General features: G+C 49.7%; 17 protein-coding genes, 1 long non-coding RNA gene, 1 pseudogene and 4 gene segments (V, D, J or C); 9 read left to right on the top strand and 14 right to left on the bottom strand.

Moving 5' to 3' along the window:
* Positions 1–18,939, top strand: part of KHNYN (KH and NYN domain containing) — a 23,826-nt gene extending 4,887 nt beyond the window's left edge. For all 4 annotated transcript variants that reach the window (XM_006266907.4, XM_014607034.3, XM_019487774.2 and 1 more), the window contains 6 exons: positions 8,614–10,265; positions 13,662–13,792; positions 13,922–14,018; positions 14,804–14,911; positions 15,135–15,236; positions 15,526–18,939. In XM_006266907.4, coding sequence (XP_006266969.1) covers positions 8,614–10,265; positions 13,662–13,792; positions 13,922–14,018; positions 14,804–14,911; positions 15,135–15,236; positions 15,526–15,859 — 2,424 coding nt within the window. In that variant the 3' untranslated portion in view covers positions 15,860–18,939. The remainder of the gene's footprint in view (positions 1–8,613; positions 10,266–13,661; positions 13,793–13,921; positions 14,019–14,803; positions 14,912–15,134; positions 15,237–15,525) is intronic.
* A 7,023-nt stretch (positions 18,940–25,962) lies between these two features.
* On the bottom strand, positions 25,963–30,085 carry LOC106737891 (uncharacterized). 4 transcript variants are annotated; one of them, XM_019487757.2, is made up of 4 exons: positions 29,875–30,082; positions 29,267–29,487; positions 28,882–29,144; positions 25,963–28,147 (listed from the first exon to the last, which is right to left on the bottom strand). In XM_019487757.2, exons 2-4 carry the CDS (start codon positions 29,430–29,432, stop codon positions 27,185–27,187), a joined length of 1,392 nt encoding a protein of 463 aa, XP_019343302.2. In that variant the 5' UTR covers positions 29,433–29,487; positions 29,875–30,082; the 3' UTR covers positions 25,963–27,184. The 4 variants fall into 4 exon arrangements, with proteins under 4 accessions (XP_019343302.2, XP_019343303.2, XP_019343293.2 ...); XM_019487758.2 differs by lacking the exon at positions 29,875–30,082 and adding an exon at positions 29,685–29,862; XM_019487748.2 differs by having other exon boundaries at positions 28,882–29,487; positions 29,875–30,085.
* A 4,087-nt stretch (positions 30,086–34,172) lies between these two features.
* Positions 34,173–42,454, bottom strand: LOC106737751 (class II histocompatibility antigen, B-L beta chain). Its single transcript, XM_059730485.1, has 7 exons — positions 42,350–42,454; positions 39,532–39,605; positions 39,162–39,437; positions 38,491–38,760; positions 37,408–37,695; positions 36,594–36,704; positions 34,173–36,092 (listed from the first exon to the last, which is right to left on the bottom strand). Exons 2-7 carry the CDS (start codon positions 39,599–39,601, stop codon positions 36,025–36,027), a joined length of 1,083 nt encoding a protein of 360 aa, XP_059586468.1. The 5' UTR covers positions 39,602–39,605; positions 42,350–42,454; the 3' UTR covers positions 34,173–36,024.
* A 7,251-nt stretch (positions 42,455–49,705) lies between these two features.
* Positions 49,706–56,980, bottom strand: LOC132251354 (rano class II histocompatibility antigen, A beta chain-like). Its single transcript, XM_059730484.1, has 8 exons — positions 56,873–56,980; positions 54,080–54,153; positions 53,710–53,985; positions 53,059–53,328; positions 51,601–51,888; positions 50,787–50,897; positions 50,542–50,583; positions 49,706–50,116 (listed from the first exon to the last, which is right to left on the bottom strand). Exons 2-8 carry the CDS (start codon positions 54,147–54,149, stop codon positions 50,049–50,051), a joined length of 1,125 nt encoding a protein of 374 aa, XP_059586467.1. The 5' UTR covers positions 54,150–54,153; positions 56,873–56,980; the 3' UTR covers positions 49,706–50,048.
* Positions 56,981–60,688: 3,708 nt separating this feature from the next.
* On the bottom strand, positions 60,689–68,331 carry LOC102564689 (ubiquitin carboxyl-terminal hydrolase CYLD). Of its 3 annotated transcripts, XM_006273218.4 has the most exons (15): positions 67,497–68,331; positions 66,764–67,205; positions 66,169–66,489; positions 65,963–66,068; positions 64,791–65,119; positions 64,380–64,548; positions 63,883–64,024; positions 63,498–63,620; positions 62,920–63,011; positions 62,640–62,703; positions 62,294–62,435; positions 62,109–62,217; positions 61,784–61,902; positions 61,431–61,647; positions 60,996–61,262 (listed from the first exon to the last, which is right to left on the bottom strand). In XM_006273218.4, the coding sequence occupies exons 1-15, from the start codon at positions 68,045–68,047 to the stop codon at positions 61,078–61,080; spliced, it is 3,111 nt and encodes a 1,036-aa protein (XP_006273280.3). In that variant the 5' UTR covers positions 68,048–68,331; the 3' UTR covers positions 60,996–61,077. The 3 variants fall into 3 exon arrangements, with proteins under 3 accessions (XP_059586463.1, XP_059586464.1, XP_006273280.3); XM_059730480.1 differs by lacking the exon at positions 61,431–61,647 and having other exon boundaries at positions 60,689–61,262; positions 67,497–68,329; XM_059730481.1 differs by lacking the exon at positions 61,431–61,647 and having other exon boundaries at positions 60,689–61,262; positions 67,483–67,541.
* A 1,569-nt stretch (positions 68,332–69,900) lies between these two features.
* Positions 69,901–89,310, bottom strand: NFATC4 (nuclear factor of activated T cells 4). Of its 4 annotated transcripts, none has more exons than XM_059730482.1 (10): positions 87,206–89,310; positions 79,513–80,434; positions 78,150–78,312; positions 74,742–74,941; positions 73,997–74,169; positions 73,393–73,533; positions 72,994–73,049; positions 72,049–72,175; positions 71,370–71,918; positions 69,901–71,191 (listed from the first exon to the last, which is right to left on the bottom strand). In XM_059730482.1, exons 2-10 carry the CDS (start codon positions 80,313–80,315, stop codon positions 71,124–71,126), a joined length of 2,280 nt encoding a protein of 759 aa, XP_059586465.1. In that variant the 5' UTR covers positions 80,316–80,434; positions 87,206–89,310; the 3' UTR covers positions 69,901–71,123. The 4 variants fall into 4 exon arrangements, with proteins under 4 accessions (XP_059586465.1, XP_059586466.1, XP_019343250.2 ...); XM_059730483.1 differs by lacking the exon at positions 87,206–89,310 and adding an exon at positions 80,690–81,360; XM_014607030.3 differs by lacking the exon at positions 87,206–89,310 and adding an exon at positions 82,699–83,188 and having other exon boundaries at positions 71,105–71,191.
* RIPK3 (receptor interacting serine/threonine kinase 3) lies at positions 84,842–97,679 on the top strand. Of its 2 annotated transcripts, XM_019487721.2 has the most exons (13): positions 84,842–84,930; positions 85,236–85,439; positions 85,941–86,097; positions 86,261–86,597; positions 86,750–86,910; positions 87,140–87,189; positions 91,857–92,027; positions 92,354–92,647; positions 93,287–93,360; positions 94,388–94,457; positions 95,848–95,948; positions 96,239–96,254; positions 97,257–97,679. In XM_019487721.2, exons 3-13 carry the CDS (start codon positions 85,949–85,951, stop codon positions 97,358–97,360), a joined length of 1,527 nt encoding a protein of 508 aa, XP_019343266.1. In that variant the 5' UTR covers positions 84,842–84,930; positions 85,236–85,439; positions 85,941–85,948; the 3' UTR covers positions 97,361–97,679. The 2 variants fall into 2 exon arrangements, with proteins under 2 accessions (XP_019343266.1, XP_019343274.1); XM_019487729.2 differs by lacking the exons at positions 85,236–85,439; positions 85,941–86,097.
* LOC109283229 (uncharacterized) lies at positions 94,452–100,001 on the bottom strand. Its single transcript, XR_002090306.2, has 3 exons — positions 99,840–100,001; positions 96,937–96,988; positions 94,452–94,628 (listed from the first exon to the last, which is right to left on the bottom strand). It is a non-coding gene; the product is annotated as an uncharacterized LOC109283229 (long non-coding RNA).
* Positions 100,002–101,248: 1,247 nt separating this feature from the next.
* On the top strand, positions 101,249–133,149 carry ADCY4 (adenylate cyclase 4). Of its 2 annotated transcripts, none has more exons than XM_059730479.1 (26): positions 101,249–101,409; positions 102,893–103,502; positions 104,598–104,795; positions 105,014–105,175; positions 105,501–105,650; positions 105,958–106,112; positions 106,438–106,549; positions 107,157–107,284; positions 108,131–108,289; positions 109,212–109,344; positions 109,564–109,755; positions 114,716–114,759; positions 115,307–115,393; positions 115,688–115,757; positions 115,937–116,034; positions 116,160–116,244; positions 116,351–116,488; positions 116,779–116,883; positions 117,015–117,199; positions 119,144–119,228; positions 119,776–119,934; positions 127,155–127,301; positions 129,049–129,156; positions 129,402–129,516; positions 130,634–130,758; positions 130,963–133,149. In XM_059730479.1, the coding sequence occupies exons 2-26, from the start codon at positions 103,338–103,340 to the stop codon at positions 131,113–131,115; spliced, it is 3,258 nt and encodes a 1,085-aa protein (XP_059586462.1). In that variant the 5' UTR covers positions 101,249–101,409; positions 102,893–103,337; the 3' UTR covers positions 131,116–133,149. The 2 variants fall into 2 exon arrangements, with proteins under 2 accessions (XP_059586462.1, XP_014462523.2); XM_014607037.3 differs by lacking the exon at positions 101,249–101,409 and adding an exon at positions 101,833–102,223.
* A 3,258-nt stretch (positions 133,150–136,407) lies between these two features.
* Positions 136,408–140,943, bottom strand: LTB4R (leukotriene B4 receptor). Its single transcript, XM_059730478.1, has one exon. The coding sequence runs from the start codon at positions 138,609–138,611 to the stop codon at positions 137,544–137,546; it is 1,068 nt and encodes a 355-aa protein (XP_059586461.1). The 5' UTR covers positions 138,612–140,943; the 3' UTR covers positions 136,408–137,543.
* Positions 140,944–141,021: 78 nt separating this feature from the next.
* On the bottom strand, positions 141,022–156,507 carry LTB4R2 (leukotriene B4 receptor 2). Of its 4 annotated transcripts, XM_059730475.1 has the most exons (4): positions 156,450–156,507; positions 149,446–149,578; positions 144,600–144,669; positions 141,022–144,087 (listed from the first exon to the last, which is right to left on the bottom strand). In XM_059730475.1, exons 3-4 carry the CDS (start codon positions 144,602–144,604, stop codon positions 142,965–142,967), a joined length of 1,128 nt encoding a protein of 375 aa, XP_059586458.1. In that variant the 5' UTR covers positions 144,605–144,669; positions 149,446–149,578; positions 156,450–156,507; the 3' UTR covers positions 141,022–142,964. The 4 variants fall into 4 exon arrangements, with proteins under 4 accessions (XP_059586458.1, XP_059586460.1, XP_059586459.1 ...); XM_059730477.1 differs by lacking the exon at positions 149,446–149,578 and having other exon boundaries at positions 156,450–156,497; XM_059730476.1 differs by lacking the exons at positions 149,446–149,578; positions 156,450–156,507 and adding an exon at positions 147,628–148,068.
* Positions 156,508–158,357: 1,850 nt separating this feature from the next.
* On the bottom strand, positions 158,358–171,869 carry LOC102567709 (uncharacterized). Its single transcript, XM_014607039.3, has 7 exons — positions 171,782–171,869; positions 168,241–168,489; positions 168,012–168,050; positions 166,308–166,595; positions 165,030–165,359; positions 160,994–161,095; positions 158,358–158,905 (listed from the first exon to the last, which is right to left on the bottom strand). The coding sequence occupies exons 2-7, from the start codon at positions 168,269–168,271 to the stop codon at positions 158,745–158,747; spliced, it is 951 nt and encodes a 316-aa protein (XP_014462525.1). The 5' UTR covers positions 168,272–168,489; positions 171,782–171,869; the 3' UTR covers positions 158,358–158,744.
* LOC132251989 (U4 spliceosomal RNA) lies at positions 170,446–170,528 on the bottom strand (annotated as a pseudogene).
* Positions 171,870–175,690: 3,821 nt separating the features above from the next.
* LOC102567473 (immunoglobulin superfamily member 1) lies at positions 175,691–185,348 on the bottom strand. The gene is made up of 8 exons (XM_006273225.4): positions 185,241–185,348; positions 184,559–184,597; positions 182,786–183,088; positions 181,475–181,804; positions 180,660–180,983; positions 179,797–180,123; positions 178,386–178,484; positions 175,691–176,296 (listed from the first exon to the last, which is right to left on the bottom strand). Exons 1-8 carry the CDS (start codon positions 185,269–185,271, stop codon positions 176,208–176,210), a joined length of 1,542 nt encoding a protein of 513 aa, XP_006273287.2. The 5' UTR covers positions 185,272–185,348; the 3' UTR covers positions 175,691–176,207.
* Positions 185,349–189,618: 4,270 nt separating this feature from the next.
* LOC106739987 (peroxidasin homolog) lies at positions 189,619–204,755 on the bottom strand. 3 transcript variants are annotated; one of them, XM_019487648.2, is made up of 7 exons: positions 204,578–204,755; positions 201,511–201,549; positions 196,615–196,819; positions 193,856–194,152; positions 193,022–193,312; positions 190,868–191,197; positions 189,619–190,634 (listed from the first exon to the last, which is right to left on the bottom strand). In XM_019487648.2, exons 1-7 carry the CDS (start codon positions 204,617–204,619, stop codon positions 190,540–190,542), a joined length of 1,299 nt encoding a protein of 432 aa, XP_019343193.2. In that variant the 5' UTR covers positions 204,620–204,755; the 3' UTR covers positions 189,619–190,539. The 3 variants fall into 3 exon arrangements, with proteins under 3 accessions (XP_019343193.2, XP_019343189.2, XP_019343202.2); XM_019487644.2 differs by lacking the exon at positions 204,578–204,755 and adding an exon at positions 201,700–201,769 and having other exon boundaries at positions 196,615–196,911; XM_019487657.2 differs by lacking the exon at positions 204,578–204,755 and adding an exon at positions 201,700–201,737.
* A 22,907-nt stretch (positions 204,756–227,662) lies between these two features.
* Positions 227,663–228,273, top strand: LOC106739984 (T cell receptor alpha variable 4-like). The segment is given in 2 exon segments: positions 227,663–227,708; positions 227,948–228,273. Coding segments are annotated over 2 exon segments (372 nt in total).
* Positions 228,274–231,619: 3,346 nt separating this feature from the next.
* Positions 231,620–232,540, top strand: LOC102567243 (olfactory receptor 10D3). Its single transcript, XM_006273224.1, has one exon. The coding sequence runs from the start codon at positions 231,620–231,622 to the stop codon at positions 232,538–232,540; it is 921 nt and encodes a 306-aa protein (XP_006273286.1).
* Positions 232,541–242,210: 9,670 nt separating this feature from the next.
* On the bottom strand, positions 242,211–243,149 carry LOC102567021 (olfactory receptor 10G6). The gene has a single exon (XM_006273223.1). It carries the CDS (start codon positions 243,147–243,149, stop codon positions 242,211–242,213), a length of 939 nt encoding a protein of 312 aa, XP_006273285.1.
* Positions 243,150–249,883: 6,734 nt separating this feature from the next.
* Positions 249,884–250,834, bottom strand: LOC102564922 (olfactory receptor 10S1-like). Its single transcript, XM_006273216.3, has one exon. The coding sequence runs from the start codon at positions 250,832–250,834 to the stop codon at positions 249,884–249,886; it is 951 nt and encodes a 316-aa protein (XP_006273278.2).
* Positions 250,835–258,443: 7,609 nt separating this feature from the next.
* On the top strand, positions 258,444–259,367 carry LOC102566795 (olfactory receptor 10G6). Its single transcript, XM_006273222.1, has one exon. It carries the CDS (start codon positions 258,444–258,446, stop codon positions 259,365–259,367), a length of 924 nt encoding a protein of 307 aa, XP_006273284.1.
* A 5,479-nt stretch (positions 259,368–264,846) lies between these two features.
* On the top strand, positions 264,847–265,529 carry LOC132251725 (T cell receptor alpha variable 22-like). The segment is given in 2 exon segments: positions 264,847–264,886; positions 265,237–265,529. Coding segments are annotated over 2 exon segments (333 nt in total).
* A 1,114-nt stretch (positions 265,530–266,643) lies between these two features.
* On the top strand, positions 266,644–268,053 carry LOC132251353 (T cell receptor alpha variable 22-like). The segment is given in 2 exon segments: positions 266,644–266,701; positions 267,381–268,053. Coding segments are annotated over 2 exon segments (333 nt in total).
* Positions 268,054–270,701: 2,648 nt separating this feature from the next.
* Positions 270,702–271,370, top strand: LOC132251724 (T cell receptor alpha variable 9-2-like). The segment is given in 2 exon segments: positions 270,702–270,750; positions 271,024–271,370. Coding segments are annotated over 2 exon segments (396 nt in total).
* Positions 271,371–277,776: the final 6,406 nt, after the last annotated feature.

The raw sequence follows: 277,776 nt of genomic DNA, 5'->3' as shown, positions 1-277,776 counted from the left end.
AAGGTGAAGATGTCTACCCATCATCCTAGAAAAGCATAAAGTGTAAACAGCAGATGACAGGTGGGCTAGACGTTGATGAACGGCCATTCTACTGTGCCTATCCACACGCTCATGCCCCATTTCTATCTACTTTTGGTCTACACATTTCCTTGTACAACCATAGACAGTTTAACCAATTTATTTGTAGGCCCATATAGCAGGCCTGGGAATATTAGGTCTCAGACTCAAGTTGAGAGGTGTAGCCTGCTTGAAGATAGTTAACAGTGGAGTATATGGTGCATATATTATGTAGTTGGCAAACTTGATGTTCAGGCTAAATATTTATTTGCTGTTAGGCTGGGATATTCTAATTTTACAATAAAGGTGTTAGCAACCTATGGCTCACGGGCCTGCAAATCTGACCTGCAAAGCTGTGACTTTGGCAGCAGGTTGCTCTGTCTGCACCACACTGCAACTCTGCCCATGCTGTGCCATGATCAGGCAGCAGGGTCAAGTATGAGCAGTACCCGGGTCCTAGCATCAACCCACTTCCAACCTGAGTTGGCTTATTTTGGCACCCCACTAGAAAGTGTTGCTGACCCCTGTTCCAATATATGAGACTGTTACAAAGCAGAATATAAAAAGGTTATGCTTATATAAGTACAGAGAAAAATATATGAAGCACCTAAAAAGAGGAAGATACATAGACTGTTATTACTACATAGCTACATCACTGGATTGTGAATTATTTACTTATACTTAGCTGTTCCAGGTCTTGTTCCAGTCATCTATGATCTTACAGTTAGTTTCCCTAGTGCATATTAGCTAACACAACTTTTACAATGTTTTCTACAAATGTTAACTAGGTTATTGCCTAAACTCTTCATAAACCTGTACAGTATTATGATACTCATGTTACATGTAAAACATTCTTGTCTGTGTATTTAGAGTCCTTGAGTAAAGTGACTATGAGGGTGGTCTGGCATCGGGACACACTACCTAGTGAAGTTGTGGAATCTCCATCCTTGGAAACGTATTTAAAGTAGCTTAAACAGACACTTGGCTGGGATACTTTAGTCAGATCCTGCTCTGAGAAGATGGCTAGACTAGACCTTATGGACATCTATACACATACATTTTCGTGCCTGGACACGCCAAGATCCGGCGTGTCAGAGCAGACTCAGTTAATTGTGTCTGCTCCGCTAGTGAGCTGATGTGCACGGTACTACATTGCTTACAGTTGTATAAGCAGTGAAATGTGCATCAGCACGGAGAAAATGGTGGTAGTGTGCTTTTGAACTAAAGTGTTTTAGTTCAAAAGCGGACTGCTGCCATTTTCTGCATGCTGACGCACATTTCACCGCTTATACAACTGTAAGTGATGCAGTGCCAGGCACTTTTCAAATTGCCCAGCACTGTGGCACTTGCATGTGTAAAAATGCCCTATGAGGTTTCATAGTTTCATAGTTGGTAGGGTCGGAAGGGACCTGAGCAGATCATCAAGTCCAACCACGCCATGGCAGGAAAGAGTACTGGGGTCAAACGACCCCAGCAAGGTGTTCATCCAGCCTCCTTTTGAAGACCCCCAGGGTAGGAGCCAGCACCACTTCTCTTGGAAGTTGGTTCCAGATTCTAGCTGCCCTAACAGTGAAGTAGTGCCTCCTGATGTCTAGTCTGAATCTACCCTCTGCCAGCTTGTGACCATTATTTCTAGTCACTCCTGGTAGTGCTCGGGGGAACAGGGACTCTCCCAATGCCTGCTGGTCCCCCCTGGCCAGTTTGTAAACAGCCACTCGATTCCCCCTCAGCCTTCTCTTGTGGAGGCTGAACAGGTTCAGGTCTCGTAGCCTCTCCTTGTAGGGCCTGCCCTGCTGACCCCTGACCATGCGAGTGGTCCTCCTCTGGACCCTCTCCATGCTGTCCACATCCCTCCTGAAGTGCGGCGCCCAAAACTGGACGCAGTACTCCAGCTGTGGCCTGACCAGTGTCGCATAGATGGGGAGGATCACCTCCTTAGTCCTGCTTGAAATGCATCTGTGGATTCATGACAAGGTGTGGTTGGCCTTCCTGACCACGTCCCCACACTGGTGACCCATGTTCATTTTGGCATCAATAATGACTCCAAGATCCGTTTCTGCCTCTGCACTGACGAGAAGGGAGTTCCCCAGCCTGTAGGTGTGCTGCTGGTTCTTCCTCCCCAGGTGCAGCACCTTGCGCTTGTCAGTGTTGAAACCCATCCTGTTCTCATCCGCCCACCCCTGTAACCTGTCTAGGTCCAATTGCAGCCTATTCCTCCCTTCTAGCATGCCCACTTCTCCCCAGATCTTGGTGTCATCTGCGAATTTGAACAGGGTGCTTTTTACACCCTCGTCCAAGTCACTGATGAAGATGTTGAACATTGCGGGCCTGAGGACCAAACCTTGGAGGACCCCACTGCCCACATCCCTCCAGGTTGAATAAGACCCAGCCACCAGGACTCTCTGGTTGTGGCCCTCCAGCCAATTAGTGACCCATCTGTCTGTGTAGGTATCAGTGCCACAGTCTCCTAGCTTTTTAATGAGAATGTGGTGAGAGACAGTGTCGAAGGCCTTCCTAAAGTCCAGAAAGACTATGTCCACTGCTACCCCTGCATCTAAGGATTTTGTGACCTGGTCATAGAAGGCACCAGGTTGGTCTGACAGGACCTGCCTCTAATGAACCCATGTTGGTTGCCCCTAAGCATAATCTCCCCTGTTTCTTTCAGCCCTACGTGCCTATGTTCCTATGGTTGAATGAAATATTCTGTTGACCTATTTTAGGAATGCTTGTCCATGTTCCCACAGCATCTTGAGGATCACTTAGTTTTACAGGAAAACCCTGGATTCAAAGTTTTGCTTCCGTTCTAGTGATAGCTTCTTTATCCGACTTTAGCAGGATTCCATTTCTGTATAGGTCTGGTTTAACTTTGAGAAGATAATTGTTTTGGAAACTGTACAGATAACAAGTTTTGGGTTTTTAAGAAACTTTTTTTTAACTTTGTGACAGGGGGCCTCCTGGGGCCGAATTCTGTGGCCCGCCCGCCTGTCACCGTGACAGCAGGCCTACTCAGGGCCGAGCTCTTCGTGGCCCGCCCGCCTGTCTCTGGGCAACCGCCCGCTTATCTCGCCTGCCACGCCTTTGATGATAATTGATTCACATATCAATGTCAATTAAGCGGGAGGCTGCCCATTGTAGTGCCCTGATGCCACGGGGCGCTCTGCGGCTCTGACCTCCCCTAATACTGCAGCCCAAGTCTCGCAGATGGCATCATGGTGTTACTATAATCACCGGCCCCACACTGGGCCCCAGAATCGACCTAACAGGACCCCTCTCTGGTCCTTCCTATCAGGCGGCCACTCCGCCGTCATCCGGGCTACCTCCCCCCCCGAAGCCATGTTCCCCTCTCGGGTGTGGTTCCCCCGGGACCTTCGGCTACCTGGCCCTGGCCCACCTCCAGGCCAGTCGGGACCCCAGGTCCCCAGCTCTTGGGTGTCCCTGGCGGTGGGCCCCCGGCCCTTTTGACTACCGTAGTCCTGGCCCCAGCTTGGGCCAGTCGAGGGTACTCTCCCCTTCGGGCTGGGTCTCTCTAGCCACTCACTCTGTCACTGGGCCTCACCGTGCCACTACTCCCCGTCCTCCCGGGGGCAACCGCAGCACTACGCCCACATCACTCCCACTCTCGGGGTCTGCCCTCTCTGGGCCCCTCACAACACTGGCCGTCTAGGCCCTCTGACAAACGCATGGGTAACCCACCCAGTGGTGGTGGGAGCTAGGGGTTAAGGCGCCCCGACCCGCCTTTCACCGGGGTGGTAACTGGCCTGGCATTTCCTGGGGGCTCCCGTACCACTGAGAGCCCCACCAGACCACCCACTCCCGGCAGGGTGCAGTTTCAGGTCATGCCCAGGACCAGGAGCCTCCTGCCAACCCCTTGCAGCTCCCCCTTTCCTCCAGGTCATTCACAGCAGCCCTACAGCCAGGCAATGTTGCTGCCTGGCCTCCTGCAGCCAAACTGCCCTGTTTATATAGGCAGCCCATGTCTCTAAAATGGCTGCCCTAATCAGGCACCTGGAGGCTGCCAGCTCCAGGCCCTTAAGTGGCAGAGACACCCTGTGCTCTGCCACAAACTTCATTTATTAATGAATCCAATAGATAAGTTTAGTAGAAGAATACACATATAAAGTATGTATTGTAACATCAAATTTCCATTTAAAACATTTTAACAACGAGTTATAGTCTTGAATTAACCTTAAATTATAAAAGTAGCTTTTGGTGATATGTTTTCCCTTCCTGTAACAGGACTAGTAAATACTAGCATTTATTATGCATGCAAATGTTAGAGTGATTTTTCAATATGTACTGCATTTTCTTATGTAGCTCACATATACAATTTTTACTTAACTCACACCTTCACTGACATTCTGTTACCATTCATCCTGTACAATTCACCTTTAATTCACCAGGTCTGGAGGGTTTACGTCATTTATCTTCTTTTCATCCTTTGACCTTTTTACCACATAGTACAACTAGGTATTAATTTCCTTCCAAAGCTGCTTGACCACTTTCCTTAGTGAACATAACACTTCCCCTGCAACTTGTACAGCACTACACTTCTGCAGTCTGTCCCAGATTGCTTGGATTTAGTGTATGACTGTTTGCCTTTCAGAGAGGGTATTTTCTTACTTACTGAGATCAGTGGTCAGGCTCACCAGTGTTAGTCTCTCATATGCTGTCAAGGGTAAGGTATTAGTACCAGTCATGCTAGGCTCCCTCAGCTTGGATGGACAGTGAGGGCTCCCTCTTGGTATTGTCTGTAATGCTGTATATCACTCCAAATGACCTTGTAGACCACTGGTTTTGTAACAAAGACTCTTCTGGGTTTATTGCCTACAAATAAGCCTAGACATTAATATCCATAATCCATTCAGGCGTGGTGCTGGCCAGGTTATTTGCAAACGTGGCATCTTCATGAAACAAGCCCTAGATCAATGCAAAGTCTTTAGGGTTCCCAGGCCCCTTTTTATACACGGATTGAAACAACTCCATGTTTACAGCAGTCACTTCCTACTTCTCATCAAACACTAAAACATCTTCAGGTAACATCTTTTACATCCAGTTCTCAGCTTCCCATCAAATTGGGGAACCCGTGGGGAGGTTTTTGGGTGTTTTGTACCTATCTTATCCATTGCTTTCCATCCGTTGTCTTCCTGAGGTGCCCAAAAGCTAACACTTCTAACTTTCCCAGAGTTTCCACTTAGGCCATATGGGGTCTACTTTCTGGTCACCAAAGTCTATTGCTTATACTGTTACTAGGGCCTAATTCAATTCATGCTGTTTACAGGCCCTGTATGATTTCTATATGTGCAATCCATGCTCCAGTGAGGCCTACACTCACAATCTTTTGTGTGAGTTCCAGTGTGACAACCTTGTGTGTATGGGAGTGTCTATGGGTGTATCTTACAATTGTGCCTCAATATATGCGTATCACATTCTTTTTTTTGTCGTTGTCTGTGCTTTGTGTGCGCTTGCGTGCATGCACACCACAGCCTGTGTACGTGCGTTGCAGTTGCAAAATATGTATTGCAAAATGCACACGAGTACTTTTTAGCCACGTGGTTTGGCTTGCATACATCCCTGGGCTTTTTTAATCCCTCACTGCCCTGTGGGTGCGTTACAACACAATCCTGTGGATCTGGTTGTTGTAAATTCCCTGTCTCCACTGCAGCTGATTCCAGATTCATGCCAGAGGGTGGAGGATGGGGAGCTGAGATTAGAATTCAGGAAGGAAGAGCGGGGATTCCAGATTTACCCCAGGGGAAGTCAGGATGCGGCCCTGATTCCATTGCAGTTACGGGGGAGAAGGAAGCAGGGAGGGAGTGACTCCAGAACAGCTGAGATTAGGACTGGGAACAATGTGTACCTTACTCATCTGCATATCAGTATGCCACAGAGCAACTTGAAATCAATAGAGCAAACTCCCCTGTTGCTAGTACAAAATGGCTCCTTGACACATTGCAATCGGTGGGTCCAGTTTTGTGGTATTGTGGTGGCAGAAATCTCCCTAAGGTCCGTTGTCTAGCTGTAATTTGATTGACAGACAACGCGGGTAAAGAAAGACAGCTGTTTATTTGCTCGAGCAAAGACCATAAAGCCAGCAAAAGGCAAAATGGCCCCCCTCAAGGGTGAGGCGATCTTTTATACTTCTTACAACAAAGCAAGGCTATATGGTTAACAAAAAGCAATACTTGGGGCGGTGCTCTACAAATCTTTGTAACAGCATATTTCTATTAAGCTGAACTAGCACTTTTTAAAAGCTAAAAGTTAAGTAACAGTAACATTATGTTAGCAAAACCTTACACAGTAGAAGATACTTCTCAAGGACACAACCAGTAAGCTCAAACAATGGTTTCTCTGTCTTATCTTACTTCTAGCTGTAGCTGATTTTTTTTTAGCACACAGACACAGATTCACTTTTTAACTCAGAAAATGCTTGTTGCAGTTAAAATGATTACTTGACACAAGCAAAGGCTTAGCTATCATTCTGCCTTGTGGTCAGCTGCATTACTAGGCCACAGGTCATGCCTTGTATTCAGCTGTAAAGCTAATACTTCTTAAAAATCCAAATTATTGTAAACCTAACAGTATGCTTTCAGAAAACTATTCTATTTCAGGGCAATGACAAACCTGCGGACTACAGTATGCACCTATCCAGGAACTGACCCTGGATTTTTCCCCCACCCCTGCTCCTGCCTCTTTCCTCTTGTGTTCTGTGATTTTCCCCACTACCAGCCTTGCCCTGATATGGTGATGTCATACCAGGAAGCTGATGCATTTCAGGACACTCCCCTTGGAGCTTTTACTTTCGATTCTTACCAGCATCGATGCTGGGAATTTTATGCTGCAGATTTTTTCCTTTTTTTTTCTTCGTGTCATAGGTGTGAAGCTGACAGTAGGAGAAAGGCAGCTTTGATAGCCCCCAAAATACCCCTTTCCTACCACTTAATTCATGCCCACCTGTTGATTACTGCTGCATTCCCTTATTTAGATTGTATAGGAAGATGTGGGGCACCCAGGGCTGGGATATTAGGAGGAGGCTGTAAGTCGGGAGTTTAGAGGGTCTGGTAAAAGAAAGCCTAAAAAGGGGACCACAGGAGGCCGTGAACAAAGGTTCACAGCAGAGGTTGAGAGTAAGGCCAGGACTGGGTTAGCAGGGAACTGCAGATCAGGACTGGAGGAGTATTATTTCATACCTTTTACAACCAGTTTTAGTAAAAGGGGAAATAGCAATGAACATTGTGTTTAGGCTGCCTGCAATTATTTGCCTAGGAGGCTGAGATCCCATGGTAACAAACAGTCTGTGATCACATAGTTAAAGACTATATCAAGCTGTATCTTTGCAAAGAAACAGTGTTAAAGTGACTGAGGCATCCTCAGTCCTGGCTCGTTTCCTTGTTCTGTGCTAGATGCTATAACCGACATAACTTTCATTTAACCAAGGATTTTATACATGGATATTCTATATTATTAGTACCTACAGGCATCAGCCAAGATCAAGGCCCGTAAGGGTCCATAAGGAGCTGGACAAATGCCTCAGCTGAAACGGGATAACTTTCAACAGTCCAGGCAGGACGCCCCCTCCCCACAATCAAAACCAGAACCTCCCCTCCCTGAGTGTTGCTGGGCTCTGTGCAGACCACACCATCTGATTGTGGGGGTGTCCATCACCGTCAGGTGCTGCATCGAATCCCTGAACAAAGTTGAGGGCTCCTGCCATCATGGGGGTGTCTGTGTAGCCTGCCTAAAATTGAGGTTCTGCCATCTTGCCACATACTTAAAAACATAAGAACATAATAAGTGCCGTGCTGTGTCAGACCAATGGTCTTTCTAGCCTAGTATCCTGTCTCCGACAGTGGCAGAATTACATACAGGGAGAGCCTTGAACTAGATACGTCTAAAGTAATTCATAATTTATTCAATACCCTCCCTGGCATCCACCATACCATTATTGGCTTAGGCATGTCAGAGGAAACATCTCTTACCATTCTGTTCAATAGCCATTAACAGATGTATCATCTATGAATGTATATCTTCCCTTTTTCAACCTGGCTATGCTCTCTGTCTCCACCATTTCCTGTGGCAATGAATTCCCCAAGTTAACTACACAGTGCATAAAAAAGTACTTTCTCCTGTTAGTTTTAAATCTGTCACCTAGTAATTTCAGTGGGTGTCCCCTAGTTCTAATATTCTGGGGCTCGGTGAATGACAATTCCCTGTTCACTTCGTCCACTCCCTTAATGATTTTATAGACCTCCGTCATATTCCCCTCTCAGCCTTCTCCTTTACAACTTGGAGAGCCCTAGCCTCTTTTAGTCTCTCCTGGTATGGCAACTCCATGCTCCTGCCTCTGCTATGCACACCCCATATGGCAGGATCCAGGACACCTCTGCATCCCACTGGGCACTGTATAAACATGTAGTAAGCAAGTGGTTTTAAGCAAGTAAGCAAGTGTCTGTATAGGCATATAGTGAGCAAGTGCCCTGGCAGAGGGCAGTAACCTATCTGCATTCCCTCAGTATGGTGAAATGTGTCCTAAACCTGTTCCTATGTTTTCTCCTCCAGGATTATATCAAAGGTCTCTGCACCCCTGAACTGAGTGAGAAAGTCTCTTATCCAAAGGACATGCAGTGTGTCTTTTTAGGGGCTCAAGGTCTTTTCTTGGGCTGTCTCATCCAAGGGACCTCAGCCAACCTGTTGCTCCTTAGCGCTGGCTCCCTGTTGGTCTCAGGCTTGGCTGAGGCCGTTGTGATGGCTCAGAGCCGCATCCAGGAGTTTGTGAAAAAGTATCAAAACAATCCCAAGCTTCCCGAAGAACAGGAAACTACTGTCAAAAGGGCCTTCAGGGAACTGGTAGAGTCCCACAATGACAAGCATGCCATGGACCTGCTTATTTTGCCCACCCCAGTGAAAGAGGAGCTGCTCAGCCTGGTGCGGGAAACACTGGAGGAAGTCAAACAAGGAGAACAAAAGAATGGGGGCTGGACCCCACTGGCATTCAAACAAGACTGGCCACTTGGTGGGAAAGCTGAAACCACAGGTAGTTTTAGGCTTCAGGATCTGACTAACACTCAGGACCACTTTGATTTTCCCAAAGGCCTCAGTAGGCTACAAGACCAGACTAGGCTACAAGACCAGATTAGCCTACAAGACTCCAGGCTTGATCTGTCCACTGGATTTAACCGAACTGATTTTCCAGTTAGTCTCAGTAGGCCTGAGGAGGAGACCACTCCAAAACCAGTACTTTACAAGAGGTCTTCTCAACCCTTCCTAGGTTGTAATGCTATCCAGCAGTGTCAGGAAGATTCATTGTCCCCTGAGCCCCTGGGCTTAGCAGCAGGCATGAAGGAATCCCTAAAGGAAAGGCACCCCAGGGAAACCATCGAGGAGGAGAAGGAATTGTCAACTGGTATCATGTCATCATCATGGACAGAGAAGGAGTTCAAGATGAGGCTGAACTTTTTCAAGACCATGGGCTACAAGGAGCAGGTGGTAAAGAAGGTCCTGATGGAAGGTGGGGTGCGGGAAGCCCCTTCAAGGATCTTGGGCAAGGTTGAGAGAGAGCAAGCATCCTCCTCCCAGCAGGAACATAATACCATATCTCTCCAGGAGCCCAGTGGAAGAGGGGTATCGCCTCTTCCACAGATGGAGATGACCCAAGATGAGCATGAGTACCTGGTAGAGGTCATTAAGGCAGCGGCAGCCAATTGTGGTCACTCACTCAGCGAGATCCCGGATGAAATCCCACGGGGAGCCCCTTTGGCTGATTTGCTGAGGAAGCTCAATGAAAAAGAGGACCACTGGGAGGAAGCTGGGGCTGCAGCTGGACCAGGGCATAGAAGCAGCCACAATGAAAGTGAACCAGCCATTTCAAATGGCAAGGACTCTCCCCGGGGTCAGCATCACTGGCAGCCAGGGAGGAAAGCCCACAACAGATCTCCTTTCCGCAGTGGTGTCCGTGGCCCTCCTCCTCTCCCAGATGACTCTGCTTTCCCTACAGAGGTATCCACTGCTGACCTGCCCATATTAGAGAACCAGCCAGCTGAAGACATTTACCCACGCCCGGCAGAGGCACCTACGGGCCAAGTGCCAATGGTGACCGGAGCACAGCGGTTCATGGAGGCTATCCAGAAACCCTTTAAGCTCAACTTGGCCAACACACCAGGGAAAAAAAACCTTCGTAGGATCATTATTGATGGCAGCAATGTGGCCATGGTGTAAGTAGCTGACATTTCTGTGTGCCCTTCCAGCCCACATGCTGTGGAGTTTGGGAGTCTTGATGGGTAGCCAGTAAGCTTAGTGAAATGAAACTCCACTAACTATCTTGATTTGAACCTTTCAGCCTTACTGGGAAGCCTTAGTACCAGCCCCAAACTCAAGTAGGCCCCAAGACTCTAAGCCTTATTTTTCTGTAGATGTACGCCAAAATAAATCTTGAGAATCTGTGCTTGATTTATCCATAGGCCTTAAGACCAGACAGGGTGCCAACACCTTAAAGCTGGCTAGTCAGTAGCTCTTCAAGACCAAATTTGACCTTTGAACAGTAAGCTTGATCTTCCCATAAGCCCCCCAAGCTAGATGAGGCCTGGAGAATCTAGGCTTGCCTTGACCATTTGCCTCAAGTACAACTGGGTTTGTAGGCCTCAGTAGGTTTCAAGACTGAACAGGCCCAAAATCACTTGTCTGATCCAGGGTCCTCCAGAAAAGATCCTTAGACTCTAATGATGACTTCTCCATAGACCTTCAACATCAAACTAGACCTGAAAAACTTTTGCTTGATTGTATTACAGAGCTTTGTAGACCTTGACACCAGACTAGGCCACGACACTCAGGTTGGCTTGCCCGTGGCCCTGAGGACCAAGCTCAAGATGATGGTTCCTAAAGACATCAGTGTCACAGACCTCTCCACAGGGGACCTCTCCACAGGGGACCCCAAAAGCCCCAAGTTTCTCCCTGTTGTACTGCCACTTTCCCTAAGGCACAGGCTGAGATTGCTCCGAAATAGCTCCTGATCTCAGCACCTCAGATACTCTACCCTTGTACCTAGATGCTCTAGGTGCAGTGAGGGATCCTTGGTAGCCCCTCACTTTTGGGTTATGAAAGAAATTGTATGTCCCCATTCCCATGGAGAGGGTCAGCCTAGATATCACCTGCCAAAAAGTCACTCCCTCCACGGGCAACCAGTAAGAGGACAATAAAAAGGTTTTATAACAACAGAACAAGCATAAGAAACCAGTAAGCATATGATGAGAGACAGACAGAAATATAAGATTAAACAAACCAAAGAAAACACCAGAACATTGACCTGTTCTTAAATCCAAAGGTGCAATCCTTAGCTAGCTTCAAGGGTCTCATTGCAACTTCTGGCACTTCCCATCAGGGTTTCCTGCATCCCCCTCTCAGCTTGCTTTAGCAGAACCCTTCGCTGGGGGATTCAACCACTCCCAAGTACCTGGGAATACTGGAGACAAAAGCCATACTCTGTAGGGGTGTAGGTTGTAGCCGTGTTGGTCTAAGGACATAGACAGACAAGGTTCTTTAGGTGAATCTGATATCTTTCATTAGACCAACTTAAATAGTTGGAAAACAATTATTAAGCAAGCTTTCGGGTTCAAAAACCCTTCATCAGGCTAAGGAAGTTTCAGCAGTCGGTGTGTGCTCTTCCTGGATGGAATGAAAAGTAAAGAAGCCAGCGGCTGGGCTGGTGTGCATACAAGACAGGCAGTCAGTGAAAATGTAGATTGAGGAGTCAATGGGTGAGAGACAGGCTGGGGAGGGAGGGAGGGCGGTGGGGGGGAGAGAGAAGGGGAATGGAAGTGGAGAGATGCCTGGGGAGTCAGATGTCAGGAAGGTTATAATGTGTCATAAATCCAATGTCTATATTTAGTCCATGAATGTTAGTATCCAGGAGGTTGATGAAGTGGAGTTCATAGGCTCGTCTCTGGAAAGTGGTTTATAAGTTTCCTTTGAGGATCAGGACTGAGAGATTGGAAAGAGAGTGGTTTTCTTGTGAGAAATGCCCCCACCGGTAATTGGGTATTTCTGTCTTTGATAGATTTCCGGTGTGCGTTCATTCTGGTGCGCAGTTGTTGTTTGGTCTCTCCTAGGTATCTTCCATCAGGGCATTTGGTGCATTGGATGAGGTATATTACATTTCTGTAGCTGTAGGATCCAGGGATGCTGATGGCTCTGTTGTGGGGTGTAGTAATAGTGGGGGTGGTGGAGATGTGTTGGCAGGTTTTGCATCTCTTGTCATGGCACGGTCTGGATCCTTTTGGTGTGTTCTGGGCTTGAGGAAGTTTGCTTCTGGTGATGAGGTTAGAGAGGTTCGGTGCTTGTTTGAAGGCTAGGATGGGTGGCTCTGGGAAGATCTTTTTAAGAGTAGGGTCTCTTTCTAGTATGGGTTGCAATTGTTTGAGGATTTTCCATACGGGTTCAAGGGAACCTGTTTCCTCAAAGGAAACTTACACAACACTTCCCAGAGATGAGCCTACAACTCCATTTAATCAACCTAAAACAAAAATACTAAAAATCATGGACTAAATATAGACATTGGTTTTATGACACATTATAACCTGCCTGACATCTGACTCCCCAGGTATCTCTCCACTTTCATCCCCGTTCTCTCTCTCCCCCCCCACCCCCAACTCCCCAGCCTGTCTCTCACCCATTGACTCCTCAATCTACATTTTCACTGACGACCTGTCTTGTGTGCACACCAGCCCAGCCGCTGGCTTCTTTACTTTTCATTCCATCCAGGAAGAGCACACACCGACTGCTGAAACTTCCTGAGCCTGACGAAGGGTTTTTGAACCCGAAAGCTTGCTTAATAATTGTTTTCCAACTATTTAAGTTGGTCTAATAAAAGATATCAGATTCACCCAAAGAACCTTGTCTGCCTATATTCTTTAGGCAGACTTAAGTACCTTTGCCAGTTTGGCTATTATCATTTGTCACCCCTTCATTTCTAAGGGGCTTACACTATTCCAGTAACTTCCTGACCTCCCAAAGGGGCATGTTTACCAGACTACAGTCTTGCATCTTTTTAGACATGCATATTCATCAATCTGATATGCTGTCTCTCCTGTATGTTAGTTTGGCCAGCTTGGTGTTAGGCTCCTTTAAAAAGTAAATGCATCGTTATCTGTCCAACCCAAGGCTTGTGGAGGACCACTACATAAACCAAGTCAAATGCTAATGCTCAGCCATTGACTCTTCTAAGAGTAAAGGTGGACCATTCAAGTTAATCATCACCTCACTAACAACTTTAGCTGAAATATAAAGATGCCCTGAAATTACATTTGTATCAAATACTATAACAAGAACATAATAGAAGTGAGCACAGCTATGCACTCACTACAATTAGAGACCAGCTACCCCAATAATAGACCTAATTTGAGAGAATATTTATGCATGCCATGCAGTAAACTCCCAAAGTAACTTTATCTGGGGTACCTCCATGACACTCAACATACTTCATGAACAGGGTAGTTCTCTGGTTCTTGAACCTGATGTTTTGGGAGTTAACTTAGGCCTTCAGGCCTGACTAGGCCTTCCCATGTCCTTGGTGGGAGCTGGTGTGGTTTCATTGTCCCCTTCCATCTCTCCTGCAGGCATGGCTTGTACCAGTTCTTCTCCTGTCGGGGAATTGCACTGGCAGTGCAGTATTTCTGGGATCGTGGACACCGGGAGGTGACAGTCTTTGTGCCACAGTGGAGGATGGAAAAGGATGCCAAGGTGAAAGGTGAGACAGGGGATGGGGATGGGAGCATATCTCTATGCCTTGGTGCTTGCTTTCCTTTCTCACCCTCGTGGACTCAGCCCTGCTCCAGCTCACTCCATCTCTTCTTCTTTCTCTCTCCCCACTGCACAGAACAGCACTTTTTAACCCAGCTCCGGGACCTGAGTCTGCTGTCCCTAACACCCTCACGGCAGGTGGCTGGGAAGCGGATTGTGTCTTATGATGACAGGTAACGATGGGGCACTTTCTATCCCGTCTCCCACCAAGGGTCTTACTAGACCTCAAGGCCTAGGTTTGACTTGCATGAAAGCTGCATTTGGCCTCAAGACTAGGCCTGACTTTCCCATAGAAAGTGAGGCTGAGATGTCCCACCAGCGCCTAGGGTTCAGGTGGGAGAAGGGTGGAAGAGCTGGAGTCCACTGGGGAATCCCATGTCACACTCCTTGGACCCTCACATCAATGTGTTCTTCCTTGCTTGAGCCCAGGGCTCGTTGGTACCCAGCCAGTTAATAACCAGACTGAATAGTCTAAAAGGAAGTTCAAGGACTCAGTTGTGGTGTATAGACCCTGGGGCACTCCCAGGGTATCCCCCAAACTGGAGTTTCCAAACCACAAGGGTCAGGTGATGCAAAGGCCCCGCCTGGCTCTATGAGCAATAAGCAGATGTCTGGAAGGCAGGAAATGGTTGGGGTTGCAGTGAAAGGGGTTAATTTAAGGGCATCTCTAGGTCTCAGTGCAGGAGCTGAGGCTGTAATAGGACATACTGTTTTCCCACTGCTGTTGCCCCTTGATTCTCTTATATCGTGGAGAGAAAGTAATACAAGGGAACTGTCTTTGGGTCCTACTATCCCTGTAATGTGGTACTTTTGGAGACTGTGGCCATCATCTGTGCAGCCACCTCATGCTCAGTTGTGAGCACTGCAAGAATCTATCCTAGCTCCCAAATGTACCCAAGAATGCCAAGCAGGTACTCAAGCATGTCCTGGGGGTCTCATTTTGTGCCTGTGGAGCTAGGTTCATGCTCAGGCTGGCAGAGGAGACCAATGGGATCATCGTCACCAATGACCAACTCCGGGACTTTGTGCAGGAATCTAAGAAATGGATAGGAATCATCAAAGAGAGGTGAGGAGGGGGAACATTGGTAACAGGATATGGACCTGTGCCAGGGCAGCGGGAGTTGGCTGGATCAAGGGAACTGGGATGTGTGGCCTTTCCCCTCCACAGGGTACTGGCCCCATGGTGAGGGACTGACTTGTTCAAAAGGTGGGGAAAGAGGCACAGGGCCCAGCTCTGACTCTGATCCAGAATGAGATTAAGAAGTTCTTTTATTTCCCTTTGTTTTCAGGCTGCTGCAGTATACCTTTGTGGGCAACATCTTTATGGTTCCAGATGACCCACTAGGCCGAGGGGGTCCCACCTTGGATGAATTCCTGAAAAAAACCCATAGGTATCTATCTGGAGTGGTCAGGCAAGACCAGCTGGCTTTGGGAGGGCTTTATATGCAAAAATGCCATGTGTTCAGAAATCCCTTTTAGGGGATTTTGATTTCCCCACCCCCCTTTTAAGTAAGAGTGGGTTTTTTAGCTGCCACATTCTGGCCACAAAAAAATGCTATCCTCCCTCCTCCACTTGGTGACCAGACATGGGAACTGCAGGCACATCATTTAGTAATTACAGCAAGGACCCAGGATGTCTGGAAGTTCAGGCTAAAATGTTGTTAATATTTCCCCCTGCAGGTCCAAGCCCGTGAATTGCCACTCTTTTGCAGGCCGAGGGGCTCCCCTGGCCAAACCTGCCCTCTCGGCCTCTCAGACGGAGGTTCTCCAGCTAAAGGACAGGAAGCCCCCAGGGGGGCTTGCCAGAGAGCAGCAGCAGCATAGGAGATGGCAGCAGAAGGAAGGGGAGGAGGAAGAAATATCCCGGAAACCAGCAGAAACTGAGCGGCTGAGGCAGCAGCTCCTGGAGATCTTCACAGGACAGCACCAAAGGGTGGATTTTATCCTCCACAAGGAGCCCTGCACCCGAGATCTCAACAAGCTCTCTGAAGCCCTCCTGAGCCTCAGCTTCTGAGATTGTTGTTCTGGGGAGACAAATCTATGCTTCGAGGCCCAAGAGTGCCATAACCTCCAGTGCCAAAATCATGGTTTTTTCTCCAGGTGAGCTGCAGGATACCATGTGCGTTTCAGGGGGACTTTCAGTGTTACATATCATGGGCCACTTAAGTTAAAGTACAGTGCTACTGGCTTACAGCAACAACGGCAAACTGTTCTTCCATATGGCTGAGCCCACCAGCCTCTCATCACAGGTCACTGTTTCAGCTTGAACCTATGACCTTCAAAATAAGAAATCAGAGGTAGCTTTGACCAAGTTAGAAGTGAGACTGTTTTAGCCAGTACCCATTGGTACCCTTCTCTTGGGATCAGCACTTTACTGAACTCCTGTTATCAGGGACTGAATCCATGACCTTCAGTGCCAATACCACTGATTGAGCCATACCTGGAGCTGCAGGACTAACTGTTGTCTGATAGCAGGTTGCTGTATTGTTGCAAGGGCCGTGGCCCATGAGAAAGAGAAAAAGAAGCCCTCTTGTAATGTGGGGGAAGCGGGGCTCACAGGGTGAGAGATCAAGAGGACTAGGAGTGAAGACTTGCAAATGAGACCAAGAGGACGGGGAATGAAAAAAGAGAACAACAACACTAACAAGCCCTCCACAGCTGTCTCTCACCCCACTCACTCTAAGATCAAATCCAGCATCTGAGCAAGACTGAACCCAATAAGCTTGAACCCTTCCCAAGCTCTGCTCTTCTGCACCCTGGAACACTAACTGCTGGGACTGGGCCTACAAAATAGAGAGAGACATCTTCCAGCTATGGGCAAGAAATTGCTCTAGTAGTTGAAGAGCCCACCCACCATCCTCAATCTCCTGGGTGCCATGATGAAGATGGGGGAGGCAGCCCATGTCATTCACAAGGGTGTGGACACCTGGGGTGAGCCACTACGTGTTCCCCTGCAAAACCATTGCCTGGTTCAGAGCCCTTATTCAAAAAATTTGTTGCAGTGACTGGCTGGATCTTAGGACAAACTGTTGATGGTCTCCAAACTGGATATTCAGGCCTGAATCAAGGAGATAGAAAGCAAGAAAGCAGGGTTATCTTCATCCTGCCTTGCACCTTGGAGTCTTGGTGGGAGGGGAAAGAGAAGCGACCAGCTGGAAAGGCGTGATTAGAGAAGATTTGTTTTATAACGCTCCTCAAGATCCGCTGGTGTCCCTTCCGCTTCATTCACCACTCACCCATCCCAACATCTGTTGTGGCCTCCGCTGCACCACCCGAGAAAGGACAACCAATCTTTCACCAGCAGCTGCATCATCTGTTTCAGGGATTTTCTGGAGCCTCGGTAGCTTGTAAGTTTCTCCTTTGATCCTTGGCAAAGTCCATGACACTTTGACTTCAATTCCTACCTCTGCCTGGTCTGCTGCTGCCTTCCTGTTGGGCGACAGATTCTGCTTCTGCACCTGCATCAGTCGTGGAGTGTGTCTAGAATGAGCCAGAGCAAGAATGAGACCAGGGTCTGCCCTGAGTGTATCTGACTCAGGGGTTTGAAATCTGAAATCTTGTTGCAGGGGAAGACCTAGCCAGCTCTGTTGGCCAGGACTATATCCCATACATAGCCCCCTGTATGGGGCCTTGTCCACCACTGGATGGGGACAAACTGCTGCACTGCTTGTGTTGTACCTCACACACTGACCACCTCTCCCTCCCTTAGCAGCCCCATCGTCCTTCTCGCCATCCATGTCTGTAAACCTGGTGTCTCCTCCAAGATGTTTCTCCATCCCACCCCACTTCCTTTACGATTATCCCCTTCTTTAGCACCCACCCAACTTCCATTTTAGAGCCTTTGCCTCTGCTTTGAACCCTATACTTTCTCTTCGCTAGCACTTTCTCTTGCTCTTCCCTTAACTCTTGTTCACTATACCAGCTTTCTTCTATCTGTCTCCTACCTCTCCTTCAACTGGACCAAAATCCCACTGAGGGACAGCATCAAAATGTCCGGCACACCTACAGCCTAGGGAATGACCTGCTGGGTGGCACGGAAGTGGAAAGGGACCTTGGAGTCCTAGTGGACTCCAAGATGAACATGAGTTGGCAGTGTGACGAAGCCATCAGAAAAGCTAATGGCACTTTATCGTGCATCAGCAGATGCATGACGAATAGGTCCAAAGAGGTGATACTTCCCCTCTATCGGGGGCTGGTCAGACCGCAGTTGGAGTACTGCGTGCAATTCTGGGCGCCGCACTTCAAGAGGGATGCGGATAACCTGGAGAGAGTCCAGAGAAGGGCCACTCGTATGGTTAAGGGCCTGCAGACCAAGTCCTACGAGGAGAGACTAGATAACCTGGACCTTTTCAGCCTCCGCAAGAGAAGGTTGAGAGGCGACCTTGTGGCTGCCTATAAGTTCATCACGGGGGCACAGAAGGGAATTGGTGAGGATTTATTCACCAAGGCGCCCCTGGGGGTTACGAGAAATAATGGCCACAAGCTAGTAGAGAGCAGATTTAGATTGGACATGAGGAAGAACTTCTTCACAGTTCGAGTGGCCAAGGTCTGGAACGGGCTCCCAAGGGAGGTGGTGCTCTCCCCTACCCTGGGAGTCTTCAAGAGGAGGTTAGATGAGCATCTAGCTGGGGTCATCTAGACCCAGCACTCTTTCCTGCCTATGCAGGGGGTTGGACTCGATGATCTATTGAGGTCCCTTCCGACCCTAACGTCTAAGAACCTATAAATCTTTGCCTGACCTACCTCACTTGCCCTATGGAGTCTCCAGCTCCTTTAGTATCCCACTGAATTCCTCGGTCCTCACCTTCCCTACAAGGTCCTTCCAAGCCTTCTCCCTTATTAATGTTAGTCTCCATGAGCCTCACTCCTCTCTCAAAATCTTTGATCTGAAAGACCAAACCAGTTGCTCTTCCAGCTCTCCTTAATGCTCTCCCTTTTCCCTTCCCAATCCCTTCCTTGTGTTCATCTCACTTTAGCAGTGGGTCTTTCCCAGGCATTTACTGAGTCTTACCTACCTTTGTAAATTGAACTGCAGCATCTGCACAAATTATTTTTATAGCAAAGGTAATAAATAGCAGGGTCGGTGAGATAGAATCGCATTTGTTCCTGCCATACACTGCCCACTGATCTCCTCCAGAACCTGCAAACTCCAAAAGGTTGTGGGAGGGAATTCAGGGTAACTCTTGCTTGCCGCAGTCCTCACTCCCAGCCCTCTTGTTCTCACCGTGTGATCCCTGCTCCCCTCCTGTAATCAGAATGAGGAATCCAGGGATCTTGGCTCTCAGTCTGCTATTGCTGACTTCAGAACACCTGTCACAGACTCTTCTACTCCTGGTGGGAGCTGGAGTGTGAGGGGCCTGCAAGCAGCCTAAGCCCCTTGGCACAAGGTCTCCAGCCCAACTCCTTCCTGATAGGCACTGACTAGCTGGGGCTAGTCAAATGGATGGATGGATAGATAGTGGAAGACATGGCTTTGACCTCACCATGATCCACTGGCTGGGGAATTAGCTCCACGGTAGGACCCAGAGGGTGGTGGTCGACAGGAGCCAATCATCTTGGTGCGCTGTGACCAGTGGGGTCCCACAAGACTCTGTCCTAGGGCCTATACTATTTAACATCTTCATCAATGATGTGGACATTGGTGTCAGAAGCAGACTGGCCAAGTTCGCTAACAACACCAAACTCTGGGGTAAAGCATCCAGGGTGGATCTGGACAGACTCATGAAATGGGCGGATGAGAACCTGATGGTGTGCAACACCGAAAAATGCAAGGTTCTCCACCTTAGGAGGAAAAACCTGCAGCATGCTTATAGGCTTGGCAGTGCTATGCTGGTTAGCACTACAGATGAAAGGGACTTGGCGGTCATGGTTGACCACAAGATGAACATGTGCCTTTAGTGTGATGCTGCGGCTAGTAAAGTGAGCAAAATGCTGGCTTGCATCCATAAATGCTTCTCAAGCAAATCCCAGGACATCATTCTCCTGCTGTACTCGGCCTTGGTGAGGCCGCAGCTGGAGTACTGCATCCAGTTTTGGGCTCCACAATGCAAAAAGGATGTAGAGAAGCTTGAGAGGGTGAAGAGGAGAGCCACGCGCATGATCAGAGGTCAGGAAAACAGACCTTATGGTGAGAGGCTGAGCACTATGGGGCTATTCAGCCTGGAAAAGCACAGGCTCAGGGGTGATCTGGTGGCCACCTATAAGTTTATTGGGGTGCTCAACAGGACCTGTGGGAATGTCTGTTTAACAGAGCCCCCCAAGGTATGACAAGATCGAACAGTCACAAACTCCACTGTGACCGATTCAGGCTGGACATAGGAAAGAACTTCTTCACTGTCCGAGCCCCCAAGATTTGGAATAGACTGCCACCAGAGGTGGTTCAGGCAGCCACTTTGAATTCCTTCAAGACACATTTGGATGCTTATCTTCTATGATCCTATGATCCCTGCTGACTTCCTGCCACAGGGCAGGGGGCTGGACTCGATGATCCTCTGGGGTCCCTTCCAGCCCAAATGTCTATGAAATATATGAAATCTATTTGGACAGATGGAGGAAAATATGTATATGGAGTGAATGGCTGGATGCAGGAGAATGTGTATGGGGATGGATAGATGAACATTAGAGGGAAATGCATGTAGATGCATAGTTACATGCCAGTGGAGACAGATGGGCAGAGAGATAAGAATTTGTGCACTGGGAGGAATGGATGGAAGGCCAAAGATGTATATGTAAGGATGGATAAACAGATAGACTGATGAAGAGGACCATGGGGATAAACAAAGAGGTAAATAGACTCTCAGCTTCTTGAACCAGAACTCTTAGATCCTAGCTCCTTAGCTGGACTGTTCTCAGTGGTGGCAGATAACAAAACAAGGAGCAATGGGTTCAAAGTTGCAGCAAGGGAAGTACAGATATTAGGAAAAAACTCTCACTGGGAGGGTAGTAAAGCACTGGAACAGATTACCCAGGGAGGTTGTGGACTCTCCATCTTTGGAGGTGTTTAAGACCCAGCTAAACAAAGCCTTGACTGAGATGATCTGACTGGGGACAGTCCTGCTTTGAGCAGGGGGTTGGACTAGATGACCTCCTGAAGTCCCTTTCAAACTTCATTTTCTATGATTCTTTGAACCCCAAAACCCAAACTAGGAGCCTGAGTGTGCTGGCAGCCACATAGACAGTGAGAGATGGCCCCTTGCTCTTAAGAATCCCGTTTAAGCAGACAAGGAAGTGCACGGGGTTATAGTACCCATCATACAGATGGGGAAACTTAAGTCACAGAGAAAAAAGATTAGAGAAAGGGTTTTTTGTTTTATTTTGTTTTGTGGGATTTTTTTTCAAAATATGCAACCAGCTCTGAGGCAAAGCCCAGCCAAGAGCATCATCAAATCTAGCCACTGCCATAGAGGCCTGCCTTTCCTGGCTGTCCCAAAAGTATGAACTGTCCTCAGTCCAGCAACTCATCATGCATATGTGCTCCATGGGGCCAGCCCCTGCCCCCGCTCCCCTCCCCTCCCCTCGTCTCAATCTTCACTTGAATCTGGAAAGTGTGGTCCTCTTGGGGCTGGCCCCTGTTGGTCTCCTGCACCTCAGTCCTCTGGCGCTGGCGCTCCCATGTCACCTTCAAGAATAATACCAAGTGGCAGATGAGGTGGTCTGGCTAGCCCTGTGAGCTTTGGGCATGGTGCACATGCAGCTCGGCCAGGGGAAGGAGGGAAAGTGTTAGGGCAGCAGGGGATAGAGGCACCAGGAGGGCTGGCTCCATTCTTTACCACCTGCCTAGTGAAGACCCTGTGAGAACTGGACATCAGTGGCACACTGCTTAAGGAGGCCACATGCCATCTCCTTCCACTCCCACTCCCATTTTTGGGCCCCATCCTGAACTACCAACCTCTCCTTGCTGTGACCACACAGCACATTTAACCCACTGACGATGCAGCAGCTCTTTATTCTCACAGACCTAGTGCATTCCTCTAGCTTGGAGCTGTGCTGCACCTCCAGGGGGAAGGCACTAGATAGCAGCCAGTTCTGTCCCCCAACCTCCCCAATCCACTCAAGTCCAGTCCTTTCCCACAGCCGGAATGAAAAACCAAGGGTCCTGAGGTCCACACCAACTTATAGGTTCCCAGCTGATGCCCCTCTCCCACCATCCCCACCTCCCCCTCCCTGCCATAGAAACTCACCTGCCAACAGGCAGCCAGCTTCAGGAAATAGCTTCTGCCCAGGGCTCTCAGATTGGGCCCTGCCCTTTCCCATCCTCCAGGAGAGTAGTGCTGGTGTAGGCCCCTCCTTGGCATCAGCCCCTTTGTCTCATGGGTGCAGACCAGGAGCACAAGGTCATGTAGGAGCCAGGGCAGCTCTGGCACCACCCTGAAAAAGTTGCTGCATAGTGCAGTGTAGAGCCAAGCTGGCACAGGAAATGAGATCTAGGCATCTGGGATGATAAGCAGTCCACAGTTCCCAGCTGGGATAGACCACGGAAGGCAAGACACAGGCACTTGGGAGGGCAGGAGAGGATGATTACCCCGTGCAGGGAACCCATGACTCCCAACCCTTGTAGAAAGATGGGGTGCTTGCCCCTAGGTGGAGATCCTTTTGGGCAGAAACTAGTTCAATTGCTGGTGCTCAGGTTGTGCAAAGCACAGATGCAAAGGGCAGCTAGGAGCACGGAGATGGGGAAAAGCATCTTTGACTAGTTAGTGTTGAGTACAATTGATACAAATGCATGGCTGATGGCCCTGGAGCTGCCAAGTCCAGGCATTACCACCACAGCTTGCAGCAAGGACCAGGACAAGATGGACATGGGGCCTCTCCCAGCATCTGCACCTCTCCAGCTCCAGTGCTACTAGTGAGACCTAGGGGAGATGAGTAGTGTCAGGGGCTCTAACATCCCCTTTCAGCCCAGTTCTTGGTGGAAGCATGAATGGAAACACCTAAAGCATGGGGGAGCTCTGATTCAGATCACCTCCATCTCCATGATCTGGCCAGAGCGGATACCAGAATCCTCCTAGAGAAGGCAGACAGCAGGACAGCTCCAACATCCACCTGGATCAGTTCTTTGGAGAAAACAAAATACCCGTACACCAGATCTCTTATGATCTCCGTGTCTGTCTCCACCAGCAGAACTATGTTGCACCACTAACCAGCATCCCAAAGGTCAACCCTCCCCAAAAAAGGCCCCTGGCTTAGTCTTTGCCCTCTCCCCCAGAGACCAGCCCTAGGACTAGGTCAGCCCAGGGGCTAGAGAGGAATCCACTGCTATGGTTGTAGCAGCACAGACCTAGGAGTCCTGCTGAAGCCAATATGAGGGGTGTCTGGAAGACCTCTCTGGAAACACAGATAGGAACCAGGACTCCTAAGTCTATGCTGGAGAGCAGGGAAATGAGGCTTGGGTACCAGGAGTCCAGTGATTAGCCTGGAGACAAGATATCCTCAGCTGGAGAAAGGACATGGGGAAATCTAGTGTTTAAAGCCGAACTTGGAGCCAAACATCCCTGGCAAGAGGAGCCAACCACACACTGGGGCACGGATCCACCCTCATACACCATCCAAGTCTTGAGGGCTTAGGACCCAGCCTCAGCAGCTGATTCCCAACAGGCCTGACAGCCCATGTGGGTGGGACGCGGTGGGCCTCTCCCAGCCAGGCATGCTGCTATCAGCATGGGGAGGACCAAACCTTAGTTTATAGGCCTGACAATGTGCCTCAGTTTCCCCAGCTTGCACGGGCCCATCCACCTGCACCCAGATGCAGCCTTCACAGCAGACACATCAGCATTTATTATTCAGCAGCAGCCAAAACCATTGCATTGCTTGTCCTCTGCAGTTAGATCTCAGGAGGCCTCACATCTGCCCGGGGCAGCGGGACGTGGGTGGGTGGTGAGGGGCTTCGGGTGACCTTCAGGGAACGGCAGAAGAGCAAGGGCTTGTGGCCCAAACCCAGGACATACTGCCACCAGTACAGCTTTTGCCTGGGCTGCAGGATGACCCGAAGAGACTCGTCCTCCTCGGCTACCGCCTCCCACTCCTCCTGCTCCGTCTGCAGTCCCACTCCACCATAAGCAGCGGGCAGAGAGAACTGGGCCTGGAGCAAGGCTACCGCGAGGTCTGCGGCCCTAGGAGAACTGGCAGTGGAGTCGGTCCAGTTGGCCAACTTCTCCTGGATGTGTCCCACCTTCCGGGTTATGTCGTGGCTCCCGGGGAGTGGTACGTCGGTGTCATTCTGGATCAACTTGACACATTCCCAGGTGCCAAAGGCAGGCCCGTGGACCAACGCCAAGCCACCAGGAAAGAAGCTAGTCACATCTGGGTGCACAGGCAGGACCTCGTGGCAGTCTGCATTGGAGAAGAGGTGGCTGCACAGCCCACGTTCCCCGTCGACATCTAGGAAAGCCAGGAGGCCCTCGGCCGAGGCGTAGTAGTAGAGCCCGTGGAGGGCTGCAGGCACTAGCGGCATTTCTTTAGCCTCAGCCCCTGTGGTCAGGTCAGCCACAGATAAGACCACTCCACGGGCAAGGAAGATGACGAAGAAGCGCCCTCCTCCGGCGGCATAGTGGTCCCCACCGCAGCACACGGCGTGGAGTGGGAGAGGGTCGGGAGACGGGGCCGTGCTCAGGTCCGTAGCTCGATGGACGACGTCTCCCCGCAGGATGCAGACAGAGGAGCCCGCGGCGGCGTCTCCTACATAGTGCTCCCCGCCCTGGCACGCCGGGTGCAGGCTCCGCACCTCCACGCTCGCCGGCGCGTGGCTGTCGGACGCCCAGACGAAGCAGCCCAGGTCGGAGCGCACCACGAAGCAGCCGTGGCGGTTGGCAAAGATGTCGGTACCGGGAGAAAGGGCCCGGGGGGCGATCCCTGCCATCTGCGCGCAGACTAGGAGCGAGGCCGGGTGCAGCCTGGGCCGGATGGGAGCTGGGCAGGGAGGCAGAAGAGGCGAGCGGCGGGGCAGGGGGGGTGATACAGGCAGGGGGGGTGATACAGGCGGGGGGGGGTGATACAGGCGCTGCCTGGGCCCGGGGAGAGGGGGGCAGCAGCGACGGCAGGGCAGGGGCAGCTCCGCACCCACCCGGGGCGCCTCCTTCCCGCCGGGGCCGCGGCACCCACCTGGACCGCGCTCCGCTGCGCCTGCGCCCTGGCCCGCCGGGAAGCGGCAGCGGAAAGGGCGGGCGGCTGCGGGGCGGGGCGGGCCGGGCCGTGCTGGGAGCCCGCGGGCTGCGGGGTGGGCTGGGGCAGTGCCTTGCATTTTTAATTGGAGGCTGGACAAGCCCCTGGCTGGGCTCACCTGTCCCCAGCACTTGTTCCTACCCAGAGCAAGGTCGGACTCTGATCCTTTGAGGGTCCTTCTGACCCTGGCATCGTAGAAACCTCCCTCTGCCCCCTTCACATGTATGGGGAGTTTCTGCCTGAGTTTTGGGGAGGAGGGTGTCTGTCCCCCCTGTCACATCACTCACCTGCAGGAACACCCATGATGGATGCGGTCCTCAATCCAGTCATCCTGGTCCTGGTCCTTATTCCCTAGCCTCCAGCTTTGTCCAGAGGTGATGCCCCCTCCCACAGCCCCTTTGTGAGGGATGCTGGGGGTGGGGGGAGTAAGATGATGCTCTGCTTGCACCTTTGCCCGTATCCTCTTTCTGCAGCTCCCCTTGCATGGTCCCATGTGGCCCCTTGGGCTCCCTCAGCATCTTCTCCCATGGCCTCTACCTCCCAACATCGCCACCTCCTTGTCCATGTATTGGCACTGCTCTGTCTATACCAGCGATGCTCAATCTTAAGATCTTTCCAAGGGTGCCACACAATGTTAGCACTGTGAGGTGTGCACGCATGATTCATAGGATAAACCCCAATATGTCAAATAGGAAGTCATAGCATTAAAAACATTCTCACCTGCGATGGTCTTTCTGAGCTCTTTGCAACACAAGAATTGCCCTATTGTTTTCCTGTAGTCAAAAACCAAGTGCAACTTCAGAGCTGGCCTTTTTGTGCGGGGCCTCAAGTCTAAAAAGGGGAGAAAACAGCAGCCCCTTCAGTGTCCCTGCAATTTTGTACATCTCCCCTGCTGCTTCTGCTGACTTTATGGAAATAAGGAGGATGTGACCCCCGCACAAGCACAATAAGAGGCAACTGGCGAGAATCCCAAAACCAACGTGTCTTTTTATTTTGATTTGCTTTGTTTTGAATATCTCACAATTTGCAAACACAATCTAATGATTGACACACACAAGTCTCACTTGCCCAATACAATGTTGGGCTCATCAGTCCCATCCACAGGACTTTCAAACACAACTGGCCGATGTAAAGATGCAGTCTGGAGATATTTAATGATGATCCAGGGTTTTCAAAACTGAATATAATCTCAGGATTTACCATCGCACACTGGGGATTGTCAAGGCCATCCAGTGATTCTGCTTTTCCTGAGGGTGAAAGCTGGTTTCAGCTTTGGATGGCTTGGAACTGGCAGGCGCCTTGTTTCAATGCTTGCAACACATCAGTCCTCTACCAATGTCTTTAGCTTAGGGCTTCAATCCTCACTGTCGTCATTTTTCAATGTGATTTGCATTATAGTAACAACTCAGACCTAGTCTAGGGGCTCATTGTGCCAGCTGTGGTAGAAATGCAGGTTCAAACCCTGTCCCACCTGCTATGGTACAGACAGGCAAAGCTAACAGAAGCGAGCAACAGGAGTACGTTGTTATCTTCTGCAGCTTGAAACTGTAGCCTTGTTTGACAAGCAGCCTGGGTGGGATTTGGGGCAGGGGGGCTGCTTTTGTGTTCAGAGTGCCAGTTTCAATGCCTGTGACCTCTACGCAGGGAGCACAAACTACACCACAAACAGACAGAAGTAGTTTGATAACTCACGCATCTCCTTGCTCCTGGCCCAGTGCATGTGCCCCCAGGAAGCAAGCGGAGACAAGAAGTCATTTAATTCAGTTCTAGCTGTGTTTCACAGTCACATAGCCCTGCAAGTAATAGTAATAGCCACAGTGGGATATTCAGAGTCCAGGACACACTGTCCATGTCTGATAAAAGATAACCCAGTCTTAGGGTCAATGTGTGGCAATTTTCTGGTTCTGAAGTGACCTCCAACTCCTCCTTATTGGCTTTCCAAACCATGACAGTGCAAAAGGTGCAAGTTAGCAATGATTGCAGCTGAAAGGCCACTTATGTGTAGCAGGAAAAGGCTCCTCCTGCACTCAAAGAGCTTTCCTCTTCCCAAAGAACCCAAAAGGATCTGATTCTCAGGCTTGCTTCTCAAGGACTAATTTTTGAGTTATGACCAACAGGTGTTACTTCTCACACAGCACAGCTGAATGTCACTCAAGCCACACCAAGAGGTCCCAGGGTGGGGCTAAGAAGATGAAGAAGATAGGGGCACCTCCAATGGTGCTCTGGGATCATGGGTCACCTGGAGATCATGACAGAACAAAATGATTTTGTTGTCCAGGCTAAGCTGATACTGCCATATGTAGGCCTTCTGTTGGGGTTTCATTGAAAGCTTGAGGATCTTTTCCTCCTCCCTAAGGTGGGCCCAGTCTTCTTGCTCTGTGTTGAGCCCCAACCCACCGTACTGAGCCGGCAAGGAGAACTGGGCTTTGGCCAGAATCATGCCCAGGGCTTCTGGCTCATCACAACCTGGCAAAGAAATGTTCCAGTCATGCCCAACTTTGGCCAATATCTCTTGTGCGAAGCCCATCTTGCAGAGTACCTTGAAAGACTGGCTGATGAGGCAGTTAGAGTTATTGTGGAGGGTCTTAATGAGCTCCCAGGTGCCTTGGGCTTGGCCGAGTCCCCCAGGGAGGAAGTCCATCACGTCTGGGTACAAAGAGAAGAAGTTGTTGTTGACGTAGTCTGGGACATACCAGTAAAGATAACTTAGGACTCCATGTTCTTCAGGTTGCTGGGGCAGTTTCAGAGCCTGGTCAACAGCTTGCTGCCCAGTTCTCAGGTTCTTCACAAGCCGCACAGTATCTGGGAAGGCAATGAGGAACCCTTCAGGGATGGCAAAGTACCGGTGCCCCCCACGGCATGTGGGGTGGAGCTGTTGGGCCTGTGTGACTGGCCCCTCACTCAGGTCTGTGGCCTCCACATACATATTGCCATGGATAACATATAGGGAGGAGTGCCAACAGGAGCCGAAGTAGTAGTCCCCACCATGAAGGGATGGGTGCAAGGGTTGCATCTTGATGCAGGGTGAGGTGGGGAGGGCAGAAAGGAGCAGGTAGCAACCAAGGTCAGAGCGGACGATGATGTCCCCATCATGGCTGCTGAAGATGTGGACTACAGGGGCAGTCTTGGAGGGTGGCATTGCTGCCTGTGGGTGGAAGACAAGGATTATGGGAGAAAGCATTTTCCAACCATCAAAACTTTGCCTAATGTCCTCAGACCACCCAACCCCATTCCTGTTCTTCTCCCCTGTCCTCCCCACAGGCCCTCCACAATGCATTACTCGAATCTACATCTCCCTGTCTCCAGGTTGCATATGACAGCCTCATGCCATGTGCGGGGATGAAAAGGTCAGCTGCACCAATAGGAAATATTCCCCTTTGGCCCCTTTGGCACTGGTGAGGCCACATCTGGAGTACTGTGTCCAGATTTGGGTCCCCCACTATGAAAAGGATGTGAATGATAGAGAGTGCAATGCAAATAGTTAGAGGGATGGGGAACATGATTTATGATGAGAGACTGAGGTAACTGGGATTATTTTGTCTGGATAAGAGAAGACTAAGAGGGGATTTAACTATAGGGTGGTGTGAAATTTTGCCACCAGTTTTGTTTCAACGCTGGTTCAACCTGTCTTGAGGTTGAAACAGCAAAATCAAAATGAAACAGATATGGTCAAAACAGCCTCAAAACGAAATGGGACAAGCTGAAATGTTTTGCCGTTTCGACGAGCCCCAACCCACCATACTGAGCCATCAAGGAGAACTGGGCCTTGGCCAGAATCATGCCCAGGGCTTCTGGCTCATCACAACCTGGCAAAGAAATGTTCCAGTCATGCCCAACTTTGGCCAATATCTCTTGTGCGAAGCCCGTCTTGCAGAGTACCTTGAAAGACTGGCTGATGAGGGAGTCAGAGTTCTTGTGGAGGGCCTTAATGAGCTCCCAGGTGCCTTGGGCTTGGCCGAGTTCCCCAGGGAGGAAGTCCATCACACGTGGGTGCAAAGAGAAGAAGCTGTTGTTGACGTAGTCCGGGACATACCAGTAAAGATAACTTAGGACTCCATGTTCTTCAGGTCGCTGGGGCAGTTTCAGAGCCTGGTCAGCAGCTTGCTGCCCAGTTTTCAGGTTCTTCACAAGCCGCACAGTATCTGGGAAAGCAATGAGGAACCCTTCAGGGATGGCAAAGTACCGGCACCCCCCACGGCATGTGGGGTGGAGCTGTTGGGCCTGTGTGACTGGCCCCTCACTCAGGTCTGTGGCCTCCACATACATATTGCCATGGATAACATATAGGGAGGAGTGCCAACAGGAGCCGAAGTAGTGGTCCCCACCACGAAGGGAGGGGTGCAAGAGGTGCGTCTTGAGGCAGGGTGAGGTGGGGAGGGCAGAAAGGAGCAGGTAGCAACCAAGGTCAGAGCGGACGATGATGTCCCCATCACGGCTGCTGAAGATGTGGACTACAGGGGCAGTCTTGAAGAGTGTCATTGCTGCCTGTGGGTGGAAGATAAGGATTATGGGAGAAAGCATTTTCCAACCATCAAAACTTTGCCTAATGTCCTCAGACCACCCAACTCCGTTCCTGTTCTTCTCCCCTGTCCTCCCCACAGGCCCCTACTATCTAATTCTGTGATCCAAGAGCCCCGCACACCCAATCTTTGCCAGTGCCCCTCACTCTTAACCCACAGCACCTTGCTACCACATCCCAAACACAGATCTCCTGTCACTTATCCCGGCAGGATGCCCTCTGAAGATATTTCTTGCCCGGCAAGGAAAACAGATGGCTTCTCTGTGGGCAGATCCACCCGGAGGTAACAGACCTGAGAGCTGAACTAGCCCAGATACCCTCAGGAAAGAGAGTGACTAAAGTTGTTTACTTACCTTCTGATGACTCCTCTCCCTTTTCTCACTGACTTCACCTCCTCCAGTAGCCTTCTCTCTCTCGGTCCTTCCCCCTTTCTGCTTTTCAGCCCTTCTCCTGTTCCCCTTTGGACAAATCTGCATCCAGCTCTATGTAGATGGGCCTTTAGTACCACACCCCCCACACCCCTGCCTCTACATAGATAGCATCATTGCACCCATGCTCTTATCTGCCCTCCCCAGATGCCAACAGCTGTTGCTATCAGCTTGTCCCAGTCCACTGCCACTTGTAAATAAGTTGTTAGTCATGGGATCAGAATCAGGCTTGAAGATTTTTCTGGCTTCTGAAAGAGCTGAAAAGTGAAGCAGCAGGCCTTTCTCCTTTAGAGGTACCGGCACTGATCCAGGCATCCCTTGGGCAGTCGGATGAACTGACTCAGAGAGGTGTAGGGTGGGTCTTGCTTCCCCAAGTTATGACCATTTCTGAGCCAGCCACAGGGTAGGAAGATCCTAGTTACTCGCATCTCCGTCTCCCTGTCTCCAGGTTGCATAGGACTCAGCCATGTGCCATGTGCAGGGATGAAAAGGTCAGCTGAACCAATAGGAAATATTCCCCTTTGGCCCCTTTGGCACTGGTGAGGCCGCATCTGGAGTACTGTGTCCAGATTTGGGTCCCCCACTATGAAAATGATGTGAACGATAGAGAGTGCAATGCAAATACAGGGATGAGGAACATGATTTATGTTGAGAGACTGCAGTAACTGGGATTATTTTGTCTGGATAAGAGAAGACTGAGAGGGGATTTAATTATAAGGCGGTGCAAAATTTCACCACCAGTTTTGTTTCAACGCTGTTTCAACCTGTTTTGAGGTTGAAACAGCAAAATCAAAATGAAACAGATATGGTCAAATAGCCTCAAAACGAAACGGGACAAGCTGAAGCGTTTTGCCATTTCGATGCTGTTTCGACGTTTCGCCCATAGGCTATAATGGGGAAGGTCAAAACAGCCTATAACTTTGTCCTTTCTGGACAGATTTGGATAAAACTTGCAGAAATGGTAGCCCCTTCTGAGGAAATAAAGCGTGCCAAGTTTCAGGAAGATAGCTGCAAGGGGTTCAGAGAAACTGCACCCCAAAACCTTGAGAGCCAAACTTGTGTCGTGTATGTGTTAAGCCACAGCAGGGTCAAAACTGCGGGTGTGCTAGCCCCTGTGCAGGCCACAAAGCCTGTTAAGTGTCAAGGAGATAGGTGCAGGGAGTTCAGGGAAACTGTACCCCAAAATCCTGAAAGCAAAACTTGTGTCACGTATATGTGTTAAGCCACAGCAGGGTCAAAACTGGGGCAGCTGATTGTCTGTATTGATTATTATAAAAAGGGAAGAAGGAGGACCCAGGAAACTATAGGCCAGTTAGTCTTACCTTGATCCTGGGTAAGCTTCTTGAGAGAATTATCCTGGTGCATGTCTGCGAGGGGCCAGCAGGGGAGGTTATGCTTAGGGGCAACCAACATGGGTTCATTAGAGGCAGGTCCTGTCAGACCAGCCTGGTGGCCTTCTATGACCAGGTCACCAATCCCTGGATGCAGGTGTCATGGTGGATATAGTCTTTCTGGACATTAGGAAGGCCTTTGGCATGGTCTCTCACCCCATTCTCATTAGAAAACTAGGAGACTGTGGCGTCGATACCTACATGGTCAAATGGGTCACTAATTGGATAGAGGGCCACACCCAGAGAGTGGTGGTGGACAGGTCTTATTCGACCTGGAGGGATGTGGGATCCCCAGGGCTCGGTCCTCAGGCCCACACTGTTCAACAACTTCATCAGCTACTTGGACAAAGGGGTAAAAAGCACCCTGTTCAAATTCACAGATGACATTAAGATGTGGGGGGAAGTGGGCATGCTAGAAGGGAGGAATAAGTTGCAATTGGACCTAGACAGGTTACAGGGGTGTGCGGATGAGAACAGGATGGGTTTCAACACTGACAAGTGCAAGGTGCTGCACCTGGGGAGGGAGAACCAGCAGCAGACCTACAGGCTGGGAACTCCCTTCTCATCAGTGCAGCGGGAGAAAAGGACCTTGGAGTCATTATTGATGCCAAAATGAACATGGGCCAGCAGTGTGGGGAAGCAGTCAGGACGACCAACCGCACCTTGTCGTGCATCCACAGATGCATCTCGAGCAGGTCCAAGGAGGTGATCCTCCCCCTCTATGCGACACTGGTCAGGCTGCAGTTGGAGTACTGCGTCCAGTTCTGGGCACCGCACTTCAGGAGGGATGTGGCCAGCATCGAGAGGGTCCAGAGGAGGGCCACCCACATGATCAGGGGACAGCAGGGCAGGCCCTACGAGGAGAGGCAACGGGACCTGAACCTGTTCAGCCTCCACAAGAGAAGGCTGAGGGGGGATCTAGTGGCCATTTACAAACTAGTCAGGGGGAACCAGCAGCATTGGGGGAGTCCCTGTTCCCCCGAGCACTCCCAGGAGTGACTAGAAATAACGGTCACAAGCTGGCAGAGGGTAGATTCAGGCTAGACATCAGGAGGTGCTACTTCACAGTCAGGGCGGCTAGGATCTGGAACCAACTTCCAGGAGAAGTGGTGCTGGCTCCTACCCTGGGGGGTTTTAAAAAGAGGCTGGATAAACATCTGGCCAGGGTCGTTTGACCCCAGTACTTTTTTCTGCCCACGGCAGGGGGTTGGACTTGATGATCTGCTCAGGTCGCTTCCAACCTTACCAACTATGAAACTATGAAACTATTTCCTCTCCTTAGTCCTGTTTTGGTAGGTGTTAATCCGTGCTCGTTAAATCATTATGTAGTAGCTAGGTACTGTGTATTGAGCTGGTCCCTGAGTGAATCATGATTAATTGGTAACTTAGCAACCAGGCCTGCAGTAGTCCCAGCCAATCAGCAAATCAACAAGTAGAGTTAATCTTTCCAGACTAGCAAAACACCACAGGGATCCAATGAGAGTGCACATGGCTCACAAGCACCTGCAGACCCATCCCCGTCCCCTTCCCCACCATCAGGCTCATTCCCCTATTGGTGTGGATCATGTAACAGAGGAATCAGAAGGTCAGGGGGGAGGTAAGGGGTGATCAGTATTTTTTGCTGATAATCTACTCAGTGTCCTCTTCTCTGTGGCTACTGGTCTGAATGTCCTGGGTACAAACCTGGGCTGTGGCTGATGCCTGACAGTGTCCCAGTGAGAGGAGGCTTGCATGGTGATAATGACCTTCTTCTTTTCGGGATGGCACCATAACTCACTTGCCTATTAGGCGACAGTCTTCAGGCAGGAGCATTTCCTCAAGGCCCCTCAGGCTCATTGGGGACAGAGTGAGAAGGGCTTGGTAGGATAAAGTCACTCCCTACAAGCCACTTCTGCCCTTATCTTCTCCCAAAGGAGACACTGCACCCAGCCTGCACCACGAGCAGCTCACAGAGCACACTGTTCACTTTGGCTGACAGCATGCACTGTCTGAACATCTACAAAGTTTAATGAACACTTCTTGTGCTTGACAAACAGGCGCACTCATAGTCCTCTTCTTTGGTTAGCCTTTAAAGTATGATGATGTCCAAAGCCCTGAAGCCCAGCACCTCTGGAAGAAGCTTTCTGTCAGTGCTCCCAGCATCAAAATGAAAAGAGTAACCATCCCCTCACTGCTGCCTCATATATCCAGCCATCCCCAAGTTCAGGAAACCCTAGGGCCACTTGGGGTGCTTGTACACACCACGGGTTTTAATCCTCATTAAATTAAATACGTTTATAAAATTTGTGTCTGTGTTTGAATGCACTAAGCTTTTGAACAAATTAAGCTTTGGAGTGTCTTGTCAGGGTTTGCATGTACTAGGTTTTTGAACAAATTAAGCCTGGTCTCCAGCCAGCACCACAGAAGAGAGGGACAGTCCAGCACTGCCCCCCCCGTAATGGGATTCCCCAACCCATACCCCGTGCCTCATGCTCGTGTCTGTGCCGCTGGAAGCCAGCAAACCTCACAAGAAAAAAAGAAGTGGAAGCAATTCAAAAGTGAAAGCAATTCAAAGGGGTGAATTCCAAAAAAGTCACAGCCATCTGGTGGACAAACAGGCTCATTGCATGTCTTTGACTGCCTTGGTGTTTGCACGCAACAAATCCATGGACAGAATGCTTTAATTCCTGGAGAGACAAATTAAACTATGTCCAAGGAGTTAATGCACATGTAACCAGGCAGTACTCCAAGAGGTACCCCCTCTCCAATTGAAGGGATCAAAGCAGGTGCAGAAGCACTGTGGGATGTGTAGGGACTCTCCTCCCCCTATAGAGCAGAGCCAGACCACCAATGGGGACTTAACCATATACCTTTTAATGAGGGAACAATACTGGGAACATAACCAGTATGAACCAGGGGGTATAGGGGACACTACAATGCCCTGAAGGGGCAGGATTCAACAAAGGTTAGACACTTACAATCATAGACATATTCATCCAGTTAACAAAAGACAGGGTTAACCAAAAGGTAAAACACAAACAGCAGAACAAACAATACTGGTTGGTATTACTGGAAATAGAAAAGCCACAAAATACAAAATGTCAAATTACAAGGAATATAGGGCTTAGGTACCTGGAGGAAAACACGATGGCCCCTTTCCACTGCAAGAGGCATTTTTCATTGTTAGCTCACTCATCCCAAGTCACCAAAGCTGGGACTTGAGCTCAGAGCTCTTACATGGTAAGCAGAAACTCTACCATATAGCCACCACGGCTGTTACTACTCCAACCTGGTCTTGATCTTCCTGGAGCCCTGGCCTCACGTTGAGCTGCCTGGCCTCTGATTGGAGAAGCTAGAAGCTGAGCTGGGAACCTCTCAGGTCGCTGCTCAGATCTTGCTGGCACTGGGGAGCCTCTCCTGCTGACCACAGCCTCTCGTAGGGGATCCTGGAGCCCAGTAGGGAGCCTCTCCTGCCAGCCGCTGCCATGCTGCTGAGGACCCCGGTGCTGCCTACAGGTCCCACTCCTTCGGGCTCTCCTGGGGCAACTGCTCCTGCCCCGCTGGCTCAGCTCTTGCCAGCTCCTTGCTTGTGCTTCCTCGCTGGTCTCTCCCCTGAGTCAGTTGCGCTGCCCCTTTTAACCCATTCCAGGTGACCCAAGGGGCCAATCAGGGGACATGAGGGTGAGTCTCTGGGACCTGATTGGTGAGGAAAAGGAATCCCAAGTCCTCCAATCATCTTTTACCCCTTCAAAACCCCTGGGCAAAATCATTACCAAATTGGTGAGGAAAGGGAATCCCAAGTCCTCCAGTCATCTTTTGCGCTTCCAAAACCATTGGGCTAAGTCACTACCAGCCGGCCCATCACACACAAGAAAGACTTTTAAAGTGTCTGGAAATCCCACTTGTGCAAACAGACATACAGTTGCAGTGCACAAAAGGACAAAAAACATGGTGTGTACAAAGGCCCTTGGGTACCAGGAAGGAACTGTCTACCCACTAGCTGAGCAGCCTTCATGGATGGCATCTTTTGGCTCACCAAGGCACAAGGGAGAGCACCATGAATATACCTGATGCTTCCTGCCTAACATGACCATTTCAGTTGCAAGAGGAAACATATTTGCAAGACTGAAGGCCAGACCTGTCTGGTGCCTGTAACATGGTGGCCCAAAATCTCAGAAGTGACTGAGCCCTTGAAAAACAACCAGCAGGAGTGCATTATGAATACTCAGGATAACCCCTGGCACAACACTGGAACTGGTCCAGGACTCTGGACAGCTTGGCTACTGGCAGATTTCCAAAATGGAGCTTAGCCTGATTTTGCTACATACGGTGAATTCAATTAACAGTCAGAATGAAGCAAAAGCACAGGGAAAGGTTTTTAAATAGGCAAATAGCCAAAGATCCAAAAAGTTGGCAAACAAGGGGATGTATAAATATCTACTCATGATTAGCTCATATTCCAAAAGTGATGGCAGGGATGGAAAATCAGTAACAGTAAGAAAAGTAACAGATTAAACTCACCATCAGGCACCTTTCCTGAGTTTTGACAATTCATCTACTCCTGCCCAATTCAGGGGCTGGAAAAGGCATTTGAAAGGGTCCCTTCAACTCCTACCTCTACCTGACACCCCCAAATCCTTCAAATGTCCAGTGTTGGGGCTGGCAGACAGGTGTTGCCCCACGAGGTGATAGGTTTGAAAGAGGGTCACTCCTTGGCTTCTGAGATAGAGAGGCTGGCTGAGGATTGTCCTGCACTGGAGGAGTCTGCTGATGCTAGGGAAGGAAAGGATGTGGGATCAGTTTCCCTCCCCAGAACATCCCGCTCTGATCAGGGCACCCAGGACATCTCTCAGGGGCTGTTCTTGGGACTCCCAATCACCACCCACTATGGTTGTTCCTTCCATAGACACAACAAAGGGAAAGCTCCCCCAGACATATACTTTTCGAGCTGGATTGCAGTCAGCACCCATGTAAGGTGAAAGGCCCCATGCCCCACTCTGCAATGCCCCAAGCGACCCAAACTCCCCAAGCGCAGGCTTCGTGTAAAGCCAGTGCTGCCTGTCCTTGTACTCTGTGGGTAAAACACAAGTCGTCACTCAGCAGGATAGCAAGTGCTGGACAAGAAAGGGTGAACAGGCATGGGGATATGATGGGAGACCACAGCCGTGGAGCTGAGGGGATTTGGAGACAGCAAAGTTGCTCTCCTCTCATCTCCATGGCAGACCCCAATGTAGCGAGTTGGGAATGCTGTGCTACATGGAAATCATTGCTTACCTTTCCTCCTCCGATAAAACCACAGGGCTCCCGCTCCTAAGGCAAGGAGGATGCCGACTGCAGCAGCCAATATGATGTAGGTATTTCCTGCAGCCTTTTCACCTGAAGGAGCTGGAGAGGTAGAATGACAGGGACCAAGATGGCTGCTTTCTGAGGGCCCTTCATTCCTCAGGTCTCTCCCCCAGTCCACTCCCTGGCCCAGAGCCTAGACCTATCCCTGACTCAGTGTTGTCTCCCTGGGAAGGGTCCCTTGGCCTGTCCCATGTGCACCCCTGCCTGCCCTTCTCCCACCACCGCTGTCCCTGCATGGGCCTGTTCTGCAGTGATGGCCACTGCTCGTCCCCATCTGCAGCTCCCCTAGTGAGCAATGTTCCCAGCCACAACCAGGACAGATCCTCCACTTCCCAGTCCACAGCTCTCCCCTACAGCTTCCCCTTCACCCTGCAGCCTCCACTCCGACAGCAGCCAGCCTCGACTGCTTTAGGAGAACGTGGAGGATCCTTTCCCAACCTCTTCTGCTGGTTGGAGATGTGTCATTTCAGCTCCCTGTGCTCCAAGCAAATGCCCTGCCTTTTCCTGAGTCCTGATGTTTCAGATCCTGGGCTGATCCATCAGAGAGTTGGGAGCTCTCCTGGGCAGAAACAAGTGCCTGACTCTGCCTGAGTTTGCTGGGAGCCTGAGCCCATAACAGTGAGATGGAGATCTGCCAGTGCAAGCTCAGTTCTCAGCCTCCAAGATTTGGGAATGAAAGGATGCAGCTGGAAGCACTCTCATGTGTCATACACTTTCCCAGCCCCCATAGTCCAGCACTTACTCCAGGCCGCCCTCAGTGGGGTCTCCCCCAGGCTGCTGTGCCGCACCACACACACGTGCTCCGCAGGGCTGACCCCCATCTCCCCCAACTCGATCTTCACCCGGATCTGGAAGGTGTGGTCTTCATTGGGTCGCACCCCACTGGTCTGCTGCTCCCCCTCAGCCGTCTGGCCCTGCCGCTCCCAGGTCACCTCGATGTCGCGGGGGTAGAACCCTGTCACATGGCAGGCGAGGGACTGCGGCTGCCCCTGTGATGCTGGGATCAGGCTCAAATGCACGTTTGGTTTGGCTAGGAGAGAGTAAGGGAGAGAGAGCGGAGCTGTGAAAGGACACCTTCCCACCTGCTTGTGGTCCCATCAGCTGTCCTGGTCCTTGATTCCCTGTGATCCATGCCATGTAGGGAACCACTCCTCCGTGTCAGGCACTCTCAGGGAAATGGCAGCTGCCTGCCTCCCATCATTTTCACTGGAAGTACTATAAGCCCTGATCCAACCTCCTTTGCCTAAACCCCCAAATAGTCAGGCTGGCAGGAAATCTCTGAGGAGAATAGGTTTTCTTCAGAAACAGTTTATTCACCAAAGGTGAGAGATATTGCAGGAGGGGGTCAATACTTGCAGAACTTCCCGCAGAAGCAGGCTGTCTTCCCCCTCCAGCCACCTTCACCACCCACCCTGCTTCTCATAGACTTTCAGAGAAATGAAAAGCCAGGAGGCTGGGGCCAGGAACCACAAAGAGTACATTTTATCCAAATATTCAATATTTTAGGGAGATGGGAGGCATGGGTTCTTCTACTGTCCTGGTTCATAGTCTCAAGAATGCAGTCATTGGGTGGGAGCTCTTGGATGAAACTAAGTTGAGGGCAGGGGTAGCAGTAGGCCCCAGGTTTGGAGTGAATGCCACTTGCAGAACTGTTTGAGGAGCCTAGAGATGAGAGCAAAGGGGGCTATGAATCAGGAGCAATGGCAGGGCCTGGAAAAGGAAGACTGGAATAGCACCTGCAGAGTTGTACTGGAAGAGACGCCTATGACAGCCTACGCTTGCAGGTTGGGATGAAGGGGCACAGGCAGAGCCAGTGGCATCTTACCTGTCTTCTGTGCACAAAATGGTGCAGTCGTCTGGATGAGGAATCTGCACTGCTGTGGGCTTGGTGTGTTCATGCCCTCCAGCTTCTGCCTCTCTTGGTTCCACTTCTCAGCCAGTCTCTGGGCAGCTGGGTGCGTGTGGTACCATTGCTTCTGGTCTCCCCGGTAATGTAGAATATCTTCGCCATTAAGGGCAAGCCTGGTGACAATTGTGATGGCCCCTGTGGCTTCATCCAAATCACAGGTGTGCAAAACCTGCATGTAGTAGAGCTCTGGAGAGAAAATCCATATGGTTAAAGGCTACTGTTGGTGAACATAGCCCACTGAAGGCAAAATGGGAGGAAACTGGGATAGTCATCTCCTGTGCATTGTATCCAGGATTTCTGGCTCCAAGACCTCCTTTTTGTAACCCACTAAACTCCACTAGAGCTGGGAGAGAAGGAAGGAGTTTGGGCTCCCCCATCCCTACCTAACCAGAAGTCTCCGTTCCCCTCTCAGTCCAGGGGAGAAACTCCCCAGTAGTCCTGATCCTCAGCTGCCTCTCCTGCTCTAACCCGTTGGTTATCAGGGCAATGGCCCATCTTTCATGCCCACATCACTCTTGCCTCATACCTCATACAGGCGGTGTCCATCTCTTTTCAAAGGCGACCTGAACGCAGAAGAGGACACTCACCTGTCCTTGAGGAGCTGGCATTCACTGCCTGCACCAGGGCCTTAAACTCGGTCTCGATCCAGAGGTTCCACACCTGGCACTCGGTGTTCCTTCCCCTCCACCGCTCCTGGGCCTCTTGGGTCTCAGGATTGTAGCCATTCCGGGTTGTTACCCTTTTGGTGGTGCTGTCATAGTATGTGAACATTAAATAGTTCATCTTCAGCATGTTCTGTGTCTTTGGCAATCCTGGCAGCTCCTGAGACAGGATGAGCTGGGAGCGGGAGAAATGATGAACCCCTTTGGGAAGGAATGTGTGAGTGAGACAGCAGGGCAGGGAATGGAACCCAGGCATCTGGGTTGGCAGAATAGGGAGGAGGATGCAGGCACTTACCAGCCAAGATGACAGAGCAGAACGCCTGGAGCCAGGAGGCCAGCAGGATGGGGTTGGCCTGAGGAGCCATTGTCCTGGAGAGAGCAGAGAAGCAGGGTACGCTTGTCATCCATGCTTAACAGGGATCACTGAAGTGTCCTTGTTAAGGGGTGAGGAGATCTCCAGGCCTGAGAGCCCCAGAGACATGTGGAGTGCCCTATGGGGGTCTGAAGGCTAGATAAGCACCCCCAGAGGCCTCAGCACCCTCTGTGGTGGTGAGCAGATGCAAAGTACAAAGAAAGAAAGTCAAATCTAGTTTCAGCCCTAGCCTTTCCGGAGACCTAGGAGCCATGGGTTAGAAACTCTCAGGGGAGAACCCAGGTCTTCCCCATCTTGGGGGTGCACTGACAACAAGACTAGTTTTGTGATCACTGCCACCCAAGTTCCTGAATGATTGCAGAGCTTAGAGCCACCAGGCACCTGTACATGTCACAGGGTTTAATCCTCATTCAATGAAATGGGTTTATAAGATTTTAGCATGTTAATTTTGGAGTGTTGCATCAGTGTTTGCACATACTAGGTTTTCAAGTGAATTAAGCCCGGTCCCTGGCCGGCAGTGCAGGAAAGCAGGACAGTCCTGCACTGCCCCTTTCCCTGCCCCACCCCGACCACTGCATCCCGTGCCCTGCCCCACAGCTGTGGGAGCAGGGAGCCGGCACACGCAAGAAAAAAAAAAAAAAGCAGAAGCAATTGGAAAGCAGCAAATATTAGAAGGGGTGAACTACAAAAAAGTTGCAGTGCCACTTGGTGGACAAAGAGGCTCATTACATGTCTTTGAGTTCATTTGTGTTTGCACACAACTAATCCATGGACAAGCTGTTTTAATTTCCAGTAAGCCAAACTAAACAACATCTGAGGAGTTTTCATTTTTAATGCTCCAGAAAGACTTTTAAAGCATCCCACTTGTGTAAACAGTCATGCCGTTGCTGCATACAAAAATGCAAAAAAAGGGGTGTGTACAAATGCCCACACTCATTGCTCTCTGTGTATCTTATGTGTGGTTATAGGATGCCTACCAGGGACGTAGCCCCAAGGAAGCATAGCTGGTTAATCCCAAGAGCCCTTAGGTGAGTGGTAGGCTGCTACCCACTCGGTGCAGTCAAAATGGCAGCACTTCCATCCCCAAGTAGTAGCTGAACTTGTAGGCACCTTAAACAGCTTTTCTGTCCCAGGCAGGTGCCTTGGGGATCCCAAAGACCGAAGCATGTTACTCAGGCTTTTGTGAACTGCTTTCTTGGGCTTTTGCGCTTAATATCTTATCTCTTGTACGGCATTGTCGCTTCCTGGCTGAGACGGTCTGGGTCCATGCCACCCATCCACACCTGGTTGCTCTCTCCAGACCTAGACATACACCAGGCAGCTTGCTCTAGGCAGCCTCCCGCCGCTGCTTCTCAGCATGCTGGGCACTCAGAAACTCACAGGCACACTTCTGGGGCTGGAGCCAGGGGGAGGGAGGAACACACCTCAAGTGTGTCCTAGCTGCAACATAGGAAGGCAGACTCCTGTTACCACAGGAATAACTCATGCTTGCTGCAGCAACAAGCCAGTTGGAAGGTGCAGACAAGCCTGTATCTGATGCTAATGCAGTGGAAAACACCTGAGCTCCCCAGACAAGCTGAGCAGTAATTTAAGTCAGCAGGGAGGGTGGGGACTAGATCCTTTACTAACCGTTTGGTGCCAGAGCAGATTGAAAAGCCTCAGCGCCATTCCTGAAAACACTGTTAAGGCAAAAGGTGGATGTGTGGGGTCCTCCTCCGCCTCACTGCTTCATGTGACTTTTAGGCTTGTGGCTTAAATGATGATGTATTACCAAAGGAGACACACTTTTCAGGGACTCAAGCAGGGTGGGGCACAACCACACATAGGCTCAATGTTAGTGGGATGTGAGCTCCAAGTTTTTAGCTACAGGAGAGATTTCCAGGGGATGGATCAGTGGATGGGGCCATGATTAACTTTGCTATTCAACTAGATTTGTGGGTGCAGCCTCTCACTCCATAAGACATTGTGATAGGCCCCCTAGCTGGCCTACCATGCCCACAGACTGCAATAGTGCTCCCCAAATCTTGGAAGCACAGTTCAAATCTCATCTCCATTTTAAAAGGCCAAACAGCAGGGAATCTCCCAGCCTCCCTGGGAAGCCACTTCATGGTATAATGGCCTTTATAGCTGGAAATCTGGGTCTGGTTAGGAACTTGTGTCATTCTAGCTTTTGCTTCCCACCAATGGAGTTCATTTTGTCTGCAGGCTGGAAAACCTCTCCCCCGCTGTCAGGGCTGGGGGGCAGTTGTGCAATGTAACTCCAACATGGGGGAAGCTGCCAGACCTGGGAAACTGCTGCTGAGCCTCAAACCATGAATGAAGGAGCTGAGGACAGCTTAATCCAGGGCCAGGGCAGAAAATACAGATTAAAAAAAAAAGATGAGGGAGTATGGACTGCTGGATTTCAGTCCTTAATTCAGTGGATGGGTGAATTCCTTATTTCTACAGCCTGGATATCCCTGCTGCTTCCACTGCTCTGGAGTCTCTAGATCTGCCCCAACTCCCCTGCTTCCAATTAGCCCTCCCTAATCACCCCTTCCCCAAAAACCTCTTTCTCCCCTGCCATCATCAGCCATGGTTTCTCTTGCTGTATAACCATTGCCTCCCTTACTCTTCCTTCAATACCCTCCGCCAGCTGCCACCTACTGGCCCAGTAACCCAACCCTCCCTGCCAGCCTTCGTACTCGCCACCAGCCTCCACTACTCCCAGCAGCCCCCATAACCCCGTCCCCCATCTCACCTCTTTTCAGCTGCAAGTGTTTTTCTGTTGCGCAGAAGGGAAAACAGCTGCCCTTCCTCTTCAAACTACTTTCACTTTACACTTGAGACAGCTTTCTGGAAGTCACGTGCCTCTCCTCTCAGCCTGAAACCCCACGTGCTGCACTCATGTTTGCAATACTCTAAGCCACCATTGGACAGGAATCACTCCATAGGCTTGGCAGAGGCAGTGAAGTAAGCCTCACTCCCCGCCATACATCCCCGCCCCTTCCCAAATCCTAACCTGTTCGCTACCAAGGCTTGCATTGGCAATGCCACTGGGGCTGTCATTGTAACAGGCAGTTATGACACACACAGAGCACTCAGGGCTGAGACTGTTTCAGGTGCTGCGCAGACCCTGAGTAGCTAGCGTGCTATGTGCTATGCAGCTTCACAGGAAGGGAGAGGCTGAAAAGACAAAGGCTAAGAGATGAAACCAGGGCCTGGCAACATTTTGGGGCAGAGTACCCAAAACATCCACAACCTTGACTTGGAAAACATTGATGTGCTAGGGGCAGACAACAGCAGAGTCACGAGAGGCCCGTTCCCTGTTGTAGCAGTGCAGCCCTGGCCCCTTTCCTGCCATCCAGCCCAAGGCTCGCACACCAACAAAATACCTTTGAGTGCCACACTCTGGCACCTGTGCCAAGGGTTGCCAACCCCTGGATTAAACTGAAACACAGAACAGAGAAGTAATTTTTCAAGGTCATGCAGCTAGTGACAGTGCTGAGAATTCAACCCAGCTGTTCTGAGCCCCAATCAACTTCCCCCACCCATTGCTTCCCCCTCCCATGAGCCACCTGTTCACTTCCATTCACCCTGTGCCCCAAGAATTGATCTTCCTTGTGCTGTCTTAACCCTGCACAAGGGGCTGAAGGGAGACTTCACATACATGGAACAACTTTGAAGATTTGCTGCAGGGTTTTGGTCATATGCCCATGGTAAGGTAAGAAGAGCTGCAGTGGAGCAGCTGATAAGGACCTGCACAGCAGTATGGCAAGTGTATAATACTGAAATGCAAGTGTCAGGCCCAGGGCCAGACAGACTAGCCTCTAAGGACAAAAGGTACACTAACAAGCAGCGTGGTGGGGATAGAGACACCAAAGCTGGAATTGAGGTTAGAAGTTCTGTTAGGTTAGAATCATGAAGCATTGCTGGGGGAGAAACCCACCAGATGAATCTGTACCCTCCTCCCCATAGCATTGTGCCCACTGCAGTCTGTTAGGCTACTTCTTGTATCGCAAGTTAGGGTAACACTGTGTGGATTTTTGGGGAGCATTGGACCTGCAGCTGGAACAAGGCTTTAATCTGTGTCTCAGCAAAGCTGCTAACCACAAGGCAGAATAATATATATATTCAAAGTAAGTTTCTGAATGCTTAGGCTAGTAGTTTTTTAACAATAAAATAGTATTGTTGTGAGAAACATAGCTTTTATATAGAAGATTTTGCTTATGAGTGCTTATGTTAAGTAATCATCTTAATTGTGTTAACCATTTTTCTGAAAAAAGCAGCAAATAAGTCTGTGTGCTGTGAATCAGCTACAGTGAGGAATGAGATAAGATACAGGGACCCAGAAAGGTGGAGATGGTACAACCTGAGACAGAAAAACAGATTGGAATGTGGAAGATAACATGTAACCGTGATAAACATATGCAAAGGGGTAAATGCTGATTGGTAAATAAGCCCCAGAGCCTGCCCATTCACCAAAACAAGGGAGTTCATGGCCTTAGACATATGCTCATAGCAAAAAGGCATGTAAATGAAGGAAATGCATAGGCAATTCCGTGTTAATGAAGCAAAGAGTAAACAGAGACAGAGCTTGAGATGGGAGGAGACATGGGTGGAACAGAAGGAGGGAGGGAGGTGGAGTGAATGTTAATGAATAGAAACCAAAGAGTATAAATGTGGGAAAAACGGTTGTTCACCGCAGCTCCCCAGTTTGTTAGTTTTCGGGAGCTAGTCCGAACCTGTCTCTGTTCTGAATAAAGCTGTTGCAAGCAATGTGTGCTGGGTTTGCTCCCTGCTTGCTCTGGCTAATGAGTAACAGGATCCATGAGCAACTGGATCATAGTCTCCCTAGTCTTTGGGTGCCGCATGGAGTCAGGGTCTAACATCACAGTTGTCACTAATGAACGCCCTGCTCCTCTCTCTGCAGCACAATGCTCTCTGTTGAGATTCCCCACCCCACGCTCTACACAGTAACACCCCTGACTTAGCTGCTTTCCCTGCTCTCCACAACCTGGTGCCCCCGTTTTGGCTCCCTGTCCCACTCCATGTTGCACAGCACCACACATTGGGATCTCCACCTGTCTCTCTGCAACGCAAACCTGATTCCTCACCCCCATCTTATTTTCTGCTATTGAGCAAGATGTAGCTACTACAACCAGATACCAGGGCCCCAGGCTAAGCAATGGTAGGTCACACAGAAATATCACAACCAATGCACTTGTTTCCATCGCTGGGGACTTGCAGCATGGCAGGGCCAATGGCATAGATGGCAGCTGTGTAGGGTCTCTGGTGAATCAGGACCCCCGGCCTAGGCTGACGTACTGGCACACACTGGGATGCTGTCTTTGCTGTTGCGTGGCCAGGAAGGTTGTTGCATGACAGCTCTGCGTTCTTGGGGACCCTGGCACAGTAAGCAGCCTGTCTGACTCGCAAAGGACTTGCTTCCCCCCTCCAACTCTGCCTGAACAAGAACTGATTAGAGGAAGGACTTACAAAAGACAAGGAAGATGCAGTAGGAGACACACCTAAACCCCTCCAGACAAGGCTGATAGGAGTGATGCATTTCCCCAAGCCTCATTTACATTGGAGATGGGACAGGATGGCAACTCATTTACATTGGAGATGGGACAGGAAAGCACCTCCATTAGCATTCAGAATGGAGAACAAAGAGTCCAAGGCAAGGACTGCATTGCATTCCGGGACTACAGAGGCAGGGGTGCACTGCATGATGGGGGATCCCTGCTCCAAATTTTAAGCAACCCATGTCTGCACACATTCAGCTCAGCTCTTTTCAGACCAATTCTAGTGATGACTCCCTTATTGGTACCCAAACACCAAATCTGCCTGTTGCCTTGTGAGCTCTCTCCGAGTAATGCCACCCATAGCCAGGGATGATCAGTTCCTGTTATCCAGCATATCAGCCATTAACCCATCAACAAACCTAGTGTTCTCCCTTGAGCCGTTGTTATTTCCCTACAAAAACCCCTACCCAAACTCCAGTCTCTGTTTTGGGGCTTGGATCCAAATGCTGCCCCAGCTCCACTGGGACTTCACCTTCTCCTTTCTTGCCTGAATATCTTCACTGATCATGCTGGGGGCTCTGCCTGTCTCAAGCACCTTGGACCCAATGCTGAACAGCATGTCTGAAAGCTTCCCAAATACCTGGGAACCTTGGCGGACTCAAACTTCATGGAGTGGCGAGACCCCAAATCTCTCTCTCTCTCTCTCTCTGAACAAGCCCACTTTCTAAACCTCAGACTTGGCTTAATCCCCCTTTCTCCCCCGCTCTCTCTTACTCCAGGCACAGCTTTCTAAACCTGACTTTTGCCAATTGAACTTGAACAAACCCACTTTCTAAACCTCAGATTTGGTTTAATATCTCTCTCTCTCTCTCTTTTACTCCACGCATAACTTTCTAAACCTGACTTTTGCTGATCAAACTTGAACAAGCCTACTTTCTAAACCTCAGACTTGACTCAATCTCTCTCTCACACACTCCAGGCACAGCTTTCCAAATCTGATTTTTGCTGAACAACCTTTAGCAAGACTTCCCCAAATACCTAATTGAAACTATGTAATATTTTAACTGTTTTGTTTGTATGGCTATTACTACTAATATCATCATAAGTTTCATATACCTGGCAATAAAATAATTTGTATAGTCAAGCTGGTTGCTATACTCTCTCTCTGAATCTCGTTTACTCTTCCTTCTCCTCAACCTCCCCATTTGCTCTGCAGCAATGCTTCTTTTACTATGCCAAAGACCCCTATAAAGCCCAAAGATCCTGTAGGGTCGGCTCATCAAGGGATTTGCTACTGGAACACTTATAGCAAGAGATTGGGACGTGCTGAGTTTTGAGGCACATGAGGGTATCAGTTGAAAGTGCTGATCAGACGCAGCCTGCTCAGATGTACCCTGGTAGCATGCGTCTATGTGTGTCTAACTGCATTGATTATCGTCTTGCTGAAATAAGGGGGTGTTGAGCCGGGGACCCATGAGGGTGTCAGTTTGAAAGTGGTGAGTAACCCTGCCCACTCAGAGGTACCCTATTAACCTGTGTGCTTGTGTCTGACTGTGTTTTCTTGATTGTGCTGAGCTTTGGCATATGAGGAGGTCAGCCTGTAAATGCTGACAGACCCAGCTGGCTCAGATGTACTCTACTGCTGTGCTGCGGTTGGGGCGCATGAGGGTATCAGTCTGGAAATGCTGAGTAACCTGGCCGGACTTGAATGTGCGCTGTTAACCTGCATGTGTGTACGTGTTCAATTGATACGGTAGCTGGAGGAACCCAGCCCCATTGAAACAAATCCCTGCAAGATAGGTCCATTGGGGGTGAGGACTTGCAGAAGGGAGAGATACGGCTCCACATAGAAACACAAGTGACACAAGCAGCACATCAATAGCGTTATAGTAACACCACAAACGTAACTCTAATACATGAGCGTACCACAAAGGGGTGGGCAAATCTGGTACCAAAGTCTTTTCCTCTTCCTGGACGTGGCCTCTGTGTCATCATGAATATTCCTACTGTACTGGGCCAAGAAGAAAAACTGGGCCCAGACAGGGGCTGTCATGAGCTTCTCAGGCTTGAGCATGATAGAGACACAGACTCTCCATTTGACTCTGGACCCTGCATTGTTTGGGAATCCCAGCATCCAAGTGATGGTGTCTGTGTCATTTGAATGTGTCTTTATGTCCTCCCAGCTCTTTAGGCCATTTTCTTGGTCAGAGACAGTCCATTGGAAAAGCAGCTGACCTAGCAAGGGTGCACACAACTGTGTATGGACAGAGGGATTTCCCGCCACAGAGGGATTTCATACACAGATGCCAGGCCCCTCACCCCGTGCCCCCCACTGACTTTGGGAATACTGCCAATTGGCCGCTAGAGGGAAAAGACCCCAACATTTTCACCACAGAAGAGATTGTGTTTGCCAGTGTAGGCAAAGCACAATGTCACAAGCAAGGAGGCTAGGCTGGTGGTGGAGATGGAGTTAATGCCAGCCAGTACTCAGCCTCAGCCCCAACCAGATAAGGATCCTTGAAGCAAGCAGTAGAGTTAACCTTCCCAGGCTCACAAAAGAGCACAGGGAGCTGATGGGAGTGCTCATGGCTCACAAGCACCTACACACCCATCTCCTCCCCTCCCCCTTCCCTCCCACCCTGCTCATTCCCTGATTAGTGTGCATCATGTAACAGGGGAGACAGAAGGTCAGGAGGGAGCAAAGGAGCGATTAGCATTTTTTTGTTAACGGATAATGCACTCAGTGTCCTTTCCTCAGCGGCTACTGGTCTGTATGTCCTGGGTACAAACCACGGCTGTGTCCCAGTAAGAGGAGGAGGAGGAGGCGAAGGACTCCCAAGGCCTCACTGATCAGCATGCAGCTGCTGAGGGTCTGGCTTGGGGCAGGAGGAGGCAGGTTCAGCTGGCTGCCACTGGAAACCAGCAGAGCTTCACACCCTTACCCGGGAAACCTTGCAGGGGTGGCACATGAGGCCTTCTGCAGGCTCTCAGGGGGCAGCAGATCCAGGAGTCTGCTGTGTGACTGGCACCCCCTGTACTGAGGTCACTCTGACACAAAAGTGTCCATGGAGCGCTTTGTCATTGCTCAGTCAGAGGAGAGGCACTGGGAATCCCTCTGGACTTACCTGGCCAGCTAGACTTGCATGGTGAAAGCGACCTTCTTCTCTTTGGGATGGCACCATCACTCACTTGGCCCATCTAGTTGACAGTCTTCAGAAAGGAGCATTTCCTCAAGCCCCCTCAAGCCCTTTGGGGACAGAGTGAGGAGGGCTTGGTGGCACAAAGTCACTCTCTGCGACCCACTGCTCCCCTCCTCTTCTCCCAAGGGAGACAGTGCACCCAGTTTGCACCACCAACACTCACAGAGCGCATTCCTTAGTTTGGTTGACAGCATGCACTGTCTGAACGTCTACACATTTTAATGGCCACTTCCTGTGATTGACAAACAGGTGCACTCATTGTTCTCTGCTTTGGTTAGCCTTTCAAGCCCTTCAGGACTGCCCTAAAGTCCTGAAGCCCAGCACCTGTGGAAGAAGTTTTTTTGCAATGCTCCCAGCATCAAAATGGAAGGAGTAAACATCCCGTCACTGCTACCTCATATATCCACCCCTCCCTAAGCTCAGGAAACCCTGGGGTCACTAGGGGCACCTCTACACACTACGGGTTTTAATCCTCATTAAATTAAATATCTTAATAACATTTGAACTTGTGTATTTTGGAGTGTCATGTCTGTGTTTGCACACACTAGGCTTTCAAACAAATTAAGCTCCGGCGCATCCTATTAGCGTTCACACGCACACGGTTTTCAAACTAATTAAGTCTGGTCTGTGATCAACACCACACAAAAGTGGGACGGTCCAGCGTTCCCCTCCCCCCACCCCAACCTGGGGCATCCTTCCTCCTACCCCACCAAAAGCAAAGGCAACTCAAAGGGGTGAGCTACAAATACTTGTAGCCATCTGGTGGACCAAGACACTCATTACACGTCTTCGGGTGCCTTTGTGTTTGCATGCCATGAATCCAGGGATGTGATGCTTTAATTTCCAGAGAGTCAACCTAAACTACATCCAAGGAGTTCATGCACAAGAAAGACTTCTAAAGCATCTGGAAACTCCGCTCACGCAAACAGGCACACACAGCTGCAGTGCATGAAAGGGCAAAAAATGTGGTGTGTACAAAGGCCCTTGGGTGCCAGGAAAGAACTGGCTACCTACTGGCTGATCAGCTTCCATGGATAGCATTATTCGGCTCACCAAGGCACAGGGGAGGGCACCATGGATACACTTGATGTGTTCTGCTCAACATGGCTATTTCAGCGTGCTAGGGCAAAAACATTTGCAAGACTGAGGGCCAGACCTGTCTGGTGCCTCTGACATGTTGGCCCAAAATCTCAGAAAAGACTGAGTCATTAAAACAACCACCATAAGTGCATTACAAATAATCAGGATAACAACTGGCACAACACTGGAACTGGTATAGGACTCGGACCAGGGTAGCTACCAACATATTTCCAAAGTGGAGCTTAGACTGATTTTGCTACATACTGGGAATTCAATTAACAGTCACACAATAAAGCAAAAGCACAGGGAAAGGGTTTTAAATAGGCAAATAGCCAAAGATTTATAAAACTGGCAAACAAGATGATGTAAACATTTCTACCTGTGATTGGCTCATAAATTATAAGGGGGCAGTCAGGGGAGGAAAATGAGTAACAGTAAGAAAAGTAACAGTTTAAACCCAATTTAGGATACCTCTCCTGAGTTTTGACAGTTCATCTACTCTTGCCCAATTCAGGAGCTGGAAAAGGCGTTTGAAAGGGTCCCTTCAACTCCTACCTCTACAGCGCCCCCCTGCGCCCCAAATCCTTCAAATGTCCAGTGTTGAGGCTGGCAGACAGGTGTTGCCCCACAAGGTGATAGGTTTGAAAGAGGGTCACTCCTTGGCTTCTGTGATAGAGAGGCTGGCTGAGGATTGTCCTGCACTGGAGGAGTCTGCTGATTCTAGACAGGGAAGGAAAGGATGTGGGATCAGTTTCCTTCTCCAGAACATCTCACTTGGATCGGGGCACCCGGGACATCCCTCAGAGGCTTCCCTAGGGGATCCCAATTACCACCCACTCTGGTCTTCCCTTCAGTAGACACAGGGGCAGCTCCCCCAGACAGGCACTTTGAAAGCTGGATTGCAGCCAGCACCCCACTCGGGGGAAAGGCCCCATGCCCCACTCTGCAATGCCCCAAGCCACCCACACCCGCCAAGTTCAGGCTTGGTATGGAGCCAAGGTACCCTAGAGATGGGAATGGCTCCATGTCCTAGGCTGAGGCAGCCTCTGCCCCCAGTCTGGGAGCTGACCTGAAGACAGTGCCCCACCCTGACAACTTCCACATCCCAGGCCCAGCTTTCCGTGCTGCCCATGGAGGCACATTACCTGGTTGATCGCAGGGTGGACGATACTGCCTGTCCTTGTACTCTGTGGGTAAAACACAAGACGTCACTCAGCAGGATAGCAAGTGCTGGACAAGGAAGGGCGAACAGGCATGGGGATATGATGGGAGACCACAGCCGTGGAGCTGAGGGGATTTGGGGACAGCAAAGTTGCTCTCCTCTCATCTCCCTGGCAGACCCCAATGCAGCGAGTTGGGAATGCTGTGCTACATGGAAATCATTGCTTACCTTTCCTCCTCCGATAAAACCACAGGGATCCCGCTCCAAAGGCAAGGAGGATGCTGACTGCAGCAGCCAATATGATGTAGGTATTTCCTGCAACCTTTTCACCTGAAGAAGCTGGAGAGGTAGAATGACAGGGACCAAGATGGCTGCTTTCTGAGGGCCCTTCATTCCTCAGGTCTCTCCCCCAGTCCACTCCCTGGCCCAGAGCCTAGACCTATCCCTGACTCAGTGTTGTCACCCTGGGAAGGGTCCCTTGGCCTGTCCCATGTGCACACCTGCCTGACCTTCTCCCACCACCGCTGTCCCTGCATGGGCCTGTTCTGCAGTGATGGCCACTGCTCGTCCCCATCTGCAGCTCCCCTAGTGAGCAATGTTCCCAGCCACAACCAGGACAGATCCTCCACTTCCCAGTCCACAGCTCTCCCCTACAGCTTCCCCTTCACCCTGCAGCCTCCACTCCGACAGCAGCCAGCCTCAACTGCTTTAGGAGACCGTGGAGGATCCTTTCCCAACCTCTTCTGCTGGTTGGAGATGTGTCATTTCAGCTCCCTGTGCTCCAAGCAAATGCCCTGCCTTTTCCTGAGTCCTGATTCTTCAGATCCTGGGCTGACCCATCAGACAGTTGGGAACAGTCCTTGGCAGAAACAAGTGCCTGACTCTGCCTGAGTTTGCTGGGAGCCTGAGCCCATAACAGTGAGATGGAGATCTGCCAGTGCAAGCTCAGTTCTCAGCCTCCAAGGTTTGGACATGAAAGAAGGCAGCTGGAAGCACTCTCATGTGTCATACACTTTCCCAGCCCCCATAGTCCAGCACTTACCCCAGGCCACCCTCAGTGGGGTCTCCCCCAGGCTGCTGTGCCGCACCACACACACGTGCTCCGCAGGGCTGACCCCCATCTCCCCCAACTCGATCTTCACCCGGATCTGTAAGGTGTGGTCTTCATTGGGTCGCACCCCACTGGTCTGCTGCTCCCCCTCAGCCGTCTGGCCCTGCCTCTCCCAGGTCACATCAATATCGGGGGGGAAGAACCCTGTCACATGGCAGGTGAGGTACTGTGGCTGCCCCTGTGATGCTGGGATAAGGCTCAAATGCACATTTGGTTTGGCTAGGAGAGAGTAAGGGAGAGAGAGAGGAGCTCATAGATTCACAGATTCATAGATGTTAGGGTCAGAAGGGACCTCAACAGATCATCGAGTCCGACCCCCTGCATAAGCAGGAAAGAGTGCTGGGTCTAGATGACCCCAGCTAGATACTCATCTAACCTCCTCTTGAAGACCCCCAGGGTAGGGGAGAGCACCACCTCCCTTGGGAGCCCGTTCCAGACCTTGGCCACTCGAACTGTGAAGAAGTTCTTCCTAATGTCCAATCGAAATCTGCTCTCTGCTAGCTTGTGGCCATTATTTCTTGTAACCCCCGGGGGCACCTTGGTGAATAAAACCTCAACAATTCCCTTCTGTGCCCCCGTGATGAACTTATAGGCAGCCACAAGGTCGCCTCTCAACCTTCTCTTGCGGAGGCTGAAAAGGTCCAGTTTCTCTAGTCTCTCCTCATAGGGCTTGGTCTACAAGCCCTTAACCATACGAGTGGCCCTTCTCTGGACCCTCTCTAGGTTATCCACATCTCTCTTGAAGTGCAGCACCCAGAATTGCACGCAGTACTCCAACTGCGGTCTGACCAGCGCCCGATAGAGGGGAAGTATCACCTCCTTGGATCTGTTCGTCATGCATCAGCTGATGCACGATAAAGTGCCATTAGCTTTTCTGACGGCTGCGTCACACTGCCGACTCATGTTCACCTTGGAGTCTACTAGGACTCCCAAGATCCCTTTCCGCTTCTGTGCCACCAATACTTGCAGAACTTCCCGCAGAAGCAGGCTGTCTTCCCCCTCCAGCCACCTTCACCACCCACCCTGCTTCTCATAGACTTTCAGAGAGATGAAAAGCCAGGAGGCTGGGGGCAGGAGCCCCAGAGAATACGTTTTCTCCAAAGATTCAATATTTTAGGGAGGTGGGAGGCATGGGTTCTTCTACTGTCCTGGTTCATAGTCTCAAGAATGCAGCCATTGGGTGGGAGGTTTGGAGTGAATGCCACTTGCAGAACTGTTTGACGAGCCTAGAGATGAGAGCAAAGGGGGCTATGAATCAGGAGCAATGGCAGGGCCTGGAAAAGGAAGACTGGAATAGCACCTGCAGAGTTGTACTGGAAGAGAGGCCTATGACAGCCTATGCTTGCAGGTTGGGATGAAGGGGCATAGGCAGAGCCAGTGGCATCTTACCTGTCTTCTGTGCAGAAAATGGTGCAGTCATCTGGATGAGGAATCTGCACCTCTGAGGGCTTGGTGTGTTCATGCCCTCCAGCTTCTGCCTCTCTTGGTTCCACTTCTCAGCCAGTCTCTGGGCAGCTGGGTGCGTGTGGTACCATTGCTTCTGGTCTCCCCGGTAATGTAGAATATCTTCGCCATTAAGGGCAAGCCTGGTGACAATTGTGATGGCCCCTGTGGCTTCATCCAAATCACAGGTGTGCAAAACCTGCATGTAGTAGAGCTCTGGAGAGAAAATCCATATGGTTAAAGGCTACTGTTGGTGAACATAGGCCAGTGAAGGCAAAACGGGAGGAAAACGGGATAGTCTTCTCCTGTGCTTTGTACCCAGGATTCCTGGCTCCAAGACCTCCTTTTTGTAATCCACTAAACTCCACTAGAGCTGGGAGAGAAGGAAGGAGTTTGGGCTCCCCCATCCCTACCTAACCAGAAGTCTCCGTTCCCCTCTCAGTCCAGGGAAGAAACTTCCCAGTAGTCCTGACCCTCAGCTGCCTCTCCTGCTCTAACCCATTGGTTATCAGGGCAATGGCCTGTCTTTCATGCCCACATCACTCTTGCCTCATACCCCATACAGTCAGTGACCTGAACACAGAAGAGGACACTCACCTGTCCCTGGGGAGCTGGCATTCACTGCCTGCACCAGGGCCTTAAACTCGGTCTCGATCCAGGGGTTCCACACCTGGCAGCGCGTGTTCCCTCCCCTCCACCACTCCTGGGTCTCTTGAGTCTCAGGGTTGTAGCCATTCCGGGTTGTCAGCCTTTTGGTGGTGCTGTCATAGTATGTGAACACCAAATAGTTCACCTTCAACATGTCCTGGGTCTTTGGCAATCCTGGCACCTCCTGGGACAGGATGAGCTGAGAGCGGGAGTAATGATGAACCCCTTTGGGAAGGAATGCGTGAGTGAGAGAGCAGGGCAGGGAATGGAACCCAGGCATCTGGGTTGCCAGAATAGGGAGGAGGATGCAGGCACTTACCAGCCAAGATGACAGAGCAGAACGCCTGGAGCCAGGAGGCCAGCAGGATGGGGTTGGCCTGAGGAGCCATTGTCCTGGAGGGAGCAGAGAAGCAGGGTATGCTTGTCATGCATGCTTACCAGGGATCACTGAAGTGTCCTTGTTCAGGGGTGAGGAGATCTCCAGGCCTGAGAGCCCCAGAGACATGTGGAGTGCCCTATGGGGGTCTGAAGGCTAGATAAGCACCCCCAGAGGCCTCAGCACCCTCTGTGGTGGTAAGCAGATGCAAAGTACAAAGAAAGAAAGTCAAATCTAGTTTCAGCCCTAGCCTTTCCTGAGACCTAGGAGCCATGGGTTAGAAACTCTCAGTGGAGAACCCAGGTCTTCCTCATCTTGGGGGTGCACTGACAACAAGACTAGTTTTGTGATCGCTGCCACCCAAGTTCCTTAATGATTGCAGAGCTTAGAGCCACAAGGCACATGTACATGTCACAGGGTTTAATCCTCATTCAATGAAATGGGTTTATAAAATTTTAGCATGTTAATATTGGAGTGTTGCATCAGTGTTTGCACATACTAGGTCTTCAAGTGGATTAAGCTCGGTCCCTGGCCGGCAGTACAGAAAAGCAAGACAGTCCTGCATTGCCCCTTTGCTTGCTCCCGCATCCCATCCCATGCTCTGCCCCACAGCTGTGGAAGCAGGGAACCAGCATACGCAAGAAAAAAAAAGAAAAGCGGAAGCAATTAGAAAGCAGCAACAATTAGAAGGGGTGAACTACAAAAAAGTTGCAGTGCCACTTGGTAGACAAAGAGGCTCATTACATGTCTTTGAGTACATTTGTGTTTGCACACAACTAATCCATGGACACGATGCTTTAATTTCCAGCAAGCCAAACTAAACAACATCCTAGGAGTTTTCATTTTTAATGCCCCAGAAAGACTTCTAAAGCATCCAAAAATCCCGCTTGTGTAAACAGTCATGCTGTTGCAGTGTACAAAAATGCAAAAAAAAGGGGTGTGTACAAATGCCCACCCTCATTGCTCTCTGTGTATCTTATGTGTGGTTATAGGATGCCTACCAGGCATGTAGCCCCAAGGGAGCATAGCTGGTTAATCCCAAGAGCCCTTAGGTGAATGGTAGGCTGCTACCCACTCGGTGCAGTCAAAATGGCAGCACTTCCATGCCCAAGTAGTAGCTGAACTTGAAGGCACCTTAAACAGCTTTTCTGTCCCAGGCAGGTGCCTTGGGGATCCCAAAGACCGAAGCATGTTACTCAGGCTTTTGTGAACTGCTTTCTTGGACTTTTGCGCTTAATATCTTATCTCTTGTACGGCATTGTCACTTCCTGGCTGAGACGTTCTGAGTCCATGCCACCCATCCACACCTGGCTGCTCTCTCCAGACCTAGACATACACCAGCCAGCTTGCTCTAGGCAGCCTCCCGCCGCTGCTTCTCAGCATGCTGGGCACTCAGAAACTCACAGGCACACTTCTGGGGCTGGAGCCAGGGGGAGGGAGGAACACACCTCAAGTGTGTCCTAGCTGCAACATAGGAAGGCAGACTCCTGTTACCACAGGAATAACTCATGCTTGCTGCAGCAACAAGCCAGTTGGAAGGTGCAGACAAGCCTGTATCTGATGCTAATGCAGTGGAAAACACTCGAGCTCCCCAGACAAGCTGAGCAGTAATTTAAGTCAGCAGGGAGGGTGGGGACTAGATCCTTTACTAACTGTTTGGTGCCAGAGCAGATTGAAAAGCCTCAGCGCCATTCCTGAAAACACTGTTAAGGCAAAAGGTGAATGTGTGGGGTCCTCCTCTGCCTCACTGCTTCATGTGACTTTTAGGCTTGTGGCTTAAATGATGATGTATTACCAAAGGAGACACGCTTTTCAGGGACTCAAGCAGGGTGGGGCACAACCACACATAGGCTCAGTGTCAGTGGGATGTAAGCTCTAAGTTTTTATCCATAGCAATGAGAGGAGAGATTTCCAGGGGATGGATCAGTGGATGGGGCCATGATTAACTTTGCTATTCAACTAGATTTGTGGGTGCAGCCTTTCACTCCATAAGACATTGTGATAGGCCCCCTAGCTGGCCTACCATGCCCACAGACTGCAATAGTGCTCCCCAAATCTTGGAAGCACAGTTCAAATCTCATTTCCATTTTAAAAGGCCAAACAGCAGGGAATCTCCCAGCCTCCCTGGGAAGCCACTTCATGGTTTAATGGCCTTTATAGCTGGAAATCTGGGTCTGGTTAGGAACTTGTGTCATTCTAGCTTTTGCTTCTCGCCAATGGAGTTCATTTTGTCTGCAGGCTGGAAAACCTCTCCCCTGCTGTCAGGGCTGGGGGGCAGTTGTGCAATGTAACTCCAACATGGGGGAAGCTGCCAGACTTGGGAGACTGCTGCTGAGCCTCGAACCATGAATGAAAGAGCTGAGGACAGCTCAATCCAGGGGCAGGGCAGAAAATACAGATTAAAAAAAAAGATGAGGGAGTATGGACAGCTGGATTTCAGTCCTTAATGAGTGAATTCAGTGGATGGGTGAATTCCTTATTTCTACAGCCTGGATATCCCTGCTGCTTCCACCGCTCTGGAGTCTCTAGATCTGCCCCAACTCCCCTGCTACCAATGTACTGGGGGGCAGGGAGCCTCCTCCTCCCTTCCCATACCTCCTACTCCCCAGGCATCATCAGTTATCCCTTTTTCTCTGCCTCTATAACCATTCCCTAACCCAGCTCTCCTTGCCAACCTTCATACTCCCAGCCTGCCTCTATTACTCCAAAAAGCCCCCAAAACCCCATGCATCTCACCTCTTTTGAGCTGTGTTTTTCTGCTGCACAAAAGGGGGAACGACTGCGCTTCCTCTTCAAACTACTTTCACTGCACTGAGACAGCTTCCTGGATGTCACGTGCCTCTCGTTTCAAGCTGGAGCCCCATGCATTGCACTCATGGTTGCAATACTCTAACTCACCTACCGTTGGGCAGGGATCACTTCATAGGATTGGCAGAGGCAGTGAAGAAAAGCTCATTCCCTGCCATACATCCCCTCCCCTCCCCAAATCCCAGCCTGTTCACTACAAAGGCTTGCACTAGCACGGCCATTAGGGCACTCGCTGTAATGGGTAGTACAGACGCACACACAGAGGACTCAGGGCTCAGAGTGTGCCAGGTTCTGTGCAAACCCTGACTGAGGAGCGTGGGGAGTAACCGGTATGCCAGGTGCTATGCAGTAAGGCTAAGGACAGACATTCAAAAAGTCCAAGCCTGAATTGATTCAATCTTTGCAGGCTAGTCTAACAGAGATTCACTTTTGATTTCAGAAATGCAGCCATGTAACTGCAGTGGCTCAGGCTAGAGGCTTGCGGGGGGCACTAGAGTGAGCCCTCCTTTCTCTTCTGTAGCAGCCGCAAGGCTGGAGGGAAGCTGGCGGTGGGTGGCCAGGTCCTGGCCCAAGCAATGCCTTAGGCAAAGGGGAGCAGGGAGGGGGATTAAACTTCCCTGTCTTCCCTCTCTCCCACCCATACAGGACTCCAGCCAGGGTCTACCTGGCTTTCTGCCCTGCTGGCTGCTCACGCAGCAGGGGCATGGCCAGAGCCCCCTGCTGCTCCCTAATCCCCTCTCCTGTCTAGCAGGTGGTCAGTCAAGAATTACTCATCTGCCAATGATGCACTATAAATGCGTTGCATCACCTGGCATTTGCTGGCTCCCTAGGATGGAGTGGCTGGGAGTGGCTTGTTGGGACACAAGGGTGACTCCGTGCCCTGGGGCTCTGCTTTGATCCTGCTGGGCTCTTCCTGTCCCATGTTTTTAACCAGTTAAAATACAAAATCCACTGAGGAGACATCTACCTATTTGAGGCCCCCTGTTGTGCAGGGAGCTACCCAGACCTAAATAGGGCTCCCGTTGCACCAGATCCTTCACATACTAACTGTAAGTGTGGTTTCTCCACCCCCGCCCCTCCACCAAGCAAGAGTGTAAAACAGACATAGGGCAGGGAGAGAAACTGAAGCATGGCATGGCAAATGTCATGCAGACAGCCAGTGGCATACAGGGGAAGAGAACCTAGGTGCCCTGAGTCCCAGTCAAGCTCCTCCACTCACTGTGTCTGCCTCCAGTATTTTGTATGCTCAATTCCATTAACTTTCTATCCCAGCTGCTCCTCCTATTGCACAGGCTTCACTTATTTTCAAGTACTGCTGTGAATCATCTGTGAGGCAGTGGGCTCTCTCCTGCTGAGCTCTGTAGACAGAGAAGTTCAATATAATAATAATAATAATATTAAATAATAATTATCTGGTAAATAATATTATCTGGTAAACTTTCTGTACCCTCTCCAAATTTTCACTGTTGATTTAGGCTGTCCCTAGCACAATGAATGTATTAACCTTGCTATCAAAGCAAAACCTCTGGCATATAATCCTTTTGATCTTGGCGATCCTTTCCAAGTTGGAGGGGACAACACAAATACTTACGGATGTTCATTTGAAACTAGTTAGTTATATTGCATCTGGATCCTAAAACTTTTCTTATTACTAAGCATCATGAACAGTTCAAATTTTGAGACACCTCCATCCACAAAAGAATCAGAGGATGTCAAGTCAGAACAGAGGTACTTTTGGACTCCCCACTTCTTGCTCTGCTTCACCACTGCAACAAGCTTCTTGTCTCCAAACAAAAAGCTCCCTTCACAGAACTTATCATCTAGCTTGCCACCGTTTCGTGGTGGCTCGCTCATGTCATTGGTCTCAAAAAACTTCCCGTCTCCCAGGAAGATGATCACAAAGGTGTGGTTGCACTAGAGGTAATAGTCTGCATTGAGGTAGGTGGGATGCAGCTTTTGGACACTGCCACTCTTGTTCTTGCTCAGGCTCTGCACTGTCCTGTAGGAGTCTCCCTTGATGATATAAATATTGGAGTCCCCCATGGCGTCCAGGTAGAAGTCCCCAGAAGTCCCCCAGAAAAAATAAATAAAGGGATTCTTCTGTTGCAAAGAAAGACCACAGCAGGACAGAATGGTTTTGACACTATGGATTCCTGCTTGCAATCTCTAGATTTATCTTTTGAATCATGCTTGTATAACCTACCAGTGCTGACATTGCCCTGGAACCCTGGTTGAGAAATACTCTTCTAATACATTTCCTGGAGGAAATTTTCCGTCCTAGTTATTGGTATATGATGCGAGGCTCTTCAGTGGGTCAGTGACCCCAGGATTCAGACTCAGCTAGATGAGCACAGCCCAGTCTAGGACACTGTGGGATCAGGAGGAGACTGAGTCTGACCCAGAAAGTGTCTTGGGCCACCCTTCTGTTCTTAATGTTGGTGTGAAGTTCTACGCCGTAACATGTCCAGTACACGCTCTGGGGAGTTCACCTCTGCCTGCTACCCCTAAGGTTACCATCTACACTGAATCTACCAGCTGGAGATCTCACTCACTGGACCCAGGGGAGCTACAGCTCATATATCCCAGTGAGAATAAATTGAATTAAATGACAGCCAATTTACAGCAGTGGGAACCTGGCCGAATGACCCCAGTGCAGGGACCTGTATGCACAGCCTTACCCCAGATGGTTCTGTGGCACCAGAGGAATCCAGATGATCCTCCTGAGCTCTGAAATCAGAAGAAAGTTAAGTCTAAGGCTTTTTTTTGGTTACTTAGGGTCTTCACTTTCCTAACATCATAAAGCGAGTGCCAGAACTCTTGGTGGTCTATGTACATCTCTGGGAAGGAACAGGCACCTGGTGGGTTTAAGGAGGGATTCCTTGGGTCTAGGGCTCCTAGGTTTTATTGCATCAGACATGAGCCTGTGCATCCACCAAAACATTCAGGGTTGCCAATACCCTCATCCATGCTATTTGTGTCTAAATCCTGTACTCAGCACTCCTTGAGGCCCTGGTGGGCTGGGTGGGTCTGCATGCCAGGCTGGACCTTGCTCTGGTCTAGGACCTCAGGAGGATCAGCCCAAACCATATAAATCCAATGTGGTTTAGATCCAGGGCAAGGAAATTTTGAAACTACAGCTGCTTCCAAGAAAGGTGGTACAGGATTTCATTGCCACCAACTGGTGACTGGTTGAAGCAGCAGTTTCTCCACAAAAGTCCAGTCTACCAGTCAGCCCATGTGATTCAAGAGTTAAGACGGTTCTGATGCCCCTCTTGAAGGGTGTATAGATCAGAATATGTGGTCTAAATTCATATTCACAGAATACGTGAAGAATAGATGGTCTAAATTCTTCTCTCTCCAGAATTTAGACCACCTATTTGGAGGTGGGGGAATGGGACACAGGCCCTTTTTCTTCTGGGAGGTTCCAGCCTGGGGTGGGGGGTAGGGAATGGGATATGAGATTTTCTTTTGGAGGTGTAGGCTTTATGCAGGGCACAAGAACGGGGTGGCTCAGGGGTGCTGAATTAGTGGGTGTTGGGGAACCATACCAGTGCCAATTTTGCCCCAGCCCAGGGGACAGTGCTCACGGGTGGGAAATGAGATGCAGGGGGCCAGTAACCCTTTACACAATGAAGAGGAAGGGGGTTCAAAACCCTGAAAGATGTATGGGAGCTCTCTCAAGGCAGCAAGGGAAAAATCAGGCAGGACTGAAGCTATACCAAGAAATAAATTCCATGCACTAAATAGCAAAATAAAGTGCAACTTTATTTAAAATAAATTTTTCAAAAGTGGTTTCTCTCCCTGTCCCTCTCCCTTTTTGCATAGTTTTACAAATGAGCAGCAGAAGGGGTGGGCTAGAAGATACAGTACAACGGACCTGGGGTGGAAGGGATGTCCACAATGGAACAGATCAGTGGTGGGGGGAGAGGGTACAGTGGAACACCCCTTTAAGGGGTACCACAAGCTGACTGAAGTGACCAAATACTTCACACCAGTTCCTTAATGGCACAGTTTCATTGCAGGGTAATGAAAGTCCTGATAATAAAGTCCATTTAGCCTTCCCTGAGTGGCAGTCCTGAGTTTCATAGTGCTTCTTTCTGTATCCTTCCCTGCAGAGTGCTGGAGGGAAGGGTTTATTTGTAAAACCCAAGGGCAGTGTTGTGGTAGAGGCACATGTAAGCATCACAGAGCAGGCGTCGGGCACAAGGGGGAAGGGACTTGGGGTCCAGAGCTTGGAGCTCCTTGGGGGACATCTCCAGGTAGTCGGCCACCTCTGGACATGGGGTGACCCGTGGGATGTTGAAGCCATTCTGGCCACCTGGAAGAAAAAGGAAGGGAAGGGATTAAAAAGACAGAGAGGGGGAGAGAGATGCATAGAGGGAAAAAAAGAAAATAGATGGAAAAGGCAGTGGAATCACCCCTATGGCAGCTCCCAGGATGTCCACAGCACGGAGCTGCCCCATATACCCCCATGTGCACATCTCACCCTGGCGGTCTGCCATGCTGTCAAAGAAGAGCCAGTGCTCAGGGCGGGGCCCATGGCGAACAAATGCCACGTAATGGCTGGTCTGGATGCAGAGGACAGCATAGAGCTGCATAGTCTGGCGGGGCAAAGGGACTGGCAGAGGAGGCAGGTGGGAGAGCTCTGGGGGCAGGCGCAGCAGCCGGGGGTGGTGGGAGCTCCGGGCCCGGTGACGGTGCACCTGTGAGGGTGCAGAGAGGGTGTGACTTGTGCGTCATGCCTCCATTCCCCACTGTGCCCCCAGCAACACCCCCTCTTCCACTCCCCCCCATCATCCTGTGGGCACTTCTTGTGTTGCCCCCTGGTAGCTGGGTTACCTGCTGGCAGCAGACACTGCAGTACTGCCGGGTGCTGCCTGCTGTGATGTGGGGGTCCCCATAGCACTGGGGACATTCACTCACTGCCAGTTCCTGGCAGATACAGCACTCCCGGGGAGCTACAAAGAAGTGGGGAAGGGTCCATTCACCTCCAGCGTGCGGACCCTGGAGTAGATACCTCCTGCCCGTACCCCCGTAGATGCCCACTCCCTGCCCCAGTCCCCCCTACAGACACCCTCTCTGTTCCCCCTTCTCATAATAGATTTCTGTTCTTGCCCCCTGCAGGCTTTCCTTCAACCTGCTCCCACCCTCCATATTCCTTTACCATCCTCCAGCAGGTCTGTGAGATCCAGCTGCAGGCTAGGCAGGATGGTGGCAAAAGCCTTGAAGTCCTTCCCATTTCGGGGCATTTGCAGGATCAGACAGGAGGGGGCCTGTTGGAAGGGGAGGTCAGTGCTGAGGGTGGAGCAGTGCCAGGCCTGAGCCCCCATCTCCCAGCCCAGCTCTCACCTCCGTGAACTTGAGGTCACCGGTGGCCAGGGAGCCCTCCAGCAGCTGCTGCACTGTGGGAACCCCCTGAGTCACCCCGGGCAGGGCCCCCTCCATGAAGATTTGGTAGAAGATGCAGCCCTGGGGGTCCTTGTCTGCTGACCTGGGCATAGAAAGCAGGCTTAGTAGGGGTGTGATGAGGGGGATGTAGCTTGGGAAAGGAGTGGGTTTCAGTGGGGTAGGGAGCACTGGGCAAGGGAAGGAGAGAACTGGGAGTAAGTAATGGGGTTGGAGCGCAGTAAAGGGGAGCTGGGAAGTGGATGGATGGGCAGACAGCAGAGGCTTGTGGGGGAGTGGGGAGGCTTACCGGATATTAAAGAGTGGCTCGCCCTTCAGCACCCGGAATAGCAGGGTGAGAAACTCCTCGGGGTCTGAGGGGGGGGACACAGATGAGAGCAGGGAAACCCCCTTGCTCCCCACCTCCCCTCTGCCATCCTGCACTCACCCTTCCCTCATACCCCTCACCGCTGTTCCCTTGAACTCCCACCCCCTTCCCCTTTATCCTTTCCACCACCTCGGGCTTCTCCCCTCTCCATCCCTCCCCCACCAGACTCCTTTGGTCTCCAACCCCCATTACCCTACCCTACCTTTCTCCTCGCAGGTGAAGCCCGGAGAGGATCCAGCAGCCTCCAGCACCCGGCGCAGGGACATCACCTTGGTGGCACAGACGTAGCCGTGCCTGGGGTGGGGGACAAGGCAGTCACCCTCAGGGCAACTTGTGCACTAACCCCCTCTGCTCTCCACAGGCCCCTCAGTACTTCCTGCAGAGGTCTGTTGTCCCCCGTTGGCTTTGAACACACCAACTACTCCCAGCAGACCCCTGCTCCCCATCTCAGACCCCTCCTGGAGCCCCCCACACTTCTCTCCACCTCCAAAACCTCCATCACTACCAACCTCCTACCTCCCCACCACAATCCACAGATCTATCCCTCAAATCCCTCTGACACCATTCTTCTGCCTCCCCAAAGACCATTTTTCTTCTCCCACTCCACACAGACCCCTGGCCCCAGCTTTATCATAACCCTTCCTGTCTCTTGCTACCTTTCCTACCCCTTATGACACCCCCGACCTCCCTACTCTGCTTCTCCCCCAGAGCCCTTGCTGGCCTCCATTTCCCTGGTGGCTCCCACTTGCAAGCACAGTCTTTCCCCTCAAAGGGTCTCACTTGCGCAGGGGGTTGACAATCTCGGTTCTCAGCAGGTCCCGGGTCTCCACATAGGATTCTCCATCGTTCTTGTCTGCAGGGCGCAGAAGCAGGGAGTCCAGCACTGAGCTGAAGGTGAACATGCTGGGGGAGAAGGGACAGGACACTTGGGTTCAATCCCAGCTCTGGGACAGGAGGAGAGTCTAATGGGTAAGCTGAGTTGGGCAGGGAGTCAAGATACCTGGGTTCTCTCCTCAGCCCCAGGATGGGAGAGGGGTCTAATGGGTTAGAGCAGGGGGGCAGAGTTATACCCCAGCCCAGGAGAGGAGTGAGATCTATTGGCTAGAACAGGGCAGAGGCTGTGGCTATAAATGCGGACAGCCTGGGTTCTCAGGGGGTCACTCACCAGAAGAGGGTGGCATCCAGGTAGCAGGAGTTGCAGTGACCCTGAATCCCCTTCTTCCAGCCGGTAAGCCGCTGGCCCCCTTCCTCCCCCAGTGCTGGAGGGGTGTTCTCCAGCACCCGCTCGCTGGCATAGATGCGGAAATCTGGGGGGAGGGACAGAAAGGGAGATGTGAGGGGGATCTGTCCCCACATTTAGATCTTTTCCGATCTCCATTTCCTTGCCTGTGATTCCCTGCCCCACCCTGCAAAGAGAGGTGCCCCCTCCTCCCATCCTCCAGCCTGCTGTGCCCCCTTCTTTTGCCAATAGTCAGCTTACTATAGTCCCCCACCCATCTCCTTCCACCCCTCACTCTACCTTTAATCCCCTTCCTCTGCCGTCCTTCCCTTCCACACTTTTACTCCATTCCTTTCTTCCCCACCCCATGTCCCACTACCTTGGGATGTGCCCCATCCCCCTTCTGTCCCATCCTACTACCCTTCCTCCTAAATCATTCAAACCTAGTGAGTTGCAGCGCAGCACAGGGTTCTCCAGGGGCTGGGGTACCCCAAAGCGGGAGTCTGGACGGCAGTGGCGCAGCTTCACAAAAAAGCCCTTGTCTGGTGGGCACTGGAAATAGCGCGTCCCTCGGTAACTCCCATCTGTGCAGCTTGAGGCCAGTGGCTCTTCCTGAGGAACCACAATCCAGTCTGCTTAGAGATCTGGGAGTTATGTGCCCCCCTACCTTCAGGAAAGTGACCCCCCCCCATAGGAATAGGTGGTGCCACTCAACACGGATATGGGGTTTCAGTGTGCCCTTATGGGGAAGTGACCCTAATGGGTACAGGGGGGGTCTATGTCTCAGTGGGGAGATGACCCCTCTAGTGGCTCCCACCCATTGTCCCACAAGCATCCCATCCCTGTTGTCTCACCAGCTCTAAGCCAGCAATGGTCTCTCCCACTTCTGGTAGGTTTCCAATCCACCGGATGACCCCATATATCGGAGGATCGTGCACCTCCACCATGGAGTAGATTTCCAGTGGAATCACAAGCGTCTTCTCTTCATCATTCTCCTCTGGCTCTTTCTCCTTCTCCCCCTTGTCCTTGTCCACAAATATGGAGGTGAGTGAGGCTGGGGGCCCCTTTGGAGAGTGCTGTTCTATCCTGGGTGGATACCGGATGGACGGGGAACATGGTGGGTCTTCAGGAAACCCTAGAGAGGGGTTATCTATTGAGGCCTTGGGGTTATGCTCAATCTTTTCTGTAAGAAAAGGAAACAAAACATGCCAGACCTGACTTAGAAGGTGGCTTGGAGGGAAGGGCTACCACCGAAGTGCAGATAGGTGACAGTGGATGATAGCCCTCTTGCCCAATGGGAAAAGGCTACCTACCATTGAAGTGCCCATGTTGGTTTCACTGGATATCAGTGGATATCACTGTGGCAGTCCTATCACTAGGTGAGGGAACCTACCATTGAAGCAGCCATGGTAAAAATAATATATATCACTGGAGGGGCCACATTAGCTGGCAATGATGTCATTGAGACGGCCATATAATTAGGTGGAAGACCTGCCACAGAGAGGGCCCCTTTGCCCAGATGGTAGAAGCTGTGTCAGGAGGCATTTATCTTCCATGACTGGGAATCAAGCTAGTGGCATGGCCATCTTGACTAATGGGAGATACAATTTTAAGACAGGAGATGCATTTCTAGGGCAGTGAATTGGGATTCCTGCTGGGTGATTTGGAAGAGAACTATGGTTGGGGCAGCCAGCTTGGTCACTGAAAAAAACCTCTGCTCAAGTGGATGTCTCGGTCACTGCTTTGCCCACCCACTCATGTGGTGGCCATCTCGATTATGTGGCTATCCAGCTTGAGTAGGATTAGGGCTGCAGGCATACCCATCGTTTTTGTCTCAAAGGCCCACATCAGCCTGGCACAGAGAAAGGCAGCTCTATAGCATGGCTGGGAGTGAGGCCACCAGAGTGGCCATCTTTAACACTTTTCTGAGTGAATATTTCAGGCCCTGGAATGGGTATTATAAGCCCTGTGGCTCAAGGTGAAGCTCAGCCAGGCTCTCAGCCATGATGTTTGCTGCAGTTCCTACCTTTATATACTTTGGAGATCGGCAAGAGAAGTCCATGCTCTGGGGAAGGAAAATGGCAGAGGGCATGACCCTTGAAGACACCATCCCACGAACCAATAGGCTGGTCCTGCAGGGTGAAAAAGAAGGAGGATGAAGGAAGCCCTGCCCAAGGGAATCTCGCAGTGGGATTCACCCTCCCTACACAAAGGAATTTGAGGTTTCATTACCAGGTGGATGCCCACAAAGATGCCAGCATGCTCCTTCTCCGGCAGGTAGTCGCAGAACATCACGGTGCCTGTAGGACGGCTGTCATCCATGTTGAAGAAGACACGGTCACCGAGCTCCAAAGAAGGGGACCTCAGGGGGTCATCCTCTACCTGCTGCAACCTGTTGCGAGCCTTGCTGCTGCCCCAGCGGGGCCTTGGGGGGCTGCCTTCATCTGGTTCAATCCGACTCACAGGGACAAAGACCCCGCAATTCTCCCGACATGAGAAAAACTTCTGGTCTTTGAAGGACCCGTCTGTGAAGCCCTTCCCAGCTGCTGACCCCTGCGGGGGATGAAGTATATGTACATGGATGTGATGCATGGATGCATCAGCCAACTAGTCTTCCTGCCTGCCGTCCCCAAGAGGGGAAAAACCCTGTGACCCATCACTCACCCTCACTGAGCAAACAGTCCCCTGCCCTCAGGCTGGATCAGATCCAGTACCCCCAAGAGAGGACAGGCCCCACGCAGCACTCGCCACCCCAAACTCTTCTGTTCCCCTGCACCAGGGTGAGATTGGTGCCAGTGCTCCCCAGAGTCCCCACTGCTTCACTCACCACCAATTCCACCCCAAAGATGATCCCAGCTTCATCTCTGTTCTTGCTCACGGGTCCCCGGTAGCGTACAACACCTCTCACTTTCTCCCCAGACGCTGAGGTGATCTGGACCCGGACCTGGTCCCCCCGGCGCAGGACTGAGAGCCGTCGGAGCAGCTCCTCCTGCTTGAAAAGCCCCAGCCGCTCCTCCCCGTTGGTGACCGCCTGTAGCAGCCTGGCGTAGGTCTCGCTCAGCTCCAGCACCGCTTTGGAGGGCACCTTCACCATCTCCTCTGTATCCAGCACTTGGGCCCTGAAGGTAGGGTCCCGGGACGGGGCCTCCTCTAGCGGTGCAGCCTGGCTCAGGAGGGTGCCCTGGGGGACCCACACCTCCACGCCCCCGGCGAAGTCCTTGATGGAAATGTAGAACCGGCGCGGCCTCATGGCGAAGGGTGGGCTGGACCTGGGGTGAGAGCAGAGATCAGAGGAGGCAACCCTGCTCTGGGGCTGATGGGGAGGGGCATTGAAGAAAGTGGGGAAAGCCTAAAGGAGAACCAGCTGAGAAACCCCATGCCAAAGGGGTCTCGGAGCTGGCCCAGGAGGCTCAGAGCTGGTGGGACCCAAAGGGGCATCTCCACCCGGCTTCCCCAATGCTGGCTGGCGGGTCACCCTGGGGTGGGGGAAGGAGGAGGGAGTGCATCCTCGAGAGAGAGGAGGGGGAAGGAGGCAGAGCCCCTCACAGACAGATGCAGACCCTGACACCGCCGCCGCCTTCACTTCTCCAGCTTCATCTTGCGGCTCCCGACCTCTCCTCCTCCAGGACGGCTTCCTCGGCCCGCCTCGCCCCCCGGGGGCAGCCGGGCGCAGGCCGGGGGCGGCCAGGCCGGCGGGCAGGCGGGCGCGGGGCGACGGCGGGGCAGCTGCAGGGGCCCAGCCCGGCCCCGCGTGACCCTGACCGCGGGAGGCAAACTTGCGAAGCAGGAAGTGCGCGAGGGGGCGGGGCGAGGGGCGGGCCGAGGGGCGGGCACTCCCCGCGGAGCCAATGGGGCGGGTGGAAAACCCGGGGAGGAAGGGGCTGAGACAGGCGGAGCAGGATCGGGATCGGGATCGGGGGTGCACTCCTGCTGGGCACAAGCGCGTGTCCCTGCACCCCTGTGCTGCAAGGGCTGCGTCTTGGCACGCGCCGCTTTCTGCACCCGGCTCCACTGCCCTGCAGCCACCTCTGGTGAGGAGCGGTGCGCCCAGGAGGAGGCGGAACGAGCAAGCGCCTCTGCAGCGTGGTAAGAGATGCGGCGGCATCTGCATCCCGGGCCGGGCTGAGAAGGAGTGCGCCCTGGGGGGCCCCGAGGGGCAGCAGAAGCTCAGGGGAGGGGTGCTGTGTTATGTAAGAGGTGCTAAGGGGCAGCAGGTCTCTGCACATGTGGGTGCTGCAGGGGGACTTGCAGGGCATTTCAGGGAGGGGGTGGAGGAGCCCCTCGGGGTTGCATTCATGAGGTCTCCCCCTCCAGGTGGAGCATGAGGTCCCCAGTACACTGAGCTTCCCATGCGGGGACTATAGCCCTCAGCCTCAGCACCAGCGCGTACCTGGGTCAGCCCTCCATCTCCGTACCTGCATTGCGCCCCTGCTAGTCCCCACTGGACACCCAGATCTCCAAGCCCCTTTCTTCCCCCCCACTGTTTCTTCCCCCAATCATTTCCTCCAAGTCCCCCCCCCCCCCCAACTGCTGTCCTAGCCCCTTCTCTAATTCATAGAAATCATAGAAAATTAGGGTTGGAAGGGACCTTCATCTAGTCCAACCCCCTGCTCAAAGTAGAGCCATCCCCAACTAGATCATCTCAGCCAAAGCTTTGTCTAGTCGGGTCTTAAAGACCTCCAAGGATGGAGATTTCCCCACCTTTCTGGGTAACGTGTTCCAGTGTTTTACTACTCTCCTAATGAGAAAATTCTTCCTAATATCTAACCTAAACTTCCCTTGCTGCAACTTTGCTCCTTGTTCTGTCATGTGCCACCACTGAGAACAGTCCAGCTCCATCCTCTTTGAACCACCTTCAGGGAGCTGAAGGCTGCTATTTAATCCTCTCTTCTGCAGACTAAATAAGCCCGGTTCCCTCAGTCTGTCTTCATAAGTCATGTCCCCTAGCCCCCAAACCATTTTTGTTTCCCTCTGCTGGACTCTCTCTCCAATTTGTCCATCTCCTTTCTGTAGTGGGAGGCCCAAAACTGAACACGGTACTCCAGATGTGGTCTCACCAGTGTTGAATAACAGGGAGTAATCACTTCCTTTGACCTACTGGCAACACACCTACCAATGCAGGATGCTGTTAGCCTTCATGACAACAAGGGCACACTGTTGGCTCTCCATCTTACTGTCCACTGTAACCCCCAGGTCCTTTTCTGCAGAGCTGCTGCCCAGCGTGTGCATGGGATTGTTCCATCCTAAGTGCAGGACTTTGCACGTGTTCTTGTTAAACCTCATGAGATTTCTTTTGGCCCAATCCTCCAATTTGTCTAGGTCACTCTGAATCCTAGCCCTATCCTGCAGTGTATCTACTTCTCCCCGCAGCTTGGTGTTCTTTGCAAACTTGCTGAGGGTGTACCCCATCCCATCTTCCAGATCATTAATGAAGACACTGAACAAAACCAACCCATAGGGCACTCCACTTGATACCACCAGTTGCCAACTAGACACTGAGCCACTGATTACCACTCTGAGCCCAATGCTCTAGCCAGTTTTCTATTCACCTAACAATCCATTCATCCAGGTCGTACTTCCTTAGCTTGCCTGCAAGAATGTTTTGGGGGACCGTATCAAAAGCCTTGCTCAAATCAAGGTAAACCACATCCACTGGTCTCCCTGCATCCACAGAACCAGTCATCTCATCTTAGAAAGCAATCAGGTTGATGAAGCATGACTGTCTTGGTGAATCAATGCTGAGCACTCCTAATCAACTTTTTTTCTCTTCCAAGTGCTTAGAAAAGGATTCCTTCCCAGCCCCCTCTCCATTCTCCCTCCACTAGAGCCACTGTCAGGCCCACTCCCATCCCCTCCTCCCCTTCCCCCAACTTCCTGCCCCTGCATCCTTTCCCCATCCTACTTTTTCCCACTGAAATCTCCACCCCTCCCCTCCTCCCTCACCACTGCCCTGATGCCACCCCCTCCAGTCAGATGCCTTTAAAGTATTAGGCTTTCTTTGTTTCTTTTTTAGATCCATTTATTTCATTACAAAAAAAAAAAACAACTGGGAAAAAGATGGGGGGTGGGGTGGGGAGGGACAACAATACAAAAAATAGATATAACCCTCCACCCTCTGAGCTGTTAACCCCTTCCCTTCCCTCAAAAAAAGAAAGCAGGGGCTGCAACTGGAGGGCGCAGAACAGGAAGGAGAGAGGTGAGTCCATGCCACATGCCCATAACCCCCTATAACATACTTGCCCCTCCCCGAATCCATGGGGTCTCCTAAGGGGTTTCAATGTCCCTCCTCCCCCTGAAATGGGATGGCACAACCTGACTCCTCCAGTTCACCACATATGCATTTCCTCCCCTTGGTCTTTGCCCCTCCTGTGCTCACCTTGCCCCCAACTCTACTCCCCCTCAAACAGATCACTCCTTCTTTGAGTGAGTAGAAGGCTCCCCACTATGGGCGTTGGAAATAGGGGTGTTCACAGGGTTCCCACTAGGGAAAGAAACCTCACACATGGCCCAATCGTGGGGCAGAAGGATTTGCCCCACTTTTCAGGTTGGGGGACAACAAGGTGGGATGTTGGGGGTGACAGCCCCATCTCCCACCTCCACCCTGCCCTGCAGTGGGGGCTAAGTACAGTGGGGGCAGGAAATGGGGTAGCATTATTGGGGAGCTATGGGGCAAGATGGAAAAGCTTCCAGAGTTATCCATCTCCAGCAGAGGTGGAAAGGGACCAACAAACAGATGGAGGAATGGACAAATGTGTGTGAATAAATTTGGAGGAATGGATGGAGGGAATTGTTCTGGTATAAAGGGATGGATGGATGAGAGTAAGCAAGCTTGGATGGACAGATGGATAAATAAGAGGAAAGGAGTAAGACTGGATGGGTGGAGGGAGAGATGAAGATAACCATGGATGGATGAAATTGAGCTGTGATGGAATGGATGGGTGGATGAATATGGGTCTACTAGAAAGGAGGAGGGAAAGGGTAAGTTTGGATGGATGGATGGACGGATGAACAAATGGATGGAGCTTAGACAGACAGATCTTAAGCAGGCAGGCTGACAGACTCGCCTGCCCCATGCTGCCCAGGCCTTGCTTTCCAGCTCTAATGCCCCCCACCTCGCTGGCTGGCTGCGCTGGGTCAGCTCTAGGGGGGTCTCTTTGCCCAAGAAGCACCCAGGAGGGGCTGTAGTCTCAGCTGCCCCTGCCCTCACAAGGTGGCTCAGGGAAGTCACTCAGGTCTCTGCCGATGATCTCAGTCACTAGTGGGGGAGAGAGGGGAGGGGAGAAAGGGTGAGGTGACCCATCGGGGACATATGGTCCCTTGCTCCTAAGACAAAAGGCCCCCATGTCCCACTCCCCACCATCCGAGTCTACTTTCCCATCAACGTGGGGCTTGCTGGGCGCTGAGGCCCACTAGAGGGAAGCATACCGTCTTACCTTCCTCCAGCGTGATGCCCTGGATGGGCAGACTCTCCCGGAAAGCTGCCCGGTATCCACTTCCACTGGGCTTCTCCAGCACCGCACTGTCTGCTGACTCTGCCTCCCCCCATTCAGGAGTCCTAGCTCCCCCCTGCTCCCCCGGGGGCTGTGCGGGGGTGAGCTGGGTGGGGGGCTGGAAGTGGGGCGAGCGGTAGCCAAGTGGGTGGAAGGGTGGAGGCACCGCAAGCCCGGGTCCCCCGTATTGCTCTACTGGGGGGTAGCGGAGAGGGGGCTCAGGGGGGAGGCAGTGGCGATAGGGTGGGGAGAGGGTGACCAGATGGGGTCCATCGGGGTATGGAGAGGGTGCCCCATAGCCTGTGGGGGAGTAGCTGGCCCCATAGGGAGTGCTTTCAGGGTAGCAGGGGAAGGGGGGCCGGCTGGGAGAGAAATCCATGTCCCTGGGGATCTCTGGGGAATAGGGGGAGCCGTGGGGAGGCCCTGGGGAAGGGGAGCCAGGGGGGAAGCCTCGGAGTGGGGAGTCAGGCGATGGTTCCTCCTTGAATATCACTGTGGGGGGAAGAGGGGCTTAGAGATGAATAAACAGGCAGCCCCTCTTCCCTCCCCCACACCCATCTCTCCTGCCCCTGTCCTTATCTCCCCTCCCTCCTACCATCCCCATGTCCCCCAACACACTCACTGGGCAGGTACTTGAAGGACTGGGTGGGGCTGCGTTTCCGACGCCCATTGGAGACGTAGAAATAGGCCTGGACAGGACGGGACACCCGGGTATTGTTGTACTCGGGGACCGTGAGGGTCAGCGTGGTCTAGTGGGAGAAGAGAAGAGTGTCTGGTGAAGTGCGGGGGGGGGGCACCTAAAAAAGCAATTCACTTGAGGGACCCAGATCCAGAGAGATCCTGTCCAGATTTTCCCTTCTATCCATTCTGTTCCTTCGGGAGTGGATCCATGGCAGGATTTCCACTACCCTCACACCACTACTTTGGATAGATTCAATATGGACTTTCTCCTGTCTCAACCCCACTCCCACCAAACTGATCCAGTCCAGCATTTCTGCTAGCCACACTCGCTTCAACCTAGGGGAAATCCAGCCCAGGATTTCTTCATTACCATTGCAGGGTGTCTAGATCCCCAGTCCAAGATTTCTTGAGTCTCTGCCCACTTCCCCCCAGGAATTCCCCCACCCCTGGCCCAGGCACTACCCAGGCTAGGTGGAACTGGGCTGGGATTTTCTTTGCCCTTGCACCACACCCCTGCCCTCTTAGGAGGCAGTTCAAGGCTCACATTATCTCACCCTGCATGCATGTATGAACACAGGGCTGGATTTCCCACCAAATAGCTCTGTTTCCGCTAGGTGGAATCAGGCTGAGACTTCCCCAACTCCCACCTCTATTCCCCTAGGGGTATCTGGTCCAGAAGCTTCCTCCATCTGCTCACTTCGCCCTACATTAGGTCAGTCCAGGACTTCCCCCATGATGGCCCCTAAGTGAAGTTAGTCCAGGATTTCTGCCTATCTACACTTTTTACCCTGGTGGATCCAAAACCAGATCCAGCATGGATGAATCCAGTCCAGGATCCCTTTGCCTCCACCCACTCTCAAGAGGCTCCAACCCATCTTTTCCTTACCTCATTGCTCTTGAGCCGATTGATGCAAGCCTCCTCTTCCCATTGGAGCTTCCCATCTGCAACCAGAGGAGATTGGATCAGAGGCCACCAAGGGGCGGAGCTTCAGGGAGGGGGGAGGACAGATGGGGTGGGGAAACAGGGAGGGGTGTTGGAGAGATAGGAGGGGGATTCCCTGGGAAAGGGGTTGGTGGAGGCAAGAAATTGTGGAGGGAGCTATGAGGTGGGGATGGGAGAATAGGGAGCATGGAGGTCTCAGGATAACTGAGGCAGGGACTGATGAGGTCTGCCTATCACGCAGGGAGGGGGAGGACAAAGAGGTCCTGGGGTATCTCTAGGGTATAGGGAGTAGACAATGGGGTCAGGGAGGTGCATGGGGGTTACATGGGGTGGATCACTCACCAGGACCCCTCTCAATGAAGATGACCTTAGAGTCGGGCAGGAAGTTGGCACCAGCCAGCACCATTTCTTCTCCACCACGCACTGATCCTGCGCTGATGCTGCAGCTCTCCACCTGGGGCAGCTCCTGAGCCGAGCGCTGGGCTGGGGGTAAGAGGCAGTCTGAGGCCCAGCCCAATGGCATTGCTACCCTCCCCACGCTCCTATCAGGTCCAAGTCCCTACCCTAGCAGCACTCAAGGGAAATACCCGCAGGGACCCACGGCACACTTAGTGGGACCAACCCCTAGTACTAAGCCCAGAGATCCATCCAGACTACCTCATTGGGGATACTGGCTCTATAGGTCCTTGCAAAACTGCCCACTCCTAGTAGAGTGCCATATGGGGACCTGGCTCCATGACCCCTGGACATGCCCCCAGGGATGCCATAATCATAATGCACCCACCACAGGGCTTCCCCCACGAAACTAGGCACTCTGCAGCAGGATCCCTAAGGGGTGCCTGCTTCATACACCCTGCTGCCACCATGGGCCATCTCACCTCCCCTCTCCCAGCATGCTCCTCAGGGGAACGTGCCCACAGCATCCCCCTACTAGCAGTGCACTCACAGCACTCGATGGGGACTGACGCCACCTGGATGGACACCACCTTGCCATTGCCCTGGGGCACATGGACCCGGAAGACTAGCCGGACCCTTGTATTCTTCCGTCCAATATCCGTCTCGCCCTTCCGCAGCTCAATGTCTGAGTTACGCAGCTTCAGGATCCCTGCGCAGTCAATGCTGGGGTAGGGGTAAATGGGCAGTGAGGGGGTAGTCACTGGAATGGGGGAGTCCCCATTTACCCTTTGCTAATTTACCCCTCACCTTGGAGTTTCCATTTACCCTTTGCCATTTACCACCCCCAGCCCCTGGAAATCCTGGAACTGGAATATTATGGACTGGAGCTACTGAGCCACTTATCTGGGGCAAAAACCCAGGATGGACTCTGCTGTGGGCCCCACCTCGGAGGGACAGAAATCCTAGCTTTTCCCTGGTACTGGATTATGGCCCCAACCATGTGGATGTGGGACTAATTTTTGTGGTGGGGAAAGTAGTACGGAAAACTTGGCATCAGGCTTATGTGCCCGCCCCACTCCCAGATTGGACTCTGGGTGCCATACCTCCTACCCCCAAAATGGGTAAAAATCTGGGGATGGGGATTTGTTGGGGATAGGGTTATGTCCATGGGGATGGGAGCATCATGCCACCACCTCCACATAGGTACTAAACCAAGAACCGGATCTCATTCCTCCACAGAAATGGACTCGGGCATGGGGAGAAAACCCCGAAGGCGCGCGCTCCCCAGGACTCACTTGGCAGCCATGTTGTTCTCAGGGAGCAAGGACATTTCAAGCACCTTGGTGCTGTTGACAATAGTCTCATAGCTGGCGGTAGCCACCATCTTGCCAGTGATCCGATGGACCTGGTAGAAGGCATGGGGCCGCAGGTTGCGCTCGTCAGCTGTCCCAATGAACATCTGCAGGGTCAGCGGCTTCTCATCGTAGCCCAGGAGCTGTTACAGCAGGGGGTTGGAAATGGAAGAGAGGAGCCAGGTCAGGATCCATTTGCCAATGGAGTCTGATCTGCTCCCCTTGGGATCTACTATCCTGGTTATTCCAATGAGAGGGTGGCCTGGAAATCCTAGGCTGGATTTCCCCAAAGGAAGTGGGAGAGGTAGGAAAAATGTGGATTGGATCCCCCCACCCATTTTTTGAGCGGGGTCAGTGAAGGGAATACCTCACCTAGAGATTGGCCTCTCATCCAATCTTCTCTCATTGTAGTAAAGGGAACAGTCCTTTGGGAATAGTAAAGCACATGGCAGGCCTGGATTAGATAATCCATTGCAGGGAGAGGGCGCGCAGGGAAAACCTGGATTGGTTCCCCAAAGGAGAACAAGAGCAGGGGAAGGCAAAACTCAAATTGGGTTAACCATGGAATGAGGGCAAGGAATGGGAAGAAAAACCCAGGGAAATCCTGGACTGGATTTCTTTCGCTTTGGGGGTGTTGGGTTTGCCTTATTCCAGGGAGAAAAACTGTAACGGGGGAGGAGGGGGAGCAATGTAGGAGCCTTGCGTGACTCAGTTTCTCTCCCTTAAGAGCGCTTGGGTTGGAGCATAGCCGCATCGCGTGTCTGGCCCCTGACACACACCCCGGAGCCTGGCGGCTGGCCCGGCCCAGCCAGGGTGGGGCGACGTCAGTGGTTCGGTGGTCTGGCCCCAGGGCCAGCCCAGATGTTTTTGATCAGTGGCTAGGATGCACAGCTGGACTCAATTGGAGCAAGGGAAGGAATAACAGGGAGGAAAAATAACCCTTTTGCTTCACCTCCCTTTGGGTTGTGCGAAATGGAATATTCTGGGCAGGCGGGGGCAGAGGGGGGTAGTGGGGATGAGTGGTTCCCCCTCCTTCCTCCCCTCCCCCCCACCCACACACAAGATGGAAGGAGCCTGCCAAGAAGGGCTCCAGGTCCTACATGCACATGCAGACACAACCTTACCTACTAAAAACACTTGCACAACCACACCTACTATGCACACACACACACATGCATATGACCCTACCTCCTAAATCAACACCCCCACCTACTGCTGCACACCCACAACTCCATCCCCACTTATTACACACAAACTCATTACACCCACAAATCAGCTCCCACTCATTACACTCAGTACACATGTGCACACAACTCTACATACTTACTAAACACATGCACAACTGTGACTACACCATGTACACAAACTCTGGCTCCATAGAGACATGTTTTTAGCCCTGATCCATACCAACACACCACCCCTGCCCACTAGATAAGCACACATGGGCAACACCTCCCATTACCCACATTTACATAAGCCTATCCCACCATGCACAAACACAACTACATATACACAACTTCTCATTTCATATATGGAATCATACACACATACACACACCCCTATTCCCAGCCACTCTATGCACACACAGAAAACATGCATAATCCCACCACTATGCACATGCACACACGATCCCACTCACTCCACACAAATATTCTACTCCACCCCCACCAACCACACACACACGCACGCAAACAATGAACCCACTCCACGTGCCCAGGAACACGTATGCATCCTCTCCAAACATCTCCAAACAACATTCCAACCCACATATAGACTGCTCCCATCCCCATAGACATGACCCCATCCCCCACAGATCTCCATCCCCAAGTGTGTGTGTGCGCATGTGCATGTGCATGCACGAATTCCTGTTGCCCTTTGCTGGAGGAGCAGAGCCCTGTGGTCTGTGTGTGTGCTTGGAGTCTATGTACATGCATGTTTATATGTGCATGCATGGACACTTTGGGACACACATGCATGTGTGTTTGCGTCTTGGGTGGCGTTTGTGTGTGTGTATGTGTGCATACATGTGCATTTGCAGATTACAGGGGCTGTCTGTGCATGTGTGCATGCGCCTTGAGCTCTGTGTGTATGTGTGTGTGGTGTGTGTGCAGGCCAGTCTCTGTGCTGGAGCGTGGGAAAGGACACCCCTGCTCCCATGTAGACTCCCAGGATCCCTCCTCCGCTGCCTGCTGCAGCCCTGGCTACAGTTGGACTGCAGGGGGAGGGGCAGTATCTAGTAGGGAGGTAGATGAGGTACCCATGCACACAAGACGACATGCACAGGCTGATCCTCATGCCCCCAGTATCCCTCCACTAGTCCAACCCAGACCCCTGCAGACACACATACATGCACACAACTGCTCATGGATAAACCCCTCCCCCTTCCCCATACACCAAACCGTATTTCCTCTACACACAATACCCATGCGCACACACATACAGACTGACCCCCACCCAATGTCCCAACCTACATACCTTTGACACATGCATGCCTACATAACCCCTCCCCTCACAATCCTACCCAGCTCCTCTGTTGAGATGCACACAGACCACGACATTCACACAGACTGATTTCCTCCAACCATCACACACACAAAAACACTAACACAGGCGTGCATTCACATGTACATATATGTCCCCTTCCCGGCATATCCAGCCCAGGCACACACAAGCACACATAAACACATGCACACACTGCTCCCCCCCCAACAAAGCCAACCCAGATTCTGTTTAGATACACACACACACAATCCTCCCAACCAATATGCACCTAGAGAACAAGACACATGTGCATGGCCCACCCCCTTGCCCAGTTCATTCAAACCAAATACCCCCTACACATATGCCCCTACATGTACATACATACATACATCCTCCCACACTGAGTTTTCTGGACTTCATCACAGGGTGGCCCAAATAGGGCTCTGTAGCCCAACCCAACCAACCATAGACATGGGAGGTGGGGATCCCAATGAAGGAAGAAGCTTGATGGTGAAAGAACAAATGGAAGATCAGAGGAAGGGGTAGTAAGGGGACAGACAGACGAGAGACAGAGAGATGGAAGGGGAGATAGAGAACAGACACGCGATCAAACCCAACAGTGGAACAGATGGACTTTTCCCCCAAACCCATTCCTCCCCACCTGTGCCTGGCCTTGCAATGTCAAATGTTACTCAGTAACTCCTGGGACACCCCTGTCCATATTCATGAGTGCGGTCCTTGGGGTGGGATGGGGGTGGGCAGATATCCAGCCTCTTGTACCTCCCTGGCACATCCTCTCCTTCCACTCCCACAGCAGACCCAGAGAGAGGGGAGCCTTCCCACACCAGCCCTTCCTGCCCCTCCAGCTACCTTCACTACAGGGTGCCCCCCTGGGGCGGCCTTCACTGCCCCCCGGCTACCCTCAGTCTCGTAATGGGCACGGTGGTGGCTTCGCGGCTGGACTTCAATCTTCAGCTCATACTGCTCGTACTGGCTGGGCAGGGGCCAGTCCAGGGGAGGAAGAGCTGACGACCTAAGGGGCAGATCAGAGAAGACGTGTCTCCAAGGCACTCTGTCCTGGAGGGGCACCATGCTGCAGGCAGAGGGGTGGGGGAGCTGGTTAGGGGGCACAGGACTGTGCTGCAGGGAACATAACCAGGGGCCTGAATATGTGGCACTGTGCTATAGGATGTGGGGCAGGGATTCAGTAGCAGGACCTGTTGCAATGGGGGGAGAATCAAAGGCTGTGCTATTCTGGAAGTGGCAGGTTGAGGGGGCTAGTAGGGCAAGCCATGCTGGAGGGAGAGGTGTGTTGGAGGGGTGAAGTAGGGGATGCCATACTACAAAGAGCAGGGAAAGGAGGAGCAGGGGGCATGCTGTATGGAAGAGGGCAAGAGGTGAAGTAAGGGATCAGGAATCAGTCAGGGGCACCAGGCTGCAAGGAGTGGGGCGGCAACTCAGCATGAGAGGAGCCGTGCTGCAGGTAGGGGAACTAATAGGGGGCACTGTGTTGTAAACAGCAGTATCGGGAGTCAGTACGGGGTGCTGTGCTGCAAGGGGTATTGCAGGGGTGAGGTGTGGAGGGCATGCTGCATAGGGGCACAGACAGGAGGGGTTTCTCCCCGCTCAGGCCAGACCGCAGACATTTTCCAGCCCCATTTTCTCGTCAGAGGTACGCTCAGCAAAGCTGGGAGCGGTGTTTATGCCAGCTCCCCATGTGCGTGCGGAGCCAGGGTCTGGGATCTGTAATTCAAGACACCGGCGCGTCTGACGTGGGGCTGGCTTGACAGCTTGTTATTATACAAAGGAGGCCTTGGCAGTCGAGGCAAAGGCCCAGGCAACCGCTGGCAAGATGGGGCTGGCTGGCCCAGGGGGGTGAGATGGGGAGCAGGGCAGGGGTTTTTCCTCTCCATGGGCTGCCAGCCCCAGGGCAGGAGGCACTGGCTGGCTTAGGGGGTGGGGAACTTTCTTTAGGGAGTGCCAGCCTCAGAGTGAAGGAAGGATAGTTTGGGTTGGGAGTGGGGTGCAAGGCATTTTTCCTATAGGGGGTGCCACTACCATCATGCCCCACTGTGCGGGAAGTGGCTGGTTTGTATAGGAGGTAAGCATGGGGGGGGGGGTATAGGGGATATGGCAGGGGTGGGGCTGGTGCAGAAAGTGGCCTGGATAGGGGCAGGGATGACTACGCTGTAGAAGGTGCCATTCCCTATCTGTCCCCATGGTGATGCGGTACCTGAAGATGGGGCTGTGTCCAGCGATCCGCGCCTTGGACCAGCCCAAAGGGGAGGGCACAGCCAGATAATCCATCCCTTCTTTCCGGGGGCCCCCAAATCCCGGCTCCTCCCCATTACATCCTCCCTCCTCCTTCCGTGTCAGTGCCACCGTCTGCTCAGTGGAGGTCTTGCGTGCCTTCTGGGGGATGCTTTCCGGTGGGCGCTGCCCGGGTGCATCCTCCCCACCAGCCCCATCCGCTACTTCTGCTGTGCCCTCATCCCCCAAGCTCCCACGGCGAGAGAGGCAGGGCGAGGTGGATGAATGGGTCTCTGAGCTGGAGTAGCGCCGCTTGCCGCAGGGAGAAGTAGGCCGTGGGGGCAGGGCCAGCCAGGCATCCTCTGCTCCACGGCCCCCGGCGTAGAGTGGCCAGGGATCCTCCATGCTGGCCCAGGGCTTGGGTGAGCCACAGGGTGAGCTGAGGGCAAATCTGGCTGCTGCTTCATTCAGCTCCCGTTCAACATCGTCACCAGCGGAGCAGTCATCATCAGAGAAGAAGCTCCAGGGGGAGGCACTCCCGCTGCTGGCAGGACTGGGGGTGAAGAAGCCGGAGGCTAGGGGGGCCTCGCGGTACGTCCCATAGGCTTCCAGGGAGAGGTAGTCACGGGGGGAGCAGTCCCAGTCCCCCCCACCGCCTGGGGAGATGGTGGTGATCTGGATGCTGGGGCACTCCAGCACGCGGGAGCCGCCCCCAAGGCGGACCCGCCGGGCAGGCTGGCTCTCAAAGGTGTCATCCCGTGCAGGGCGGGGTGGAGGGGAGTGCATGCCAGCCCGGGGACCCCCTCCTGGCCGAGGCGGGCAAGGGATGCCCAGCGGGGAGGCATAGGCTGGGGGGTCTCCCAGCCCCAAGGTGCAGCAAGCAGGGAGGTCTTCGGCATCCAGATCTACAAGGAGAGAGGGCAACGGGTAAGAGATGACATAGTGAAGGTTGTGTTGACAGACTCGCACAAACACGCATTCAGGCCCTTTTTCCTCCAGCAAGGGGCAGGAAGGACACCCATACACACATGCATACAGGTGAGGGCCTATCCCCTCCAGCCAGCAACACACATATACATACAAGTTTGCCTGTCCCCACCAGCAGGGGTGCAGGACAGATGGACACACGCATGCAAGCACACACAAATGCGTGCACATACTGTTCAGCGTGTCATTCTCTGCCTTGGGGACACAGGTAAAATCTAATGTAGGCTAAAAGTCTCCTGGTGCGTAGAGGCTTCCCATCCTCATCCCCATCCCCCCCCACCCACTCTGTTTGAAGTGGACTAGAAAGTGTCCTGGGAGGTGCCAAGTTCGAGTCCTGGACTGAGGCATTTCCGAGGGGAGAGGGGCAAGAGTCTTGCGGGCAGAGCCGTCTGCTCCAGAAACCACGGGCAGGAAAATTCTTCTCCCCAAAGAAACAAATATTTGGAGAGACGCAAAGTAACTTGATCTGTACCAATTTGCAGCACTGAGAAACACCTGCTTCTAATTTAAAGCCCTTTCTCTGCCCCTTTCATCATCCACTCCCTCAGCAGGAGGCTGCCGGCACCAGGATGGGGGACCCAGGGGAGGAACCTCCCCTGCAGCCAGCGCTCCTGCCCCACAGCCCCCACAGCGCCGCCCTGCTAAATCAAGCCAGGCTCTGCACGGGATCCCAGGTCCTACAGTCCTCCCCTTGCTTGCCAAGGGATTGGGGATCTGGCAGCACTGGCAGGCAATGGGGTCTGGAAACCTTCTCATGAACTTGGCAGCAGCTCCTGGGCCTCCGAATAGGCTCCACCCTTTGCAGTGGGTCAAACAACCCCAGTCTTTGGATGGGGGGGTAGGAAAGCTTGGGGGGAGGGCTCTGGGGGGGAGACATCTGAACCCAATTAAAGGCACATTCCCCTCTGCTGGCAGGGCCCCACGGTGGCCATGGGAACATAGGGCACCAGGCCAGGAATGGGGTGGGGAGGGCTATTTTGGGGCGGTGGGAGGGGGTGGGACATTGGATTCTACAGGTTAAAACCGCATGTCACCGACTGCCCTGCTCCTGCCCCAGGCCCTGTCCCACGGCCTGGTCCCACAGGGGTCAGGTGAGAGTGCAGGACAGCCATACACACCGTTTCTCTCACCTTTGACCAGACAGGCATATGCTCAAGAGGGGAGGGAGCCAAGATATGTCTCCTCTGCTGAGTTCCAAGCTTCCTACCATGCGGGAGTAGGGGGAGGAATTTGGGGCTGTGAGCTTCCCAACAGCAGTGGCCCAAATGAAGGGGTGAGGCAAGTCTGGGCAGTGAATGGGAGAGGAAAAGCACCTGGCTTCTGGCCCAGTGGGGATCCTGGTGCTACGCTCCCATGAGGCATGTGTTCCCACAGCGCAAGATGTGCCATGGAGGGGGAGATGACACCAAAGGAATGAGGTGGGTATGCACACACAGATGCACATGGCCCCTTGCACATATAGGGCTCTCGCATACAGGAATTGTGTGTGCATGTGCACATGCACATGGACTCTTGCACACAGGATCTCACCAATATGGAAAGCAAACACACAAACATGGATTTCACACATATGCACATGTATGGATAGCTTGCATATATGGGGTTTCAGGCACACGCATACATAGATGCGTAGGTATGTGACACCCTAAATACACATGCACAGGGATCACACAAAGCAGGTTTGCACACAAACAGGGATGTTCTATATGCACACACACACACAGGGACATTAAGAACACATAGGGGTATCAGGAAAACACATATGGACATGCATACACACGGATGTACTTTACATGTGCTGAAAATCTCAAACAAGAATTGGTGCATACACACTACTTGGAATTACACACACACACACACACACACAATCACTGAGACACACACATGCAGGCATCACAGACTCCCACACACACCTCGTTACCATGATCATCATCATTTTTAATACTGTTATTATTATTGTCCTAAGGATGCCCAGGGATGTCCCCTGGGATGGAGGGATGGAGACAGAGCCCCCAGCGGAAGAGATGCAGCCTCCCTCCCTTCATCCTTAATAGGACAAAACTTTCCATGCTCCTCGACTGATGGAAAAAAAAAAAAAGGAAGAAGAAGAAGAAAAATCCCCCCCGCTGTCCCTTTCCATGACCCTTTAAGAGCAGTCCCCCCAAAATAGCCCACCCCTCACCTTCCAGCGACACCCCCATCCTCACAGGCTCCTTGTCCTCCTCCCCGAAAATCAGCTTGAACTCCAGGTCCTCGTCCTCGCAGCTGGCTGCCCCCATGGGAGAGGATGGCAGATGACTGGGGTGGGGTGTGTGCGTGGTGGGGGTCACTAGGGTGGGCTGTGATGGGGGAACACTAAAAGGTGTCCCACAGTGACCCTCACCCCCTTCTTCCACTCCTCCTTTCTCTCCTTCCCTTGCTCAGCCTCAATTTTTTTCTCCCCTTTTACTATAAAAACTTCTCCCAAACTTTTTTTTCCCACCCATCAAGCCACGCCCCCATCTCCTCTGCCTCTCCTTCCCATTTGCCCACAGCAGATTCCCAGCCACGCCCCCTCCGCCCACAAAAATTTTAGGCCCGCCCCATAAAAACACTGAATGAGATGGGGGGAGGGGAAAGAAAATTAGCCATGCCCCATTTTCCCTCCATCTCTCTCTCTGATGGAATAGTTTCCCTGGTGCTGATTGGACAGCTGCCCAGGAACACCCCCACCCCACCCCCCCTTCCATCCCCCAATAGATTTCATTTGGGTTTGGAGAATCTCCCAGCTGGAGATTTAAAGAAACAGGATCTCTCATTTAAATGTGCTTGTGGGGTAAAATATTGATAGGCCCCCCCCACTCTAGGGGCACTCCATTTGTCCCCGGGGCAGCAGACTGGCTGGCTCAAGGAGTGTGGAATAAGGTCTTTGCTCCTACCCTAGAAGGACCCATTTCTAGGCCATTCCAGTCCAGGAGAAAAATTTACTTATGGTTTTTGCTCCAACTTCTGCCATTACAAATCAGTTCAAAGGAGTCCAAGTGACTCCCTCCTGTTCGTGCCATAATCAGGCTGGCTATAAAGAAACGCCAGGGTGGATTTATTTCTGCTACTGGAATGGGTTCTTCTCGTTTACTCTGACATGGGGAAGTGTTTAATGGTATCAGGGGAATTTTGGATCAATCAGAAGCCATCCCCTATCTGCCAGCCCTTGCTCCTGACCCTGTACAGATGCCTGTCCTTCAGTGCTGGGCTCCCCCAACTCTGCCAGTGCCCAATCCACAGTCCCCCTGCCTCCCCCAGCCCTGCTGGTGCCTCTCATTCCTATTTTGCACCCTCCTATTCCCCAGCCCTGCTACTGCTCTTCGCTTCTGCCCCCCAGTCCTGTCCTGTCCTTCTCAGCCCAGGTGTTGCCCTTCACCCCCGACCCACACCCCTTGCTCTCCATGCCCAGAATGGGTTAAGGCTCTCAAGTTCCCTTTTCCATGACCCTGGAGTCAGTGACGTTTTTAAACAGCATACAGCAGTCCCCTCCTCACTCGCTCCCATTAAACTAATGGAAACCAGCCCAAGCTCAAAGGGGAGGGATGAACGTGATGAGTAGGAAGGGACTGGGGCCAAACACAGCCCTAGATATGGAAGAAGAACCACTGAGAGCTCTGTGGGGTGCTGTCCCTTCCCAGTGGGATGACACCACCGCTGTACTCGGAGCTAGATCCAGGGTCCCTGTCCTAGGCCAGTAACACCCATCCCCACTCCAGCTGATCTTCTCAGCCCCCTCAAAAGCACCCAGCTCTCCCTATCTTCTAGCTGAACTCCAGTTACCCCAACACACTGTAACTCGCCCCCAAATCCCTACCAACTCCACAAATCCTCCTCCCATCCATTTTTCCATGGGTCTATCTATTCTCAAACACTCCCCTAACAGCCTGCCTGCTTGCCTATCGATCTATGTATAATCACATTGGACATGCCATCTCCACCCCCCACTGCTGTCTACCTCCCCAGCCAAGGACAGCAACGAGTGGAGCAGGCCTGATACCCTACTGTCCCTCCCCATATCCGATGAGAACAACAGTCGACTCTGTTTTGAGCTCCTGTCTGGGAAGGCACTGTGCAAATGGACAGGCAGGGTGGGTCACACCACTGTCCTTCTTGGTGTCTGCCTTGACCTGACCTGGAGGTGGCATCTACCAGCAGCAACACCACAACAAGCCCACATACTATGGAGCACCCTATACAAGCTCCCAGAAAACTGGTGACTTCCAGTGGTGGCTGCTGCATGGAGCCCTGGCCAAAAGCGCTGGCGACCTTGTCCCTTCTGTGATTCCCAGTCTGGGTACGTGTCTCCTTTCAGTTTGGGCATTTCACGCTGTGACTGAGGCACATCAACGAGGCACTGTGCATGGTGGAAGAGGGCCAGATACTCCTAAAGGTATAATCCCATGATGGGTGTTAGGCGGGCAGACGGGAGTTTCAAGCCTTGGAAGTCATGGGTGTGTGAGGGATGAGTGTGTTATACCCAGCCCTCCAGGGAGCTCTGTACTCCTGCATTTACACCGCTTGTTGTTAACCTTTTTACAATACAGACTGAAAAAGTCTGTCTGGCTGTCTGCCTCTCTCTCTTTCTCTCCTTATCTACGTACCCACCCACCCCATAAACCCCTTTCTCTCTTTACCAATTCCTTTCTCTCTCTCCCTTATTCTCTTTCTCCCTCCCCCTGCTCAATTCCCTTTCAGTTTTAGTCTCCACCTCCAGTGTCACAGTCACATGAGCCGAGATATTGGGTTTAGGCACCAGGAAGTCAGCCCTACAGTGCCCGGCACAGCACTGACCTGAAAAAAGTTACTTGGGGCAGAAGGGAATGAAGCAGGGAGAGGGGAATGGACCTGCAAGTCTGAGGTGAAACACATAAGCTCTGCTCCGAGGATAGGGCAGCAAAGGTAATGGATGGTACCGTGCTTTGGGAACTCAGGGCAGAAAGGACGGGGGGGGGGGGGGGGGTGCGGGTCAGGAATAAGGGCCACTAGCAAGCTGCTGTGCAAGATACTTCGGGGCAGGAGTGAGGGGCATTTGCAAGGCAGGGTGGGGGCTGTGGGTTGGGAGCAAGGGGCAGTGAGAGGTCTCAGAGGGCAGGAGCTGCACACTGGGAGCGAGGGGTTTTGGCAGAGGCAGGGGGCAAGGCGCTGCAGGGTACCACCTGGGCACCACCAAGATGAGGGGACAAGGGGCCAGTGAGAGTGAGGGGCATTAGTAGAAGCTCAGGGCTGGGGACGGGGAATGTGGATCAGCAGTGAGAAGCCCTGGCAGGGCTGCGGGGAGCCCAGAGCCCCGGGGGCCCAGGGGCTGCAGGTTGGGAGTGAGGGGCACTGGCAGGGCTGAGTGAGGGGAGACCCCAGGGCTAGGGGTCGGGACTGAGAGGCCCACCCTATCTGCTCCTCCAGGCGCTGCCATGGCTAATGGCAGCGAATTCCAGGAGAGGATCCCTTATGAGGACTTGAAGGAGGATATGAAGTTTATCGGCCACGGTGGCTTCGGCACTGTCTACTCGGCCACACATAAGCGGTGGCACATCCGAGTCGCCATCAAGGAGATGAGGCAGTAAGAGTGGGGGAGGGGGATCCCCATCTCTATTCTCTCCACACCCACCTGCTCCTTCCTCCTCCTCCTCCTCTCTCCCACTGGGAACCTCCTGTCCTGTCACACACCCCTGCTCCTCTTCTCCACCTCCCTATACCCTGTAGTCTCCTCCTTCCCCTTGCAGGGATTCCCCCTACAGCCATGAGGAGCTCCTGGCTGAAGCCCGGGCCATGGACAGAGCTCGTTTCCTGTATGTCCTCCGCCTCTTTGGTCTCTGTGAGCTGAAGACGCAGGCCAGCAGGGACCCCAATTCGCAGCTCGGGATTGTCATGGAGTACATGGAGAATGGCAGCCTGGCCAGACTACAGGAGAAGATCCAGCATGTGCCCTGGGCCCTGCGCTTCCAATTCCTCCACCAGGTAGCACTGGGCATGAACTACCTGCATGGCCTCAAACCACCCCTGCTCCACCTGGACCTCAAGCCCAGCAATGTCCTCCTTGATGAAAACCTCACTGTCCGGGTAAGGATGGCCTATCCATTCCCCACCCTGTTTCCCACTTGTCTCAGTCAGCCAGTGCCCTCAGCCTGAAGCCAGCACCCCTTGGAGGGAAAAGTCCCCCTACCTCATTGCCTACCCCTTGATCTCCCCTCTCTTCTGCTCTTCCCTTGCAGCTGGCAGATTTTGGTTTGTCCAAGTTCAAGCAAGGGACTACCAAATTGACAGCAGCGAGGTCAGAGGAAGGAAGTGACCATGGAGGGACCCTGGAGTACATGCCGCCCGAAGCTCTGGATGATATCAATTACAAGCCAACCCAAGCCACAGATATATACAGGTGAATGGAGGCCCAGCTCCTCTGCCTGTTGCTGAGCTGGATGGACCATGCTGATGCAGGGAAGGCCCAGGGTTGTGCTATGGGGTGCTGGGCCATAGGGAGTGGGTTTAGGGTCTCAGGGAAGGGGTTTAGAGGGGGCCTTGTCAAGGGGTGTTTTGCTGCAGGCAATAGAGCTGGGGACACTAGCAAGGGGCACCATCCTGACTCATATGCCTTTTGCTCTTTGCAGTTACGCCATCCTCACCTGGTCTGTTTTAACTGGGGAAGAACCATACCCAGGTGGGACATTACTTACCCCTTCCTTTCAATCAGCCTTGTTCGGGGAGGTGCAGATCTTAGTCAGTCCAGCAGCTGGCAGCAAGCTCATGCATCCAGGCCAAGGATGTCCAACTGAAATGAGTGGAAGGGCCAGATTCTGACTGCAGGGTTTCTTGCCCTGGCTGCTGGAGACTCAGCGTTGAGGCAGCACATAGGGCTTAATGCTGCTGCAGCCCTGCCTCTCCCCCCACCCTTTTGCATGACAGATAACAGTCAGAAACCAGAAATTTGGTGATGGATAAGAATAGAGGTAGCATTCATTCCCTAAGTAGTGGCCATGCTAGCACAGCAACTCTGGAAGCCATAGCAAGAAGCCCAGCAAGGCAAATCCAGAAGTGGGTCAGCTACCAAGAGAGAAGCCCCATGGGCCTGATAACCCATTTCTGCAGGCCAGAACAGACCTATCAACCTTATGTTTGACACCCCTGATTTAAGGCATAGAGGTTCATGCTGGGGCACAGTATAGTGGCAACCTGGGGTCTGAGATAAACACCAGAGCAGGGCACAAGGAGAGGGGAAGAGGGGAGACATGATGCTATAGGCCAACAGGGAAATTAGTTATTGGAGATGGATGGTTACGGAAAGAGATGGAGGGGGGTTAGCTTGATGGAAAAGTGGATACATACAGAGAGATGGTGGATGGGCAGATGGATCCATTGCTGGATGTGGGTTGAAAGACAGGATTGTTTGGTGGAAAAACGTGGATGGAGAAATGGGTGGATGAATAGGCAAAAAGACAGGTGGAAAATTGGAAAAAAAACTTTAGAGATGTATAGACAGGGGACAAAGTATAAAACTTGAAAGTGGAGGGATAGAAAGAGGGAGAGATGGACGGTTGATTGATAAGATAGATAAAAAGCTGGACAGTGGGCTAGTGGTTTCCACCTAAAAATCTTAAAGAGGATGTGGTCATTTAATCTGTTTTTTTGAAAATGTCTCAGATTTGATTAAATAGAATCTGATGTATTTCATCCCCATTCTAGACTATTTTGGTTGGAGCAAATATGTGTGTGTGTGTGTGTGTGTGTGTGTGTGTGTGTGTGGGCATCTTCTGATAAATACGTCTTACAGTGGATCACCCAGCTCTGCTAGATGGAAGATGCATAGAGATGCTTGACTGGTGGCTCAACAGGAGGTGCTGACCCAGATAACCTACTGTAGCACTCGGGGGTACTGTGCTTGGGGGAGCCAGACAGGGTTTTTTTCTAGGGGTCACTCTTCCATGGAGCCAGGCCTCCTTTTCTGGGTACTATGCCTGGCTCTGGAAGGAACATAGGATCCAGTGCAGGGTGGAGCAGTGGGAGGCTGAGGATCAGGACAGGGGTCTGATCCAGAACAGGATCAGGACAGGGCCTGGATCCAGGAAAGGGAATGAGCTCCAGTGGGTCACAGCAGGAAAGCTGGGGTCAGACACCTAGGTAAAGAAATGAACAAACAGCTCTGCTTCAGATTCTTGACATAAAAGGTAGAAAGTCACATCACTACTCCATGCCTTGGTTTTACCGGCGGTGAAGCAGCATGTTTCCTGTCACATCTGAAGTAGGCATGAGGCCACTGAGCCCCGTTTGATTCTCTGATCCTTCCACGAGGGCAGCGGGTATGTGGGAGTGGGGGGATCCAATGTTTTTGGTTTCAATAGGGCACCCTCTGCACATCTGTGGGAAAACCCTCTTAGGAACATGGCTAGTATTGCAAGGAGGTCCAGAAGAGCTAGGTGTTTTAGGGCGTTAGCCAGCAGTATTCGAACTGGGTCCCACAGGGGGGAAGGGGGCGGGGGGGATCCCTATATAAATAATTACCTTAAGGCTGCATGCTGCCAATTAAAATGCAAACATTCACCTGTTAAAGGATGTTAACCCATCATAAGTATGCTCTTAACATTCATAGATTCATAGATGTTAGGGTCGGAAGGGACCTCAATAGATCATCGAGTCCGACCCCCTGCATAAGCAGGAAAGAGTGCTGGGTCTAGATGACCCCAGCTAGATACTCATCTAACCTCCTCTTGAACACCCCCAGGGTAGGGGAGAGCACCACCTCCCTTGGGAGCCCGTTCCAGACCTTGGCCACTCGAACTGTGAAGAAGTTCTTCCTAATGTCCAGTCTAAATCTGCTCTCTGCTAGCTTGTGGCCATTGTTTCTTGTAACCCCCAGGGGCGCCTTGGTGAATAAATCCTCACCAATTCCCTTCTGGGCCCCCGTGATGAACTTATAGGCAGCCACAAGGTCGCCTCTCAACCTTCTCTTGCGGAGGCTGAAAAGGTCCAGTTTCTCTAGTCTCTCCTCGTAGGGCTTGGTCTGCAGGCCCTTGACCATACGAGTTGCCCTTCGCTGTACCCTCTCCAGGTTATCCGCATCCTTCTTGAAGTGTGGCGCCCAGAATTGCGCGCAGTACTCCAACTGCGGTCTGACCAGCGCCCTATAGAGGGGAAGTATCACCTCCCTGGACCTATTCGTCATGCATCTGCTGATGCACGATAAAGTGCCATTGGCTTTTCTGATGGCTTCGTCACACTGCCGGCTCATGTTCAACTTGGAGTCCACTAGGACTCCAAGATCCCTTTCCACCTCCGTGCCACCCAGCAGGTCATTCCCTAGGCTGTAGGTGTGCTGGACATTTTTCCTCCCTAGGTGCAGCACTTTGCATTTCTCCTTGTTGAACTGCATCCTGTTGTTTTCTGCCCACTTGTCCAGCCTATCCAGGTCTGCCTGCAGCTGTTCCCTGCCCTCCAGCGTGTCCACTTCTCCCCATAGCTTTGTGTCATCTGCAAACTTGGACAGAGTACATTTCACTCCCACCTCCAAGTCGCTGATGAAGACATTAAAGAGTATCGGTCCAAGGACCGAACCCTGCGGGACCCCACTGCCCACACCCTTCCAGGTCGAGACCGACCCATCTACCACGACTCTTTGGGTGCGACCCTCTAGCCAATTCGCCACCCACCGAACTGTGCAGTCATCCACATCACAGCCTCTTAATTTGTTCACCAGTATGGGGTGGGATACTGTATCGAAGGCCTTCCTGAAGTCCAGGTATACGACATCCACCCCTCCTCCTGTGTCCAGGCGTTTCGTAACCTGGTCATAGAAAGAGACTAGGTTGGTCAGGCACGATCTGCCCGCCACAAACCCATGCTGGTTTCCCCTCAGCATAATTTGCCCTGCCGGGCTCTCACAAATGTGAGCCTTGATAATTTTTTCAAATACTTTACCAAGGATGGAGGTGAGACTGACCGGCCTATAGTTGCCCGGGTCCTCCTTCCTCCCCTTTTTGAAAATGGGGACCACGTTAGCCCTTTTCCAGTCCTCCGGGACTTGGCCCGTGCACCACGAGCGTTCGAATATTCCCGCCAGTGGCTCTGCAATGACGTTGGCCAGTGCCTTCAGCACCCTCGGATGGAGCCCATCTGGGCCTGCCGACTTAAAGGCATTCTCAAGATAAGTCACTGAAAGCGGGGTTGATCTGGGAAACATTTTAGTCGTGCTGTTCCAGGGTATTGTTTGAATGGTCAAGGGTGGTAAAATGTTTTACTTTCACTCTTTCAGCACCCCAGGATGCCCAGTTCTCAGCTGCTCCCCCTGTCCCCACCCTCCAAAACTCTAGTAGCCTTCCCCGCCCCCCGCTTCCCTCTGAGAGCAACTGCTCTGAGAAGCTTAATTGCAGAGAGACCATGGAGCTGGGTAAGCCTCCTTCCCTTGGCCACGTGGCCTCACTGCCAGGAGACTGAGTTTCGATGAGACCTGAAAGGCAGTGGGAAACATGCTTCCCTGTGGCTCTCCGGCAGGGCCGGATTAATGAGTAAGCAAACTAGGAACATGCCTAGGGCCCTGAGCTGCAAGGGGTCCTCCCTGGTCCGCCCCTCTGCGGTGGTGGTGCAAAGGGACCTATCTGCCTCCCTTCCCCTCCCCTCCACTAGCCTCACTGCTGCCATGCCTCGGAGCCCCGCTCTCCATGGGCAGCAGTGCCAGGGTGGGGAGGAGGTGGGGGTCTCGAACAGCCCAGGGCCCATGAGTTTGTTTGCCTAGGGCCTACTAAAGGGTTAATCCAGCCCTGCTCTCTGGTCTAGCCAAGCTGTAGGTCTGCACTAAGAGTGGGGTCACCACCAAATCATCTTCAGCCAGACCCCAGAATCTGAGAAAAAGCAGCTTTCCCAGGTTTCTCTGGTCTGCACAAGCCATGGCAACTCCGCACTGAGTGGGGCCACCAAGGCTTAAGCCCCAGTGGCCCGATCATCTCACGAGGTCCCTTCCAGGGTCAGTTTCAGCCGGCCCAGAAAGACTGGGGAGGCTACTTCAGAGCTACAAGCCTCCCTCCCATCCTATCGCCTGCCTACCGTCTCCACACCTCCGCTCGTCAGACTCTGTAGCGGCAACCCACAGTCGTGCAGGTCTGAAACGATATGGGGATTGCACTTGTGCCATCTCTAAAACTTCCCTAACTATGCCATCAGAATAGTTCACAGATTTCGGGCACTACGCAGGTCACCTGTGACCACTGGAGGACAGTTGTTTCTTCACTGCAGTAAAGTCTTTAACTGAAGGGAAGCATCAGAGCACGGGTGCAATGTCACTTACCCACCGTGTGGGGATATTCCCAATACACATCTGTTCTCTTCCCCTGTCCCCAGATGTCCATCCTAAGTGGAAGAGCTTCCTTTTCCGGCTACACATTCCTAAAGGAGAAAGGCCTGACGTGACCAAGCTGGACACCATCACTGATGTGGCAGGCCTGGAGGACATGAAGCAGTTAATGAAGTCATGCTGGCACCAGGAATGCTCTCAGAGACCCACCTTTCAAGGTTAGCCCCCTAGCAGATGGGGTGGCCCGGATACCCTAAGGAAGTACTAGCGGGCACTGTGCTGCAGGGATTAGGAACCAGAAGGGGATGCTCGCTGGGGGAAGCCATACTAAAGGAGCTATGCTGCCATACTAGGGGATTTATGGGGCGCTATGCTATATAGAGCAGGATGGAGACTCAGTAGGGAGGCCTTTCTCTTGCAGTCAGTGGCTATGGCATCCACTGAGAGCTGCAGGGGCCAGGATAGGGGCTCCCTTGGTGGGGCGGTGGGAGTTCACTTGCACCGGCATGGCACTAAGGGCATCTGACCTCTCCTTCTCATCCAGACTGCAGTGACAAAACAAAGAAAATCTTCTCCTACCACAATGCCCACACTACACAAGCTGTCCGCATGGTCCAGGACATGCTGAAAAAGTCAGGGTCCCCCACCCTGAACCCTGGATGTCCTGCTCCAGCTGCCAGCTATTCTGGGAAGGATTACCAAACTTCTGAACATGTCGGTGCTGCTTCTGCTCCTGAAAGCTCAGGCCTCCATGACTCTCTGCTGCCTGCAGCCTCCCTTGGGATCTCCGAGAAATTCCAGAGTCTTCACTTGGAGGAACCACCATCCAGAGAAAATGGTGAGTATTTACTTTCAGCCCCCACCCCACCTTGGCCATGAAAACTGCAAATCCCACCTCCACCATGTCTGCAAAAGGACTCCCATGTCTGACATGAGTGCAGCGAGTGTCCCACCTTGGAGGTGGGTGGGACAGGAAGTCCTGCATCAAAAGTGGTGCAGGGGGAATTCCCAGCTCCAGCATGGCTGGACAGGAAGTGCCCTCTCTGCTGTGGCCAGGGTAGAAGTCTACATACTGTAGTGGCATTATGGGAAGTGATGACTTCTGAGTGGCAGGAGAGGAAGCCTGCCTCCAAGTGACCAGGCAAGGCATGGCAGTGGAGGAAATGACCTGCCTGACCATGTAGCAACACAGGAAGTCCCACCTCTGGAGGGCTGGCATAGTAAATCCCACCCAAAGTAGGTGGCAAGAGAGGAAGTCCTACCTTTCCTATACCCACACAGGAACAACTCCTATTTTCCTGTACCCACACAGTCAGAGAGATGGGACTTCTTCAGCTGGATGTTGGGGTTGAATTACCCACCTGTGGGGCTACAAACCCTTCAGTGATGGTTTTGGGGGAATGTGTGGGGGAGGACAGGGCATCCCCAATATGGTGGGAGTGACTCATAGGGGATGGGGGACTTTGTGTCCCTACAGAGGCAACACCGCCAGGCTTTGAGGAAGAAAGAATGCTAAAGAGAGGACAGAGAGGGTGTGCTACCCTATCGCAGGTAAGTACCAGCCTTCTTCTTTGGGTAGGATACAGATTATTATGCTAAGCAGGGTTGGTCTGGGTCAGGACCTAGATGGGTCAGGAGACCTTTTGGGAGGAGAGCAGAGATGGTGCTGACCCATATGGCCCAGAGAGACATTAGAGGGTTCAGTGGGCAAGGCAGGGGAGCCAAAAGTGGGTGGTATCCCTTCACTGGTGGTGCCGATTCCTGTACCAGCAACCCCTGCTTAGCGCTCTTAACTGGTCCCCAAAAAAACCAAACGTTAAGCAGAACAGTGTTAAATGAACCCCATTTTCCCATAGGAATTAATGTAAATAAATATAATTCATTACCAGGGCATTCAGCAGCAGCAATGTGAGCACCTGATAAAGCAGGGCCAGCTCATGGCGGCGGTGCGGTTGGTCCCCTCCATGCCGGGCAATGGGGGCAGGGGGCGGTCACAGCCACAGTCATGGTCACTCCGGGTGCTGGCTGGCTAAATTGCACAATAAGGCTACGTACCACTGATGCGCTGTGGTGCTAGCATACACTCCCTGCTCAATGCCTATGAGCGTTATAACAAAACGCGCTGAGTGTTAAGTGGAATCAAGTATGAATGTAAAACAAGTGTTATAGTGAAATAGCGCTAAGCAAAACAGCGTTAAGTGGGGTTTGCCTGTAATCTCATGTTGTAAAGGGAGGATGTCCAGTACAGAGGAGTGTTTGCAGTTCACTAAGAGTCACTATGCCCTCCCAGCCAGAACCAGGAAAGCCATCCCTATGTTGTTTGGGGGCTGTGCCCCAGCCCAGGGGCTGCTGTATCAACATGCTTGAGTGTGCCTCACCCCAGGCCAGGCTGTATTTCAGTACTGGGCAACAAGCCCCCAATATAGCCAACTCCACAGGTGGCTGCATTATAGCACTGGGTAGTGGAACTCTATATAAACAGCCCTGACACTCCCCACCCCAAAAATACCTGCAGCAGGAGAGAAGTCCCTAAAATTATATCCTATGAGGCTTTGTTTTTTTATTTCTCTCTTTCAAGCAAACTGGAGGACTAAATAATGGAGGTTTGGGCAGCCAGAGGAAAACTCACACTCAGATGAAGCCTCCAGGTACTGTCTTTCCAAACCCTGGCTGGGCCCAAAGGTGGAGGAGTCAGGAGGCTACTTAGGATACACCACTTTTGCAGTACTCACCTTTGATCACAAGGGGGCAGCAGGTCTCTTGCCAGTAGTACAGATGGCAAGTCAGAGCCCAGCAGAAAGAGACTCCCTTTTAAGAGCCTGTGAAACGGGAGAAATCGGTGACATTTGCAATCTGGCTGCAAAAAAACTTCATAAAAGAAAAAGGAATCAGAACTCTGGGTAGAGGTGATGTCTTTTACTAGACCAACTAGATATTTGCAAAAAAAATTCTTTATTTGCAGACAAGGTTCCTTGGGTGAATTTGATATCTTTTATTAGACCAACCCAAATGGTTGGAGAATAGTTATTAAGCAAGTTTTCGGGTTCAAAAACCCTTCGTCTTTATTTGCAAGCTTTCAGGACACTCACCCATCTTCAGACGTAGGATTCACAGATGTTTAGGTCTGGAAGGGACCTCATGAGATCATCAGGTCCAGCCCCCCTGCTCTGGGCAGGAAAGACAGGTGGAGTCAAATAACCCCAGCAAGGTGTGTGCCCAGTCTCCGTTTGAAGAACACCCAGGCTAGGTGCCTGCACCGCCCTACCGGGAGTCTGGTCACACAAACCATGAAGATGTTTTTCCTTATATTCAGCCTGAGCCCAGAGGAGAATGCAAAGATTGTAAAATTTATCCTAGGTGGAAATGAAAATGAATTTAATTTGAATTTTCCTTTCCACCTAGGAGAAAATTTACAATCTTTGCATTGTTCTATGCCTGAAGAAGGTGTGTGCGCCCAAAAGCAGACATTTTTTTTTCCAAATATCTAGTTGGTCTAATAAAAGATACCACCTCTACCCAGAGCTCTGATTCCTTTTGCCTGTAGACCAATAGGGCTACAACCTGTATCCTTATAAAGGGAAGACATCCATGAAGCTCAGAGGCTGGCAGAGAAACTTTACTGCCCCCTTAAAGGTGATGTGTCCATGAGGGATGGAGTCTGCTGTTTGGCAGGGAGAAATTCCCCTTTAAAAGTAAATTCCCCTTTAAGAATAAATGCAGGCCAGAGTTTGGCTGTGAGAAACTCTGCTGTTAAAGGGGAAATCTACATGAAGACTAGAGGTTGGTAGTGAAGACCTTTACTCTTAAAGGAGAACCACCTGGGGAGGTGGGAGGGTGATCGGGGAGCAAGTGGGGACAGAACCTGGCAATGATAAACTGCTCTTAAAAGGAAAATACCCATAAGAAACAGAGTCTGATGGTGAGAAAGTCTTCCTAAAGGGGAGGTGTCCATGAGGGACAGGGTCTGGCAGTAAAAAATTCCAGCCTTAAAGAGAAAGTGCTCTGGAAAGTTTAACTCAAAATGTTCTTCCTCCCCAGATTATCCAGAAAGGCCTCTCTCCAACCCCAACCTGCCACAAACACAACTCCCCACGCAGTGGCCATGTTACCCAGGGGTTATGTACTCTAACAGTCACCAGGTATGTGTGTATCCTGGGCCAGGAGGAGGGAGGAGTACATAAGAAAGGAAAGGGAAAAGGAGGTAATGTAGGGGGCAGCTATAGGGCTGGTGGAGTTGGAGTCCAGGGAGAAACAGATGCCTATGGGCTGGGTCTGTAGGTGAGGTAGAAGAGGAGTGATGGAAAGCGGGGCGAGGGTCTAGGGCTTGGGGGATGGACACAGAGATATGGAGAGGGGCTTCCCTCCAAGCTGATTGTGCCATGTTCTCTCTTCCTTTCTCCCATTCCTGCCACTCTTTGGTCTGTTGCAGCTGCCAGTTTACTCAGGTAAGCAAGGGGTGGGCACCACTGCCCCACTCACCTGGGGACTTGAGGACACTAAAAACAGCTGGCAAGATGGGGGAAGGGGCTCCTTGTGAGGGGTGGAGGGATTTAAGGATCCAGCATGTCGGTCCCAAGGAAGGTTCTGTTTCCCCCAAGAAAGATGGGCCCAAAAGCAGCATTGCCTTCTTTCCATTCTTCTTCCAGTCCCCACGCACCCCAAGTATTCCCTACCTACAGAGCCCCACGTAACCCCCTTCATGCATCCATCCACCCCTGTATACATGGCCTGTCTGTTTATTCGAGGAATGGGCAATTATTGGGCCCATGGGCCACGTAGGAAGTTTTGATGAGGTGTTGCAGACTGAGTCAGCATCCCCACCTCTCCTCCCCAGCAACAGTGTCAGTAATTGGGCTGGGTGAGAAAAGCTGGACAAAATTCCCTGGTGGGCCAGATGCAGCCCGTGGGCCACATTTTGCCCACTTCTGGTTTATTCCCATCCAAACTTCCTTTACTTTTAGCTTCCCCACCATCCATCCATCCATCTCCATAAACCAGGGTGGTGAGAGATCCTTTCAATAGCATCACAGATTATTAGTACCATTAGATGTGCAAATACTTACATATGGTTCACAAGATGAACCCTGAAATTTTAAAATAGGAATCAATGTAACAAAATATTCTTACCTATTGTAGTCTTTCTGAGCTCTTACAAACAAAAGAATAGCTCTATTATTTTCTGTAATCAAGAAATGAGTGAAAAATAAGAGTTGGCATTTTCTGAGGAGTACCTTGAGTCTAAAAACGTTGAGAACCACTGCCATGTACATTGTCTGTCTGTCTTTACCCATCAGGATTCATCTTTCCCAATGGGGAAAGACGTCCACACTTGCATCCACCCTATATCCTCCCCATATGCTTCTCTTTCCATAGACCCCTTTCTTCTGTCTTTCCTTTGGTCTCTGCCTCAGTCTCCCTTCACTTCTTTGTTTCCATCTCTCTTACAGGAAAACCCATTTTCATCTCTGGCACCAACACAGGCATCCAAATTGGAAACAACAACTATATGAAAGTAACGAAAAAGCTACAGAAAAATCCCAAGAAGAAGTGATGGAGGCTACAGCAATCTTCCCTTGGGTGGGTCAGCCTGTTGATCTCCCAAAGCCCCCTTCATTAGTTTCCATACTTCTCATCCTGGCGTACCTAACAGCCAGCCCCCTTGAGCCCCCAAAGGCCCTATTTTTGGTACAAAGAGCTCTCCCTTGGGAGAGTACCCTACTCCCAGCTAGCCCCCTGACCTGCCCCTCTACTGCTTCAAGTGGTAAAAAAGCCAGCATTGGGGGATGGTGCTTTTGTGCTAAATGGAGTGATTTTGTAATACCAACATGGAATCAGCAATGTGAATACACGAGACAAGCTTTGTAATGAGAGATTTGGTATTTCATAAGGGGAATACACAACTTTCATAATAGGTGAGGAAGCAAGGAAGCTGGATTAACAGCATAGAGAAAGATGAATGGATGGATGGATGAAAGAATGAAGAGATAAAAATGGAAGGATTGGAAATGAGAAGGAATGGATGAATGAATTAACAGATAAAGATGGATGGATGGAAGGATGGCCGGATGAAGAAATGAATGAACAGGTAGAGTTGGATGGAAAGGTGAACAAAGAAAGAAAAAGAAAGGCAATGAGATGACCAGCCACTGGACACTCTGCGGGTTACAGTTCTCTGGGGAAGTGCAAAGGAGAAGACACTGAGCACACACACATGCTAACCCTCACAAAATGCCTCCTACGCTGGACAGTGTAGCACCCATAGCATGTCTAACCCTCAGTCTCCCTGGCTAGGGAGGGAAGTGTCCTGCCAGATGGGAGGAACCGTAGTAGTCTGCATAATTGGGGTGGCCGACTAAGCATGGGGGTGTCTGTGTAGAGGGGAAGGCTGTGCTGGAGGCATCTGGCTTTGCCTGGCTTCGATTCAAGAAGGCGGTGTTACCCTGGCTGGGTGGAACCCCTGGCGCATCCGCTCCAACTAGATTCCACCACTGGGGGCCACCTCCCTGCTCAGAGCCAAGGGAAGGGGGGTAAGGCTTGGGGGGAACTGGGTTAGTGGGAGCCCAGAGAAGGGCTCAGCCCCAAGGGGACAGACAAGGTCAGTACCTTGTTTGTCTTCAGACTGGGGAGAGGAGAGGAGCAAGAAAACACAAGGGAGGTGGAAGAACCCTAGAGAAGGGAGGGGAGGGGAGGAGAAGGGGCAGGCAGGCAGAGAGAGAGGGGATGTGTATGAGGATTGTGTATGAAGATGGAGGGATGGATGGATCCAAAAACAAAAAAAGACGGCACAAGATAGGAGGAAGGAAATCAAACATGAAGGAGAAAACCAGGAAAGGCAGCCAGATACAGAATGAAATAAAAATGTGGATCAATACAGAGATAAAACATGAAAGCAGAATGGGAGAAAGGGTGAAGGGATGAAAAGAGGAAGATAGATAATGGGGGAAAGAGATAGGTGGGTATGTAGGTAGGTAGAAGGTAGGTAGATAGATAGACAGAAAACATTGCTTTTTCCAAAACCATGGGGTACACAATTCAATCCAAAGATATCCTTTCTCTCTCAATCCTTCCTCTGTTGCATTCTTTCTTTTATTTATATCACTCCCTCCCCCCCCCCACCTATAATTTCCACATCTCTGGAGGAAAAGAAAGAGAGATAAGGGAGTTTTAGATGGGAAGGAAAGACATCAAGAAGGGACAGACTGTGAGTGAGCAGAGCAAGTATCTGCTTGTCCCAGCTGGCAGAAAATGGGTCTAGGGCTGGGGCTGGGGCCTCTGGCTAGACCCCGGGAGTGGAGTGTGTGGAGAGTGTTGGGCTGCTCCTTGGCACACGCCCCAGACAGGAAGGCACGTGTGGTCTTCATGCCTTGGCTGGGCCCCGGGTCAGGGAGCAGCCGGAGCAGGTCAAGAGGAAGGAAGGAACCATGGAGCCGCTGCTTCGCGCCAGCCCCAGCCTCCACCGTCCTCCCTGCAGGTCGCTGGGGCTTATCTGCCAGCCAAGCCCTTCCTGTGACGTGTGGGAAGCTGGCACCGGGACACACAGCCAGCCCATGCCCCTCAATCCTCACCCAAAGCCCACTCAGCACTGGACTCTCCCCAGCCTGGCCAGTGCCTTTCACTCCTGACCCCCAGCCCTGCTGGTGCCCCTTATCCCTGACCCATACTCCCTGACCCCACAGCCTTAGGCTTTCCTCAGCCATGCTCCTCACTCCCTGCCTTGTGCCTTTTTACAAGCTGCCAGCCTGAGCTGGCAGTGCGTTAGTAGCTGGGAAGTAATTGCTCAGGATTCCCAGTAGACAAGGAAAGCAGTAATTAGAGGATGGCACCAAGAGAAGAGCAGTGGTGGCAGCCTTCCAGCCCTGCCCATTTCTAACCAGACTCCACTCTTCTCCCAGACCTGGGATAAAAATTCAGGCATCCTAACCCCATCCCCCCCTCTCCCTCTTTTTCCTCCTAGCCTCTCAGAGCCAGGAATATTACCCACGCATCCTGGCTCATACACCTGCAATACCCCCAAGATCACGCTGTCCTACCAGAATTGGGATGAAACCCAGGCGTCCTGGCTCCTAGCCACCCATGTAATATGAATGTCCTGATGAGTCCTTATTCTTAACTGAAGTTGTGTGTGCATAAAGGGGGTTGCTGAGGGAGGAAATGGGGCAGGACTGGTGGAGAGGGTGTAGTGTAGGGAGAAATTTCCCCAGGGTCCCAGGCAAGGAGAACTGGACCAACCAGTCCCACAGGTCTGGCCCTGTGGTCTCCTCTGCCCCTCTCCCTCTCATCACATGCCACATTCATGAGGGAGGGGCTAGACCAGAAAGGAGCCTTGCTGATACAGGGAGTAGAACCAGTCTTAGCTCCCCACCTCCCAGCTTTTTTCCTACCAATTAGTCCTGGCAGCCAGGGATGAAACCCAGGTGACCTGACTCCCACCCTGCCAAGCCCTGCTCCGCTCCCCAAACCCAGGAGTCCTGCTTCCCAGCCCAGCCCCCACTGCAGGGCTAGGACACAAACCCAAGCATCCTGCAGAGCCATTTTGCTGCTGTGCCCAGGAGCCAGCCAAGCCAGGAGTGGCCCTAGGTTGGTGACATTATTCCTTGAGAGGGGGCAGTGGCTGAGGATGGGGTGGGAATGCACTCATCTTCCCCAGGTGGTGTGGGGGAGACGGTGCTGGTGAAGAGGGACAGGCCACACGTTGCTCCATCTGAGTCATTCAGTGGACTCCATTAGAGTAGTCCCAGGAGAGATGGGTGCATTTCCAGTAAACCATTATGGCCCAGTAATTCCCTCTCTGCTCTGTCCCTCTCCATTTGGCTCTGAATAGTACAGACAGAATTGCATCGAGTGAGCTCATCTCCTCCCCACAGTCACAGGAGGCAGCCAACAGTGAAATGAGTTGCCTGGGTCTCTGCCAAGTGACTGGAAGATGAGAAATTCCAGTTGGGAGGGGCTGCGGGTCAGGAGAGGGGGTCATAGGCAGGGCTGAGGAGGGCAGGGGGGCATGAGTCAGGAGACGGGCACCAGCAGGGCAGGGGGAGCTCTTCCTCCAAGGGAAGTGGTTATGGCAGGGTGCCCAGCTCTCCAAACCACCAGCTCTGTCTAATGGCTGATGGCTCCCACTTCTCTTCCAGGCCCCTCAGTGACTTGGTTGGTGGGTCAGCCCCTGACCTCAGTCCCAGCACTTTCCAACTTGCTTCCTCCCACTGGCAGAGCTCCTGTCTCTTCCAGGCATTGGCAGCAGGGACTAGCCAAGCTGCTTAAGGGATTTGGGCACATCCTCATCACATATGAGAACAGGATTTGGGGTTCTCCATCCCTTAGGACTGCTTTGGAGTTCATCTTGTCCCATGTAAGGAAACTGAGTCACAAAGGGCCAAGGGGCTGGTGCAGAGCTAGGGGTACGACTCAGGACTCCCTGTTTAAGAGTCATACATAGTGTGTGGGGGTGGGGGGCATTGCTTCTCTTCACCTGTGATTGCATGTTTCTTGTTTCTCTCCAGCTGGTATTGTGTGTTGTGTTGTGTTGTGCATCTGTAGTTGTCCTTTGTGTGCTGGCGCGTATTCCATGTCCCCCCATTTTGGAGCTGAGCTGGACCCCATCCTGTGAGTTTCCTCTGCAGCAGTGAATCCTGGCAGGCAGCCATCAGTCTTTCACAGTGGGGTGCCTGGGGGAATAGTCAGAGGATATGAGGCCTCCTGTGGGAAGGGGGGTGCAGGGTGTCCCATCTCACTCCAACACTAAATCCCTTTATCTGAGAGACAGGACTGAGACCAGCCCTACCCCCCACCCCAAGCCCTGCTGGCCCCCCTCACTCCTGACCCCCAGCCCCCAATATCCACACAGACCTCAGAGTCAGGATGGAGGGCATAGGTAGGGTGGAGGCCAAGGAAAGCAGCCCCCTGGGTTATTTCCCCTGACTTGGGGGGAGGCGGAAAGGGGAGGACTTCAGAGACTGGCCCATTCTGGGTGGGGTGCATGGGGTAGGTGTGACTTCCCCTCCCTCTAGTTAACCCTGTGACAGGCAAGCTCCCAAACAAAGGTTGTTATCTGCAGTGTTGCCATCAGATAGGGACCTGTACTCATAGTGGCCTGAGTTGCCTCCTGGAGGCCTGGGTCCCACTCCCCTACAAAGTCTCTCCCCATTGAGAACAGGGACTCCTGGGTTGCATGTCTTCTCTTGTTCTCCTCCACCAGGGAATGGGGGCCCCTCCCAGACTCCTGGGTCTCTTTTTCCCAGCCTTAGTCTCTCCTGCCTGGCCATGAAAGTGTTAAGGCTGTGGGATAGGAGCCCGCAGGGCTGGGCTAGGGAAGCGGGTGTGGAAGAGACTCCTGGCAGCTCCTGCCAGAAATCCTGTGCAGTGCAGCCCAGGCTGGAAGAGCAACACCCTCCACTATTCCCCATCTGGGACCAGCTAGGTGAGGGGAGATATTCTAGGGGGTGGGGGGGCTTGGGGGTGGGGGGAGCAGGCAGCTGTGGGGCATTGGGGTATAGCTCTTTTGATCCCCTGGACCCTATCTATATAACCCACCCTCAGGAGATCCAGGCCCATCACCAGGGTACCTGGGCATCACTCATGGGTGGGAAAAGGTTGCGGCCCCTGGCGTAGATGGGGCTGGGGGATATGTGGGGAGGGAGGGAAATGGAGCGGAGCAGGACCTGGGACACTCGCTAGTGGGAGAGATAGGACATTCCAGCAATGGATGGGACAAACAAACCAGATCAACAGACAGACAGACAGACAAACAAGCGTGTGTGGCATATATGGACATAGAGAGAGATCTCCAGCGAAGGATGGATGGAATAGCTAGCTAGATAGGTGGATGAATGGGGCATGTAGGGATGGTTGGATAGACAGACACATGGGTGGATGGTTTTGGGGGATGAATAGATAGATTAGTGGAATGCAATTACTTATTTTTGCATCCATCCACCCCATTTTCTATCTATCTCTGTCAAAAGAGCTTCCAAGAATGGGAAGCCTGCTTTGTGCAGGGAGACTGTGGAGTGGGGAGTGAAGAGCATGAGCTCTGTTGTATCTCCAGGCCCACATTAATTTACATTAACCCTTTCTTCTCTTTCCTTAGCTATTCAACCCTCTCATCATAACCGGGCTGATGAAGGAAGGTGCGGGGCGTAGTCCTCCCTGAGAGCAGGACCCCAGAATTGAAAGCAGGGAAACCCCAGGGAAAGGGAGAGCCCCCTTAAGGGTGGGGTTAGGGGGCACTGGGCTGGGGAGGACAACTACTTGCTGGCCAGTGGCTGGAGAGCCTTGGGAGGCACTTGGGGACTCTGAGGGGCATGGGAGGAGGGTGGGGTTGCTGAGCAGTGAAGGATCAAGGAGCTGGTAGGGAGCAGGGTGCACTGTGAAAAGGGCGGAGCGGGGCGGGTCTCCAGGGTGAGGTGAGAAAAGGAATCTATGGAGTGAGGGAAAGGTGTCTCAACGTGCCCAGCAAGGGAAGAGGAAGGCAGGAGTGGGAGGGCGGGGGGTTCTCCAGAGAACAGGGAGGGGGGAAGTCCCTGGGGGGCACAATGCCCTGTCGCCAGCGCCCCCCAGCCAGCGAGCCCCCACGCCAGGAGCTGTCCTACGAGAGCTACTACAGCCTGAGCCAGCTGTACCCACTGCTGCTGCTGCTGCTGCTCCTCGTGCTCAGCACCTGCCTGGCACTTGCTGCCACTGCCATCGCCACTGGAAGGGTGAGGCCCAGGGGAGATGGGACATAGATAGAGCTGGTGCCAGGGGTTGGAGGGCTCCTTGCAGCCCTTGACTGGGCCCCCAGTCCCTGACCCATCCCCAAGCCCTTCCCCTACTGCCTTCTGTAGCTCCCAGCTGGGATCCATCCCCTTATGTGGCCCCAACCTACCCCCCATAAAAGCCCCCTACTCAGTCCCTCTCCCATACACCCCTGCTCCCAACCCATACAACCCCTCACTGCCCATAACCCAAATCCCAGGCCCACAGGCAATCTTCCACCACCTGCTTCCCCCAATCCCCACCCATTCCCAGCCGAAACGCCAGACCAAATCCATCTCCCACAACCCATCTCCCATAGGCCTCCTATACTTTTGCCACAGCCCCTGACACATCTGCACATCATCCTTGCTACTCTCACCTGCTACCTAAGCCCATGCCCTGCTTGCCAGTACTACCCATAAACCCTCCACACACCCCAGCTCATCCTTCTGCATCTCCTCCCACCACCTCTTGCTCTCATCTACCCCTCCATAGAATCATAGAAAATGAGGGTTGGAAGGGACCTCAAGAAGTCATCTAGTCCAACTCCTTGCTCAAAGCAGGACCAGGCCCAACTAGATCATCCCAGCCAGACTAGGTCATTACAGCCCTTTCCCATTCAGTTTCCCCACTCCACCCTTTGCATGGTGTGGGAATAGCCCCCTGGATGGGGGGGCCGGTGCGGGGGTGGGCTGCTGGAAGGGAAGCCATATGGGCTAAGAACAGACCCTGGCAGCCAGGAATCTTCCTGCAGACCAAGACCGCAGAAATCGCTTTCTGTTCCTCAAAGGGTTAACAGACAAAAGCGGGGTGGGGGGAGGACTGGATGGGACCTGAGGACCAGAACAGGACATCTCATCCATGATTCACTGCCACCTAGCGGTATAATACATGAACTGCCCCATTACAGCCCCGTAGAGACCCCAGGGACTTGGGGGAAGAAGAACACCTCCCTGCAGCACAGTGACCCCTACTTCCTCCCACCCTGGGCCTGTAGCAGGGAGCCCCCTCCTGCCCCAGAGTCCTGCAGTCCATATGACTTCATGTGTATTTTACAGGATCTCGCCTCTGACCTAAGCTTTTTCGTCACCTTGTTTGTGGCCCTGGCTGCATTTTCTCTTGTCCTCATCCTCGCCTGCATTGAGAGCATCTTCCAGAGATGCACCCGGGTCTTTTCTGCTGTCATCTGGGCTGGACTCCTTACCATGGGCCATGTCTTCGTGTTTACAGGTGGTGTGGTTAGTGCTTGGGACCAGGTGAGAACTAGGGAGGGGGAAGCTGTTCTGTGTGGTGGGCATTAGCGGGTAACAGAGGATGAGAAGCAGGGTGTTGGGCACAGCAGAGGGTGACCCATGAGGTGGCCACCTCTATAGGGGAATAGTGCCCTGTGATGATGTAAAACAGAGAGGTTGTCCTACGGGTAAAATAGTAACAGGGTTACATCAAGACCTACCTCATCTTGCCTCTCCTCCAGGTTGCCTTCTTCCTCTTCATTGTTTTTATCGTCTACACCATGCTGCCCATTGGCATGCAGGAAGCAGTGGGTGCTGGTTTGGCCTCTTCTCTCTCCCACCTCCTCATCGTGGGGGCCTACCTGTCGGCCAGGCAGGGCTGGGAAATGGAGCTGGCCCTGCAGGTGAGTCTTCCTCCTCTCCTCTGAAGCTCTTCTTGCCCCAACCTACCTGCTGCGGCCTTTCCCTGGGGGGGTGGGGTTTCCAGTAGCCCCTTTTCTGTCACCCTTCAGCTGACTCCCCTCTGCTGTTCTGCCCCCACCTCCTAATACCAGCTTCACTTCATCTCCTATTGATGCTTCCCCTATCCCCCATCCTTGCTTCAGGGTCCCCCTGTGTGTTCCCTTTTTGCCTTTTTCCCCACAGATGCCCCATATATTCTCAACCCCTCCAGTTCCCTTTTCCCACTTCCCACCCTGTCTCACTGTCCCTGTTTACCCTGCCCCCCAGCTCCTGGCCAATGCAGTGATCTTCCTGTGTGGGAATGTGGTGGGAGCCTATCACAAGCACCTGATGGAGGTAGCCCTGCGGGAGACCTTCCACGAGACCTTCAACCTCATCCAGTCCCGGGTCAAGCTGGAGTCTGAGAAGCGACACCAGGTGAAAAGGAAGAGGGCTGATCAATGAGGGCTCCCCATCTGCCTGCCTGTGTCATTGCTACATACCCCTGTCTGCCCAGATGTCTTTCCTGCCACTCATTGATTTTCTATATACAGCTCACCATCCATCCATTAATCCATCCATCCACGTACATTCTTGACATACCCTTCTATCTTCCCTTTTTTCCATTCACAAATCCCCACAACCATTCATTGCTTCAAAAACAGCTACCTCCATCCACTCATTCACCCAAACACCTACCCACCCATCTCTGGCACCTATCACTCCCTTTCTGTGTCTCCTCCAGGACCATCTCCTTCTCTCAATCCTGCCTGCCTACATCGCCATGGAGATGAAGGCTGAAATCATCGAGCGCCTCCGAGATGGGGGGCAGGTGCCACGGAGACATGAGAGTGCTAACAACTTCCACAGCCTCTATGTCAAACACCACAAGAACGTCAGGTACCGGCACCCCCAACATGGGTCCCACAGATGGAGGAGAGAAGAGAAGAGGGAAAGGATGGGGAAGGGAGGGGCATGTAGACAGGGAAGTAGTGGAAGGAAAGGGTCTGAAGTGAAGAACAGGAAAGGCAAGAAACAAATGGGGGAGGGAAAAGGCAGCTGGATTGGGGTATGGGAGGGTTATGAGGTGGGACTGGAGTGAAGAAGCAGATTGGGCGCTTGGAGACATGGGGTTTGGGGATAAGTCAGGCAAGGAGGAGGGAGGACCTCCCCACTCCCCTTCCACCTTCCCAGGCCCTTCACGCTCTCCCTTGTACCCCACCAGTATCCTCTATGCTGACATCGTGGGATTCACTCGCCTGGCCAGTGAGCTGTCCCCCAAGGAGCTGGTGTTGATGCTGAATGAGCTCTTTGGCAAATTTGACCAGATTGCCAAGGTGAGAAAGCAGGTTGTCTTCCCTCACCGCCTTCTGGGGGGCTCCCCTGGACCTGAGACCCCCCCTGCAACTCCCCTGGGACCATATGCCCCCAGCCCCTTGCAGTAGCTAGAAAGCTTCTTCTGAATCCCAACTGTACTTAATCCCTGTCTTGTTCCTTTCCATTTGTGTTTGTACCATCATTGTCCTTCAGCTCCAGTTGCTCTTCTCCCTCCCCAGTGTTTATCTCCCCAGTATATTGACAGACATCCAGCCTATTCATTTTGCCTGTTTAGACTAGCCAAGTTCCTCTAGTCTTCTTTGGTGAGATGGGCGCTCTCTCCCCTTCATTGCCCTAGTGGCCCCTCTCTGCACTCTCCTCCAGCTTTGAGTCCATTTTCCTTGACCACTTGGGGGAGGGATCAGAACTGGTTTGTGGGAACGGTGAGTTTGGGGAATAATCCAGGCAAAAAGATAGTTTATGCCTTGGACAATCCCTATGCCCAATCTCTAGTGACAGTACCTCCCCTACCACTATGCTCTCCCCCTTTCCCATGAATGTGTCAGGAGATTTCTTCATGGTCACCCTGCCATCCACAACTCTTCCTTCCCTTCTACCCCTGTGCAGGACAATGAGTGCATGCGCATCAAGATCTTGGGTGACTGCTACTACTGTGTCTCCGGGCTCCCCGTTTCACTGCCCAACCACGCCCGTAACTGTGTCAAGATGGGTCTGGACATGTGTCGGGCTATCAAGTGAGTGTGGAGTGCTTCCTTTAGGGAATCTGCCCCCTCCTTTAGGTACCACCAAAGCAAGCAGGCCTTGGGATCATGGCCTTTGTGGGGCCCCACAGAGGCTCTGTTCTTGCTCAGTAGCTTTTTTGGACCTTAATTCTCAGACTCTCTAGTCATCAAAGGGTGAACACATTGAGGGTCCTCATGAGCCTACCATCTCAGACAACTATCGGGGGACAGTCCACCCATGTCTACAACCTCTTGAAAGGATGTGGTTTCATTGGTACCAATTTGACTCCCCCAACCAGAATGACCAAGTGCCCATGGACAACTGGGTTGATTACAGGTGACCTTGGACATGATCCTTAACTGGGGCTTGAACTCAGCCCCATGGAGCTATAGCAAGATGTTTTAACCAACCTAATGGAATGGTTAATGCCCAAGTTCATTTCATTTGTTACCATTGCATATTTATTTAAATTAGGAATGGAAAAAAGTGCTTCTATCCTGGGGTAGCTCACACAATGGGTAACTATTACCTTGCCCCATTACTAGGGGGTGTGGGAGCAGGTTTCATCTGCCTATGCCCTCTGCCATGAGGAGACTGAAATGAACAAGTAGCGGGGACAGTTTCTGTGCCCACTCTCACCAAGAATGAGAATTAAACCAGGGCATCTTACTAATGAGTGAAACAGAGACAGATTGCCCCAGGGTAGCTCTTATATACTAGAGGGTAATTGCAGACACTGGGGCATGGTGGGTGGGTTGCATGCACATGGGATAACCATTTGGCTCAGGGAAGCAAGGGGCTCTGTGGGGACTGTGAGCTTTGGGACTACTGCTCTAACCTCATTATTGTCTCTCCAGGAAGCTCCGGGATGCCACTGGGGTGGACATCAACATGAGGGTTGGGGTGCACTCTGGAAATGTACTGTGCGGGGTGATCGGGCTCCAGAAGTGGCAGTATGATGTTTGGTCCCATGATGTGACCCTGGCCAATCACATGGAGGCTGGAGGAGTACCAGGGTAAGGGCCAAAGGGGAAAACAGGGGCTGGAATGGACTGACTTTGTTACCCCCTACTGGTGGGGTTAAGAGCATGTGTATGGAGGGGTGGGAGCGGGGAAGTATACTTGAAAGAATACTGCCCTCGACTGATGTATAGAGGGACTGCATAGTTGTGTGTGAGTGTTTGTGTGTGCGTCCTCCACTGGTGCATGCCATACCAGCATATCTTTGGGTATGTGAACTGGGGGGTGAGGAGCAGTGTACATTATGCTCAGAGTGCAGCCCCTGCCTCCTCATGACTGGATGAACAGCATATCTGTGCATGTATGTGTTCATGTATGTGTCCACCATTACCCACCAGTGGTACCAGGAGGAACTGTGGCTCTTACGGCATGTGTCTGGGGGAGGATGTGTTTAGCATGTGCACAATGCTTCTCCCTGCTGGTGAATGGAAGAACTGATATTCAGCTGTGTGTACCCTTAGGTGGGTTGAATGGAGTTTCTTACTGGTACTCTGTGTGTGTGTGTGTGTGTGTGTGTGTGTGTGTGTGTGTGTGTGTGTGTGTGTGTGTGTGTGTGTGAGTGAGAGAGAGATGCTGGCTACCTTCTATTGATGCAGAAAGGAATCAGGTGTGTCTGTATCTACTGATAGACGGAAGAGTTTTCTGTGGATGGGTGTGTAATACTGTCTTCCACTGATGCAGAGCGTAACTCTGCATGTGTATGTGTACTGGTATACGGAAAAGTTGTGTGTATTTCTACTGATACAAAAAAGGAGGGGGGAGATGTGGGTCTGCTGCTACTCGCTCTTGGCGAACAAAGCCTTTGTCTGGCTTGGTGACAGTTGCTGCCCTTTCTGGTCTATGGAGCAACTGCATGCCTTCAGAGCTGAGCCCTCCTGGTGCAATCAAGAACTATGCCATCTTCCACTCACCCCACAGGAGGGTGCATATAACCAAGGCCACTTTGTCCCACCTGGGAGGAGTCTATGCTGTGGAGGAAGTCTGTCACTGGCAACGTGACGCTTACCTGAAGGAGAACAAAGTGAAGACCTACCTGGTCATCGACCCCTGGGTGAGTCCCCACTCTGGGCCTCATGCAAGACTCAGCACACAAAGGGCTATGGGTGCTGGGGAGCAGGTCATTGAGAAGATGAGCCTTTCCCTTCCAGGGGGCTCTGGCCTCGTTTTGGTCCCAAGCTAGGGGCAAGGGCTGGTGGGGGTGGAGAGGGCGGGGAGGGGAAAAAAAGCACACAGCTGTGAGTGACTCTCTGGTCATTCTTGGTGGGGGCAGGCAGAGGAAGAGGAAGAGGAAGGAGGAGAGGACACTCTCTCTCCCATGCCTGGGGAGGGCCTCAAGATGAGCCCATCAGTCCGCATGACCCGTTACCTGGAATCCTGGGGAGCTGCCAAGCCCTTCGCCAATCTCAAACACCTTGATGTCATCCCAGCTGAGGAGCGGGGCTTCATCAGGAGCAACCACTCGGTGAGTATAATAGGGAAGCTCTAGAGAGCTTTAACCCTAACCCTAATGTAACCCCTATCCTAGCCTCTGCACTGCCCCCTGCAGCACAGCACTCCCAGCTAAGACTACTGCCTGCTCCCTGCACAACAGCATCCCCTACTGACTTCTCAACCAACCTTTCTTCAGCATAGCTCCCCTTATTGGCATTACCCTACATAGGGAGGGGGCTAGAAAAGGTGTATTGAACCTAGGCTGTCTTATCTGCTCCTTGCTGGATAACCATGTCCAGCAGGTTCTCTCTCTCTGCAGTCGAAAACATCATAAGACAACAATGATTTTCATAACACGGTATAGTTCCCATTTTGCTGGATAATCAAGACAATGAATGACTGGAAAGAAGAATTGTCCTGGTCTCCAGGGAACTAGTAATATACAACATTGTGATAGGGGGCCACCTGGGGCCGAGCTCTGTGGCCCGCCCGCCTGTCACCGTGACAGGAGGCCTACTCAGGGCCGAGCTCTTCGTGGCGCACCCACCTGCCTCTGGGCAACTGCCCGATTATCTCGCCTGCCATGCCTTTGATGATAATTGATTCATATAATCAATGTAAATTAAGCAGGAGGCTACCCATTGTAGTGCCCCGATGCCAGGGGGCGCTCTGCGGCTCCAACCTCCCCTAATACCGCAGCCCAAGCCTCGCAGATGGCATCGTGGTGTTACTATAATCACCGGCCCCATACTGGGCCCCAGAATCATCCTAACAGGACCCCTCTCTGATCCTTCCTATCAGGCGGCCACTCCGCCGTCATCCGGGCTACCTAGCCCCCCCGAAGCCATGTTCCCCTCTCGGGTGTGGTCCCCCCGGGACCTTCGGCTACCTGGCCCTGGCCCACCACCAGGCCAGTCGGGACCCCAGGCCCCCGGCTCTTGGGTGTCCCTGGCGGTGGGCCCCCGGCCCTTTTGACTACTGTAGTCCTGGCCCCAGCTTGGGCCAGTCGAGGGTACTCTCCCCTTCGGGCTGGGTCTCTCTAGCCACTCACTCTGTCTCCAGGACTCACCATGCCACTACTCCCCATCTTCTTGGGGGGCAACCACAGCACCACGCCCACATCACTCCCACTCTCGGGGTCTGCCCTCTCTGGGCCCCTCACAACACTGGCCCATCTGGGTCCCCCAACAAACACATGGGTAACCCACCCGGTGGTGGTGGGAGCTAGGGGTTAAGGCACCCCGACCCACCTTTCACCAGGGTGGTAACTGGCCTGGTATTTCCTGGGGGCTCCCACACCACTGAGAGCCCCACCAGACCACCCACTCCCGGCAGGGTGTAGTTTCAGGTCATGCCCAGGACCAGGAACCTCCTAACCATCCCCATACAGCTCCCCCTTACCTCCGGGTCATTCACAGCAGCCCTACAGCCAGGCAATGTTGCTGCCTGGCCTCCTGCAGCCAAACTGCCCTGTTTATATAAGCAGCCTAGGCCTCAAAATGGCTGCCCTAATCAGGCACCTGGAGGCTGCCAGCTCCAGGCCCTTAAAGTGGCAGACACACCCTGTGCTCTGCCACAAACATCCTTGCAGTTCTGAGATAAGATGACTGGATGAGGGGCAGTTGAGGGAACAGGATGGTGGTTACATCTCCTTCTGGAAGGGGAATCCAGCCCAGGACAGACATGCTGACAGTCAGCATCCTGAAGAATCAGCTTGTTGGTCAACTTATGGAGCTCCCTGTGGGCATAAATGAACATCTTATGACCTTCCATCTTCAGCTCAGCAACAATCAGTATGCCATTATAATGAGTGTGTACGCCCGGATGCTCAGTGCTAACAGTGATATCAGGGAACAATTCTACTCCAATCTTGACTGTATTCCAATTAATACTCTCAAGGAAGACAAAATCATTCTCCTCAGTAATTTCAGTGCCAGAGATGGGTGTGACCTAGGCCTCTGGAGTGGCACCATTGGGAGGGAAGATGTAGGAAAATCTAATTTCAGCAGCATCCCTCGCCCCCCCATATCAAATGCACCAAGCATGGTCTTGTCATTATGAACACCATCTTCAGACAGAGTGACAAGTATAGGACTGCCTGAAGACAGCCTCATTCTAAGCACTGGCATCTCATCAACTATATCATGGTTGGCGCCTATAACCGGATGGATGTCCATATCACTCGAGCCATGTGAGGAGCCAGTGACTTCTAGACAGATCATCTTCTTGGCAGATCCATTATAAACATCTGGTTTGCTCCAAAACACAAAATAACATCCAAAGGCAATGTGAAGGACTTTTAACATCAAATCTCTTCAAAACCCAAAGGTCTGTAAGGCTCTCCAACAGTCTCTTCATAAAAAGCTCTCTGTCCTGTCTAAAACTGAAAGCAATGTTAAAGAGCTTTGGATGGGGTTTAAAATTTCCATCCACATAGCTTGTGCTAAAACCATTTGCTATATAATCTGCCAAGACTGCTTCAATGAGATCTAAGCCTTCCTTGACTGAAAGAGAAAGACTCATTCTGCTTGGTAAGATAAAACCTCATTCTCAGCAGAAGGAGGAGACAAATCAGGTCCTCAAAGGTGAAGCTCAAAGTGGGATCCGGGAAATCAAAAGCTAGTGGTGTCAAGATGAAGCCAAGGAGATTCAACTCTACACTAACAAGCATAACATGAATAGTTTCTTCCAGGTAATAAAAGCCATCCACAGTCCAACCTACCATGGTCCTACCTTCCTGCAGTCTCAGGATGCTTTGATGCTGCTCAAAGACAATGACTTATGCAAGCTAGATGGAAAGAGCACTTCAAGGTGTTCCTGAATCATGAGTTAGTTGTGACAGATGCCACCACTGAGTCTGTCCCCTGACATCCCAGAAGGAGATCCTTCACCAATCCTCCTATCCTAGAAGAAGTCTGGCATGCCATCAAGGAAACCAAGAACAAGAAGGCTACTGGACTGGATAGTGTACTTGAAGAATTCTTAAAGGCTGGTATCAAGGAATTAGTATTGCAACTCCACAAATTTATTCTTCAGATTTGGAACAATGAGGAGATTCATAGGTGTGACAGGCTTGTGGCCCCTGGTGGCCCTGCAGCTCCTGCCTGGCTCAGACTTTAACATTGCTCTCCGTAGATTCCTCACCCACCACGCCTTGTTCTTATTATTAAAGGTTGATTAAGGGAGGCTGCCCACAGGCCTTAGAGTGAGTCTTAATCCTAACAATTCCTCACTGGTCCTCTCCTGGACCACACTAGTCTCAATCCAGCCCTCAGGCCTGATAGGTCCCTCTCAGCCTGACTATACCCCTGTCAGACACCTGTTGCCTTAAGGGCAAATTGTGTGGCTCCATTCCTCCCCTACACCATACCCCAAGCCTCACAGGTGTTATCCCTATGATGTTCAGTTCACACACTTGGCCTCTTTTGGCTCTTGAACCCCTGTGGTCCCACGTTCAACCCTTTCAGGGCTCCCAGATCCCTACTCCAGCTCACAGCCCCTCTCTCTGGGCTCCTGGACCTCTATTCTCACATGCAGCCCCTCTTTCTGGGCTTCCAGATCCCCAGTCTGGCTCGCAGCCCCTCTCAGACTTGTGGACCCTCATCCAGCCCTCACCCTGTCCCTGAGCCCTTGGACCCTCTAGTCTGACTGTCTGTCAGTCCCTAGCTGCTGAACCTCCAGGTCCCACGCTCAGGTACTCTCCCTGTCTTTGGACCTTCTTAGGTCTCACTCTCTCCCCACTCTGCTTGTGTCCCTTGAGTCTCTGATTACATTCCCAGCCCTTTCCAGGCCTCAGGCTTGTGGATCCCGGCTGGGTCCCATTCAGCCTCAGTTTGGGCTGCAGGTCCTCTAAGTAAGCCTTGCATGCCCTTGCAGGGCTCCAGACTAAACTGCTACAACTTAATAACGAACAACTGCCCCTCTGTCAGGTACTCAAACGTTCTCTAGGCTTAAGATAAAACAGGGCCACATGCCAGTATCACCAAGCCCTTCTCTGCCCCCAGTACCTCCCCTTGTTCCCTTCATTGCAGTTTCTTATTCAGAGCCATCATCAGTTCAGGAGTCCTGCTGCTCTGCTCTCAGGAACTCCACACTCCACAGCTACCAGGGCAAGACTGGTGCAGGCTCTGGGCTTATATAGCTCAAGCCTGAGCCCTGTTCCTGTCAAGCAAGTCTCTTATTAGCTCCCCTTTGTGACCTGCAAGCAGCCTCTCAATCTGCTTGCTCCCTTGAAGGAGCAGGAACATCCAAGTACCTTGCTGCACTGGGGATCTGAGGAATGCCAACATCATGACTATCTTCAAGAAAGAAGATGAACCTGTGTGCAGGAACTATTGAGGTATTGCCTTTCCTGCAACAAGGGAAAACTTCACCCACATCCTCCTGCACCATCTTCGACGTCTTGCTGAGATCAGATCAATGAGATCAGATCAATTACTACGTGACCTCTGTGGTCAGATTAGTATGAAGTGTGGTGGGAGAGGGGAGGTTGCCTTCTTGCACAGTAGGGGGTGGAGGGGAGAAGGGGCATGGCTCTTTTTTGGATCTCTCTAGGTCATTTTAACAACCCTTGCAGTGGCAGGACACTGACAGCACATGTCCCCCTGCTTTACCTGTGGCAGGTTAGGTGCTTGGTGTCTCTGGGCAATAGGTTTGTAGTTTTGCAGCAGGGTTGATTGTGTAGTTTTAGGAATCATATGTGATGATTTAGATAGGAATGAGCCTGCCCTGAGCAACAGGTTGGATTAGATACCTCCAGAGGTCCCTTACAGCCCTACTTTTCTATGATTCTGTGATAATACCATTGCCCTCACTATCTCCCCATATACAGAGTTGTGAGGTCATTCCTTCACATGGCAGCAGGAGGCAGCAGCACACCAAAGCCCTCCTCATCTCTGCCCAAAATAGAGTGCTCTTTTATAGTGCTGGAAATTATTAAGGGTGACACTGCAGCACCCCCAAAATGCCTAACACCCTTTTTCTCTCCACAGGAAATCTCCCTGGGGTCTCTGAACCAGTCAAGGACCCTCGAGCGGTATGGAGCACTTCTTTCCCTTAATGCCCTTGTACATTTGGAGGGTATATATGGGAAGGCCTGGGGGGAGTTAACACCTTATTTGAGATCCCAAATTCTCTATTCTGTAGGTCAATGCACCCCCAAAACATAGACCAACACCCTTCACTGCACCTGAGGGGGTTGGGGTGCAATCTAAGGGTGTAAAAACTGGAATGACTGTGGGAGCATGATTTTTAGGGAGCATCAGAGACATTTGGGTGGGGCTGAGGGGGCATGGAGCATTTAGGGACATCAGTATATGAACAAAGGGCTTGGGTATTTGGGGGGAGGTCTGAGGTTTTGTGCAGCATTTGAATGACTTGGGAGGCTGGAGAGATGGATGCCAGGGGGAGGGGATCAGTTGCAGGGAGAACTAATTCTGGGGGGCATTCACGGGTCCTTGCCCATGTAACAGTATCAGGGTACACCATTTTTGTCCCTGCCCCAGGACCTGGGGGGTAGAGGTTTGCCTTTTCCCTTCCTGTCTGGCTTTCTCTGCCCTGACTCAAGCTTGCTCTGATCACAGGGTTTGCTCCCCGAAGGGGCCTGAGGAGGAGCTTGCCCGAGTGGATGAAAAGTTCTTCCAGCTGATTGAACAGCTCAGCTCACCCAAGTAGGGGGTGTCCGGTGGGGAAGGGGTGTGTGGGGAGTGGTGGGGTTGGGTTGGTTATGGGAGGTGGCTACAGGTGGAAGTGGAAGAAGAGGAGATGCTGCAGGGAAGGAGGGGTGGGGGAAGAGGTAAGACAGCAGCCTGGAGGGCACTAAAGCTGGTGAGGGAGAGTGGGGTTTGTGGGGAAGCAGAGTGAGGCAGTAGGAGAAGGGGAGGGGAGGACAGTGGGGAACAGAAGAAGAGTCACAGAGGGACTCCACCCCACCCCCATCTCCTCCTGTGTCCCCCTCTTCCCAGGCAGTGGAAGAAGTCAGAGGATTTTAACCACATTACCCTGTACTTCAAGGAAAAATCCATTGAGAAGGAGGTGAGGAGGTTAGGTAGGAAAGGGGCACTGATGGGCAGGACCTCACAGCCCCTGGTCTCCCAGGTGCTGGGTGTAAGCAGGGTGGGGAGTTGAGGGATCCTAATCTCCCTGGGTAATCAGGTGAGCCCCCAGGGGTCAGAGTCACTCACTGGAACCCTGTTGGTCTCTCTCCATTGCAGTATCGACTCTCTGCCTTGCCTGCCTTCAAGTATTACACAGCCTGCACCTTCCTCGTCTTCCTCTCCAACTTCTTCATCCAGATGCTTGTGGCCTACAAGTGAGGACATGGGGAGAACGAGGATCCCCTCTTCCATGCCCACACTGCCAGTGCCCCTCACTCCCAAACTGCAGCCCCAGGCTGCTGCCCCCTGTACTTCTTGTTTATCTCTCACTGTTCTCTAGGACCCCAGCTCTGGGCATCTCCTATGGAATCTCCTTCTTCCTCTTCCTTCTCCTCCTCCTCACTTGTTTCGCTGGAAACTTGGCAGTAAGTGAGCTGGGCAGGTCCTCGGTGTCATCTGGCTGGGAGCACTGCTGTGGAGAAGCTCACAGTAGGAACACCCTAACGCTACCCTCCCAACCTTTTCTTCCAGAGGTGCTTCCTGAAAGGCCCAAAGCTGCTGTACTGGGTGCCCTCTATCTCCACTGCGGTCTGCACCCAGCCCTGGCTCCGAATCACCCTTGGCATCACCACCATCCTCGTTGTCCTCATTATGGCTGTACTCAACTTGGTGAGTTACCAGAGAGGAAGGTGGGGGTCCAGACTCCTGGGTTCCCTTCACAGCTCTGAGAGAGGAGTGGAGTCTGGTGGCTTACAGTGGTAGGGACTAGAAGCCAGGACTCCTGGGTTTCTTCCTTAGCTCTGGGGGAGAGATGGACTGGTGGCAGAGTTGTGGGCACTGGGAGGCAGGACTCCTCCCAAGTCTGGATGTGGAGTGGAATTTAATGGGAGCTTGTATCCAGGACTTCTGGGCACCATCACTCTCCCAGCTTCTGCTTACCCTCCTTTTCTTCTGCGCAGTTCTTTTTGCCCACTCCCTGGTGTCCTCCTCAGTCCCCCAACTGCACATTACCATTCAGCACTTGTCAAGGGCATGGATCCAATGACTCCCTGTTCAGCATCCCGGTAAGCTGTACCTGCAGTGGGTGAGGCTCTATGCTCTTGCATCTGGGTTTGGGAAGGTCATTAACACTTTGCCCCCTTTTCTCACTTCCCTTCCCCCTACCTCTTTTATGCCCCACCCCCATCTCTTCCAGTACTCTATTTACTGCTGCATTTTGGGCTTCCTCTCCTGTTCCCTCTTCCTCCACATGAACTTTGAACTCAAGCTCTTGATGCTTCTGCTGTGTCTAGTGGTCTACAGTGCCCTCTTCCTCCGGACCCACGGCTGGCTGTCTGACTGCTACATTGCTCACCTCTACGCCGACCAGACAGCACTCAGGTAGCTAGCAGGGTAGGGCCTTCATCCAAGGTACTCCCTAGCTGGTGCAATCAAGAGCATCATGGAGTGTGAAAAGGAGACTGTCCCCTACTGGTCCCCTCCTTGGAACAATGTCTCCATTGATCTTCCCCATCCTACTCCCTATCATGTAGTACTCCACACGGGACGCCCCACTTAGTTCCCTGCGGAGCCCCCTTTCCAGCACATCCATGTGTTGAACTAGGACATTGGAGTCATCATTGAGTGTTAAGGTATCTTTTGAGCAGGACTCAGAGGTCTTGCATCAAGACTATGATTTATTGGGGCCTTGCTTAAGATTGGACATTCTGAATCAGACTTTTGTGTCTCTCCATTGAGCCATAAAAGATAAGGCCATAAGTGGCCCATTATGATCATAAATCCTTTTAGAACTAGGGCAGATCTTCTTGGGGGGAAGATAGAGGGGGGAACACATCCAATTCTGCTATAAAAATCATCAGGGACAGAGAATCCACCACAGCCCCTGTGAAGTTGTTCTAGTAGCCAATTAATCCCACTGTAAAAAAAAAAATTTTAAATGGCATCTTACTTCTTCCCTGCATTTGTCTAATTTCCAGTCATGGGGGGCATGGACATCCACAGGTGTAGTTTATATCTGTGTTTTATACCAATATAAATGCCCTCAGGACCAAAAGCAGACAGATGAGTAGCAGCTATCCAGGGGTAACTCACACAGTAGGCAAGTATTAGTGCCTTGCCACCAGCTGTCAGGAGCGCAGGGAGTAGCCTGATAGCCTTGAGCAAATGTCAACTAGGGCTGTTCAAAGCTTCAGTCCCCGATTTGATTTGGCAGAGATTCAGTACAATTTGGTGGCCAAATCTCTGAATCCGAATCAAATCGGAGGACTCTTTAATCTCTCCAAATCAAATCGGAGCCTTCCAAGTTGTTTAGGAAAGAATCGGTGATTTGGACATAGACACAGCTTTAAATTTTTTTTATACATACCTCTAGGTAGCAGGAGGCTCGTGAGTGCTGTGATGCTGGGGTTCATGGAGCATCCCACAGAAGCACGGGGGGCTCCCCAGAGCACTTGGCAGCAAACGCGGAAGTGGACCAGAAGCACTTCAGGTCCGCTTCCAGGTCTGCTGGCGAGTACACGTGGGGCACCCCCTGCACCCTCCAACTCAGTGACTGGTGCCTCTTGGGTCTGGGAGGGCACCTGGGGTCCCCCCCGTGGCCAATTGCTCCCTGGCAGACCTGGAAGCGGACTGGAAGTACTTCTGGTCCACTTCCAGGGTCACCACCAAACACATGGAGGGCCCCCCCCGTGCTCTTGTGGGATGCTCCATCTGCCCCAGCATCGCAGCATTCGCAAGCTGTGCTGGCACTTCAAGGTATGTAGAAACAACATTTAAAGCTTTGCCTATGTCCGAATCGCTGATTCTCTGAATCAGCATCGAATCTTCAGATTTGGATTTGGCCGAATTAAATCAGGGACAGTGATCTAAATCAACAAATCGAATCACTGTCCCTGATTCGGGCCAAATCCAAATCGAATAGGGCCTGCTTTGTGCACCCCTACTGTCTACCCCAAAACAGATATGAGCAGATGATATACTAGTGTAATCGCACAGTCCTGGAGTTTTACCTCTGATTCCTTCAGAGGCAATTCCTCTCTGGGCCAAGTGAAATTACTTTGTCACTTGCTGATAACACTGACATACATATGCCTCCAGTCCATGCCTTGAGGCTTATTCAGTGTCTGTCTGCAAGAGGGAAGGGGCTGTTCTCCAAGGTTTGTCCCCTCTGGAGGTACAGGCAGAGCAAGATCTGGTCTCTAAATTCTCTCCTTGACACATTAAATGGGTTAATCTCCTGGGGGGCCTCATGATGATGCCTGTTTTTAATTCAGTCCTTTAGTCATCCACCTGGCCTGTCTTTAAACCCTTTCTTCTTCCCCACAGGCCAGGGGTCCTGAAGGAACCCAAGCTGATGGGAGCCATCTCCTTCTTTGTCTTCTTCTTCACCCTGCTGGCCCTGGCTAGACAAGTAAGTCTTTAAGGCCACTTATAGGTGACTCCCTTTTTATGACATCCATAGGTGTTTGAGATCTACTCCTCCCCCCCCCAACAAAGACTGGGAGCTCTGTGGGTCTCTACTGGGGTGTCATCCTGGATACCTGTCTTCTCAGAGGGCTTGGAGCTGGAGGGAAAGCTAGTCATGCCATTTTTAACACCAAGGTCCCATTCTCTATCCTGGGTCTACACAGCTGAGGGACTGGGAGCTATAGGAACCCTTTGGGGTGTTGTCCCAGGTGCCTGAGTCCCATACCCCACTCTGTCTTTTCCTATGGGATTAGGAGCTGCAGAGCCCCAGTGGGGGAAACTCAGAGCACCGGGTCCCATGCTCCATCCTGGTGTCTCCCATCAAGACCAGGAATGCTGTGAGATCCCCATGGGTTGTTGTCTCAGGTACCTGGGTTCCCTACCCTGTCCCAGCCTGGGGTTTGGGAATGCAGGGATGTCCTCCTGGGAGAAAACACTGTCTAGGACCATGGAGGATCCAAAGTCAGAGAGACTAATTCTGTCTCTATCAGAATGAGTATTATTGCCGCCTTGACTTCCTCTGGAAGAAGAAGTTTAAGAAGGAGCGTGAGGAAATCGAGACCATGGAAAACCTCAACCGTGTCCTACTGGAGAATGTTCTCCCAGCTGATGTGGCCCAGCAGTTCATTGGCCAAAATCGCCGTAATGAGGTGAGCCCACCCCTTTAAGCAGAGGATTTGACTGCCACATGGTGGCAACATGCTTCAGGCCTTTGCCCAGTTTCAGCAGTACAGGAGGAGACTGTTGTGGTGCATATACTGCCAGCATAGTTTCTTTTGTTGATGTGCCTTTTTTATGCGTTCAATGCCCTTGGACTTGCTTTCTCAATGGATGAACCCTGCAGATCTGAGTTCTCAATCTCAATATTTGGAAAGGGCTTTGGAGAATGATGCAATGATTTGAGTGTTTGGTTTTTGTTTTTTTTAAGAGAGGTAGAGTAGCCTTTTCAGGAAGCCAGCAGCTTTCAGTGGGTAGGAGCCCTAGATTACTATAGACAAGCAAAGCTTAATGGAGAATTGAAGTTGGTGGAAACACTTTGGAGCCATCCTTGTTTTGCACTGGGCATGAGTGGTCTTGCCTAGGAATTGGTTACCCATAGCATGGGTGTAGTCTAGGTCTGTTCCCCAGGGAGCTGAGGTCCTGAGGGGTCTAGTGTTGGAACTGGATTTGGAAGCCATAGCTGAAGTCAGGACAAGCTGCGGTCAGAAATTGAATTCAGGTACAAGGTAAGTCGAGGGTCAACTGGGATCACAAGCCAAAAGCCGGAGACAAAGATCAAACCAAAATCATGAGTAGGGAACAGGAATCAGAGAATGCCAGGGGTTTTAATAGAGTTGGAAGCTGGAGACAGAGCCAGGGGTCAACCAGAAGATCAGCAAGGAAACATATGGAAGATCATAACTTTCACCTTTGTGAGAGCACAAAGATATAAAAATCATCTTTGTATGGACAAAAAGACCTCAGGGCTGAAGCAGGTGGGACATGCTGTCTGTGACTGCAGAGGATGGGCTGCCCTGCTTGCCTCAGACCAGCTGTGACCAGGGCACTGGTCTGGGTTTGCTGCAGGTGGCACTTGTTCCTGGAATGACTTGCTCCTTTCTCTTCAATGGGAATAGATAAGTCCAGGGATCTGGCCTGGCCTCATTACAATCCTCAATCTCACCTCCCTCTGTCTGTATGAAGCTGTCTGTCAAGCATCCATTCATCCTTTTGACTCACCCAGTCTCAACCACTTAAGGGATTTTCCACTCTCTGTTTCCACAAAAGAGAAAAAAAATCAAGTTCTTCCAGCTTCCAAGAGCCCATCTTCTCAGCGTTTGCTACCTCAAGCCGTAACCATGTATTATGGTACATAGTTTGGGTAAAATGTGTTGTGGCCCTGGTGGAGTGAATTTCACAATCACCTCCTGTTAGTTTTTATGTCACCAGAGATTCATAAGTTAGGCCTAAAGAGATTCCACAGCTCGGCTCAGAGAAAGGCTTGCATCCTAAGGGATAAATAGTCCCTGGGACTAGAAATGTCCACAAGATAGAGGCATACAAATAATGCAAGCTTGGGACAGTCCCCGAGGAGGACTATACAACAACAGCTTGCACTTGTAGGGAGCAGATTAGAAAGGGTAAGGCAGTGACTGAAATCAATTAGCAATGGAAATCAAAGACAATAAGAAGTCCTTCTTTAGGTATGTAGGGAACAGAAGGAAAACAAATGGAAGCATGGGGCCATAACTCAGGACACTCAAGAGAAAACTGAACTCCTGAATGACTACTTTGCGTCAGTATTTCACTGGACTAAGGGGAAAATCGTATGAGATAAGGTTCAGAATGGGCATGGTGGGAATGATCGCCTTCCTACTGTTGATGTTGAGCTGGTGCATGATCAGTTAGAGAAGGTAGACATTTATAAGTCAGCAGGACCAGATGAACTTCATCCAGGAGTGCTGAAGAAGCTGGCTGAAGTCATTGCGGGACCTCTGACAAAACTTTTCCAAAACTCGTGGCACATGGGGGAGGTCCCTGAAGACTGAAAGAGGGCCAATGTTGTGCTGATCTTCAAGAATGGGAGGAGAGAGGACCCGGGCAACTATAGGCCAATTAGCCTAACTTCTATCCCAGGGAAAATCCCAGAAACATTCATCAAGAAGTCTATGTGCAATACGCTTGCGGAAGGGAGGATTCTGAATGACAGCCAGTAGGGCTGCACGAAACAGCAGCGTTGCACTTCGACTTCTGTCTCGATGGAGCAGTGCTTCATTTTGAGTTCTGTTTTGTTTCGAAAGCGCTGTTTCATGCCGTTTCAAATGGTTTCTGTTTTGATGTTTTGCCCATAGGCTATAATGGGGAAGCACAAAACAGGCTATAACTTTGCCATTTCTTGCCTGATTCCGATGAAAATTGCAGGGATGATGTCCCCCTCTGAGAGCATGAAGCCTGCCAAGTTTCAAGGAGACAGGTGTAGGGGGTTCTAGGAAACTGCACCTCAAGCTCCTGCCAGGGAGCAGGAGCAGTGTCCTGTGATCCGGTAGGCAGATGGGGTGCCCGCACCCCCAGGAGGAGTCTGGCAGAGCCCCCGCAGCCCTCCCAGGGGTGCGGGAAGGCCCTCGATCTGTCTGTCAGATGACAGGAGGCTGTTCCTGCCGCCTGAGACCCAGCGCTGGGGAACTCAGCCTGGCTGGGGAAAAGCGCCTCCCACCGCTGGGCTTAGTTCCCAGCGCTGGGGAACTGAGCCTGATGGGGGAAAACGCCTCCCACCACCAGGTTCAGCTCCCAGCAGCACCCAGCCCTGTGGAACCCAGCCCAGTGGCGGGAGGTGGAGTGCAGCACCGGCCACTGGGCTGAGCCCCACGGGGCTGCCGGAGATGATTAGAGTGCAGCCCAGCGGCGAGAGGTAGATGGAGCTGGTACTGCACCCCATTCAGCTCTGCCAGCTCCACAAAGCGCAGCCCGGCAGTGGGAGGCAGGGTGAGCCAGGGCTGCCTTCCCTGCCGGGCTGAGCTCTGCACATGGGGCTGCAGAGCTGCTCGGAGCACAGCCCTGGCTGTCCCCTGCCTCCCACTACCTGGCTGGCTGCTTTGAAATTCGAAACACTTCGAAACTTTCAGAACTTTTCAACTGGCCTCATTTCATTTTGAGGCTGTTTCCAAGGCCTTCGTTTCATTTCGGCTTTACTGTTTCGAGCTCAAAACCTGTCAAAACAGCATCAAAACAAAACAGCGGGTAAAGGATCCCACAGCCCTAACAGGCAGCATGGCTTCCTTATGGGCATGTCTTGTTTTACCAATCTCATCTCCTTCTACAACCAGGTAATTCGCCACCTGGGTAAGAGAGAGGAGGTCGACATTGTATACCTAGACTTCCAAAAGGCCTTTGACCTGGTATACCATGATGTTCTCACAGGAAAATTGGAGGATTGTGGGCTTAACAGCTCACCAGTTCAGTGGGTAGGAAGCTGACTGCAGGGTAGGATTCAGAGAGTTCCAATGAATGGATCTGTGTTGTCCTGGTGAGAAGTGGCCAGTGGTCTCTCTCAGGGGACCATGCTTGGTCCAGTGCTTTTCAACATCTTTATCAATGGTGTGGGAGTGAAGAGTTCACTGGCCAAGTTCATGGATGAGACCAAGTTATGGGAGAGCATGGTTACGCTTGAAGATAGCCTGCAGATACAGACAGACCTAGGCAGGCTGGCAAGTTGGGCAGATTGGAACCAGATGAAGTTTGACATCGAGAAGTGTAAAGCGCTCCATTTGGAGATGAACAGTCCCCAACAGACTTACAGGCTTGGTGGTGCTAAACTGACTAGCACCACAACTGAAAGGGAGCTAGGGGTAATGATAGACCATAATATGTACACGAGCCAGAAGTGCAATGCGGTAGCCAGCAGGGCAAACAATTCTCTGGCATGCATCAACCGATGCAGCTCAAGCAAAACCAAGGAGGTGATTCTTCCGCTTTACTCAGCATTGGTGAGACTGCAGTTGGAGTACTGCATCCAGTTCTGGGCACCACACTTCAACAAAGACATGGAAAAGCTTGAGAGAGTCCAGAGAGGAGTCACCCATATGATCAGAGACTTGCAAGGCAAGCCATATAAGGAAAGGCTGAGGGACCTGGGTCTCTTCAGCCTAAAAAAGAGAAGACTGAGAGAGGACTTGGTAACAGCTTACTGCTATATCAGGGGAATACATCAAGGGCTCGGTGAACAACCATTCACCAGGGCACCCTTGGGGAAAACCAGGAGTAATGGCCAAAAACTCCTGGAAGACCATTTCAGGCTTAACATTAGGAAAAACTTCTTCACAATTAGGGTGTCCAGACTGTGGAATAAACTCCCTCCAGAGGTGGTGTAATTGCCTACCCTGGAAATCTTCAATAGGAAACTGGATAGTCACCTCACTGGGGTCACCTAATCCCAGTTGTCTTTCCTGCCTAGTGCAGAGGGGCAGGGCCCAATGATCTTGTGAGGTTCCTTCCAGCCCCTTACAATCTATGAATCATTCAGACCTATACAGGAAATATTTGGACCCTATTTCAACAATTTAGTCTGTAAGCAGACTTTAGGCATCTACGAGCCTTCTTACATGGTAATTCTGGGTGGCTGCTGGAGCGGTTTAACCTCTGGATTTTCAGCACCTTAAAGTGGTTTTAAGTACTCCTTATGCAGCTCAAAGTTATGCCAGTCCAGGGCAGGACCATCTCTGACACACTACCCAGCTCCTGTTCTATTAAGATGTGGCCACTCATGGATATGCTGCTTAAGCTGAAGTCCTCAGGTATCCCAGGATCTCTCACACCCCCACCCATAGATCAGGGGTAGAAGCCTGTCCTGGCCCACCAGTCCTATAGTAGGAAATCACAGCTACAGCTCCTAGCCTTGCCTCTGCTCACCAGGCATCTACTGGCATGTCACAGTTGTAGAGGTGGGGGACAGTCAGAGAAGGTTTCTAACTGAGGATATGACTGCTTCAAGCTAGCAATAATACTGATCTGTACTGATGTGGCTCGCAGCCTAAGGTGTAACAAAGCCTTAAGAGTGATTCTGTTTGTCCCCGAGATGGGTCCTTGTAATAGGCATCGATTCCGAGCCAAGTTGCGGCCCGCTCACTTGTTCCTGCGGCAACTGCCCGCCTTCTCGCCTGCCACGTCTTGATGTTAATTAATTAATTAGCAGAAGGCTGCCCATTATAATGCCCCGATGCCAGGGGGCGCTCTGCAGCTCTGACCTCCCCTAATACCGCAGCCCAAGCCTCGCAGATGTAATTGCTGTCATCTCTATTCTGCCCCCTTTCTGGGGCTCACTATGCCCACCCTTGGGCTCAATCACCACTCTCTGGGGCTGGGGTCTACACACCCCGTAACCTGGCTGTGCCCCGCTTGGGCTTACAAAATGGCCCCCTTCCTGGGAGCTCACCCCGCCCATGCTGTGGCTTCAGAAATGCCCTTCCCTAGGGCTGGGGTCTATACACCCCATATGCTGCGCCCTCCTGGGCACCAGGGTCCCCACACACTGCTGTGGGTCCCTATGAGTAGGTTGCACCCTCACTGACAACTAGGTTGCGCCCGCACTGGCGCCGGGGTCCTCACTTTACCGTGAGCCCCCTATGAGGCCTCCTCCAACCCCTAATAGCCTCACCCAAACCGCCGGTCTAATAAACAACACAAAGCACGAGCCCCTAGGCTGCAACATAACTATAAGCTGCCTGGCTGCAACCACACTGCTCCAACATCTTGGAGCTGACTCTCAAGCAGTACCTGTAGTTGCTTCTCGCATCTCTCCTCCAGGAGCTCCTGCCTCTCTGGCTGCTGGCAGGGAACTTCCAGCCTGGCCTCAGCCCTGGGCTTTATAAGGGCCAGGCCCTGCCCCCTTCTGGCCAGCTAACTCCCATTAGTTGCCCCAGCAACCTGCAGCTGTGCCCATTATGTTCTGCCAGGGCTCTCTCTCCCTGGCAGTTTTCACTCCTTAGGAGCAAGGCACTGACGTGCCCTGCGACAGTCCTTCATGCTTTTGGTCATTTAGTCTTAAAGCTAAGATGAAGGTTGTTCCCAAAGGTAGGCATATTCACTTTTCTTCAGGGATATGACCAGGGTGGAATAGGATCACACGTAGGTGCACTTGCACACTAATAGGTGGGACAAAATCTGGCCCTTGGCTCCCATAGGGGCAGAATGGGGGTTGACTGGACCACAGCAGCCACTGTTGGGGTGGTGCTGTGGTGTTGTGCCTGTGGTGCCTATGACTGGGGTGAGCCATCAGTTGTGTTGAGGAGGGGGATGGTTTGGGTTATGTCAAGCTTTGATTTGCTTAAGGTTGTGGATAGGTTCAGAAGTGTGCTTACACAAAGGGGACCAGCTTAACATAATGTAGCTGATGGTGGGAGGCTGGGAATCATAGCAGGGGAGTGGACTGAGGAGGGGCAATTGAGGTTGGATAGTTTTGTTGGATGCAGATCAGAGGCAAATCCAAAGGAGGTGGAGTGGCATGGCTGCACCCCCTTTCTGGACTAGACCATGCTGCAGGAATCTCTGGGGACTTTTTAAAGTCTCCCAAACAAGTGATAATCCCCCTCCCTTCCCCCAATGTTCCAGGACATGTACCCTCCCCTCCTGTTCTCCCCCTTCTCTGGCTGCTGCTACTGCTTTCCCTGATGTCCTGGGTCAAGGAAGCTTCAGAGTGGTTTCTGCCCATTCCAGCCCAGATGTGTGGGGGCTGGACTCATCTGGGACAGCAGCAGCTTTGATGGGGGTGTGGAACCCCTTCTCCCTGCCTGCTCCTAAGGGCAATGAACAGGGCATCTCAGCCACTACCAATTGCCACTGCGGCTGTTGCTGTCCCAGCTGAGCCCAGGCCCTGTGCAACCTGGCTTGAGCAGGCAGCAGTGATTCTTAAGCTTTCCCTATCCTAAGGATACCATAGAAAGCAGCAGAGGACCAGAGGAAGTGGGTAAAGGTAAAAGAAGGGGATGTACCACTGAGTATGAAGGGGAAGGGAGTGGGGATCCTTACCTGTTTGGGGGACTTTAAGAAGTCCCTTGAGACTTCCACAGCATGGTGTGCCAGCACAAGTGGGGGAGAGAAGAGGCTGGGAGCAGGATGTCGGGACTGTGGGTTGCTTTGCTCCACTAGCGAGGAGCAGTAGGAGACTGCTTGACTTGGTTAGTGAAGGGGCTGTTTAGATAGGGTGGCTGGTGCAGTTGAGGGGCAGAATTGGATCGGGGAGAAGGCTGTGTCAGCTGTGTTCAATGGGCCACACACTAAAGTTTCTTTTACATTGTTTTGTGCCTGGTTTCATTCTGCATTTACCTACTATTTCTGTTTTGTATGCAACATGGTTAGAAAGTGACTTGTCTCCCTCTTTCTCCCCCACCCCAACCAGGACTTGTACCACCAGTCTTATGATTGTGTCTGCGTCCTCTTTGCCTCCATCCCTGACTTCAAGGAGTTCTACTCTGAGTCCAACGTCAACCGTGAAGGGCTGGAGTGTCTGCGTCTGCTCAACGAGATTATTGCAGACTTCGATGAGGTCCGACTTGGGAACTTGGGGAAATGTGCTCCATTATCATAGTATCATAGCCCCTAGGGTCAGGAGGGACCTGAACAGATCATCTAGCCTGACCCCCTGCCACAGGCAGGAATGAATGCTGGGTTCACAAGACCCCAGACAGGTGATCATCCAACCTCCTCTTGAATATGCCCAAGGTAGGGGCGAGGACCACTTCCCTGGGAAGTTGGTTCCAGATTTTGGCCGCCCTAACTGTAAAATATTGCCTTCTGATCTCCAACCTAAACCTGTTTTCCATCAGCTTATTACCATTGCTCCTTGTCACCCCAGGTGGTGCTGGGGAGAAAAGAGCTCTGCCTATTTGCTGTTGATCTCCCCTGATGAGCTTGTAGGCAGCCACTAGGTCCCCCCTCAGCCTCCTCTTGCTGAGGCTGAACAGGTTCAGGTCCTTCAGTCTCTCCTCATAGGGCCTGTCCTGCTGCCCTCTCACCAAGCGGGTGGTCCTCCTCTGAACCCTCTCCAGGCTGGCCACATCCCTTTTGAAGTGCGGCATCCAGTACTGGACGCAGTACTCCAACTGCGGCCTGACCAAAGTCACATAGAGGGGGAGTATCACCTCTCTGGACCCGCTTGAGATGCACCTTTGGGTGCATGACAAGGTATGGCTGGCCTTGCTGGCTGCGGTCTGGCATTGGCGGCTCATGTTCATCTTGGAGTCAATAATGACTCCGAGATCCCTTTCCGCCTCTGTGCTTTCAAGAGGGGAGCTCCCCAGCCTGTATGTATGCTGTAGATTCCTTCTCCCCAGGTGCAGCACCCTGCATTTGTCTACGTTGAACCCCATCCTATTCTCGTCTGCCCACTTTTGTAGTCTGTCTAAATCTGGTTGCAGCCTCTCTCTCCCTTCAAGTGTGTCCACCTCGCCCCACATCTTAGTGTCATCAGCAAACTTGGACAGTGTGCTTTCCACCCCCTTGTCCAAGTCGCTGATGAAGAAGTTAAACAGTAAGGGCTGAGTACAACCCATCCATCACTACTCTCTGGGTGTGCCCCATCAGCCAATTTTTTACTCATCCAACTGTGCAGGCATCAATGCCACAGTCACTTAATTTGTTGATGAGGATGGGGTGAGAGACAGTGTCAAAGGCCTTGGTAAAGTCTAGAAAGACTATGGCCACAGCGACACCATCATCCAAGGATTTAGTTACTTGGTCGTAAAAGGCAATCAGGTTGGTCAGGCAGGACCTGCCTTTGATGAACCCATGCTGATTGCCCCTGAGCATGATCACCCCTGCAGGCCCCCCACAGATATGCTCCTTGATGATCCTCTCCAAGAGCTTCCCAAGCACCGAGGTGAGGCTTACAGGCCTATAATTACTTGGGTCCTCCTTCCTTCCCTTCTTAAAAATAGGGACCACATTAGCCAGTTTCCAATCCCCCGGCACCTGGCCAGATGACCATGAATGCTCGTACAGCCAGGCCAAAGGCTCTGGGATGACCCCTGCCAGCTCCCTCAACACCCTTGGGTGGAGGGCATCTGGACCTGCAGATTTAAAAATGTCTGGCCTTTCCAGAAGATCCCTAACTACATCTGGACTGACTGAAGGCTTGGTAGAGCTATCCCCAAGATTGTCCCTACCTCTGGGACATTGATCACAGCAGAGTTGGGTTGAGGGGATGATATAGAAGCTGTGGAAAATAAAGTCAGTCCTGAGATAGGGAGAGAAAGCAGAACCAGCTGGTGACCTGGTGATTTGCCATTCCACAGCTGCTCTCGAAGCCAAAGTTCAGTGGTGTGGAGAAGATCAAGACCATCGGTAGCACCTACATGGCAGCTACAGGGTTAAATGCCACCTATGGCCAAGACAACCAGCAGGTACCTCCTTTTCTCAGACCTCCAGCCTGTGATTTCCCCCAGTTTGCCAGGCAATGGCTTCTTGGCAAATCCCCCAAGTCCTACCTGCCCCCATCTAGGGGCTCTTGCTTCTCAGAAGCTTCTTGTTTTCATTGCCGGGACATGTGCTCCAGTGATATGCAGTTTCTATTTGCATTGGCTCACATTCCTGGTTGTGACTAGTGCTTTCTGTCTCTGTGTGGTGCGGGTCGGGTTTTACACTTCAGGATGCTGAAAGGAGCTACAGTCATCTTGGAATCATGGTGGAGTTTGCAGTAGCTCTTATAGCCAAGTTGGACATCATCAACAAACACTCCTTCAACAACTTCAAGCTTCGTGTGGGTGAGTCCACTCTGGCTGTGCTGATCAAAAAGGTTCATTCTTCACTCTCTACCCAATGTCCATAGCCAATGTCCAATCATGGTCCCATAGTCAGTATTCATCATGTTTGAGGTGTGGCAGTTCTCAGGGTTCATCATTGGCCCTATGTGGTGTCTGGGTGTTTCTATAGCTAAAAATGGCCCTTTGAGTGGTTAGCTGTACCTATAAGCCAGCACTAGTCTTGCCTGCTGCTTTACAGCCAGCAGTCATCTCATCTAGTGCTTGCCAGTGCCCAGTGTCTAACAATGACCATCCCAAGAGCCCATGGCTAGTGGCCATCAGTAATGGTAATGAATGAAGACTACTGTGAAGACTACTGTGAATGGTAATGAATGAAGACTACCCGCTTAAGCTTCATCCCAAAGGACTCATAAATGCACTGACAAATTCTTCACCAAGTTAGATGTCCATGTGCAACTGCTCCCTATTAACCATGCCTGGTTATGGCTGGCTCTGCCAAACATTAATGACTCTTGGCCACTAATGGCCAGTTCTACCCTGTCCTCTTCACTAAGCATAGTTGTTGCCAGATCTTAGTCAACAAATGAGGTCTATTAATAAGAGGTATTTTGGGTCCACGCCATAAGCACATGCCAACTGACTGTTGGCTTAAACCTGAGCTACTGGATGTGCAAGAGGGTATCTTTTGGTGCTGGTGTTCTGGAGGATGCTGTTTTGGGGTTGCAGGGGACACAAATGGGGATTTGGGGAGGATGTATTTGGGACTGTGGCTTTCCAATGCAAGGGATTTTTGATCTGGGAGATATATCACTTACATTTCAGGAGCGTGGTAACATTTTAATAGATTCCACTGTAACTATGGGGCTGTTGGGGCTTTGGGGTGTAATTGGGATTCTGGGGTTGCAGGGCTGAGATTTTGAATTCGGTGCTGAGATTTTTGGGGAATTTAACATTGAGATAGTTGCGGGTGCTTGTATTTTAGGCTTTGGTGGGGAGAATCTCTGCACAGTACTCCGCGGCCAGGCCAGATAATTTTGAAGTTTCCACCCTGCATGTCTGTTTTACTCTCCCAATCTCAATTCCCACCCCCCTCTTTCCCTTGGCTTGCACCATTCAGGGATGAATCATGGCCCAGTGGTGGCAGGGGTCATTGGAGCCCAGAAACCTCAATACGACATTTGGGGCAACACAGTGAATGTAGCAAGCCGCATGGAGAGTACCGGGGTGCTGGGCAAGATCCAGGTAGGAGGAATCATAACTTTGTAGTATGGGGCACTTCAGCAAGGGAACTTGCTGCCCTGGGGGTCCCTGGCTGGGGGCACTGATGTGGGTAAGCCCAGAGCTCCAGCAATCCCCCAGTCTTGGCTCTCTGAGTCACAGGAAGGACACCCCAAACCTCACTACAGGGTTAATTATTTCATCTCTCTCTCTCTCTCCTTCTTGTAGGTCACAGAAGAGACCTCCAGAGCCTTGGAGACGCTCGGTTATACCTGCTACATCCGTGGGGTCATTAAGGTGAAGGGTAAAGGTCAGCTGTGTACCTACTTTGTCTGTACTGACCTCTCTCGGTCCAGCCCACAGGCCCCCATGCTGAGCTGAGCTGAGCTGAGGCCCTTCTTCCCCTGGACACATGGACACAGTAGAGATCCCTGAATCACACTGCAGAATTTTCTTCTTGTCATCAGGGTGTTCATAACACAGGAGACTGATCGTTCTGCATTTGTTTCACTTGCATCATGAACTGAGGCCTGAGCTCAGCCTATTTCTATGGGACAAACAAGGGGCAGGGGAGGATGGGGAGATGGATATCTACTTTCTGGAGGGGACTCACTGGAGACTTGGAGTAACATGATAGCCCTGGGAACTGGGAGAGCAAACAACATTTTTTGGAGGAGCAGTGATGGAGGCCAAGAGCAGGATGGACACTACAAGAGCTGGGAGAGTCCGCAAAGGGGGCAATTCCCCACCCCTCCTTTCCTCAAAGTCAGACTCCTCCTCCTCCACCCTGGAAGAGCCACCACCCCTATACGTTGAGCAGTTCATCTTTTAAAGTCCTTCACGGTAGCAGGAAATGGTGGTTTCCCTGGTTGACTTCCGGTGAGGTTAGCAGTGTGCACCACTCATTCGCTGTCACAGCAACCCTGGGACAGATGGCTGTGGCCCAGTGCATATGTAATGGCCAAAGATGCTTATTGGAGGCTGCTGATGTGTGTAGGCACGAAAGCACTTCTGTGTGAAATAACTGCATTTGCAAAGGCGTGATGATATTGTGGTAGTTTGGGTGTTCTTTATGCATGGAGCTGTGCAAAGGTGGTGTGGGTACTCATGCACTTGAAAGAGTCTCATGGCATCCTGGCTGAGAATCACTAGTGTACACACATGGAAATATTCACGTGCAAGTGAATGTGCATACACACATGCACACATGCCATTTAAGAAATCGGGCCATTTGAATTATGCAAATAGCACTGCTTGCCCACTTCTGTTGCTGTGTCCCCATATCTGGCTCCTACACTGAAGCAGTGTGGGGTTGTCCTTGCTTCAGCAAGAGACTCCAGGGAGGAAGAGGGCAAGTCCAGGACTCTTTCTGAGTCCTGTCCAGGGCTGGTGCCCTTCTCACACCCCTCTGGTTCTGCCATTGTGATTAACCTGTGGTTTCAGTGCCTGTGTTACTGGTACCCAGAGAGTGAGGGAAAGGAAGCCTCCTGATCTGGAGGCAGAGTAAACAGGAGCTGGACTTGAGGGGCAGCTGATTAGAACAAAGGGGCAGTTTCGGGATGGGCTTCATGACTGGGACTGGGGCCTGGTGGGGAGGAGGGGACGAGGGGATAGAGAGGAAACCTGGAACTCGGAGCTGAGAGGGAGATGGCGCTGATTGGGCAAGAAGGTGGGAAACTCATAGGGGAGTCTGGGACAGGGTGGGCAGGGAGACCAAGGCTTGGAACTGGGGGAAGCTTGGAAGTTCATACATTATAGAGCAGGAAAGGTCACCTGGTTTGGTCTCTGAGAAACCTGAGACTCTCTGGGCAAAGATGGGGACTCTCAATGATAAGAAGAGAGTGTGAGGGATATGGAGTTAGTGATTACTAGGAGGAGACTGAAATAAGATACAGAACTGGTTGGGGAGATGGGCCTAGCTATGCTTGTGGGGTACTTGAAGGGACTAGGTCTGGAGAGAGAATGAGCGTGGATTTGTTGAAAGAGATGGGATGAAAGGGGGTCTGTGGCTATAGGCATACACCTCCCTACCGAGTAGAGAACCAACACCAGATGCCTGAGCCTCCCTGTTCCTTCGCTGTCAGCAAATATCTGAGCAACCCACTGGCCATGTGTTTCTATCCTTCAGCTAGAACTGGTCCACACAGGGGATATGAATCACCCATTGCTATCAGCTAATCTGTTCTGTTCAACCATGACAGTCTGCCTGGTGGGTCTAAACAATCCCCACATTGCTGATAACCGTTTTGGATCTGAGCGTGATGCCATCTGAGGGAATGATGATGTTTCCACTTGCTTTTTTTTTTTTTAAGAGAAATGTACATGCACAGAAATGAAAATAATGTTATTGTGGTTGCAAAGCCATGCTCAGGAAAGCAGGAAAATCCCAGAATTAAGATTGCTCATGTAAACTTATTTGTGGTCTTTTGTGCATTAATTTGGACCGAGTAATTATTTGTGTCACCACACTTTCTTTCTTGCAAGAGCCTGCCCCATTCCTTGGACAAGATGGACTTGCTTGCAGGAGGCTTCAAAGGGAGCAGTGCAGTGAAACTAGGTGGACTCCTGCTCCATTTGGTTGCTGTGATTGGAAGGTGTGAAGTGAATGAGGCAGCAGCTGCTGAATGTAGCCCTGGAGGACTAAGATTCTGTCCCTGCTTCTGCTACTGACTCCCTTTGTGGTGCTGAGAATGTTATTTAAGCCAAAAGTTGTATGCTTCCTCTCAAGGCATGACTCGGGACCTGGGCCTGATGTAGAAAAGGGATGAGCACTTTCCACTGCCACCTCAAATGACTGGCATGACACAAAATAGAGCACCATACAGGGGCAGATCTGAGCAAATGCGAGGAGAGGCCGTATGGGGTGCCAGGGCAGCAGCACTGGCAGCGGGTGGGTCCCTGTTCCCTCCTCTTCCTCCACATTTTCCTCAATGGCTCAAGCTATGGGGAGCAGTTGTGCAGAGTACTAGGCATGATAAGATGGCAGTCTGGGTGGACAATTCCTCCCTTTCAGTGCCTACTGATGGACCATGATGGGCACCTGAGGAGCAGGAGTACCTGGAGGAGGGGAGGTGATTCATTGACATACATGTCCCTAGCTCTGCCTGGCACTCTGTGTGTCTTGCAGCTGGATCACCTAGGCCAGTGAGGGAAAGATGTTGGAGAGGGAGGTAGCAAGGACTTGTCTTGACCTGTCACTATCAGTGACCCAGAACCCCCTGCAGCCACTCCTGGTAGCTCTTGGCTGGAGCAAGGCAGGAGTGGTCCTGAGGCTTCCCCCACTTTTGTGTCAGCTGGGGACAGCATCAGCAGTGGGTTTTCTGGTGTTCCTTCCTGTCGGTCCCCTCTGGCTGTGCCATGATCTGGGAGCAGGTGCTAGAAGAGAGGACCTACCCACAAGTGCTGCCACTGTCCCAAGACAGGCCCAGTGCTTCTGCTTACTGAAGCACCCAGCTCTAAGACTCCCCCATCACCAGATCAGTCAGGGACACTGCCAGCCATGGGCAGGTCCCCACATCTTGAACCCAGACGCAATCTGTAGGCAACCTCTTCTAGACAGGGGTCAAAGGGAATGGGAGGGGGAAGAGGTTCTTGTGCTGGAGGGGTGGGGGTGCTGAGAGGTGAGGGGTGAATCTTAACTGCTTCAGAGGCTCCAAAATGTCCCCAGCACCTGCCACCATGGCATGTTCTGTCTTCTGGTGGGAAAGCTGCAGCATGGGTTGAGTCTCCTGCACCCCTGTTTTTTTGAATGTGTAGATCTACCCATGGCTCTGCACCCCATTCCATGGAAAGTGAAGGCCTGGAAGTTTCAGACTGGGCATCCAAAATGAATGTAACCTTTATCTCTCAGTGCATAGGAGTCCCACATCCAATGAGGATCACATAGCCACAAGCCACGTTTCCATGAGAAAATTAATAGTCATCTTCACAGGAGCCCTGGGCACTTTCATTTACCCTCTTGTCACTTCAAGAGTGAGAACAGGTGAAAATGAAATCCATTCTGTTGACCTCCAAGGTCACCAAGTAATGAATAGAAATTCAGTGGGTTTGAAGTTACAGAACCTGGCATTTCAAGTAATATCTCTGCCCTCTGCTAAGGTCTGCTTTAGCTTCCAAGACGAGGTGAAGTTGGTGCAGTTCTACAGGACTGAAGGCACACCTTGTTACTCAAGGCACTCCTCATTAGACCCAGAGAACCCTTTAGAAAATGTCAGCTCTTAGTTTTCACTTCTTTTTGGACTACAGAAAAATAATAGAGCAATTTTTCTGTTGCAAAGAACTCAGAAAGACCACAACAGGTCAAGAATGTCTTTTAAGCTATGGATTCCTATTTAGTGTGTCTTGTGAATTCTCTGCAGGTATTTGCACATCTAACTGCTAATATTGTGCAGCACTCCATGGCACCCTTGAAAGGATCTCATGGCACCCTGACTGAGAATCAGTCGTGTACACACATGCAAATATTCATGTGCAAATACACATGCACACATGCCATCCAAGAAATTTGCAAATAGCACTAGCTTTTGGCCAAACCCCAGTGATTTTGATCTTCGTAAGACTTCCTGAGCCAATTTAGGCTTGTTTAATTCGCGCAGGAACAGCTCTCAGCTGCTTGTGTCCATTATGTAACTTGCTTCCAGCCTCTGCTCACCTGTTCACACTTCAGGGACATTCCTTACCTTCTGGTTCAGAGAACCCTACCTGCAACACAAGTGTTGACATTAACTGGATCGGGTCAGCTTCAGGGATGCTAACAGCAACTGAGATGAGCTGGAACAGGAGTCAGCAACCCACATCCTGTGGGCTGGATCCGACCTGTCAAGCAATTGCATCTGGTGTGGGGAGCTGGGATGTCAGTGGCAATTCTGCAGCAAGGGAAAGTGGCACAGTGGCATTCCTCTGGGCCCCTGAACAGTTTTTCTGTGATGTTGCTTGTTGCTGCCCCAGCCCTCACTGCTCTCTCTTTTTTATACTCTTCTTGTAGCTATCACTTCTTGCCACCAAATTCCTTACTGGTGGGACTTGGTGGCAACCAGAATTGGCAGTGACGGGTAAGAGATGGCAGTGGCAGCGGCTGCAGTAAAGGGGGTGAGAGCAAGAGAGTAGCCCTTGACTCCGATAGCTCGGTTGCAAACTTCAATGTTGAGAGCCCTATGCCCTACACTAACTGAGGTAGGACTTCAGTGGGAGAAAAATGCAGTGTGACCATGTATGTTAAATCTTCAATAAAGATGCACCCACACAAGGGAAGGAAAGAGGTCCAGGGAGCTTTAATTCTGGCTTTTCAAGGACTGGGCTTTGCAACTTCACTAATTTTCTTTAACTTGTTTGTGTGCGTTTATACATGTCATTGTCTGCATTAGAGGAATAAATGGTGTTACGGATTTGTAAGTGAAATCTATCTCGAATACTGACAGGTCCCCTTCCTTTCTGCAGGGAGCAGCAAGGGGCACACACACAGACACACACACGAGTGGATACATGCATGCACGCGCACACACACACACAGAATAGGGTTGTATAACACACACACACACACACTCACGTGCAGGTCATTTCCCAAAAGGGAATAGCAGAGGCCACTGAGTCCAGAGATGACAGAGGAAAGCAGTCAACCAGTTGGTGTGTCATTGATGAAGACTTCAGTCTCCACTGATAGTGATGGCCACAGGATACAGGACAAAAAGCAACCATTTATTTAAGCAGGGGAGGACTTACATTATGGGGTGCTGCATCAGATCTGGTATGCCCAGAGAATAGAAATCATATCCCAACCCCATGAGATAGATCATCCCATCTGGCCTATAGCTAAATAAGAACTCAGGCTCTCTACAGGAACAAGCCCTAAAGTACTTTATAACGCCCCACTCCCCACCCTGAGCAAGTCAGCTCACTGCCACAGTGTGTGCATGTTGGGAGAGATGGGGAGGCTGGATCAAAGTTGGTGATCTTGAAAGGGAAAAGAGGAAGGAAACAGATGTGGTAATGACCCCTAAGGGAGTCCCAGGACTTTGGAAGAGTCATTTAACCCTTCTATGCTTCCAGAGAAAGAAGAAATTAATACTGCCACAGTCTCTTGGCTGGGAGCTCACCAGAGCAGGGACTGGTTCTGGGCATGTGTCTGCACGGCACCCAACAAAACGGGGTCCCCAATCTCAAGTCTTGGGCATCACCTGGTTTAGGAGGGGGCCCCCAATCTTGGTCATTGTCTGTTCAGTGCCAGTCATAATGACTGGAGGTTAGATTATGGATTGTATAGGATGGTTTGAATATGGATGAGCCTGCCTCAGGCAGGGGTTTAGACTAGATGACCTATGGAGATCCCTTCCAACCCAACTTCTTTACCATTTCTATGACCAACCTTGGCTGGGGGGATGGGATCTGTGCAGCCTTAGAGACAGCAAGGATTCCCATATTACCAGGAAAAAAACCTCATTCCCTTATCACTGATTTTTTAGAGGCTGGAGGGAGGGAGTGGGGGAAGAAGTGCAAGGATCAGGCTTGTGGGGAGTCCAATGTTATTCACAGTTAGTAGCTCATTCTTATTGGTCACTGCTGGTGCCTCAGCAGAGATTTCTTTAGGTCTTATGATCCTTGGTTTTCTCCCCTCAGCAGTTGGTGGTGGGAAGGAAAAGAGGTGTACAGAACAAGGTAATGCATTTATCCTGTCCAGCCTTATCGCCAAATATAAAAAAAAATCATACTTTTCTGGCAAATTCTCCAGTTCTGTTAATTTACACCTCACCCCTGTTAAGGAGGCAGCCATCCATCTGGGTCTTCTAAGGGCTGGCTGAAGGTGGTAGGAGCTGTCAGCACCCATCCAACGTGGTCTCCACTGACAATCCTATTGGGGTGATGTTCTCATCATTCTCATTCCTCACCACCTTCATCTCCACCTCCTCACGCTGCTGGGTGGACCGACCAGTACCTTGCCGTAAGCTGAGTATATCAGAGCTTGTGCCATCAAACAACTTGGCCATGAAGCCCACACCTGCTGCCTTGAGCAAGCTGCTACCCGTGAAGGTATAGAGGATGGGGTTGATGCTGCTGCTGAAGAAAGCCAGAGCAATCATGGTAGGCTGTGCCTTCTCTCCAGCCTGGGTGACACTTTTTAAGCCACTCAGTTTTCCGACCACCTCGAGGATGTTCACAAAGTGATAGGGCAGCCAGAAGACAGTGAAGGCCACCACAATGACTGTGATGAGCCGGCTGGTGCGGCGCTTCCTCCGGAAACGCGTCTCCTTCAGCCGGCGCCCGATGACGATGTAACAGCAGATGATAATGAAAAAGGGCAGTATGCAGCCGGTCAGGGTCTCAAAGAGTTTGTGGAAAACCAAATGTTGCTGGTTATCATGAGATAGTTTGCAGATGAAGCGGCCAGAGTAATTTTCCAATCGGCGGAAGAAGATGACGGGGATGGCAAGGAGGAAAGACAACAGCCATATAACTAGGACCAAGGACCTGGCTACTACCTTGGTGCGGATGTTCTGGGAGAGGAAAGGCTTGGAAACACCCAGGCAGCGGTCAAGACTCATGAGGACAATGAGGTAGACGCTGGCATACATGCACACCCCACAGATATAGTAGCACAACCGGCAGATGAAAAGACCAAACTCCCATTGCCCGATGCTCAGCAGCCGGAGGAAAAAGGGTGCGGTGAGCAGTGTGGCCCCATCAGCCACGGCCAAGTGCAGTATCAGGAGGCTGGTGACAGTGTGCTTCCGGACAAGGCAGGCTGCACTCCATATTACAAAGGCATTTCCTGGGAAGCCAAGGATAAATGCCAGGGACAGCACTACCAGCCCTATCGTTCTGCCAGACAGTGGGGATGTCTGTTCTGCAAGAGGCACTGAAGTAGAGAGGGTGTCATTCTCCATTGAGGCAGGCAAAGGGTCTGTGGGAAGGTGAAGGAGCAGGAATAATTGAGGGGTCCATAAATCAATAGGCCCCCATCCTCTCCCCCCACACACACCTCTTCCCTTCTCTCACACAGGCTCTAGCTGCCTATTCATCCCTCCCATCCATACATATCCCTTTGTCCATATGTACCCACCCGCCATCCCAATACACACCCTGTTCTTCTGCCATTCATCCCCAGAAGTATTACTTCACCCATCCCATCCACATCGCCCCCACTCCCCACCCACTTTTGCTTCTATTCACTCATCCATTCATCTGTGCAGTCCTATGCACACATTCATGATCACATCTATCTATCTATCTATCTATCTATCTATCTATCTATCTATCTATCTATCCCTGCCCAAACCCACCTATTTTTTCTCTACATGGCTGTCTCGCTTCCTCTTCCCCCAGCTCCAGCTAGCAACCTGGCTTCTTGTGATAACAGGACAGGATGTATGAGTGACCAGAGCAATTTCCCCAATGCAAGGTCCCAGCATGGTGTCAACTCCCATACTCCTCACTTCAGAGTAAATGGCAGGAGGGGAGTACAGTAGGAGGCTCAGAGTGAAGGTGCCTCTTGGCTGCCATAGAGAGAAGTGAAAAGACAATCCAGGAGGTACCCAGGGATGGAGGTGGCTCTCACCCCTGGTACAGCAGCTTGGCTCTCACATGTCCAGCCAATCAATGCCATTAACCATCCCCACTGCCCAAAAGCAGAAAAGGAGGCAGATGGAAGTGGAGATAAATTTAGAAAAATCACATGTCTTCCCTTACACCTATCTACATACCTCTGCTAGTGCCCATCCCTTACCCCACTCCGCCACTAACCCACTTACTGCACCCCCACTCCCTCGGGATTCCCCCAAAGCTCTGTGAGTGACTTAACCCTAGGCTCAACCCTCAGCTCCTGCCTTCCCTAGGGTCCCCCAGCCACCCTCAGTTATAACCTGTTATATATAATCCTGCTACCCCAGCAATCACCTCTCCCCTTAGCTCCCCAGTGCCCCTCACTCCCGAGCTGCTGCTCCCTGCTTCCCCAGCTCTGGGCTCCTCTCATAACTTGGAAAGAGCTGACCACTTACAGTTAGTTTTTCCTTAGTGGACTCTGTCCCTGGGGAGGGTTCCTCCAGGTGCCTCAGTCCCGCGCTTGCCGGTGTGAGTGTCACAGTCTGAGCATCTGAAGGAAGTGCTAGGAGCCTTGTGCAAGCCACAGTACATCCCAGCCTCCACCCTCCCCCAGTACTTTCACAATCAGACTTCTGTGCTTCAGAGGGAGGGGTCAGGTGTAAAGGCAGAACCTGGTTTGGAACCCAAGAGTCTGGCTCAGGGGTATCAAGCCAAGCAGGGGCACTGGGGTAGCACTTACTGCAGAGCAGAAATGGCTCCTACTGAGTCCCCCCACCCCTTCCCCACAACTCAGTGTTCCTAGTATTGAATTAGGGTATCTTGGTCAGTATGGACTGAAGGGACAAAGCCCCCTCCTGTCCCTGCTTACTCCCTGGGACATGGGTACAGCACTGAGGCACTGGCAGGGGGGAGTACCTACTGAATTCCTGCCCTGGGACCTACAACAGAGAGACCCCTGGCATCATGCTGGGATCCTAAGATCAGCACAAACTGTAAGGGGATGGAGTCAGAACCCTTTCCCCCGCTTCCCACCTGGTGTAGTTTGGATGCAGGGTGAGGTAAATGGGAATAGTATTGACTCAGCAGCTGAATCACCTCCCCCACTTCCTGTGGCTTGGAAATGGCCCAACTTTTACTCTGTCTGGCTTGGGTGATCTGCAAGGACACCAACCTTGCAAGTATCTGTTGGCTCAACAATGTATTGGAACCTATGTTCCTGGCTTCCTGGCAGTGGCATAACTAAGGGTGCAGTGACTGGGAAACTTTCCCAAGTGCTGACTTGGGGAAAGGAGGCGAGAAGACAAAAAGCAGCTGTCTCTGGCAGCATAGTGGGAACTGGAAGTCATTATTGCCCTTCTGCCCCAGGCACCTGGCCACACTGCTATGTTGCTGACTTCCGGGCCTCTCTTTCCCTATCCCACCAACTCTGACTCACTACCCACCCCCTTCTTGTCCCCCTAGCAGCCCTTTAGGCCCAGAGATGGACACCAAGATTCGCTGGTATCCACTCCTACCTCTTTTTATCCAATAGATTCTACTTGTGTCCAAAAACTGCAGTCATTTGCCTTAAAATATCTACTCTAGCCCAAAAGACCCCCAGGCCTCCCAGCATGGACATAGAACTCCTTCTCTTCAATTCTCTTTTCCTTGACCAAATACAAATCATCCTACAATAAGCAGATTAGATCCTTTATTGATTTTCTAAAATGGTGCAGGTACACCTGATTGAGGAATGAATTTTCACCCCTTGCAAGGTACTTTATAAAATTGTTTATTGCAAATATTTCAGTAGAATACATTGATGGGCTAATAATACCAGGAGAGTCTCAATATCTGTCTGTCCTTCCATCCATCCTCATGCATACAGTCTATGTACCTGTTTCTAAACATTCAAATTAAAGTGATCTCTAATAAAATGAAACCTAAAAATGTAATACTGAAAGGATCTGTGAAATGCTGTGGGAACCATTGGGCTGAAGTTCCGTAGTGTAGCTGGGAGAGATGGGTAGGTCACGCCATGTAACAATATGGATGGCATAAGGCACATTTACACATGCAATTAATGCAAAGCAATAAACTCCGGAGTTGATTGCTCTGGAGTGTATTGTTCCTGTGTGTGCCATTTGAACATGCACTTGGGAGCAATAAACTCTGAAGCAATAAATTCCAGCGTTTATTGTCATTTGAACATGCATCCAGGAATGCAGCACGTTGAGCCGGGTCAAAGCAGCCTCAGCTGACAAGAAGCCTGAGGGGTCAGCCTGCCAGCCTGGGGCTGCTCCGCTTGGCTCAACCCTCTGTGGAAGGGCTGGCTGGGGCACATGGGTGCTTCAGCGTCAGGGCCGGATTAATGAATAGGCAAACTAGGAACATGCCTAGGGTCCTTCCCTCCATGGTGGTGGCACAAATGACCCAATCGGCCTCCTGTCCCTTCCCTTCCCTTCCCCTCCCCTCTGCTGGCCTTGCCACAGTGGTGGCCGCTTCCTAGAGGTGGTTCTGAGCTGCACTCCCCACAGGCAACAGTACCAGGGTTGGGAGAGAGGTCTTGACCAGCCCGGGGCCCACAAGTTTGTTTGCCCAAGGACCACTAAAGGGTTAATCTGCCCTGTTTAGCATAGGGCTAACATATAGGCACCCCCCACACTGAAGCACCCTCATGCCCCAGGCAGCATCCAGTCCTGTGAATTTTTTTACTCTGCCACAGCATAGTACTCATATTTACAAGTGCTAACCTGCTGCAGAGTAAATTAGTTTAGTCCAGCCTAATAGGGTTGCACATGTATATGCCAAGATGTTTACTATGCAGCTAATTAATCTACCATTCAGTAAACATCCTGTGTAGATTTTCCCAGTCAGCTAATATCAGAGGCATGAGTTATAGGTTTTGTATAACTTTTGTAAGGATCCTAATCATGATCCAGCTCCCCTATCATGCCAGGTGTTGTACAGACCCCAGGTGTAATTAGGCCTCCAAACGAACCCTCTTCACAATGAGAAGAAATCTATGGAGCTTAAGGAGACAAAGTATATTATGGAAAACGGAGGTGCCACTCTGAAAAAGAGAAGCTTACTCACGGATGGGCCTATTACACATCATCCTCTCCGGCTTCTCCCACATATGACCAGAGGGGATCTGCTGCCATTAATACAGGTAGCGGAGTGATAATATCAGAAAACTCCCCTTTAAGAGGATATTAAAGGGGAAAAGCCCACAAAATTTAGTTTTACAGTAAAATTTAGTTTTCTTAAAGGGACTGTGTCCATGAGGACCATCTGGCAGCAAGAAACTTCATCTTTAAAGAAAAAGTGTCTGTGCAGTACTGTGGGTAAACACTGCATTTTAACAGGCAGCATGATGCTGGAAGGCATCAGTATTTAGCAGTGATTACTTTCCCTTTAAGAGTAAGTTAAAGAAAAAGTGTCCATAAAGATTAGATTCTGGCAGTACAAACCTCTTCTCTTAAAAAGGGGAAATCTCTATGTGAGTCACAGCATGGCAATAGTCTGCTCTTAAAGGTGAAGTCACTGTAAGGACCAGAATATGGCAGTCAGAACCTGTACTCTTAAAGGGGAAGCCTCTATTAGTACCAGAGTTTGAGAAAATGCACCCTTAAACAGAAAATGTCCATGAGAGATGGAGTCTGGCAATTAAAAAATACCTGCACATGGGACTAAGTGCATAAAGCTTGGTAGAGACATCACCCAAGGGGTGAAGCCTGACCCACAGCTCCATCTTGCTGTGTCCTCTGGGCTCCTGCTTCCACCTTCCCCATCAACATGCCCTCTTCCCCCACTACCAGGTCCTTATCCAGGTCCCTCTGGGACTGGGATTTCTTGTTCATCTCCCCAGAGGCTCCCTCAAAGAACTGAGCAATGAACTTGGCTCCTGAGGTCTTAATTAGGTCTCCAGCAGCAAAGACATAGAGGACAGGATTGATGCTGCTGCTAAGGAAAGCCAGTGCTGTGGCCCCTACCCTTCCAGACTTCCAGGCATTGGTCAGTCTCTCTGCTGCCTCCCCAGAGGTCAAGTTCGAGGCCACCTGCAGGATGTTGACCACATGGTAGGGCACCCAAAGGACAGTGAAGCAAATCACAATGGCAGCAATGAGCTTTTCTGTCCGAGCACCTCGGCGTTTCCATTGTCTTCCCTGGACTTTCACCAAGATGGCAGAATAGCACCCTATGATGATGCCATAGGGGACCAAAAAGGCCACTGTGGTCTCCATGGTGAAGTGGAAGATGGCCAATGCTGGCTTGGCATGGCAGGGCTCACAAGTGTACCGATTCCAGGACTTATACTCCACTACCCGACGGTAGATGAAGGCTGGGACTGCCAACAAGATGGCCACTAACCAAATGACAGCCAATATTTTCACCACCAGGTGCTTCTTGCGGATGGCTTGAGAGAGGTAAGGCCGGTAGACAGCCAAGCACCGGTCTACGCTCATGAGGGTGATAATAAAGATGCTAGTGTACATGTTGATACAACAAAGGTAGTAGACGCCCTTGCAGATGTGTTCTCCAAAGAACCAGCCCTCAAAGATGAGGAAGAGGATGAAGAAAGGCGTGAGGAGCAGGACAATGCTGTCAGCCAAGGCCAAATTGAGGACAAGGAGGCAGGTGACGGAGCGACGGCTGGGCTTCATTTTCCACAAGATACTCCAAACGACAAAAAAATTTCCTGGCAAGCCAATGAGAGCAGCTAGAAGGAGGAATATTGTCCCTGCTACTCTGGAAGTTGTGAAGTTCAGGAGGGTGATGTTGCCAGTAGTATGGAGGCACTGGTTCATGCTGATATGAGGTGGGGTGAGAGGAGTCTCCCTACATGAAGGAAAAGAGAAAGAGCGGCAGTGAAGGTGGAAGTGGGTTTAGAAAGTCTAGAATTGGATGAAATACTGTGTAATGACAGAACAGGAGAGAGAGAGAGAGCTGTATGGAGATGGCACAGTAGACAGGCAAACAGATTGGTAGATTCAAATGGAGATAGAAAGAGAAAGGGATAAGATAGTTGAAGACAGAGGGAAAATGTAGGTGACTGGGTAAAAATAGAGATGGGTAGGGGAGATAATTAAACTAGTAGTAGAGAAAGAATTAATTTAATAGAGAGAATAAAAGAAAGACATAGGAGTTTTTACCCTATCCCTCAGTTACCTTTCAAAACCCCTGACAGTGACCCTTCATCAAGACCTACAGTCCCCTGTTTTACAGCCTTGGGCTTCTCCCCAGTCCTCCCCCTCACTCCCGAACCACAGCCCTTCCACAAGCTCAGCACTGCACTCCTCTGTACCTACAGCTCCACCAACGGCCCTCAGCCCTGATGCAGTATCACTTACGCCATTGAGATGCCTCCAAGACCAGCTGGTGGGTCCCGTCTTCCACTAACCCATTTACTCCATGGTCTCTCTGGGGAGGAAAGTGTCTGTCAGTCTTGGTGGAGACTAGACTGGAGCAGCTGAGTAACAGAGGAGCCTTGAGGCATAGGGCTGGGACTGCCTGACGCAGGAGTGGTTGGCTGGATTCGCCGTGCTCTCCGCCACTCCCTCCAGCCCCAAGTCAGGGCACGTTGGGAGAGCTGGGAAGCACCCAGGAATGTGCAGGAATGCAGGTGGCTGCTCTCGAACTCACCCTTTTTCTCCTCCTTGCACTTGCCTCCCAGAGGCAGTGATCAGGACTTACAAGAAAAAGGATGAATAGGCAGGATGAGTGTTCCACTGATAAGCTTCCTCAGTCTCTTTGGGGAGGGAAACTGCAGGCTTTCTAAGAAAACGACCACTCCCACAGCTCTGCTGATGCTCCTCCATTTAGTCCTCATCTCCCCCGCAGCCCCACTTCTGCTCATGCCCTTAACTCCTGATCCGCAGCCCTCTGCTAACTCAGCCTTGACACATCCCATGTAATTCTGCCAGTGCTCACTACCTCCCACTCACAGCCTGCATTTTCTTTGCCCTGGCTGGCAGCTCCTATTCTTCCATGAGAGTTTACCCCCTTAATACGGTTCAAAAAGAATCCCTCTGGGAGTCTGTTGCTATTACACCAATCTGCCTTCCTTGAGGAAAATTTTGCCTTGTATAATGTGCCCCAGCAGCTTATGGGGAAAGTTTCATGCCTGGCTTCATCCTGTTCCTGCTGGAACTCAAAAGTGGAGTTCCATGGCCAGACCTCACCGCTGTGCTCCTCACTGGGGCTGGGGGTTTTGGCAAAGGTGTCTGTTCTTCTGACCGGCCTGGAGAGGAGACTGAGTATAAAAGAGCCTGCAGGGAGGCTTCCTGTCAGCTGGGATAAAACCCACCACCCCTTTCTAACCACTAGATCCCACTTCTCTCCCAAAGCTGGGGCAGAGCCCAGAAGTTCTAGTTAACACTACTCTGCCCTGCACTAGCATACTAGACCCCAGTCCCCTCTTACAGCTAGGGACAGACACAGGAGTACTGGATCCCAGTCCATTCCACTCCAATCCAATAAGCCCTTCTCCCCTGCTAGACCTGGGGTGGAATCCAGGATTTCACCCCACCATTCACCAATTAGACCCACGGTTTCAGGCTATGAGTATCCCTTTTCCCCCCTGTTGGTAAGTCTGGGGTCTGGTGCCTCCATGGGTGTATCCTTGCTGCCTCCTGCAGAAGGGAATGAGCCCTAGTCCATGTAGCTCTGGAGTCTGAACCCCTCCTGCCCTCTGCTGAAAGGGTTAAGGTGTGCTGTGTGCATGTCTGTACAATTATTGTATAGCATCACTTAGGAAAAAGTCTTTGAAATACTTTCCTGGGGCATCACCTGATACATTACACAGTTGGAACCATATAGTCTCAGGGATTCTTACATTATCTTATATCTCTGACCCTCTGTATGGATGAAGGCACTACATCTCACCCAGTTACACCTGGATGGATCCCCCTCATTTGAAAGTGCTTAAAGCATACCAGCCAGAGGCAACCCACCTGGGTTAAAAGCCATCAGGTGATGGAAACTCCCATTTCCCTTTGGAGTTTGTTCCAAGGGTTTATGACCCTCATGGTGAAAATATGTTCCTCATTTCTGTTTGGAATTTGTCTGGATTTAACTCCTAAACAGTGGTTCTTGTTCTGGGTTGCATCCCAGATTAAAAGGCTCTATAGTAACCATCCATTTGTCTTATGCCCCCCTATTTACTCATCTCTTCGTAAATTAAATAGATTTTAAGCATCCTGCTATAAAAACCTTTTCTTCATCCTTTCCACATCCTCCCCAGTTTTTGAACACCTTTTTTACACTGTGAACACCAGGGGCCAGATTTTATTCCACCTATTAGGTACAAAAGTGGATTGATTTATATTCCACCCTGCTCCAGTCCAGGATAAACTATTAATACAAAAGGTAGGTGGATCTTTACCCTCCTCCTTGCTGCTTTTTTGTGACTCAATCATAAAAGTCAAATGACAGTCTCTTACAAAGTTAGCACTGAACCTTGCTAACCTTATCACCAGAAGCAAACTTCCTACAGCCCAAAACACTCTGATTGGATGCAGAACATGCCATGACAAGAAATGCACAACCTGCCAACATATCTCCACCACCCCCACTATTACTACACCCCACAACAGAGCCATCAGCATTCCTGGATCTTACAGCTGCACCTCCAGAAATGTAATATACCTCATCCAATGCACCAAATGCCCTGATGGAAAATACCTAGGAGAGACCAAACAACAACAGTGCACCAGAATGAATGCACACTGGAAATCTATTAAAGACAAAAATACCCAATGACCGGTGGGGGCACAGTTCTCACAAGAAAGCCACTCTCTCTCCAATCTCTCAGTTCTAATCCTCAAAGGGAATTTACATAATACTGTTCACAGACGAGTCTCTGAACTTCACCTCATCAACCTCCTGGATACAAAAAATCATGGACTAAATATAGACATTGAATTTATGACACATTATAATATAACCCGGGCAGTACTCCAAGAGGTACCCCCTCTCCAATTGAAGGGATCAGAGCAGGTGCACAAGTGCTGTGGGAGGTGTAGGGACTCTCCTCCCCCTATAGAGCAGAGCCAGACCACCACTGGGGACTTAACCATACATCTTTTAATGAGGGAACAATACTAGGAACATAACTGGCATAATCAGGGGGTATAGTGGACACCACAGTGCCCCAAGGGGGCAGGATTCAACAAAGGTTAGACACTTACAATCATTGGCAAAAGACAGGGTTAACAAAATATAAAACACAAACAGCAGAGCAAACAATACTGGTTGGGGAAATATAAAAAGGCACAAAATACAAAATGTCAAAGAAATATAGGGCCTAGGTATCTGGAGGGGGAGAAAGCACAATGGCTCCTTTCTACTGCAAGAATTTCTCCTTGTTAGCTCACTCACCCCAAGTCACCAAAGCTGGGACTGGAACTCAGATCTCCCACATGGTAGGCAGGAACAGTGCCACATAGCCACCAGTGCTGATACTGCTTTATTCTGCTAGGGGTCTTGACCTTCCTGGAGCCCCGGCCTCGGGTCAAGCTGCCTGGCATCTGATTGGAGGAGCTAGAAGCCAAGCTGGGAACCCCTCAGGTCACTGCTCAGATCCTCCTGATGGCCACAGCCTCTCGTAGGAGATCTTGGAGCCCAGTAGGAAGCCTCTCCTACTGGCCACAGCCTCTCTTAGGAGATCCTGGAGCCTAGCAGACAGCCTCTTCTGCCGGCCACATGCCATGCTGCTGAGGGTCCAACTACTGCCTGCAGGTCCTGCTCCTTCAGGCTCTTCTGGGGCAACTATTTCCGCCCCGCTGGCTCAGCTCTTGCCAGCTCTTTGAAGCTCCTTCCTCATAGTCCCTCACTGGTCTCTCCCCTGAGTCAGCCCCGCTGCCCCTTTTATCCCCCTCCAGGGGACCCAAGGGGCCAATCAGGGGACATGAGGGCTGAATCTCTGGGGCCTGATTGGTGAGGAAAGGGAATCCCAAGTCCTCCAATCATCTTTTACCCCTTCAAAACCCCTGGGCTAGGTCACTGTCAGCTAGCCTGTCACAATAACTTGCTTGACATCTGACTCCCCAGGTACCTCTCCACTATTTACCTGCTATATTCATCCCCCTCCCCTCCCACCCAGCCTTTCCACTGACTTCTTCATTTACATCCTCACTGACTGGCTTTCTTGCATACAGACCAGCATCTGGCTTCTTTGCTATTCACCCATACGGGAAGAGCACGCACCAACTACAGATGCTTCCTCAGCCTGACAAAGGGTTTTTAAACCTGAAAGCTTGCTAAGAAAAAAATGTCCAACTATTTAGTTGGTCTAATAAAAGATATCAGATTTCCCCAAAGAACCTTGTCAGCCTCTTACAAAAGCAGATGTATTAATGGTTCTTTAGGGACTTGAGTAGGTGGAATAGGATCATATTTAGTGACCTAAATCTACTTAGATATCTAACAGTGGAATAGTTTCTGGCTCCAGAACTATGTACAGTTTTCCAGTTATGGTCTTCACAATACCATTTGTGGTAGTAAAATTACCTCCCTAGACCTAAAGGTAGGCAGTCTTTGGGTAGATGCGATATCTTGTATTAGAAAACAAATAGCTGCAAAAAAGTTGTTACTTTTTGCAGCTATTTAGTTGATCTAATAAAAGAAATTGCCTCTGTCCAAAGACTTTGCCAAATTGCCAGCCTTCTGTACTCAGACCAATATGGCTACTGCCTGTATCCCTAGACCTATGCACAGCTTCCCTGTGCATTTGTCTGAGGGTCACTGTGACAATGCCAGCACTATGGTCTGGTGTCCTTTGTGACAACAGCACTATGACCTGGTTGTCCCTCCTCTTGCCCTCCCTGAGGAGAACTGTTCCCAGATGGGGTGCTTGCCCACTATGACTTGATGGAAAAAGTCTATACTATTCTGCCTCTGTGGGGGACGATGACTTATCCAGTTGGGGCAGACTCAGTGTGTTCCTGAATGCCATTTGGCAAAACCCTTATGGGGTCTAGATCGGGAGCTCCTCCACCACTACACTCCTGCCACTGGCTTCCATACGGCTCCTTGATCACACCAGACCTGGGCTCCGGTAGCTGCGTTGATCACACTCTGACCATCTAGCCAGCCTTGGAACATCTTAACAATGCCTCCCTGGACTCATATCTGGAGTTCCCAGCAGTTCATCTAGTATGAAAATAAAGAAACATGGGCAGTCTGGCTGCCTCTCACCTTCTTCTGGTGTGTGTCTTCATCGGTCGTCTGAGAGTTCCTCCCGGCTTTTCTGGCAGCCTTTTACCTCTGCCCCAAGGCACGTCTAGCCAGTCAGCATCAGGGCTCACCTCCCAGCTGTGGCTTGTGCCCCCTGTGGGAGGAGTGCCCATCTGAAGTGAGTCAGGGCCAGGGTTCTTCTCATCCAGGACCCCAGGTTCCCTGGGGCTCAGCGTGTAGTCTGAGAGACTCCCGGCCAGGGCCTCTCTCCCTGGTAATTGCAGTTTCCCTGCCGTGACTTCCAGCGAGCAGCACTCTGGCTGTGTCTCCTGTGGCACTACATCTAACGCTCTGGCCACATTGCCCCAAGCTAGGAGGGCTTTTCATTAGCAGATAAAAAAAAGAGGCAGCAAGCGGGGGTTTCTCTTTCCTTAATGCCCTCACCCTGCTACAGTCACACGTGCAATTTGGCAGTAGTGTTACAGCTTGTGTTTAGTGGCTTGTCCACTTGGACCCCCTAAATTAATATTTTCCAATTTTTTTATACTTGGGGCATATTTTTTTCTGTAGTAAAACTGGTGGCACACTTCACTCTTACACCTCAGAAATATAGAACATATTCCATTCCCTTGCCAGAAGAAATCAATCCAGTACTCAGATTCACTATTAAAACAATGGCACCAAATACATCTTTCCTTAAGAAAAAGATTAGTTTCTATACCAGTGGTTCTCCACCTTTGTATCCCCAAGACCATCCTCCATAAGTTTTCTGAATTTCTCAGCATCCCAGTTGAGAAATCACTGAGATAGATCAAAATTCAGAAAAGACATGGTGGGGGGCTTTGAGGCCAAAAAAGTTGACAATCACTGACTTAGCTGATGGCTCTTAAGTGCAGCAGAGGCAGGGCTTCATCTTGCTGCGGCCTGCTCCTTCTAGTGCCTGTCCCCTCCTGACCCCTGATCTGTATCTCAGGAGGCAAAGTCAGATCCCATTCTTGAGACCTGCAAACTAGGGCTGTGCAAAATTTCGCCGGCTATTTCACTCTGACACTGTTTCAACCAATTTCGAGGTGAAAACAGCAAAATCGGAACAAAACAAAGGCAGTCGAAAAAGCCTCAGAGCAAAACGAGGCTGGTTGAAATGTTTCAAAAGTCGAAACATTTCAACCATAGGCTGGGGATGGGAAGTCAGTCCAGCTGGGCTGACTTCCCATCCCCAACGCAAGATCCGGAAGGGGCCAGGAGGCAGCTCAGCTGGACTGCTTCCCGGGGTCCCTGGGCTGCCTCCCAGCCCCAGCATGATCTAGCACAGGGCCTGGAAAGCAACCCAGCTGGGCTGCCTCCCATCCCCAGTGCAATCTAGCGGGGACACTAGAAAGCAGCCCATCTGGGCTGCTTTCTGCCCCTGGACCAATTTAGCCTGGGGGACTGGAAAGCAGCCCAGCTGGGCTGCCTTCTGTCCCAGTGTGATGTAGCACTGGGGATGGGAAGTCAGCCCAGCTGGTTTGACTTCCCATCCCCAGCAAAACTCCAAACAGCATCAAAACAGACTTTGTTTCAACAGAACAGAATGGAACAGCTGTTTCAACTTGAAATGAAATTCGCTCAACCATCGAAACTCAAAGCGAAATGGAACGGTGCCATTTTGCACAGCCCTACTGCAAACCTTTCTCTGTCTCCTCCCTTTCCAATCCCCTGACAGTGGTCAGCATAATTCCCCTCTCTATACACATATGTTTGCCCTGAGCACTGAAAGACTGAAAGAGCTTGCTAAGCTTCCAATGGTGCTAGGCTCATATACTTTGAAAACCCCGGCCTACCCCTTTTGAGAGCTGCATTCCTTCAAGAGATTATAAGTCTAAAAATGGTCTCCTACCTAATATATGATAAAGGATGGGCAATGCTCAGTAGGTCATTGTTAAACAACCAATCAAAAACAAAGCTGATATAGGTTAATCTACACGGCAAAGCTTTGCTGGTAGAACTACTTTGTTTAGGAATGTTCATAGACTAGTGCTTCTTAGCCTTTTTAGACTTAAGGCACCCCTGGGTAGACTCATGGTACCCCTTGGAAAATGCCAGCTCTTCGGTTTCATTTTTTTTTTCTTTTTAGTTTTCACTTTTTTTTTTTTTACTACAGAATAATAGAGAAGTTCTTTTCATTGCTAAGAACACAGAAAGACCACAACTATGGATTTCTATTTGGAATCTCTGGGTTTATCTAGCAAATCGTGTTTGCAAACACTTGACACTGGTCCAGCTGCTGTTGTGCTGGGGCTGTTGCCCACCCCATTCATTAGCATGACTTATAGTTTCATAGTAGCTAGGGTCAGGAGGGACCTGAACGGATCATCTAGCCTGACCCCCTGCCACAGGCAGGAATGAATGCTAGGTTCACAAGACCCCAGATCATCCAAACTCCTTCGTCCACCTCATCCAAAGCACCTCCGTGGTTCTGACCCCACCCCTACCCACTTATCCCCACTTCATGTATATTGAATACCAAGAATGAGGTAGTATCATCCTCTTAGATGGGCACATATTCAGTACCCTTCTCAGGCATCAGAGGGCAGAGTTGGGAGAGTGAGGGTGAGTAGGCAGAGCTTACTTCATGGCAGTATTTTGGGGTGCAGTTTAAACATGGTGTAGAAATGCCCACATTCTGCTTATGCTCCCTGTCTGCCTCTTGCCTTATGCTCAGCCTTAGATCACTTTAGGGTAGGGACCATCTGTTTTGTTCTGCATTTTGGACGTAGGTGGTCCTTAGAGATCTGATCCACTACATGGGTTAGTAGGTGATATGGAAATACAAACCACAGTCATAATTTCCAGATCCTCATGTTAAGCATCAAACAGAGGAAAGTTTCACCATGAGACCAGCCCTAATGGCAAACAAGGTTTGGAACTCAGTGAGGTAGTTGTACAGAAAAGCAGAGAGGAAGCCAAAGATAACATCAGTACAATATGAACAAGATAACACAGCTAATGACAAAGCAGGACGAGGCTTACACAAAAAAGGGGGAGAGAAGGATATTATTAGCTGTTTTTGCTAATTTCTTGTTATTTTTGGAGAGTCAAAGTACCCTTCACTGGAATGGCTACAATAAACATCACACAGAGGGAAAATGAGGCATAAATGTACTAAGCAACCTGCTTAGAGAGGACAGGAAACCAAGAATTCTGACTCTGAACCCTGTCCCCACTCTAATTATTAGACGCTATTCCAGTCCCAAAGGTAGGGATGGAAACCAAGGCTGTATCCACATGAGTGCAGACATTTGTTTCCCTAGGGACAATTAGCAGTGGCACACTTTGTGCCACTGCTACTTGTCCCTAGGGAATGCCCGTGCATTGTGCCCTCTGGCACATGGCAGGTTACCCTGGGTAGGGTAGGGGGGGCTGGGTCCAGCAACTGTGATGGCCACAGGAGCCTTACGTGGGGTCCTGGGGACTGTGGGGAGCTGTAGCCATGGCCCTCCTACAGGTGGGAGCCTGGATGGCAGCTGGAGTGTGGCTCCAGCCAGAAAAGCTGTGGTTTTGGGCAGCATGTGCTGCCCCTACATGTGCCACCCTGGTTTTTTTGGTGTGGAATTTTTGACCCTGGGATCTCCCAGGGTCAAAACCCCCCACTATGCTGCAAGCTAGCAGCACGAGGAATGCCTGCATGTGCAGTGTATGGGCTGCAGATGGGTCTGCAGTGCCACATAACACATGTTCACACTTGTCTGGACACAGCCCAGAAGTCCTGATGTCCAACCCTCCCTGTTATAACCAATTAGACCCCACTCTTCCTCCAGAGCTAGGGGTTTAACCCCAGGAGTCCTAAATCCCATCTCCATCTTACAGCTGTTGCAATTCCCTTATTAGATTGAATAAGATAAATAGGATCATTTGAGATCAATGCCTGGATGAAAACTTCCTGGTTTCTCCCAACCCTGATGTGAACCCCAGACATGGCTGCCCACGGCCCAGCTTGACAACCAGTGCCTGGATGCAGTTGGGTTTTGGATGCATGTGAACCATTTGAAGATGATTCCAGACTAGACAGAGAGAGCTATTAGTGGTGGCCAGTTTGCATGATCTGGGGGCAGACTAGGATGCCCATCATTAATGGTAGTTGAGCTTCACCTTGTTATTCAGGTTTGTAGCCTTGGGGTGTTTCTGGATCCTCTTCAGCATCTGGATCTCCACATGGTAGTGGTGGCTTGGAGCACCTTTCACTAACTTGCATACAGTGAGAAGACTGTGATCTCTTGTTGTAGATTTAGATCTCTCCACTATCATCCATGCTGTTGTCATCTCAAAAGATAGATTAATGCAATACACTCTACAGAGGACTGCCCTTGATGACCATCTGGAAGCTCCAGGTGCTGCATAATTCAGTGGCAGACCTTCTTATGGTCCAGAGTCCTCATTGGCTCTCAATAGCTTTGTAGGCATAATTCAAGGTACTGGTTCTGACCTAGAAGGCCATAAACAGACCCTATGTACTTAAGGGACCACCTTGTCTTGACTGACCTTAAGGATTGAGATGGGGCATAAAAGAGCAGGGGCAGGCAAAATATGGCCTGCGGGCTGAATCTGGCCCACTGGGTCATTCTATCAGGCCTGTAGGGCCCCTAAAAAATTTAGAAAATTAATATTTATCTGCTCCCGGCTGCCTGTCAAAGATGACAAGAGCCAAGGGCAGTAGAACCCAGGGGGAGCTTGCAACAGGACACAGCAGCCAAGCCCTGCCCCACCCCCAGCCATTTCCTTGCCCTCCTGCCCCTGCATTGCTCCACCACCACATGGCTCCCAGAGGGAGAGGGGGACTGTGTGTGTGTGTATGTATGTTCGTAGGGTGAGTCCCATATGCACACCCCACCATAAACATGCAACTACACCCCCCCTCGGACTGCCATACATGCAGACCCCCACACCCCTTCACCCATCTGAGCCACCCTCCCCCCCACACAGCCCCTCACAAACCCCTTACCCACCCACATCCCACACATCCAAGCACACTCTCACATGCTCGCTCACCCCACACCCCCACACCTATCCACCCCCGACAGACATACCCTCACCCTCCCCCACACCCTATATACCCACACAAACCTATACCCCCCCACAATATACAAGACTAAGACTTCATTTTAAGTTAGTATATACAATCATCTCTGTGTATACTACACACATATGTAAAGCAGGATAAAAATATTTTTTAAAATGAAATAAATGAATGTTTTAGATGCTTGCTTTTTAAAATATAATTGGGTATTTCTCTGGTTCCAAGATGGCAAGACCCCTTCCTGAAAGGAGTTTTTCCAGGGGCAAGGGGAGGGACTTCTGGTAGCAAAGTCAGGTTTTAGGGGGTGGGGCTTCCAATTACAAGCTGGCAACCAGGGGGTGGGGCACCTGTCAAGGGGCAAGGCTACCTATGTGGCCCTCAACAGCTTGCCAAAACTCACAAGCAGCCCTCCACTCAAAATAATTGCCCACCCCTGGTCAAGAGCAACCTCCTGTAAGTACCATCAATGCACCAGTCCTGCAGGTGAAAACTTGAGGGATGTCGTTTTTGGCAGTCACTCCTCAGTTTTGAAATTTTTGGAAAGTTGGGATATAGTTTAGGGAGTTTTGTTTGGTATTTGCTTGTAAGTTATTTTTCCCTCTCACTACAAGCTGTCCAGAGCTTTGTTGAGGAGAGAAGCCTATAAATCTATAAATAAATATTAAATACTTAAATAAATAATAGGAGAATTAGTGGAGACAAATTTAGCAAGGCAGCGATGGGCCTTTATCATTACCTTTGGCTTCTGTGCTCAGTCTGATTTAAGACATAGGGTGCATCTATACATGCAATTAATTTGAATGAATAAACTCTGGTGCAGTTTGCACTGGAGTTTATTGCTCCTGGGTGTACCACATGTGAATGCACACCCAGGACTGCAGCACATTGAGCCAGGCATGGGACCCAGTGGGTCAGTCTGCCAGCACAGGGCTGCTCTGACCTGTCTCAGTGTGCTGTGGAGGAGCTGGCTGGGACATGAGGGAGCCCCTGCACTGAAGCACCCTCATGCTTCAGCCCAGCCAGTGTCTTATACATCCATTGCAGTGCACTAACACCACTGCAGGATGTGTTTACAAGTAGTGTCCTACAGCAACATTTATTAGTTTACTGCAGTCTAATAGAGCCGCATGAGTAGACACTGAGGCTTTACTGCCGTGAGCTCTGCAGTAAATGTCTTGTAGGTGCACTGTAACAGAGGGCCTCCTCAGGGCCAATCTCCGTGGCCCACTCACCTGTTCTTGGGCCAACGGCCCGCCTTCGCCCGCCACGCCTTGATGTTAATTGAGTCATTGATAGATGTCACTTAAGCAGGAGGCTGCCCATTTTGGTGCCCCGATGGCAGGGGGCGCTCTCTGCGGCTCCTTTCCTCCCCTACACTGCAGCCCAAGCCTCGCAGATGGCATCTTGATGTTCACGTCCTCACCGGCCCCCATGCTGGGCCCCTGACTCCTCCTAACGGGACCCCTCCACGATCCCTCCAATCAGACAGCCTCCCCGCCTTCATTCAGGCTGCTAGCCCCCCAAAACCATTTTCCCCTCTCCGGTGTGGTCCCCCCGGGACCTTCGGCTACCAGCTCTGGCCCACCTCCAGGCCAGTCAGGACCCCAGGCCCCTGGCTCTTGGGTGTCCCTCGCGGTGGGCCCCTGGCCCTTTTGACCCTCCTGGTCCTGGCCCCAGCATGGGCCAGTCGAGGGGACTCTCTTGTTCAGGTCGGGTCTCTAGCCCCTCACTCTCTCCCAGGGTCCGCCCTCTGGGCCCTTCACAAACACAGGGGTTACCCACCCGGTGGTGGGGGCTAGGGGTTAAGGCGCCCCAACCTACCTTTCACCAGGGTGGTAACTGGCCTGGCATTTCCTGGGGGCTCCCCCACCACTGAGATCCCCACCAGGCAATCCACTCCCGGCAGGGTGCAGTTTTAGGTCATGCCCAGGACCAGGAGCCTCCACACCATCCCCTACAGCTCCTCCCTTACCTCCAGATTGTTCTCAGCAGCCCTCTGGCCAGGCAATGTTGCTGCCTGGCCTCCAGCAGCCAAACTGCCCTGTTTATATAGGCAGCCCTTGCCTCCAAAATGGCTGCCCTCGTCCGGCACCTGGTGGCTGCCAGCTCCAGGCCCTTAAAGTGGCAGGCACACACAGTGCCCTGCCACATGCACTCACAGGCAAGGTGCCTGTTTGTGCCCTCAGGTAGTTCGGGGTACCCCATCCAGGCCTTGCTCTGCCTATGAAGGAAACATCCTACTTGTTACAGTTACACAGAGGGTGAAGTCAAGCTGGAGAAAACAGAGCCAGGCACTATGATAACTAAGACACTCACTTATCCACCACTTCCTCTACCTCCCTGCCTCTCCCTGCCTATCAGCCCCAAATCATTTACAAATGATCAGCCAGACTGGCTTGTCACTGAGAGATGCTCTGTGGAGATAAAAACAGCCTGTTAAAGCTGCAAGAGCAACATTTTGTGATGAAGAGGCAGGACCCAGGTTCTAGCAATTTGAGTTCAGCTCCTACTGCTTGCACGAGTGTGGGTGAGTCACTGACTCTGGGCTTTAGTTTCCTCACCTCAGAGATGGCTAAATGATCTTGCTCCCTAATCTATTTACATTTTTTGAAAGGAGGTCACTTCCTGATGTCAATGGAGAACTCAGCAAGGAGCACGGTCCTAATGTTGGTTAATGTCTGTGCAGCACATAGGCAACTGGGCAGGGCTGTTCTCCGTCACTGCCACTGCTGCTGGCTTCTGAGGGTGCTCGCCAGCCCTGTCCCCGCTGCCGACACTGCTGCCAGCTTCTGTGGGTGCCCCCCCAAGATTCAGGAGGCACCAGTCTCCCATGCAGCATCTAAAAAAATGGGGCCTTGATCTTTTGGGGGGTCTGTGCTGTGGCCAGCACATTGAGGGGTAAAAAGCAGAAAACAGGATCAAAAAAGAGGCAGCAAGGCTAGCCAAAGGACTGCATCAGATGGCTGCTAGAAGTAGTGTGCTACAATACTCTGCAGTGAAATTTCAAGTTCAGTTGGATTCCCGTGTACAAGCACCCCCTAAGCCTACCGGAGTCTCGCGATTGGCTTGCCTTAGAAGGTAGATGTGCCTTTTGATTTGCTTTTGCTGTTAATTTTGAAAGGCTGGGAAAAGTTATCTCTACAGAAAAGAAGCAGTGGAGGGAAAAAAAAGAAAAGAAAAAAGTAAAATTAAGAAGTAAAGTGTGGAATATGGGTGTAGATAGAAATGCCACGTTTTCAGAAATCCTGGCCAATGAAAAAGATACATAGTTTTGTGCCTGATAAAAAGGAATTGTTTCTGAACTGTCAGAGAATTTCAGTACTAAAACTTTGAGGGGATAAAAAGGGATCGGTGTTGTTAAAAATTCATTTTGATTTGATTTGGAGCCACTTCTACAATTTTTTTTTAAATGGCACAAAAGGATCTATTAGAATGAAAATTATAATTTTAAACAAACAAACCCTCAACTCTTTTATTCCAAAAATGAATTAGTTCTCATTACTTTAATTTATTTAAGGGTTCCCCCTCCCCAGACACTAGCAAGTTGATAAAATCAATGTGAATTCACAAAATGTTTAGATGGCCCTGAATCCTTTTTTTTTTTTGCTAAAATGCAAAATAAACAGTGAAAGCATCACTGATCTTCTGACTCACTGAAATAACAGATGTTATAAGAATACAGCTGCACTGACAAGTGTTGTTTTCTGTGGGGTACCCCATTCTCTCTGAGTTTTCATCCAGATGACCAAAGTGGTCCAGCTGAATGGGTGAAAGCTTAATCCATTGAAGGAGTGCCTTCCCTCTCTGTCAGCAGTGCGGGGTCAATGACACACATTCTGTGGTGGATGGAATAAACCCAGTGAAGAAACAGAGACAGGGAGACAAAGAGAATAAGGGTTTAATCATAGACTAGAAAGAGGGAATGTACACATTTTCACATAATTTTGAATGCATATTGCAAATGATGTTCTGTTGAGATAATGAGAATAGAAATAAACTTCCCTTTCCTTTCTAGTTTTTTTTTTTTGTTTTTTTTTTGGTTTTGGGGGGGTTGTTTTTTTTTTTGCTTGCTCATTGCAAACGGACTGCTCTGGGTGTTTCTGGTTTTGTTGAAGATTAAGTTGATGCAATAACATTTTGCTTTTCCGGTAACATTTCAAGTATTTACTTGCTGAAATACTATTGGGATGGAGAACTGGCCAAGGGCCTTGTTGATCTTTGATTAAGGAAAGACCATTTACATTATGGATTTCTGGCATCAGACATTTTACCCATATTCATTATGCTTGTATGACACTGGCTGAAACTGAGGCACATATCTAGGAGTATCAAAAATCCTGGAAGACTTTGTGCTTGACTTTTTATGAGAGAACGAGGCTAAGTACTTTTGCTTTGTCTGCATGTCATTCTTGGCATTCTCCTGGGAATCTGTGAATAAAAAGAAAATGTTATACCTGTCATATCTGTGATTAAGATGTGTTACAGTTGGAGTGTGTTTGGGTGGAAGACCCTTTGTAGCAAATAAGGAAAACTGGGCTGCTGTATCTACACACTAAATTAATATGAAGCAATAAACTCCTGAGTTTCATAGATTTCATAGACATTAGGGCTGGAAGGAACCTCGGAAGATCGAATCCAGCCCCCTGCCCCAGCTGCAGAAAGTCAGCTAGTGTCAAAGGATCCCAGCAAGATGTCCATTGTTTATCGATGTTTATTGCTCCAGAGTTTATTGCTCCCAGGCGCATGTTCATACCACGTGCCTGGGAGCAATAAGCTCCAGCACAATAAACGGTGGAGTTTATTGGCATTTGAACATGTGCCTAGGATCATAACACATTGAGCCAGGTCAGAGCAGCCCCAACTGGCAGGGGGCTCAGGGGTCAGCCTTCCAGCCTGGAGCTGCTCTCTGCATCTCAACATGCTGAGGAAGGGCTGGCTGCAGCATGAGGGTGCTTCAGCACAGGGCTAGCCCATGCATTGAAGCATCCTCATGCCCCAGACACTCAGGGCAGCATCTACACATGCGCTGCTACAATGTTTTTTACTCCACAGCACTATAGTACTTGTATCTACGAGTACTATCCTGCTGCTGAGTAAATTAGTTTCCTTCAATCTAATAGGGCACACCGACATGTTTACTGTGCAGCTAATTAGTCTAGTGCACAGTAAATGTCTCTTGTAGATGCACCCCCTGAGGACTCTGCATCACTAAAGGGCATGGTGTTGCAGGAAACAGGGTGGGGAGTACTCTGCCTTGGCAGTCACAATGCTGAAGTTCAGACTCCCGGGTGCTGTGGTGCAGTGGGCAGCTGGCTGACACTTTTCCCTGCAGAAATTCAAGGCCCCAGAATGTTACAAGGAGGTGCTGTGGTACGGGGTAGAAGAGGATGCGCTGAAGAGGGTGCTTTCGCATTCACTGCTGAAAACCAGTGCTCCAGAATACCACTACGGGGTGCTGTGTTGCCAGGATGTAGGGTGTCTGTGTAGGGCAGGGATGTCAAACATATCGTCCATGGGCCAGATTGAGCCTAGAGAGCTGGGTCATCCAGCCTGCAAACTTTGCTCTGACCCTGGCTGCAATGGGGGATCTTTCGGTGACAGCAACCAAGTCCCTGCTGAGAACGATTGAAGCCACAGCAGCACTGCAAGAACAAGCCCAACACCAGCTTGTTCCCATGGTGGTAGCCAAGTGCCTGGGATGCTTGGTTTCTTCCTGCCCACATTATTCATTTGGCCCACAAGGCCCATTGATTTTGACACCCCTGCTTTTTTACCTCCCATTTGTTGCAGAAAAATGATACCCTAGAATTCCACTAGAGACACTTTGGCAAAGAGAGGAGCTGGGTGGTACAATAGGGGTGTTCTCCCTCCTATCCAGAGCAGATCACAGTGTCCCAGGTGGAGATGACAGGGTTCTGCGCTGCAGGTAGCAGCTGGGGATGCTGTCCTATCATAGCCAGTGCTGAGCTTAATGGACTGGGGTAGCACTAGGGTTAGCTGTGCTGTAAGTGCAGGATGGGTGACTCTTTAGGGACAGTCTCCCATGAATAGTTATGCTGGACATGCTGGTCTTTAATTGATATGTACATGGGTTGATTGTTCCCCTTACCATTTTCATTGATGCTTCTGCTGCCAAATACCTTCCTAAGAAGTCTGTTCCAGGAACCCTGCATCATGCTATGGCCCTACATTATTCATTTCATTCCATCTCTCTGAATCTGTCCATCCTTGTAGCGCCAATAGGATTTAGCAACCTACTCTTCTGTCTCCTGAAATGATTGACAATGAACTTAAAGCTGCTGCAGAGCTCCACCCAGATTTGGCTGCATCTCATCTGTGGATAAGCCATCCCAAAGTGGCACTAGAGCTTCGCTAGTTGCCTTACCCCAGAAGAGGTGGCATTTTAGACAAAAACGGCCACTTCCTCCTGGTGATTCTTATTTGGAGAACTTCAGCAACTTTCTTTTTTGTCTGAGCTATCTCAAGATGGCAAAATATAAGGAAGGAGCCAGTTACCTCCATGTTTCATGCAGATACAGGCAATCAGGAAGATGAGACCATTAATAGTGAAGAAGGACCCACCCACAGCAAGTAGCCTGGTCAAGGTGCATTTGAATTCTGCAAAAGTTAAAAAAAATGAGAAATATGATCCCCTACCCTGTCTGTCTCTGCATATGTGTGTGTGACTGCTTCCTTCTGCTGGAGATATTAAGATTTGTTTTATGTATGTTTGTGTGAGTTGGGGCAGGAGCATGGGGATGGGGATGGGTAGGCAAGGGCAAGGTATAAAAGAGTGGTTCTCAACATTTTTAGACTCAAGGCACCCCTTGGAAAGTGCAAGTTCTTAGCTTTCACTTGTTTGTTGTATTACAGAAAGATAATAGAATAACTCTTCTCTTGTAAAGGACTCAGGAAGACTACAACAGGTCAGACTGTTTTGGACATTATGGATTCCTATTTGAAATCTCTGAGTTTATCTTGTGAATCATATGTAGGTCTTTGCACACCTAACACTGCTAATATTATTTAGCATCCATCAGCACCTTCAAAAGGAAGTTGTGATGCCCTGGTTGAGAATCACTGAAACAGAAAGATGTAAACATCATACCAATATCAAATGATACTAATAAAAGCTGTAAGAGTGCACCTGCTTCATCTATATGCTTCTATAACTATACAAATTCAGCAAAACTGTTGCAATTATCATTTATTTCATTCAAAGTGCAAATGACAGGGATTGAACTTGTGTTGCCTTGCAAAAGTACACCGGAAAGGCTCATATGACTGCCCCAGCTGCAGTTTTCCCTCCCCTTTCTATGAAGTGTATTTGTCCATAGCTAGAGTGAGTGACTGCTTCCCCTTGCTGAAAGAGATGAGAATTGTTTTGGATATGTGCATGGGGACAGAGGATAAAGGAAGGATATAGGAAAGACAGCTTACTGGTCTTGTTTGCAGATGATGCAAAACTGTGAGGGACTGTAGACACTTTGGGGGGATTAGGAAAGGGTTTCACTAAGCCAGAGAATTGAGACATAAACCAACATGCTAAATTCAACAAAAACAAATGTGGGGTATTATACTTAGGGAAGGGATGTATTTGATAGCCATGTTGGTCTGAGACAAAAATTAAACACAAAACTAGAGTTTTGCATACTTAGGGTAGAAAATCCAAATGCACAAATAGTTACTGACTAAGCTGTAGCTTTCCCTAAACTCAGCATAAACCAGCAGCATGATGATATTGCACAACAAGCAAGTATATTTTTAGGTTATGTTAACAGAAGTTTTACACGCGTGGTTTGGGAAGTGTTAGGGTTGGTCTATCAGTGCTGGTTAGGCATCAGCTGGAATATTATGTGTTCTTGATGTAACACTTTTAAGAAAGAAGCAGATAAACTAGAGAAGATCCAAAGGCAAAAGACACAGATGAACTGGGTGCATTTAGTATGAAAAAAGGGCATTAAGGGGGAGTACAATAACCACTATCAAATATGTGACAGAGAGTCATAAAGACATCCTACCACAGAGAACAGGACATGATGCAGCAAAGCAGCAAAGCAGCAAAGCAGAGTTAGATTCAAATTCAGGGAAACCTTCCTAAGTGTAAGACTCATAGGACAATGGAAGACGCTGCCCAAGGAAGTTGTGAGGCATTGTGACTTGTCATTTTATCATACGGACTCCCTCCTCAGAGGTTTTCAAGAAGGGAAAAATAGGTAGCTATTAAGGGTGTGCAAAGCAGGCCCTATTCAATTTGGATTTGGATTCGGCCTGAATCAGGGACAGCGATTCAATTAATTGAGGCTGAATCCAAATCTGAAGATTCGATGCTGATTCAAAGAATCAGCGATTTGGACATAGACACAGCTTTAAATGTTTTTTCTACATACCTGGAGGTACATACCACTCGTGAACACCGAGATGCTGGGGCAGATGGAGTGTCTCGCAGGAGTGCAGGCCCCCGCTCCCCCCAAGTCACCGTGTGCTTGGCAGCGAACCTGGAAGTGGACCAGAAGTACTTCTGGCCCAATCCTGGGTCTGCCAGGGAGCATGCAAGGGCCCCTCCCGTGCCCCCCCAGCTGGGTGATTGGCCACAGAGGGACCCCAGGTGCCCCCCAAGGAGGCACCAGTCACTGAGCTGGGGGGGCGCGGGGGGCCCCCTGTGCACACTCTGGCAGACCCAGAAGTGGGCTGGAAGCACTTCTGGTCCACTTCTGGGTCTGCTGCTGAGTGCGTTGGGGAGCCCCCCATGCTTCTGTGGGACACTCCCTGCACCCTAGCATTGCTGCATTCACGAGCCACCTTCCACCTAGAGGTATGTAGAAAAAATATTTAAAGCTGTGTCTATATCCGAATCACCAAATCTTTCCAAATCTCTCTGAATCGATTCGGAGGGTTCTGATTTGATTCAGAGAGATAAAAGGGTCCTCTGATTCAATTCAGATTTGGAGATTTGGCCACCAAATCAAGCTGAATCTCTGCCAAATCGAATCAGGGACTGAAGCTTCGCACAGCCCTAGTAGTCATCTGATATGGGTTGAGAATAGTACATCCTACATCATTTCTTGTCTTTGTACCACGTGATCCTATCAGTGTGTGTGTGCGTGTGTGTGTGTGTGTGTGTGTGCAAGCACATGTGTGTGTGCACGTGCATGTATGTGTACCTACCGCCTCCTGTAGGGGGGGAATCTAATCTACTGTGTGGATATATCCATATTATCCCCTCCTGCTAGAAGCATTAGATATGCCTCAGACCTGTTGCCTCTAATAAGGGTTATTCCTCATTCAGGACAGAGAAGAGAGCCCAAACTGACCAAGTCATTTATTTCAGTGATTAAGGTTATGTTCCATCAGCAAGACATAGAATCATGGAATCATAGAAAATTAGGGCTGGAAGGGACCTCAGGAGGTCACATCTAATCCAACCTCCTGCTCAAAGCAGGGCCATAATGGAGTTATACATTCCCTATCCCAATAGAGTGTTATGGGAGCTGCAGGCATGAGAAGGGAGATCAATGCCAGCAGCATAACTAGGACAAGGCAAGTGGGACACCAGTCTTAGGTGTTTATACAGAGCAGGGGGCCAGCAGCAACCATCACCCTGTAAGCTATATATTTTTTTCCTGGGGCATCTGGGAGATGTGGTGTTTCAGGATTCTCCTTTTCCTGCTCCAATTGGCTCTGCATGGCTGAGCAGTGCACAGTCCCCCACGCTCTCTCAGAGCAGGGCAGGGCTGGGGGGTAGGACCCTTCCCTGCTCTCCAGGCTAGTATTAAGTGGCAAGGGCAGCCCAGAGATTGTTGCTATCAAATCATAGAAGGGGCAGGCTAGGAGCCAGAGGGCACAAGCACAGAGCTTTGAGGGGACGTGGGTATGGCAGGGAATGGAGTACAAGGAACGACTGCCTTCGCACTCTCTCTCCCCACATCTAGTCCTAGTACCGCTGGACATATCTGCCCAGGGTGTTGAAATTGTTAGTTAAGCCTTTGAGAAGCACCACTTGTCATAATACCTTACTTGTATACAGCCTATCAAGCATCCTGTTACAGAAATATGTTGTGCATTTTTCTTTACTCTCCTCCTGCACAAATCACAAACAGCTAACTGACTACAGGGACGCCCCTAGGGCTTTCCCCTTCTCTCATTTTGTCTATCCTTTTACTAAAAAACTGGTGCTTTCTGTGTGGCCACAAATTTTCAACAATTCAGCTACCAGATTCAGCACTCGGGATGACCATGTATCTAAAGCAATCTGTGAATAACATTCATGTTTATACAACTTTTATGTTTGTTAAATATATGAACACATTAAATGAATATATAAGAATAACATTATAACATAACATTTATAACATTAGAACATTTATAACATAAGAATATTCTACCGTGTGTGTGTGTGTGTGTGTGTGTGTGTGTATGTGTATGTGTGTAATCTTTTTTGTATGAGGCTAGATAGATAGATAGGCAGGCAAGCACGCAGGCAGGCATGCAAGTGGGCAAGCAGGCAAGCTGGGTTGGTTGCCTGACACACAGGAACTCATTGCAGCCTCACCTGCTATTGTAACTTTCACAGCTTGGCTTCTCTGAGATGTGACCCACCTTCCGCTCACCTTCTTCTCATACTCACAGGTGAATTCTCCCGTGATGTTGGGATTTGCACGTGGGATGCTGAGCACAGAGTTGTTCTTAGATCCACTCCCAGGCTCTACAGGGCTGAACTCAAAATCTTTATTTCCAGGAACAATCTTGGCACCATCCTTGTAAAAGTAAAACCTTTTCTCCTCAACATCTTCAGGAGATATACAAGTAATAACCAAGTGTTTTCCTTTGCTCATCACACCAGATGAGGGATTTACTATCAGTTCAGGCTGTAGAGGTAGATCTAAGGCATGGGCATAAAAGTAGAGAGGTTAACAGGGAAGGGTATAGAAGATACATGGAGAGGATTGCTTAAAACAAAGCATGGTACTTTGAACCAATGCCTCTTACCACACTTTAGACCCTGAGTTCTTTTGTGCAGTAATTATTGAGAATCAGTGATTTAATTCTTCTTCTTAAGACCACAAGAGGTTGGCACTATCTTTTCTTGACTCTTTGGTCAGTTATTTTTCTGGACATTTAGAGGTCATGTAGTTGGCATTTGGAGAGAGAAGCTGGATGGCCAGGTTCTTGGCCTTTGGGCAACCATATGAAATTGTCATATTATTGTCAACTGAGCAGTCACTGGAAAGACTGATGTGATCTTGAAAATAGAGTGGCTGTGCTACTGTGTTGCCAATACAGTAGCCATTTTGAACTACTATGCTATTAGCTCAGGGTAATTTTCTGGGTACAGTGTTTTAGTTGTTTGGTGGTTATGTTAAAAGGCAATGGTGTTCCCTATTGCCTGGCCATGTTTAGTGCCCATTTTGTTGTGTGAGAAGCCACAGCATATCGGCATGGTATTTTTAAGTGGACTGCTATGTTTGCCAACCATGTTGTGACTAGTTGGCAGTCATGTTGGATAACCGTATGGTCTGCTGGACAACAATGTTACTGAAAGTTGAATGGCTGGAGAATATCCCGTGGCATATACAACATTGTGTAGATGATGTGTTTCTGATAATCAGCAAGGAAAGATGGGCCCTCAGCTAGAATGGCATCAATTATGCAATTAGGCTTACAAAAAATTGTGTATAAGCAAGTGTTTGGAAGGATCATAAAAGTGGCTAAAGGGAGCGGAGTCCCTCTGAAGTTCTGGGTGACAGATAGACAGACAGATGGGCAGATGGACAGAGGGATGGATGGCAGGGCACAGGTTATGAGGAAAGAGAGATAACAGTCAGCTTACCTGTAACTTGGATGGTCACAGGATTGCTACGTGAGGATTGCGTACCGGATATAGAATATGTGCAGGTGTAAGATCCTGTGCGCGGTGGCCCCGTGAGTGTCAGATTGATGGTGAAGCTTTTTCCAGAAGAAACAATTATTGTTGTGGCCCAGGAGACATCACTGTAATATTCCATTCCATTAATCTGACCCACTGACGGAGGAGCAGAGCACATAAGACCAACTGTCTCACCAGTGAAATACATCTGATACTTAGGGTGCAGGGAGAGGGATGGGGGTTCACTGAAATCTGGGAAAGAAAAATTTCCATCATAACCAAGTCATAAGGAAGGGAGACTCAGAACTCAATGAAGAAACCCATACCTACCCTTACTGAACTCCCAGATATGGACTACAGGCAGGAAAGACTGAAGGAATCATCACCATACACCCAGATTTAAGGCCCTGAACTTGAGGATCATGAGGGTGACACACAATGCAACTCTTTGTTTCTTAAAAGGAACTTTTGAGACACTCCAGTTGGGATGAAGAGTTTGGAAATGTAACCTCTTCTTTGGCAGAGTGGGGCTACATTAGTATAACTAAGTCAATGATGGTATCTGAAACAGCCCTTCATCCTCAGAACTGTGAGTCTCCTGATGCCTCTTAATGGGATGTTCACTCCAATCATCACTGTGCTAGGGGGAAGCATGAGTAGGGCAGGAGGGGAAGTCCATCCATGCTTGCTCTTAGAGAAGACACTGAGGATGATACACTTGCTTACACTCTTGGCAGGGCAGGAGAACTCCTACCCTCTTCCACTGCCTCTGCCCAACGTACATTTTAAGGGTGGAATGAGGTCACAGATTGAGAGTAGATTCAGTTTATTGTTGATCTGGTTCCCAGCCATCTTATCTGCCTAACTTCCCCAGGAAGTCCATGAAGTAGCTCAGAGGATACCACCTCAAGGAGAATAACGAGAAAAATGGAAAAGTGACAGCATGTATTGGAGACATCATAGAGACCATTCAGAGCCCCAAGTCTCTAAATCCTCAATAGGACACAAGGGGTATTAAGGTGTCAGAAGCTACCTAACTTTGGGGAGATCATCAGTTCTCCTTCAGGAGACTTCAGGGCAGCCTCACAGTGATATATATAGCTTGGCTTCTGTGAGATGCCCTCACCTCCATTCTCTAGGAAAGGTTAAAAGAGAAAAGAAGTAGAAATCCTTGACAGATGTGGAGTAGAAGGGGAAGAGGCGTGATTATGTAGTAAGAAGTCAGGTTTCCACAGTGACTACGCAAGTTCCCAAAAATGGTTTCAAACACACTGCTGCTATGGGCTGAGCTGAGAAGCCCCAAATTTATGAATCTAGAGCTGGAAAAACACCCTTCTGCCCTACTCAGCTCCCCAGAAAGGGACCCCAACCTGCTCTTCCTTGGACCCTGTCTTTCTCAGCCACAGTGCCTCTGTTGGGATGAGGGTGGAGACCTTCCAGCTCATTTCACCAACAGACTGGCAATGGCTACTTGACTGGAGTGATTTCTGCCACAATTGACAACTAAGAAGTGACCTCAGCAACTTAGGTAGGTCTTGTCCAGAGGGTTCCTATAAATATCCCTGCCCTGGGCTTCTAATTACTGGAGTGTGAGAAGAGAAGAATCCAATTCATAGGTACCCTTGGTTCCCAAAGAGATATCTCAGTGAGGGCAACAGTCATCATTACCTTTAGCTGACACCAGCCAGGGCACCATCCAGACAGAGACTGGAAGAGAGAAAAGAAGGTATGAGTACCTCAGAGTAGGATGAATGCAATGGAGGGATGGGAATGGCATGGAAGAGTCAGGGACACTTTTGGAAAGGTGGGGAGCATGCTTCTACACCCTGGAAATTGGATGAGGTTGATTAAAAAAACAAAAGAATGAACAAAAGAAAAATGAAAGGAACTCACTTACCTAGCAGAGGCAAGAGGACAGTGCGTTCCATGATGGCCCGAATCTTTGGAGTCCGGAATTGGGCTCTTAAGTCTCTCAAAAGAAACAAGGTCCTTGCGCTCTGCTGAACATGCTGGGCAATGTGCGTTCTCTTCCCCTGTCTTTTGACAAGACCATACGTACTGAGATGGACTGTACACTGGCATGGAGGAAATGCAGTATTTCCTGAGAACTGCTGACCACATTGTTTAGTCTGTTACTGTGTGCTTGCTGCAAGAGATGTATAAAACAGTACAGTTCAGGGACTAGAAATTGCTTTACTTTAGCCCTTAAACACCATGTACCATACTTATGTTCTTCTACAGCAGTGATTCTCAACTTTTTTAGATTCAGTGCTCCCCCTCATTAGACTCAAGGCACCCCTCAGAAAATGCTTAGCTTACACATGGTTGTTGGAAAATGGAAAAAAAAAAAAAGTAATTCTTTCATTGCAAAGAGCTTATGGACCACAACAGGTCCAAATGGTTTTGATCCTAGATTCCTATTGGAAATATTGGGGTTTATCTTGTGAATCATACATAGCTGTTTGTGTGCCTAACAGCTCTAATATTTGCAGTAACCCACAGCACACTTCAAATGACTACACAGCACCCCAAGGTACTGCAGCACCCTGGTTGAGAATCACTGTTTTACAGCAACCATCAGCATGCTTTCTGGGCTCCCACGCAGAAATGACACACATCTCTTCTCTACATGTTTTGTGAGAGTCAGCACCATTATTCTTCGAAATGGGGAAGAGAATGTTCTTTCTCAAATTTACCCAGAAAATCCAAGAATAGAAACTACATCTAGAATCATAGATTTATAGGTTTAGCAGGGACCTCAAGCTCTAATCCAAGCCCCCCTGCACAATACCTATCTAGGACTCACTGAAACTTTCCTGGGAAGCTTGTTCCAGTGTTATAGTGTTTTTAGAGTTAGGAGGGTTAATTTAGAGTTCATTTAAATTAAATTTTAATTTTAATTTTCTTTGCTTTGTTTCAAATCTACTATCCTGTGTTCTGCCCTATGAGGCAAAAAAAAGAGTCATTTTTTCATCCTCTCTATGACAACCTATATAAATATTATTATTATGTTTCTTAGTTTCATAGTAGCTAGGGTCAGGAGGGACCTGAACAGATCATCTAGCCTGACCCCCTGCCACAGGCAGGAATGAATGCTGGGTTCACAAGACCCCAGACAGGTGATCATCCAAACTCCTCTTGAATTTGCCCAAGGTAGGGGCGAGGACCACTTCCCTGGGAAGTTGGCTCCAGATTTTGGCCACCCTAACTGTAAAATATTGCCTTCTGATCTCTAACCTAAACCTATTCTCCATCAGCTTATGACCATTGTTCCTCGTCACCCCAGGTGGTGCTGGGGAGGAAAGGGCTCTGCCTATTTGCTGTTGATCTCCCCTGATGAGCTTGTAGGCAGCCACTAGGTCTCCCTTCAGCCTCTTCTTGCTGAGGCTGAACAGGTTCAAGTCCTTCAGTCTCTCCTCATAGGGCCTGTCCTGCTGCCCTCTCACCAAGCGGGTGGCCCTCCTCTGAACCCTCTCCTGAATTTTAATTAATGATCTTTTATTTTTTTTATCCAACCCAGTGGTTCTCAACCTTTTTAGATTTGAGGCACCCTTTGATAGACTAATGGTACACCTCAGAAAATGTCATCTCTTAGCTTTCACTTGATTTTTGACAAAAATACTAGAACAAGTCTTCTGTTGCAAAGAACTCAGAAAAGCCACAACAGATCAAAATGTTTTTAACATGATGGTTTCCTATTTAAAATTTCTGGGTTTGTCTTGTGAATCATATTTCCACTCCTAACATGGCTAATGTTGTATGGCACCCTGGTTGAAAATCACTGCTCCAGACTAAGATGTCACAGATTCCTCAGAAGAACACTTGCTTGGGACCCCCAGGCTAATAGTCTCTTGGTGTACCCCTTGAAGCCAGCCCAGGCATAACTTCTAGAGAGTACGACACAATAATTCTTCAGACTCTGAGATCCAGTCTTTTGGTCTCCCCTGGTTTTCCATGGTCCCCTTAGAGAACAACCTCTTGGCTTAGCTCTAAGGAGGAACTTTACCTCTTCAGGGGGATGAAGTCTACCCCAAGATGCTGGCTCTGGATTTAGGAGGGATTTAGAGGGACCCACCCTCAGACTGACCAGGACCTTTCCATTTGATAATAGGCAAAGTTTTCAACTAGCAATAATCGCGCCTCGGATTAACCTCATTGACTACGATACTGCCACTGCGTTATTGCTACACAGTTGTAACCCGGGCGGTACTCCAAGATGTACCCCCTCTCCAATTGAAGGGATCATAGCAGATGCACAAGTGCTGTGGGATGTGTAGGGACCCTCCTTCCCCTATACAGTAGAGCCAGACCACCAATGGGGACTTAACCATATACCTTCTAATGAGAAAACAGTAGTGGGAACATAACATGTAGAAACCAGGGGGTATAGGGGACACTACGACACCCCAAGGGGGCAGGATTCAATAAAGGTTAGGCACTTACAATTATACACATATTCCTCCAGTTGACAAAAGACAGATTTAACAAAATATAAAACACAAACAGCAGAACAAACAATACTGGTTGGTGAAATTTAAAATGCGCAAAATACAACATGTCAAATAACAAGAAATATAGAGCCAAGGTCCCTGGAGGGAGGAAAGAGGGAAAACACAATGATCCCCTTCCACTGCAACAAAAACATCTCCATGTCACTTCACTCACCCCAGCTGGGCTTTGAACTGAGATCTCTTATGTAGTAAACAGAAACACTACCACACAGCCACCAGTGCTAGCACTACTCCCAGCTGCTAGGGGTTTTGACCTTCCAGCAGTCCCTGCCTGATGTCAAGTTTCCTGACCTCTTGTTGGAGCTGGGGAACCTCTCCTGCTGGCTGCAGCCTCTCCTAGAGGGATCCTGGAGCCCAGCTGGGGAGCCTCTCTTGCCAGCCGCACACCATGCTGCTGAGGGTCCTACTGCTGCTTGCAGGTCCCACTCCTTCAGTTTCTTCTGGGGCAACTGCTCCTGCCCCGCTGGCACAGCTCTTGCCAGGTCTTTGAAACTCCTTCCTTGTGGTCCCTTGCTGCTCTCTCTCCAGTCAGCTGCGCTGCCCCTTCTATCCCCCTCCAGATGTCCCAAGGGGCCAATCAGGGGACATGGAGGGTGAGTCTCTGGGCTCCGATTGGTGAGGAAAGGGAATCCCAAGCCCTACAATCATCTTTTGCACTGTCAAAACCCCTGGGCCAAATCATTACCAGCTAGCCCATCACACAGTGATAAAAGAAAAAAACAACCAATACGAACATTCAAGCAATTCTATGTATCTACCAAATCCTAGGACTGTCATCAGAGCCAAAGTACATCTGGCCAAGATGCAGGCTACACTCTGAGGCTCTCTCTTACATGTCAGATGTCAGCATGTCATCAGCCTGGAGGTGGGATGCCAAAGCCGCCCCCTCCTCCCCAGTGTGGTGGATGAGATGGGATGGTAGTATACCTTCTGTCCATGGTGGCTTCAGGGATGCTTCTGGGGGACAGGAACCCCCCTTGGAGAGGAGGAGGACCAGGGCAGGATGGGGAGGGCCCCTTTGCTGCTTCAAAGTCCTTCTTTTGTATTCTCCTTCCCTCCTGATGATGCCTGTTGACTCTTCATCTATGGCTATCACTGATTGGTTTCTCTCTGTATTTGTCACATGTCCATGAAGCTTATCACATGCACACATACTAATTTGGTCTTTCTGGGACTTCCAATTTGGTCTGTTCCCTCAAAAACAGGACTCAGCCTCCCCCTGCTCTGGGGCCTTGTTAGCTGGTGTCACCTTATCTCATGTTATGGAACAGAATGGTACATGGCCCCATTTTCCCAGACTGTGCTTGTCTGTTGGCCTTGTTGTGTTAGACAGCCTGTCTGCTTCAAAGGCTGTGTGAAACTCTGTATGTGTAGGCTCCTAAAAATCAATTAACCCCTGCTTCCAAACCTGAACCATTCGAATGTATATATATATATATATATATATATATATATATATATATATATATATATATACACACACACACACACCTATAAGTCAATTCCCCAAAAGCAAACCTTTAAATACCATTCTTGAAACCATTTTGGAGCATGACTGGGCACTTTTAAAGCAGTCTGCAGCTGTGCGCTTCTGTCAGGGCATGGCTGTAGAGTGCTTTCAAGGGGGCAAGTGCATGACAAATGTCGCTTCTGTCAGCGCCCACAGTAAAACAAGCAGCTCTTCATACACAAAACAACATTTATTGGTCAACAACCAGACAGCAGCCAGGCCACAGATCAGTTTCAAAATACCAATACTATTATCTTTTGTTCAAGCTTATCAGAGAAATGGAGTTAAGCAATATAATTACAACATGAACACATTTAAACTCAAAATATTATGAACAGTACCATAGTGTGTCACATAAGCATAGCTAGTTCCTTCATTCCTACCTTTTATGGTTTGCATTCCTACCACATTATCAAATTCTTGTCTCTGGACCCTCTCCAACTTATCTTCATCCTTGTTAAAATGCAATATTTAACACTGGAAACTGTGTTTTGACTTTTATCCAAGAGTACAAAGTTACATGGGAATAGATTTGGTTCATTGATTCACTGACAATCTTAGAAAACCATATGGGAAAATATTCATCTTGGTTTCATCTGAAAATAAATTCAAATATAAAGAAATACATTTAAAACATTTATTTTGGAATGGAAGGAAACCTAGCTTAAAAACATTTTTTCAACTGTTTAAAAAGTGAAGAGTATTTGGTCAACAGGAAGTGAACCTTTTTTAAAAAGCAGAAATCACCCATTTTGCACTAACGACAAATAAAAATGTTTGGTTCACTTTCATCAAAAAGAAAGAACTGTTGCATTCCAGGCAAAAGAAAATGCATTGTTTTTGATACCCATCAACTATTATTATTATATTTTTTTAAAAATAATTAAAGAAATGTCCCAAGCAGAAAAGTTATTTCAGACTGAAAAGAAACATTGGGGTTTATCTTGAAACATCGGGGTTTATCTTGAAACATTTTCTTTACAAAATGTCAAATTATAAATATATATTTTTTCAAGTGTCTCCTCCAAATTAACAAGTTAGCAAGATGGACATAAATTTAGGAAGTATTTTGGAATTGCTGAATGCATATTCTTTAGTGAAAAAATGTCTTGGTCTGAATATTTTGCTCCACTATATCTCTGGCTTACTGTAGGCCACTGCCATTTCAATTTATCTTGTTTATCCTGTTAGTACGTTCAATAACTTTTGTTTAATAACTAGGATACCTTCCAGTTTAATTTTACAAGTGCTGTGTTTTTCAAAATAAAATGTGTGTGCTTCTGGTGGTATATAGTGAGCTTTTTTGGAAAGGGATTGAAAGGAAAGAATGGGAAAAGGGAAATGTAAACAGAAGAGAAGGAAGAAAAATAAATTTGAAGAACAACTATACATGCAACATCTCTTAGGTAACAATTAGGGGTGTGCAAAACTGGCTCTATTCGATTTGGATTCAGCCCAAATCGGGGAAAGTGATTCAATTTTTTGATTTGGATCACTGTCCCTGATTCGATTCAGCCAAATCCGAATCTGAAGATTTGATACTGATTCAGAGAATCAGCGATTCGGACATAGGCACAGCTTTAAATATTTTTTCTACATACCTTAAAGTACCAGGCACAGCTTGTGAATGCTGCAATGCTGGGGCAGATGGAGCATCCCACAGGAGCACTGGAAGTACTTCCGGTCCACTTCCTAGTCCGCTGGGGACTTCTCTGGGCCACCCCTGTGCTCTCCCAGCTCGGTGATTGGCCATGGGGGGACCCTGGGTGTTCCCCCAGACCCAAGAGCCACCAGTCTCTGAGCTCACGGGTGGGGGTGGGGGGGCCCGGCGCAGTCTCTGGCAGGACCGGAAGTGGACCGGAAGTGCTTCTGGTCCACTTGTGGGTCTGCTGCCAAGTGCGCTGGGGAGCCCCCCATGCTTCTGTGGGATGCATCATCTGCCCCAGCATTGCAGTGGTCACAAGCTACCTGCTACCTTGAGGTATGTAGAAAAAACAATTAAAACTGTGTCTATGTCCAAATGGCCAGATCTTTCCAAATCTCTCACAATTGATTCAGAGAGTTCCGATTCAATTTAGAGAGATTAGAGTCCTCTGATTTCATTCAGATTCGGAGATTTGGCCACCGAATCGGGCCGAATCTCCGCCAGATAGAATCAGGGATTGAAGCTTCACACAGCCCTAAGCCCTAGTAACAATGTGTTTGGCTATTTTGATACTCAGGATATGGAATCAGAGGACTATTCAGACAGGTTGAAGAATTACTCTACTAGTGTATATTATCACCCAGTTAAACCAGTGATTGGGGTAGGATAATAGGGAGGAAGTAGCTGAGCTCTCAGGGGCAGAACAATTGACATCAGGGGCAGCTTTGATGACTACAATCGTTGAAGTACAGCTGTGGTGACAGATTCAGCATCCTGTGGGTTCCCTGTCTCTCCTTAGCTTCATGGATTCAGTGCAAGGCAGTTTTTTTCTTGATAACCAGGGATCCGTGTTTTCTATTCACCATGGAACAATGCAGTAAAATGCAGATTTTCTCATTTTAAGCAGAAAAACCCAGATTTTCTCCTTTAAAGGAAAAAACTGCAGGAAACTGCAGCCTGCAAGGGGCTGGAAGAAGTGGGAGGAGGGCAATCAGCAGGGAGCTACATGTGCATGTATACACTTGTACATGGCTGTGTGCCTGAACAAGGTTGTGCCGCTGCTGGGTGCCCTGTGAAGCTATGGCAAGGCACCGCCTGCCCGCCCAGCAGTAGTGGGGGTGGCAGTGTAGAGTTGTGCCCCTCGCACCAACAGGGCTGGGGGGCTGTGGCTTGGGAGTGAGGGGCAATGGCATAGGCAGGGCACTGGCATGTCGGGGCTGCTCAGTGCCACAAAGCAGTGGGTGGGACAGCCACAGCTGGACCCGCATCCTGCTGAGCAAAGGAGGCAGGGAGAGCTCTGATTTTCCATGTAAAAAAGCCATATTCAAACATCCAAATGTATAGGCATTTAGAATGTATTTTATTATAGTGACTGAAGCACTGGTAGGCTTCCAAATTGCTTTAAAATTGTAAATATATCACTAAAGCATTGTGTTCAACTGATACCTATATATATAGTGGTGTTTTATTTTAATTAGAGATTTGAGGGGTTTGAATGAGAGAATTTGCAATTTTTAAACAGAGAAAACCAGAATCTCTGGCAATGACCAAAGGGGCCAAGTAGTCCATGGAAATAGCCAGCTACAACCCTGCTCAATGTGGGGAGGTCTGACTATTCAGAGTTTTAAGGTTTCCAGTGACTCACACCAGGTGGAGAATGAAACAACCATAGTGAAGGAAATGAGACTTTCAGGAGAATTTAATAACAAACTGGAGAGAGGACATGGAATTATAGAGATTTACACTGATTTAAACATGCAAGGCAAAGGAGAGCTTTTTCTGAGAAGTAAGAAGAAAAACTTGCTTCCTTCTTTCCTTGACCTCTCCCCTACTTCCCGTCTTCCTCTATCTTCTTTTCTTTCTTTTGCAAACATGCTCATTAATGCATGTATAAATATACCCATTTATGCGTGCATGAAACATACTTTTTACTTTCCTGGTAATATTTTGTTGTTGTTGTTGTTGGAGGGGGGGGGAGCATTTTTTTTCTGCTAACCCCTGCTCGGCTGAAGAGTTGGTAGGCTGGTCATTGAGTGAGTCTATGGGCAAACAGCAGGCTTGAACAGAGTAGTCACAGCACACATTTTAGACTTCAGAGCTTTTCCATCATATTCCTGATCCTTATGTGACCAAGGGAGAAAATGAGGCATGTCACTGTCACTGTCAACAGGAGGGAAGCTGACTTCCTCCTGAGTGGATTATTGGGTGACTTGATTAACTTGAGACATAAATATAGGTGCGTAACTGCTGGGATCATCTTTATTGCGGAGTCCCCTCCACCTGGCACCTGACAATAAGAAAAAACAAAAGCAATGAATTTTCCCACCCAGATACTGAGTTTGTCACACAGTCTGTTTCTGTTTCACACATCTGCTGAAACTGGTCATTTGTGGGGATTATTTGGATAGGAGAAGTGGGGCAGCAGGCTGTGATTCAATAGGGGAATATTCTCCCTTTGCAGCAGGGTGCTCTATAAAGGGTTCTTGTATTCTGTACTAAATGCAGAGCTCCAGCATGGCTCCAAAAGGGCTCTGTGCTGCAGGGAGTGAAGTGAGGACTCTGTTTCTGCCCCATATTTTCCTTGAAGGCCCTTAAGCAATTTACCCTAGAGTCTGTACCCAAACCACAGGTAGACTATTTTTTCTACTGATTTTTTTTGCCCTTCAGATCTCTCCATGACCCTTAACAGTTCTATACAGTTTCACATCTCAGCTTGGAGAACAGAAGACTCAGAGGGGACTTGATGGCAGCCTAGAAGTATATCAGGGCCTGGAGAGTAGGCCTGTGCGAAACAGCTAGTATTCACTTCAGATTCAGAGGACAGTGATTAGATCTGGTGATTCAAATCACTGTCCTGAATCGATTTGGATTAATCTGATTCAGAGATTCATCTGCTGCCAAATCAGCCGAATCTCTGCACCACACAGGCCCCATCCCCTCCCACTCTCAATGGCTGCTCCGCCCCACCCCAGCTCCCGGCCTTTTGAAAAAAAAAAAGCCCACACTCACTGCCCCACACCACGTGGAGGGCTCTGCCACGAGCCCCCCAACCCCTGCCCGCTTTCCCAGCCCCACCATGGCTGCCCCACCTGCCCCAGCTCCTGGCCCTTAAAAAAAAAAAAAAAAAAAAAAAAAGCCCTGACTCTCTGGCTGCTGCCTGCAAAGGGGGGGGGGGGCGATCCCCACTGCCCCATTGCCCTCCGCTGTATGAGGGGGCTTTGCATGAGCCCCCTGAGGCCCCAAGGCCGCTGCAGCAGCCGGAGAGTTCGGGCGATGGGGGGGAATGTTTTTTATGTCTTAAAGGGCCGGGAGCTGAGGCGGGCAGGGCAACCACGGGGAGAGCTGGGGGAGCAGGTAGGGGTTGAGGGGGTCAGGGGGATCAGGGGGGCTGGGGGAGCAGGCAGGGGATAGGGCCTGGTGGGCACCTCCCCATGGTCCCCTCCCCCTTTCTCTAGCCCCCACTTACCAGCTTGGAGTCTGGGTCCAGCTCCCTGCTGCAGCCACTGGGGACTGCCCAAATCATCAAAGCTCTCCAAATCTTTTCTGAATTGATTTGGAGAGCTTCAAATTGATTCAGATCTTTTAATCGGTCCCCTATTCAATTTGGATTTGGGGATTCGGCCACCAAATCAGGCTGAATCTCCTCCGAATCAAATCGGCAGCTGAAGCTTCACACAGCCCTACTGGGGAGCATCTGTTCACCCAGGCACCCCAGGGGAAGACAAGAAACAATGGGCACAAACTTCCTGATGATCGCTTCAGATTGGACATAAGGAAAAAACTTCTTTACAAGTCGAGTGCTGAAGGTCTGGAACAGGCTCCCACCAGAGGCAGTCATTACCCAACCTGGTGATCTTCAACAAGTATTTCAACCCCTACCTTGCTGGGGTCATATGACCCCGGCAGTCTTTCCTGCCCAAGTGCAGGGGGGCTGGACCTGATGATCTTGTAATGTCCCTTCCAGCCCCTAAGATCTATGAATCCTCCTTTGATCCTGCCCTACATTATATGACAAATTATATGAGGCTGTTAAAGAAGTATCATGCTGCACTCCAGAGGTGGCTGCATCTTACCTTGGGGTAAGTAACCCTGGGATGAGGCCCCTGTGCACCCCTAATGTCCACCCCACACTGGAGGCAGGTGAATGTCAGAAACAGGTGAGCAACCCCTGTGCAGTGTTGCTTTGGAGGCTGTGAGCCAGCTGTCACATCCCTTGCACAGTTGCTCTGTTCAGCTCAATTATCCACAGATATTTTCAGTATGGTCCTGCTGTTCCAGGCAACTCCCCACAGGGCTAGGATCATTGTGGGACTTTCTAAGGATGAGTCCTAGTGTCCCAGACATCAGACTCTCATTTCCCTCCCTTCCCCATGCACCTGATCTCCTCCTGTAAAGATAGACGACCAGCAGGATCAGAAGAATCAGACCCACAGCAGCAGCACACCCAGCCAGCAGGGGAACTGACAGGGACCAGACTATTAGAGAGAAAGGGACAAAAGGCAATGTGTTACTAGTCATAAACTATTGGGGAGTGGGGCAGTGCATGAGAGACGTACTACCTCCCCTCTAATCCAGCCAGAGGTGGAGGACAATCTATGTTCTCCCCTTTAAGAAGCAGAATTTTCTGCTTGCCATACTGCTTGGCACCACCTGAATCACAGAAAAGTAAGGTCATCAAGAGGTCTAGTCCAACCCTCCATCTGGGGAGGAAAAATCCACAACAAACTTATATCCTAAAGGGATCTGGGGGTCATAATTAACCATGAAATGAATATGAATCATCAGTGTGATGCTACAGTTAGCAAAGCAAACAATACTCTGGCATGCATCAACTGATGCAAAACTAAGGAAGTTATTCTGCTCTATTCGGCATTAGTGAGGCCATAGCTGCAGTACTGCGTCCAGTTCTGGATGCCACACTTCAAAAAGGATGTGGAGAAGCTTGAGAGAGTCCAGAGAAGAGCCACTCGTATGATTAGAGGCCTGAAGACCAAGCCATATGGGGAAAGGCTGACAGATATGGGACTGTTCAGCCTAGAAATGAGAAGACTTTGGGGAGATTTGGTGGCAGCTTACAAATATGTCAGGGGTGAGCATCAGGGGCTAGGCAAACAACTATTCACCAAAATGCCTAAGGGGAAAACCAGGAGCAATGTTCATAAACTCCTGGAAGAAGGTTTCAGATTGGATATAAGGAAAAACTTCTTCACGGTTCATGTGATCAGATTCTGGAGTAGACTCCCAGTGTGGGTGGTGCAGGCACCTACCTTGGAGATCTTCAAAAGGAGACTGAGTGCACACCTTTATTTGACCCCAGCAGTCTTTCCTGCCCAGAGCAGGGTGTCTGGACCCAATGGTTTCACAAGGTCTCCCTTCCAGCCCTAAACGTCTGTGAATCTGTGAAACCCCCTGCTCAAGCCAAGACCCCCCTGTCTAAATCATCCAGTACAAGTGTTTGTCTAATCTGTTCTTAAACCTGCACAGGCAACCTTGCAATGCAACTACTAAGCACAATGCCTCAAAACACAGAGAATACCCTAGTTGGCCATATCTAAAGCAGGGAGATGAGGGCACTGCCCAAGTTCTGAAACTGCAAGTATAGGTACTTTGTTAAATGGGGGCTTATGCTGCCACCCAGTGGTAAATTGGAGATTTGGCCAAAGATACCAGGTCCCTCTGTCTGTCCCTAGAAGCTCCTCCAGCTCTGGCTTAGCTTCAGAGTCTCTCCATGTGTGTATGTGGAGGGAAGGGGGCAGGTATTTTAGGCTTCTGTTGGGGACAACTCACCTGTCAGGGTGACAGTCGCAGTCTGACTCCTGGGGGATGCGATCCACCTCCCACTCACATTCTCTTCATAGGCACAGGTGAAGTCTCCAGTGCTGCTCGTCCCAGCCTGTGAGATGCTGAGCACAGAGCTGTTCCTGGAGCTGTCTTCAAGCACCATGATGCTCTCAGTTCCTCCACTCCCCGAGACAACCTCTGTTCCATCCTTGTAGAAGTGAAACTTCCTCTCTTCAGCATTCCCAGGAACCAGGCAGGTGATAACCAGCTTCTGCCCTTCGCTCACCTCTCCAGATTGGGGATTCACTGTCAATGTAGGCTGGCGAGGGGCATCTGATGGAAAGACCCAGCAGGAGGAAGTCAGCAGAATGAAACACAAGGCTGAGTTTCTTACAGTTGTATTATATAATGGGCATTAGGGACAGGAAAGGGTAAGAGATGGAGAAGGAAGTGCTATTTTGCAAAATGAGCACTGGGGAAGTAGCAGAGGGATGGGCATTAAGACTTGACAATTGTGTTGTTGGCTGCTTGGTTGCCATTGGCCCACTCAGTGACCAACCCGCTCTCTGCAGTGAGTTCCCACCTATTCATGTGGGGATAATCCTAAAGCATGTGAATTATGGCTTACACCTCTGCAACTCAGTGGAAAAAACCTCCATCGTATGGCAATGGTATGGCATGGAAATTCCTTGTCTTCCAATAGACAATGTCATGTCTATGTTGTTCCCTGCTGTTCCTGATGAAGGAATTGAGAATTGCTCTGTGTGTGTGTGTGTGTGTGTGTGTGTGTGTGTGTGTGTGTTATCTTGTTCACTCCTGATTCAGGACGCCTTTTGTATTTCAGAATTTAGACTCTGGGACAGCCTTACCTTTCACAGTGACAGTCACAGGCTGGCTCTTTGGGGATGGGATCCACCTCCCACCCACGACAGCCTCGTACCCACAGGAGAATTCTCCAGCATTGCTGTGTCGAGCCTCAGAAATGCTGAGCACAGAGCTGTTCTTAGGGTCAGTCCTTGTGTCTGTGATGTTGATTTCCGCCCCTGCATCTCCAGGAACAATCTCAGATCCGTCCTTATAGAAGTGAAACTTTCCTTCCTCCTCAGGAGCTACGCAAGTGATGAGCAAGGGATGTCCTTCACTCACCACACCAGAGGGAGGATCCATGCTCAGTGTTGGCTGGGAAGGGGGATCTGAGGAGAGCAGAACACAGGAGAGCTTATTAGGGCATCTAAATAGTTGAATGTAGAAGGACTGTATGCCACCTAATACTCAACAGGGTGCAACAAAGGCTGAGGGATGGGAACTGGCAAGCCATGTTATTGGCTTTTGGGCAGCCACTGAATGACGGACACCGACACAGAATGACAGTGTTTTGGAAATGGGATGCAAGCTTGTAAGTGTGTCCTGGCTTCATGGTAGTCATATTTTTGAACATCTTGCCATCCAACTCTCTACCTTCGGTGGCATGGAAATGCCACATGGCAGATAAACTCTAAAATAAATCATAAAGCTCTGAAACCCAAATGGGGAGACATCTTTTCCTCATTATTTGCATTATCTGGGTGGTTACTGAGCCTTGAAAAGGAAAGCTGCATGTATATGCATGCGTGTGTGTTTGTGCCTGGTATCCATTGTAAGAAATAAGTGGTGGAAAAAACAAAGAGCAAAAGGAGCGCCTCACCCTGCACGGTGATATTTACAGCCTGGCTGTGGAAGGATGGGATCCATCTCCCCATTATTTTTTCCTCATATCCACAGGAGAATTGCCCTGTAATGTTGTGAATGGCTTGTGGGATCTTGAGCACTGCAGCCTTCGAGGACTCTGTTCCCGATTCCATGGTGCTAGTATCAGTTCCTGTATCCTCAGGGACAAAGTCATTGCTATCCTTGTAGAAGTGAAAACGCCGCTCTGCCACATCCTCTGGTGCTGTGCAGGTGAGGACCAGAAGGTACCCTTTGGCCACCACTCTAGATGGAGGATCCACACTTAGTTTAGGCGGAGGAGGGGGATCTGAGAGGGACAGGAAAGGAAAAGATGTAATAGTGCCAGGCTATGGAGGGAACACTAAATAAGACCTCAGGTTAATTCTTTTGTCTCTGGTGCTAAATTGAGGTGTTTCTATCCTTTGTATTACCCCTTTGGGCAGTGTGTGATGTGATCCCCCAGCTTCTATTGGGTAACCCTGCTGGGTGTTGTTAAAAGTTTGGTAGGCATACTGGGCAGGCAGCTGTGAGTTGTCGGGAAGCCATGTTGGACTGATAGGTTGTGGACACTTGATTAAACAGATTGAGTAATCATGTTGTTGATTGTTAGACAGACATATTGAGTGGCTTTGCTAGTAGTCGAGTGCCATGCAAGTTGACTATGTTATTCATTTCATTAGCCAAGGTGGTGTCAGGAGTCATGTTGGACGGGCAACTGGGAAGCCATGCTTAATGCTCACCCTGTTGCCATGACAAGGGACCATATCAATGACAGAGCAATTATTTTGTAGAACAATGTTCAGTGGCCCATTTCTGGAGAATAGCATGACTGAGAAATGTCTTTTGGCAAATAAACTATGGTGTAGAAGTTGCTGGACAAAAATGGAAAGATATTTTTTTTTCCACAATATCATCCTTTTGTCAATCAATAGCTTTCAAAAAATAGCTCTGTATGTGCATGTGTTTAAAAGGTTTCACAACAACTGATCCAAGGTACATGCCCTTAATGAATATATGATATCTTGAGCAACAGATGGATATACAAATACATATGAGGAGAGATAGTTAGCTAGCGAGATAACTGTTTTGTGGGATGGAGCAAAGTTGTATGTGAAGATGAACATTTGAGATGGATGGGTGCATGATGAATACAGGTGGATGGAAAGTGTGGTGTGGATGAATGGATAGAATGGAATAATTGCAAAGGAGATTTGTGGAGAAAAAGATTGTGAAGAAAGATTCAGGTAAGAATTTGAGGTGGGGGAGAGAAAGAGAACTCACAGCTCACCTTTAAGTTTAATGGTGATGCTGTTGCTGGTCTGGGATCGAACCAGCTTTCCATCTTGACGGGTTGAATATGTACAGGTGTGTGACCCTCCATCCCTCATCCCCGTGATGTTAAATTTGTATATGTAGGAAAATCTCTTGACGGAGACTGCTATGTCAACAGCCCATCCAGATGTTCCATAGAACTGGAATCCTTTAATCAAGCCAGTTGATGCAGGGATGGAGCACTCAAGGGAAATGGTATCTCCAAGGAGGTACTCCTGCTTCACAGGGCTCAGGAAGAGGGAGGGTGCTGAGGGAGGACCTGGGAAACAAAAACACCCATTAGCATCAATCACTGTTCACACAGACCCAGCAACCAATAGAGACACTCCTGTTGGCCCTTCATTTAACCCCAAGGCTACAGATCCATGTTTACAGCTCTGGTGATGACATCAGGAACCCAGCTTGTTTTTAAAAAGGGGTGGGGGCAGATGGAGGGGTGGTTCTATCCTTTGTGTTTAAGAAGAAATTATCGGGAACATGACCTGGGTGTGATGAAACAGTGATTCATGCCTCAGTTCACAAAAACCCTGAGCTCTGGCTGGAACTGAGACAGCAAAATTAGCCATGAGTTCAGGGAGTTCAAGAGAATTTCTCTGAGTGGTGCAATGCTGCCTGAGTCTTCAGAGAGCCTGAAATTGTTGCTCAGAGAATATGAGGAGTGCTGCTTGGGAGCAGTTATGCTGCTGGGGTCTTCAGGACAAGGAATAAGTCAAGTAAACGTATGGCTAGTTGGGGACAGGGACAGGGACATGGGGCTTAGATTTAAACCTACCATTTTGACATCTGTCCACTATATGGGGAGAGCGTGGCTTAACTTTGAAAGGGGAATGGGGAACTGCAGAAGGATGTGGACTGGGAGAGAGGAGGAAGTGAGGGTGGTTCTGGAGCTGTCTGGTCATAGCCAGAATCTGCATTAAGTGCTTTTTGATGCCTTCTCCACTTCCCTCCCTTCCTCCTATGCTGGCTCAGCAATTTCTAATACTGCAAATGTTCCTGTTAACTCTGATTGGCCACATTATCCTGCTGGGTACACAAACATCTGCTTCCTCCACCTATGTTTCTGCTTGATAGGGAGCAGAGAGTTACTATGTTTTCATGGTCTGTTCCTGCTCTCTTTGGTGAGACACAGAATCATAGAAAAATTGGGCTGGAAGAGATCTCTGGTGGTCATTTAATTCAACCCCTCTGCTATTTCTGTCTGAGCAATTCTACATAGGACCATGTTTAATCTATTCCTAAAACTGCCACAGTCAACTGTCATACAGCTACAATACATATTCCCCAAAGATACCATAATCACTTGACCCTGCCACAGGTAAAGCAGCGGGCTGAGGTTGTCAGTATGCCCCCACTGCAAGGATTGTTAAAATATGCTCAAGGGATCCAAGGAGGAGGGCCATGGCCAAGACCCTGCCAAACTCCTGCTATTAATAAGTCTCTACTCTGGTTGGAGTCATGGGTGAGGGGCTACCCAGTTAAAAAGACTGCCCAAAACTCTGCTATCTTGTGCCCTCCACTCTGGGATAGGCATGGCTTTGGACTATGGGTGACCTGGGCTGATATTTTTAACCCATAAAAGGCAAATAAGATATTTTATTCTGTTGGGGATGGGGTTTACAAAGGGCTCTTGATATAGACCTGTTCCCAATTCCGCCATACCCCACAGCCAGAGCAGGGAGGAGAAGTTCCCTCCAGCACAGTCCTACCCATGCCTTCCCAGAAACATTACCTGCAGGTGACACCAGCTGTAGGTGAATCTGGAGAGAGGCTGAAAGAAAAAAAAGAAGAACTGAGAGATATGGAGGCAAAAAGGAGCAGGGGGGGTGAGGGAATCTGTGGAAAAAGAGGGTGCTCTCAAAAAAGGGAGTACTCTCTAGGCAGCTGGGGTTGATCAGAGAGAGAGAGAAAGAGAAGTGATAGGGGTAAGGTAGGGGATAAACAGCCCAGAAGGAAGCAGAGAGAGATGGAAAGAAGCTTTAAAAAAGGGAAAGAAAAGGATTGCAATAGAAAGGAAGAAAGAAAAGTTTAAGATAAAAAGAAATTTATATATAGAGAAATGAACCAGAGAGAGAAAGACAGCAAAAAAAAATATGGAGCTAAACCAGAAATAGACATTTTGACTTTAAAAAAAAAAGTTTATAATACACATATTAAAAACAAATGGTGAAAATGCAAAGGTATGTGGCCTTCCCAGGGGCCAAGCATGAAATATTTGTTAGCAACAAAAAACACCATGTCACCAAAGACTGAAACCCCCTCCCTCAGAAAAAGAGAGAAGACAAAGAGATAGTTTAGGATGAGGAAAGAAAGAAAGAAAGAAAGAAAGAAAGAAAGAAAGAAAGAAAGAAAGAAAGAAAGAAAGAAAGAAAGAAAGAAAGAAAAGCACTGATGGGAAATGGTCTGTCACTTACCCAGCAGAGGCAGAAGAAGAGTTAGTTCCATGATAAGCAGACCCTTGGGAGTCAGAAATGGGTTGGCACTAGAGCTACCAGCTCTGTCTCTATCCAACACAGAAACTGGCTCTTCCTATTTGCTCTTAACAGCAACTGGACAAGCCCACGATCCTTAGTGCCTCCTCCCTCCATCACATGAGCTGGGAGATGTCATAGGCTCAGACCCATGAGTGCCAAGAAATGCCACAATGACAATTTTCCATGTTCCTTCCTGCACTTTTGACCACAATGGCATAACCGGCCATACCTAGACCACACACCCTGGCTGCTTCAGCCAGAGCCTTGTTGTCTACCTTCTCCAGCTGCTCCATCTCCATGATCCTCTTTCAACATTTGAAGGTTGGAATGCCAGCATCATCAATCCTTGTCTGTGGATAAACCCATTTCTTATACAATCAGAGGGTAGAATGGGTCCTCAAGTATCATGAAAACATCCTCCCATCTGGAGGACAACTCTTCCAAGGAGGCATCTACCCACATTGGCCAGACATGGAGAGGTGGAGAGTCCACCACTTCCAGGGGGAGTTCTAGTGGCTAATCACCCTCACTGTTAATGTGTGACTAAATTCCTGTTGGAGCATTGGTTCAGATCCTGGTTCCAGATGCTGATTCTGCTTTGTCCTCATCTGAAAGAGTCTAAACTGTGTCTACCTGGAGGTACTCCCATGCTGTTACTGAAATACCATTTGATGTGCTTTACCCATAAGCAAGCTATGACTACCTGTAACAGCCACTGAGAAAACTTCCCCACCCAGGAAGCCCTGGAGAGTCATCATTTCCCTATTTCCAGATCTGGCAGATGCAGAACAAGTACAGGTGAATAGGACACTGCACAGCAAGGCTATCAAGATCACTGCAAAATGCTAGACAGATATACCTTTTCCAAACAATTCCCTCTGTTGGCATGGAGAGCCCTAGGTCCCAGTCCTTCCTGAAATAATCTACTAGACTCTACTCCCCACCCCCAACCCACTGGATCTTAACTCCCAGCTGTTTTGTTGCCATCCTATAGACCCTGTGCCCCTTCTGCAGCCAAAAATAGCACTCAGGATTCTTGGATCCCAGACCCCCTGTTATAATCAATGAATACCCATCCCTTCCTCACACTCAGCGTCAGAACCCAGGACTTCTGGCTCCCAACCCCCAGTGCTCCAGCCTACTAGATGGTGGGGGGTGGGTTTACCATGAACCAAACCATGCAGGTGACAGGGGGCCCAAAAATACAGGACAAATCTGACAAATGACTGAACTTAATAAGTGTTGCACATTGCAAAGCAGTCCAGGCGTTCTGCATTTTGTGAACTTCTGCAAACTGTGCTTTAAACATGTTTTTTTGAAGTAGTCTAGCAACAAATTTGCTTCATCATTCTTGAATGTTCTTTTTCTTGGCTGGGTCCCGAGGGGTGGGGGTGGGGGGTGGCAGAAATGCCACGGTCTGTGCCCCTCTCCAGAGATCTGTCTCTGCCAGCATGAGAGGCTGGTGTTGAATTCCTCAGGGAGGGGGATCTTCCTCCCTGCTGACATGACAAAAGCCTGGTGCCTCGGATGTGGATTCTCTGGTCACCTGGGGAGGGGGAGGGAAAAGCCCCACTCACCAGCCCAGGTAGCCAGGGATGTTTTTTTTTAATTGGTTGGCTTGTGGCCAGCACTGGCAGCTTCGATTGGACCAGGCTGCTGAGGTCAGAAAGGTTATTTAAAGGCCCGGTCCAGGAAGAAGGCAGTCATTAGCCATGCAGTTACCCAGGTGAATGTGAAACTGGGAGAGGAGCTTCACCATCTGAAACAGGCTCTCTCCTCATAACTGCATGCTCAAAGAGTGCCTTGCCTCCAGAGGAAAACTCCAACCACCTCTGGATGATGTGTGTGAGTAAGCTACTCGAGATCAGACTAGATATTTAGCTTACAGTAACTCAGATGCGAGATCAAAAGGCTACCTCAGCCATACTGGTTTGCTCTATGGGATTCCTCTGATATTTCTATGATACTGCTCTACCTTTTACCCTGTTTCCGCCCTACCCCCTGTGATCAATAAAGTTCTCCTTTGTGACCGGTGTGGGAGACTTATTGAGGGGTGGGTCTAAATTATGCCGAGGAGGCCCCTTAGGTCTGTGGACTAAGGGAGACTTTCCTATTAAGCCCCTGACTTGGGGAAGTGCCCCAAGTGCCTGTATTGGGTCTAGTACCCATTGGACGATCAGGCCTGTGTTTTCCAAGGCGCGCAGAGCCAGAAGTGAGTCCAGAGCCTTGGATGGTGGCAGCGGGAACCCCAGGCTAGTGGGTGTGCTCCAGGGAAGGGGTCAGCCGGACGTGCGGCACCCCAGAGCCTGGGAAGCACTCGGAGCCTGGAAGGTGGGCGGGCGCAGGGAAGTGGGCGGCTCAACGCAGGAGCGTCCCCTACTGGCCCGCCACAGGAGGGACAAAAATGAAGCTGTGCACAGGGCCCCACTAACTCTAAATCTGCCACTGGATAGAACCAGAGCATCCTCACACTTACTTCTCCTCTAGTAAGGAATATATGGACAAAGGAGTGGAAGGGCTCACATAGCTCATCTATTCCAGCCCTTTCTACTCAGGAACCATTCAAGTTCCACCATAAAGGTAAACCCCTCTTTTGCTCTCATGCTTCCTTATTGGGAGCCTGTTCCAGAAACTGGTACTTTCTCCAGCCTCCAGGATTTATGCATGACCTTCCCTTCCTCTTTACTTTTTTTTGCATACACAGTTTATTCTCTCACTGGAGTTTACTGTCAGTCCTTGGTCTATTTATAGATGGCCCTCCCATCCCCTCCTGAGCCTGCCACATGCTAAGACAAACAAAGCCCCACTCTTTTTGTGGTTCTCCACCCTGTTGGTGACCCTGTCAGCCTTTCTCTGCACCTGTTCTCATTTTAATTCATCTTCCCTAAACATGGGTGACTAGAATAGTACACATATGAGGTCCCACCTCTGCTTCATACAATCGGATTACTAATCAATAATTATCCTGCCTATGATTAATTATGTAGCCTAAGATTACATTTACCTTCTTGACAGCAAGGTGAGGCATGTAGCTCAGCTATCTTATAGTAAAGTAGGACACTAATGTCCTTCTTCTCCATCATTTCCATCTGATGACCTCCTATCACATGGTAGGAGTTCTGGGTATTTTTCCCGGCCTGCATAGCATAGCTTTGTATTTTGCCTTATTGAGTTTCATTCCACGTCTCTTACTCCAGGCATTAAGTTCATTCAGCTCCTCTTGTGCCTTCTCCCAGTCTTCACTTGTGCTGGCAATACCTCCTCACTCTCCTGAAACTGTCTTTAGCTGGCTCCTAGATTTTATGTGAAGGTCATTTGTGAAAATATTAAATAAGACAAGTCCTTACACCAACAACTGAGGAACTTCATTATTAACCAAGCTGCTACTTCCTCATTCTGCACAACATGCTGCTGTCTCCTCATTGGACAGCTCCTTGACTACCTTCTAGTTCTTCTTCTGATTTCCATGTTCTCCATCTTACCCAATATATCATCATATCAAATGTTTTATTGAAGCCCAGAGAGATATAATCTACCACTTTTCCTAAAGAAGAGAACTGAGCAATCTAGACAAAGGAAAAGTATCATGATAGTCTGGGACTAGCTACCTTTGGTGAATCCATATCACATTTTCTCTCCTTTTCCTTTTGCCTTCCATAATTTTGAGGTTAAATTAACAGGCATCTAGTTATCTGGGTCTATTCTCCCTCTCCTTTATAATGCAAGTACTGTGTTTGGTATTTTCCTGGCGTGCAGTACCTCTCGGAAGGGGGTCGCGGGGGAAGGTGGGGGGAAAATCAACCCTTACTGGTTTTAATGTGGAACTGCTCACTAAAAGGATCCCGAGATGCAGTTGCTGGGGTTAGCAGGGGACTCACGCGATGACTCAGAAGGTTCCCTTCTACCCCTATTTTCTAAAAATGTAAAATGTGGAGAAGTCTCGAGCACCCTGGGGAGCTGATTATCTAACTAGACAAGATAAGGGAAAGACTAGGGTGAAAGCAGAGTCCAACCAAGTGACTCTCCTAAGGTCAAAAAGTAACTTAGTGGCAGAGAAGGAAATAGCACCCAGGACTCCTGACTCCCAGCTCTAACCAACAGCCCCTCCCCTAATCAGGGGAGAACACAGGAGTCCTGTCCCCAGCCCTTGTCTGCTAGATGTCAACATCCTCTAAGATTCAGGAACAGAATCCAGGCATCCTCACAGCCTGTCTCCTTCGGGTGACTGCCACATTGTAACCTTCAGTTGACACACTCCTGGGGAGAAAAATTTCTGCCCTTCGCTTACAAGGAAACACAAGGAGCGTGCTTAGAGAGTATTTTCTCAAATCCTTTATTGCCTTATTACCACAGGGAAAGGAGCTGCCTAAACATTTCCAGCAAGTCTTGGAAACCTAAAACAACAAAAAAGCAATGCCCATTCAGTCAAGCCCAGTTGTTTTTAGAGCCGGATGCATCTCTATCAGTCAAGCCCAGTTGTTTTTAGAGCCGGATGCATCTCTATCAATGTCCTCTGACAAATTGGACCTCCCAGGGCTCAGCCATATTGGTGGGTTGCAATGATTTGATTCCAGTCACTAAATGGAACAAAGAGGTAACATGGAATTGAAGTGACGCAGTAAAGGGCACTCTTCTCTTGCACTCAGGGCTTCCCCTTGCCTCAGTACAATACTGGGGGATGCAAGTGGCTAGGGGGAAATGAGGGGGGTCTAAGAGTGACCTTTGTTCCCTTGCTGGCTCAAGTACCCTGGCATGGTCCTAGGGAGCACTCTTTTGCTGGGCATCAGGTAGAGGTCTCAGTAGTTAGTGCTTTCCTTTCAGGGTCAGTGCTGATTCCAAATGCACCAGAGTGGTGCCAGGAGGCCCTGTGCTGCACAGGGTTGGATTTAATAAAAGGTGGTGTCCCCTGGAAGACAGTGCTGACCCCAGTACCCCATCACAGAGCTGAGCTTCTGCCACTTCGGTGGTTAACAGGATTCTAGCTCTCAGGTACAGCATTCTTGTCTTGTTATAAATCGCTTCCACCACCCATCCCAGAATGACTACCATTCAACAAGTCACTAAAAGTACTGAGGTTGCTGAGCTGTGACAAGCCTTGCCCTCAAAACCCTTCAAAACCAGCTGCTCTCAGATGCGAGTCTTCCAGGCCACAGATTCCGGTTTCTACGGGGAAGACCCATGCATTTGGGCCTCCAAGATAGGGAACTTCTTGTCCACAAGTTCACTGGTGGCCTTATTTCTATAGGCAGCAGTGAAAGATGAGGAAGATGAGACTGTTGATAATGAAGAAAGATGCTCCCACCACCAGCGATCGAAGCCAGAAAAGTGCGTGCACTGCAAAGAGAGGAAACACTCTTATGAAGCTGTACTGTGCTAAGTGACGCATGTTTGTGTATGTCCATACACATGTACGTGTCCCTCTGAAGGGCAAGAGCTCTCTTTACCAAGCGTGACCTCCCCTATAATTTCTTCATTGAGGCGAGGTGCTCCCATGGAAACATGACGTTGTTAGAGGGAGGTGGGTTTTTGTTCCTTTGTTTTAGTGCAGGGAAATAAGAGTTACTCACCTCTGCTGGAGGCAATCACAGTGACATTTACAGCTGGGCTCCAGGGTGATGAGATCCATCTCCCGCTCATGTTCTCCTCATACATACAGGTGAATTCTCCACTAATGTTGAGACCCACCTCAGGGATTTTAAACACGTTTCTGGGCCAGCGCTCTGTGCTGCTCATTTCAGACCTGGTATTTCCAGGGACAATCTTGGTTCCATCCTTGTAGAAGTGAAAACTTGTCTCTTCAGTCTTCCAAGGAGCTATACAAGTGAAGGACAGGGGGTACCCTTCACTCACCACTTTAGATGGAGGATCCATGATCAGCATTGGTGGGGTATAAGCATCTGAGAGGGAGCAGCAAATGGGAGAGGTTAGGTGGGGAACTGCAAGGGGAAAAGAGAGCTTCACCACCTAACAGGCACAGGAGGGCAGCAGAGACTGAGGGATGGGGAAGGGGGAGCTATATTGCCTAACCGGCTCTAGGAGGTAGCAGAAAGACTGAATTAACAGGGGCAGGACAGTGGAGAGATTCAGAACTTGATGCATTTGAATTTGAGCTGAATTTACTCCAGCACTTCTACCTTCCCCCAAGTTCTGCAAGTTGTTGGGACCACTTCATTCAGACACTCTCCTTGTCTGTTTTTTCAATGGTTATATTCAGGTGGTTGGGTTAATGGAGGTTCTGAAGAACCTTGGCATGCAAGGCAATGGGGGGACCCCATTAATCTTCCTTATATGGTCCTCCCCATGGCTCTGCTTCATGATAGCTATGGACATTTCCATGGGTGGGAAATGGAAAGGGAATCAAAGAAAGTCTAGCCTTTGAAAGACCAAGAGACAACAACAAAGATGGCAGTCAGACTGGTCAAGAGCCTACTGTTAGATGGTGGTAGACAACAGGCCTCCATCATGGATAGGTGTGTGATGGGTGGCCATCCATATTGTGGGTGTCTCTTGGAGTAGCCGTATAATAGTTCTTGTTGGGACCCAGACTAGGTATCCAGTTTGGATGACCATGATGAGTTGTGACATCCTTGGTTATCTTGGGATACCAGAGTGCAAAACCACATTCTCACCCCATCAGGCAGACTGTGTTGTATTTTTGGGTACACTACATAGTCATTTATGGATGATACTATTCTAGGTCATGTAGAACAGCCATAATATGTGGTATGAGGTCAGTATTGTCTTCATTATGTTGGATAACTATAGTGAGCAATGAGTGATATGTCAGACAGCCATGTTCTTATTCAATTTGGAAGCATAACTGGGTAGTCATGTAGGGTAGACATGGGGTTTTTTGGTCAATGATGGTGGCTATAATTTTAAGAAGGCAGGTAAATAATGCACCTTATAGACTTACTATAAAGTGTATATCTACCCTGCCTTCTGCCTGGCTTTAGACTAACATGGCCAGCTACCTCTTTCAGTTATAATTATGTCCATTTCATCCCAAATGATTCTGGGGAATACCACAAGTGATCAAGGGATCTTGAGAGATGTAGGGAATTCGGAAGATCCATGATGGAGGCAGAGGTGGTCAATACTAAGGGAAAGATCCAGAGCTTAAGGAAAAATTGCATATTTGGTAAAAATGAAACACTGAGCAAATTTTCTTTAGTTTTGCCCAAGTGTCTGAGTTGACCCCCCCCCCCCCCCAAAAAAAAAATATTCTGGAAAACAAAACTCTCAAAACATGTGGGGGGGGGGGTTCCATATGAAATACTTTTTTAATTTCAAAATGTCCTTCGATTTCATTTCTTTCAAAGTTAAAAAAAATGTATAAAAAAAATCAACAGCCAAGCACTTTGCTTGGACTTAACACTTCTTTCAATGTACATTTTTTTCTGCATTTTTTAAAAGGTTAGGATTGATTAAAACAGATGCTTATTTATTGTCCCTTTGAACCACCAGTGAACCAAACCCCACAGTTTTTCACCCAGCTTTCCTAGATAACTGAGAAATTACTCATGATAGTCAAGAGATGTGTGTGTGTGTGTGTGTGTGTGTGTGTGTGTGTGTGAGAGAGACAGAATGTGTGTGTGCACATGCACAAATGTGTGTGCATATGTATGTGTGTTTGTAGAGGGGGGCATCTGTAAAGACTTAGGTTAACCATTGGTCTGTGATCTCTTTACACACTCCACCAAGGAGATACCATAGCTTACCTATCAGTATGATTTGTACAGGTGCACTCTGCTCCAATGGGATCTCCTGGACTGCTTCTGGTCCCCAGAAGTCACAGGTGTATGATCCAGCATCCTCTATCTCCATTCTCAAAAGAGGTAGTTGAGCAGAGCCATTGCCCAGAGGTGAACCAGTGTTTTGTCCATCCCTGAAAAACCTAAACCCTAATACGGTAGCATTTGTAGGAGCTGAGCACATTAGGGTTATGGATTCTCCTGTCATGTAGATGGGATGGTCTGGTGTCACAGTGAGCCGGGGTCTCACTGGGGAGTCTGGAAAAGAGTGAAATGGCTTTTAGTAGTCCAAACCCAACTGGTGAGGGACTGAACCTCAGTAATGTGGGGTTAGGTCCAAATTCAGTCTCCCATCTTTGTTTTCAGATTCTCTTCTCCAGAGCAGCCACTCCTTGTAACCGACAGGCATACACTAATATAGGGTGTCATAAAGTATTTATGGAGAGGAGTCAATCAGCATGAACTTCCCCAAAACAGTGCCCTGTAAGCATCCAGCCAAGATCTCCAGTGATGTAAACTGCTCTAAAGCAGTACCCTTCCAATGCCCAGTAAGGGACCTCAGTGACCAAAGGAGTGCCCTGTCTTTACACCAGTTGGGAATGCCAGTAGTGTGAGCTTTCCTACAGCAGTGCCCTTGTCACTGTCTAATAGGCAACTGTGGCACTCTTTCTCCAAGTCCTGGAAAATGATCAGGTCATTGCCAGTATCTCTAGATAATATCAAGAGGTTCCTTATTGTCTTACTAATGAGACATAGCTCTCCCACCACCAGCATGTCGGCACATGACAAATGATGCCTCACCTGACACTGATATGGACACAGGGTCACTTGTCCTGGATGGAATCATTCGCCCAGATTCCCATCTCCAGTACTCACAGATGTAGATACCAGCATCCCCCAGCTCAGCTGTTATGAAGAACTGGTCATTACTTTTGTGGTGTGGAAAAACCTCAACAATCTGCTCCCCACTTTGCTTGAAGAATCTGTATCCTTCTCCCTTCTGCCCCAGAGGAGCTGAACATCTGAGGGTCACGTGTTCCCCTTGGAAATAGAAGGCATAGAGAGGGTCCAACGAGAGTTTAGGGGGGAGCAGAGAATCTGAAACAGTGGCAGAGAGGCAGAATTAAGGGCAGGGCAGTGAATCCATAACATGCTGAAAGGCTTAGCCTCACTACCCTGCCTAGCATCACCTCCCTAGCTGTGAAAAATGCCATAGCAGATACATACCAGAAGAAATCTCCACGCAGGAATTTAAAATGTAACCTTCATTGCTTCACATAGCACCCTAACCCAACTCTCTGTCTTTCCTCTCTCCATTTTCTTTACTTTTCTTTGTTTTTAATTATAAATGGACAAAAATGAGAGAAAAAATAATGAAAAATTAATGCTTTCATTTTATTTTGAAATGTTTCATCTAGGAGTGGAAATAAAACTACTTAAATTGGGAGCTACTTTTGGCATAATCATCTTGGGCACCTACACATGTGCAAGCAAGTGTGCTCCAGTGTGTTGTAATTTCTTCAAGTCAGAGCAGACTTGATTAAGAGGCTTGTGACAGCAGTTGATCAAAATAACTACAAAGCACCTTTTTAAAGCAAAAGCTGACTCATTTAGCCACAGCCAAGCTACAAGATAAATTATATATATATATATATACATATACATACACACACACACACCTTAAACACAAAGGTGGAACCTCCTTTTTTTTTTTTCCTTTTTGCAAAAAAAATAAAAATATAAAAGGACACTTCCAGATTGTGAATTTAAGTTGAAGTCAGTGAACAGCATCAGCCAGAAAAGGATGGGTAATAAAAATGTTGGAAAAATCTAAATGTTTCATCTGCCAAAGAAAGCATTTCAGCAGTTTCTTTTGTACTGCTGTTTCATTTTGACATCTAATTAAGTCAATGCTGAAGCATAGGGTTAAAAAAAACATATTAAAATGGAAAGACCATCCTGATTTTTTTTTTTTTTTTTTTTTGGTGAGGAATGTAGCGATCACCAGGCTCAATAAACATGGACAGAAGTGAATGAGAAGAATTAAACAATGATGTTTATCATGGAGCAATAGGCAATCCCCACTGACCTTTGGTCTCTCTCTAACTAGGTAGCTGCTCCCTGACTGACAGACCATCTCCCAAGTCCCAATTTTCTCCATCTCCTGTTAGGGAGCATTTCTAAATTATAACTTCTTTCACTAAAAGGAAAACCTGAAAAGCTTTTGTTGTGGTTTATCTTGAAACTATTTCCGTCTTTAAATCTTTCCTTTTGGGTTGTCCAGACAACCAGAAAACCAACTATTTACTCTGCTCTGCTAAATGCCTATTTCCTTCTTTAATTTCAGACTTCCTGTACATAGCTGAAGAAGGTCCGGTTTGTCCTGAATCTTTGAGTTGGGACCACCTAGCTCCTTTCTCTGTGGTAATGCCACTTTACAGACTTTTTCTCTGAAAACCTCTCCCCTGACTTTTTAATGTCTTTTTCTAGGGCTTGGAAGATTCTGAATACCTTTAGACCCATGGGAACAGGGAAGCAGAAACTTTCTAGAAGTATGGAACTTCCAGATAAACTTTCTAGTTTCTTCCCCATTTGGTGGGCCAGTCATTTCTCTCCCCCCAACCTTTATCTCTGCTTTTGTTTCAATTCCTGTGTTTTATTTATTTATTTTTACAGCCTCTTTGGTTTTGACTCTTGGTACTTATAGAGAGAGAGACCAAAGACATACCCAGTGGGTGCATCTATACACACACTTTATTGCACAGTAGACTATTTTACTGTGCATTAAAGTGTCACATAAAAAAAAAAATTACATTATGCTAATGACAATAAAATAGTCTACTGCACATTAAGCATCACTAAAAAAAGTACAAATCCTCTGCTGTGTATTGGCGCAGCCTAATGTGCATTAATTTAGTACCTTAGCTCTTGGAGCACATTAATTTAGTAATTTAGCTCTTGGAGCCTCTCTAATTAAAGTCCTCTCCCTCAGTCCTGCAGCATATGCATAAATGCTTGGAAGTACTAAATCTCGAACAGGCCAAATGAATGACATGGGGCTGGCCACAGGCCACAGACCCTATAGTGCAGTAGAAAAGATGCATTAGTGCATATGTAGATGCACCCAGTACATATGTTTATAGTGAAAATAATGTTTCAATCCATAGCATACTGTGCCTGCAAGGTTGCAGGGCTATTTCTTTCCTTTTAATGGCTTTCTTTTCCTTTTAATGAGCAAGGGGGAACTGCTCCACCTCAGCTGTTACATCACAACCATCTTATCTGCATGTTGCAGATGAGCTAATTCACGGTGAATTTAAATGTTCTGCTACACAAGAACTGCAATGGAAGCACACAGAGGGAACTGTTAGAGCATAATCTACCAACTCCATATTTTCATGACTACGCAGGGGTCAGCATGCCTGACTGTTGTCTTTGTTCATGGTTCTACTGTATTCTCCTGCTTCAACACAAGAGGCAGGGGACAGAGGAGCTTGCAAGGAGACTGTCTGACTGGGAGTGTGGTCTTGAAGAGGGAAAATTATCTCCCAGGGACTTACCTACTACTGGTATCTGGATGGAATTGCTGTCTCCAGAAAGGATCTTCTCCCCAGATTCCTCTCTTGAGTACTGGCAGGTGTAGACTCCGGCATTCCCACCCTGAACTGCAGTCACCACCTGGCCTTTCCCACTCTGACTGGAGACTCCTTCAGAGATTTCTCCCATCTCATTGTTGAAGAATCTGTAACTTGTGGCCTCCTCTCCCTGTGGAGGGGAGCAGATGAGGGAGATCTCTTCCCACTGAAGGTAAATTGGGAGCAAAGGCTCCAGGGAGAGGTGAGGGGCAGGTAGAAGGCCTGAAACATACAGAGATTTTCCTTTCAGCCTGGTACGTATGTGGTGGTAATGACTTAGGAATGGTTCACATGGACTCACTGCCCACATTTCGCAGATGGGGAGACTGAGGAGAAGGGATATAATTTTCCTGGAGAACTTGTTCAACCAGCTGTGGATGGGTCTTCTACACACTAGTGATAAAAAAAAAAAGTCCTAACTATTAGCATCCTCCTCTTTTGATGCACTAGACCCCACACTCATCCCAGCCATGCATGCCACAAGTGGCACAGGAAGCCTCTATATGTGGCACGTGGTAGATCAGGAAGGGGCACAGTAGAAGACTGGACAGAGAGCAGAAAGCAAAGGAACAGATTGGGCAATTGTACACATGCAATTACAGTGCCTGAATAAATTGTGAAGCTTATTGTTCTGGAGTTAATTGCTCCCAGTCATGCCGTTTGAACAGGTGTGTAACAGGGCAAAGGCAGCTCTGTTCCTTTGATGTTAGAAAGTTGCGAGTGCGGAGCGGGGAGTCAGGGACAGGGCAAGGATAATTATTTAGGGGACACAGTTGGGAAGAGGGATTGCATCCAGGGTGAATGTTGCCTGATTAGGAGCCAGCAGCTATTAAAGTCCATGGCAGGGGGGGTTTCTTTGCCCCTTGGAGCACGGCATGAGGAGATTCAGCGGGGAAAGCCAGGAGTGGCAAACCCAGTGCCGGAACAGATTGCTGATAAGACCAGCTGACCAGGTGAAGGTAACCACAGGGACGGGTGAAGCAAAGAGGTGAGAGAGAAAGAGGAGAGACTTACTGTACTGATCCTCTGAAAAGAGAGTGAGCCTGGAGTTGAGCTGACTGACTCAGGCAAGTAGGTTGCACAATGGTGGAGGGTGAAAGGGAGACCACAAGCTGTGAGAACAGCCAGGGTTCTCCACAACCCATGGAGAATTCATTAATAAACCAATTTTCTTTTATCCCAATTCTGGGGTGATTTACTATACCCTCTCTCATTGGAGAATTAACTTCTTATTAGGGCTGTGCAAAGCTTCGGCTCATGATTCAGATTCAGAGATGATTTGGATGATTCAGAGGTCAAATCTATGAATCCAAATCAAATCACAGGAAGCTTTAGGCTTTCCGAATCAATTCAGAGCTTCTGAATCAATTTGGAAAAGATTCGGAGATTCAGCCCTGGGGTATAATGGGGAATCAATTAAATATCTATAACTTTGTTGTCTTTTGGCTGATTCAGACAAAACTTGAAGGAATACAAGCCTCTACTGAGAGCATGATGCACGCCAAGCTTCAAGGTGATAGATGCAGGGGTTTCTGGGAAACTGCACCCCAAATTTCTGAAAGCAAAACTTGTGTTATGTGTGTGTTAAGCCACAGTGGGGTGAAAACTGCAGGGATGGTAGCCCCTGGTGAGGCCACAAAGCCTGCCAAGTTTCAAGGTGTTAGGTACAGGGGTTTGGGGGGAACTGCACCTCAAGCTGCAGACAAGCAAAACTTGTGACATGGGTGACACTGTGTGTGTTAAAGCACAGCAGGGTGAAAGCTGAAGGCCTGCTAGCCCCTGCTGAGGCCACTAAGTCTGCCAGCTGTCAAGGAGATATGTTTCTCATAGATTCATAGACATTTGGGCTGGAAGGGACCACGGAGGATCATCGAGTCCAGCCCCCTGCCCATCCCAGCAAGGGATCCCAGCAAGATAAACATCCAAATGTGTCTTGAAGACATTCAAAGTGGGTGCTTGAACTGCCTCTGGTGGCAGTCCATTCCAAACATTGGGGGCTCAGACAGTGAAGAATTTTTTTCTTATATCCAGCCTGAATCGGTCACAGTGGAGTTTGTGACCGTTCGATCTTGTCATCCCTTGGGGGGCTCTGGTGAACAGACCTTCCCCCAGATCCTGATGAGCACCCCAATAAACTTATAGATGGCCACCAGATCACCCCTGAGCCTGCGCTTTTCCAGGCTGAACAGCCCCATGGCTCTCAGCCTCTCATCATAAGGTCTGTTTTCCTGACTTCTGATCATGCGTGTGGCCCTCCTCTGCACCCTCTCAAGCTTCTCCACATCCTTTTTGAATTGTGGAGCCCAAAATTGGATGCAGTACTCCAGCTGCGGCCTCATCAAGGCCGAGTACAGCGGGAGAATGATGTCCCGGGATTAGCTTGAGAAGCATCTATGGATGCAAGCCAGCGTTTTGCTCACTTTACTAGCCGTAACATCACACTGAAGGCTCATATGCATCTTGTGGTCAATCATGACCCCCAAGTCCCTTTCATCTGTAGTGCTAACCAGTGTAGCACTGCCGAGCCTATAAGCATGCTGCAGGTTTTTCCTCCTAAGGTGGAGAACCTTGCATTTTTCAGTATTAAACACCGTCAGGTTCTTATCCACCCATTTCCTGATCCTATCAAGGTCAGTCTGGATCACCCTCCTGTCTCCAGGTGTGGATGCTTTACCCCAGAGTTTGGTATCATTGGCAAACTTGGCCAGTCCACTTCTGACTCCACTGTCCACATCATTAATGAAGATGTTGAACAATATAAATCCAAGGACAGAGCCTTGAGGGACCCCACTGGTCACAGGGCACCATGACAATTGACTTCCATCAAATACTACCCTCTGGGTCTGACCACGGAGCCAATTCCCCAGCCAATGGATTGTGGTGGATCTGAGGCCACAGTTGGCCAGTTTTGCCAAGAGGTGATCATGGGATACCAAATCGAAGGCTTTTTGAAGTTAAGATATATGACATTAATCTCCTCTCCCTTGTCCAGGTGATAGGTCACCTGGTCGTAAAAGGAAATGAGATTGGTCAAGCAAGACCTACCCACAACAAACCCATGCTGGGTATCCCTCAGGATGTTGCCGTCGGCCAGTCTGTTAAGAATGGCCTCTTTGATAATCTTTTCTAAGACCTTCCCCAGGATAGAGGTCAGGCTGATGGGCCTGTAGTTTGCCAGATCCATTTTCCTCCCTTTCTTGAAGATAGGCACCACATTGGCCTTCTTCCAGTCTTTGGGCTCTTCACCAGAGCACTAGGAGTTCTCAAAGATCCATGCGAGGGGCTGGGCTATGATGCTAGCCAGCTCCTTAAGTACCCTGGGGTGTGGATTGTCAGGGCCGGCTGACTTGAAGGTATCCAGCCTCTCAAGGTGTTCCTTCACAAGGTCAGCATTGATGGAGTGCAGGGAATCTCCATCACCCAGGCCTCCCTGTCCTGTAGTGGGCAGGGGCATCCCATGGGACTGATGAAAAACCGATGTAAAGTACCCATTTAATAGGTTGGCTTTTTCCTGGGTGTTGGTTGTCCCATCTGGTTTAGCAGGGGTCCAATGTTGCCCTTGCTTTTCCTCCGGCTCCCCACATATCTAAAAAAAGGACTTTTTATTGTTCTTGATACTTGTAGCTAGTTGGAGTTCTGTTGCAGTCGTGGCTTTCCTGGTTCACTCCCTGCAGGTCCGGACCAGTGCGGAATATTCCTCCTTGGAGGTGGATCCCGTACTCCATCCTTTGTAGGCCTTTCTTTTTAGCCACAGGAGGTCCGCTAGTTCCCTGGAGAGCCAAGGTGGCTGCTGTGCCCTCTTGCTGCCTTTCCTCTGAGATGGAATAGAATTAGCTTGTGCATCGAGGATCACTCCCTTAAGGAGCAACCACTCTTCCTGAACTCCCCTCCTCTTGGGGTCGTAGGGCCTCACCAACAAGCCTCCTTAGCTTGTCAAAGTTAGCTTTCCTGAAGTCAAGGATTTCTGTATTACTAATTGACTTGCCAGCTTTATGGCGGATGGTGAAGGTGATCAGCTCATGGTCGCTGTCACCCAGCTTCCCATTGATCATTAGGTTGCTGATTAGGTCATCCCCGGTTGCCAGTACCAGGTTGAGCAGCGCTTTACCTCTTGTTGGCCCATAGACCTCTTGCGTCAGATACAGCTCATCCACGCACGAGAGGAAGCATTGCGACCACTCGGATTTAGCTGAGTGCTCTTCCCACGAGATGTCTGGGTAGTTGAAGTCTCCCATGACAACCATGGACCTGGAGCATGCAGCCTCAGACAATTCCTTGGTGAACTCCTAGTCAAGCTCTTGAGTTTGGGTGGGAGGTCTGTAGTAGACTCTCACCACTGTGTCCCTTGTGTTGTGTTCCCCACAAATTTTAACCCAGAAGTTTAAAACTTCTGAGTCATCTACTCTAACTGCTGGTCTTTGCTGACTTGTCATGGGAGCACGTAGGTCAGGCTTAAATTTTGTCAGCCATAAACTGGCTGGGAGAGAAGCCATGTAGATGTACCCCGGAAGCAAAGAGCAGAGAAACTCCACCCCAGGGGTACCCACATAATGATATCCAAGACCACCAGGATACCACCAGATTCCCCTTCCCACAATCCCCTTCCTGTCTCCACACACAGAAACACTAAGATTTCCCTAGAAAAGAATTCATGTTCATGTACACCCACAGCTCCACCCCTGAAGAGACTTACGCACAGCCCAGAAAGTTACACAAACTTCCAGAAGATGCCTCCTCCCATGACACCCACACGTCCCCCTCCCTCAGTGTTACCTTCAAAGGAATTAGCAGCATCTTAGCTCTGATTTGAACCAACCTTACCTGCAGGGCGTGCCAGCCTAGGGAAAGTCTGGAAGAAGGCTGAAAGACAGAAAATATGATGTGAGAACCTCTGGGGCTGGGCCCACCCAAAATATGAATGAATAGAGGAGTTGATGTAAGCTGTGTTGCTAGGACAAGATGCTGGATGTAGGGTTGCGCACTCCAAAGTTAGTGAGGAAAGAGACTTACCCAGTAGAGGCAGGAGGAAAATGAATTTCATTCTGAACTGATCACACTGACATTTACTTCTGTATTCTCTGCTCTGGGAGCTTCCTTATAGCATGTGCTGACGCAGCAATTTCATCACATGGCCAAGGAGGTGGCAGGGGTGTTTGTAAAACAAGCAGCTGGGAACAGCTGCAGCTACTGACAGTGTCAAAATCTTAGTGTCCCTCACGCTTCGTAGCCGTACAATTTTGAAATGTGAAGGGTCAGCAGTTTTCATCTTCCCTATACCCACTAGGGGAACTGGAATTGCACTACAATAGAGGTGGTTCACATGAGATACATACCCATTAATATTACTGGAAATAGAGCTGATTTACATCCTGGGATCAGGTCCAGTTTATTGTCTTGGAGGACCTGAGCCAATGGATGCCAAAAGAATGCCATGTCCTTTTACAGCACATACATATCTGCAAAAGGACAGAGGGATTCATTCTTAGCTGAACTCTTTGGTCATCAAAGCTGGCCCCATTTCAAGCATGGAGCTACATGGGGGACTTCCCCATAGTACATACAGACCAAGCATCGCCTACATGTCCTAAGGAAAGGTCAAAGGCATGCTGGGGATTTTACATGAAAGATTGATCGAAAAGGTTGCAGCTACTGACAGAACCAACTGCTGTCACAAGGCCTGGTGAGATCATCCTCCAAATTACGGAGCAGTGATTGGGCTGCTGAATTATGCAAGTTATAAGGTTCTGCCTTCCACCAGGCCAGCTGAACATCTGGCCCCATTCACTCCAGCAGAACAGTGAAGATAGTGATCCAGCTGGGAGTCCGGGACCACTGATTCTGCTAGCACCATGGGCAGGTGTGGATTTGGCCCATGGCTCAAATGAAACCATGGCCAGTTTACACCTTCTAATAGGGGAAGATATCTGATTAGCAGCAGTTGTGAGATCTGGCTCATTCACTCCAAAGACGTTCCAGCCCATATATCCCAGACCTTCCCTCTGCATTAGCACCATGCAAATATTGTATCAAACAGGAGAAACTTCACCTGAAGTGAGTTTTTTGGACATGGAAACAGGAATCTGGAACCTGTTGCCATAAAGGCAGAAGAAGGTAGAGCAGTGTGGCCCCTTAAAGGAATGGTCCTCATCCTTCTTAGAATCAAGGCACTCCTTGTCAGACTCAAGGCAGCCTTAAGAAAATGTCAAATCTTAGCTTAATTTTTTTTTACTACAGAAAAATAATAAAGTAAAAGCTAATAGAATAATTCTTCTCTTGCAAAGAATTCAAGAAGACAACAGGCTACATTTTGATCCAATAGATTCCTATTTGAAATCTCTGGATTTATCTTGTGAATCATGTAGGTGTTTGCCCACCTAACCATGCTAATATTGCGTGGCACTGCAGCACCTTCAAAGGTATCTCAAGGCACCCAAGGGTGTCATGGCATCCTGGTTGTGAATTATTGCCTTAGAGACTAATTGGTTCAGAGAAGCATAAACTTTCATAAGCAACGACCTATTTGGCAGTTACATTTGATGAAGTAGGTTGTTGCTTATGAAAGTTCATGCCTCTCTGAACCAATTAATCTCTAAGGCGCCACCCTGCTCCACCTTTTGCCTGACAGACATGACTAGTCACCTCTGTGCTTGCCACAAAATAAGCTTGTTACCTTCTCTTTTCTTCAGAAAATGGGAGGTAAGGAAGATGAGGCCATTAATTGTGAAGAAAAAGCCATTCACCAGCACTTTCCAGTTCCAATTGATTTTGTGGGCTATAGACAGGAAAGAATCAATGGTGATTTAATAATTGGAATTATGTGTGTATTTGCTCCCTCCTTCAGGGAAAAGTGAGAACTGCTCTAAGTAATCTTAGGAGATGACGACAAAAATACTAAATCATAGCTATTCTAGTGTTAGAGTTGATGAGGAGAAGAAAGAACCTTTGACTGACCGTCCTCTTCTTTAGCTGTGGGCCTGAGTATCTGAGCCCCCATGCTCTGGTAAAACTGACTGATAGCAAGATGATCCTATCAGCATTTTCCAGTCAGTGAGAGGGCAGCTCTGTTCACACCATGCTACGTGCATTCAGGCCACCATGTTGGCTACTATGACATGGGCTATTGGGATGATTTCTAAGGGGGCCATGACTTAAAGCCACCTTATAGAAAGCTGAGCTGCCAGGCTGATGTTAGGTAACTGTGAGTCTATCCAGAAACCCACTGTAGCAGGTAAGCAGTGCTTTTTGTTCACTAGATGGTTGGCCTTTATACAATTATCTTGAGTTATCATTCTTTTGGCTGTTGGATGGCCATCTTTGGGAGCTATATAACTGGCAGCTCCACATGTACCAAACCCAGAAATGAGATGGTAATGCCACACTGAAAATGTTCCCCACTGCTGCTCTTAGGATTTCTGCAACCAGGTTCATAGGAGGGATGATGGATGATTTCCTCTGCACTTGTTTCACTCCCAGTGTCATTGCCTTGTTTCTTGGTTTGGTAGAAGAGCAAGTGAACTTGGTGTGCTTGAGAGTGGCACCCTCCAGGGTGCTGAGGAAATTGTGTTGATGTAAGATTGCTCTCACCAGCTGGGAAACAGAGTAATGGATTTTCTGTATGGATGGATGGCAGGGGCTCCATGGACAGCCACAGAGAGAGATGGTTCGTATAGGGATAAATAGACACAAGGACTAATGGACAGGAGAGAGAGGTGGAGGGATCAGAGTGGCAAAGAGAAAGGATGGATGGAGCGCGCAGGGCTATGCAGGACTCGCCTATCACATGGATATAAACTAAATTGCTCCTCCTGGATCAGACAGTCCATTCAGAAAGCTATACACAGTATGTACAAGTGCACAATCCTAGGGCCTTTGGCCCTGACATACTCACATTGTAGATGTATCTGGATGAAACCAGAGCTGAGACAGCCATGTCACTGCCTCCAAAGAAGTGAAATTCTTTAACTCCCTCTGTTGAAGGAAGAACAGAACACACAAGCCCCACAGAGTCTCCGGGAAGGTGTGCTTGGTGACAGACTCATGGACAGAGATGGAGCCATGGGTGCCTCTGGAAAAAAACAAAACAAACCACAACTTCCTTTGGGTATCTTTTTAACTTTGAAGATATTTGCCAAATTCAACACAAAGTCCATAACAACTTCCAAAACCTCCAATAGTCCATTTTTTAGAAAATGGACTTTTCGTAAAAACAAACCCAAAAAACCTCAGTTCTAATCCACTTGGTTCCTAACAGTGTGGGCATAATTACATGTTCATTAATACATCACAATTTCAGCGCATTAAGTTTAGTACTTGTAATAACAACAGGTACTAAGTTAATGTTCCATAATCAGAACTACTGAGCATTGGCACACACGGACGCTTTTTGTGTGACACTTAATGCCCATTGGACTAATGCTATTGTGCATGAGTGCAGATAAATGCTTTTTGTGTGATGCTTAATGCCCATTAGACTAATCTACTGCACCCCTTTAATTTAGTCACCTCTTCCTCCTCCCTGGTGTTTCTCCTCCACTCTCCCTCCAACAAATGAATTTTTAGAGAGCAACTATAACCCTTTTTTGCCAAACCTCTCCATGTCTCCTCTTACTAGGCTTTCCATCCCCTGCCCCATCATGTTTGTAGCCTTTGAGCCTTGTTACACATTAATTTTAGGTAGCTCCTGGAGCTCTTAACCCCCCAGATTGTCCATATATTGGGTATATCTGAATGTGTTTTTTACACATTCCTAAACTTTGCCTACTGCGCACTAAAGTTAGTCCCAGTGGCACGGGGGTCAGACTAAATGATCTATTTAGGTCCCTTCTGACCCCTAACTACTATGAAACTAAGTCACTCGATGTACACAGTGTTAATATACCTTAGCAGGTCTAAACGTGCGTTAAAGTGCTTTAGCTATTTGCGCCTAAATTTGATACCTGATTTTGCAGGTATCAAATTTAGGCATGAATAGCCTAAAATTAACATTTTTAAGGCATGCACATGTAGACCTGTGCCCTTAATGAGCCTTAAAAATGGTTAATGCACCTTACTTGAGAATAAGTAGATGCACCAATTAACAGCCAAAACAACTTTTAAGTACACTTTAGGTGGCTTAAAGTTATGCCACTCCAGGACAGGTCTATGTCTGATGAGTGTTATGCAGCTCACGTTCCATTAATGTGTGGCCAGATCTGGCATCTGGGGCCAAAAGAGTGGGACAGGTCCAGAAGTGGGGTCTGGGGAGGCACAAGGCAGTGGGCTGGATCAGGTCCCCATGAGCTGGGGCTTCGCCCCTGGGGCAGGGGCAGGGACAGTAGCTCCTCCAAAAGTACCTTCCCTGAGCGTCATGCTCAGGCAACCCCTGCTCAACTCATCTGCAAAGGGGTATCTGGTCATTGGGACTGGGAGATCTCAAAGGCTGTCAGACATAATATTAGCCGCACTGTCCCTCTTGCATGCCACTGGCTATGGAAATGGTGTATCCTTTCCTGATAAGCTGCTAGGCCTAAGTGGATCTTAGATGTGAGTACCTCTGTGGCTATGATCCATGGACCTCTACCTTTATTAAGCTAAACACAACGAGCTCCTGAAGTCATAAGCCATTTTTCTCTGAGCCGATGGGGGAGAGAAAGAAAGAGAAGCTTTGAGCTCAAGCCTTGAGCTCTCGTTCTTGGCGAAAAAAAAGAGAGCATGAGTCTACAAATCCACTGACCTTGATAAATGAATGGATGTGTAAATGCCATCCTCCATACCCCCCTCCCCCCCAAGGCTGGGATGTAGGAGCTGCAGTGTGAGTAAAGATATTTCTAGCTCTCAAGATACACTCCTAGCCCAAAGTTACCTATAAACCCCAAGCCCATCCCACAGGCACCCAAAGTCTCTGAGATATACCTCAGCTCAAGACTCCCATACCTTTCAAGAAACAAGACATAGTAATTTCCAGAGGCACCCATAGATCCCAAGATCTCTCTCCAGTTGAGATATTTGAAGCTGAAAAATGTCCATCGCTAGTTCCCAAGACAGACACTGAGTAGAGACACCAGAAACCAACATATATCTGTGGCTTCCCAGACATTCCCCTAGCCCACCAGCAGCATCTCAGCAAAGACAGGAGTCAGGGTTATCTGCTGGTGATCTGGAGGGAGGCTGAAAGAGAAATGAGAGCTCTAGGAATGTGCCGGAAGTAAAAAAGATTATAGGATGCAAAGGGTAGGTGCTCAGGAAAGGCAGAGAGAAGCAGGTCACACACTCATCTGAAGGAGACAGAGGGCAAATTCCATGCCAAGATATACCTCCAGGGCTCTGAGCTTGGTTTTCAGGGGAGGTAATGGTTTCATGTCCTATGCTGGCAAGGCAGAAGGCAAAAGCAGAAGTTAGGGTGTAAACAAGTGGTAAAAGCTGTCACAAGAGGCAGATCAGGACAGCTGCTGGTGATCAGAAGATAAAATGCAGCTACAAACACAGAACTGAAATCCAATGGAATTGCTGTTAACAATCTCAATCACATCTAACAATAATGACATGCTAATAAATTAGGGATTAATTTAAACACCTGAAAGTGGTGCTGCATCTTGTGCATCTTGTGTCAGAACAGCTCATTCCTCATTGGTCTACGCTGGTCATATAGACCTGCTGTTCTTAGAGCCAGCCACAAAGCTTATTCTTTTGCAAATTGAGATATCAGCAAGTCTGTTTCCTCTGTGGGAACAGTTTGGTTTACAGGGGGAAAAAAATGCCTTCTCTCTATGAAAGCAGGGTTTGGGGGAAAAGACACAAAAAGAAGCCACAAAATAGGAAGAGACATCTACTACCCTGTGCCAGAGACCCAGAAAAAAAGAAGCTGCAACCCTTAGCATTGTATGCAGTTGTTCTCTACTTCTGTTATGTCACAACTCTCTCTGGTTCCAAAGAAATGGGAATGACAGACAAGACAAGAAGTCAGAGATTTAATGAGGAAGTAAAAGTTCTCAGAAATTGCTAGCTGGCAAAGCCTAGGAACATCTTCATTGTGAAGGCTGTTCATTGACTCACACGCAGGGCTCTGACAACCTTGACTGTTTTCTTGAAAAGGAACCTGAGCTTTCAGCTTATGCAGTTCCAGGACAATGTTGCTATACCGCGACCTCTAGGCTCTAAGCCATGGAGTGTAGAGCCCCTGTAAGGCCAGCTCCAAGTGGGATAGTCTCCAAGGGCCAGTAGAGCAACCCAAGAATTGCATGGTTTTCAGAGTGTCCAGGGTCCCCAGGGGTCTGAAGCAGCCTTTCCAGGCAAACTGACACAGGATTTAAAGACCAAGGACTTCAAAAGTTCCAAGTCAGCTGGCTTCTCATGACACCTGAGTGGGGTAGTATCATATATAGCTTTTCTGACATCCTTCTACAGAGCTGTGTAGTGTATTTAAAGCTATGGGTGTTAGCCAGACTGTTGGAGAAGGTAGATCTTCTGGGGTGAAGGCTTGATTCTTGCCGTGAGCTTAGACAGTAGGTCAGTGTTTAGTTTGACTTTCTGGTGCCCCTTTGTGCTGTGCATTTCCATTTTAAGCAGTGAATTTTGATAACTGTCATGCCACAATAGTGTTGCAATAGGGTCTTAAGATAAGGACAAATGGCCATTTAGAGTGATTTCAAAAGGGGAGGGTAGCATTTACTCCAAAGCCCACGAACACTTACTCTGCAACTATTACATCTCTTGAGTCCGCAATGATAAAAGTGAAGTAAACTACCTTACTGTGGACCTCTGATGAAGCAGGGTAAATTTGGAGAAATGTTATTCCATTTGTATTGCTACAGAATCCAGCAGACCAAACACTTGTTGTTCATAGGATCACAGGAAAATAGGGCAGAAAGGAACCTCGTGAAGCCATATAATCCAGCCCACATGCTCAAGGGAGTATCTTCCCTGATTAGAGAGCCAAGAGATAGTTTAGCCTGTTCTTGAAAACGTGCAAGTGTAGAAGAGAACACACAACTTCTCTAGATAACCTGTTCCAATGCTTGACCACGCTCATAGTCAGAAATTTCCTCTTAATCTCCAATCTAAATTTTCTATGCTGAGTTTGAGGCCCTTGCTCATAATTCTGTCTTGTATAGCCACAAACGAATGTCCATCATCATCCTTTCTGTAATCACCCTTATATATTTGAAGACTACTATCAAATCCCTCCTTAGTCTTCTCTTCTCCAGACTAAAAAACCCTAATACAGTCTTTCTTCAAGTCATACCTGCTACGACCCTCACCATTTTTGTTGCTCTACACTGGACTCTTTCCAAACTGTCCACAATATTCTTGAAGTGTGGGTCCCAAAAATGTAGACAGTACTCGAGGTAAGGCCTCACCTGTGCTGAGTATCGTGGAAGAATCATTTCCCTTGATTTGCAAATGACACCTCTGTTAATGCAACCCAGGATGCTATTGGCTTTTTTTTTGGCAACAGCAGCACACTATTAGCTCATATCCATCTTACAGTCTATTGCAATCCGGAAATCCTTCTTTGCAGTACTGCAGCCTTACCAGTCATTTCCCTAGACTGTATTTGTACATGTGGTTATGTTGACAAATGTACAGTTTCTGGCCCTCTAACTAATTTTGTAGTGGATGTTGGGTAAGTAATAGGACTGTGTGAAATGGCAGTGTTCCATTTCAACCAGCGTTAGGACATTTTGACAGAACAGCGTGCCGTTTCGACTTTTGTTTCGAGTCAAAACGGCTGTTCCGTCCCGTTCTGTCAAAACATTTTGCTGTTTCCGACCCTGTTTTGACGTTTTGCTCTTAGAATATAATGGGAAAGGTCAAACCAGCGTTGTCATTTCTCACCTGATTTTGGCTTAAACTTGCAGGAGTGGTAGCCCCTTCTTGAAACCCGGCCATGAAGTGTGCCAGGTTGCAAGAAGATAGGTGCAGGGTGTTCAGAGAAACCGCACCCAAAAATGCTGATTGTAAAACTTGCGTCACGTGTATGTGTTAAGCCACAGTGGAGTCAAAACTGCATGGATGCTAGCCCCTGTGGAGGCCACAAAGCCTGCCAAGTTTCAAGGAGATAAGTGCAGGGGGTTCGGGGAAACTGCACCCCAAAATCTTGAAAGCAAAACTCACGTCATGTGTGTGTGTTCAGCCACAGTGGGGTCAAAACTGCAGGCATGCTAGCCCCTGCAGATGCACGAGTTTTACCTGTCAGCAGCTAGGGGTGCAGGGCTCCAGAACCCCGCTGCACCGATCTCCTTAAGAGCTGGCAGGCTTCATGGCCACAGCAGGGCCTAGCAGCCAGGCCTGCAGTGGTGTCCCCTCCCCACTCCCCGTGCCCCAAGACAGACACAGTTGCACAAGCACCCATGTCATGAGTCTTGCCTGGCAGCAGCTAAAGGTACAGGGCCCCAGAACCTCTCTCCTTGAAACTTGGCAGGCTTCACGGCCTCAGCAGGGGCTAGCAAGTCTGCAGTTTTGACCCCACTCTGGCTTAACACACACACGTGACATGAGTTTTGCTTTTGAGATTTTGGGGTGCAGTTTCCCCAAATCCCCTGCACCTACCTCCTTGAATCTTGGCAGCCTTTGTGGCCTCACCAGGAGCTACCATCCCTGTGATTTTGACCCCACTGTGGCATAACACATACATATGACACAAGTTTTGCTCTCAGGATTTTGGGGTGCAGGTTCTCTAAACCCCCTTCACCTATCTTTTTGAAGCTTGGCATACTTCATGCCCTCAGAAGGGGTTACCATTCCTGCAAGTTTCATCCAAATATACCCAGAAGTGACAAAGTTATAGGCTGTTTCAACCTTCCCCATTATAGCCTATGGGCGAAACGTCGAAACAGCGGCGAAACATTTTGACTTGCCTCATTTTGTTTCGAGGCTGTTTTGACCATAGCTGTTTCATTTCACTTTTGTTGTTTTGACCTTGAAACGGGTCAAAATGGTGTCAAAACAAAACTGGTGGCTTAATTTCACACAGCCCTAGTAAATAATCTAAGGTGCGCCCAACTGCTTAAGTGGGCGTTAGACACACTGATGTGATTTAAGAAGGCAGGAGGCTCCAACAGGTTAGATTTCAAGGTTGGAGGCAGGCAGTCTGTAAATGGTACCACCCATACCATAAACATGATAAAACCTGTGAAAACCAGGGACACTATAGGATGAATGAATAAACATCAGACCAGGAAAACATCCTGAGAGGGGCAAAGGACATGCAATTGTCAAGGCAACCAAGGAGGAGAAGGGGAGAAGATCACCCAAAGAAGTGCAGGCAAAGTTGAAACCTGTGGGATCTCTGCTGATCTGCCAAGAAAAACTGTGGACTCCCAAAAAAATTTCTGAATACCTGGCTTCAGGAAGACACCCTGTCCTCAGGCCTACATAAGACTTATGCAAGGTTTCTTGCGTGGATGATTTCTTGTTCTACATTTTCATATTTTTGATAGCTTTTATAACTGCTGTGTCCCTTAATGGATTAACTACATTGTTTATCCCTTTTGATCTCTACCTCTTACCTTGACCTCTCTCAACAGTGCTGCCTCCTTTACTTCCCCTTTCCATATCCTTTGTATTTAAATGAGTTTATTCTTTTCTATTTAGTGCCCCTGCTCTCTGCAAGTCCACTCATAACTTCCGACATAGCATGTGGTAGAACAGCTCACTGCTGATTTCTTTGCATTTACATCATTTGAAATATCACGAGACTTCTGAGCACAGAGGACATGCAAGACCCATAGTTTAGGCACGTAAGTTCCAAGAACACAGGTCAGAATATGTTGAATATTAAGGGAATGATCTTCTTTCAGTTTCCTAAGAATTGACCCTCAGCTATTTTAACCAGTCCTAGTGATTCACCATTAAGAAAGCCACGTGCAACTAGTAGAAGAAAGAGGAAGGAGTTCCCATAAAAAGCAAGAAAAAAAGCTTGCTTCTGACAGCTGGAGGGAGAATCCAGGAGTCTATTTCCATTCTCCTGCTGTCCCCAACTCATTGAGTTCCCAGAATGAGAGAGAACCCAGACATCCTGACCCCTATTCCACTGCCTATAACCATTACAATATACTGCTTCCTTCCAGAGCTAAGGAAAACATCCTGGAGACCTGGCCCCAACCTCTTTCTAATGTGTTCCTGCCTAAATTACAGTAAAGCACCCATAGATTAAATCTCAGGAAAAAGTACTTAACTGTACAAGAGCTGGGTAGAACAACCTGCACAGGACAATTGTGGGGTCTTCTCACTAGTAAGATCTCACCCCTGTGGTGAGATCTGAAGTGTCACACAGTTTCTTAACCACCCTTCCTGAGCAGTGACATTGCAGGGTCTAACAGCCTTGTTAGAAAAGTCAAAGCCCTTTAAACCATTAATCCTCCCAGAAGGGAGGTGGCAATCATAGCTTCTTTATGACTGGTAGGGAAACAGAAGCACAGTAAGTCAGGGTTATTTATACTTGTGATTCAAATCATAAATGCAAAAACGTATGCGAAGATAAGCAATGAGGCAGAGCCCAGTTCTGGGATAGATCTTGGCATGTCCAAATGACAACAATAAGTACAGTGACTTCACACCATTTTTGCAGTGAGTTTCTGTCATGCTGTTGTCACTCACTAGCAAAGCAGGGTCAGCTTGGCCGAGACCTTGCAAGAGAGCGCTCCATAGAAAAGCCCCAAGTGATTGTAGGAGTGTAAGGGATAAAACAAAGGCCACTGTGCTTCAATAAGGGTAAGGTTGCCCCCCAGGTCTGACCATAGTGACCCAAACACTCCACTGTAATTCTGGGTGGGGCTGAGGGAGTGCACGGGTGTCTCAGACGAGGGTCTCGGTGCTTCTCCACTACACAAATTGCTGTGGTGTAGGGACAAAGCAGAAGGTCTTCTCTCCTCTCCTGGAAGTTCACTTTTCATCCCGCATCAGGGTTGTCAACTCTGACAGGAATTTTTTTTTCCAACATGATATAATGTCTACTGATGAATCTTGAGCAAGACCCAGGATGTCATCCTCACACTGTACTTGGCCTTGCTGAGGCTGCAGCTGGAGTATTGCATCCAATTGTGGGCTCCACGATTCAGGAAGGTTGTGGAGAAGCTTGAAAGTGTCCAGAGGAGAGCCACATGTATGATCAGAGGGCAAGAGAACAGGCTTTATGAAGAGAGGTTGCATGCCATGGGACTCTTCAGCCTGGAGAAGCACAGGCTCAGGAGTGACTTGGTGGCAGCCTATAAGTACATCAGGGGCATGCATCAGGACCTGTTCACCGGAGCACCCCAAGGAATGACAAGGACCAACAGTCACAAACTCCTGCAAGACTGTTTTAGGCTGGGCATAAGGAAAAGCTTCTTTACTGTCTGAGCCCCCAAGGCCTGGAACAGTCTCCCCACAGAAGTGGTGCAAGCACCTACTCGGGTCACTTTAAAGAAACATTTGGATGATTATCTTGCTGGGATCCTTTGGCTCTAGCTGACTTCCTGCCCCTGGGGCAGGGGGCTGGACCTGATGATCTTACAAGGTCCCTTCCAGCCCTAATGTGTATGAAATCTATGAACTATGAAGTTTTCTTAAAATATCCTATTAAAATCTCCTGGATTATTTTCAATAGTCACCAGGAGACCGATGGCCAGGAGTCTACCAGAATCGGCAATCCAGGAGGGCTGGTAACCCAATCCCACATTAAACAGGTAGCTCTAAGTGAAAGCTGAGATAAAAGTGATTTATTGCTTCTCCCAGGAGACCTTTCATTCAGACTCTTTCTCCCCCAAAATATCCACTTCCTCCAGGATTGAGAATCATGTGGAGAAATTGCAATCCAAATGGTTTCCACTGGAAAAAACATCAAGTCTCTGATAACTCGAGCAGTGAACAAAATCCTTTGGGTGTTTCTCCTCTACTTGCACCAGGGAAAGCCAGTTATCTTTTCTCACAAGGAAGCAGGGGAAGATGAAAGTCAAGCCGCTGGTAGTGACAGACAAACCAGCAGTTTAAGTTCAGGGACATCTCTGAGTGGCAGGAATTTGCACGCAGAGGAAGGGGATGTGTAGAGAGCGTGAGTGTGAGAGAGCATGCGTGTTCTTGCTACCCCCTGCTGGAGATGAGAAGCCCTGCTCCATATGTATTCTCCTATAGGAAATGTACTCAGTGTGCGTGCGTGCGTGCATGTGCGCGCCCCCTTTCTGGGGCACAAAGAGAATTTCTTTTTGGTGGGGGGTGAAGGGTAGGACATTTCAGCACTCTCACTTCCAACGTATCACAAAGGATGTGGATCCCCAATGTCTATTTAAAACAAAAGATTAGATTGATTTGAAAATGTTCTGCCCAGGATCAAAAAGTAGATTTATGGCCCACAGTGACCATCACAACCTGGCTCCAGGGTTATGGGCTGCATCTTCTGCTCTTGTTCTTCTTGTGAATTCCCTGATGATACTGGCCTAGGAGATCTGGAGCAGAGACGTGTTCCTACAGCTTAGCGGTATAGGAAAAAAACTACTAAACAAACCAAAAAAAAATTGTCCATGCTTAGGTGTGCTCTTTGCCCAACCTTTATAGAATAGAAACATCATCTTCCCAGTATCTCCAGGGGTACACTTTGTGTAACACTGGGAGACAGACATGCTTTAAATCAACTGGAGAGAGGGACTAGACAAGTGGAAGGCTTATTAGATCAAAAATCTTGGATGAAAAGCTATTGTCACTCTGTGTGTCTGTGCAGCATGCAGCAGGATGGAGGCAGTTTTCAGTCGGGGTCTGTGCATCACTGGGAGAAGATGGTTAGTCCCCACATCTTAGTGGAGATATATAGCACAATAGGTACTCTACCTCCCTTGAAATCTGAAGTACCCAGCCCACTGCAGAGGTGCCAACTGTCCATATATGTACAGACACTTTGTAAACTCCCACCCCCCCACAAACACCTGTCCATTAAAATATGTAAAACATGTTGCATAAAAACACAAAGCCACTGAAACTTTAAGCTCCGTTGCAGGAGAAGAGCTGAAGGTAGCCTTAAAAGACAGACAGAACATATGAGTACTGACTATTGTCTGAACAGGAGCAACGCACCCTGCACAGAGCTCTGTCAGGACTTCGTGTTTCCCTGGAGCCTGTGTAAACCCCTACCTTCTCCTTAGAGGCAACAGATGGCCAAAGACAGCCAGCAGCAGCACATGGCTAACAGCAGCTTAACTTGAAAGTACAGTGAAGGGAACTGTGTGGCTAGGATGAAGCCACAGGCCATGATAGGGAGGAGGCAGGGGGTGTCCACGCCAAGACAGGGGGAGTGGGGCTAGCTATGGGTTGGATTGGAGTGCATTTAGGGATCTCGGGGCATGGGATGAGTATGGGACTATTATGGTGGAAGAACCAGAGTGTAAAACCACTACTGCAGTTATATAGGGCTGATAATCAAAGGGTTTTTTGTTTGTTTGTTTAAGCTGACATCAAAAAAAAAAAACAGTAAAAAAAAAAGTTCATATGTTAATAAAAAAATTGCAAGTTCTCAGTAAAAAAAAATATCTTGGGTCTGGATTGTGGGTCTCAGGTTCCAGTTTGTCTCTTGGTGCTACTGTGTTTCATGTTCTTCTCATGCAAAAGATGAACAGATATTGGCCTTTACTGGCTGCAGGTAGTGCTCTTCATAGTGTTTCTCAATTCCATATCTGGCCTCTAGATGTCATTGTAACATAAATAATATATTGTACTATATGTGGGTATAGATAGATGCCTGTGTTCCATGGCAGACAAGGTTCCTTGCATGAATCTGATATCTTTTATTAGACCAACCCAACTAGTTGGAAAACTATTATTAAGCAAGCTTTCGGGTTCAAAAACCCTTCATCAGGCTAAGGAAGTTTCAGCAGTTGGTGCATGCTCTTCCTGGATGGAATGAAAAGGAAAGAAGCCAGGGGCTGGGCTGGGCTGCATACAAGACAGGTTGTCAGTGAAAATTTGTGTGTTCCATGTGTGTTCACCTATATGTGCAGTGCTTTTCCCAGGGGAACCAATAAGAGACTATGGGAAATTTTCACTCAAGTCATTCTCCCGGCTGGAGCACTAAATTCAGCACTTCGTAGAATTGTATTTATTTTAATAATATTCCCCCATGGGGAAAATATAAATGTTGATAGAGATTGTTTTCCATAATTCAATTTCATGGGAATTTTAGGAAGGGGGGGGGGGAAACAATTTGTGTTTCTTTCTGAATCAGAATAATCACATTAAATGGATTTTTAGGTCTCAGCTCACTCAACCTCAACCAGAAGTGGAGAATATTCAGGGTTCGTAGTTGTATTTCCTGTTCTTGCCTCCCTTGGAAACTGTAACCCACCTTGGGCAGAGAAATGACTGGTAGCTGAGCTGAGATCTCAACTCCAAGCTCCAGGGAGCTCAAGAAGACTGTGGACTCATTTGGCTTCTGTTTCTGGCTCTGAAAGGTGAGTGGGCCTTCCTTCTCTTCTCCATTCATCCTTTCATCTCTTTTTTTCAGCCTCTCACCCCTCCATCCCACATACAAACATGTGCACACATAATTAATTCCTTCCTTTTGGTCTGCCTATGCATTTTTTTTTTCCTTTTCTCTTCCTTTGTTTCTTCCACTCGCTCTTTCTATACCTCATTCTTTATTTCAGACTGTCTTGGAATTATATTTCTTTCCCATTTATTCTCATTTTGTTTCTAGTTCTTTTCTCTCTATATACGATATGGTGAGATTTCCCATACCTACTTGAGTAGAAAACGATTCTGACTTAGACAACCCTACAATAATTGAATTCGATATATGGATTTTTTTTTAATTTGTTGCAATTTTCCAGGCTTAAAATCTAATTATTGGCCTTGAATTTGTCCCCTTCCCACTGCTACAGCAGGGAAAGTAAAATCTGCAGGGGGCAGGTAACTCTTTTGCTCTCTGCTTCCCCCCAGGTTTTTTCCCCTGGCAGCCCCTTCCCCCTTTCCTGTCAGACCCTGCTCTCCCTGAGCACATGGAAGTGAGGAGCAAATTTGAAAACAATATCTTGAGATTAAACATGGCTGTAGCAATCTGCATATAGTACCCGTACACTTAGTTCATCCAGAATTGACGCATTTTTTTAACTTCAGCAAGCTTTAGCATAGGTATTCCATAAACATACTTTTATAGGTACTTTGGCCCCTACTTATATGTATTACAAACTATTCCCCCCCTGTAAAAATATACCTATACTTTAACCATCTTGTTTTGTGACCAACAGTTCACTTGACAGTCCATAACACACATCTAGCTAGCCATCATCATCCTCATTACAATAACCTCAACTGCACACCATGCATCTGTGTGCTCATCTCCATCTCCTGTGCCCATTACAATCACACAAACCACCTTAATGCCCCTTCCCACCCCCCCTACCCCCCACTTATAACATCTGTTTATTTCCCCAGCCCTTTCATGGCTTCATCACTCCTGAGTTACCCTCATTGTAGTATCTAACATGCTCCTAAGGGCTACAGCTTGTTACTCTGTCAGCCTCAATTTGATGCCATCTTATAAGAAAGTGTCCTGCCTTCTTTCTGTCTGAGGTGAGACTCTTAGGTCCATGAACAGTTTTCACGTTTCCTCACTGTGAATCTGCCCCTCAGCACACCTTGCCCAGTCTCCTCTCCACCCACTGTTCTAAAATATATCATCTCCTTGGCTTAACTTCTCTAGTCTACCCTACAGATACAGATATACCCAACAAGCTTCCCCATTTTCCCTGGGTCAGCTATATAGTCCAAGTTATTCTCTTGCCTCTAAGCTCTTTCTCCCTTTACCCTCACCAGGAATTGGCCCCAACCCTCCATTTTCAGTGCCCCCAGCAAGGCTGATCATGCTCCCCATGAGTAAGTACCCTCCAGAACTCATTGACACTGAATACCATTGAGGGCCAAAGTTAACAAGACTTAAAGAAGGAATTCAGCAGTTATATAGACCATAAGAATATCTAGAACAATATTAGTTAATGCTGAAGAACAGTACCAGAATGGTTATTAGGTATACATTACCGAAAGGGATGCCCCTGGTCATTAAGTCCAGTTGTCTATTCCAGGCAACCACAGGATCTCTTTGCAACACACAAATGACACATGCAAGCATCCATCAGAGCATACAGCATATGCAATCAGTTCCCAGCTTACCTTGTATGGACATGAGATGTGTGGTCCCATCTGGGGAGAGGCAACCCAACTGGAGGAACAAGCCCAGTATGCACAGTATGACCCAGAGCCCCCCAGCCACATGATCATAGTATCATATCATGGCATCAAAGTGAGGCTGACAGTCACAAACTGTAGCCCTTAGGAACATGATGATCAAAGTACATGCGTGTCTGCTTCCGAATGAGATATTCCTGCCCCCATCCTTGGAGGACTGGAATCCCACTATCTTCCAATATCCAGAGGGAAGCAAACACATGAAGTTTACAGCATCTCCAGGGAGATATACAGGGAAGTCAGGGCTTAAGGAGAGGGATGCAACTGCAGGTGCAGGAGCATTGTGGGAGGTGGGGGGGGGGGAAGGGGGGAAGAAGTATCCGTAAATAGAGCAGAAACCGCTTAAAGAAGGACAGCAGGGAAGGCCTCAGAGATATAGTCTCTCTCTTTCTTGAAGGACATGGTGAGCTACTCAAACCTGTCAGCTTCCCATGAACTTGAATTCAAAGGCAGCTTGCAAAAAGACACAGCAAGGCAAATCTTTTGTTTAAAAAAAAAAAGGGGGGGGGGTTATTAAAGTAAATAGTTTTCCTGGGGGAAGATATTATGATACAAATTATATACATATTTTTTCCAAAAAGCAAAACCTGACACAGCAAAAAAAAAAAAAAAAAAAAAAAAAATTTACAATTTTAACTGAAAATGTTTAAACTGAAAAACAAAAATTATCTTCAGCATTTCAAGCTAAAACTGAAATTCTTTGAACTGATTTTTTTTTTATTGTTATTATTTTAGTAAGTTTACATCACCTGGTAAGTGAACTGAGATGGAAGAACTCAGCAGGGACTGGACTTCTCTTCCTGATGTGTTAATCTCACAGTTGCAGGTATAGGAGCCAGCCATTTTTGGATCGCACCTGTGGAACTGGAAGTGAGCTTCCTGGGAAGATGAGGTGACTTCCACCTTCAGGCAGTGTCCATTCTTGTAGACCTGGAAATGTGTAGGCTTGTAGTTCCCAGGGGCAGATCATCTCATCTACCCTATGCATGGAAAGAAGTAAAACAGCAATATGGCAAATAAAATGGGTCCCTTAATGCACACCTGTGGGCATGGAGTCACAAGGTTGGAGAGATGGAAAGAGACATAACCTATGGTGAGAGGCTGCTGTTACTGGATTTGCTTGTCACTTTGGGGTGCACTCACCTATTAGGGGTCCATTTCTGGGGTCTCCATAATTCTATCAATGTGCTGCTTGTGTTTCTATGTGGAGCTATATCTCTCCCTCCTGCAAGTCCTCACCCCCAATAGATCTATCTTGCAGGACTCAGTTTCAATGGGGCTCGGTTCCTCCAACCACTGAATCAGTCAAACATATACGCACATACACACAGATTAACAGGGCATGCCTGAGTCAGGCCTGGTTTGGACTGGTTTCACAAAGGACTCAGCCCCTCAAACAAGAACCAGTTAGAGGAAGGACTTATAAAAGACGATGAAGATGCAGTGGGAGATGCACCTAAACCCCTCCAAGCAAGGGTGATAGCAGTGAAGCAACTCCCCGGGTCTCACTTAAAAATCAGAGATAGAACTGGATGGTAACTCATTTATTTGGGAGATGGAACAGGAAAGCACCTTCAATTAGCATTCTGAATGGATACCAGAGACTCCAAGACAAGGACTGCACTGGGTTCTTGTTTGAGGGGCTGAGTCCTTTGTGAATCAGACAGGCTGCATGCTATGCCAGGGTTCCCCAAGAGTACAGAGCTGACAGGTAACACTGCTCCATGTATGAGGAAGTAAATCCATCATGAAACCCTCACTGTCCTGCTCTTAGGAGGGTAGTCAGCATTGCCAAGTTTTCACACTGTACCTCATACATGAGTCAGGAGTTTTCTGAGGATTTGGGGGGAGAGGGGGGAAGGGGCAGGGGATGTGGAGAGGGAGAAAACTATTTAAAAGTTTTTAAAGTAGGGGGGTGGAGACTGATTTTAAAAGTGGGGGTTCCAAACACATCTGAAGACAGGCCCTTTTAGGTTGCCTTGTCTTCACTCCAAGAAAAAAAACCCTGACATACCAAAAAAACTGGTTACATTTAACAATCTTGCCCAAGGCACATTGGAAATCCTCATTCTGGAAAGACCTTTGAGGATGAAGAGAGAATGAGATGTAGACAGCAGTAAGGAAAGTGCCCCTATATAACCTCCATGACCCCTGAGACAGGCACCCAGGCACAGAGGTGCATTACAAGAGGGAATCTCCCCCATATGAAAACCCCAAATCCAATTTCCTACCTCTCCTAGCCAGCCACAGCCCTGACTAGAACACACACAGTTAGAATCCACTAGAAAGGAATATCCCAATTATCCATTCCCCATCCCCTGACCAGTCAGTCCCCCCTGCTGTGAAGCCAGACTATGTTGCTCTGCTGAAGTTTAGGGCTGGGTGATCCTATTCCATGGAGAAGAGCCAACCTCGAAGAGATTTGGGGTCTAAGCAGGCACACCTCCTTACCCGCAGACAACAACATGAGCCAAGACAGCATCTGGTGAGAACCTAAAACAGCAGAAGAGGTGAGCAAGACTGCCAGAGAGGGAGTCTGGGAGAAAGGAGAGCTGAGGGGCATTGCATACAAGTTGGGACTCAGACTGACAGTGCTGGGATCCTGTTCTGTTTCATTACAGAAGAAATGGGGGCAACTGATAGAAATAATTTAGCACACCAGAGACCAAGAGAAAGCAAAGCAAATAAATAATGAAAGAACAAAAAAAAGAAAATATCAAAGATAGGAGCTCTGGATACTAGATAAATCACCTATGAAGCTGCAAAGACCAACTTTAAAACATCAGCAAGGTCATAGAAATCTCCTGAGAGCTGTACCTGCTCACCAACCCAATACTGGAAATATAGTCAAATTAGACAGTAAATTCTCTTGAAGCTACGGGTGAAGCCCTTTAAGTCCAGAGAAAGAAAAAAATTGGGAGAGAGGGACAGACAAAGTGAGAGAATGGCTGATGGAAGAGTGCCCAGCTGCTTATCCAGAAGATGGAGAAGGTTGTAGGGGCAGCAGCATCTTTACACACTGACTTTTTTTAGTTAAGTGTCTTAATAGGAACCTAGCACTTCAGAAAAAGGTGTCCTTGGTTATCATCTGAAAAGTGATACTTCCTTTATTTCTGAGTTCAAGGAAGGGGCTCCTGAGGTGGGAAAGCCACTGTCTAAGACAGGCAGGAACTGGTGACAAAGATGCAGCCTACAGACCTCCTGATAGCTCAAGAGCCCCATTGAAAATGAGAGAAACTGAGTAAAGTGAGAAAAGGGCAGGGGAAGAAGAGGCGAGTGTCACTGACAGTAGGAGTGGAGGGGCTGACCACAGGGAGTGAGGAAGGAGAAGTTAAAGGCAATGAGAAAATAAAAGCAGCTACCTCAGTCACTACTTGAGCCCTGAGGGCTATGGCTATCAGACCTACTAGAGTCAGGCCTCCAAAGCTCCCAGCATACCTTGCAGCTCCCAGGCACTGTGCAAAGCCTGGGCTGACAGTTTTAGAGGTGAACAAAATGAGGTTTTTTTTTCCTGGAGGGTTGTTATTGTGATAAAGGTTAATGCAGATAGATATTCTCTCTGTAATGGGACCCACCACAGAAGGCAGTTGGAGCATCTCTTTTTTCCCCTCTGGTTAATCAGGATATCTCCTTGTACTTGCCTGCTACATTTTTTATATTATTTTAAATCCAGGAGGCTATCCTAGTCTAGAATGATTCCTTCACTTAGACTCAGTCTCTCTAAATCCTTATCTCAGTCCCAGTTCACTGGCCTTTCATCCCTCATGTACAGCCCCCAGCATTTAACAATGCTTTGACAGCTACTGCACCTCCATAGGCACTCAGTGGCATCCTTCCACCCCTTCAGCCACTCATGCTTAACAACTCCAAGTCCAATAAGAAAAGTTTCATCAAAATTAATGTTCAGCCTTTCTGAAAGTTTCCCCCAGGCTTCTACTCAACTCCATTAGCTTCTATGCACTCTAGCCATCCTGTGCCTAATCATTGTTCCCCCAAACTCTGGTACAACTACTGCCTCTGGAAACTTCTCAGCTTCATTCAAAAAAACTCCTACAGCCTGACACAAACCCCAGGTCCCACCATTAGACACCTAGCATGCAACTTCTACTTCCAGATCAACCCCCTTCCAGCCTCTGTTGCAGGGCTTAAATAGCCCTGACTCCTCCTTCTGATCACCTGAGCCGGGACCCTCTCAGCCAGCTACACCTGTTTTCCAATGGCCTCTCCAGCAGACCATTAACTAATTAGCTGCCAGCTGCTTATTATCTGGGGCTCTTTAGCTTTCTAGCTTTCTGCTTAGCTCTACTTTCCATAACAGGGCTTGAGTCTTGTTACACTCTCTCATTTCAATGGCTTCTAGCCAATGTTGGATTCTCCCTAATAAAATACGGTGCTCCCTCAGAGAGGGACTCTACCTATCCAGATCATCTAAAGAATCTCCCTCCTCTTCCCTCCACCTTTTTCCTGGACTTAGGCTCAGGTATGTATGTACATCCTAGACTAATCTGTAACCCATTGAATATGTTTAGTCTAGGTGCATGTCCTTACACACCCGCCCTGGAAATGCACAGCCCAAATCTCCCAGGTACATGGCTCAAAAATTGTTATTTAGGAACACAAAGGGAAATAACATTCTGCCCAACCTGGTTATAAATAAGATCTCTGAAAAGTAAATTCTGAGAAGCTATGTAGACTAATTAACAACGTTAATTGAGATGTAGAGTTCCAGGAATTGGATATGGGGGAAACTTAGTCTTTCTTGGAATGAAAACACAAAGAGTGATACAGCATTTCATCACAAGAAAGGGAAAACACTTCTAGAAGCTGCAGGCATAACTGAAAACAATTATATCAGAGAGGATATTAAGAGAACAATGGATTAATCAGCAAGGAAAGCTAGATCTGATAATCTGAGCTATAATTTAGAAATCAAGCTGAGTTACAATTAAAGCAAATATTGAGAGAGGGAGGATATGTAGTCATTAAACAATGGAGATATACTGAAGGTTTGAAGGTACTCTAAGTATGACCTTCAATTTAAGCCAAGAGTGTTCCTCAGTTTACAAGAGAGAGACTGAGGTTCAGCAGCCATTTGAGAGAAGGGTGAGTGAAAGGGCAGGAGTTAACAGGATAATACATCTGTACTTGGGGAGAAAAGCCTCAAAGATCTGAACATGAGGCATGGGGAAGAGGATCAACTTCATCTGAGAATGCTAAAAAGGATTGTCAGAGAAACATAATGGGTTTGCAATACATTTTGCAAATATATTAAACATATTTATTAAACTAATTCGAATAGGGAACTAATCACAATAATGTTGGCTATCAACATCAGCCACAAAGCAGGGGAAAGTGGCACCTTAGAGACTAATTGGGCCATAGAGGTACAATCTCTTTTAGGCAACAACGTACAGCATCAGTTGAACCTCACAAAATAGGCTGTTGCCTATAAAAGTTCATGCCACTTAACCAGTTAGTTTCTAAGATGCCACCCTTCCCTACCTCTACCTGACTTCAGACTATCTGGATAACCAGGTCATAAATATTAATGTAGGATGATAAATTGTCAGTGAGAGAGGAGGACAAAGATCTTGATGTATGGTTGATGACATGTAGACTATGATATGACTTTGTTTAGGTAAGCTCAACAGATAATTTAATTCCAACATCCCTGCCTTACTGGTTTACAGTCTTCTTGGTGATTATCCTGGATTCAGTGTATTCTTTTTATTTATTCTAATCAGACTGGAAATGAAAGGAAGACTGAAAATATTCAGCTCACTTTTCACCTCTTTGTTTTACGTGTCCAAGGTCTTGCCCTATCACTGATATAAGACTACAATTCACATCCATACAACCTGGCATATGTACAGAGAAAGCATTATGGATCCAAAGGAACAGACTTCCACCTTCAACTTCCTCTGTGCAAAAATGAAGTTTATTTTCTACCCATAGGGATTGTTTACCATATTTCATTTTCTCTGAGCCTGAGGAAGGACGTGTGTGCCTGAAAAAAGGTTTTGGGGTTTTTTTTGCAATTCCTTAGTTGGTCTAATAAAAGGTATCATTTCTGAACCAAGAGTTCTAGAGTTCTGCATTTTTTTTATGCACATATGACTATTTAATGATAAATAGCACTGACTCTCATAATATAAACACAAAAATACACTTGTGTGTGTTGTGTGAGTGCATACACACATACTTATGCATACACATATATGTATAACATTGGCAAACAAGCTCCAGTGAACTTATTTTCTACTGATGTGGATGTAGTTGTCACAGGAAGGGGTTAAGTCACATGAACTTTGCTCATCTAACCCTTTTTGCCAGAACTACATTGAATATAAATATTGACACAAACAACGCAGAACACACATGATTGCTGTGAGGGGTCAGGATCAGTGGTGAGTCATCTGAGGAAGTGGTCAACTTCCCTTAGTATCTATAAATGTGAAGCACCACAATAACACATCCTCTGAGGCAGTAGCTTTCTCTTTTTCCATCACAACAGAAAGGCCTAATACTGCCCTAAGGCAGGGATGGTGCCAGGGGCTCAGATAAAGTACACAACTACAAGCCCCATCACTCAGCCAAGCTCTACTTCTACCTCTGCTATAGGAATAACAATCATATTCTCTCATTCCTCTCTGTGGGTCCTGAGAACTTTCAAGCCTAACTATACAGCACTTCTTCACCTCCATCCCCTCCCCAGAGCTCTCGCTTCCTCTTTTCTCATGTCATCCTCAGCCTTTCACAGACTTCCCCATAACCAGTGACACCTAAAGACATGAGTCACTGGTGCCTCCTGAATCTGGGGGGCATCCGTAGAAGCTGCCAATGGCAGCGGCCCTGTGACAGTATCAGTGTCAGCCATCGGGGGGGGAGGGGGACACTGATCCCATGGAGGGGTGCATGTGCACCCCCCTGCACCTCCTACTAGTCATCTATGCCTAAAGATAATAATAGTTCCAGTCCTTGTAAAAATGCCAATGTGGGAAAAGGGCAAAACATGTCTTAAGGAATGGGATGCAGACACCCCTTTTGTCATAGATTGGGGTTTGGAATTACAACTCCCATGTAACCTGCTGTCACCTAGGAGGTGAGTTAAGAGCCACATTCACAGATACCTCCTGTGGAATTTCAGGTTCACCAGATCTAGTTTGGACCCGTCTTGTAGGCAGTGAAGAGTGACCTTTGCTGATGGTTCTTTGGCATCTCTTACGATGGAGTGAGTACTCAGCACAAGCCAATTCCTTAGGAAGGTCTCCAAAACCCCAGTAGTCCCCTCAATGGAAGTCTCAGCAGAGAGGCTAATGGGTGAATGGACAATTAGAGGAAGTTACACAGGATAACTGCAGACATATCAGTATATAGTCTTTTGACAAGACTATCAAAAGAAGTTTCACGTGGTAACTGTGCATATTAGTATGGGATTCAGTGTGTTGGGAGGGATTCCTTTTGTGGCTCCATGAGTCCTCCTGCTTGGCATCCATTAAGAGGACTTCTGTCAACCCGCCGCCCCCCCACTTCTCTTCTGCAGACTAAATAAGACCAGTTCCCTCAGCCTCTCCTCAGAAGTCATGTATTCCAGCCCCCAAACCATTTTTGTTGGTCTCTGTTCTAAGCAATTGTCTAACCCAGTGCTCTCAAACTTTTCCTCAGGCTGACCCCATTTGTGGACCCATTTCCTCAGCATGGCTCCTCACTCCCAACCCACAACTCCCCCCATCTGCTGATGTTGTGACCCCACTTGGGGTCGAGAGCCACAGTTTGGGAACCGCTGATCTAACCATTGGAGCATTAGCATTTCTGATCTCCCTTCAAAGCTGGACACTCCCTCCGTCCTCTCCACCTCTCCTCCCTCCTGAGTTACCTGCGCTCACGCAAGAGAACTGGGGGCTGCTGCCAGGACTCCCCTGCAGTTCCAGCAAGTGGCTGCTGGGAGCCACTACCCGGTGGACCTGGGCAGTTCTCTACAGGCACCTGACCAGACAGCAAGGGACCCTGACGGCTCGCTTCGACCAGTTCATATCCTGTGGAAAGCCAGGAACCTGCTCATAAACAGACAGACCCCACAGTGAGGAATGTATTAAAATGGGACTAAGTGAAATGGACTGGTACTACAGCAAGACAGAAGAGGACAATGGGAAAGAAATGGCAAGCCTCACTGGTGGAGAGGGCCTGGCATAGAACTTTTCAGAAGCAGACCCTCTGAGGAGGGCAGTGGGTGGGCGTACGGGTATGGAGATGGATGTGTGGGTGCACATGCAAACTATGTAGTGGGATTGTACTCTGCTTTAAGCCCCCAAGTGAACCACATGGGCCACTTGGCAGAGTGTTGGAGGTGGAGTTAGATACAGTCGGACCCCAAGTTATGCATGGGATACGTTCCTGAAAAACACCGTGTAAGTTGAAATCATGTAACTTGAGTCATTAACTCAATGGAAAACAGGGGGATAGGGACCTGGGACCAAGATTTGATAACATGATTTCATAATAAAAGGATATTTAAACACAAAATAATGGAATTAATAGCCTTATTAAAACCTTTACTCCCAGCTATGTCTTAATACAGAGACAAAGCTTTAGCCCTAATTGTCATGCCATTGACAACTGTTCCTTTTGTATTGGTCATTTCCTCACGGGTTGTGGTTGTCACCCAGTCTCTAGCTCACAGAGGTCTCTAGACCTCACAGGGGGTGTCGTTTTCACCCAGTCTCTAGTTTTTTGCTCACTTCTTTTAATAGTATGCACAGTCGATTCACTTAAACTGTACTGGCCAGGAATTGATGCGGCACTATTGCCTCCTCTTAATTTATCAAGGATTTCTATTTTCTGGGCCAGGGTGATAGTTTATCAGGGGTGACCACCAGTATCTAGGGGAACGTTTGTTCACCAGAGCTCCCCAAGGGATGACGAGGTCGAATGGTCACAATCTACTACAAGATCGTTTCAGGCTGGACATAAGAAAGAATTTCTTTACTGTCCGAGCCCCCAAGGTCTGGAACAGCCTGCCACCGGAGGTTGTTCAAGCGCCTACATTGAACACCTTCAAGATGAAACTGGATGCTTATCTTGCTGGGATCCTATGACCCCAGCTTACGTCCTGCCCTTTGGGCGGGGGGCTGGACTCGATGATCTTCCGAGGTCCCTTCCAGCCCTAATGCCTATGAAACTTATGTGCTCTTTTGGGCACAACATCAAAGGCTTTCTTTGACACCACTTTCCCAAATATTCAGGGGTTAACATAACCAAAAATGATGGACGATCTTGGAGGACAAGTGATGCTAACGCTCAGTAAGCGGACTCCAAACTAACAACCGCTCTACCGCAAACAGTGTAAACGTGATCCCTTAAGTTGAAACATGGTAAGGTACTATTAAACGAAGTGAGCAAAAAACTAGAGACTGGGTGAAAAAGACAACCCTTGTGAGGTCTAGAGACCTCTGTGAACTAGAGACTGGGTGTCTCGTTATATACGTGAATCAGTGCAACTCGAAGTCGTGTAACTGGCGGTTTGACTGTATATATATTGCATTTATATATATTATATATATATATTGCAAAGAGAGAGAGAGAGTGAGAGCGAGCGAGCTGTGTGTTGCCTCGAGGGGCTTCTCCCGCAGACTCCGCCCAGGGCCGGGAGACTTCGCCCACGAGCAGGTCCGTACGGGGGAGCGGGCTCTGTGCTGCCCTCCTCGGAGCCACAGGCCGACCGAGAGCATCTCCGCCACTGCGGCCTTCACAGCCGCGGGGAAAGGGGCGGATCGCCGCAGAGACCGCGGGGATGGGCGCGGGGCCGGGCTGCGCCCTGGTGCTGATGGTGGCTCTTAGTGAGTGGATCCCGCTGTGCCCCGCGCTGCCGGGCGTCCCGTCCTCCAGCTCCCCGCCTTCCCTCTGTGTCTGTGTCGGTGTCGGTGTCGGTGTCTGTGTCTGCATGGGGCAGTGTAGTTCTCCTGCCCTTCCTGCGCTCCTTACACGCGATGCCCTGTGGCAGGCGGATGGGGTCCCTAGGGAAGGCACTGGCCAGTCGGGGCAGCCTCAGCCCGTCTTCCCTTGTTGCCTCCGGCAGGTGCCGCGGGCGGAGCGGAGATCCTGCAGCCGGGCTCGGCAGCGGCGCCGGAGGGAGCTCCGCTCAACCTCACCTGCAGCCACGGCTCAGTGTCCGGCGGGGACAGAGTGCAGTGGTACCGGCAGTTCCCGACCCGAGGGCCCCAGTTCCTCGTGTCCGGGTACACGGGCACCGTCCCTGTGTCCGCCCCGGAGGGGGCTCTGCACATCTCGGCGGACACAAAATCCAGCGCCCTGGAGCTCCGCGCTGCCGGGCGGGGGGACGCGGCCGTGTATTACTGCGCTGTGAGCGGCACGGTGCGGCAGCCTGAGCCTGCCCCGGACTAAAACCGCCGCAGCGGGCGGAGCGTGTGTGTGTGTGTGAGTGTGTGTGTGTGTGGTGGGGGGCAGGGGCAAGAGGAATCAGGCCGGAGTCAGCGAGGAAAGCGGTGAGAGCAGGGTTGGAGAGGGGCTGTGAGTCAAGCTGCACGTTACAGCGTGCCAGATGATACAGATTAGCCGTCCTGCTTTCCCCCCAGTGTGGCCAGCCCCAGGCGTGTGTCTGCCCAGCAGACAAAGGTGTGTAATGGTCCTATGGGCAGGCAGGGCAAGGGCAGCAATGGTGGAGGAACACCGATGCCAGCTGAGTCTGTGTCTTTAGTCCCAGGTAGACGGTGAGATGAATCACTTTGTTCTCACCACTGTGGGTACCTGTGCAAGCAAAATCAAAGCCAGTCTGTGAAAGCCACCTATTGGATCTAGCTAGACCCTTTCTTATGTGTGTGCACGCCACCTGCACATGTGCGTGTGCACTTGGGACAGGGCAATACCAGTGCGTGAGGAGCCCATGATGGCAGAGAACTGGTCAGGAGTGAGATGCCCAGAGGATCTCAGCAGAACTGTGTCTCAGGATGCAGTAGTGATTGAGGTGCTCTTGAGGTCCCAACCAATCTCTCTGGGGAAAGACATCTTCCCAATGCCCAGTCTGGGGAGAAGAATCTGACCCTGACCCTGTGAGCAAGTTCACCAGCCTGGCATGTTTTTTTCCCACTATCTCAAAGTGCAGCCCATGCCCCTGTTTCCTTCCTCCAGCTGTGGCCAAAACGTAACACATGAGAGGTGCCCAACTCCCCCTGGCTGTGAACAGATCAGAGAGTTAGACCCTAACCCTGGCCTAACTCTCCTTGCTGCCTTTGAGTCTTCTTGCAGTTGGTTGGAGGGATACTGTTTCTGATGAAATGCTATGATCAAAGGAAAGAATGGTCAGGGTGGACAAAGCTAGAGGAGAAGGCTGTTAGCTGCATTTTCCCAGTTCCTGAGGGAATGAACAAGGGAATGGTTATAGGGAGACCTTTTGTGGATAAACAGGAAGTTTGATCACTGGACTAAGAGAACCTGATTGCCAGGTGTCAAAGAGAAGAGATGGGGACAAAGAGACAGACTGAGAGTGGAGACAGAGGCACAGAAACACTGCTCATTAGAGAAAGGCAGAACAAAGGAACAGAGGAGACATAAGATCGGTTTGACACTGGCAAAGAAGTGAAGTTCTTGGCTGTACCGTGTGGACTCTCTCCCTTTTGCTATTTGCCTGTGGCAGGTAGGATCTTCCAGCCACGCTGCCACATTTCCATGGTGGACAAAAATATGCAGATCCCCCCAGGAGGGGTGTGTCCTTCCTTCCTCATTCTCTGCCTCTCCTCTCATAGGAGCTTCAGGATAGGCCTTCTCCCAGGTTTTCCAGCCATCCTGGATCATGTCTTTGGAAGAAGAAAGATTCCTGATCCCATGCAGTCTCATCACTGCTCACTAAACATTGCTCTGGTACCAGCATCCCTGCAAGGGCCATGGGGTTCTGAGCTTTCTGGGGAGGGGGTAGGAAGGCTCCTTGCCTGCAGGAAAATTCATAGTGACTGTGGACAAGTCCTCCCGCTCTGCCTACTTCACTAGACACAGAGTGAGACTGAGTGACACTCTATTACTGTGCCCTGAGGGACTCGGTGATGGGGGCTGTGGGATCAGCTGCACAAATCCCTCTACCTGGCTTTTTCCTGCCATCTGCTTCCAGTGAACTAATTTGCCTCCCCCTTTACCAGTGCATGGAGAGGTTGTTACACGAGCCTGGAATTCCTGCCCCCCCTATCCCCCAACAGCTCCAGTGCAGATTTACACCAACAGGTGGCCCACATGTTTCTGTCTGTACAGCAGGTGCTGTTTCAGGCAGCCATGCATTTCCATGCCTGTACCTTCACCCAGTTCACTGCAGACAGGAGGGCTAGAAGGTTTTGAGATCTGCAGAATCTTCCTAAGGCTTTCAGGCTGGGATTTTTCAGAAGACCTGACAAGACTTAACACCCACTCTACCCCAACCAAGGCCACCATCCTATGACTGACTACTCCAGTTTCTTTGAAAACTCTTGCTCCTATTTGCTGGCCCTGCATTACCAGCAAAGTGTCACAAGATGGCAAGCAATGCGTGAATGAAAGCTTGATCTCCCTTTGCAAAGTCTGTTGTTGAGCAGCCTCAGGCTTGGGGATGTAGGCCACAAGCTGAGCCTTGGTGCTATGGGGACCCTGCCCTTGGATGAGGCTCATCCTATAGCTCTCCCCTATGGGGTTCTTGCACAGTGCTCTGACTCCAGGGGCCCATTATCCCAGTTTTGTCAGTGGAAAATATGAGAAGCCCAGTGCTTCTAATTGCTCCCTCTGTTCAGGTTTCGTCACAGGAGGGAGACATTGCCCAAGGAAGAATCTTTCAGAGACCTTCTGCAAAAGCTTCATAAAGGCTCCTGCAGATGGTTAAAATGCCCAGCATCACTACAGGGGCTCTGCATTAGTGCTGTGTATAGATCCTCCTCTTGAGAGGTGGGAGTAGCCTGCTGCCTTGGTCCAGACAGCTGAGCTAAGGTCAGTGTCATAGAGGGAGAAGGGGCTGGTTGGAATCCAGGGTCTGATTTGCTGTCTCAGTGTGGAGCAATAGGAGAGTGAGCTGTTTGCAGCCCAGAAACTGTGTCACTCTCTACCAACACAGAGAGTGTAAGACACTGGAGTATCCCATGGGTGTATTCCTCACCCTGCCTGTCTGCCTCTGTTGCTCTTTTCCTGTGTTCTTCATTCCTTCTTTCCTATGCAGTTTTGATGTATTGTTCTATGGATCTGCCTCCCTACCTGTTTTTCTGTCTGTCTGTCTGCCTAGGTGTCACAGTAACAGAGAAGCTAAGGCACCTTGCTGTCATTCAAGCATAGTTCTGGGGTCACCCCTTCTCTTGACTATTCTCTTTGCACGCACCATCCACAACTCTCTTCTGTGGATAAGGGCATGAAGTGCATTTTATAGATTTTCTTCTTTCCATCTTGCACATTCCTGGTGAAGTAGATGATAACGAAGTTCCTCTTCCAACTTCTGTTTTTTTGGTTTCTTCCTGTTGATTTCAGTTGTGTTCCCTGATCCCAGAAATGAAATGGTGATGTAAAAACCTGAATAACAGAACCAAAGAGAACAAAACAGAAAAAGGCAGATGTAAATGTATCCCTATTTTACTCTGCTTCACCAAATGTATACTTATTAAAAAGTTTCACTCACTCAAAATGAGCTATGTGAGAAGCAAAGGGATAAAAGCTAGAAACTCTGATGACTTCTTAAACCTGTGAACCTTGTTGCATGATCTCTGTGCCTCCAGGAAGGACTCCACTTCCCATGGAAAGTAAGAATGACACCATGATGGTATCTGAATTTATCCTTCTAGGGATCCCCAATACCAGAGGCCAGGAGACCATCCTCTTCATTGTCTTCCTCAGCTTCTACCTCTGCACCCTGCTGGGGAACCTGCTAATCCTCGCAGCTATCCTTTCTGACTCATGCCTGCACACCCCTATGTACTTTTTCCTCCTCAATCTGTCCATTGTGGACCTAGGGTTCTCCTCTATCAGTACCCCCAAGCTGCTGGCCAACCTCTGGGCCAAGAGCAGAACCATTTCCCTGGGGGGATGCATGTCCCAAGTCTTCTTCTACCACTTCCTGGGCAGCACAGAATGCCTGCTCTACACCGTCATGGCATATGACCGGTACGTGGCCATCTGCCACCCGCTGCGCTACCTTCTCATCATGAACTGGAGGGTGTGTGCTGTCCTGGCTGCTGGTACTTGGTTCACCAGTTCTTTCCATGCTACCATCCTCACCAGCTTGACCTTCACACTGCCCTACTGCCGCTCCAATGTGGTAGACTATTTCTTATGCGACATCTTCCCTGTGGTCAAGCTTGCCTGTGCTGACACATACATCATTGAGACAGTGAGCTTCACCAACATTGGTGTGGTGCCAATGACCTGCTTTGTCCTCATCCTCCTGTCATACATCAGGATCGCTTCCTCTGTGGTGCGGATGAAGAATGCTGAGAGCCGGCGGAAAGCAGCGTCAACCTGCGCCTCCCACCTGACAGTGGTGTGCTTCTTTTTTGGGCCATGTGCTCTCCTCTACACCCAGCCATCTCTGAGTGATGTGCTGGCTACCCCCATTCAGATCTTTTGTAATGTAGTGACACCAATGGTGAACCCCACTATCTATACCCTGAGGAATAAGGAAGTCCAGGCAGCATTCAGGAAAATAAGAGGTGGCTAGCATAGCCCTGTAAAAATTTGGAGCATATATGAGCTGTGTGTACCTTTCCCATAGCCTCCTGAGAATGAATGTATAGGTAGACAAGAGAAGATTTTGGAGGCAGAAAAGACTAGTAAGCACCCAACTTGCTTAGCCTTGTTCACATTTTTATTTTTTTATGTCTTTGCTGATAGGGATGCATAAAAATCTCTCCAGTGATATCAACAGGAGACATAGAGGTGGACATAAAAGCAATGTAGTTATGTCTGTGGTTATGTCTGTAGTTATGTCAGTGAAAAATTCCAGTGAGTGCACAGAGGTCAGGCACTTACTCACATCAACCTGTCTGTGAGAAAAATCCTTAAATCTGCTCTAACCTTGTAGTAAGGGAGAGTTAAACCGAGGAAGTCCAGCCTTCCACAGACAGCTGATGCCGGGTAAATTGCCACATGCTTTAAACTCACTATGATTTCTATGTCCGTCTCTTCAGGAAAAAACATATTTGGAGAAGAGGTTACTTTAGGCTTAAGGAAGTTTTTGGGTCAACTGAATTATACCAGGGTTTGGGGGTTACGGGTAATGCCAATGGAGTGCTACTGTGGGGTTAGACAGGAAGTCAACAGGAGGACATCCATGAAGATTTGGGTGAAAATACTTTTGGATGCGGAAGGATTTGGGAAGTATTATATTACATTTCAGACATAAGGCTGGAGCTCAAGAATAGGTCTGGCTATAAAAGCAAGAGTTCCTTTTCAAAACAGTGTCAATGGCTATAAATTTGGTTTTCATTACACATTGGAACTAAGCCAAGATTTTTTTTAACCTTCTCATAAAGAGGCAAGAGAAATATACATCTCACAGCAGGGGCAGATCCAGTCGTGGCTCAGCTATGTAGATACAGTATCCCTTTTGCTGTTGCTGCAGCTAGTGCACCTGAACAGGTACAGAGGGAGCCCCAGAACCACCCCTGCTCCAGCCATGGGCTTGGCTGCACAGGGCTCCAGGCTCAGCAAGAGATGGCAGAAGTGGTGGCACACAACTTCCGCCCTCCAGGGACTTCTCCCTGCCATCTTCCTCTGCATGTGCCTCCTCCGGACCTGTGAGTTACTATTCATGGATGATCTAGGCAGCTGGAAAGCCCCAGAGCTGCTCCTTCCCCATGCTGCAGGAAGCAGCTGTGGGGAGTGCTGGGCTCACCCGTGGGAGCAGCAGCAACAGCTTGCAGATTCTTCCTTCCAGTGAGTGCCTCTGGCCAGTGGGAGAAACCTGAGGCAGGAGTGGGGAGTGGGGAGAGGAAAGGGGGCCAAGGGAACAGAGGCTGCAAGAAGGAACCTGTGTAAAGACACCCATTTCCTTTGCTGAGACAAGCTCCCCACGCAGCTGCTCCCTGCAGCCCCTGACTGGAGTTGAGAAGGAGCAGATCTGCTTTGCACTGCCCCCAAGTTAGCTGGCAAAGTGACAGTAGTGTTGGGGGGCGGGATTCCCTCCTGCTTCATGTGCCTGTTCCCTGCCTGGCTCCCTGGCATTCGCCATAGCTTCCCAAGGCAACAAGCAATCCAGGGACACTAAACAGCAATAAGAGGGTAAGGAAAATAGTGGGGTTATAATATTCATTAATTGGTGCTGAGAATTGTAAAAGCTCAGGGTGCCTACATTTAAAGAGCCCCACTGGAATTCTTTACAACTCCCTGATATATGTTGAAACTGTCCAGACAAGGACTCTGCAAATATGGATTGAGTTGCGGGCTTTGCCACATGCTCCCTCTTTGACCTTGTGTATGTCAATAATTTGCAATTCATTATTCCCAGGTGTTGGGTGCGGTAGTTGCCTCCTGTGTTTCTTTCATCTATATGTGCTTCAGGTAGGATGGCTTGCTACTATGTGTCCATGGGGTGACCAGCTCAGTGTGCTCCTCATTTCAGTTCCACCGTCTGGTACAAAAGTAATGCCAAAAACGTCAATGGCATGCAATACAGGCTCAGGTGTTTGGACCCATGATGCAAGGAAGTGAAGTAATGAAAACCAAGAGCTCCCTGCAGTCCCAGTACACAGAACAGGGAGAGGAACTCCCCTGGGTACTCATTAGAAACATAGACATTTTAATTAATGCCTAGAGACAAACTGGGATAACACACCTAATTATGACTGTTGCCTTTGCCAATTAATCCCAGCCCCCAAATTACTCTTCTCCCAGAGGAATAGCAAGAAATCATTATGATAAGAGGTATTGCAACGGGCTTATTAAGGCTGATGTCTTAAAGCTGTCTGGCACCAGAACAAGAAGTGAACTGAGAAGGGCATTGTGGGGAAAAAAACATATCCTCTCTTATCCTCCCTCATGCCGCTTTCTGTATTTCACAGTGGTGTAACATCAGGGTGTCACCCTCAATTAATCAAATGTTAATTCAGGACATGGAAGGGCAACTGTGGTTCAGTGAACTGGACACTTTGTCTTTCAACATTTTTCACCATAAACAAGCAAAGCCTCAAGGCAGCCAAGGTCAGGAACCAGATCCAAACAGTTTGCAACAGCACCCTAACAAACCTCAACCACATAGCCACTACCCACACCTTTCCCTGCCCTTTAACATGGTAAGTGGCTGGCCAGTTGTGTCTGGCCAGCCCACCATGTCCCAGGGAGAGAGTGGAGTCTAATACACTGATGTAGGGCCACAGTTGCAGTGGAACTATTCTTTGGAGTACCTAGGTCCTAGGTGCAAGGCTGTAGTCCTGACACACAAAAGTGAATGGATATCATTCAGACAATATAAGCTGGATATGACACCTCAATGGTTCACCACTTATTCATATGAGCGGTGAATTCAGGCAGCTGACTTGAGTAGAGTGACACTGATTTGCTGCCTTTGGGGATTCCCACACTGTAGAATACTATGTACACCAGGTAGTGTGACCTGAGCCATTGACTTTAATAGAGTAACGGTGGTTTACCCCATTAGGTCTCATGACCCAAATAGCCATGTCAGCATTGCCAGGAGGGTGTAAAATCAGTTCTGGCCCCAAATACTTTACAGTTTAAACAGAGAAAGGGAGCAGCTGCATCCCCATATTAGAGACAGGACATTAAGGTGCACACAGAGCAAGTGACTTGCCTGATGTCCATAGTGAGTGTTTGGAAGAAACCTGCCTTCCCGAGTCTTAGTCCTGTGCCTTAACTATAGACCCATCCTGTCCTACTGATCACTGTACAGTATTTGGGGGATACAGAAACACCTAGGAATCCTAGTCCAGGTTTGCGCCTCTTCTCCACAATGTGCTTCACATATTCCAAGAAACAGGGCATACACCAAAGAGCCTAGAGTCTAATTTGAGGCAAAATACAACAAGCAAGTATGAAAAAGTCAGTAGGTTACCAACAAAGAAAGAGGCCCATGTGGTAAGCAGATAGCTTAACTGTATGAGCTGAAGGGGTTGGATGATCCCAAGGGTTGGGATACAGGACAGGATGGACCATAGGTCCAGCACAGGTTGGCAATAGCTATTATCCTAACACCATGTGCATTTTTCTCTCCATTGCATTGACTTTTTCTATGAGTCTGAAGGTCTGCAGAGGTTGTTGTTAATCTTTTTTTTTTTTTTCTCACTGTCTTACCATGTTTGTAGCAATGCCTGTGATGCCTAGGCATGGACCAGAAACCAACTGTGCAAGGCACAAAGCAAAGCAAAGGTCCCTGCCCCTTTGCATCAAACCATTGATTTTTTTCTCTTTCACTAATGGTGCTCAACCTCCTGCCTGTGGGCCAGATCCAGCCTGTGGAGCTGTATCATTTGTCATGTGGAGCTTGCAACACATCAAGAAATTTGGTGGTAGAAGGGTGGCAGCATTCATTGCCACAGCCTCCAGAGCTAATCTATAGCTGGATCCAGCACATGGGGCCAGGAGTTGTACTGGATTGCACCCATGGACTGCTGCCATGCACCACCCTGACTCTGGAAATGGCCCATGGGATCTGTTCTGTGGACTGGCCTTGCACCCTTCACCTAGCCTGCAGGGCCAAAAGGTTGAACATCGCTGCTTTACACTAATCCCAGGCAGCATCCCTAGACCTATTTCTGTGGGTCCTGCTCCTTGGAGTGCCTTGGCCCTCTAGGTCAGGGGTGTTAGATATACAGACATGTGGCTGCAGGACCTGACCTCCAGTGCTGCCATTGGGTCCAGAGTTGACTAACACAGTGCATACCAGCACAGCCCCGTGAATGAGGCCAAGGTCACACAGCATACATGGTGCCTGCTGTGGTCAGTCTGGGACTCATGCTGTACATGGTGCCTATTCCAGTCAGTCCAGAACCTGTATTACATATGGTACCCCCAGCCCCACCACACCAGGAAGGATGCCACATGCAACATGTGGCACAGTCAAAGACTGGTCAGGATGAATGTCACATGTGGTGGGCAGTGTGGGACCATGGCCCTAATGGCATTCATCCAGCCCCTGTAGCATTCATTCAGCCCATGGAGCCAGGGGAGTTTGACACCCCTGTTCATACTGTAAGGCAGACCAAGAACAGCAAGCATGAAAAGCCTGCAGGTCTAAAGCTTTGTGGAAGATGCCAGAATGCATCAAAACATTTGGAATTATTCAAGCACATCCTGAGCCGGACCAAACCAGACAGTAGATAAGGAAAACATGTAGGGCAGCCTGTCAAAACCCAGCACCACAGATGCAAGTGGTGCATAGGAATGCTAGAATGAAATAAGTTAATAAATTAGCAAGTTGTAAGGTGCAGGGCACCAAGCATGATTGATCATGTGTGGACAATAATGCAGATTTAATGTAAATGCTTCTAATGTATTAAATGATTAAAATAGAAATTCACTTTGGTTTTGTGTGTAACCCTGAACTATCCATACTGTCAGCCAATATGATCACCTTATTGACAGTATGAATACAGGCTACACTTAGTTAACATTCACTGAATAGCTGCTAAATCCTCATTTGACCTGCACTGTAGTAGGACCTAGCAGGTCCCTGGAGCCTTGGTCTGACACCAGCGGTGCTGCATCAGTGCTGTGTGTATAGATCCTCCTCTTGAAAGGTGGGAGCAGCCTGCTGCTTTGGTCCAGACAGCTGAGCTAAGGTCATAGAGGGACATGGGGTAGTCAGGATCCAGGGTCTGATTTGCTGTTTCAGTGTGGATCAATAGGAGAGTGAGCTGTCTGCATCCCAGTGACTGTGACACTCTCTTCTAACACAGAGTGTGTAAGACAGTGGAGTATCCCATGAGTGTATTCCTCACCCTGCCTGTCTGCCTCTGTTGTTCTTTTCCTGTCTTGTTTATGTGAAGAAATACCTCTCTCTCAATGTTCCTTCTAAGGAGCAGTGGTCCATGAGTGCGCCGTCTCGGTCCGTGAGTGCACCGGCTCAGTCCGTGAGTGCACCACCTTGGTCCAGCATGTTAGATATACACGCTGGACTGGGGGCCGGGGGCTGGTGGCCGGGGGCTGGGGCCAGGAGCTGGAGGCCGGATGCTGGGGGTTAGAGGCTGGGGCCAGGGGCTGGAAGCCGGAGCTGGAAGCCGGGAGCCAGGACCAGAGGCCAGGGGCCAGGGTCCAGGGGTTGGAGCCGGAGGCCAGGGGCTGGGGGCCAGGAGCCAGGAGCTGGAGGCCTGGGGCTGGAGCCTGGAGCCGGGGGCCAGGGGCCAGAGGCTGGAGCTGGGAGCCAGGGGCTGGAGATGGAAGCCAGGGGCCAGGGGCTGGAGATGGGAGTCAAGGGCCAGGGGCTGGAGATGGGGGCTGGAGGCTGGGGCTAGGGGCCAGCGGCTGGAGTCGCGGACCAGGGGCTCGGGCCAGGGGCTGGGAACCAGGGGCTGGAGCTGGGGACTAGGGGCTGGCTCTGCTGGCTCTGGGGAAGGGCTCCACTCCCCCACATCAGGGCCAGGGAGTGAAGCACACTTCCCTGGAGCCGGCAGAGCCCGTGCCAGCCTCCATCCCTGCCTTGCCTCTCCTTGGGGAGGAGCCGCTACCTGCCCCAGTGAGGCTCCATCAGCTTCGGGACACTGCTCTGCTCCCCAGCCCTGATGCCATGTGCCTCCACACTCCCCGAGGTGATGCCGGGGAGCAGAGCAGTATCCCGGAGCCGGTGTTCCCACACCTCCAAGTTCGTCCTGGCAGGGGAACGAGCTCAGCAGGGACATGTTCTTCCCCTTCTGGCTGGTGATGCAGTTAGTGCCCCCTCCAGCTGAAAGCGGGGCATTACTTGGCTTTTAAAACACTCAAAAAAGGAAATTGGTGCAGACGGGGTGAGGAGGGTGGCACTCAGTCCGTCTGCAGGTGGAGCTTGGGGAACTCCAGCAGCGGGAGGTTCACCTTTAGAAACACCAGCTGTTCTACCAAAGCAAGATCCAAGGAGGTGTGGTGGGTGTCACAACATCCCCAGCAATGCTGAACATCCTCTTGCCTGGAACACTGGTCAGTGGACAGGACAGGTGTTGCCAGGCAACCTTGGCCAGATCCTGCCGCATCTGGCTGTGGCTTGCCCAGTAGGCCAAGGGGTCGCAGTCCAGTGGCTCCACATCCTCAGTGAGATAGCACTGAGGCTTTGGTGGCTTGCTATCTGCCCAAGGCTGGGGTCTGGTATGGTTGGACCCCAGCATTGAAGCCATGCCCATGACCCACATAGGCATTGGCTGGTGTGGAGGAGACTGGCTGGTGCTGGTGCTGGCACCAATGCGGGTGCTGGGAGTGCTGGCACAGGAAAGTGGATCCCCCTCTTCTACATCCCCTCGTCTCTGCACTTCAGCCTCCCTAATTTTGTTCACCAGCATCTGCATCCAGTGATCAAGCATTTTGAGGTTTTGAGGAAGGGGTAGGCATGATCGCCACCCCAGCTGCTCCAGATGTCAGAGGTGAAGTGCAAGGCTATCTGCAGCCCTGCCTTGTGCAGCTCCTCCCTCAAGTAGTCCTTGCATGCCTCATACAGGGAGGGCACCACTGCCCAGCTAAAGGTGGTGTATGCGGGCACTTTGTAAAATGGGGCCAGAAGTGCTATGGACCGCCTAAACCCCAGCTGCTCAACTAGGGAGAAGAGCTGGCTATCCACAGCAAGCATCTTCCCAATGCTCTGGGTGATCTCGCTTGCCTTGGGAACGCACTCCACTTTCTGTCCACCTTTCCCCCACTGGTCCAGGGTGGCCTGCCTCTGCTTTGGGGGGAAAGGGGCTTTGGAGCGAGTGGGGGACCTCCCTTTTAGCACACTTGCACTGGTGCCAGGCTGAACAGGAAGAAGGGCAAGGGGGTGATGCCTCCCCAGATGCAGCAGCATGGCCATGGTGGAGAAGTGTCTCACATCTTTGCCATGGCTCAGGTGCCTTTGGCAGTGCTGGCAGATGGAAACCTGGGATCATCTGCCACCTCAAAATCATCCCACACTACACTACTCCTCTGCTTCTGGGTTGAGGGTGAGGATCCTGCCTTTTCCCCTCTCTCAGCAAGCTGAGGCTCAACAGCAGGAGGAGCTGCCTCAGCTGAGCCACTTGCCTCCACAACCTCAGCTTCCTCCGAGATGCTGCTTTCCAGAGGAGACCTGGGTTTAAGGGAAACTTGAGGGGTGTGGAGCACAAACTCCGATTCCCCCTCAGTCCCCAGAATTGCCTGTGCCAGCGCACTCAGCACCCCTGGTTCCAGCTCCAGCTCCTTCTTTGGCAGTGGGAGGCTCACGTGAGAGCTGAAATTGGGGTGGAGGAGGCAGTGATTCCACTGCTGGTGCCCACTTCTGGACTGAGCGGAGGTGGTGCAGGTGCAGGGATGTCAGGTGCAGACACTGCTCCCACCCCCTGGTTTCCACTGGCAGCACTGATGTCATGGCTGCTTGGGAAGAGAATGCGTCCGTGTTTGGGACGGGAGGGGGTGGCTTGCACCTCTAGCTCTCCCCATACCCCCTCTCCTGACAGAAGACCTGGCACCTGCCTTTCCAGTATGCTTCATATTGATCTTTCCTGTGCTGCAAAACGTCTGTGTGTGTGTGTGTGTGAATCCTTTTGTATTGTGCGTTTTATTCCCTCTGTTGCATGCACGCACTGGCCTCTTCTTTGATTGTTTGCTTCAGTGTTAAGGGTTATGTAAAAATTGTGTGCTGTCTGTCTGTCTTCTGCTATGAATATCTGATTTTTCTCTATATTGTCTGTGTATCTGTGCACAACCAATCTCTTCCTCCCTGCACAGTGATAGATCACACTGGCTGGAAAAACACACCTTTCTTTTTTCAAAGTTTACAAAAAAAAAAGAGCAAATATAAATTCAAAGAAATAAATTGAATAGTAATACTAATAATAATTGAATAGGATAGCTAAACTAAGCTAAGCTAAATCCTACCCACTCCTTTGTAACAAGAAAAAGCAGTGGACAAGTTTAACTAGTACTGAACCAGGAAGCCACAATGTCTCAGTCTGAGCGTTCCTCTTTCACAGAGTTGCTGAGGGGGAACAAGGTGGGAAAAGACACAAAAGCCTCTGTTTGGAGGTATGTTATGCTGTTTCTAGTCCCACCCCACAGACGCTGCCATTGGAAAGGCAGCCAGGGAGAAATCCTTCTCACTGGCCATCCACAGATGTTAGTCTTCCCCACCGCTCCCCCTCCCTCCCTCCCCCACTTCCCCTCCCTCTTCTAACTGTAAGGCAAACTATCCAAAGCGTTCAAAGCATCCGAAGTGCTTTGGACACTCCAACCCACTTCAGATAGCTTGCCTGAGCCTGCACTTTGGTCCGGGCATGCTGCTTTGGACGCCGAAGTCCCCAAAGTGGCACCAGATCCAAGCGCAATCCGAAGACTCACACAGCCCTAGTGGATCCAGCATGTGGTGGGGGGTGAGGGATCATGACCCCAGTCTGGCCCTGTGACATTCAGCCAGCCCATAGGATTGAGATGAGTTTGACACCCCTGGTCTACACAATAAGGCAGACCAAGAGCAGCAAGTGTTAAAAGCCTGCTGGTCTAAAGCTTTGGGGAAGATGCCAGAATGCATCAAAACATCTGGAATTTATTCAAGCACATCCTGAGATGGAGAGAATCAGAACAAAATGGGACAGTAGATAAGGAAAGCATGCAGGATGGGATATTGACACCTGATACCACAGATGCAAGTGGTTCATAGGAATGCTATAGTTAAATAAGTTAATAAATCAGTGAAATGTAAGGTACAGGGCAGCAAGTGTGATTGATCATTTGTGGACAATAATGCAGACTTGATGTAAATGCTTCTAATGTATAAAATGATTTGAATAGATAAGTACTTTGGATTTGTATGTAACCCTGAACTATCCCTGCTCTGAGCCAGTACAATCACCTGCTTGACAGTACGAATACAGGCTATACTAAGTTCATGCTCACTGAAGGGCTGCTGCATGCTCATTTGATCTGCACTGTAGTAGGACCTAGCAGGTCCCTGGAGGAAACAACAAACTGTATAATCCATAGTGAATTCAGCATCAAGAAGCCCCAGTCAGGTGAGGTAGGGAAATAACTCTCAAGTTACTGTTGGGGAAATTCATGTAAAGTTACTTGCCGAAAACCAAGCCAGAGCCTGTGGAAGAGCTGAAAAGGGAACACAATGACCTTCCACTGTGCTCTGACCACTCCCCACCCAGACCTAAGGTAGAACCAAAGGATCCTGTTTCCCAAATGAAAGACCACTCTTGTGTCCCACTCTCAGGCAGCTCCTACTGAGGGCAGGATGATCACAGATCAGGGCCCTGAGGTCTTCTGTTCCCCAGTTTCATCACGGCAGCTTTCATCTCCTTGTTCCTCAGTGTGTAGATAATGGGGTTAAGGAGTGGGGTGACTGTGGTATAGAAGACAGCCACCACACCATCTAGTGGATGCCGGGACCCTGGCCTCAGGTAGATGAAGACCAGAGGGACGTAGTAAGTCACAACCACAGTGATGTGAGCTGCACAGGTGGAGAAGGCTCGGTGCCGGCCCTCAGCAGAGCGGATCTTCAGGATGGCTGAGATGATGTACACATAGGATGTCAGGATCAGCAGGAAGCAGGTCATGGCCACAATGCCAACATCAAGGAAAGTCACCATCTTGTTAAGTGCAGTGTTCCCACAGGCTAGCTGCAGCACATCCGGGATGTCACAGAAGATGTAATGTATCTGGCTTCTCCGGGCATAAGGCAGGTGGAAGGTGAGTGCAGTCTCTATCAGTGAGTGCAGAGAACCACCCAGCCAGGTCCCTGCGGCAAGACCTAGGCAAGTGCGGCGGCCCATAATGGTGCCATAGTGCAGTGGCTTGCAGATAGCCAGGAAGCGGTCGTAGGCCATGACTGTGTAGAGGAAGCACTCTGTACAGCCCAGAAAATGGAAGAAGAAGAGCTGTGCCACACAACCACCAAAGGAGATAGCCTTGCCACCCTCCATGAAGCCAGAGATCACCTTGGGCACCACCACAGAGGAGACCATTATGTCCAGGAAGGACAAGTGGCAGAGGAACCAGTACATAGGTTTGTGCAGCCGTGACTCATAGACCACTGCCAGGAGGATGAGCAAGTTTCCACCCAGTGTCAGCAGGTAGAGGAGGAGGAAGAAGAAGAACAAGGGCAGCTGCAGCACTGATGCATATGGGAGACCCACCAAGACAAAATGGGTCACTTTCGATAGGTTTCCACACTCCATTCCCGCTGTGCACATTACTGAAGGTGATAGAGGGAGTGCTAATTTTTAGCAAGCATTGGAATGATGGGCAAGATCTCCCTGTCTCTTTGCAGTAAAAAATGCTTCTGTGCAGAAGTAACAATGGAGTTTAGCAGTCCTGGGCCCCACGTTCCGGGGTCCAACCGTGGGACCCTGTGCTGTTCCAGTCCAGAAGTCTCTCCGTCTATGAAATATGTCATCTGTTTCATTTATCCTTCAGCTCTGATGCATCCTTTCTGTTTACAACTGCTTATAACCTGTTTTCCTCTCTTTCTGGCTATGCTCTCTCTTCTTCCCCAGGGTCACTTACAGCTGCCCTACTGTTAGACTGTTTATATCCATGCTGTTTTTAAACCGCAAGTGATGCCTCCCAGTGGAAAACTCCAGTGGGATTCATTATAAATAGGCAAGGCTGTTTTGGGCAAAGCAAAGGAAAGACGGCATTAATTTCAACTGTCAGGAGAGATGGTGGTTCTTGCATGAATAGATTGTGCTTTCAAGTTGCCTTTACTGGCACCAGTGAGCATTACACCCAAAGCCTTGCGTATGATTAGTCTCAAGTAGCGGTTCTATTAGAAAACATTGCTCCCTTTTGTTCTCACCCTGGCTTCTCTCCTAGGCACAAGCATTAGGGTCAGCATCAACTTGACTCTACTGATGTGAGGTGTTGGGCTGCCAGGGGGAAGAGTGAATGACTAGCTATCAGGCACCATCTGCTTGGAGTCAGTGATGAACCCAATACCTCAGCAGAGTTCTGGAGATGCTGATCTGCAGAGAGCGGGGCAGCGTGGGAACGCTATTCCCTCTCTCGTGTCACACAGTATGCTGGCAAAGGTCACAGTTCTGATGGTAGACATCCTTTGGGCTCCATACAGTGCGATGACCTCAATGTCTCATTCTGATGGCAGAGGGGTCACCATTCACAGCCATAAAACGTCTCCTGGCATGTTTGTAGAAGCAGGTTTTCATTGTCATGTTCAGGCATGATTGCAATGCGGTTAATGATAGTGCACTTACACAAACAGATCTAAAATGGTGTGGCCCATATTCCAAGGTTGAGAGCTAAGCAGAGAGTAAAGAAAAGGGATTTAGGCTTTTAAGGATATCATTTCTCCTGCATGTGTCACTCTTCTGTGTGACACTGGACAGCAGTAACAAGGGCTGGGTTCAAATTTAGGGGTTTTACCACAAATTTGCAGTTTAGCTCAGCGTCCCACTCAGAAACATGGGAAAATAAATTGTACCTCAGTGTTTCAAAGTGAACGAAACTTCCCCAGTCACAAGCAATATCAAACAGTAATAGCATGCATTAAAGGGAACACATACACATTAAAGAGCACCCGGTCTGTTCAGGACTAGCTCAAATTGTTAACCGTGTGGCACAACCACCACTATCAGAACCCTTGCTCAGTTCCACACATGGGTAGCTTGGTGGCTAGGTAAGGTCCGACCGCATCCCTGTCCTCATGCAATGCTATAGTTCACCCCTTAAAGAACAGTGCTAGTTCTCCAGCAAAGGACCCTTTTGGCCTGTCACAAGAAACCCAAGGGATCTCTACTCCCTATCCCAGGTGCTAGGAAGGGAAACTCACCTAGGGCTGCTGTTGGGGGCTTTATTACCTATGTCAGCCAAATTGGTGAGTGCTGCGGGGGGAGAACTGCACCTAAGTCTTCTATTACTCCTCACCGCTGGGTTCAGTGCTATCACTCCTTGCTGCTATCAGGAGTGGGGAATGAGGGATCAATGATGGGGATCACTGTTCCTCATCAAAACCAGCATAAAAAGCAGTGCTAGTGGTCATGGTTGCCATCACTCCACACTTGCTATCACTTCTTGCCACACCAGTAACTACTGCTGTGCTTCTGAAAATTATGGCTGCTTGTTGTTCTTTTCCACCATCAGTGACCAGCAGCTTTTCTTCAGGCTTTATAGCTAATCTCAGCACTTTTAGGCATTGAATAGTCCAATAGAGGGCTTGGGGGCTTCAACATTTTTTCAAAAAGAGCAACATATAGATTTGTACCCCTGGTACTTTTTATTTGAGGATTCATGATCAACTGTAATATCATCCAATGGATACGTCCCATCTAAAGTCCCTCCTGTTCTTCAGTGGCAACCTTTACTCTGGATTCAAGGGTCACTCCATTACAAACTACTACAGAGGTCACAAAGAGTGGTGATGCCTTGGTGACCTCTATGCAGTGTTCTCCTGCAACATTTGTGCTCTTATCAGTTGTGGAAAGTTGGGGTTGGCAAAATAAAGACTTGGGGTCATTTGGTCCTTTGCACTCATATACTTTACTCACAAACAGTAACATCAGACAACAGTAGCTCTCCATCCCTCTGAACGCTCATACTAATGAGGACATGCCAAGAAGGAATACACAAAGTTCCCATGACTGAATTTCTGTAACATAGGCAGGGGTATACCTACGTGCTCCTCCCTAGATTCGTTGGCAGCTCCTGTCGCCTCACTGATATCAATCAAGTGTATCCTCAGCCTTAGGATCATTAACTTCATTTCACATTCTTACTCCTAGACAGAAGCAAATTTTATCACAAAGAGACAGGGAAATCTTGAGCATTGGTCCAATGCTCGTTAAAAATTAGCACTCCCTCTACCAGATTTTTGCATCCTTTGGAGACTTAAAAAACTTTTTAAAATCTTAAAATCTCCAAAGGATGAGATTTTAAAACTTTTAAAATCTTCCTCCTTTACCTTCGTGCTCAGGCACGTGCCTGTCCCTCCCCTCCCTGGCTCCTTCCTTACTGCTGCTGCTGCTTTCCCCTAGGCTGGGTAGGATAAAACTTCAAAGTGTCTCCTGGTTAGGCTCAGCTGGAAGCAGTGAAAGCAGAAGAGGCTGTAGGCAGGGGCTGCCACTTTCCTGTGCCTATTCCCTGGAGACCAGGCAGGGTTGGGGACCCGACCCCTCTCACTGCTACAGTTGATCCTGTTCCCAGCTCACATGCACACCAGCTGGAGCAGGCAAGGGTGGAGTCGAAACTTCCATGCCTCAGGACAGTGAGGAAAGCAATAACAGCAGGAGGGGAGAAGAGAGGAGGGGAGGGGAAGTGCCTCTGAGTGTAGAAGGGAAGGTGGGGATTCTTAAATGTTTGGGGACTTTTAAAAAGTTCCCATAGGCTGCTGTGGTACGGTGTGTCCCTATCATTTGAAGGGGAGGAGGCTCGGAATAGGGATGCAGCCACCCTTTTAATGGGGAGTCCCTTTGCCAAATCCTGGATCCAACCCTGAGTGCTGCTATGAGGGTGGCTGGAGGCCAAGATTAGTGACCTAATGTGAGTTAGTACCTGAGGGCATGGGTAGGGCCAATAGGGCTGAATCACATAGGCTACATATAGATCCAAGGGCATAAACAGCTTCGCAATGTAAAATACCGTTTCCATGTGTTAGCAATAAACACCTAGGATTCTGGACTAGCCCAGGGATTGACACGACACCTCATTCGATGAGTGACAGAAAGGCTTTATTTACTACAAGTATTTAAAATCAAGTCAAGCGAGCCCAAACCAAATCAAAGTCCAGTAATTAGCTATAAGGTGATGATTTCTCACCAAACTGGAGACAAAGAGGTGGTCTGTTTCTCTTCAACTTCTTGAGTAAGTCAGGTGCATCAGCAACTGGTGTCAGAGAGATTTCTCACTCTTGAAGCGCGCGCTGTTTGCTGCTTTACTGCCTTTTTATACCCTTAGCTTAGCATCGTCAAAGCATTCTTTCAGTTGTGTAAATCAAGAGAGCGTCCCAAGCAGTAATGACAGGGAAAACCTGCTCGTTACTGGTTATCAGAAATTTTTAATTTGAATGAGTTACCTTCTTTGATAACAAGAGGTTATCCAGTTTGAAACATATCAAGGAACTGATTAACAGCCAGGAAAAATATACTAAATCAGGAGGAGACATCTGTCACACATGGAGAATGTCTCTTCCTGCACATAAACATGAGTTAGTCGCAAAAGAAATATTTACCATACTAATTAATCAAGGATAGACATTTCATATGGTTACACACCAGACAACTAAGTCTGCCTGAAATCATCCTGAATATAGCAAGATAAACTGGAAGTGATACTTCATTATTCCTTCTTAGATGGCCTAGCCATGAACTTGCATCCTCTTGCAATTTGCTGTTAGCATCAGTATTCTGTATTTTAACTTTTGTGAGTAGGCCCAAGCTTAGCATGAGTTTCAGAGTTATCACCATGAAGGTTTGGCAGGTGGGACCATGAGGAAATTACCCTGAAGATCATAGGGAAATAGGTAGTTCTGCCTCTAGTGGGTATTGCGACCACCCTTGGAGACCAGTCCTGTGTTTGAACAGCACCCCTGCACCACGTTGTCTCAATCCAGGACTGGAGATTCTGGACACAGGCCTCAAGCAAATACACATAATAATATTAATGATACTAATAACGTAAACACCATATTTACTTGCATACCACATCCAACTTTTGTCCTAAAATCAGCCTTCCAAAATTGGGGTGTATCTTAAGAGAGGAAGCTCATTTTTCTTTCTTGGAATAAAAGCAGGATGGACTAAAGCAGGGGTGCTCAATCTCCTGCCCACAGGCCAGATCTAGCCCACAGACCTATAATAACTGTTATGTGGGGCTCTCCAAGGATCTGGGTATGTGGTGGTGAGTGAGTGGTAGCAACATTACTCTATATTTCTCTGTTGTCAAATTTCCACACCTGCGGATAACCTGGCCCTCCACACCAGATTATTCTAGCTTGCTGCCAGATATAAAACATGGGCAGTGCACAGCCAGATCAGGAAGGCACAGGGCCAAATTTGGGTGGCAGGTGTCATGCAGCTGGATGTGGCGGGGGGGGGGGGGGGGGGGGTAACACATGGCTAAATCATGGTGGCAGGCATCATTAGGTCAGATCAGGATAGTGTGCAGCCAGTGCCAGCAGTGAGAAGCATGAGGCCACATTGGTTTGGTACACAGGCATATCAGGGCAGCAGACAAAGAGAAGCTGGACTGGGGAAACATGAGATCAGACCCACAACCAGACCACTCACAGGATCTGGCCCATGGACCAAGACCATGCCACTAATCTGACCACAGTGTCACAAGGCTGGGCGCTGCTGGATTAGGCATCAGATTTTTATTTATACCAGAAAGACATGGCAGGCAATTTTAGAAAGTGCCCATAGGGTAGAGTCAGCATGGTCATGGAGCCCTAGGGACATCATGGCCATCCCTGGGGACCCCACATCATGACACCCAGCAATTTCACATTAGCTACAGCTCCATTGAACCAATGGTCCAGATCACTATGTGTGGGTGTGGACTTGATTTTGCAGTTTGACCTCAGCTGGAATTTAGGCGAGTAATTGCATAAACTTATTACTGCTGGGTTAGGCAATTGCACTCTAAAACCAAGAACAGGTGTCTTAAGACAGGAGGTTTCACTAGAGTAAAGAGCTGGCAAGCCTGGGCAACAGGGTTGGGAGGCATGAACTGGGAACAAGGATCAAGTCAGGAAGCCAATAAATGGGACTAACAAAATGAGAAACAAACAGGCTGAAACAAGACATCAGCAGCCCAAGAATTTAATCAGAGGTATGTGTCCTGTCAAGTATCCTGCTGGGCACTGAAAGAGCTTCTGTTTATAAACAGACAGCCATGCCCATGCATGTAAAAGGGTGGAACTAACTTACTGGTTGGTCAGCTCCCCGACGCCTGACATAGATAATCTGTAGGGACCTACTCAAATCACGATTTTACAGATTTTGTGGAAATCACAAAATCTGGCATTGCTGCTTGCCTCCTCAATTTGGGTAGACCCCTAATAATCTAATTGATTTCTTTGATCTAACACTCTATGAGTCTATTTATTATGTAAGTGTATGGGCAAGACAATAATAGACAGCAGGGTCCCTTAACTCCCTTTCCTAGTGCTCATTGTTGTGGACCTCATATATTGACTCATGGGCCTTTAGAACATACCTCCATAGCCAGCGATAGCTGCTGAAGGGATAGGTACAAGGCTGTGAGTGCATTAGCTAATGCAACTGCAACTAGGAGTCTACCCAGATGAAGGATACAGATGGTCCTTTGCATGGGGAGATTGAAGGGCCAGCCTTCATTTTCATGGGTTTATCATGGTGGCTCCCCATCATGCCTCTGATTGACTGAGGGGCCCTGGTAATCCCCTTCTTCACCATTGATTGGTTGTGAGGTCTGCCCATCATGTGGCTGGGCCTCTTGCTGCCAATTGGTGGAGGGAGGGGGGATAGGCAGTCCTCTCAGCTAATCAGCAGTGAGGAGCAAGGTCACTTTAGGCTCCCCCTTGTACCCGTAGGCTTCCTCCCTGCATCTCCCTGATGGACTGCCTGGAAGGCCACAGTGGCCATGAGGGCTGGTGGCTCCCACTGGAGAACTAGTGTTTTATTTTCAGTATTTTTGTCTTTTTTGATGTATTTTGCAGGCATTGCCTGATTTCACAGGCAATGCCAGATTTCATGATTTCTACAAAATTGCAATGTGAGTAGGTTATAAACTAGCAGACCATGGTGAAAAGTAATCATACACCCTTTTTCACCTAAAGAAAGTGACACAGGAAAATGTCTGGGTATGCCGTAAAATGGTATTGAAGTAGACGAACACAAAAGGGTTCAGAGATAGCTAAATAGTTTGACTGAGGTCTTAAAAAGGAGTCCGTGGTAAGTGGACAGACATGGGAGATGTATCATTTGCATGTGTCCACAGAAAGTGACTGCCCACAAATCAGTTTTCTCACAGCCCTTTTCACCTCCTTGTTCCTCAGTGTATATATGAAGGGGTTCAGCACAGGTGTGCACATGGTGTAGAACACAGCCATCATCCCATCAGAGGCCTGATTCGAAGTGGGTCTCACATATATGAATAAGGCTGGTACATAGAACAGGAGCACTACAGTGACATGGGCGCTGCAGGTGGAGAAAGCCCGCTGCCTCCCCTCTGCTGTGCAAATTTTCAGGATGGCAGAAATGATGTAGGTATAGGAGATACAGATCACCACAAAGCAACCAGCTCCCACTGCACCAATATTAGCCAGGATGACAGCTTGGTTGGTAGCCGTGTCAGCACAGGCCAGCTTCAATACAGCAGGAATGTCACAGAAGAAGTAATCTACCTTGTGGGGGCCACAATAGGGCAGGTGGAAAGTAAGGGTGGCATGGATGGTAGCATGAAGGGAGCCGGTGAGCCATGTGCTGCCTGCTAGCCACATGCAAACCCTCCTGTTCATCACTGTGGTGTAGCGCAGGGGGTAGCACACAGCCAGGAAGCGGTCATAAGCCATCACAGTGTAGAGAAAGCACTCAGTGCTGGCCAGGAAATGGAAAGCATAGAGCTGCACTGCACAACCTCCAAAAGAGATGGTCCTCTGTCCAGGGGACACTAAGCCCACTAGTACCTTGGGGGTGGTGACAGACGAAAGGCAGGCATCAAGGAAGGAGAGGTGGGCGAGGAAGAAATACATGGGCAGGTTGTGGAGACGTGGATCACAGAGGATGGTGACCAGGATGAGGAGGTTCCCTAGCAGGGTGAGCAGATAGATGAGCAGGAAGAGGAGAAAGAAGAGGGTAGGGAGCTTCCCAGTGTTTGGGATCCCCCCTAAGATGAACTCCGTCACTGGGGTTTCGTTGCCTTGGACCATCTGCTATGACCTGCACAGAACAAGAGCAACACCATCATTTTTGAGCTCTGGCCCCTTGGTTTTAGCCCTGTACCTCTTTTATGCTTCCTGACCTACCAAAACAGGCAAACAGCTTTGCTGGTCTCCCACCACATGCATCACAAATAGTTACCTGTTCCTTATTCTACTAGTGCCTGAGCTACTCTCCACCTTGACTATGTCCTCTTTTGACTCTTTGCTCATTCATGTGCTGTCCTTGCACCCCCTCTGCACATCCCAAATTTGTGGGTTCTCTGTTAATACCTGCCACTCCATGGGCCAGAAGGGAGGTGGAGGGAAGGATTAGGCTTTGCTAGGCAGGCAGCGAGATGGGATGAGGGTGGGGAATGAGGTGGAGAGCAGCACACATTCAGTGCTGTCGGTGTCATGGGTAAATATTACCAGGGAGCTGAGGCAATGGAGAGGAAGGGCTGAGCTGTGGGGCATGGGGTTGTTGAATATATCCTTTAAATAGGGAGGCAAGTGAATGCTGAATGTAGGTTACTCAATGTAGTCCCTAGCCCTTGCAGAATGTGGAAAACATCTGAAATGAAACATCAGATAATCAAAAAATAAGGAGCTTATGTAATGTAGACTTATCTCTGAGAACCAGAAACTGCAACCTTCAAGGTCCATGCTAATGCAACATCTGATCATTATTCCAAGAGACCCATAACACACATACATGCTACTAGATGTAACAGGAATAGACTACACAACATAAATGGCACAGTCTTCTGCACAGACACATCACCACCTTTCATTAAAACTATACCTGCCACAGTGACTACAGCTGGACTGCACGCAGGAAATGCATACCAGCAATTGTCAGCTCCAAAACGAGGTAGATGGCTGTCTTTCTGAATGGATGGCTATCTAGCTAGATGAATACTGTAAACAAGAATATCCATCTGTCTTTCTTCTGGTTTTGGTTATTTCCTTTCTTGGCAAACAAACAAGCAAATAAATAAAAAGACTAATGACTAACTGGATCAGGTATGTAACCAATGGGATAATCTACCTGTCTTTCTAGCTATCCAAGTAATTTTTTTTTTTTTTTGCTTGTCATCACATTTTTTTAAGTTCAGGATGGAGCAGCAGACAGACACAGAGCACTACCAGCAGTTCATCAGGCACTACCCCAATGGCTGGTATAACTCTATCCCAGTTTCATTCCATGCTCCAAGCCCTACAACATCCGGAGAACATGAATGGGGATGAGAGAACTGGATGTGATCACAAGGATCCGGAGCAACAAGAATGGAGAACTGGGGAGAACCTTCCTGCTAGAAATGGGTTCTCCATGAACTGCTCAGGACAGAGTTCCCTGCCCATTACTCTGAATTAGCTTCTGGAGCTCCTTTCACAGGCAGAAGACCAGGCTAAAAAAGCCAGTTCCTCCATTCCTGAAGGAAAGCTCTCTCCCCTGTTCAGGCACACTTACCACTTTCACAGCTCCCATCGCTTTGTGTTTCCACTATGAAATTTCTGAAACAGCATGTGTATTTGAATGGTGTTTTAACCCCTTGGGGGTCTTTGTTGCCTAAGCAACTGAAGCTTCTCTCTACTGCAAACAAAGAAAGTCCTTGCATGGCTCTCACCTTACCAGGTCCCCTGAGCAAGGGACAGCCCAGATCCCACTGGAATACCTTCTTGGTTATCTGTGATTAGGGTTAATACATTTCTAGTAACTATATTGGAAGGATAAACATCGACAGGTGCCTCTAGCGGACTCTAAGGATGACTTGGGCAACACTGGAATAACTCTGAAGCATGAATCAGGAGGTGGAAAAGTACCTGAAAGAGCCCAGATTTGGATATAATTGGGGTGGGGAGTATTGTAGAGTTGCAGAGTGCTTCTGGATCTAGACTAAGGGGCATGTCCAGAACTAAAGGGTAAAGCCAGAGCTAAGAGCACAGGAGGACTGTGGATGCAGAGTGAGGGGAATCAGCAGAGGCAGAGATAGTGAAGTCCTCATAAAAAAGGGACAACATTTAATTACCACCTGTGAGGCATAGGGTGTGGTAAAGGGTAGGTTTTGGAGCCACACATCTAACCCATAAGGCTTGGGGTGTCCCATGAGCCATCTACTGAGAGCAGGGCCCATCAAGGTGTCTAATAACTTGCTGGATTTAGCGGGCTCCATCAGGACTGTGACTGATCTGTAACTCAAGGGCAGCCTCCCTATTTTTTACTCACTCAATCTAGCTCAGCCCCCTGTCATAACTAGTCCCTGGGCCCTTGTAGCTGCACCCTCCAGCATTGGGGTCTCCATTCCACCTATAACAGTGTGCTCTCTGATGCTGGGGTCTCCAGGCCTGGTTGCTGTGCCTTCTCTGGCACTGGGCTTGCTGCATCTGTCGCCGGGCCCTCGCTGGTGCTGGGCTCACTTCAGCCCTAATGAGGCCTCCTCTTCCCTAAATAGCCTCATCCTGGTCCACAAGCGTACAGTCGAGAACCAGAATATGAGCCCCTGGGCTATAACATAACGTGAACAGGGCAGGGTGCACTCTGCCTCTTTAAAAGAGGCAAACTTCTCCCTGAGCATTAAGTGCCTCACAGCCCAGGGTACCTGATGGGGTCTGCACCACTGACTTCAGCACAGCTACACTGCTTTGCATCAGCTGAGAACCTGCCCCATAAGCTCAAACCTGGTTGCATTAACTTACAGCAGAGAGGATTTGGGATGTAGGTCATGGCTTCAGGAAAGAGGGGGAAGTTTGAACCTTCAGAGAATCTTGCCCTTAATTACTTGGTTTCTTTTTACTGTTTGTTTTTAATATTCCCTTCACACCAGGGGCTGTAATAAGCCTAATCTGGGGATAGGTTGGATGTCCAGGAGCTCTATGATGGCTGCACCACCGCCAACCACTTGTCAGAGGGCAAACCCCAGGGCATTCCCATCTGGACTGGGCTGAAGCAAGGCTACTCATTCAGACCGATCACCTTTAACTTGCCCATGGATCTCCTCCACTGAGAATCTGTGGGGGGCCCAGGAGGGCTTGGTGTCTACAGATGCAAGCTGAACATCCTACCCTATGCTAATGATGTAGTCCTCCTCACCAGAAAATCCAAAAAAGCCTCTAGAAGATGCTAGTCTTCAGCTCTGAGACAGTCGGGTGGATGGGTTTCCACTTCAGCATCTACACACATGCCTCCCTACCCAAAGTCTCAGAAAAAGGAAGTTCAAGTTTCAGGGCTAGCCCATAAGGCTCCTGAAGGAGTGAGAGGCACCTTTGAGGAAGCCTATGGCCTGGATAACATGGCCCTGCATGACAGCTTGTGCCAGTTTACAGCTGGATTCAGTGTGTGGTCAGTGAACAACCAGAACAGGAAGGTGCAGGGCTCGATTGAGGTGGCAGGTGGCATGTAACTGAATTTGGCAGGTGGGTAACACCCCGCTAGATCAGTGTGGCACGCACCACATGGTCACATCAGGAGAATGTGGAGCCAGTGCTGGCAGTGGGCAGCAAGAGGGCAGCTTGGTTTGGCATATAACCATATCAGAGCAGCAGACAGAGAGCAGCTGGATTGGGGTAATGTGGGATCAGGCCCACGGACTGACTCCATGCCACTCATTTGACCCACAGGTCCACAAGGTTGGGCGCTGATTAGAGCAAGCAGATACTGTGACTCATGGCTGCCAGGATGGCTCCCACTCCTCCCTAGAGCTGTCAATAGCAGGGGTGAAGTCCAGCGTTAAACTTCTCACAACCACTAGTGAGGCAGTAGCTTTCAGCTGAAGAGCCACTGAATGGGCTGTGGGTGAGTGAGATGCCACATGTAGTCTGTAGTATCTTGATGAAGCTTGTGGTGTGGAAATGCTTTTTGTTATTTACAGGAACTTTCATAAATAACTAGTTACAGGAAAGAAGTGACAAATCTTACAACTGTCCTTGTAAGGATCTGGGACCTAGCCTTATTTCTGCTTTCCGCACCAGGAAGTCCCTGCTACCTCACCCAGACTGTGTCCTAGGATGCCACGCTGCCTGGACACACTATATCTCCAGGAGGACTTACAGTAGACCACAACTCTGAGACACCCCCACACATACACACACCCCACATTCCGACTTCCAAAAACAAGGTGTTTGTTTAATTTGAGGGGAGGGTGGCATGTCATATGCAATAAAATATGGTAATAGATGAACAGGAAAACGTGTCCCTCTCTCCACTCATTTTAACCTGTACAACATGAGCTCTGATTTTCCAACATGGCATTTGTAATTTGGAAATGATTGTCACTCCCTGTGTAACAGGAGGGATGGCAGGGTTGCCGTGCCAGTCCTTGCCGCCTCCTCTATTGTGCCAAGCTTCGGACTTGGACCCTCCTATTCTCGCCCACCACGACTTTGATGATGTGTGTTTTTATAGGGAGGCTACCTCTCCTCCACTTGGCCGCAGTTCTCCTGCTCCGGATGTCCTGCGTATCTAAGCCTTGCAGGCCTTCTCTGTATGCCACCCTTCTCACTAGGGCCCTCTCTGTAATGCTGCCCCTCTCACTGGGACCCTCTGCACCCATACTGGGGCCTTCTCTGTAGTGCTGCCCTCTCACTGGGCTCTTCCCTCTGCAAGGTTGCCCTCTCACCAGGCTCTGCTCTGGAGCTGGGGTCTGTACCCCCAAACTCCGTGCCCTCGCTGGGGCTGGGGTCCTCACTCTACCGCGAGTCCCCTGTGAGGCCTCCTCCATCCCCTTATAGCCTCACCCAAACCACCGGTGTTAAACAACAAAACAATACAGAAACTCGAGCCTCCTGGCTACAACTTAAACATAAGCCATCTGGCTGTAACGACATTGCTCAGACATCTTGGAGCTGCTACCCTTTACTCTGCTAGCAGTACCTGCAGTCAGGCTTCTCCTCACATCATTGCTCCAGGAGCCCCCCCCCCCCCCTCTCTCTCTCTCTCTCTCTCTCTCTCTCTGCTGGCAAGAAGCTCCTTCTGCCTTGGATGCCAGTAAAAAACTGCCTCAACTTCCCCCTTCATAAGAGCCAGGCCTCGCCCCTTATAGCCAGCTGACTGCTGGCAGGTGTGGGTCATTTTCTGCCTCCCATTGCCCTGGCAACCAGCACCTGAAGAGTCTTCCGGGCTCTCTCAGTAGCAGGCACCTTAGTGTCCTGCTACACCCTGCTCTCCTTCTCTAGGGGAGACCAAAGCCACCACCTTCAAGCAGCAGAGAGGAAAGGGATCTTGGCTTCAATCTAAATATACTGGACTATGAGTAGAATGGAAAAAAAATGATGGCATTATTTAAATTCTGCAACACCCCAAACAGGCAGCCAACTTTTTAAAAGACAATGCAGGGAATCATGGAGCAGTGGATGCTGTGGTTAAGCAAAGAAATTCCTTTGTTCTGCTCTGCCTGCCTTGGTTGAACTTGGATAGCTCCAAGCTCTGCCATCGTCCTGCAGACACCCCAGTTCCTGCAGCACAGGACCGCTCTGGCACTTCCTTGGGGCACTGGGCCTGGCACTGATGGCATGTGGGCAACACCCCCTACTAGCTCTCTCATCCTGCTCCCTGCATCCCTGTAGCCCCTTTCACTGGGCACTGCGCTTTAAGAAGGATGTGGCCTGCCTTGAAAGGGTTCAGAGGAGGGCCACCCGCTTGGTTGGAGAGCAACAGGGCAGGCCTTATGAGGAGAAGCTGAGGGACCTGAACCTGTTCAGCCTCAGGAAGCGGAGGCTGAAGTGGGATTTGGTGGCTGCCTACAAACTTGTTAGGGAAGATCAGCAGCAAATAGGAAGGGCCCTATTCCCCCCAGCAGCACCTGGGTTGATGAGGAACAATGGCCAGAAGCTGCTGGAGAATAGGTTCAGGTGAGAGATTAGGAGGCACTGTTTCACTGTTAGGGTGGCTAGGACCTGGAACCAACTTCCTAGGGAAGTGGTCCTCGCTCCTACCTTGGGTAAATTCAAAAAGAAGTTGGACGAACACCTGTCTGGGGTCGTGTGATCACAGCATGTGCTCCTACCAGTGGGGGTGTCAGACTAGATCTGTTCAGGTCCCTTCTGATCCCAAACTACTATGAAACTGTGCTAGTACACTGGGGTCAATCTTGACCCCAGTAGAAGACTGCCCTCTAATGTTCTCTAACTTCTCACTTGCAATGCCTTCCTCTGTCTTACCATGCTAAAGACAGAACTGACCCAGAGAGAAAGACATGTCTTAGTGGGTCACCCACCTTGCTCCCTGCAGTACCATGTGGGGTCAGCCTAATTGGCCCCACCACCTCCCATGGCTGCCAGACAAGCACCCTATGTCCTTTTCTTAGTTCAAAACAACAACTTTTCTAACAATACCCACTGGAGGTGGCCCATGGGGATGCATCCTTATGTACTGGATGGAAAACAAATGAAGAAAAAAACATCTAGTCTCAATAGTCTAATTCAGTGCAACCAGGAATGACCCTGGAGGAGATAAAAAACACAAGGGGGGCACAGTTAGGGATATAAGAACTTAGAAACATAGAGGACATGAAAGGCTTGAAGGAGTGATTAAACACAGAGAGGACACAACACACAGAATGAGAGAAACTTCCAGGCTGGATCAGCCCAAATCCCACTCCTACCCAGTCTTCTGTCTTTGTCAATGAGCAGTACCAATTGCTACAGAGGAGAGTAGAAGGACCCCTGAAGTGCAGCCTGCCCTAAGGGACATTCTCTCTCAGTTCTGGTCTGTGTGGAACAAAGCCATCATCTCTGTGAAATCCTCAGCCTGAGAAATCCAAAGGGACAGCGCAGAGTGCATCAGAGAGCATGTGGTAGTGCTGCCTGTAACCAGTCCTGCCTGGGACACACAAGGTTGGATTCCAAGAACATCAGCAGTCACGCAGCCTTCAGACTGGCCAGTGCCCTGCACTGTTTTATAGTTTTTCATCATTCTCCATGGAGGCCATATCCAAATCATATTGTTCCACCAACTGCAGAAGATGTAAGTGTTCACAGCAGCTGAGGACACATTTTGCCATCTGACTTATGCATTTTCAAAAGCAACTACTCATCCTGGGGAATTGCTGCTTCAAGTTCATTACTGACTGCTCCTGAGTGAGAAGTGCAAAGCACTTGGCAGCTGATGGTTATATGAAAGGTCCAGGGGATTAATTTCATTTAACCCCCCTCAATTGGAGGTTGAAATACATCCTGAAGAAGGAGGATTGCTCCCCTAGCAATCTTTTGGTGTACTTGGAATTCAGAACCCTGGAAGAATGCCAGCACGAGGGCTGTATACAAGCTGAAATCCTAAATGAAAGGTTGTAGGAACACACAAAACGGTCCAAAGGAACCCTATGGAAAATCTAGGGTGCAATGTCCTAGAGCAGAATATTTGGAAGTCAGAGTTCCTGGATTTTCTTTTCAGGTAAGGACAGAAAGTCAGGCCAAATCAGTTAGAGTAGCAGGGCTTGGAGCCTGTGGTTCTATTCACTTCTTTGGGATGGCAGCATGATGTAGTGGGTTTGGGATAGAGGTTGCATTCTAGGCATGTGAATGAATTTTATCTCCAACATACTGGGGGAGAGAACAGATTATGTCTCTGCTCATCATTGGAAAGCACTCCCCAAGTCCACCCACAGGGGCAATTGCAGGGGGAATGGAGTGCACCAATGTATCCAAGGTGACCCACTTCGTCCTTGTGGGGTTCCCATACCCACCAGAGCTGCAGCTGCCCTTGTTCTTCTTCTTCCTCCTCATCTACTTGCTGACATTGGGTGGGAACCTTCTCATTCTCCTGACAGTGGCTAATGAATCACGGCTGCACAAGCCCATGTACTGGTTCCTCTGCCACTTGTCCTTCCTGGACATGACAGTCTCCTCTGTGGTGGTGCCCAAGGTGATTTCTGGCTTCATGGAGGGTGGCAAGGCTATCTCCTTTGGTGGTTGTGTGGCACAGCTCTTCTTCTTCCATTTTCTGGGCTGCACAGAGTGCTTCCTCTACACGGTCATGGCCTATGACCGCTTCCTGGCCATCTGCAAGCCACTGAACTATGGCACCATCATGAACCGCCGTGCCTGCCTGGGACTGGCCATAGGAACCTGGCTGGGTGGCTCCCTGCATTCAGCCATACAAACCACACTTACCTTCCACTTGCCCTATGCCCGGGGAAGCCAGGTAGACTATATCTTCTGTGATATCCCAGATGTGCTGAAACTGGCCTGTAAGGACACTGCTTTCAATGAGATGGTGACATTTGTGGACATTGGCTTCCTGGCTATGACCTGTTTCCTGTTGATCCTGATGTCCTATGTGTACATAATCTCAGCTATCCTGAAGATCCGCTCTGCTGAGGGCCGACACCGGGCCTTCTCCACCTGTGCAGCTCACATCACTGTGGTTGTGACTTACTACGTGCCTTTGGTCTTTATCTACCTGAGGCCAGGGTCCCGGCATCCACTGGATGGGATTGTGGCCATCTTCTACACCACAGTGACTCCACTCCTCAACCCTGTTGTCTACACACTAAGGAATAAAGAGATGAAAGCTGCCCTGATAAAACTTGGAAGCAGAAGGCTGTAATCTCTGGTCAGTGACCATTCCCCTCTCAGCAGAACCTTCCTGAGGATTAGAGACTGGGCAGATGTTCCAAGTAGGCATCGGGATCCTAGGAGTCTATGTTAGATCTCTACATTCAGTTAGAGGATAGTGGAGGGCAGCTGATATCCAAGACACCTAGGTACTGCCCCAGGTCTATGTTAGCAATGGTGTTCAATAAGTTAGTGAATGTTGAACAGGGTGGCAGGCCTTCTGGGTTCTGTCCCACCAGTGGGAAGGGCATAGCATCTAGTGGGTTAAAGTACAGTGAGTTGAAAGATGGGGCCCCTAGGTTCTATTTTATTGGCAATGCCACTCACAATTTTTTACCATAGTCAAATACCTGTGTCTCCTTATACCTCAGTTTCTTCCTCTGCAGAAGTGGGAGGGTATATTTGTTTTAGCATACATCTGGGTGTCTTAAGAATGAATTCTTCCCCAGATTCTTCCCCGTCTGTGTATCTCTTTCAGATACATGCATGCACACACATGCCTTGTTTGGGAATTATTTGTATACAGAGCTGATGGGGATATAGAAATGGCAGTGACTTCACAAGACTACTACTTGCATCTTCTCAAAAAGGAAAAGTCTGGCTGCAACTGAAAAATCAAACTTAGGGAACAAGAGAGAATCACAAAACAGAGACACAGAGGGGCAGGTAAAATTTATTTCCTTCTTAACATGCATTTTAAATGGATAGCAATAATGCTGATAATATGCACTAAAAGGGTGATGAATGGCTTTTATGACTGAGTTTACAAAACCTCCAACAGGAAGGAGGGGTTAAATGCCAATCTCCCATTGTATTTAGTAGCAGCTGATATCCAAATCCATTATTCAAGCTTGAAAATCCCAGTCTATGTGGTTATATATATATTTTTTAAAAATCTACAAAGCCAATGAGAACCTAACTACACACAGATTCTTCCCCACTCTGTGTATCTCTTCCAGATACATGCATGTAACTAAAGGGAAATAGGTGACCTAGGCACAAACTTGAAGGGAATGTGAGAATGGGACCTCCTCCAGAAGGCTTGGCCATGGCAGGAGCAATCCCATGCCACCTGGTCATAGGAGCTGAGTAGGTGCAGACCCACACACGGTGGTGTTTCTGGGAGCTGAGAGGAATGGTGCTTCCCCCGACCTGCTCTGTAGGGTGGTCTGTGCCACAGCAGACACAGCCCTGCAACCGGCAGCATATCTTGGGGACAAGGGAAGCAAGTGGGGTAGCAGGGACAGTTGCACAGGGCTGTTAGGCTTGCAGCCAGGCTGTTTCCCAGCTACAGCAGCCCAAGCCCACACTACTACAGCAGTGGTTGCAGCAGTGGCAGCTAACACCTGAATGCAGAGAACCAGACCTGATAAGACTCCACTCCCTCTCTGTCTCTCCCTTCTGCTCCCTCCCACTGCTCTCTAGTACTCGGCATAATCCCCCACTTAAAATGTCAGCAGAATTCCAGATGATTTGCATTCTTGTGGATCCATTTATGCAGGTGCGGTGGAGTCAAGCCAGTTCACATCACCTTCTGATCAATGTCATGCTGTGCAATGTGACCAGAATTGAAAACCCAAACTGCTGGTTTTGCAAGACAGTTTCTCTTTCCATTGGAAATAGTCAGACGTGTTCTTGGTGCCACCTGATCTATTTACCAAGAAAAGTACACAAGGTATCCAAATTTGAATAGGTGCTCAGGCACCTGGAAGTGCAGGTAAAGGCTTATGGAGTTTTTAAAGTACCAATTAGCTTAATTCTGGTCCAGAACTATGGGAGCTGGGTAGGTGAGTGAGTTAAACATCCCAAGAGGTACCTCCACAGGTCTTTGGGCACCGGATAGCTCTAAAAGTCAGTCCCCAATACTGTTTCCATAAACACAGTAGGAATAACCAACAGCAGACAAATTCCTACCTCTGAAATCCTCACGGGGCCTCTGCAGCCTGGAAGTCCCATCTCTCTTGCTCTTTTTATGGTGTCAGTCACAACTCATTATGCTGCCTTTCTCCCCCCATCTCTGCAATTAGTACCCCTGTGTCTCCAACCAGAGTTCTCTTGGACCATTCAGTTTAGTTCTGAACTGCCTTTCAAGTCTTGGAGAAGCATCTATTGCCTTCTACCATAGGCAGTCACCAGCATTTCCTAAATATGTGTTCAAATCTCCAGTTATTAAGCCTGTTAAGAGAGTGTTTGATGCATCCCCTGGAATTTATGAATTTGTAGTTCTCCAGCATCCCAGGATGCAGTGTTTCCAGCCCCACCCCACTTAGAACAGGGATGGAGCTCAGGTATTTTGGCTCCTAACCACCCTCTGCTCACCAGCCCTTTAGTGGCAAGGCAGAGCTGTTCAGGCAAGAAACCTTTTAACTCTCAACTTACAACCAGTTATCTTTCTCATACCCGTGCTCCTCCTGGAAGCCTGTTACAGAACCTCACTTCCTCTGATGCTTAGAAACCTCCTCCTAGTTTCTGGCCACTCTGTACATATTTACTCATGTGTCAACACTACTCTTCTACTGAAATAGCTCTGCCTTTTCCCCAAAATTTCTCCATATAATCCAGTTATGGAGAACTGTTTTATCCTTTCCCAGCTTCCATTTGAGTAGTCGAAAAGTGCCAAGCTCTTCTAGTCTCTCCTCATAAAATAGGATCCCCAGTCTACTGGACAAACTAGTTGCCCTTTTCTTTCTTTTTATCTCTCTCTCACTCTGTTCTCTCTGGGCACAGCTATATATGCTATTAATGCACAGTAAGGTTACTGTACATTCAAAAAGGTACAGTAATCAGCCCTTGGGAAAAAGATCTACACGTGCTCTGGCTTAGGAACAAATTTGCTCCCAACCAGTGCAGTTGAGACCAGAGATGTTCCTGCCCCCCTGCCCTGCTCTGTCTTGTTGCACCAGCCCGAGGGAGCTCCAATCTCCCTCAGGTGCCAGCTTTGAGCATATTAATTGTAAATAAATAAGGTATCAAATACTACATATGATCTGTGTACTTACTTTCTGCTTCTTGTGGAAGCACTCCTGCAAGACCACAATATTTCTTACCCACTCCTGTTAGAGGGCCAATAGTATTTCTCTGCCCTTCAGGAACATTTCTCTCTCTCAGATAAAAATTATACTGAAGACCCCTTCTAAAAAGAGTACTATACATTTTAACCCTGCTTATCAAATTAAGAAACTGCTTAATGAAGAAACGCCCTGTTGCATTTATTTTTAAATTCAAAGACTGAAATTTAATAGTTTAACTGGCCTTTGGAGTTTGTGAAGGCTTTCATCCTGAGACGTCAGCTGCTTGAGAAATGTTAGCCTTAATGCACCTTTGAGCTGCTTAAAATTGATTTGCCCCATGCTGAAGTCAAATTAGGTCTGGAATGGCATGCTGGCTATTTGATATTGCACAATATAGCTTTATGAGGGTGAAGACTCCTGTATCCAATTCAAGCTTAATAGTGAATCCAAAGAATCAAAATGATAGGCGCTTAGTCTGGTGATGATACTGATGCTAGTTTTCAGGGAAAATATAGCTTGACCACTAGTGGTAAGGGGTCGGTGTTTGTCTAATCCACACAATAGGAAAATTCCCATGGCATCATGCCACCTAGCTACACACAACAGTATGGGGGCCTGCCATGACTCAGAGAAGGATCACACTTAGGGAAGCAAGAATGCAGAAAGGGTTATGTCCCTCTAGGAGTCCTGTCTCTGCCTCCTGCAGCACAACTTCCCCAGCCAGAGTCCTATGGAGGCTATGGGGTCAGCACCAACTGCTGGCTTACAGCTCTCAGGGCATGAGGGCATGCCATGACTCAGAGAAGGACCTCACTTTCGAAGGTAAGAATGCAGAAGGGGGTATGTCCCTCGAGGAGGTCTGTCTCTGCTCCCTGCAGCACACCTCCCCCAGTCAGAGTCCCAAGGAGGCTGCAGAGGCCAGCATGGTGGAAAGCTCCAAGCCCTAAGACCATCCTTTCCATCCAGAGACCTGAGGCCCCATGCTCCCTAGTAGTGAGATGGGGCCTTGCTCTTGGCTTCTATTATGTGGAGGCAGACAGGGCTGGCTACTCGTGCCCAGTTTCAGGGTCTTTTAGAGTTTCATCTCCCTGGATGCAGGATCCCAGGAGCACCAGATCAAGGCCAATATCCCTTCTGTCTTATCTCAGCTGAGTTCCACTTTGCAAAGAGCTGGGTCTCTATTGCAGACAATTCTCTTTGGAAGCATAGAAATTGAGTTCCCAGTTGCTTGTATTGCACTTAATGAGCACCATGGGGAATTGATTAGAAAGCAACCCCTAATTAATCCTGGGGATAATACACCTTGCAACTAGGCAACAAAGGAGATCATTAAAATAACAGTGAAACAAGGAACAATCAGACAATGAATGAGCTGAGATGACAGACAATTGCACCCTAACATTTTGGCTTAGCAGCATGGACATAGTGGAAAACCCAACAAACTCCTGATGACATCAGTGTGATACCCACCAGCTTCACAGATATCTTTGAGTCATGTCTTCATCCAGGGCACGTTCATTACTGTGAAATACACCACCAAAGCAGTGCGGGTGGGGAGGGGAGTTCAGCCTCACTGACTTCACTGGACTGATGTACATTTATGCTACCTGGGCATCTAGTCCATTGAGGCCAACAAAACCAGCCTAATTTACAGAAAATGGAAATCTGCTCCCCTCTCCACATCCAATGGAGGCATGGATTATTTACAGCAGGTGTAAAAAAAAAGCAAAGCTTCTCACTACCAGGGACTTTATTCCTCTCTCTCCATTCAAGGTGCTTAATTGTATTGTTGTGAGATGAGGAGCATGTTCTGGGATGTGCAACAACTGGCCTTACAAAATGCAAGACTAAATAGAGGGAGAAGGGAGGTGAGAACAAACAGGCTTTTCCATAAGCCTCACCCCATGATTCACTCAGGACACTGCCTGGCTTCAAGCCATCCGTGCATTAAAAACGTTGACCCAGGTTCTGAGGTGGTGTAAATTTGGGTGAGCTGGATATAGCCTGGTCGCTGCGCACACGAGGACCGCTACACTGTGCCACCCGGCTGGGGACCACTGGGCTCAGCGCGGCACAAGCAAGGACATACGGGAGGGGGTGATGGTGATGAAGACAGGATCCCGCAAGCATGTCCTGGCAATGAGACGCTGGCCTGGACGAGATTGCCGTTCCCGGGTCCCCTCGATACCCCCACCCCTCCCGGGCCCGTGGGCACAGATCTGCTCCAGTCCAGCATCCCCGACCGCCTGCCCTCTCACTGGGAGTGGGAGAGGGGGAGCAAAAGGGGAAGAGCTGTGGGATGGGAAAAGGATCAGGACCCGGGTAGGGGCTGGTTTGGAGCCAGGATCCAGGGCGGGTGTCACGTGACCGTGTGACGTGTCCCACAGCCGGGGGAAGAGGCGCCCTCCGGTGCACCCAGAGCACGGGACGCTGGAGACCCGAGCGGGCGGAGCCGGAGCCATGAGGCTGCTGCTGCCCGTGCTCTGCCTGCTCTGCGCCGGTGAGTCTGCGCTCGGGTCTCTCCGGGCCTCGCCCGGTCTCTTGCAGAAGGGAGGCAGCGTGGGGAAAAGCTGCTGGTGTCTCGTGTGGGAATCAGAGAGAGACGGAGCGGCGGGCAGCAGGAAGGGGCAATGGGTGCATGGAGGAGGCTGGCTGGTGCCCGGAGAGCAGACAGGCCTGCAGGCACGGGCAGGGGCGGATCTCGGAGGGACGAAGGGACTGGGGGATGGAGACTGAACCTCTGGGGAGGGGCAGAGGTAGGCGCAGGAGAGAGAAAGGAGCAGGGACGGAGGGATGGACACAGGGTAGAAGTACAGGCTCCCTAACCGCTGCCCTTTGGTTCCCCTCCAGTCTCCTCCTGCGGAGCCCAAGTGTCCCAGAGCCCCGAGGTGCTGGTGACCCGCGAAGGGGACCGCTCCGCCATGGTCTGTACTTACTCCACCACTTACAGGACTTTCCAGTGGTACCGGCAGGCCCCCTCGGGGGAGATCACCCACCTCCTCACTGTAGCCGCCGACCAGAATGTCACGGCGGGGCGGATCACGGGGGAGAGGCTGGAGAGCGGCACGAGGAGCGCCCTGCGCCTGGTCCCGCACGGCCTGGCGGACTCGGGCCGGTACCTCTGTGCGGTGGGTGCACAGTGACACGGGCGGAGCCGGCCGCCGCGCACAAACCCGCCCTCCCCTGGCAGCCCGGGCGGGCGGGACACCGGCATTCCCTGTCAGCTTCAAGGAAGCCAGGTCTTTCCTGGGTGTAAGCTGTCCCCTTTCCCGTTGCACTTGCTGGTCCGCATGAGGCTGCGGTCAGTGGAAGCGGGTCAATTTGGAGCAGGGCCGGAAATGGGCGGGTGTGAAAAGCCGAGAGCCAGTGCAGGAAGACGGGACGGGCTGGCCGCGGCGCACGGGGCCGAGATGCGAGTGGAGGACGCGCGTGGACGAAATGGAGAGTCTCCCTGCATCCAGCGGCGAGAGGAGGTCATGGCCCCCGGGCGCCGGCGGGCGGGGTGGAGCGGGGCGGGGCGGGCCGGGGCGGCGGCCGGCCCTTCAGAGGAGAAAAGGAGGGCCAGAGTCTCCCTTCGTCGGTCCCAAGCAGACCCTCCCCGGCCCGCAGCGCATGCTCCGTCCCGCTCTCCTGCGGGCTTCCGCGGCCAGAGGAAAAGGAGGCTGCTCCCAGGACTGCGGGAGCGGTCACGACAGCTCCGGCAGGATGAACAGCGCTGCGGGGAGTGGTCGGGAGGCGGCGATGAGCGAGACCCGGGCCTGAGCTCTCCCCTCCGCGGGCCTGTTCTCCGCCCAACCCCCCGCGGGGCTGCAGCCCAGCCCAGCAGCTCCGTGCCTGCCCGCGGCTTCCCGCACCCGCGCTCCCAGCCCATGGCCTCGCTCCCTCTCCCCCCGATCCGTACCGCTTTCTCCCCGCTCCTTTGTCCCCTTCCCCCCTGCTGCACCCCTCGGTCATACCCGGAGGACATCATGGTTTAGAGGGGTGGGTTCCCCGAGCGGGACGAGCTCTCCGCCAACGTGTGAAGGACGGGAACATTTCCCTTCAAGAGAAAAACGCATTCTCTCCCCCTCCCTCCCTCTTATGATGTCAATGACTCGGTGAAGACGTCACAAGCGGGGTGTTCTCCGTTCGCTGGGTCGCCCTGCCGTTGGTTCGTGCCCCTTACGTGCCAGGTGACGTGCCGCAGCGCCAAACCCTCCCGCCGGCCAAAAAAAGCGCGGATGCATCCCGACAGCGGAGCCGCTTCCAGGACTCGAGCCCACAGTTGCTGGAGCCATGAGGCTGCCTCTGCCCTTGGTCTCCCTGCTCTGCGCCTGTGAGTCTGCGCCTGGGGCGCCCCGGGCCCCGCACGCCCGGCTGGGGGACTCCGGGGAGGAGAGCGGAACCCGCCCCGGGCTTTGTTGGTCTGAGGAGGCTGCATCCGCGGGAAGGGGACTCTGGGGAAGGGGCTTCCACTCTCTGCCGGGCACGCGCAGCCCCGCCGGGTGCTGGAGAGAAGCAGCGGGAGGCTGTGGCATTTCTGAGCTCCCTTTCCTAAGTTTGGGTGAGAGACACGGTGAACAGGGAGGTTTGGACAGACGAGCCAGTGTTAGCGCTGAGAAATACACCCATACTGGATGGACGGATGGAGGCAGAGGGGAGAAATAATTGTAGGTTGAATGGTGGAGAGAGAGAACCTTTGAGGAGGACTCGGCAGAGTCCACGACAAGGAAATCCCGACAGAGGGGAAGACAGACAAGACAGGTCTGACAAACCCGGGACTGGCAGATCCAGGCCCGGATTGCGTCCTTCTTCTTGTCCCTGGGGCTCGTTTACATGTGCTCACATCCTCCTGTCCATCCATCCATCCATCCATTCACCAGCACTTCAGACTGGCAGAGAACAAGCACGGCGTGAAGAAGGCTCAGGGAGGAGGCAGAAGGAGGGGTAGGAAGATAAACAGCAAATTCTCACCAAGCGAATGTTTTAACATGGTTCTTTTTGTTCCCCTCCAGTCACCTGCTGCAGAGCCCAAGTGTCCCAGAGCCCCGCAGCGCTGGTGACCCGGGAAGGGGACCGCTCCACCATGGCCTGTACTTACTCCAACACTTACCGCCCCTTCCAGTGGTACCGGCAGGTCCCCTCGGGGGAGATCACCCACCTCCTCACTGTGGCCGCCAGCCGGAATGCCACGGAGGGGCGATTCACAGGGGAGAGCCGGGAAGACGGCAAGAAGTGCTTCCTGAACCTGTCCCAGGCCCGGCTGGGGGACTCCGGCCGCTACTTCTGTGCGGTGGATGCACAGTGACACGGCAGAGCCGGGCGCTGCGCAAAAACCCCGCCCGCCCTAGGCAGCGGGGGCGGGCGGGACACGGAAAGTACCCGTGACCAGTGGGGCCAGATCCTTACTGCATGTAAATTGTCTCTGTTTCTACTGATTGCACTGGCCCGGATCCACCGTTAGAATCAATGGACCAAGTGAAGGGGCCCGAGATTCACTGCATATAAGAAGGGGTAGGGGCAGCTCGGGTCCCGCAGGAACAGTGAGAGGAGAAACGTGGGATCAGGGAGAGAGAGCCTTCCTCCCTCAGGCTTGCCCTCAGGTCTTCTCTGGCATCTCCCCGCCCCACCCGCCCTCCCACCCCAGCGTGGCCTGCTCCGGGTCCCTCTGTCATTCACACAAAGCCTGTCTTTTAGTAAGTCGCTAAATGCCGGACAACCCCATCTGGTCTCCGTTCAACGCGAACAGACGCTCGCATTCCCTGCGTGTTGCTCGTCTCGGGCAGCAATGAAATAAATCCCCCTGGTCTCTTGGAAAGTGTCTCGCTGCGGCCTGGCTCCGGCGTCTGGAGTAGCGGGGACGTCCTTGCAGGTGGGGCAGTGGCCAAGAGGGGACGCTGGCTCGCGGGGGGGAGCCGTCTCTGCGGGCGGCCGCTGCAGGTCTCAGCCCGCGGGGTGCGTGCGGTCCGGCTACCTCCCGCGCCCCAGCCCCGCTCACCTCTCCCGCTTCCAGGCGAGGGGACGGCTGCAGAGAGTCCCCGGGCAGTGGGAGGACCAGGAGCCGGGCGGGCGGCCAGCGGCAGTCTCTCTCGAACAGCATCGATTTCGCCCTGGGATTTCGACTTGGCACCGCCCGGAAAGCGCTGGCGGGCCGGCGGCTACGAGGCAAAGCAGCGGCCAAGCTCCCGCGCTGGTTCCAGCAGCTCCTGGACGGGGCGGGACGCGAGCACGAAGCTCCCGGAGGATGAACCTCCAGCTGCGGAGAGGCGGGGCAGGGCGGGCGGCGGGGCGGGAGCGTCCCTGGGCGTCCACCTCCGCGGCTGTTCCCCTTGCAGCGCCGCGAGCGCTCTGCGCCGCCTCTTCCCCCGCGGGCCGCCCGGCATCGGCGTGTTTGTCTGCGCTCCCGCGCCCGCCCGCACTCTCTAGCCCAGCGTCTGTAACTGGTTCTCCCAGTCTCACGTTTCTCTGTCTCCCCGCTCATGCCCTTACCCACATCCTCAAACATGGCGGTCATGGGGGGCACTCAACTGTAGCGATTTCACTCCTGGGCACGGACGCCTCCCGCCTCTTGCCGGTGGCTTAGGAAATCCTCCAACTCGCCAGGCGAGATGCTGCAAGCCTTTCATCCGCCTGTTCCTTCTCTGCAGCCCCCACGACTCACCGCCAGGAGGCGCCGGAGCGCCCCGCACGGGCCCATGGCTCAGCTCCAGCCCCGAGTGGTTCATCGGGGAGTCCTGTCCTCCGATCTCCTCCAGCATCTGCCCGCCCACACACTCGGGAAGAGTCACTGGTACCCAGCCGGAGCTAGCAGGTTCAGCTAAGGACTGAGAGCAGCAGACAGCTGACGCCTGCCCATATCCGCAAGCTAACCCGCCCCCTCTGCAGCCAGCTGTGCCCTGGGTGTGCAGCTGCAGAAACACGAGGGAGATTCATTCCCTCTGGTTCTCGGGGACCGGAGTAAAATTTCCCCTCGGTGCAGAGACCCCGAGACCTTCCCCGCCAGGATGGGCGCAGCGCCGGGCTCCGTCCTTGTGCTGCTGGCGGTCCTGAGTGAGTCGGGGCGCACTGTCCGGGCTCTCTCTGACGCTGCCCACCAGGCACAGCCCCTGCTTTTCTCTCTGTTGCTTGTTCTGTGCACGTCTGTCCATCTGCGGCCACTCTCTTCTCCCCCTAGCTCTTTCCATGACGATTATCGTTTGACCAAGTGTTGAGTTGTGGAGCGGGGATAGGCGAGGAATTTCAAGCCAGTTCCGAGTCTCCGGCCCAGTCAATCCCTCGTCCTCCTGGCTTCTTTCCCAGGTGCCGCGGACAGAGCTCAGGTCCTGCAGCCGCCCTGGGCAGAGGCGCCCGGAGGGAGCTCCGCTCAACATCACCTGAACACGCAGTTGGGGGGAACAGCGAGGGAAGAGGTGCGGGTGGGTAGGAAAGGGGCTGTGGGTCGGGTCTTTTAGGAGAAAATGCTGGATTCAGTGGGGGAGCAAACAAATCGCTTTAAAACCTTTTGAAAACAAGCTAACGCTAAACCCCGGCACCCAACAGGATTGCAGACGAGCAGGGACTCTGTCGCCCGGAGAGATAGGGAAGCCGTGTTAAAGGGAAAATCCAGCAATAAACGTATTCTCCCCATAATGTGTGCCAGGAGATCGACGCCATTAACACCGAGGGACTTATCTCTCCCCCTCTAGGTACCATAGCCGAACAGGACGCTGGTGACCAGGGTCTTCCACAGATCTCTTCTTTTTGAGGCATACAGAACTTCCAGTGACCAAACTTTTGATTTCCTCTGTCCGCGTTACTTGTTCGAGAAACTCCAACTTTTCGTCTCTGATGAGAATCAGTAGCTTCCTTCTGCAGCCTGCTCTTGACAAAATATTTTCATTTGGGGTGTGTCTTGTCCAACATACCTTCAAGATGTGCCTTAAGAACCCCATCTCAGTTGTTTGAATTCTCTTTTCCATACTTGGCGATATTGTCCAGCATTCCGATACATACATGAGGACCGGTATAGCACAGCTATCCAAAACTCTTAGCTTTGGAAGAGTTGAAATTACTACATCGCTTCGGTGTATCACTAGCTGGGGTGGGCTAGAATCACCTCCAACACCCGACCCGGGGATTTAGGATGCAGGGAAGAGAGGCGGCGCTGCAGGGAGCTCAGAGGAGAACCCTCCTCCCCGCCCTATGTGGGGGTGGGAGGTCCGTTCGGATCCGTACCTTCCCCCGGGCTTTCTGCAGGAACCTGGGCCGCTTGCGGTGTTCAGCCTAAAGCTATGAGATTGGCACCCGCATGAGTCCTTGCTTGTGAAACCTGGAGTCGACTCCGCTCTGCTCAAACAATGGGGACGTGTTTCATTCTGAGCGTTGTTCTGGCCGCTCTTTACGCAGGTAACTGGCTCTCCTTGTGGTCACACGAGCTGTCTCGCTGCTAAGGGACGTGTTCCCTCTCTGAGACAGGGACAAAACCCAGCGTCACCGTCTTACTTCTTCCCTCGGCAGATTCCCTCTTTCTCTCTCCTTCCCTGCCACTGAGCCAGCTCTTCCTCTCTCACTGTCCGATTCCCTGAGCACTGTAGGTCCGCAGTTGCTCTCTGTACATCCAAGTCCCTAAAATTTTGTACCTCAACCCTTTCTCTCTCCTGTGTTACTGACTGTTTGCAGGGGCGGTGCGGGGCGATTCCGTCCATCCCGAAAAACCTCTGGTGACTGCAGCAGAAGGAGATACGGTGACACTCCGCTGTAACTACACTAGCAACAGCATTGGTTATAACGACTATCTGTACTGGTACCGCCAGTTCCCGAACCAAACACTGCAGTACATCCTGCGGAGAGAAACCAAGACGGACAGCGGTGTCCATGATAATGCACCTTTTGCTGAGGAGAGATTTTCATCACATGCCGGTGCCAGCGACACAACGTTAAACATCACCGCCCTGGAGTGGACAGACACCGCGGTGTATCACTGCGCCCTGCAGAGGCACGGCGACACAGTCACGGGGCAGAGCTGAGCAAAAACCCTCCCTGCCAGCACACGCAGGAAGGATCACAAGGAACATTGTCATCAGATCCATACCGGAGGGAGGCACCTCTGCTCAAAGGGACAGTCTCCGTGACACATGTGCTCCTGATACAGAATATTACCCTTTGGACTGGAGCCATTGCAAGGACAAGACTGTTTTCAGAGAGTCTGTTTTCCCCAGGGACATTGTCTGCATCCCAGAGCGAGGTACCGGTGGACGGAGAGTTAGGGGTATCTAAAGTCTGATTAGAGTCGTCCTCCGTGATTTGTCAAATTCTCCCTTTTAACATCTCGTGGATTTCAAAGGCAATTTCATGCCCACGTGTGAACAAATGATTCTGGATGTTTAGGTGCCTGGATGCCTTTAAATTCTGCCCCTAATTGAATTAGGAGCCTTAGGGTTGATTGTGGTCAGATGTTTGAAAAAGAGGCAGTGTCATCTGCCAAGACACGGAACCTGGCTGCGTGACTCACCAGCTCTAACTCACTAAAGTAGCGTTTCCCCGCGAAGCAACAGGAACGTCACAGCACACAATCACGCGCCAGAAAAAAAAGCCATACGAATTTTTTTTTTCTTCAATAAATCAAACTCCGAGCACCCTTCAGATTTGGGGAAAGCTCCTAGGCACACAGGCAGGTTTCAAACCGTGACCGAAGTCCTGTTGCCTGAACTAGGAAAGAAACAGCGCCTGCGCAGAGCTGTAGGCTGCTCTCGTTTTGAGGGAATGACCTGCGGAACCACGACCCGAGAAATGGCACAAGGGAGGCTGATCCCGTCCTTTTTGGGTTTGTTTCATTTGTTAAATAGTGTCCAGCACACTGAATGCTAGGCAGGACCGGGACGTCGTAGTATGGCAATATTAATAAGGTATCTATTACTCGCACTCCTGTCTATACTGCTTCACACCGAGAGATTTGCCAGAAGATCCGTTTTCGAAAACAGGGGCCAGCTAGCCCTTTCCCAGTGCGCCATCCATCCGGAGACATTTGTAGGAATGGTCGTTTTTTTCACAGCGCACTTCGTGTATGGAGATGAAAGAGGGGAAAGTCCGTGGAGTCCCAGATGTCACACCAAAGTATCATTATGTTTTCTGACGTCCTACCCAGCACACGCCGGAAGAGGCACTGAGCTCTACCTAGGCGACCCACATATTAGACTAGACCCGAACCGACATGAGAAGGTCCATGTGAACCTGCACCTATTTGTAACGTAGGACAAGTCCCTAAAAAAGCCTTCGATCTGGTATGCCCTGATCACCTTTTGGCAAAACTGGCCAACTGCGGCCTCGGGTCCATTATGATCCGCTGGCTGGGGAATTAGCTTCGGGTCGGCCCCAGAGGGTGGTGGTTGACGGAAGTCAGTCGTAGTGGTGCCCTGTGACCAGTGGGGTCCCTCAAGGCTCTGTCCTTGGACGTATTTTGTTCAACCTCTTCATTCATGATGTGGCCACTGGAGTCAGAAGCGGACTGGCCAAGTTCGCCGATGACACCAAACTTTGGAGTAAAGTATCCGCACCTGAGGACAGGGGGGTAATCCAGGCTGACCTTGACAGGCTCCGTAAATGGGCGGAGGAGAACCTGATGGTGTTTAACATGAAAAAATGCAAGGTTCTCCACCTTGGGAGGACAAACCTGCAACATGTCTATAGGCTCGACAGTGCTAGGCTGACTAGCACTACAGACGAGAGCAACTTAGGGACCAGGATTGGCCACAAGATGAACATGAGTCTTCAATGTGATGCTGCAGACAGTAAAGCAAGGAAAACGCTGGCTTGCATCCACAGATGCTTCTCAAGCAAATCCCAGGATGTGAGGCTGCCTTGGTGAGGCCGCAGCTGGAGTACTGCATCCAATTTTGGGCTCCACAATTCAAAAAGGATGTGGAGAAGCTTGAGAGAGTCCAGAGGAGAGCCACAGGCATGACCAGAGGTCAGGAAAACAGACCTTAAGATGAGAGGCTGAGAGCCATGGGACTTTTCAGCCTTGAAAAGCACAGGCTTAGAGACGACCTGTTGGCCACCTATAAGTCTATCAGGGGTGTTTACCGGGACATGGGGGAACGTTTGTTCACCAGCCTGCCCCAAAGGATGACGAGATCGAACTGTTATAAACTCCGGCAAGACCGTTTCAGGCTGGACATAAGGAAGAACTTCTTTACTGTCCGAGCTCCCAAGGTCTGGAATGGCCTGCCGCCGGAGGTGGTTCAAGCACCTACTTTGAACGCCTTCAAGAGAAATGTGGATGTTTTTCTTGCTGGGATCCTATGACCCCTGCTGACTTCCTGCCCCTGGGGCAGGGGGCTAGACTCGATGATCTTCCGAGGTCCCTTCCAGCCCCAATCTCTATGAAATCTATGAAAATCCAGGTCCTTGCTTCTTGTTCTTATTTTATTTCATGCCATTATCTCCCAACCCCGGCGCTCCTAACTCATCCAACCCACCACAGCACACTTGACCTATTGATGATGTTCCCATATCGATGTCTTCTACAACCTTTTCTTTATTACACAACTGCCCTCGTGGTTTTACTCACATCAGGTGGTAGAAGGAGAGGTAGAAGGGGTTCCCAGAAAGAAGACCTATTTTTACAGTCCGAATGACGGAAAGAAGAGGAACAGAAAGAGCATTACTGATTCACTGAAACTTCCCTAAGCCAAGCACGGGGCCCTGGTCGTTCTTGTATCTGGGGAACGCTTTAGCTCGCAGGAAGATGGTTTCAAACAGGGGTTGAAGACCTGTTGGACGAATGGGAAAGAGAAATGGAGGCTACCCACATGTGTCGATGGCACGAGCCGGACGGCATGTCTTCCCTAAGCATGTGAGCATGGTCATGCCTACAGTTCCCTCTGAAGTCGGAAATAAACTGATCTCTCTCAGGTTTATTGCTGTTATCGTACTCATTGTCATCCTTATAATCATCAATATCGACATTAGTACGTGCTGGTCCATGCCTCACGTCTCCCTGGTGCTCTCACAATTACAAACGAATGCCTACTGTGACTTGTGACTGCTGCAGCTGTTGTACAGTGGACACGTTTTACACTGGTCGGTTTACCCACCTACCCTGCCCAAAGCCCTTCGTGTTTTTGTTTTGTTTTCTTTTAAGTAGAGACAACTCCGCCCTAATCTCAACACCCAGTAGATCAAGGAATAATACGCAGGAATTGTCTCACCTTGATCCAGAACACGCCCTCTCTGGCGGTAAAACACGAGAAAGTTGATTAAATCCTTCATTTTCCACCAGTATCACCATCCATTCCGGCTAACATAGTGCAGATGAACAATCACTTGGCTTTTCCTGTGTTTGACCCCTATTCCACTTTTGATCCGAAGCAGCACTACACTGAGCATGGAAACGCTTCCTCATTTGTGACCGAGGAGAAGAACGTCTTGGCTTCTTTTCATTGACGCCACAAGGCGGCGCTCCTGACTAGCCCAGCGCACCGCAGGACAATTACTACATCGGAGTTTGTGGAGCTCTGTCTGTGACACTAACTGCGAATCACAACATCGGGCAGTCACTAGCGTTCCCTACAGATTTTTCCCCTCTCCAATCATTAAACCTGTTAAGAGAGTGCTGGAGGCATCCTCTGGACTTTATGACTTCCACGATAATTCCTGGCTGCAAGACCCACGGTTCGCCTCCACTGGCTGCCTTCAACATAATCCTATTGATGACTCCATGGATTGCTCAGGTGTCATCCTCTTCTTTGATGGTCTTCTCACTGGACATATATAGATTTCTGAAGGGCATTTCCAGTGCCAAGACAGCCAGGGTATTCTGTTTTTGTATCATAGTTCTTTATTTGTGTACTACCAAATTTGTGAACAGTTTGGGAGCAAGATGATGAGAGAGAACATCCATTTTAACCTCAACTAGCAGAGGCAATACAGCCCTCACCTAGGAAGCTGGATAGCTTGGGCACTGAATTCCCAGGGACAGTTTGAATTTGGATGGCTTGGACCTACCAGTACTGCACACAAACCACTATGTCTCCAGTCCTTGTTGTTCCCAGCTGTTCTCCAGCACTCCTATTGAAGATGTCCCTCCTGAATAGCCATGAAAGGGAGGTATATGGGGCCGGGGGAAGGGTGTAAGTCCAAGGGTATGTGGCTCAGTGAGCCAGTGGCTTTTGAGTGAGGCCCCTTCTCCAAATGAATGTAGTCCTTCCCCCATGCACTGTCCTCCAACCTTTTTTATTTCCCCCCTGTGATTACGTTAATGGTCCGCCTTCAAAAGGCGAGGTAGAGAGATGATTCAGTAAAACCTGACCTGCGGAGGGATGCCTACACTAGTGTATTAGCAAATAAAGGAAGCCCAAGTACAGCACACCCCCGGCCAGCCAGCGTCCCAGATGAATGTCTGAGGCACTGAGCTGTGACGGTTCGGGAGAAAAATTGTTCCCAAACAGTGCAGTTGAGACCAGGGATGTTCCTGTCCCCCTGCCCTGCTCTACCCTATTGAGCCAGCCAAGGGGAGCTGCAGGCCCCCTCAGGTGCCAACTTTGAGCATATTCTTTGCAAATAAATGAAGTCTCAAATGGTACATCTGATTTGTGTACCTACTTTCTGGTCCTTGTGGAAACAAGCCTGCAAGACCCCAATATTGTCCATCCACTCCTGTCACAGGGCCAACAGTATTCATCTTCCCTTCAAGGATATTTCTATCACCGAAATAAAAATAATGCTGAAATCCCGTTCTAAGAAGAATACCATACATTTTAACCCTGCTTATCATCATAAGAGACTGCTTTGTAAAGAAATATCCTGTTGCATTTTTTTTTTAAATTGAAAGTCTGCAATTTAAAAAGTTTAACTGGACTTTGAAGTGTAAAGGACGCCAGACCACCCAGTGGGAAGCTAATTAACTCATTAGCCAGAAGCAGCTGCATCCCGGCTCGGAGAGATTGCAGCCTCCTAGCTGCTCAGCTGTTCCCCGCGGGGTTCCCTGCCGCCTCTGCACTTTGCTTCTTGAGGTTCGTGCCCCTCACGCTTCTCTCCCCACCCCGAGGGAGGTTTGTCTAGCTATTTGCTGGCCTCTTTAGTCCCCGGGGGGAGTTCCTTCCCGTCCGATCACGGCACTTCTACGCTGCTTCTATCACCCGGTGCCGTCCCAGAGGCTGGAGTGACCAGAGATCACACTTCCCACCTCCCCGAGGTCCTGCTGGCCGATCCCCAGCGGCTTATCCCCAAGGCAGAGGTTCCCTCCACGCTTTACCAGACCGAGGTTGTCTCTTCGCGTTTCTGTTCGGGGGTCCTTCTAATTCCAGGTAACCTCGCCAAGAACCACGTCTTCTTTCCAAAGCCCCACGGACAACGTCTGGTCCCTCGCCCTCTTTTATGTCTAGCTGTGGTCAAAATGCCCTTATCTATCACCGATGTGTTTGTCTTCATTCCCCTGGTCACCTGTGTTCTGGTTTCACCCTTAGCTTTACCCATAGTAACAGGGGCTCGGCTTAAGCCCCCTTTTACAATGATAATGAAAACTCCTGTAGCCAATTCAAGCGTAATGATGAATTCAAGGAAGCAAAATGATAGGTGCTTAGAGTGGGGATGGCACCGATGCTAGTTTTCAGGGGAAACATACCTTGGCCACTAGTCAGAAGGGGTTGGGGTTTGTCTAAGTCACCAAATAGGAAAATTCCCATGGCATCATGCCGCCTAGCCACACACCAGGGCATAAGGGCATGCCATGACTCAGAGAAAGATCACACTTTGGGGAGGACGAATGCAGAAAGGGGTATGCCCTTCGAAGAAGCCTGTCTCTGCTCCCTGCAGCACACCTCCCTCAGCCAGAGTCCCGTGGAGGTTGCGAAGGGCAGCACGGTGGACAGCTCCCTGGCCCAACACCATCCTTTCCCTCCAGACACCTGAGGCCCAATGCTCCCTAGCAGCAAGATGGGGCACCAGGGGCTGACAAAAGCCATGATGGAGGACTTGGGCATTGAGAATGCTTCACTCTTGGCTTCTATTATGTTGCGGTGGACAGGGCTGGATACTCGTGCCCAGTGTCAGGGTTTTTTAGTGTTTCATCTCCCTGGATGCAGGATGGGACATTTTCAATTATTCCTGGTTTACAGTTAAACGTTTTTGCTCATGATCATGAGTCACTAGTTGAAACCTGGGGGTGGGGATGGATGGAAATGAGGAAAAATCTCCTTTCTTCTCGCCTAAAGACAAACAGCTACCAACATTAGGGCCAGATCAGAACTGGGTAGAACACACAGGTCCCTGGCTTCATTCCTCGTTTTCCAGAATCACCAAGTCCAGCTGTCCCGGGATGCAGCTCACCACTTCTCACGGGAAAAGGCTCTGTATCCCATTCCATGATCTCTCTGATCCCAGGATCACCAGATTAGGGCCAGCATCCTTCATCCTTCATCTCGGCTAAACTAT

The sequence above is a fragment of the Alligator mississippiensis genome, chromosome 7 (genome assembly GCF_030867095.1).
Source record: "Alligator mississippiensis isolate rAllMis1 chromosome 7, rAllMis1, whole genome shotgun sequence".
In the NCBI taxonomy this organism is placed as follows: Eukaryota; Metazoa; Chordata; order Crocodylia; family Alligatoridae; genus Alligator; species Alligator mississippiensis.
This window is presented reverse-complemented; position numbering and strand designations above follow the sequence as displayed.

Excerpts from the sequence above, each read along its gene's own strand:
- RIPK3 (XM_019487721.2), top strand. The coding sequence starts at position 85,949 with ATGGCTAATGGCAGCGAATTCCAGGAGAGGATCCCTTATGAGGACTTG. Across the intron at positions 86,598-86,749 it reads ATGAAAACCTCACTGTCCGG|CTGGCAGATTTTGGTTTGTC; the intron begins GTAAGGATGGCC and ends CTTCCCTTGCAG. Across the intron at positions 92,028-92,353 it reads TCAGAGACCCACCTTTCAAG|ACTGCAGTGACAAAACAAAG; the intron begins GTTAGCCCCCTA and ends CTTCTCATCCAG.
- LOC102567243 (XM_006273224.1), top strand. The coding sequence starts at position 231,620 with ATGGAAAGTAAGAATGACACCATGATGGTATCTGAATTTATCCTTCTA.
- LOC102564922 (XM_006273216.3), bottom strand. The coding sequence starts at position 250,834 with ATGGTCCAAGGCAACGAAACCCCAGTGACGGAGTTCATCTTAGGGGGG.
- LOC102567021 (XM_006273223.1), bottom strand. The coding sequence starts at position 243,149 with ATGGAGTGTGGAAACCTATCGAAAGTGACCCATTTTGTCTTGGTGGGT.
- LOC102564689 (XM_059730480.1), bottom strand. The coding sequence starts at position 68,047 with ATGCAGATGCCGCCGCATCTCTTACCACGCTGCAGAGGCGCTTGCTCG. Across the intron at positions 65,120-65,962 it reads GATCTCCAAAGTATATAAAG|AAAAGATTGAGCATAACCCC; the intron begins GTAGGAACTGCA and ends CTTTTCTTACAG. Across the intron at positions 64,549-64,790 it reads CCATTGCTGGCTTAGAGCTG|GAAGAGCCACTGGCCTCAAG; the intron begins GTGAGACAACAG and ends GTGGTTCCTCAG.
- LOC106739987 (XM_019487644.2), bottom strand. The coding sequence starts at position 201,730 with ATGAAATTCATTTTCCTCCTGCCTCTACTGG. Across the intron at positions 196,912-201,510 it reads TAGGCTGGCACGCCCTGCAG|GCCTTCTACCTGCCCCTCAC; the intron begins GTAAGGTTGGTT and ends TGTATGTTTCAG. Across the intron at positions 193,313-193,855 it reads TGTGTCCATATCAGTGTCAG|ACTCCCCAGTGAGACCCCGG; the intron begins GTGAGGCATCAT and ends ACTCTTTTCCAG.
- ADCY4 (XM_059730479.1), top strand. The coding sequence starts at position 103,338 with ATGCCCTGTCGCCAGCGCCCCCCAGCCAGCGAGCCCCCACGCCAGGAG. Across the intron at positions 107,285-108,130 it reads GACATGTGTCGGGCTATCAA|GAAGCTCCGGGATGCCACTG; the intron begins GTGAGTGTGGAG and ends TTGTCTCTCCAG. Across the intron at positions 129,157-129,401 it reads ATGGCCAAGACAACCAGCAG|GATGCTGAAAGGAGCTACAG; the intron begins GTACCTCCTTTT and ends TTTACACTTCAG.
- LOC132251354 (XM_059730484.1), bottom strand. The coding sequence starts at position 54,149 with ATGGCTCCTCAGGCCAACCCCATCCTGCTGGCCTCCTGGCTCCAGGCG. Across the intron at positions 53,986-54,079 it reads CTGCTCTGTCATCTTGGCTG|GGGTTCATCATTACTCCCGC; the intron begins GTAAGTGCCTGC and ends TCCTTCCCAAAG. Across the intron at positions 51,889-53,058 it reads ATTTTCTGCACAGAAGACAG|CCAAACCAAATGTGCATTTG; the intron begins GTAAGATGCCAC and ends ACTCTCTCCTAG.
- LOC106737751 (XM_059730485.1), bottom strand. The coding sequence starts at position 39,601 with ATGGCTCCTCAGGCCAACCCCATCCTGCTGGCCTCCTGGCTCCAGGCG. Across the intron at positions 38,761-39,161 it reads TGCCAGCTCCTCAAGGACAG|AGCTCTACTACATGCAGGTT; the intron begins GTGAGTGTCCTC and ends TTTTCTCTCCAG. Across the intron at positions 37,696-38,490 it reads ATTTTGTGCACAGAAGACAG|CCAAACCAAACGTGCATTTG; the intron begins GTAAGATGCCAC and ends ACTCTCTCCTAG.
- LOC102567473 (XM_006273225.4), bottom strand. The coding sequence starts at position 185,271 with ATGGAACTAACTCTTCTTCTGCCTCTGCTGG. Across the intron at positions 183,089-184,558 it reads ACAGCTGGTGTCACCTGCAG|GTCCTCCCTCAGCACCCTCC; the intron begins GTAATGTTTCTG and ends TTTGTTTCCCAG. Across the intron at positions 181,805-182,785 it reads CATCACCATTAAACTTAAAG|ATCCCCCTCCTCCGCCTAAA; the intron begins GTGAGCTGTGAG and ends TGTCCCTCTCAG.
- LOC102566795 (XM_006273222.1), top strand. The coding sequence starts at position 258,444 with ATGGAGTGCACCAATGTATCCAAGGTGACCCACTTCGTCCTTGTGGGG.
- LOC106737891 (XM_019487748.2), bottom strand. The coding sequence starts at position 29,997 with ATGCAGATTTGTCCAAAGGGGAACAGGAGAAGGGCTGAAAAGCAGAAA. Across the intron at positions 29,488-29,874 it reads GGGAGAGGAGTCATCAGAAG|GCAGCAATGACACTCTTCAA; the intron begins GTAAGTAAACAA and ends TTCCACCCACAG. Across the intron at positions 28,148-28,881 it reads TCATCAGCCAGTCTTTCAAG|GCAGCAATGCCACCCTCCAA; the intron begins GTACTCTGCAAG and ends TTCCACCCACAG.
- NFATC4 (XM_019487705.2), bottom strand. The coding sequence starts at position 80,687 with ATGTGCACGCATTTGTGTGTGCTTGCATGCGTGTGTCCATCTGTCCTG. Across the intron at positions 73,534-73,996 it reads GTCAGTCCCCATCGAGTGCT|CCCAGCGCTCGGCTCAGGAG; the intron begins GTGAGTGCACTG and ends TCTTACCCCCAG. Across the intron at positions 71,192-71,369 it reads GGGCATCACGCTGGAGGAAG|TGACTGAGATCATCGGCAGA; the intron begins GTAAGACGGTAT and ends CTCCCCCACTAG.
- LTB4R (XM_059730478.1), bottom strand. The coding sequence starts at position 138,611 with ATGGAGAATGACACCCTCTCTACTTCAGTGCCTCTTGCAGAACAGACA.
- LOC102567709 (XM_014607039.3), bottom strand. The coding sequence starts at position 168,271 with ATGGAACGCACTGTCCTCTTGCCTCTGCTAG. Across the intron at positions 168,051-168,240 it reads TGTCCTCTTGCCTCTGCTAG|TCTCTGTCTGGATGGTGCCC; the intron begins GTAAGTGAGTTC and ends TCTCTCTTCCAG. Across the intron at positions 161,096-165,029 it reads TGTGAAAGTTACAATAGCAG|AATTCAAATGCACCTTGACC; the intron begins GTGAGGCTGCAA and ends TAACTTTTGCAG.